General features: G+C 37.4%; 15 protein-coding genes across 33 annotated transcripts in view; 12 read left to right on the top strand and 3 right to left on the bottom strand.

Annotated features, from left to right (window-relative positions):
• The window catches only part of rfx4 (regulatory factor X, 4), an 18375-nt gene extending 826 nt beyond the window's left edge, over nt 1-17549 (top strand). For 2 of the 3 annotated variants that reach the window (XM_046863799.1, XM_046863801.1), the window contains exons 2-18: nt 1888-1974; nt 2167-2227; nt 3743-3866; nt 4835-4896; nt 5079-5292; nt 5837-5914; nt 6104-6267; nt 6902-7002; nt 7088-7146; nt 8329-8473; nt 9267-9361; nt 9917-10034; nt 11074-11193; nt 12247-12402; nt 12528-12693; nt 12777-12915; nt 16264-17549. In XM_046863799.1, coding sequence (XP_046719755.1) covers nt 1888-1974; nt 2167-2227; nt 3743-3866; nt 4835-4896; nt 5079-5292; nt 5837-5914; nt 6104-6267; nt 6902-7002; nt 7088-7146; nt 8329-8473; nt 9267-9361; nt 9917-10034; nt 11074-11193; nt 12247-12402; nt 12528-12693; nt 12777-12915; nt 16264-16533 — 2159 coding nt within the window. In that variant the 3' untranslated portion in view covers nt 16534-17549. The remainder of the gene's footprint in view (nt 1-1887; nt 1975-2166; nt 2228-3742; nt 3867-4834; nt 4897-5078; nt 5293-5836; nt 5915-6103; nt 6268-6901; nt 7003-7087; nt 7147-8328; nt 8474-9266; nt 9362-9916; nt 10035-11073; nt 11194-12246; nt 12403-12527; nt 12694-12776; nt 12916-16263) is intronic. The other variant, XM_046863800.1, reaches the window with a different exon arrangement.
• A 4176-nt stretch (nt 17550-21725) lies between these two features.
• Nucleotides 21726-33297, top strand: ric8b (RIC8 guanine nucleotide exchange factor B). Of its 2 annotated transcripts, none has more exons than XM_046864173.1 (10): nt 21726-21947; nt 23034-23081; nt 23612-24226; nt 26483-26577; nt 27964-28114; nt 28210-28305; nt 28415-28559; nt 28743-28887; nt 29568-29687; nt 32872-33297. In XM_046864173.1, the coding sequence occupies exons 1-10, from the start codon at nt 21864-21866 to the stop codon at nt 32981-32983; spliced, it is 1611 nt and encodes a 536-aa protein (XP_046720129.1). In that variant the 5' UTR covers nt 21726-21863; the 3' UTR covers nt 32984-33297. The 2 variants fall into 2 exon arrangements, with proteins under 2 accessions (XP_046720129.1, XP_046720128.1); XM_046864172.1 differs by having other exon boundaries at nt 23609-24226.
• Nucleotides 33298-35613: 2316 nt separating this feature from the next.
• Nucleotides 35614-48285, bottom strand: si:dkey-103i16.6 (uncharacterized protein LOC557125 homolog). The gene is given in 8 exon segments (XM_046864174.1): nt 35614-36692; nt 37662-37874; nt 37960-38166; nt 38168-38241; nt 38330-38562; nt 41649-41822; nt 41902-42097; nt 48011-48285. Coding segments are annotated over 7 exon segments (1215 nt in total). The 5' UTR covers nt 42090-42097; nt 48011-48285; the 3' UTR covers nt 35614-36566.
• Nucleotides 48286-55306: 7021 nt separating this feature from the next.
• Nucleotides 55307-60325, top strand: tmem263 (transmembrane protein 263). 2 transcript variants are annotated; one of them, XM_046865368.1, is made up of 3 exons: nt 55307-55525; nt 57421-57491; nt 58800-60325. In XM_046865368.1, exons 2-3 carry the CDS (start codon nt 57428-57430, stop codon nt 59096-59098), a joined length of 363 nt encoding a protein of 120 aa, XP_046721324.1. In that variant the 5' UTR covers nt 55307-55525; nt 57421-57427; the 3' UTR covers nt 59099-60325. The 2 variants fall into 2 exon arrangements, with proteins under 2 accessions (XP_046721324.1, XP_046721323.1); XM_046865367.1 differs by having other exon boundaries at nt 55308-55540.
• A 15852-nt stretch (nt 60326-76177) lies between these two features.
• On the top strand, nt 76178-77837 carry mterf2 (mitochondrial transcription termination factor 2). 2 transcript variants are annotated; one of them, XM_046864226.1, is made up of 2 exons: nt 76178-76377; nt 76642-77837. In XM_046864226.1, the coding sequence occupies exon 2, from the start codon at nt 76650-76652 to the stop codon at nt 77763-77765; it is 1116 nt and encodes a 371-aa protein (XP_046720182.1). In that variant the 5' UTR covers nt 76178-76377; nt 76642-76649; the 3' UTR covers nt 77766-77837. The 2 variants fall into 2 exon arrangements, with proteins under 2 accessions (XP_046720182.1, XP_046720180.1); XM_046864224.1 differs by having other exon boundaries at nt 76618-77837.
• A 915-nt stretch (nt 77838-78752) lies between these two features.
• zgc:153031 lies at nt 78753-88865 on the bottom strand. Of its 2 annotated transcripts, none has more exons than XM_046864227.1 (6): nt 88165-88865; nt 85247-85296; nt 84200-84305; nt 83910-84036; nt 81343-81458; nt 78753-81163 (listed from the first exon to the last, which is right to left on the bottom strand). In XM_046864227.1, the coding sequence occupies exons 1-6, from the start codon at nt 88263-88265 to the stop codon at nt 81085-81087; spliced, it is 579 nt and encodes a 192-aa protein (XP_046720183.1). In that variant the 5' UTR covers nt 88266-88865; the 3' UTR covers nt 78753-81084. The 2 variants fall into 2 exon arrangements, with proteins under 2 accessions (XP_046720183.1, XP_046720184.1); XM_046864228.1 differs by having other exon boundaries at nt 88121-88244.
• Nucleotides 88866-88950: 85 nt separating this feature from the next.
• cry1b (cryptochrome circadian regulator 1b) lies at nt 88951-97141 on the bottom strand. The gene is made up of 12 exons (XM_046864223.1): nt 96452-97141; nt 94280-94388; nt 93810-93952; nt 92996-93180; nt 92818-92906; nt 92339-92479; nt 91822-92133; nt 91443-91594; nt 91088-91290; nt 90521-90619; nt 89887-89937; nt 88951-89679 (listed from the first exon to the last, which is right to left on the bottom strand). Exons 1-12 carry the CDS (start codon nt 96607-96609, stop codon nt 89603-89605), a joined length of 1719 nt encoding a protein of 572 aa, XP_046720179.1. The 5' UTR covers nt 96610-97141; the 3' UTR covers nt 88951-89602.
• Nucleotides 97142-102990: 5849 nt separating this feature from the next.
• Nucleotides 102991-170706, top strand: btbd11b (BTB (POZ) domain containing 11b). Of its 2 annotated transcripts, XM_046864708.1 has the most exons (17): nt 102992-104092; nt 150716-150859; nt 156146-156350; nt 157405-157557; nt 157806-157971; nt 158542-158631; nt 160186-160287; nt 160729-160822; nt 160906-161041; nt 161620-161840; nt 163032-163210; nt 164154-164259; nt 164610-164712; nt 164877-164958; nt 165552-165620; nt 165700-165813; nt 169392-170706. In XM_046864708.1, the coding sequence occupies exons 1-17, from the start codon at nt 103222-103224 to the stop codon at nt 169599-169601; spliced, it is 3045 nt and encodes a 1014-aa protein (XP_046720664.1). In that variant the 5' UTR covers nt 102992-103221; the 3' UTR covers nt 169602-170706. The 2 variants fall into 2 exon arrangements, with proteins under 2 accessions (XP_046720665.1, XP_046720664.1); XM_046864709.1 differs by lacking the exon at nt 160186-160287 and having other exon boundaries at nt 102991-104092.
• A 2443-nt stretch (nt 170707-173149) lies between these two features.
• Nucleotides 173150-183250, top strand: mlc1 (modulator of VRAC current 1). 4 transcript variants are annotated; one of them, XM_046863822.1, is made up of 12 exons: nt 173150-173321; nt 174732-175026; nt 175192-175281; nt 175359-175412; nt 176392-176493; nt 176670-176771; nt 177025-177093; nt 178155-178271; nt 179627-179683; nt 179865-179987; nt 181725-181883; nt 182203-183250. In XM_046863822.1, the coding sequence occupies exons 2-12, from the start codon at nt 174790-174792 to the stop codon at nt 182275-182277; spliced, it is 1185 nt and encodes a 394-aa protein (XP_046719778.1). In that variant the 5' UTR covers nt 173150-173321; nt 174732-174789; the 3' UTR covers nt 182278-183250. The 4 variants fall into 4 exon arrangements, with proteins under 4 accessions (XP_046719778.1, XP_046719777.1, XP_046719776.1 ...); XM_046863821.1 differs by having other exon boundaries at nt 173151-173321; nt 174748-175026; nt 182200-183250; XM_046863820.1 differs by having other exon boundaries at nt 173152-173321; nt 174763-175026; nt 182200-183250.
• Nucleotides 183251-187457: 4207 nt separating this feature from the next.
• On the top strand, nt 187458-199945 carry panx2 (pannexin 2). 5 transcript variants are annotated; one of them, XM_046864230.1, is made up of 7 exons: nt 187458-187951; nt 192977-193493; nt 196324-197435; nt 197812-197944; nt 198269-198337; nt 198530-198718; nt 199084-199945. In XM_046864230.1, the coding sequence occupies exons 2-7, from the start codon at nt 193265-193267 to the stop codon at nt 199377-199379; spliced, it is 2028 nt and encodes a 675-aa protein (XP_046720186.1). In that variant the 5' UTR covers nt 187458-187951; nt 192977-193264; the 3' UTR covers nt 199380-199945. The 5 variants fall into 5 exon arrangements, with proteins under 5 accessions (XP_046720186.1, XP_046720188.1, XP_046720187.1 ...); XM_046864231.1 differs by lacking the exon at nt 187458-187951 and adding an exon at nt 187967-188094; XM_046864233.1 differs by lacking the exon at nt 187458-187951 and adding an exon at nt 195285-195342 and having other exon boundaries at nt 193362-193493.
• Nucleotides 199946-204485: 4540 nt separating this feature from the next.
• trabd (TraB domain containing) lies at nt 204486-211933 on the top strand. Of its 2 annotated transcripts, none has more exons than XM_046864236.1 (10): nt 204486-204584; nt 205415-205472; nt 207037-207094; nt 207205-207371; nt 209365-209505; nt 209598-209708; nt 209893-210032; nt 210256-210428; nt 210986-211082; nt 211167-211933. In XM_046864236.1, the coding sequence occupies exons 2-10, from the start codon at nt 205449-205451 to the stop codon at nt 211333-211335; spliced, it is 1080 nt and encodes a 359-aa protein (XP_046720192.1). In that variant the 5' UTR covers nt 204486-204584; nt 205415-205448; the 3' UTR covers nt 211336-211933. The 2 variants fall into 2 exon arrangements, with proteins under 2 accessions (XP_046720192.1, XP_046720193.1); XM_046864237.1 differs by lacking the exon at nt 204486-204584 and adding an exon at nt 204612-205325.
• A 1158-nt stretch (nt 211934-213091) lies between these two features.
• Nucleotides 213092-221092, top strand: selenoo1 (selenoprotein O1). 2 transcript variants are annotated; one of them, XR_006927648.1, is made up of 10 exons: nt 213092-213843; nt 215064-215267; nt 215423-215600; nt 216443-216573; nt 216921-217198; nt 217402-217570; nt 219631-219816; nt 220118-220274; nt 220369-220706; nt 220745-221092. XR_006927648.1 is itself a non-coding variant. In XM_046864229.1 (9 exons), exons 1-9 carry the CDS (start codon nt 213293-213295, stop codon nt 220597-220599), a joined length of 2085 nt encoding a protein of 694 aa, XP_046720185.1. In that variant the 5' UTR covers nt 213092-213292; the 3' UTR covers nt 220600-221092. The 2 variants fall into 2 exon arrangements, 1 of the variants encoding a protein (XP_046720185.1); XM_046864229.1 differs by having other exon boundaries at nt 220369-221092.
• Nucleotides 221093-222499: 1407 nt separating this feature from the next.
• On the top strand, nt 222500-232078 carry mapk12a (mitogen-activated protein kinase 12a). Its single transcript, XM_046865045.1, has 13 exons — nt 222500-222569; nt 222670-222791; nt 223344-223473; nt 223557-223615; nt 223742-223853; nt 223944-223973; nt 224060-224107; nt 224211-224325; nt 229026-229097; nt 229270-229349; nt 229463-229541; nt 230111-230284; nt 231607-232078. The coding sequence occupies exons 1-13, from the start codon at nt 222528-222530 to the stop codon at nt 231678-231680; spliced, it is 1137 nt and encodes a 378-aa protein (XP_046721001.1). The 5' UTR covers nt 222500-222527; the 3' UTR covers nt 231681-232078.
• Nucleotides 232079-239854: 7776 nt separating this feature from the next.
• On the top strand, nt 239855-266476 carry mtss1la (MTSS I-BAR domain containing 2a). 3 transcript variants are annotated; one of them, XM_046864746.1, is made up of 16 exons: nt 239855-240335; nt 244320-244381; nt 245345-245418; nt 256552-256636; nt 256931-257022; nt 257121-257195; nt 259762-259770; nt 260286-260443; nt 260533-260640; nt 261470-261567; nt 262267-262399; nt 263084-263158; nt 263728-263865; nt 264151-264306; nt 264457-264622; nt 265175-266476. In XM_046864746.1, the coding sequence occupies exons 1-16, from the start codon at nt 240267-240269 to the stop codon at nt 265957-265959; spliced, it is 2283 nt and encodes a 760-aa protein (XP_046720702.1). In that variant the 5' UTR covers nt 239855-240266; the 3' UTR covers nt 265960-266476. The 3 variants fall into 3 exon arrangements, with proteins under 3 accessions (XP_046720702.1, XP_046720703.1, XP_046720704.1); XM_046864747.1 differs by lacking the exon at nt 259762-259770; XM_046864748.1 differs by lacking the exon at nt 263728-263865.
• Nucleotides 266477-274223: 7747 nt separating this feature from the next.
• tshz3a (teashirt zinc finger homeobox 3a) lies at nt 274224-287055 on the top strand. Its single transcript, XM_046863828.1, has 2 exons — nt 274224-274535; nt 282660-287055. The coding sequence occupies exons 1-2, from the start codon at nt 274496-274498 to the stop codon at nt 285659-285661; spliced, it is 3042 nt and encodes a 1013-aa protein (XP_046719784.1). The 5' UTR covers nt 274224-274495; the 3' UTR covers nt 285662-287055.
• The last annotated feature ends 1303 nt before the right edge of the window (nt 287056-288358 follow it).

Raw genomic sequence — 288358 nt, 5'->3', positions numbered from 1 at the left:
GGGTGTGTTTATGCGCTAATAGAAACGGTAGGCTAATTATTGCTAAATCAAATCTAAAATCAAACTAAATCTAATCACGTTTATCTTCTTTAATTTTGAATTGATATAATCCGACTACATCTGTTGCATTTAGGCCTAAACTTTTAATACCAAATACATCCTTTTCAGTTTTAGCATTAACTCCGTATTCATTACAATAACAATCTGACAGTTATATTCAAGTTAATTTCTTATCCAACTATCCAGCCTGGATTTCTGTGATATTCAGTGGCCCACAAGAAAACGATCACTGATCCGTCTCGCCTTTAGATTGGATTTAATCCAATTATTTAGACCCGCTCAAACTGCGCACAAAATAAAACCGTTCACTTACAACTACCCAGCTTAAAGGTAACGTTTAATATAATAATAATAATATATTTTAATATACATATAAAACTTTTAACAATTAACATTTCTACTTGTTTTACCAATATACAATAAATATGTTAAATTAGTTATTAAAAAGCCATCAGGCCGAACTGCTTGTTGGCAACGTCGCAAATATCTTTTAGGGATTATCCGTAAAACGCTTGTTTGTTGGTTTTTGTTGGTTTTTAAACCTTAACTATTTGAATTATTCATTTATTAAACAGGAAAACTTAATTTATTATTATTATGATTACTTATTAATTATTGGTCACGTTAAACTTGATAAATATAGTTTATACTATAACAGAATATTTGTATTCAGTGTAAATTAGTATTGTTTGAATATCACTGACATTTTGTTCTCTCCATCCTCATCGTCATGATGTTCAATTATTATTAAAAACTTGTGTGAAACTTTCTCCGGCACTCAGCAGCAGTAACCCGTTCTGCTGAACCGGAACTGGAGTGGTTGCCGACCCTCCTTGGCAACTGCTGCTATGGTAATAGTCGTTACGACCCGTGCCGGAAACACGGTATAGCTTCAGGGTTATGTCCGTTAGCTCAGTATGGTCTCGAGCCGTGTTACATGACGTGTTTCGGCGGGGACACCGAGCGCGCGCACTTGGCAGCAGCCGCGCGCGACTCGCAGAACGTACACCGCTACCCTAAAACCTACACAGTACAGAGCAGAGCCTTCTGCGCATGCGCACGCGACTCTTCCCTAGGCATATCAATTCTGATTTCATAATGGACCTTAATTGAAGCTGGAGTGTTGATTAAAAACATTTTAAATTTAGAATATTAATTTAAGTATTTTTTTAATTTCCTTGTCAATTAGTATTATTTATTTTATTCCCAGGTTTCATGCTCAGAAAAATAATCTTAGCATAAGACATCCCCCTGTTAAAATATTTTGCCAGTAGTTTTATGCTGGTGGTATATTTTCTCAAGACCTTTAAAACATGCCACACACAGTTTTCTGATAAATTCACAGTAAAACAACAACAACAACAACAACAACAACAACAACACCACAAAATACTTATTAAAAAAAAAGACATAAGTGCTTACTAGGCCAGGAGCGTTTGGTAAAGCATGACAACAGTCATTTATGTGACAATCAGTGTCCAAGGAAGAAACCCACTCCTTAGATTAATCTAAACATGGTTGCTTATGGATCCTCCTCATTTTTTCAACAAAATTGCATTTCCTTCTGCACATTCCAAACTGAGCATCATACGTTGTGTGAATCTGTAGAGGATATTCACAGAATTTCATAAAATAATTCAGTTTTACATGCACTCTCTATTTTTATTATTATTATATTTTATATCCAGCCAACCAGTTACCACCTGTTGCTTTACCAAGTCATGCATATGACAGTGAGGATAAAAAGCACTCCTTGTGTAAAAATGATGGAAATTATCAAAAATTGCATGTGCATACAGAATAAAATGAACCTTTCCATTTTTCCAGAGAGCTGGATTGAAAGGTGCCTGAATGAAAGTGAGAGCAAACCTTATTCCAGCCACACGTCCCTGGGGAACACGTCCACAGATGAAAGTAAGCCATGCCACTTCAGTACACCAACTGTTTATAACCTGTTTCCAAAGTGCCAGTGAGTGCACACTTTTGTTGTTTCAGTTTTAGAAAAGGAGATGAAGTGGAGACATTCAGTGATTTAAATAGATTCATTTAAAATATAAAATCATATTTTTAATTCCTGAATTTTTTTGTTTTTGGAATTTGTCAAAGATGAAGAGAAGGAAAATAACCGGGCATCTAAACGTCATTCGACACCTGCGACTTTACAGTGGTGAGTTTTGCTGCTTTACTCAGCTGATACTTCTGTATCATTATATCAATTTCATGTCCTGGACTACTAAAGCTTGGTTGGTTTATTATTAAGCATGCCACCTCATGTAAAACCAGAGAGCTTCATTCACAGCAAAAACACCTAGTGCTGATTTCATAAGCATAGCTGGACATAAATGGATACTTTTTCTGGAGTTTCTGGAGCTCTGAATTAGACTCTGGACATTTTGCTCGGTGCACAGGATTTATTTAGTTTACATTTTTCTTCAAAAATAGGTTAAGTTGTGCCAGTGACTATTTAAAACAATCAATCCCTATAGTATGTATCAGTTTTTGCTCAGAATTGTGAAGAGTACAGTGTAACATCAAGTTATTTATAATTTCAATATGTTGTGTGTTAGCTTTAAAAATTGCACTCAGAGATGTAAAAAAAATTAATAAATACATCCAGACCCACCAGCTTTCTTATAATTTCTCTAAATCAAAATGAAGGAGCTCTTGGTATTTATACTGTATATATACATCCATCCACCAAGCCCTGTTCACACTCTGATGTCTGTAATATTTGTCATTTTAACAGGTATATGAACTAGGTGTATGAACTATGAGATATAGGTGGGGTGTATGTGTGTGTATATATATATATATATATATATATATATATATATATATATATATATATATATATATATATATATATAATGTGACACGTACAATTCAGGAATTATGTGAACTGAAATTTGATTGGTTAGAAAACCCTTATTGAGAAATTATTTGGGTTTTTGGCCCATGAAGCTGAATAACTTATTAATTCATGATTTCTTAATAAGTAATATCATGTCACTAACATCATGTGTAATACGTATTTATATTTAAGTTTCTACATAGTAATCATACGTATTTGTAATATGACTTTTGTGTGGTCTAAGCTAGAAATGAAAAAGAGTCGATTAAATCTAATTATTAATTAGATACAAAAAGCTGTATAATAATATTTAATTAAGCAAATGTAATGTCAAGATGGCTGGGATTAGGTCTGTATTTTCTGCAGTGTTTTAATGCAGCATAATATCAATTAGACTAAAATTAAAATATTGAGTCAATAATATTTTGAAAAAATAAACTATGTATATGATTTACTAACAATGACAATTGGCTATTGTGTTAACAATGGCTTAGTACATGGAATTTCTTTCTTTATTGTTTTGATTTTATTGCAATTTTTTATGTTTCATCTGTTTTATAGTCAGAGATGTTTTACTGTTCAAAACCTATTAGAACTATCTTCAGGTGCAAATTTTACAGAGGCTTCTTGTATTTCTTAATTGAAAATGAATTATATAAATCCTATTTGAAACTTGTGTCAAAATAATTAGAAACTAGAGATCCATTGTGCTTACCTAATATCATTTTTTATTCTATTTTTTCTTTTATTTTTTATGCAGTACAATGTCAGTGTTTTTCTAAGCCCCTTAGAACTGTTATACAGCAGTGTTAATAAAATGTTTTTCACTAGGTTGGAGGAGAACTACGAGATTGCTGAGGGCGTTTGTGTCCCTCGCAGTGCACTTTACATGCACTATCTAGACTTCTGTGAAAAGCATGGCACTCAGCCTGTCAATGCTGCCAGTTTTGGGAAGGTAAGCTGTCACAAGATGGTTATTCTGAGCATGAAAGCTGAATTGTTTATAAGATGCATACAATACTTCCAATATGTTTAGATTCAGGCTTAAATACATTTATAATAGTACAGATGTATTACATGGTGAGATTGAGGTTGAGTTTGTGAGATTGTAGCTAAATGCATATTATATCGATGTGAAAATTAAGATCTTTGATCAAGCCCTTCCAGTCATTTGTACAAAATCACTTCCCCTTAGTAGAATAGTTGAATATCGGTGTCACTGGTCTTTTCCGCAAACTAACAATGTAAACCTATAGACATGCTTGCCCTTGTTCCCACAATCTGTCCAAGCACCTCCTTACGTCGGCACCACCTGACATCCCTGCCCCATTCCCCAGCTCCTGTCTGAGGATATTGAAAAAGAGAGGGGGCCTGGATTAATGTGTAATTAAAGGAAATTTGGAAGGGTGAGATGTTGCGGAATGTTAGATCAGTGGCTGAAGCAGCGTGGGGTGTCCTTTAGGAAGGCTTCATTGATTCGGGACAAAAAAGAGAGAGAGAGCTGGGGCTGCCTCCCTGTCTGCTCATTTATCAAGCCGAGTCTGACAGAAACTTCACAGCTTGGCCCCTTTTTTCATCCCACACAATGGAGTGCTCCACTGTTTGCTAAAGTTTCTGCACCGGGAGCTGGACCAAGGAGCCAATCTTATGGACAAAAACAGAACAGAGAGAGAGACAGACGCTCGGAGAGAGACATAAGAAAAGGGGAAAAAAATGGAAAGAAGAACTGTTGGATATGAATTTTGTGAATGTGTCAACTGGCAAGAACTTCAGTGGTCAGTCAGAGAGCCATCACTCATACGATACAACTTCTTTTATGTTGGGCATGTCCAGTAGATTTAAGTAAACAGTTTAAGCAGTGTGCAAAGGAAGAAAGTATATGTGACCTGCTGCAAATTATTTTTTGTGTCTTGTCCTGTACAGATAATAAGACAGCAGTTTCCTCAGTTAACGACAAGGAGGCTGGGAACCAGGGGCCAATCGAAGTAAGTGTTAGCTGACTGTAAATGTAAATATTTTTTTCTCATATTATGTGATAATTCTGTTAATCATTCAATTTAAAGTACTTAACCTGTGTCTGCAAAACTGCATTGGTTCTCTCTCTCTCTCTCTCTCTCTCTCTCTATTTCTCTGTCTCTTTCTCTCACTTCATCTCTCTTTCTCCCAGGTACCACTACTATGGCCTAGCAGTGAAGGAGAGCTCACAGTACTACGATGTGATGTACTCCAAGAAGGGTGGCGCCTGGGTAAACGAGACAGGCAAAAAAGAGGTTACCAAGCAGACAGTGGCGTATTCACCCCGCTCCAAACTAGGCACTCTGCTGCCAGAATTTCCAAATGTCAAAGACCTAAATCTGCCTGCCATTCTGCCAGAACAGAAGGTAAATAGAGCACTAAAAAACCCAGTGACTATGTTCCTCTTTAGCCAGCCTTAACCCCCACCACCACCACCACCACCCATCTCTTCTTATACAGCCACCCCTCCTGCTTCCCCTTTCATCTGCCCCCTGCACCTTCTCTGAGTCTGGATTTAAACAAGGGCCCAGAGGATTTATATGCTGGGTCCTAGCGAACTCTTAATCTTTCAAGTAGATAATAAGATCTCACACACAACAAAGTACAGACTCTAGCTGTCCTGCTTTTTTTTTTTTTTTTTTTTTTTAAAGGGAGCTGTAATTTGAAATGCTTAATGGCTTGCTGATCTCCAAAGCCTCTTTTATACACTGCGCTTGACTTCAATTTGTGGCCAGCATTATTGATGCAAGTGTTTCATGTGTCATTTAGTTTTTGAATAATTTCTTTTTGTAGAACGTTTATAACATGTATTAAGGAGGAATGAAAGTATGTGTGAATGGATATCAATGTAGAAATTATTGTAGTTTTTTTATTTCCTTGTCATTATTTAATAATTAATTTTATTCCCAGGTTTCGACATTTATCATGATGTATAGGACTCACTGCCAGAGAATACTAGACACCGTCATACGAGCCAATTTCGATGAGGTTTGTGTATTGTGTATTTAGAAGGGGTTTTTTTTATTTTTATTTTTTTTTATTGGACAAACTGATTAATGGTTTATGGCTTTTGGACATCTGAACTCACTATAGTCTTTAATTGTTTAAAATTTGTCCCCACAGTGTAGTTCAAGTATTAATAATTTCCTTACTGTGTCTGTGTCTGTGTATGTGTAGGTCCAGAGCTTCTTGTTGCATTTTTGGCAGGGCATGCCTCCACACATGCTGCCTGTCCTGGGCTCATCCACTGTAGTAAACATCGTAGGGGTGTGTGACTCTATTTTATACAAAGCCATTTCAGGAGTCCTAATGCCTACAGTCCTGCAGGCCTTGCCTGATAGGTGAGTGTTTGTTGTCCTGATACTGCTTGTATCTTTTTATGGCACAAGTTGGCTTCTTAGGTCTTTTTGTCATGTCAGTTTGGCTAAAAATGTTGAAAACAGTATAATGGTGTGTTTCTGTTCATATATTTTCATTAATCCACATTTATTTTCAAACCAGTTTAAAAGCACATACAGCTCATATAGATTATGAGGCTCATGCTTAATATGTCATCTTTTACCGCAGGAAGTTTGAGAATGATGATCGCCAAGCTCATTTGATAATTTAGAGTTAAATTAACTCACTTTCTAATTCTTACAAATCACTTTATAATCCTTTGAATTTTTTTTATATAATTTCCATTAATTCATTAGATCGTAAATCTAGAGGTAATTGAAGCGTCTGGTTTTTGAAATGAAAACAATGCATACATTTTTCTCACTTTTCCTGTTAATCACATTTTAAAATGATAAGAATGTACTTGTAATTTACATATGCACAGAAAGGAAGCAGATTTTAGTTTATTAATGAGGAGCACTCAGACGTATTTTAATTACAAATATTTCCTCAAAATGACCACAAAATGTATATTCAGAATGTGCCATTAGTTCAGGTATTTCTGTTTTGTAATCATTGTTTTAATTGGCCATGCAGCCTGACTCAGGTCATCAGGAAATTTGCTAAGCAGCTTGATGAGTGGTTGAGGGTGGCTCTGCATGATCTACCCGAGAACCTGCGCAACATCAAGTTTGAGTGTAAGTCTCATCTTAGAAATGTGGCTGTTGACTATGTATTGTGGTAAATCAAAGCAGTGTAAAAGAAATGTTCAATTTTTTTCAGTGTCAAGAAGATTCTCCCAAATCCTCAAGCGGCAAACATCATTAAATCATCTTTGTCAGGTGAGACATATTTTCCTTTTATGTTTTTATATTTTCTGATATAAATTGTCTTGTAAGTCTTGGCACATGTACAGCTACAGTTTATAAGTTTGTTATAAAACATTGATGCTTAATGAAACGTGGTTTGTCTTGAGTTACTGTTACAAAACTGATAAATAGTTTTTAGAGCAAACCATCGCCAGACTTTATCTGAAAAAGCAGGTGTAGGATATTTTGAGTTAAAACAAGAATAATTTAATAGTATAAGTAAATAATGGGGGGGAGTTAAATATTAATGAGAAGATCCATATGCTGATGATCAGAGGATATGGAACAGGAAAATTATTAGTGAATCACTTTATATCTTCTTAAGTTAAAAAGGAGCAAACAGTCAAATGGATATTATTTAAAATCTATCAGTATCCTATTATACACAGTTTTAACATTTGTGTTCATTTTAATAATAATAATAATAATAATAAGATGATGATATGATTGTGTTCTTCAAGTCCAAATTCTTGCTAGTAGCTAAATATTTGTATTAGGGATTTTAAAAAATTATAGTGTTTATAACGCGTTAACGCAAATTAATTTGAACAGCACTAATTTTATTAACATGCGATTAATGCATTTCTGTTTGACCAGTTTTATTAAAGATATAAATAAATAAATATAAAAGAGGCTAAATTAAAACCTTCAACCCAACACACACTTGTTCACAATGTCCTTCCTTTATTCAGATTAAAAAAAAAAAAAAAAAAAAACTTCACTGGAAAAATGTTTTTCATTATTAAATATTTGTTTTACTGATGCGCCAAGTCTCAGCACCAAAATCCACCATGATGCAACTATGGAAAGAGCAAAAGTTCTGTTTGATGGTCCTGATGATTTACAAAATTTAAAACACCATAATTACTTTAAAACATTTACAAGAGTAATTTGTCTTCATGATCTATGTTGAGTTTGGTTTTACTAATAATGAATGTACATTTGCATAAAGCATCCATTTTGTCTATGCCTATGTTGATCAGAGTATTAAAACCTAAAAAGTATTAATTTAAGGTACATTTAGAACAGATACAAATGCGTGATTAAGTTGCTACTGATCACGTGTTAACTCATGAAAATCATGCGATTGATCGTGATTAAATATCTTAATCGATTTGCAGCCCTAGTATTTGCATTTTTTTTCTGCACTTGTAGGCATCACGGACCGTAATCCACAGTGCAGATATCACCTTTCAGATGCTGGAAGACTGGAGGAATGTAGATCTAAACAGCATCACAAAGCAGACACTTTACACGATGGAGGACTCGAGGGAGGATCAGAGACGACTTATAATCCAATGTGAGTGTCAAACAATTTATAAAATAATAAAAAGAGCTGAGCAACTTTGTTCTTTTATTTAACTAAATTGTAAAAACAGGTTGTAGAGCTTTAAAAATGAAGTGTGCATTATAAAAGAGCAGCGAGGTAATAAAATAAACTAATTACAAAGGGTTTGGGCTAATTCCTCTTTATTTAAGTAATATTTAGATCTTTTATTGGTCTTCGACTTAACAAATTCTGTTCACATGTTCACACACTAACAGAACGTCTAAAAAGAAGTTGATGCTACGATTCACACTGAATTGCTAGTATCTGTAATAGTGTTGTGCTGTCAAAATTTACATCTTGATGTTTGGTGTCAGTCTGTCATTTAGCAGCTAGAGTAGCTATTTCAGAGCTGAATCCTTCCCACGGTTATCAGGGGCAGTCTTTAATAACAGCCACTGAGAGGTTAACCGGGCTTACCCTCACACTTTAACTCCCAGGGAGAATTTCAGACTCATTTCAGTGGCAAGCCACAAATGACTGATAAGATCAAAGTTCAAAAATTTGCTCTTGCCACTGCATTAAAGGCAGAAATGTGGTAATGAATTCATTAATCGCAACAGAATTTGATATGGATATAAAAAACATGATCTGTTTTTCTTTTTTTATTGGATTTTTGTGTTTTAGGAAGGGCATGTATGAGATTTTCTGTTCAATTTGTGGAAGCACTGCTATGGATCATTAATTATTATTGATGGATAATTTTGATAGATAAATTTCAAATTTGCCTTATGTTCAGTTTTTTGTCCTGTGTTTCCCTACTTAGTGTATCAGGAATTTGACCGGCTGCTGGAGGATCAGTCTCCCATTGAAGCATACATAGAGTGGCTGGACTCAATGGTGGACAGATGTGTTGTACGGGTCAGTTCAGTTTTATGTTTGTTCTTTTAGCAGAAACACCAGCTATTCACAAATTACAATAAACTGATTACCCAGTTCAAATTATATATTATATATATATCAAATTCTGCATATATAATTACAATTTTAAGGAAAAAACCCAGTATAAATTTAGCCTTTTTTCTTTTCTTTTGCTCCTAAAATAAGTATACTTCATGTGTCCATCTTAACAGCAGTGCTCCTGAAATGTGAGGCATCCATGTAAATGCCAACCCCATTATGACATGCTTATGCTGGGCCATTTGTGCTGCAATTCCCCAACTTAATGATGTCTTCATGGCCCCTTTTGCACCCATTATATTGCAGATATAGGGTTGTAAAAATTTGGTCGCCTTGGGAACGTCCACTACCCGGCAGACAATAGTTGAATGGAAAGGCGTGTCCCCAGGGGAAAATCAAATAGTTGACTTGTTGACATGTTTTTCGTTCCTGTGGGGTTAGACCCCAGCGTGGACTCTGAGTTTAAGGCCCTTGTGTGCCTCCACCAAAACCTTTCTCATGGTAATATTCCTTTAGGTGGCAGGGAAGAGACCTGGATCCCTGAAAAAGGTTGCTCAGCAGTTTCTTCTCATGTGGTCCTGTTTTGGGACAAGAGTAATCCGGGACATGACACTACACAGCGCCCCCAGCTTTGGTGAGTATGCAATAGCTGAGTCACATTTGGGTGCCACCCCCTACGTGATGTGATGTTTAAATATCAGTATTTCATGTGTTCGTCTCAGGATTCTTATTCACAATATACTCATACTGAACATGATCCTGTCAGCACAATTAATTTTGTATGTCATTAATCTTCTACACGGCTCTTTTTTGTGGGGGGTTTTTTTCTTGAGATTAATCCCAGGGAGTTTTTCTTGTCCCGGTCTTTTCTGGCTTGTCATTATATCTAAATCTACATTTAGATTTGTCACCTCTAATATAGAGTCCAACAAAAAGTGAACTAGTAATTTTAAAACAATATTTTCTGTTTTTCTTTGTTTTAATGTATTTACACAGCTTTAAACGAATTCAAATGTAGATTTCGATTTAATGACCAAGCCAGAAAGTTTTTCAGGGAGAAAAACTCCCTGAGATGAATCTCAAGAGATTTCTCATAGTCCAAATCCTAAAGCTTCATGCCAACATGGCTGCTGTGCTAGCTCTCAGCTAACAGCAGTTTCGTGTCTATAGCAAAGTAACTGAAAGAAGGACTATAAGAAGAGGCAAAGACCCCCTCCTCTTCAGCACAGCTCTGTCTGTGAATATCAAAGACACAGCTGGTTGCAGTGTTTTGATAATGCAGCTCTCGGTACAAAACAGCTAATTAACAAAAGCTAACCCCCCTCCGCAAGTGTTTCCTCCTGCTTCCCATTTTATGAGTGGGCAGTATTTGTGCCTGGTGCTCTGAATAGCCACATGGTTTATAATGCACACACTGACTGGACTTACTTGTACAATGTGAGGACTGTGTTGTGCTCTTTTAAAACTTTTCCCTCCCCCTTTTGTATTGTAGCAGGGCTTTTACATTATGTTCGCACCAACAACTTTAAAAAGTGTGTGATTTATGCCTAATCTGTAATCATCGTTCGTAATCGGTATTCATTAGTGGGTCTAAGAAATAACAAAGTGTACATTAAGTGTACAATAAGATGTGTATAAATCCTAAATTATAATCTTTTGTAATGTATGTGCAGGCTCATTCCACCTGATTCACCTGATGTTTGATGACTATGTGCTGTACCTGCTGGAGTCACTGCACTGCCAGGAAAAAGCCAATGAGCTGATGAGGGCCATGAAGGGAGAGGGAGTTACCGGTGAGTCAGAGGATATGGACAGTCAGATATTATGCCATACATTCCAGTACATCTTTAATAAGAAGCACATAGGCATGATATATTAACATAAAGCATGGTAGAGAATGTAAAATGCACACTATATATTGTAGATATGCAAAGATGAAACTGTAGAAATTAAATGTACCGAAAATGAACAATAGCAACAATAACATATAGTATAGAGCCAGTGCTGTCATGTGTTAGTCATCAAATGATGGCAGTGATTAACACTGTGTTCATCACAGTGGTGGAACAAATCAGTGCCTTCATATCTCAGTTATCAGTTGTTTATTTGTACTTGCTCAGTGGATGGATCAGGGAGAAAAAAGGGGGAAAAAAATACTCTTTTTGTGTTAAGGAACACATGATATTGTTTGAATGAACAGATTACACAGGATTACAAATTGAAGCATATTATGTATATATTTTAAGAATACCCATACAACTGCTCAAATATGCAATCGTCTAGTCAGCCATTTACATCATAGACAAGGTAACGTTTTTTCAATTTTCATCAGTCTAGTTTCATTAAGTCAGTCCCCACTGTAGCCTACGATTTCCCTTCTTGACTCACAGGATTGGTACCTGATATGGTCTTCAGATGTTGGATCCCATTTACCTCTAATTTCGGGGTGCTGTTTGTTCTAAGATCAGTTTAAAAAAGTGATGAATTGGCTTACCTTAGCCTTCCTGTTTGCTCAAATAATTCCCACCATTCTCTTTGTCTTCTTTCAACAATAAGAATTTTCACCACAAAACTGCCATTCAATGTTTTGTTTTTGTTTTTCGTTGAGCATTAAATTCACAGGAGATCATAACTTTCTAAAACTGTCCAAAATCGATGCCATTAGTAAAACACTTTCCCTATCCTGATATTGGGCCTGTATCTGCATGATATTATGCATTACACTACTGCCACATGATTGTCCAATTGCACAACTGCATGAAAGAACTGGGGTATGGGTATTCGTATTAACGTAGTGCGTAAATGTATGTTATGTATTGAGGTTTCCTCTATTGGTTTTCCTATAGCAGACAGTAGTGAGGATATGATGCTATCTGAAAGCACCTCGGTATCTCCTGAACCCTACTCTCCTGCAAAATCAGTGCCCTCAGTGGGAGCAGTATCCACAAGCACCCCAACATCAGCCCAGTCCCCAGAATACAGCAGTACGTCTGTAACCTCAGGTATGTTAAAAACATCCCATTACCATTCAATCCTGGTTATGTGAAAGGTTTCCTCTATCATTTATGTAATTTAAACGAGGCCCAAGGGAGAAACCTGTGTTTTGTATATGTGTGTATTGTACTAGGAGCCCTTCAGTCATATACATGGTCCCTTACATACACAGTGACCACGTCAGGAGGCAATCCCCCCGACGGAGGATCCCAACTTTCTTGCATGCGTAGCAGCGCCCCGGTGCAACCTACCTCATCTGCACACCGGATGCAAGTCTACCCCTACAGAGATGAGCATGGGTGAGTCATCACAAGAGAAACAGCAAAACGGTTTTAGAAATCTTGATGTTACAAGCTAATTTTTTTCCTGCTTTTTGCCTCAGCTACACGGGCAGCTACAACTACAGCAGCTACACGAACCAGCATCATCATGCCATCCAGAGCCAGTATCCGAGTCTGCCCCATGACTCAGGCCTCCCCACCCCACTGCACTATTCCTCTTACCACCGTTCCTCTGCACAGGTCTGTTGTCCATTAGCTCAGAAAAGCCAACAATATACAAGCTTTCTCTACTAACAGCAGTGTCTTAACATCTGTTGAGTTCAGGCTTTGTTTAGTCTAATATGCATTTTTTTGTGTGAACTATAATGACTTTCACTGTTTCATAATAGTTGCACAATAGTTGTGTATTCCCATTCATTGAAATGGAAAGGGTAATGGAAGTGTATTCCAGTCCTGCCTGTTGAATAGCATCTTACAAGCCCTGTAACTCAGACAGGAATGCTGATATGAATAAGAATGGTGAATGACACACTGTGGTCATTAGCATGTCAAACGCTGAATTGTGTGTGATGCGGAGAGGGCCACAGTAATGGATCACTTAGCCTGTGCATGAACTTGCTGTCATTTCACTCCAGCTTAATGTATGGTACTGCATTTAGGAATGTTTCTGAGAAAAAAACCGATTAGAAATAATGTTTAAAATGAACTTATAAATCTATGCTTTCTCCAACTCCTTTCATTAAAACACATGCATCCAAAAAACAACAACTGATAAATGTATTTTTTGTATTAATTCGTGCAGAAATGGGCCACGAATTACTGTACATATGCAAAAATTGAAAAACAAACTAAAAATGGCTTACACTGGGACAGAAAGAAGAGAGACCACTAGGTTGGTGGCATCATATATTGTAAGCCAAAGCAGACATAATCGTACTGGTAATTTCCTGTCAAGAGATCTTTGACCCAGGCTCAGTGTTGCCGAAGCAGCCGGGGGTGAATCGCTCTCTCTAGAGCGGATGCAGACACTGACAGGTGGCCTGGTCACAGCGCTGACAGCCCCCCACTCAACGCTCCTCTACGCAACACTCAATAGCTTCCTCACAGAGCCCTAGCCAGCAAGCGGCAAACCAGGCCGAGCACGCCTTTATTAAAATATTGTTATTCAATGGCCTCTTTTCTCTGCACGAACAAGAGGTCACTAAGCCTCATATCTTGGTCTCTGACCCCGGCTGACTTTCTTTTTCCATGCAGCAGCACTTCATAATGGTATTGACTGTCGACTGTTTCTATTTAGAGAGGAGAGAAAATTTTATTTCCACTTTTCCTCTGTGTGTGTAAAACAGGCACAATGTCTGATCTTTGTCTAAGTGGATGCACTCGGTAGGAAGTGATTTAGATGACACAAATGGAACACTATGCTGGTTTACTATTTGAAGACAGAAAAGGATGTTTGAGAAGCACACATGTTGACATGTGTGATTTGGTTTTGTTGATGAGCACTTGAGTTACCCATGGCAACAAAGATTTCATGTAGAGTTCCTAAATAGTGTTAAACCCTGCTCACACAGTGTTTCCTTTAGGCCAACTTATAATGTTTTTGCAATATGTAAGAAATAAAACACTTCAGGATATGCTGTAGTTGCGAAACATATTTAAACAAAATATATTTGACATATTTAAGCACAAGTGACGTGTCAGCAATTACTTTTTCATTTTAATTGATTTCAGTTGCAAAACAAGGCACTGTTAGCATATATAGCATATCTAAACAATCATTAGATTACTTTCTTCTCCCTGATTGTCTTACTTTTGATATTAGTAAAAAATAACCCATTAAGCTGTCTGTCTTGAAGACCTTCCCATGCCGGACATGCTACATTATTATTTTCTCATGAAAACACCCCATATCATTAATTACACAGAATGATTGTTGGTCTCAAATTGAATATTTCTTCTTTTTCTTTCGACTGCTTTCATTAGGGGTCGCCAACTACCTATATGTTTTCTTTCACCACATCCATAAACCTCCTCCTTGGCCTTCCTCTTTTCCTCCTTCCTGGTGGCTCCATCCTCAGTATTCTTCTACCGATACACCCTATGTCCCTCCTCTGCACATGTTCAAATGACCTCAATTGTGCCTCTCTCACTTTGTCCCCAAAACGACCTAGATGTGATGTCCCTCTAATGAACTCATTTCTAATCCTGTCCATCCTCATCACTCCCAACGAAAACCTCAACAACTTCAGCTCTGCTACCTCCAGCTCCACCTCCTGTCTTTTACTCAATGCCACTGACTCTAAAACATAAAACATCGCAGGTCTCACCACAGTCCTATAAACTTTCCCTTTCACTGTAACTTCACTAACACACTCTACATTACTTTGCACTGTTGAACCTAAGTACTTAAACTCCTCCACCTTCACCACCTCGTCTCCCTGCAACTGCACCATTCCACTGCCCTCCCTTTCATGTACTCTGGCTTACTCCTACTGACTTTCATTCCTCTTCTCCCCAGCCCGTACCTCCACCTCTCCAGGCTTATCTCAACCTGCTCCCTACTCTCACCACAAATCACAATATCATTCGCAAACATCATAGTCCATGGCGACTCCTGTCTGACCTCGTCCGTCAACCTGTTTATCACCACTGCAAAGAGGAAAGGGCTCAGAGCCGATTCTTGATGCAGTCCAACCTCCACCTTGAACCAGTCTGTCATTCCTACTGCATACTTAACTGCTGTCACACTGTCCTCATGCATGTGCTGCACCACCCTCACATACTTCTTTGACACACCCGACTTCCTCATTCAATTCCACAACTCCTCTCTCGGCATCCTGTCGTACGATTTCTCTAAATCTACAAACACACAATGCAATTCCTTCTCACCTTCTCTATACTTCTCCATCAACATTCTTAAAGCATATAATGCGTCTGTGGTGCTCTTCCTTGGCATGAAACCATACTGTTGCTCACAGATGGTCACCTCTTCTTTCAGCCTGGCTTCCACTACTCTTTTTCATAACTTCATGGTGTGACTGATCTACTTTATTCCCCTGTAGTTACTGCAGGTCTGCACATCTCCCTTATTCTTAAAATAAGAATATTAATAAGATAAACCTTGCAGCAAAAATAGTATCTGGGCCAATCTTATAGAATATTATTTAAAATGCTCTGCCCATTAATAATTGAGCATTCAATTAAGTAGATTTTATGTACATTCTATTTTATACTGGTTTGAATATTGTGTTGCTATTTTATTCATTCTTAAAGCTTATATACCTATTTGTGAGTCCTGATTGTGACAAAATGAATTGGTTTGTGATACTACAGGTATAATGTTACTTGTCTAAGTTGTTTTGCAGTCAAATAACTCAACTATAGTACATTTCAGTAACCAGGAAATGCTTACAATAATTATGACATTACACACACTAGATATATAACAGACATTGTTAAGCCTGATGGCTAGTCAGTAATAGTGTGTATTTGAATTTTTTTGGTGTTTTTTTTTTTATAACTACAGCACACACACACACACACACACACATACCCTGACTGCTTTTCTTTTTACTCTCACTTCTTTAGTACTCATTAAACAGCCCAATGTCCCGCATGGAGCCATGTCTAATGGGTGGTACTCCTCGGCTGCATGCAACTCCGATGACCCCCCGCTGGCCAGATGTTCCCTCAGCAAACAGCTACTCCAGCACTCCTATGCACTCAACACGCTATGCCTCTACAGGGGACATGTACTCCTCTTTAACACCGCGCAGGAACTCTGAATACGAGCACGCACAACACTTTCCTGGCTTTGCCTATATTAGTGGAGAAGCTACTACAGGGTGGGCCAAATAGAAATATCCATAGAGACATGGGGAAAACATTGGCATATGTGTGAAAGAAAGGAAGACCTCCAGCAAGACCAAGGAACACCCAGTTTCATCCTCCGAGTGCAAGTGGCAGTGGAGGACTGAGAGGGGTTTCAGAAAGCAAGCGTGTGTGTGAGAGGGTATCTACTGCGAGAGCTGTCAATCTGACTCTTTCTCATCAAGCAGAATCATTGTGGCGTGATGACAGTGCAGCTCTAGCCTAAGTGTGCCTTTTAATCATCTTTAAATTCATCCCTTCCGCAAGCATCTTGCAAAAAATCTTGGATCGTGGCCTATATATCTTCTGGGAGTATGCATTTAACATGCTTATGTTCTGCTGCTTGACGTCAAAGCAGCTATTTAACAACACTAAATATTTCATTATCCCACTGTATATCTGCATTACCCCTTTCCCTTCCAACATATTCTGGCTCAAGGTTTGCAGTAACCAAAACAGTAAGCATAAAACTCCGTCAGACCTCTTGGCACATTGCCATAATATGTACGTCAAAGGAAGGGAGTTTACAGCTGAATTGAATTACTATCTATTATCTGCTTGCCAGTTAAATGTGTGAAGATGGAGGTCTGACGATTTCACAGTGAAATGTTTTGAATGCTGTGCGTCAGAAGTTTTGCGTTGTTTTTTTTGTGTGTTACAGGCTCTGCTGCTGTCACTGTAGGAGAGCTTAACTCTAAACCTTTTCCTAAGTAACATTGTGTCCTTTGGCTTATTGTTTATATATGTTTGTATAAAAAAAATACATTTTTTTTAGGAAAGTGTTAACTTAGATTTGTGTGTTTTTAAATGCACTCAAAGGTACAGTGGACCTATTACCCTATGGGTAGAAATAAAAAAAAAGGAAAGAATATCAAAATGTAACATTTATTATTAGCCACTTTCACTTGTAAATAAAAGCACTCAATAACTTCTGTGGTGACAGCCGTTGCCGTGTAAATGATATATGTGGAATTATTTGTTGCCACATAAATGATTTTTAAAACCCAATATGTGTGATTATTTGCCTATTTAAATAATGAGTATTTTCCAAGTTGTATTTTGCAAATATACTTTTGTTTGTGATTAAACTATCCTTTTTCCAGAGGAGTTACTGATCCTGCTAATCCAATTCACGTAACTGATAACTCTTTAAACTTCAAGTGGTTTACGGTTCTCCCAAATGATTTGAGGGAAAGTTGTCATGCTGGTGCATTTTTCTTCCTTGTTTTTTGCAAGTTTCCTATGAGAAAATTCTCAGGCCTTTTTAATTTCTCTAAACAGCTTCGCCCTACTCCTGTTTTCTGAGATATAAGCTCAAACATATTGTGGAATATGAAAAAAGTCACAGGAAGCTTACTTGATTTTTCAGGGGTTTGTAGTATTACCAATCTTTATACTCTGAGATTAATAAACTACAGTGCAACCTTAAAACTCGTGGGGGTTAAATTCTATGAACCCTCACAAGTAACAAATGTTTTGACTCTCTCCTTTTGATGGTTCATTTTTTAAGGGGAATTGTACATGACCTGTACTGTAAACTCAACTCAAAAATTTTAAATTACTTCTCATAGATGTTTTATTTACTACTTTAAATGGATAATACAATAATAAATAGTTTTTTTTAAACATTTTTATGTAATTCATTAAGTATAAACTCTGTTTAGAAATCTCTCACCGCGGCTTCTCGCACACTATCAGATTTTTCGCGAGTTACTCTTATTCCGGTTCCAAATGAAAAAATCGCCAACTATCGAGGTCGCAAGTATCGAGGTTTCACTGTATACACTTAGCCACTCTAGTTTTCTAATAAGCTCTAGTTTAGAATATTTACTGGACTCCATCTCCACTAATTTACTCTTAATGGTACACATTGTGAAGATGCAATAAAATAATTAAAAATTTTCCTACAGTGATCCAACTACTTATTTTAAAGCATACAGCAAAACATTGGACAAACATGAATGATCTGTTAACATTGTACATAAATAGATCTAGAGTAGGATCAGCTGCATATGTTTTAAGATAATGGGATGGTCACATGCATATGCTATGTGGCATGTTGAAACTCATTGTCTTGTATTGTCAAGCTTAACTTATGTACACATAGGTCAGGAGAATAAAAGAAATGTAAGTGCACATGTAACACACATTTAATAAAATAAATCAGAATGTACTGCTTGTGCAGAGGGAAATCTGAAATAAATAAAAACGATTTTATAATCTTTGTTAACGCTGCCTTTCTTGAATATCCTTACTTTTTAGATTACTATATTAAATTAATGTCCACAATTATGCATTCATACAATCATGTGGCAACAATGCGGAAAATCATGCTAATATACATAATTTATGGGACTTTCCATGGGTGTGCCAGACAGGCTGGTCTTCTGGGATTTTTTTATTATACAAGCCAAGCTGGGCAAACTGGGTAAGACCATGCTGACGAGAAACAATTTCTGAATCTGAATTTACCTCACAGAAAGGTAAATTTTAGGAAGACAAACTAATTAGTAAAAAATTCCAAACATTAATTATTATTCAATTCAGTCAATTAAGAAGCTGGAAAATTATTTATGTGGTGCCAAAGATGGTTTACTATTTTCACCATTGGTGTGGAAGTTGGCCAGGCCAGGTTCGAATCCTATGTATACTTTTGTATTATTAAAGCAGTCAAAGCATTATATAGCATGTGTATACTAATGCTTCATTTTTATTGACATTATTTTTTGCTGCAGTCATTTATTATGTAGTCACTTATTTTTCATTTTAAAGCATACAGCATGAATTTGGACAACATACATTAATCTAGAGAAGTAGCAGCTGAATATTTGATAATATAATCAGATGATCAATATGTTGAAACTCATTGCCTTGTCCAGCTTTACCTATGTACACATAGACCAGGGGATTAAAAGCAATGAAAGTGTGCTTATAACACGTTTAAAAATAAAGCATAATGTCCTGTATGTGCAGTACTGTTTTTATCTTCTTAAACCAACCTGTCTGTTGTCTAAAAATGCATTAAGTCAGAAGCTGTTTTCTTGTCAGCATGGTCTACCAGTTTAACCAGCTTGGCTTGTGTCAGTGAAAAGCCCAGAACAATAACAATTTCTAAAATACATAAACCAGCCCACAAACCATGCACACTAATGCAAAGTCCGAGAAATGATGTACATCAGCACTTGCATATTCATGCAAAAAGTGTTTCTAGCAAATAAGACATTGGGTGTACATGCTTACAAAGAAATGTAGTGAGTTTAATGCAGATTTTTACACTGAATTGCATATAAATTAATAGATTATTTGTACTTTACTTCCTACATCTCGGTTTTCTCCACAGCTCTGGAAAGTGAGGGTGTCCAAAAAAGGCAGTCTTTTACAAATATTAGTCTTTTTTTTATTATTATTTATTTCAGATTTCCTTCTGCACATACAGGACATTATGATTTCTTTTTAAATGTGTGTCATATGTGCACTTACTTTGCTTTCAATCTCCTGATTTATGTGTACATAGGTGAAGCTTGACAAGACAATGGGTTTCAAAATACATTGCATAGTATATGATCACTCCATTATCTTATCACATATAAAGCTAATTATATTCTATATTTAATCATGTAAAATGCAAACAGATAATTCATGTGTATGTTGTCCAAAAATGTGTTGTCACATGCTGCGCAGTCCCTTTAATAAACTCATTTCTAATCCTGTCCATCCTCGTCAATCAGCTCCGCCTCCTGTCTTTTAGTCAATGCCACTCTCTCTAAACCATACAACATCGCGGGTCTCAACACAGTCCTATCAACTTTCCCTTTCACTCTTACTTTACTAACACACTCTACATTAATTTGCACTGTTGAACCTAAGTACTTAAACTCCTCCACCTTCACCACCTCTTCTCCCTGCAACTGCAACACTCCATTCTCCTCCTTCTCATGTACTCTGTCTTGCTCCTACTGACTTTCATTCCTCTTCTCTTCAGCATGTACCTCCACCTCTCCAGGCTCTTCTCCACCTGCTCCCTACTCTCACCATAAAACACAATATCATCCGCAAACATCATAGTCTTCTGTCTGGCCTCATTCGTCAACCTGTCCATCACCACCTCAAGTCAAGTTTATTTTTATAGTGCAGCTTTACAGAATTAAAAAATGAAAGTGGTTGAATTAGGTGTATTTATCTCTAAAGAGCAGCCTGGGGCGACTGTGGCAAGAAAAAAACTGCAAACAGGAAAGGACTCAGAGCCGACCTCGATGCAGTCCCACCCCCACCTTGACCCAGCCTATCATTTCTACTGCACACTTCACTGCTGTCACACTGTCCTCATACATGTCCTGCACCACCCTCACATACTTCTCTGACACGCCTGACATCCTCATTCAATACCACCACTCTTTTCCATAACTTGATGGTGTCACTGATCAACTTTATTCCCCTGTAGTTACAGCAGGTCTGCACATCCCCCTTATTCTCAAAAATTGGTACTGGCACACTCCTTCTCCATTCCTCAGGCATCCTCTCAAAAATCTTCCAAAATCTTGTTAAACAATCTGGTTTAAAAACTCCACTGCCAGCTCTTCTCTTTACTAATCCTATCCACTTCCTGCTTCACATGGTGAGAGTGTATGCTGATGTTTATTTGTAGTCAGTTATTGTTAGATTTTTTATCATGCCCAAACAAAACAATTCTTTGAGATTTTTCCCATGCGATCTACGATGTCTGTTGTGACTTTTCAGATCAGGGAAGAATCACACAGCACACAGATTGGCACATATGTTCTTCAAATATATATATATATATACACACATACACTGGAAACAACCTGAGCTTAAACTGTTCCTGATTGGGTTAGAAGACATAGTAACTAGAGATGTGTGAGCTGAGAAAAGACTTTCCGTGTACCTCACATACTCATATCGTAAAGATCTTATAAACACTGAACAGACAACACAAGAATGTGTTTAGAGAACTAGTGTGAGGCCCATCTTAATAACAATACCAGTTAACATGCTTTTAAAGGCTTGGGGGATTAGAAATAAATATTTAGACTATAATGCGTTTTTATCACTTTATTCTGACTAAGAAGCCAGAATATAACAGGTCAGGACACATTATTTAGTACGCTAGGGTACCACTATAATGTTAGTGCCAAGCCGGAAGTCGGCGGTCACGTGACTCTTTGCGAGGTGACGTTTCTCAATGAAAAGTTGAAAAGCGAGGTTTGGGAAGGCAGAACCAAAACAACATCATCTGCTGTTAGCTTGTGTGCAAGATTTCATTTCCTGCTCTGGAGATCAGAGTTGTCAATTATCCAGCCATGGATCTGAGTGGAATTCTGGTGCAGATTGAAAACGGGAACGACGAGGAAATTGAAAAGCGCTTGCAGCAGTACAACGCAGAGGTAGGTCTCTGGAATGTGCTAGTAGCATGCTAGCTCAGGGAAGTACTGCTAGCTGGATGACAGCAGTGACTAGCACTGCGAATAAACACAATATTCATCAAAGCATATGCATGATTTCACTCCTAATGAACCTTAGATGAAGTCCAGGAAACGATCAGCAATTAATTCTAGACGTGTTCAGCTTCATCAGGCTAGCTTCATGGCATTGACAAGTTGCAATGACGGCCCATTATTATTATTAGGTTAATAATATTAGAAAGATTGTCTGTGTAACGTCAAATGAAACCTAATGTGTTTTGTAATTGGAAAGTTCTGGGGGAAAATAATAAAGAAAGGATATATTACTGTATGCATTAAAATAGTGGTCATTGTTTACATCTTTACTGAGGTATATTACTTATATATAGTACATAGTTAAACTTTGCCAGTTATAATCGAAATATGATATTACTTCATGGGCTGGATATAATGAATCAGTAGGCTGGAAGTGTTTTTGGGTCTTTGCATTTGACATGTCTGATCTACATATTAGTTTACATTGTATGCAGCTTTACGATTTTTAGATATATGCCGTCTGTGGGTCAGTAGAAAGGGGCCACCACTAACATTGCCAGTCCACTCGGTTTACACTAACAGCTCAGGCCCTTTACTTTTTGCTCAGTTTCTGGCAAGAGTGTCATCTTTAAAAAAAAAAAAAAAAAAAAATTTAATGCCGGGTCACTTAATACACCTCATACGCCCAACAGGTATATATTGTTTTTTCCTTTAATCGGTTGATCATCTGAATAACAGCAGATCAACAAAGATCTCATGTTACTGTGATGGAAAAAGTTCATGCAAAGTTGTATACAGAAGATAAAAATAGTCAGTGAGTATTTATCTGTTACTTGATAATGTGTGGGAAGATTTACTGTAATGTACTTATTTATACTTTGTATGCAATGCTTTTTTCACAATGTTGCTTCTATTAAATATGTTTTACACCTTGATCCTAATGTGTTCTCTGAAGTGTGTTTTAACAGTAAATAGTGTCCGTTAGATGTGCTTAAGTATTTCATATTGTCTGGCATGCTTTATTTCTTTCAGAACTGTAAGACATTTGCTTTTGACTGCAAGCAAGAGGAGGCCCGAATAGTAAGTATATGAGACTAAGTTGTAGGTAACCTGCTTACATGTTACAAGGTTCTTATTTACTCATTTATTTAGACACATTTGGTTTTGCACCTGACAAGGTTCGTCCACAGACCTTGAAAACAGGACATATATGCTGATAGTGGGAAACGCCCTGGAAAGTATTTTTTAATATGGCTAAAAGAAAATGCAGGCAATAATAAATGACAGAATTTAACCAAGACTGTTAATTTATTAAAAATTAAACATTTGTCATTTATAAATATATTTAAATTTGTGCAAACTGCATGCAGTACATGCTGCAGGATGGTGCAGCAGTTTGTGTGCTTACTTTCATTACTGTTTAACATGTTTAGCATGTTTTATTTCCCTCAATGTTCTCTTGTGGTTCTCTGGTGTCCTACCACCTCCTAAAAACATGGCTACAATAAGTTATCTGGAAGGTTTACATCACAGCCTAAATAATCACAATAAATGTAGTCTGTAAATGTGTCAGTATTCCGCTGCTGATCCGTGTTTCTCCTGTGCAGAAGCTGTGTCATGGTATACTCGCAGTGCTCGGTCAGCCTGTTCAGCCCCAATGTCAGAGCACCTGTCTGGCGACCATGCGCATCCTGTCTCGTGATAAACGTGTCCTCGGGCCTGTAGCCACTCGCGACGGCATGGTCACTCTTGTCCGGCTGGCGCGCATCCCGCTGCCTGACGTCGACGTAGAACCGCTGGCTAAATCAGAGTCAGCTGCTGAGATACAGGTAGTGGTGGAGGCGCTCAAGTGCCTGTGTAATGTGGTGTTTAACAGCATGGCAGCACAGCAAGTGGGTGCAGACGTGCAGCTGGCGCAGGGTTTGTGTGCCCGTCTGCGCTTGGCCAACTCCCTTCACCATGATGTGGAGCTTTTCTCTCTCCGGCTGCTCTTTCTGCTTTCTGCCCTGAGATCAGACATCCGGAGAGGACTGCGCCAGGAGTCAGACGCTGTGGAACTGCTCACTGGTGTACTCGAGCGCACCTTGGATGTGCGTTGGACAGGGCCATACGAAATTGCGTGTCCTGACTCGCAGGTCCCGTCTATTTCTCTAGAGAAGAACGAGAGGGCAATGGAGTCGCTCAAAGCTCTCTTTAACATCACCATGTCTGACTCCAATGATCAGGTGAGAAGTAAATTGTAAATGATTTAGTATTCATTTGTGGAATTTGTATTTATTGCTTCCTGTGCTTTTTGGACTGAAATATTGAGGTTATAAATTATGGTACCATATTTTCCGGACTATAAGCCGCTACTTTTTTCCCATGCTTTGAACCCCATGGCTTAAACAACGAAGCGGCTAATTTATGGATTTTTCCTGGGTTTCTCCCGGTTTCACAAACTTCAAGCCAAAAAACTGAGCTCCATAACATTAGACCAATGAAATTGCCGAACGGGTTCAGGTGAACCAATGAAACTCTTTATATTAAATCAGATGCACTCCCACTGAATCGGGCCGCACCACATCATAAATATGGATGATGTTCCTCTGACGTTTGATCTGCCGCTCACTCGGACTGTCTACAGGAAATGCGAATCATTTAACACGCTGAAAACAACCGGGCATGAAAAAAACGCACTTCACCTGTGTTCTGAGCTGCACGGCATCGGGAGAAAAGCTTTACCGATGGTGATTTTTAAACGCACGACGATGCCAAAAGAAAAACTCCCGAGAGAAATTGTTGTGAAAGGAAGGAGGAAGACAGTGAACAATGACTTTCTTGGTAGGCTACTGTTTAGATACAAGCCGTGTAACAGGCATTGTCTTTCATTAAAGACTGTGTAAAGTTCATTAGTTTCAATGTAGACACCTGCGGCTTATAGACAGGTGCGGCGTATTTTTTCAAAATAAAAATCTTTGTAAAATTAAGTGGGTGCGGCTTATATTTGGGTGCGCTTAATAGTCTGGAAATTACGGTAATAAGACAACACCACATTGCACTACTTTAATTGGAGTTAAAAGCCCTCTTTGTTTCATCAGCATCAGGACGGTGTGCAGGTTAACGTTTTTTTTTTCTCTGAAGCCACGCTACGCTTCCATTGCGAGTCATACTTTCTCCAGACAAAATCGAACAGTCTACTCATTAACTGGTTGTAAATGTACCTTGTGGCCTTTGGACAAGCACAGTCTCACATTTAAGTTCTCATATGGCATCATAAATGCAGCATCCATAAACACTTGTGTCCACTTTTCAAAGGAACACTTACAGTATACACCCAAAAGTCATTCATGTCATTCAGCACAATGCATACAATTATGCAGATAGATGCACTGAAGGGCTTGAGTTAATGTTCACTTCAAACAAATGGAATGGAGCAAAATGTGATCTCGGGTGCTTTTGATCACGGCATGATAGTTGGTACCAGTTGGGCTGGTTTATGGATTTTTAGAAAGGTTTTACACAGAATGGTGTGATAAACAACAAAAACATCCGGTGAACACCAGCCATGCAGGCTAAAAGACCTTGTTCATGAACGAATTACAAGTTTGGCACTGATAGGAATTAATTGTTTACCACTGTTTACAACCACAGTGAGCAGAAAAGCATCTCAGAAAACACAATAAGTCAGACTTTGCATTGGAAACCACATGATGCTCTTGGCCTGCATCTGTTTTTTATGAATTGTATGAATGATTATCTAAATGCTATGCTATGCTCTATGAATATAATTTCACTTAAAGGTTAAGTACAATATATGTAAAAAATAATGTGACCTTTTCAGCCATATGTGATTCATCCTTAACCTGTGATCACAAAGTTTGAGTTAGACAATTGATTTAAATGTCTTGAAGTGTGGTAGCATTACATATTCTCTACACTTGAAATAGAGGACCCTAATAAGCTCCCAGCTCATTCTACATGAGTTTACTCACACCTTTGTGGCTGAATGAGCACAAGCACACTCCAAACGAAGTGAAACAATTTTCCCAGAAGTCTGGTTACCATAACATATAACATAACAAATGAAGACTAAATGTAGAATAAGATGTTCAGAAAGCATATATGATTTTGAAAGTCAGGTGTCCACAATCTTTATTCTATATAATGTACAAGATCCTTCCTTTTTTCCCCTTTTTATTGTGTATATATTGTGTACCTCAAAGCAAAGCAGAACACTGTAGGAAACCTGTAGGTGCTCTTTTGACTAACAAATATACCAATCATATTCTACCCAAATTAGTGTTTTCCAATTTATGTATGTGTATCAGGATATAGCCAGATGTCTAACACTGTAGTGCAAATGTTGTGTGTAACATGATTTCATAAATGTTACACATTTATTTGGTAGGCAAACATTATTGTATCCCCAGTTTCTGTGTTTGTAATCAGTTACTTTTAATGTAAATGGACTCCCTCTGCTTTTGTCTCTATTTAAACAGAACAACGACCACCAGCTGAGGCGTACTGCAGCCATAATGCGGCATATTCTAATGCTGAGGGTTCAGACAGAGGAAAAAACAGAGGAAGTGCACAGGTGGGTGCTGATGAAGCATTGAACTCTCACACACATGGGTGCCCCTCATTTTCCGATACAGGCATTCTGATCGGACATATTTAAGATTAGTTTTAATTTGGATAACTTCTGATTACTGAGTGTGTGTGTGATTTACATTCTATAGGTAGGGTCATTACTGCTATATTGAAACCCTAACCAACACTAGCGTATATACAGCTAGATCAGTTTGCTTTAACTGCGAGTGAAGAGGTGTAATTTTTAAATGATTAATGGCGTCCCTCTTTGCCCTGTAGCGAGAAGCCTGTGAGTTCTGATTTCCCCCCTCACCCCGTTTGTGTGGGTTTGACTCATTGTGTGCCCCATAGCTCAGTCGCCAGCCTTTTCACGCCTCTGGAATGTCTTGGTTTCTTGATACAAACACAAAGCATTCTAGCACTCTCTGGCCTCGCTGACTATGTTCTGCATCTTTTTAAAGCAGATTGACTGTGCTGAAGCAGACTTGCCCACTAGTAGCTGGGCTTTTGTTATTCAAATAGGCTCAGGAGCTGACTTCTTTTCGCCTCTCATTTCTGGCTTTGCTAAATGCCCAGACGTGTACATGTTCGATAGCACTGCTAGCACGTCAGTGTAGTTCAGTATAGAGACTTCGAAGACTAAACTAAACAGTAAAGAGTTTAAATATTTATTTAATATTATTATTTATTCAAATATTTACCGGTTCTGTTTTTCTGAACTGGTGCAGTTACAGTGAATCAGTCAGGGTGAATAATAAAGAGATGGCCAAGAGCCAAATAATGACCCTAAAAGTTAAAACGTATTGAGGCAATCGTTAAACATTTGTGCAAATGTTTATCAGAGGGTCAGGATGATTCCTAATATCAGTATTTTTAAACTTTGCAACACTAAAGAAGAACCACCATTGTGGAGAATGTGAAATCTTAAACTTTGAAGAGAAATGAGTAATAATTTAAGGTGGTTTAAACATTTATTTAAAAAAAATCCTTGAATAATGCAGTTTTTCAGAATGAATGGCATCCTTATAGTAAATGTGCTGGATATAATAAGAACACATGGCCTGTTCTTTTACTGGCAAGTTGAGAAATGAATTGTAGAGGTATTTTAAAGAGGCCGCTCCTACGTGCATAACAATTCGATTTTTATTTGGTCGGTGCAGTTTAGACCATAGGGGTTCAATTAAAATGTTATGCAAGTTGTTCAGATTAACACTCAGCAATCTGTGGTTATTGGTATAAAATGGTGATGGATGGCTTATCCCGTGGTTCTTTTTGCCTATTCTGTTGAAGGGTGCCAAGAATTCTGGAACTGCCTGTAAAAATGTGTGCAGTATAATTACTTTTGTAATAATAGCAATCATCCATTACCCTGTCCATTAATCTCTTCCAGTCATGCCATAAATCTTCTAAGCAACCTTCCCGTGTCCTGTTTGGATGTCTTGATTGACGTGCCTGTACAAGGCGGACTTGAGGAATATGCTGGAAAGAACATGGATGTTGTGCAGGTGCTTCTGGACTTTATGGAGAAAAGAATAGACAAGGTACTGAAACGGAAAATATTGGCTAACAAGTGGTCTCTCTGATTTTCCTGCCATCCACGTGTAGAATATTCACAACTGCAATTGTGTTTTCTCAGGGATCAAACTACAAAGAAGGCTTGACTCCAGTGCTGAGCCTGATGACGGAAAGTTCCAGATACCACAGGGAGATTCGCAGATACCTCAAAGCTAAGGTTTAGTCTGCGCCATACTGCCTATAGTAGTCTGATGTTCAATGTACATTATTTATTTGTCATCTAGCACATATTATACCGGTTCTAATGGAAAGTATTTGATGCTCAGGTTTTGCCACCTCTTAAAGATGTGAAAGTCAGACCAGAAGTGGGCAGCATGGTACGCAACAAACTAGTACGCCTTATGACCCACATAGACATGGGAGTGAAACAGGGGGCTGCTGAGTTCCTTTTCGTCCTCTGTAAGGAAAGTGGTGAGTGTCGGAGTGTTGGCTCATTTCACATGGTGAACTAGGATAACATTTTTGTGTCCTAGGTGCTTTATGCTCTACTCAACATTTAATAATTGCTTATTAGATCAATGCTGGCTTATAATCTTTCCAATGGTTTGTACTGACTCAGCTTTTTTGCTTTGTTTTTCTTTTCTTATCATGCAGTGGACAACCTTTTGAAGTACACTGGCTATGGCAATGCTGCAGGACTGCTGGTGGCTCGGGGGCTGCTGGCAGGGGGCAGAGGAGACACCGAATACTCTCCTGATGAGGATTCAGACACTGAAGAGTACAAATCAGCCAAACCATTGTAGGTTATCAGACTTTATACCAACGGAATAAAATCTCATGTTAAAAAGGCCATGCTATGTTATAATGCATTATGTATGCATAATATCAATATTAAATGTATTTATTTATTTTTACAAATTGCAATGCTATATAGGCTGATTTGGTGATATTACGCTTTATGTCCAAAAAGTTGTGGACTCCAGTCCATCACACCTATGCGCAACATCTTTGTATGCTCTAGTGTATATTTGTATGCTCTAGTATTATAATTTCCTTTCACTTAGCTGAGCTGGGACCCAAACCTGATGCACACAAAGTCAATGCTGTGCTAAGGAAAACCTTGATGTGCCCAGCACAGAGCCCCAACATTAAATCCATAGAACATTACTTTGTTCTCCTCGCCCCGATATCATTGCCTGACCTCACTAATGCTCTTGTGGTTGAACGAGCACAAATTTCCACAACCACACTCTAAAATCTAGTGAAAGCCTTCCTAGAAGGGTGGGATGTATAGGAACTGAATCTGGAAAAGGATGTTTGGGTGTCTACATATATTTGGCCTTGTAATGTATCTTTAATTTGAATTCCAACCGAGTTTAATGCATTCTTAACTAAAATAATGGTGTGTATGATTCATTATGTGCATTTTTATATATTTTCAGTTCATTATAAATATTTTACAAACCTTGTGTGTTTTAGCATTAACCCGATTACAGGCCATATAGAGGAGCCAATGCCAAACCCTATCGAGGACATGACTGAGGAGCAGAAGGAATACGAAGCTCAGAAACTTGCAAACATGATTGGCGAGTTGTCAAGGTGGGATTTTAAATAGCAAAAGCAGTTTGCTCCGATTCTTCTTAGTAATTATTCACCAAGGAATATGGAAGTGATTGTGGCTGAGATTTAATGGAGAACTAGCTCCAGAGTTGCAATTTAAACTGTCTTCTATAAGCTGCCTAATCTTCATTCAGAGCAAAAATTATTGTTTGAGGAAAGAAGGTGCTGTGCTTCTCAAAACAGGGGGCGATTTGGTGTGTACTTCAAATCAGTAAACTAAAATAAAAACACGTGTGTAAATTCTGTCGCTTCGTTCAAATTCAATTTGAAATGTATCATGCATTTAACCAGAGACTGACACAAAGCAGGTTTGTGGAAATATTAAGAGTCAATAAAAGGAACTCCTCATCTTCTGGATGACCTGAGATAGTGGGATAATAATTTATAGTATACAGGTGGAGAATAGGATTTTATTGAATTATATTGTATGTCTTTTTCTAAGATGACTGAAAATGTGTGGACACTAAAACTGTTAGATGACCAAGTCAATGAGTTGATCTTACCAGTTCGTCTCTGGTGGTGTTTTCCAACCACTGCTGAAATTCATTATTTATTTATCATAATGTTTTCTGCACAACGTCTCTCAAATCCTTGCAACTGAGTGCATTTTTTAGCCAAGACAAGTGCATCATATTTCTCCTACTTTTATTCTCTCTAATTAGAGACTTTGATAAGAACAAACTGCCTTGTATTGACCTTTCTGTCAACGACAGGCAGCAAAGGCTAGCGAGGCTCCAGTATGAGGAGCTGTGGCGTTGCTCTGAGCACGTTCCTTACCAACCGCTTCATTAAAGCAAGAATCTCTCGCTGCGTCCTTCTGCCTCATTTACAGCTGGCCTTCCTCTAGACCGCAGCATTCAGTCGGAGTCAAAGCAAGCCGCTGTCGCACCGGCCGCCACATCAGACCTGCTGCATTAATTACCAGCTAATTGGCACACACAGTGAGCTTGTGGTCCTTTGCTCTCCACATTCAGATTTTTTTTTTCTCCCTTAAATACATATACGTGTCTCTTTTATACGCGGCTCTCTGTGTTCAATAGGCGTGTCAAACATTAACAGAGAATAAGAAGTGAAACAAGGGCTTTGGCTCAATTAAGGTTTTTTTTTCTGTGTACGTGTTTGTGTGTACATGTATTCAACTGTTTGTGAGGACGAAAAATTGTAAAATGCATTGATGGGATAGTGTAGGTCTTGCAGTGTTTAATAAAAAAAAGGACCGGATTACGATTTTCCGAAGCTGATATGGGATTGTGTAAACAGAAACCTTCTCGTGAGCTTGAACATGGACATTATTCTGTCCTTTAGCATGTTTTAAGTATTGTCATTACCACTACTTTTATTTATATAAGTGTTTCTAGCTGACCCATGAGATTCATGTTTCATCCTCTGGCATTCTTCTATTGATTGCTTTTAGACAAGCATCATAACAGTAGCTGCATCATATCAGAGGTCAGTTATCTGCTGTCTTTGGGCATAATGGCTCTGAATTTCCTCTAGCATTATCACATTACTCAATCGAAGACCATCAGTCTCAACAAAAGTATTCTTCTAGGGTCAGCTATTTTTGTCTCTGAAAACAAGAAGCTGTCTTAAAGGAAACAGATTTCCTTCTGATCACTGAGATTAAGGTTTTTACAAAGATAGAGAATCGTGTGTGTGTGTGTGTGTGTGTGTGTGTGTGTGTGTGTGTGTGTGTGTGTGTGTGTGTGTTAGCGAGGAGAAAGATATGTGGGGTGTTGAATAAGTTTGCAAACATAAGAGGACAGCATTGTATTTGTCCATCTATAGGGTGGTTGAGCCATAATGAGCAGCGTGTGCCCAAGAGAAGCAGATTCCTTTCTCGAAAGGATTCTCCTTTCTTCTTTCTCCTCACCTATTCTCTTCACTGTGGAGAAAAGGAGGTGATGTGGCGAGGGCAGAGGGACAGTCACCCGTTCCCCGAGACGGGCTGCTCAGGAGACAGCTCAGCACCCTGCAAGAATGTCCCCCTTCTCCTGCAGCTTGACTCGCTCCAATTAGCACTGACTCAGGCCCACCCCCAACACGCTCACTCATACTCATACTCCTGCTCACTGCTTCATCATCTGTTGGAACTAATTAGTGGGTTTGATTTTTATAGACAAGGGTGGCATCTTAGCTTGTTTTGACAAGCCAAAATTACTATCCAGTGTCTTAACTCGAATGAAAATACATTTGCTTCAGACAGATGGAATGGTGAGCGCGTAGCGAACGTGTAGAAATAACGTGTCCACGTTAAATACTCAAAAGTCCATAATTCGCTATAACTCTTTTCTTACCAAAAAGAAAATTGTTTAACAGAATAATTTGCAAAGCTGCAATTAGTCCTGACGTGTTTAATGTGTTCAGCTCAAAACATAACCGCAAATTAGCAACTAACCAGGAAAATTAATTAGTCCATCATTTATTTGCTTCACATCCCAAAAACTCAATGTAATTGAGCTGTTTTTTTTTTTTTAAGCTTTGATTGGATAATGTCATAATAATCTTAGGTTTTGCTTTGATTGGATAATGCTCTGGATGAATCATCTAAGGCCGTGCTAGTGACACATAGTGCAGATGTAATTGGATTAGCGTGAAGGAGCAGCCGCAGCTTTGAAGAGATTAGAATGAGTACTGATCCTGTAATTAAACTGCAAAGCGTGGGGGCGTGCACAGCTAAAGCGCTAGGTTCAGGGTGTGCGTTTGAAGGACTGTCTTTGGGGCAGTGATTCCAAGAGCTCTTATGTAGCCGGATGCGAAGGAAAAGAAAGATGTCCTACACATCAACAGGCCTCTTTAGAGGAAGGACCTCAATGGTATTACAATGGCCGACACAATGGGTTGCTTTCAAAGAGCAGGTGGATTGTAGTGACAAACTGGTGGCTTGAAAAACCGCATTCATGACGTGAGCGTAACAACTGCTAGTTACCTTTGTCTTAGTGATTGTACGGTATCAAACGATGTGCTCCATTTTAAGGAAAGATGTAAACAGGAAGTGCAAAATATGTCCATTGATGCACATCTATGGGCTGCACTGTGCATGTTTTGTATGCATTAGTTTTAGAATGTTAGCCATAAACTCATAATTATTGTTCATCTTGTGTGAATGATTGTTTACAGTCCATCTATGCAAATTACTGACCAGACTCTCCTCTCCTTGCAGGCAGCAACTGATCAGACCAATGGGAGTGAGGAAGGATGGCTCATTAGCTCCCCTAGAGGAGGCGATACACACATGCAACGTTCCAGACAGAAGTGACTCGGACTCGGATTAAAACGTTGTCACTTCCTCACTCACTGAACCTCCATGAAGTCACCTCTGATCTAAACGTTGTCCATAGCTTGTGTTTGAAACCAAATTGTTTGTGCCAGTGTGATTTTTTTTTTTGCAAATGAATGACCAAACGTGGAGTCACAGTGTAGAATCCAGGGGGCACGGACTAATGTCAAGCACAAACATATCAACAGTGATAAGATAATTGAGGCGCAATGCTCCGTCACTTCCCTCTCAATCGTACAATTTACAATAGATCATTGTTTTATCTTTATTTTAGAAACCAAACTAACAAGAATTTTTGCGGTACAAATACTTTTGATTCCGTTTTATTTATTTTTATTCTTTTCTCAGCTTTTGGCCTGTATTCATTAATGAGTTTCTCATTAATGCTCAGGACAAGGCCAGTGAAAGAACCTGATCAGTTTTAGACTAAAAAGATCCCATTTAGAAGCAGAAATAACATTTAATTTTCTTGTTTTTCTGTGCAATCCGTTTGGAATTTATTTATTACATTGCCTTGGTTATCATTCCTGACTTTATTCGAGGTGCACTTAACCGTTATCAGGCCGAACATGGATGGAAAAAATGTAGGACGGTAGACTGTTAATATTATCCTGTAAGTGTAAATAGAACAGCTAGCATGGGCTGCTTTTTCTGTCTCTTTATAGAAACTGAATGAGATGCAAAATCCACCATCAGGCATATTGTAGATAAATAGAAGAGACTAAAAGTAATCCCTGAATGTTTCTTTTCACAGGTGTGGCTTTTAAAGACCGGTCACACACTGGGCTAGTCTTTATCATTCGAGTAATATTTCACTGCTTCAATATTACATTTAGACAATCTTATTAATAATAATAATCTTAAAAGGGGAATTTTTTTTTTTTGTGGAAAATTTCAATGAATATTTAATAGATTAGTCTTATTAAATAAAGTGAATTTGTTATTATTGAATAGAATGCTGAAATTACATGATAATAGGGAATGGTTCATACATTTATGGCTTGTTTAAAAAAATTAAAAAAAGTGATAGATAAAAAAGATGACCTGTCATGTAATGTGTAACGTGTCTTTAGCATGTTACACAGGAGCTGTGGTGCACAAGAGCTGTGTTCAGATTTTCACTGACTTTTGAACATTTAGCCTTCTTTCTCTCGAAAGGGAAACCACAAGCTCTTACCTTTTGTGCTGAAAAACACTTGTACAAATCTTATTATAAAAAGTGTATTTATATGTCTATGGCCTTACAGTGAAATTTAATGTTTGTATTAAAGTCCATTATTCAGCACAAGTTAGAGCTTAGGACTTGTTTCTTTTTTTTTTTTTTCCCCCTGGTTAAATTTATTAAAATTTTTCTTTAGATAAATAGTAGTTAAAAAAGTTTTACAATCATTAAAATAAAGAGAAAAAAACTTTAGCCAGTTTTGTTTTACATGGTTTACTGAACATTTATCTATTCATACATCCACTACTTTTAACTGAAAACCAAACACCAAACCTCGCCTATTTTATGTATTTTTTGGGTGAACGCATGAACTTTCTGTAAATTTGTTTGTTATTCTGTGAACTGAAAAATCCTGGGATTTTTCTTTGTTATAAAGTGCTGGGAACACAAACACTTAAAATGCAGATTCAAGTCAATAATATTTTAAAGGTTTGCTTGCCTCAAGCAAGCATCCCATTTTTATTTCTCTCTTATAAACTAGCATGGATGGTGAATTGTAAATTAAGCAAAAAACAAATGACTAATTAAATCACATTTCACTACTTGTTTGTTTCCCAGTTTATCTGACACTCTGTCCCCGCATTCAGTCACAACTTTGAAAATCAGGTTTTTTTTTTTCTTTCCCCATGACTATACACCTGTATGATAAATATACACTCTGTAATCGGTCACTTTTTTATACTGTACTAAACGCTGTTTAAATGACAAATGTCAGTGTGTTCATTTGGTTGCATTGCTGTTATAAGTGCCTATAGATGAATATAGTTAAGGTGCAGAAATAGGCACCATACTAGGAAAATGGCTCTTATGGGTTTAAGGAGGAAGAAATGTATCTGAGGCTGATCATTTTGTAGAAAAATGCTGCTAAGAATGCAAACTACATAATAGATTCACTAACTACATAAATCTCTTTAATTTGGTAATTAGAAAAAAGAAGAAAGAAATCATGGTCTCTATTCAGAAGCAGAAGAGATTTTACTCCTCATTTTTAAAGCTCTTCATAATCTTGTACCCTCTGTATACCTCTCGGACTTGTTTCATACCTACACCCCAAAGTGCGCGCTCAGATCTTTCTCATCCACTTCCCTCGCCGTCCCTGCTGTCCGTTTAGTCACTGTGGGGTTTGGGGGAATTAGCTGGGCTGCTCCTCATCTCTGGAATTCTCTTCTGCAATCAATACGAGAAAGTGACTGACTGTCCACTTTTAAATCTTGCCTCAAAACTCCTCTTTTCAGATGAGCTTTTCTGACTAAATTAAATAAGTTAAATAGCTGTTTGTATGATTTTATTATTTCACTTTACTGTACAGTGTCTGAGTGTTTTGAAAGGCCCCTTTAAGGAAAATGTATTATTTAAGTCTGGATTGGGCAAAGTAGTGGAGAGCATTGATGATTTCACTAAAATGAAGAGGCAGGCAAAATTTTAATACAGAAAACAATAAACAGATACAATGCATGTCATTTAAAAAAAAAAAAGCAGCATTTGGGAATTCCAGGTTGCACCCAAAAAAAGTTCAGATCTAGAGTTTACACAACCAATAAGGGATGACACTAAAGTACTTTTAAAACCAAAATTCCATACGTAAATCTAAAACTGAACAAATCTGACTGACTGACTTATAAAAGCACCTAGAAGCAGATGTGAGTGGATACGATCAGAACAACAGCATTATTTCGTCGTCTGTGCAAAATGTAATGATCGCTTTCTCGTAATTACACACCGGCAAACAAAATGACCGTCCTCTCACTCACAACCCCTCTGGCCACCATTTACTCACACTGACACAAAGAAGCAAATACACATTCTCACACAAACACACACACACACACAGCAGCAGGATATTGGTTCTTTGTTGCCAAGCAGAGACATTTATTAGAGTTTTGGAGGGAGGCCCCGACCTGGAGACTGCAGTGCCTGTGAAAACACACACAGCGGGGCACTACACACTCAGGAGGTCACGCCTCCCATGCTAATTTAGCACTGTCCTCTCAGAGCTGGACCTGCTCCAAGTTCTACAGAGTACACTTTGACCCAACACGCATACAGGGACATGCCTATGCCGCTGGTTATGTCCAACAATCTCCTACTTTCTGTCTTGCATCAAGTTTAAAACTGTAAAACATACATAGGACAGAGAAGTTGTGAATGTGTAGATAATTAAATATTTTCTATTATTTATATTAATTAGTATTTTTTTAATATCCCAGGAAATTTTTACAGCGGTAGCGTAGTGCCTTTGACATGTCAAGAAAGACACCCACACATCACCTTCAATAAAAAGCAGGATAACGTGGCCGGTAGGAGAATAGTAAGCGTAGACGTCTGGAACAGCAGGTGACTGGAGTTTGTCGAGAGCTCAAGTGCTCTTGCTGTCCGTCTCTGACGAGTCGCTCTCTTCGCTGTTGCTGCAGGAGCAGACCCGGTGTTGCTGTTCGCTCTCCAAGTGAGAACCGGAGATCACCATGGGGATGCTCGGTAAAACCTAAGAAAGATTCAATTGAATATGAATATATAACATGTCTCGAAAAAAGTTCAAGCAAAAAAAACTATTTTACAAAGCAGAATGGCGTGTCCTCATTCAAATGTATTTGCTAATTTCACGCTCAGAATGCACCACCTACAGCTCATATATAGCACACTATTTTGGCAACAAATTTAGAATTTTGTGAGTTGTAATTGGAGTAAGATAACCTGTATAGCCACTAGACTGAAAGCTAGCTCATGTTAGCGTGTCCTTTAAATGTGCAGTTATAACAGCATCCACTATTCTGGAAAAATGTCCCACTGTTCCACTATGGAGAGTGGATGTGGAGATTTGTGTTCATTCAGCAACAATGGCATTAGTAAAATCAGATACTGATGTAGGAGGTCTGGAGTGCAGTCAGTGTTCCATTTCATCCTAAAGGTGTTTAATACAGTTGAGGTCTATAGCACACAAGATTTTTCTCTCTAACCCATATAAGATCATGGACCTCGCTTTGTGCATAAGGGCATTTTCATGTTGGAAAAGGTTTGGGTCTCCCAGTTCAAGTGAAGGGAAAGTTTTTATGCTACTAAACAACAGGACCATGGTTAGATTTATAATCCACTAAAGGACTTTCGAACTACTATATGTGCAACTAAGGAAACAAGCACAGACAGTTCACTGAGATTAGGACTGAACTATTATAAAACAAGCAGGTTACATACGTTTTTTTATTTACCTTATAAGAAACAAACTTAAAAGCACTGAATTAATTAACTTTATTTAATCTTAATCTCTAAAGCTGCTTTGGGACAGTGTAATTGCAGTTTTAAATCAATAGCATTCATACTAAATTCAATTTAGTTTGTATAGCGCTGTTAACAATGGACAGTTTGGCAGGATCAACTAAGCTTATATAAAACAATTTAACATATCACATGAACCTGGAATTATACTTAAAATAACATGCTAAACACCACTACATACCCCGTTCTCATTGCTTTTCATCAGGTGTTGAATCTCTGTGTGCCAGCCCACAATCTCAGAGAGCCTTTGGACCAAGTCCAACAGGTCTCCCAGCTCCACATAGTCTCCTCTCCTCAGGGGTTTCTGCTCAAACGGTCCCACTGCGTGTCGATTAAGCAGCAGACGTGGAACTCTGGGCTTTACCGTGTTCACCAGGCTGGCAAAGGGCTCAATCTACCCCCCCGCCAAAAAAACAGCTTTGTGTATACAACTACCATAATCAATTTAAATTCCTCCTGTAGATTTGATTGAGTCTGACCTTTAAAGAAGTGCCCATGATAATGAGCAGATCGGCTTTGGGGAAGTCCGTTTCATGTTGGAAATACGTTTCAGGCAGATCCTCGCCAAAAAACACGACGTTCGGCTTGACTGTGGCGGAACAAAACGAGCATGTGGGGACGCTGTCGCTCATAATGGCTTTCTGAGATAGAGGAAGGAAAAAAAACTTCATCAGCAGGAAAAGGAGTGTAGCACAAGTGACAGGAGGCTGTTGCAAAGTTTCCATGAGCTTCTACCAGTTTGTCATCGGGAATACCACACACTACGAAGAAAAGAGAGACTTTTTCCACTGCTGCATTTTGTAAAAAAGAAATATGGCTGTAAATCTATTAAAACTTTGTTTAACATACTTTTCTCCAAGCCGTCGATGTTCTGCGTGTACATTCGGAGCAGCAGACCTTTCTGGTGCAGCATGCGGATAAAGTAATGGATGTAATTGGGTCGATGTCTGCCAGGGTACAGCTCTTTGGCCAGCGAGAAGAAAGGACGAGGGTCATCGGAGAAGTAATCGATATTAAAGATGGCTTCAGGATAGGGAAGGTTGTACTTTTTCAGGTTGGCGTACAAGCCCGTGCCAGGTGTTCTGATGGAAGAAAGACCGCACAAAGAAATGGCTGTGACATAAATTACTGCTCGTGATAAAAACTTGAAAATGATCATGCTACAAAGAGACCTCAAGCACAAAGTCCTATATCCTGAAAGCTTTACTTATAATGGACAGCTTAAAAGAGCCACTAACTTTAAAACAGAATGAAATATTACTGTAAAAACGATTTCATGATTTCCTTCATGAACATCACCTAACAGCAAACCTGACATAAGCAAAAGCTATTAATTATTTGGTACTAAATAGTTTTTTATATGGTTAAATTATGGGCTCTTATCATACAAGTGTTAGGAAGGGCATCCAGCGTAAAACGTGCCAAATCAAATATGTGGATCACAAACAAGAAATTCATAATCGGTTGAGGCCCGGATTACCAACGACCACCACAGGTATCGTTAGCCAACAGGGTACCGGTGGAAATTGAGCTACATTTGGCCTAAGGAGGAGAAGGAGAGAAGGAAAGTGGAGGTTTGGGTTGGTACTATGACTGGTAAAGGGAGAGCGGTAGCTGATATGATGGAAAGGAGAAAGGTAGATATGTTATGGTGTGGATGGAAAGAGAAATGGTGTAGGGGTGATCCTGAAGGAAGAGTACAGTAAGAGTGTGGTGGAGGTGAAGAGAATTTCTGATAGTGTGATAAACGTGAAGCTGGAAGTTAAAGGGGTGTTGATAAATGTCATCAGTGCCTATGCTCCACAAGTGGGTTGCGAGATGAAGGAGAAGAAAAAAATTCTGAAATGACTTGGATGAAGTGGTAGAAGGTGTACCTAGGAATGAAAGATTGGTGATTGGGGAAGACTTTAATGGGTATGTAGGTGAAGAGGACAGAGGTGATGAGGAGGTGATGGTTAGGTATGGCTTTAAAGAGAGGAATGTGGAAGGGCAGATGTTGGTAGATTTTGCTAAAAGGATGGAAATAGCAGCGGTGAATACGTATTTTAAGAAGTAGGATCATAGGGTGACGTATAAGAGTGGAGGAAGGTGCACACAGGTGGATTATGTTCTATGTAGGAGATGCAACCAGAAGGAGATTGGAGACTGTAATGTGCGGGCAGGAAACAGCATCAGATTGTGGTCTGTAGGATGGTTTTGAAGGTGAAGAAGTCAACGAGGAGAGTGAGGACTGAAAAAGATTAAGATGGTGGAAACAAAAGGAGGAAAACGAAAGGTGGTGGGGGTGGTGAAGAGGTGCTGGATGATTGGGCAACTACTGCAGAAGTGATAGAGTATTTTGAGCAGCTGATGAACGAGGAAAATCAGAGAGAGAAAAGGTTAGATGATGTGGAGAAGGTGAAGCAGGAAGTGGATAGGATTAGTAAGGAGGAAGTGAGAGTAGCGATTAAGAGGAAGAGGAGTGGAAAGTCGGTTGGACCAGATGAAATACCAGTAGAAGCATGGAGATATTTAGGAGAGATGGCAGTAGAGTTTTTAAACAAGATTGTTTAGCAAGATTTTGGAAGGTGAGAGGATGCCTGAGGAATGGAGAAGGAGTTTGCTGGTACCGATCTTTAAGCATAAGGGAGATGTGCAGACCTGCAGTAAATACAGGGAAATAAAGTTGATCAGTCACACCATGAAGTTATAGAGAACAGTAGTAAAAGGCAGGCTGAGAGAAGAAGTGACCATTTGTGAGCAACAGTATGGTTTCATGCCAAGGAAGAGCACCACAGATGCAATAGACTAATCCCCGAATCTGACACCCCTGGTTTATCGCGGAATTTCATTTGCCACATAACTAATTTGTTTCGCTGATTTTCCCCCGGATAGCATGATAGACAAAAAAACCTTATAGGGAATTGTTTTTATGAAGTTATATGTTGAAATAATGAAATTCATAATTATATTTTGAATAATAATAAAGTACTGTATACATAAAATAGCATTTTTGGGGTGGCGTCCTTTTATCGCAGACGGTTTTGGAACATAACCACTGCGCTAAAAGGGGGAATACTGTATTTGATTTGAGAATGTTGATGGAGAAGTATAATGAAGGTCAGAACTAGTTGCTTTGTTTGTTTGTGGATTTAGAGTAAGCGTACGACAGGGTGCCGAGAAAGGAGTTGTGGTATTGTATAGGGGGATCAGGTGTGTCAGAGAAGTATGTGAGGGTGGTGCAAGACATGTATGAGGACAGTGTGACAGAAGTGATGTGTGTAGTAAGAATGGCAGACTGGTTCAAGGTGGAGGTTGAACTGCATCAAGGATCGGCTCTGAACCCTTTCCTGTTTGCAGTGGTGATGGACAGGTTGACGGACGAGGTCAGACAGGAGTCTCCGTGGACTATGATATTTGCGGATGATATTGTGATTTGTGGTGAGAGTAGGGAGCAGGTTGAGAAGAGCCTGGAGAGGTGGAGGTATGTGCTGGAGAGAAGGGGAATGAAAGTCAGTAGAAGTAAAACAGAGTACATTTGTGTGAATGAGAGGAAGGGCAGTGGAGTGGTGTGGTTGCAGGGAGAAGAGGTGGTGAAGGTGGAGGGGTTCAGGTACCTGGGGTCAACAGTGCAAAGTAATGGAGAGTGTGTTAAAGAAGTGAGGAAAAAGAGTGCAGGCAGGGTGGAGTGGGTGGAGAAGAGTGATAGTAGGAGTGATTTGTGATAGAAGAGTATCTGCAAGAGTGAACGGAAAAGTTTATAGGACTGTGGTGAGACCTGTGATGTTGTATGGTATAGAAACAGTGGCATTGTGTAAAAGACAGGAGGTAGAGCTGGAGGTAGCAGAGCATGTAGGATGTTTTGGAGACTAGGTGAGGGAGGCAGAATTGAGATGGTTTGGACATGTGCAGAGGATGAACATGGGGTATATCAGTAGAAGAATGCTGAGGATGGAGCCACTAGGAAGGAGGAAAAGAGGAAGGCCAAGAAGGAGGTTTATGGATATGGTGAAGGAAAACATGCAGGTAGTTGGAATGAAAGAGGCAGATGTAGAGGACAGAGTAGTGTGGAGACAGATGATCTGCTGTGGCGACTTCTAACAGGAGCAGCCGTAAGAAGAATCAATACCTTCTGACCAATCAGATTAGAGAATTGTTGTGTAGCAGTGCAATGCTTCGGAATGCTTACCTAAAATCTGGTATGCCACTGGCTGTGCTGATTCCAGCACCAGCCACCACTACCACGTTACGCACACGACCGAGCTTTATTAGACGGCCCACAGTCTCAAGAGCTCCCAGTGGGACGGAGCGACCTGACGTGCTTTTACTGACATCAGTGCCTGCTTTTGATAGCTTCCCTTTCCTAGAAAGATAGTAGAACTCGTCATATTGTACAATACAGATTGATTAGTGCAATTGAGAAAGCCAGCGCAGTATCTCACCGTGCTAATGAGGCCTGCAGCTCGCTTACTCTCATGAGGCTCAGGTCATCAAGTAGAACGGAGTCTGAGGGTTTGGTTTGCTGCGAAGATGATGAAGCGGATTCCTGAAAGCTGATGGAGCTGCGGGTCACTCTACTGAATCCAGGCTGGTTGTTCCGTCTGTCCCGGTTTATCTTTGCTTTGCTCATGACTGCAGCTGCAGAAGTGCATGCGGTGCTGTATTATGTAATGCAATAGCACAGTAAAAAAGCTTTTACATCTGATTGGTCTGAAGATTTGTATTAATTTTCCTTAAACAGGCATTATTTCACTTTCGATATTAAAAGCTTATTTACTGAGTTTGTATATTAAAAGATTTTTTTTAAATAATTGTTTATCAAACTTTCTTCAAGAAGATTTTTTTCCCATGTATTAAGTCTCCAGGGTCAGTGTTTAGAAGTAAAGCCATGTTGAATTAACTAAACAAAATTTACATTAACAGTTTACATATTAACAGAATAACTGATCACAAATATTACATAAGATATTAATAGAAGAATAACCAATATGATGGGCTGAAATATGGCTTTTGGGGGAAAACAATGTGCCACAAGCAAGAAATGTGACATTTTAATAGAACATTTATCAAAATATAATGAACTAATCCTCAATGAACAAAACCAAAATACTGCTTCAAAATGAGACTATAGACAAAATCTGTAAAACAAGAGAATTACACAAATCAGCCACAAGATGCCTGAGAAAGACTGAAAGGACTTTTTTCCCTCCCAACCAACTAAAAAAGCCACAATTTACCCAGTCAAATGTTCATTCCATTTAATCTGTTTTAATGTAGGCACTTTATCATCAAGGTGTTTTTAGGCTATTTATTAATCATCTTTATTTGAGCAACAGGTCCCTCAGTCTCGTATCCAGAAGCTTCTGAGGCTATATTTAAACGGCAGTTAAAACCAAAATCACAGTGCGGCTCTTTTGTCTTCTCTTGCTTTGGATAGTGAAAGGCTTCAATGTTTTAAAACTGTCACCTCACAAACAAAAGCTAATGGCTGTAATATATTTAGTGTTCCCCCTCTGTTGGGCAGCTATGCTAATACAGCTCACAGCTGTGGCAGCTTTACTGCCCAGAGAAGCTGGAAAGAGAAGGAAAAAAAAGGGAGATGTGGGTGAGGTGGGGTGTTGGGGTCCAGGATTGACCGTGTGTCAACAAACCCAGCTGGAACAGAAAGGAGGAAACCCCTTAGAAGGCCCCTCGAACACAGCAAAAGGAGGGAAAATGAACAGAGATAGATGATTCATGGATAAATTTCAATAAAGATAGAACAGACGAGGAGGTGGGAGTGCGTTGACAAAGCTAGCAAAATATTCGGTTAAATGAGTACATTACTCAGTACAATACTGCACAAGTGTGCTGGAGCTTGTATCAGTTTACCTCATAAGTGATGGCACTTGTAGCTTTAAACATCACTAAAACACAGGCTTTCAACTGCTTTTACGTTTTGTACCAAACCAGTGAAGGCACAGACTGCATACGTGATGTGGAGTGAAAAAATACCATCAAATCACATGTTTTTGGTAATTATTATTAAATTATTATTACCCTAACACACATGACTGAAATGAACTAGTTAACTAGCAAAATTAACTTAGCAACAAAGCTTTAAAAAGTAAGCAGCATTAAAAAAAAGAAGCGAAAAAATGAAATGAAAAATACATTTAAAAAAAGCATTAAGGTAACATTAAAAAGTTAGCATTTGAAAATGAAATTTAACAGTGTGGTAAAATATTATTTTTTTCAATTAAAATTAGTATTAAAACAATAGAGCACTGTGTAACACAGATGACTACAGTATGTAGAAATAATAAAAGCAGCTGGCTCTTCAATAGACACTTTATCCTGGTCAGGGCTGCAGTGGATCCGAGGCCCATTCCAGGAACACCCCCCGACGGGACACACATACATGTACAGTTGATCCACTGACTGACATTTTTTGAGAAGTGGGAAAAACTGGAGAATCCAAAATATATATGAGAAACATACAAAACCCTATACAGACAGTAACTAAATTTCAACACAAAAGAAGCTGCAAGGTGGCAGCATTAACTCTGTTCCACTTTTAATTACCCAACCACCCAAACTCGCAAAAAAACAAAAAAAAAAAAAAGTGTGTAAAAAGGGTTAGGATCTTGTGCTGGAATTTTGGGGCAGTTTTATAGTGATCGAGAACTCTTTTAAATCACGATTTTAAGACAAAAGAAACGCATCCAATAAAATGCAGCCTGCGTCATGGCATACGAATGAGAAAAGTCAGTCTTTTTACTGAGAAAACATTAAACTTATCACAGGCTAGAGAGGCTCCATAATCACATTCAGCAGGACAAAAAGCCTCGTTCCACTGGAGTGATAAATCCATCTACTACGAGCGCTTGGAGAGCATCTGCCAAAACTGTCTAAAGTTGGCAGTATGGAAGTAAAAAAACTAGCAAAACAAAACAACACACCGATGAATATTTGAACATGACTAATGTGACAGACCAGCTGCAACTGGGATTGAAAGCAGATTCAACCTCCATTCCCCCCCCTTCAATCTTTTTAAAAGCATTCAGGCTTACTCCTTATGAGATTAAACTTCCCTATCTTCATTACTTTAATACCCATTTTTGGGGAGCTATTAAAAACTACAGGTGGCAAGAGATCATTGCTTTGTGTCCTGTCCACCCATAGAGATACTACTGAGCAGGGCCAATATATCACAGTAGATCTTAATACGACTCCACAAAGAGCATCCTAGTACATCTTTCCCTAAAAAGGAAAACACCAAGATATAAATGCAGATAAAATCAAATGAGCTGGGAAACAGCTGGGAAAGGACAGCAGGAATTTCCCAAAAACTCACATCACATCAGCATAATCAGACACAAAATAAACAGAATATGAAGATGATCTGACAAGATTATGTGGAAAAAAAACAAAACAAAACAAAACCATTTCCAGCTCATTATAATGAATGAAGAAATAAAGCATTGAAGAAGTAATGGCTGATTTATTTATGCTCTTGCACTAGCCAGTATGGAGCCAGCAGTGGAAAGAGGGCAGACATGTAGCTGTCTATTTTAGTTTTGGTTTTACTTGATCATGAGCATATGAACAGAGAACTGGACTGTGCAGAGTCTAGCAAAGCTCGAGCGTAAAATATAAACACATAATAAAATACAGATTTTCCCGCACAAGTCAGAAAGCAGCAGCAAAAACTGCTACAAATCACTAGCATTTTGCGTCAAAATTTTACATAAAGGTCACTATGAGTTTAAGACAATAAATATAGGAACGCAAAGAACATTGTCTTCAACCTCATGACTGACACAGACATCACATTTCCCATTACAGCAATGTCCATTAGCAACTAATTATCAACGATCAACACTAGCCATCAATTAGGAGAGGAAAGGGCATGCATTTAAAATGGCTTGGAAACCAGAAAAAAATGACAAATTCCATTTATAAATATAAATCCTATAAAATAAAATAAAAACACCAGTAAATCAGAGGGGCCAGAAAACATACAGGCCACAAACACAAAAACCAAACAATATATCTCAACTCAACTCTGTGGATAATAAATAAAACAAATGAAATCCAAGCCAATTTCTGAGAAAACAGCACACCATATGCAATATTTTTATTCCTTTAAAAAAATCTAATATTTAGATATGAGACAACAGTTCTGGATCTCACTTGAGAGATTCATGCAATCCTCACATTACAAATCCTCTGTTAAATGGGGTCTCTCCATACTACTTCACTATGATAGTCAAATTAATATGTTGCCATAGTAACCTGTTATCACTTTAGATCTCCTGCGAAAACCCCTACTGGAGTGTTACTTCATCCCCCCCTTATTTCTTACTAATTTGTAAGTTAATTTCTAAGTCTGATATTTGCTCCACCTCAAAGTGCTACAGTTGTAAGCTTCTCTACGACGTCTGCTGCCCACCCCATTCAAGTTGTGGCCTCACAGTCCTGGTCACCACGGTGATCACTTCAACACCAAAAGGTCTCCTCTTCTCTTTATTCTCCGTTGCGCTAATGACAGGTCACTTTGGGTTGGCTCTTTGTTCAATCCTCATATGATACAATACAACTAATTTGGGCTCAATGTACTATTTGTTCAGGGTGTGTGCAAATGACTACATAAGAAAGAGCAAACAAGTGGTTAAGACGTTCAGTGCATCGGAATTAAATCAAATTACTGAGAAAAGCGCATACTGTATGGGTGGGTGCCGTCATCATCTGGAATTATAGTATAGAATTATATGTATTACAGTACAGTGAATTCGACACTGGAGCACAAAAGCTCAGAATCCACAATTAACAAACATGGTGTACAGTGTACAGACCAATGTGGAATTAAAGAAATAATCTTCTGCAAAGAACACATTTGTTGTATGGTGCCGAATGAAAAATTTTGATGCAATGATTTTTTTCTCTATTGATATTTTTTAATTAATTAAAGAAAGATGATCAAATGTGTTTCTAAAAAAAAGGGAATATCCTCGTGTGGAAAATCTGGTAAAGACTGACATCTAGTGGTGCATATGAACACAGCAGCAAGAGAACATTGCCTGCCTTTTCTTGAAGGGGGCACTTTAGGAAATGGGGATTTGTTAGTGTTGGATGGGTTGGTCCTGTAAGCAGCAGTTATAAATGCAGAAAATACTTTGTTGAAATGCGCAAACTAAAACTGAACTTACACTACAGCAACTCTAGCAAATTCTCCAAACAAAAAAAAAAAAAAAAACACGAAATGTAAAAGACACCTTGAGGTGGCAGAAGACCAGCTACAGCTGCCGTACAGAAGGTTCACAGAAACTAGATCGTTAAACGTTTGACTCTGCACAGATGGCAGGGAGGAAAGTTGGCCTCTATGCACCTTACCTGCCTTGAGTCAACAGTTTAGGTTGATGGTCGTGATGTTATGATGTGAAGAATATTTTTGAGGTTAATGTTCCTAATGAAGTGGGTAGTAAGTGTCTGTTCACTGGAAAACATACAACAGTAATTTCAAGTTTGATGTAAATGTCATGAAAAACAACAATGGCCTCTGCTGTCTTAAATACAATTTTTGATTGCTTTCTTCTACTCTGACCTTCCACTTTGCCCAGCATGATGTCACTTTCCATTGACATTTTGCTTTCTGTATGATGTGATTGAATTAAGAGTCAAAGCAATGTCATCTGATCAATGTCATGTTTGGTTTAATCTGCAGCAACATGTCTGTTTTCTTAAAAAGCACCAATACTCTAAATTGTTCTCCCTGTTCAACTGATACAACCATACAAAATTAGCAAGACAATACATTGAACCGGCTGAGCTTTTGCATACAGTGTCGCATCTGTGCACTTGAGAATTTTGTCTCTGACCTTAATGGGGATTTTGTCCAGAGTAATTTGATGCTGGATTGATTGCGTCCTTGAACTCTTAGACTGAAGTTATCTTACTATTTCTATTTCATCTTCTCAAACTAGAGATTTTCCAGTTTGGTGGTTTTAAATCAAGTACCTCTCTTAAAAATATATGACACTCATAACTTGCATGAAATTGGATGTATATTTCCAAAATGTGTACATTCAAACTTTGCCTCAGTCCTTTATAGTACTGGAGACTACCCATGGAAATTGCAATCCATGCTGCACATATAGTTTTATAACAAGACTGATATTAAAGCATCCAGAACACTTGAAAGTCTGCAATAAATGACATGATTATATATCATCATCGCTTGAACCTGGAAATAATAACTTGTTTTCCTTTTCCCGGGGAAGGCTTTAATGTGTGCACATTTCTAATATTAGCAAAATCATTAACCCGAAACTAGAACAGTGCATCTACAACTACATCTTCATGGCTGTACCACTTCACCACTGCCTCCTCATTGAGATTTCAGCAGCTGTGATTGCTGTTAGCTTGTTCTTCTGTTTGCTAGTTCACTGCCTAAATTCGCCATTCACTCTACGTGATACTGCGAACCGCACTTCCGGTTTGTGTTTCATACACTTTAAAGCACGCTGTAGAAGTAACGCTGGTCATTGTGTGGTCAAACCGACCTCCTACCTCCGGTTTGATGATCAGCAAGCAGGGAAATGTGCAAGGATGAGAGCCCAAAAACCACAACCCCAGCAGCTCAGTGTTCTCCTCTCCTAAAGCACCGCGCTGAGATTCACGCCGTGCATCACACCGAGAAACGCGAGAAAATTAAACTTTAACAACGGTTTTACAGCTCAACCGGACAACATCACATGGACAGGAAATACGTCACTCGAAATAAACGCGGGAAAGCTACGCGGGTGCGTTCAAACATCAATCCGAGAAGCTGCCGTGCCACGCCCCTGGAGGAGAAGCGAAAATAAGGGGAAGTAGACCCTTGAAAAAAAAGAGCTTACTACTTGTCACATGTACATTACAGCACAGTGAAATTCTTCCTTTACACATTCTGGATTGTTAGGAAGCTGGGTTTACTATGATGTAGTGCTCCTGGAGCGGAAAGAGTGGTAGCTAGGTGATGCTTGAACCTCTGACCTTCCAACCAGTAACCCAGAGCCTTAATCATGGAGCTTTATTCTACCACTTCCCTACCAGATCTCTATTGGTTTACTATAAAACAGAGAGTAAAACTGTTTTTTAGGAATTCGTTTGTCAGTGGTCCCAAAGCATAAGTGTTTTACGATTTCATCCCTTTTTAAATATGGAATATTTTACTTTAAACCCTGTCACAAAATGATAAATTAGATTATTCAGCTAAATGGAGTTTGCAGATTGGGTGTTTTTTTTAGACTAGCATTTTCAGAAGGTTTTATCATATCCATCTCCTTGTGTAGTACTTTACTTTTGCAAACCCCGTGCCCTGGATTTGGAAATACCTGCCTGAAAGAGCTGGATTGAAGTGTTGAATATGCATGTCTTCTGTGCACTACAATACACAATATGCTGTTTTAGGCAGTACAGCTCAGGCCTGGGTTACTGATAAAAAAAAAATTATAATAATAAAAGCAATGCCAAGCAGCCACTTTTAAGTTCTTAACCAAGGCCCATAACCTTCTCTGCTCCAGGGGTGCTGCATTATGGCTGAACCTGGACTCTGACCCCAGTTTTGTAATAAATTGGGAGAAGAATATGTTCAATAAATAAAGTGTAAAATTATCAGTAGGTCAGTGTGCAAAATATTTACCCTTTCAGAAAGACATCTATTGCAGAAATCTCCAGCTCCTCATTTACTTCCTCCTTCTCTTCCTATCAGTAGTAAGTCTAATGTATATAGTGCATTTAAGGTTGCTTTACAATTTTGTAAGAGATATATAGACAGAAAATTTGATAAAACAATAAAATAATGATTTCTTGCCTTTTAATCATATATCAGGCCTTGTTAAACTAGATTTATTTAGGATACATCAAAGCTATAGAATCAATATATGCCATTCTGCTGTCTGCATTTGCTGCTCTGATCTTTATTAGGAATCAGATTAAAAAGACTTACTTGAAAATCTGTTGAAATCACAGTCGTTGATTTCCTAATGACTTTTTTCCTGCTTAATATGAAACAGGAAAAAATGACAGAAATATAACAAGACCAGTCTCTCTCGTGTTTATCTGCTGAACTTTGCCTGAGATTGAAAAGTGACTGACACTTATTCAAGACAAAAGGAAAAAACTCTAAACTAAGTTCTAAATGAATAATGTAAGTTAATGGGTTAGAACAAACATTTAACACAACCCCATTTTGGGGATTTGTAAGCTGTAATTTGCACATCCTGGGATGGGGGCGGGGAGGGGTCCAGTTAGTCAAATTGCTAACCAAGCAGAGAAATACAGACCAAATATAATTTAAAAGCCAATAACAGCAATAGCAAAAGTATTTTGGTGACAAATGGTTCAGTATTAATCAAACATATTGAATATGGGTGAACATCTAGAGAAGCACCAGTGCCATTTGGATCTGACTTCATGTAGAGTTTGGACATTGAATCTCTTAAAATTTTTAAAGGCTCTGGCATGGGGGAGTTGGTGTTGGATCTATGATGATCTCATATGTTGAGCTATTTTATGAGTCCCTCAGTAGCTCCTGGTTTCACAACGTCAACTGACTGTATAAGACTGTAGAACGGACATTACTCATAATCACACACTCCGGTATTCATGGCAGTTCTCACTCTCCGGTGTTTGTATTGTTTTAAGATTTATAATCACCCACTGGATATCACCCAAATAAGGACGGGTTCCCCTTTTGAGTCTGGTTCCCCTCAAGGTTTCTTCCTCGTTCCTCTAGGGAGTTTTTCCTTGCCACATTCGGCCCAGGCTGCTCATCAGGGAGAAATACACATAATTCACTTTAATTCTTAAATTCTGTAACGCTGCTTTGAGACAATGTCCATTGTAAAAAGTGCTATAGAAATAAACATGAACTTGAACCTGAATTTGAACAGCATTGGAAACACATGGAATGGGGTTCTACTTTGTTTTGGGCCTGGGCATGGCACCAGGCAGGCCAACTTGAATCTTTTGCTATGTGTATGTGATGCAATCTTGTTTTCACATGCTTCATAGGAGGGATTCTTAACTCTACTATTGCTCTAATTTTCACAGGTCAGAAAATTGCACAGAATCACATGATTACAATACACCCAATACAACGCATATATAAACAGCTGCCAATAACAGCGGTGGCAAATAAAAGCATATGCAGGTCAGGAGCTTCAGTTAATGCTCATATCAAACATCAGAGTGAAGGAAAAGTGTGATTTTACTAACTTTAATCATGACATTATTGTTGGTACCAGATAGTATAAACTGCTGACCTCCTATGATTTACACATCACTCTAAAGTTTACACATAATGGTATGAAAAGTAAATAAACATTGAGGAGTCATGGGTTCTCTGAGTGGAAACATTTTGTTGATAAGAGAAATCCAAAGAAGTTTATCAGATTGGTTTGAGCTACCAGGAAATATATAGAACCTCAGCATGCACAAAATATTGAACCTTGAGGAAGATTCATTCATTTAAATACATACCATCATATTTTTGAGAGGCATGAAGAAGCCCAGGGAATCCTGAGGAAACCCACATAGATGCACACCAATAAAATTCACTCAGATTAGAAGAATATTACAGAAAACGTTATATTTTTATATAGAAATGCTGTTTTCATGAATACACAATAAATAAATTATATCCAAGCCCACTTTTCTGTAAATGTCTGTCTGCTGAAGTAAAATATTTCATGATGAGATAAATATTAGTTATAATTTTATCATTTTCTTTATTATGTTAAGAACAGCAAAAGATAATTTGTTGGTTTTATTAATTATGTATTTATATACATATTTATTTACATTTAGCTCAATTTGAATACAAAATTTCACAATGGGGAAAGTTTCAGTCCAAAAATCACAGAATGATTTTTTCCCCGTTTACATGTACTAATGCTGAGTTCAGCTCTGAAATATGATTATTTGCACATGATTGCTATCTGCACATCTGCATTTACTCTATTCTGCCTTATGTGTATACTGCATCACATCGAGGCATCATGTTGCTTATCGCTACCTCAACTTATTGAACACATCATTCAAATGTATTTCATTTAATTTCCCATTGCATACTATGCATAGTATGCATAATACTGTTTACCTTCACTTGTAAAACAATCTTGAATATTGCACAGTAACGCTACTTGTTTCATTTTATTTTTTATTTGTTATTTGCATTACAGGGTGGATGCTACATTTATTTCAGTATTTGTGTGCCTGTACTTTGACAGTGACAATAAAGTTAAAACTAATCTAAACAACATCAGCAATAAGATAAGGATGGATATGTGTGGACATTTAACTGTGAGATTCATATGTTTTTTTAAATATTCCATTTCACATTTAGTCCAGATTGTATAGTTGGTAATAAGCAATTAACTTTTTTTTTTTCACAAGCTTAAAATATTTGGCCTATCTAATGAGTGATGTTTCAACTCAATGACACAATCAGATCATGCCATCCATAAACAGCTGCCAATAACAGCTGTAGCAAATAAAAGCATATGCAGGTCAAGAGCTTCAGTTAATGCTCATATCAAACATCAGAGTGAAGGAAAAGTGTGAAGTGTGATTTTACTAACATTAATCATGACATAGTTGTTGGTACCAGATAGTATAAACTGCTGATCTCCTATGATTTACACATCATCTAAAGTTTACACATAATGGTATGAAAAGTAAAAAAAAACACTGAGTAAGCATGAGTTCTCTTGGTGGAAACATTTTCTTGATAAGAGAAATGGGATTTTCACCTCACCTACATCTGTACCTGACTTAACACTCTTATGGCTCCATGAACACAAATCCCAAAATTTAGAGGAGCATCTTCCCAGAAGAGTGGAGGAAATTATTACAGAAAATTTGGACACTGTGGAATGGTGATGTTTAAAAAAGGCACATATGAACCTAAGCTAAGCATATTTATCCCAAAGGTGTTCAATAGGGTTGAGGTCAGAGTTAAGGGTAAAATTTAATGCTGCCACATTACACTAAAACACAACACACTAAAACATCATTCATGGCTGGAAAAGTCCCAATACTTTTGTCCATGTAGTGTCTTATTTCGGCTTCTCCCATTAGCGGTCACCACAGCAGATCATCCGTCTCCACACCCGCCTGTCCACTGCATCCGCCTCTTTCAACCCAACTACCTGCATGTCTTCCCTCACCACATCAATAAACCTCCTCCTTAGCCTTCCTCTTTTCCTCCTTCCTGGTGGCTCCATCCTCAGCATTCTTCTACCGATATACCCCATGTCCCTCCTCTGCACATGTCCAAACCATCTCAATCTCGCCTCCCTCACCTTGTCTCCAAAATGTCCTACATACGCTGTCCCTCTAATAAACTCTATTCTAATCCTGTCCATCCTCATCACTCCCAACGAAAACCTCATCATCTTCAGCTCTGCTACCTCCTGCTCCACCTCCTGCCTTTTACGCAATGCCACTGTCTCTAAACCATACAACATTGCAGGTCTCTCCACAGTCCTATAAACTTTCCCTTTCACTCTTGCAGATACTCTTCTATCACAAATCATTCCTGCCACCCTTCTCCACCCACTCCACCCTGCCTGCACTCTTTTCTTTACTTCTCTAACACACTCTCCATTACTTTGCACTGTTGACCCCAGTTACCTAAATTCCTCTACGTTCTTCACCTCTTCTCCCTGCAACCGCACCACTCCACTGCCCTCCCTTTTATTCACACACATGTACTCTGTTTTACTCCTACTGACTTTAATTCCCCTTCTCTCCAGCACGTACCTCCACCTCTCCAGGCTCTTCTCAACCTGCCCACTACTCTCACCACAAATAACAATATCATCATCAAACATCATAGTTTATGGAGATTCCTGTCTGATCTTGTCCATCAACCTGTCCATCACCACTGCAAACAGGAAAGGGCTCAGAGCCGATCCTTGATGCAGTCCAACCTCCACCTTGAACCAGTTTGTCATTCCTTCTGCACACTTTACTGCTGTCACACTGCCCTCATACATGTCATGTACCACCCTCACATACTTCTCTGACACACCTGACTTCCTCATGCAATACCACAACTCCTCTCTCTGCATCCTGTCGTACACTTTCTCTAAATCCACAAACACACAATGCAACTCCTTCTGACCTTCTCTATACTTCTCCATCAACAATCTTAAAGCAAATAATGCATCTGTGGTGCTCTTCCTCGGCATAAAACCATACTGTTGCTCACAGATGGTCACTTCTTCTCTCAGCCTGGCTTCCACTACTCTTTCCCATAACTTCATGGTGTGACTGATCAACTTAATTCCCTTGTAGTTACTGCAGGTCTGCACATCTCCCTTTTTCTTAAAGATCAGTACCAGCACACTCCTTCTCCATTCCTCAGGCATCTTCTCACCTTCCAAAATCCTGTTAAAAAAGTCTTGTTAAAAAAACTCCACTGCCATCTCTTCTAAACATTTCCATACCTTCTACCGGTATGTCACCTGGACCAACTGACTTTCCGCTCTTCATCCTCTTAATCACTGCTCTTACTTCCTCCTTACTAATCCTATCCACTTCCTGCTTCACAATCTCCACACCATCCAACCTTCTCTCTCTCATTTTCCAAGTTCACCAGCTGCTCAAAATACTCCCTCCATCTTCTCAACACACTCTCCTCACTAGTCAACACATTTCCATCTCCATCCTTTATTGCTCTAACTTGTAGCACATCCTTTCCAGCTCGGTCCCTCTGCCTGACCGAATGGTATAAATCATTTTTTCCCTCCTTAGGGTCCAACTTCTCATACAGCTTCTCATATGCCTTTTCCTTGGCCTGCCTACTTTTCACATCACTCACTCATCATCCCAATTCTGTTTTATCAACCTCTTTCTGCTTATGCTCTCCTGCACTTCCTCGTTCCACCACCACATCTCTTTGTCTTCCTTTCTATTTCTAGCTGTCTCCCTTATCACTTTTGCAGTAGTTGCCCAATCATCCGGCACCTCTTCACCACCACCTGTCTAACCTCCTCCCTGAACCTCATACTACAGTCTTCCTCCTTATTTCAGTCCTCACTCTCCTTCTCTTCTTCTTCACCTCCAAAACCATCCTACAGGCCACCATCCGTTGCTGTCTAGCTACACTGTCACCTGCCAGCACCTTACAGTCTCCAATCTCCTTCAGGTTGCATCTCCTACACAGAACATAGTCCACCTGTGTGCACCTTCCTCCACTCTTATACGTCACCTTATTATCATCCTTCTTCTTAAAATACGTATTCACCACTGCCATTTCCATCCTTTTAGCAAAATCTACCATCTGCCCTTCCACATTCCTCTCTTTAAAGCCATACCTACCCTCATCACCTCTGTTCCTTTTACCAACATGCCCATTGAAATCTGCCCCAATCACCAATCTTTCATTCCTAGGTACACCTTCTACCACTTCATCTAACTCACTCCAGAATTTTTTCTTCTCCTCTATCTCACAACCCACTTGTGGAGCATAGGCACTGATGACATTTATCATCACCCATCCAACTTCCAGCTTCACATTCATCACCCTATCAGAAACTCTCTTCACCTCCACTACACTCTTACTGTACTCTTCCTTCAGAATCACCCCTACACCATTTCTCTTTCCATCCACACCATGATAGAACAGTTTAAACCCACCTCCAATGTTCCTGGTCTTACACTTTTGTCCATGTAGTGTATTTGTTATAATTTCGTTTGTCATACAGAGAACACATTGTGACTTGAACATGGTTTGGTGCTTATGTTCTCGCTCTGCCACCTTTTTTTTTTTTTACCACATATATTTCGTCGCGTGGAGCGTGTAACGTCACTTCCTGATTCATGTCTCCATACTGGAGCAAAGTAGAGCGCCACGTCCACGTCACGCAAAGTCTGTGTGTGAGACAGAAAGACTGAGGGTTCCGCGAGCTTCAGCTTTTCTTCCTTCGCTGAGTGAAATTGTAAAAAGAACAAAAAAGCTCCAGACTGTCGTAAGGCGACGAGAAGAAGCAGGAGAGTAGGAGAGAAGAAGAACAGAAGAGAAAGCAGCCCCAGGTGAAAGCTCTAACTGTGAGTAACACGTCGCAGCTTTAGCTTTAAGTTCAGAAAACTTTTCTTCTTTTTCTGTCTGGAGGCAGATTTCAGACCTGGGAGGAACCAGCTCGAATAACAAGCTGGTGCAGGAGTTGTATTTGCCTTAACCACATGGTTTTGTTTAATCTTTGATATTTGTGGTCGGTGTATATATATTTGTGTGGTATATTTATGTGTAAGTGTTGGTGTTGTGTTGGCCCATTTTGAGCTACAGGACAACTTACCTGGTAGCTTTTCACAGAAGTGCTGGATGATGTCCTATACCATTAGATTTATCGATTTCTTGTTTCCTAATGTGAATTTCAATCCCTTATTATTATCTATTAACAGTGTATTTGTAGGCAAGATGAACTTTAATGCCTCATTAGCATTTTAGCTTTTGTTAATGTAACAAGCAATGGGTTTAGATTTATATACAAAACGCATTCGTTTTATTTTCTGGTTCAAATAAATGTATCCTGAGAATTATTTATGGATATTAAAGTTTCCCCTGTCTGATGGAGTAAAGCTCTGAAGAGAGGCTTATTGCTCTATCATTCATGCCTACGTGTAACTGCACTCAGTGGATGACTTGTACACCCCCAACACACACACACACACACACACACACACACACACACACACACACACACACACAAAACGGTTCAAACTGATTTTAAAAGATTACATTTTTTTTAAATCTTTAAAATGTAAAAACTGTTTGTTTTTGTTTTGAAATTTTGTTGTTGTGGTTTCATGCGGTGGTCTGTTTTCACCACCTGCTGATCGAGGTGGCAGTGGGATCCAGGTGGGCTTCATTTCTAACTAAAATGAGTGATGCAGCAGTGCTTTAGTCCTTTTAGTATGTATCTTTCAACTTCTCATCTATTCACACTGCTCAAACAGGTCAGGTTTTTTTTTTTTTGGGCCAATCCTGCTCCTCATTGTAGCACTCTTTCCTTTTACTTATATTATATAGCAGAGATGCACAAACTTGGGTTCGTAGGCCAAAGTTGGTGTATGGTGACTTTAGATTTGGCCATAATGGCATATTTAAGAAGACTGGGATAAAATGGTGCAAATCTTTATTTCCAATTAAGCTGCAAACAATTGACTTTGCAATATGTGAATTTCACTTTTATTAATTGTACATGTACACATTCTTCATTCAAGTGGGATGATGAGAACATTTACTTCAGTGCAGCATTTACTTTTGACTCACGGCCCTTAAACTAGTTAGATTTCTTTGCTCTTCGTAAGAAACATTTTGGGGACCCCTCTTATATAGCCAGGCAGAAAAACTGTAGTAAAACTGTATGGCATTCAGGCCATTTACTGTCTTCTCTACTTTCCTGATGGATTTCACATTGTCAGTGAACATTAGTAATATGTGGAGTGAGTGATTTTTCCTCCTTATTTTAAAAAAGTATTGTAACTGGATATCATTTGTCCTTTTTCTTTTAGCTCAGCATTTAACATACTTGTTAAGTTTAAACTAAATAACTAAAAAGCTAAACACTCAAAATATATATTCAATATATAATATATTCAGGCTGGACTATTCCTTTAAGTTTACTACTGTTACAATTCTGTGTGTCACATATCAGGATATTTTCCTGCTTGCTTTTCCATTACACACAGCCATTTGCAGTCATATGTCATCTCTATCAACTTTAAAAAATAACAGAAGAGTTACGAATGTGTATACAGTTCTGTTTGGATGTGTAGAGTAAACACAATCCTGATTGTGAACTGGTTGGCCTTGTTCTGTGTTGGTGAAGGCAGCACACTTTAGCTCCTTGTTAGTTCTTTGAGCCCTTTCACTAGTGTACATTAAGAATCATGTAAACCTTCTGATTTTCTTTTTCTTTCCACAGAACCACAATGAGCAAAATAGATGGGTCACAGCATGATGAGCCTGCATACTTAAAGAATGAACCTCCAGCAGGTAATTGGTTTCTTTGAGTTTCTTTGGCATGAGCAAATCAGGCGTGTATGAAAGTAGTACCACTCTGAATTCACACGGTGGAGCTCTTGTGCCGTTCAGTCCTCCATCTTCCAAACACTCCCTCTTTCGTCTCTCTGTGTACAGAAGAATGGAACATCAAACTTTTATTTTTTATACTTTCTTAAGTAATTGCTGTATGTGTTACATCACTGTTCTTCGCCTTATTTGCATTTAGTTTCAGGGCAATGTAGCTATTTAAGGCTGTGTCCGTATTTTCCAGATTTTACTCAAACTCAAATGCAAATTTGAAAATGGTATTTGCAGTTGCATTTCTTTTGTTAGCATGTTTCCACTTGGGTTCATAGAAAATAAGATGCTTTAATAAAAAATTGAGAGATGTTTAAAGATGCAGGTTTTTTTGTTTTCTTTTTTTACCTATAATGATTATATTTACAATAACGCCATGCGGTGAAATATCACACATTTCCTTGCTTTAGGCTTTTGTTTACTTTTCTGGCCTTGAAAGAAGCTCTGCCCTAACCAAAGCAGGGCTGCTGTGCTTTGACTGTTTAGTTTTTGCAGAGGGGTAATGTGTCCTGGGGGGAGGGAAAGGCTTGTCTGTGTTTTCATTGCAAATGCTATTTGCCTCACCGGTAGTATAGTACAGGTAGTAAAGGTTATCATAGTTTTAAGAATTTTTACATGCAGGTTTAAGTATATATCATTACAAACATTTTTTGGTAAAGTTCAATGAATGCAGACCTACAAACCTTGACAGTCAGAGTATATTAGAATGTGATATTACTCGTGAATATATTGCCAACTCGATAGCTGTTTTTAACTCTCCTGTAGTAACTGAGATTCTCTGGTAGCCCCGCCTTATTCACTTATGTCACATGTGTATCCCTTATGAAAGATACACCTGAATCAAAAGTTCATTAATGTTCATTAAAATTGCTCGGTAGGTATTTGATGTAGCTAATGTTACACAATATATAGTTAATATCAGTTATATTTATTATTGATAGCACAGAAATTCATTGCATTAAAATGGTCAAAATAATCTCTTTTCTCTTTTAACTCGAAGGGACTTGAACAGAAGGGTTAATGTTTTGAGAAGCAGCAAAAAAAGTATTTTTTTGGAAAAAAAGAATTTAGTGCGGTGGATTTTTGTGGTGTATGACAATAAATGACAACTTTCTTAATATATTATAGTACTTGATTCTAGTTAGATAATAATTATAGCTATTCTTTATAGGTTAATTATTGCTGATTTCAAATATGTAATTTTTTTTTTTTATCTTACAGATACAAATAAAGACCACCCGCAGGCTCAGCCAGGCATGTTTTCCAGAGTGACGGGAGGTCTCTTCAGTGTCACCAAGGGGGCTGTTGGGGCCACTGTTGGTGGGGTGGCCTGGATTGGAGGAAAGGGCTTGGACCTCACTAAGACAGCGGTCACATCTGTTGCTGCTGTTCCTGGCATGGGAGTAGGATTGGTGAAAGGGGGCGTGTCCGCGGTGGCCGGCGGAGTAACCGCAGTTGGTTCAGCAGTTGCTAATAAAGTTCCCATTGGAGGGGCCAAGAAGAAGGACAAGTCTGATTGAGACGTCTGAAATGCTGGGGGAGATGCTGTCATCAGTGACTTTATTATATAGACTCTTCAGTGGGATGACTGTTGGTTTGATATTCTGCAGAATGATTTGTTGAGATCAGATTTATACACCAGATCTGTTCTATGAATGAGCGACTTCAGTGTACTCAGAGCTTCCATCTGCTTCTAAGAAGAAGGTGTTTTTGTGTCCTAAATGGTATATTCTGGACCATGACAAGGTATGAATGTTTTGATCCGAGTAAGGGCAACATATTTTAATTCCTGAAGTATTAGTTGTGAACGTTTGGAGACTTGGGTGTTTAGTGAGGGACCACTGTAAATTTGTCATGTTTCACTAAGCCACATTGCACCGGGTTTTGTGTCTTTTACCTTAAATTAGGGAATGAGAATATCTTTGAACCATGAGCCATAAGTTAAATTAAGAACATCATTTGGGTATCCCTCAGTGTACTACAGCAGAAATTTTTGAGACTAGATTGGCTTGATTGAAATGCTTTATCTATCGATTTGGTTTTGTTTGAGGGATTTCTTTTGGAGTCCAGGCTGAGCCATGCTGCCCTCTCATACAGCTTTACTCATCAGTCTCTCTCTTTTCCACCTGCAATGCGTAGAAGCCCTGAGTCTTCAGCCACAAGCTAATGTGTTTACTGTGCACCAAAAACACAGCTACGGAGGTATTCATGTGAAAATCTGAATACTGGTAGCAAACATTCCTAAGCAAAACGGTTTAATATTATTAAGTGAAATGGCTGTGTAGGTTAGATTATAATATTAAAAAAGCCCATTTCACTTCTCTAGCCATGCAATAAACATTGTTTATACGGGATACGTTCGACTATGTGTTTTATTTATCCTACAGTGGCTTTCAAATTTTGTCTTGTCCATTTCATAAAAAGAAGCATTTTCCCAGGTTGATACTGCATTACATTTTTATAGTTTGATAAAGTATAAATGAGCAGAGACAGTATTTTCTCTAAGATATGTGTAAAATCTGTATTTACCTACAACCAAAGAATGCAAAAAGGTCTTTTCTGTAATAAGTGATGTTTTCTTTTCCCTTTTTTTCTTTCTTTCTTTCTTTCTTTCTTTGTTTGTTTTTTTTTGTTGTTTTTTTGTTTTGTTTAGATTTTATTAATGTAAGTGTTCATTTTACACATAAGCGTTACTCTGTGCTTGAATATATAATGTGAATTAAATAAAGAAATAGGATTCAACATTGCATTGCCTTTTCCTCTCATAGTGGGTGATTGTGTAAACATATTTTAGATATTTTATACTCAGTGAGTGTTCTATCTTTTTAACAGTCCTACTTTAAAGGTCATTATCAATCTTAAGATTGAGATGTGTTTAGGTTATAGCAACTGGGACATTTTATGCCCCTTCACCTTTGGCAAGTATTCATTCCTCACAATCCTAATAGTTTAGTAAGTTCATGAGAATGTTGCTCATGGCTCTGCAGATTCTTGGAAACTGGGAACATATGTCCAGGGTTAGTAACGGTTATGAAAGAGTTGGGAAAAATCTTCTTCTGGTTAGGTGCTGAGAGATTTCTTTAATATATAATCTTTATACTAATATATTTACATTTATAATTTTATTTTTAGCAGCAGGAATATGTGTATATATTATGTATATAATATACTTTAAGGAAATTTAGACAATAACCCTACCAGCATGGTTGTTTTTTGGAGGTAGGAGGAAACCGAAGAACCCAGAGGAAACCCATCTGCACATGGGCACAACTGGATCAACCTGAAAACCCTGAAGCTGTAAGAGGGCAGTGCTACCTGTTTTGCCACTGTACCAATTAGATATAGATAATAATGCAGATTTATTGGTATATCCTAAGAAGAAAATCAGAATCAGTGGAGCAATTTCCCTTTCTTCTTCTTCTTTTTCTTCTTCTTTCGGGCTTCTCCCATTAGGGTTCGCCACAGCGGATCATCCTTCCTGATTCCTGATCCGCGTATTTGATTTCAATTCAAACGATTGGTAAAATTATGTTGAAAAGGTCACTGTGTTCCTATTAAATAAATTTGAGTACAGTGAACTCAGTCATGTTCGAGAAACCATGATGATTCGCGCTTTATGACATGGTGCGTTATCCTGCTGAATGTACCCATCAGAAGATGGATACACTGTGGTCATAAAGGGATGGACATGGTCAGCAACAAAGGTAGGCTGTGGCGTTGACACGATGCTCAGTTGGTACTAATGGGCCCAAAGTGTGCCAAGAAAATATCCCCCACACCATTACACCACCACCAACAGCCTGAACCGTTGATACAAGGCAGGATGGATCCATGCTTTCATGTTGTTGACGCCAAATTCTGACCCTACCATCCAAATGTCGCAGCAGAAATTGAGACTCATCAGACCAGGCAACGTTTTTCCAATTATCTATTGCCAATTTTGGTGAGCCTGTGCAAATTGTAGCCTCAGTTTCCTGTTCTTAGCTGTCAGGAGTGGCACCCGGTGTGGTCTTCTGCTGCTGTAGCCCATCCGCCTCAAGGTCCAACGTGTTGTGCTTTCAGAGATGCTCTTCTGCATACCTTGGTTGAACGAGTGGTTATTTGAGTTACTGTTGCCTTTCTACCAGCTCGAACCAGTCTGGCCATTCTCCTCTGACCTCTAGCATCAACAAGGCATTTGCGCCCACAGAACTGCCGCTCACTGGATATTTTCTCTTTTTCGGACCATTCTCTGTAAACCCTAGAGATGGTTGTGCATGAAAATCCCAGTAGATCAGCAGTTTCTGAAATACTCAGACCAGCCTGTCTGGCACCAACAACCATGCCACGTTCAAAGTCACTTAAATCACCTTTCTTCCCCATTCTGACGCTCGGTTTAAACTGCAGCAGATCGTCTTGACCATGTCTACATGCCTAAATCAGAATCAGAATCAGAATCAGAATCAGGTTTATTGACCAAGTGTGTTGACACACACAAGGAATTTGGTTCCAGCTGTTTGTTACTCTCAAAAGTACAGACATAAATAAAAACCTATACAAGACAAAACAGACAATACAGACAATATGAGACAGTATAGACAGTGTGGGTAATAAATAGGGATACAGACCAGTAATGTACATAAAGTGTGGGAGTGCATGGTAGTGCAAATGACAGTATTGTGTGCCAGGTATGATGAGAGAGTTTACTATAAAACTTTGTACAGTATATAGAAGCAATAGTGTGTGCAACATATACAGATACTGTGATGAGTGAGAGTTTTGTGCAGTACTCATAGGTGTGAGCAGGGAATATAATTATGGTCAGTTGTTAGTGAGGGTGCATTGAGTTGCATTGAGTTGCTGCCATGTGATTGGCTGATTAGAAATTTGCGTTGACAAGCAGTTTGACAGGTGTACCTAATAAAGTGGCGATCAAAATTAGAGAACAAGTTATAAACAATTGAACAATTCTGAAATAATGTCATCTTCACTGCTCAACAGTTGAAGGAGTTTTTGTCCTGTCTATACCATGCTACCAGAACAACTTTTCCACAAAATAACTAAGGCATTTTTAAAAAAAACATTATTTTGCAGAAAACACACTGATCAAAATTAGAGAACAATGACTGTAGCATGGAAAAAGATTACAACAATTTTTTCTGAAGGTTACAACAGTCAGCAATTAGTAGGAAGTGTAGAAGGCCTCTGCTCTGAATGACTTCAGCACATCTGCGGCCACAGGACAGCACTGGTCTCTCACACTGCTCTGGTGTGATTTTGGTCCACTCTTCTTCCAGTCTCCTCCACAGTTCGGTGACTGTAGTGGGTTTCTTGGCCATAACTTTGTCGCCAAGGATTTTCCAGAGGTTCTCTATTGGGTTGAGATCAGGACTCTGGGCAGGCCATGTCATTATTTCAATGTTTTCAGTTTCGAGGAACTGCTTTACCCGTTTTGCTGTATGACATGGAGCGTTGTCCTGCATGAACACTGCGGGCTGATTGGGTGATGAACGCAGGAACATAATGTTTCCTATCGGACCCAAATAAATAAAACTTACTTTCATCACTGAAGTGAACTTTGGACCAGTTCTCCTCTGTCCACACAACATGCTTAGTTTAGCCTTTTGATTCTTTTTTTGCTAATGAGAGGTTTGGTCTCTGCAGAGTGGGCTTTCAGTCCAAATGCCCTTAAACGTCGAGACACTGTATGACGAGACAGATCCTTACCCTGTTCAGCGCTGAACTGGTGAGCAATTCCAGCTGCAGTGTGGAAACGATTGCCCATTGAGATCCTCCGCAGTATCCTGTCCTCTCTTGTATTTGTCTTCCGTGGACAACCAGCCTTCTTGGCGGACTTCAATGAGTTTGTGATGTTGTAAAGATTCAATATTCTTGAAATCACAGATTTGGAACGACCAACTTGTCTTGCCCTCTGCAACTGGATCGTGGACTTCCTGACTGGGAGACCTCAGTCAGTCCGGATTGGAAATAGCATCTATCTAATGATATTTTTATTACTGTGTCTAAAAAATAACTTGCACCAATAACTTGCATAAAAAAATGGTAGTTTCATATCCTTCATTTTCTTTGTCTGCTGATTTTTTACCTTTGTTTGGTATTGAAAACAGATTCTCTCTGATTGCCACAGGCCCATCGAAGTCTATAAAAAAGCCTCCATCTCATAAAATATAGAAACTGTTTGTGATTATTTCTGATTGTAAAATGGCTAATTACTCATTATAGAGTCAAAACATTTTAGCATTCACATTCCATCTGTCAGCTCTCAGCCAGCTGGCAAATACAATTCCCAGCAATCATCACAGCCATCACAGGTGGCCAAACGACAACTCCCAAACCACACACAGGCTGGTCTGAAATCGCTCACTCGTTCACTCATTCACTAATAAACCCTATAAAGTGCATGCTAGTCAAGTTCACTATATAGGAAGACAGAAATTAAAATGTGTTGGTGAATTCAGACCTAACATATATATTATGCGCCAGAAAGGAGAAAGATACTCCTTCCCTGATTCACATCTGTGATCTCTAATAAAGCAATAGGCAATTTCTGTCATGTTTACTTACAAGTATGTTTATTATATGAAACTAAATGAATTATGAATTAAATATAAACATAAAAAATCTAAATTATTTAATACATTACTGTACACTACACATTTATTTTATTTATTTTAAAGCATAAAATTAAAACTAACAAGAATAAACAAGTATATAAAGATATTTTATGTGTAAACATTGTCACAGGGGTTCCTGTTAATGTCATTGAACCAGCTTCAGAGCTAAACCCTATAAAATCTTCTAGGTCATTGCTCATTTTGGTTTTGGCAAAATTTATTTTCCTGGGAAGATTTTCTTTTGTTCCATGCCGAGTTGCAGTATGAAAATCAGAGTGAATTGTGGGTACATATGAGTGAACAAAAGTAAGGAATAAAGTTGAAAATGGCAGACACACAATATAGTGCACTATATAGAAGAAAGGGAGCAGTTTAAAATGCAGCAACACCTAAGTTTTCAAGCTACTGCTTGAGCAGAGATGTGCTTAATTGCCCACACAATCACATACACTTTAAAAGAATAGCAAAGTCCACTAAAGGTGGTAGAGCATTCTCACATTTAGCTCCTAAACTTTGAAACAGTCTTCCTGACAGTGTTCGGGGCTCAGACACACTCTCCAAGTTTAAGTACAGATTAAAAATGTATCTTTTTAGCAAAGCCTACACATAACATACATCTCACATCATACCCTTGTGCTCCAGAACATCTGATCACATGCACATTTTCAACTTGTGCTGTTAATATCATGAACAGCAGCTACGCTAATTTCTCTCCACTGCTTCTCTTTCTCTCCCCATCCCGAGGCATCCTGAGGTTGGCCAGCTCCAGTCACGTCCCACCTCATGAAGATTATGGACCCTTGAAGAAGTAAATACCGAACTCACAAACATCCCGAACCATCTAGGGACGTACCAATGCCAAGTTGGTATGCAGTTACAGAACTACATGCCTTTGTAATAAGGATAAATCCAACTGATAAGTTGAATCTAATGTCTCAAACAGTAGCACAACTTGGTTGTTAGTTTAAATAAGATGATTTTTAAATCATTTTTGAGAGACACATGCATGCTCCTTTAGTTTTTCTTTTATTTTGTTATTTTTTGTCATAAAACAGGTGAAAGGGATTATTGCTTTTCAAATGCATACATCTTATATGGTATATGCAACAAACTAAGTAATTAAATTGTATGAAGCTTTACTTTTATTAAACAAATATATACATTTTAAATGTTACATGTTATTTTCATTAAATAACAACTTTACACACAATTGGAATTCAGACAGTTAGTTTTTCCAAACATTCGGCTAAAATACTTTTTCCTGTCTATTCTAAAACTTCAGAGGTGTGCCTTGCTAGTTGAATATTTCATTCTGACCTTTAATGGAGTTCATCCCAGACCAGTTCAATAGGATTTAATCCAGTGTCTGGGCAAGCCCATCCTTGATAGATAACACCCCAGCAGACTGCTCTCTAAATAATGCTCACATAGCTTGGATGTATGCTTCAGGTCATTGTATTCTTGCATAGTGAAGTTTATTCCAATGTATGGAATGGTAGCCATTCCAGTATTCCTTTCCCTCTGCTCTAAAACAACCCTAAATGATTAAGCTTTCACCTTTTTGTTTGACTGTGGGTGTGAGGCAGTCTGATATCATCTCTCCTGTTATTTGTCTTACATAAGTTTTTCTGTTAGAGCGTCGTTTGGACTCACCTGTCCACAGAACTTTCTTCCAGTCATTCACTGTCTAATTCCTGTGTGTTCCTTTTAGTCTTTTACCCTGTTTATTCCATTAACAAAACTGGGAAGTAGGAAATGAAAAAAATATAGTTTTGGCCTTGAATCAGTGCTAAGATTAATCCTGGTAAGTGAAAGTGTTGGTGCAACTGTGGGCACCAAAGAAATAGAGTTTTTAAACTTTGTACTTTTTTAGTACTTGTCAGCTAAGAAAACTATATTTTTACTGTCAGTTGGTCCTGTGTGATGGACAGTGTTTATAACTAATATATTTGAGATTTTGTGATTGTATTCTATTTCATTTGGCTCACTAAATGCCCACAGCCACAGTAATTAAAAATCATGTAAACTAACTGCAAATTGGCAGCTGAATAAGCAGCAGTTCAATATCATTTAGCTCTTTCTTTATTTTGATGCACATTGATTAAATATATGTTTATCATTATTGTTAACAGCAGCGCTTATCTGGCAGTCCCTTTCATAATCTCATTATTACCCTTTTGGCAGACAGGTGGTAAGCAAAGAATGTGGTTGGAGCTCCGAAGGAAGACAGGAGCTATCAGGTGATCGTGAGGCTCTGGTTGCATGCAGGTCTCTGGGAAAATGAAGGCAGGGATAGGCAGTATTTATGATGCATGTATTTTAAATACGAATACGTATATTAAATAGGATTTTGTAATTTGTATTTGATAGGATCGATAAAAATGGCTTCATATATTTTATCACAATACTTTACTGTTTTGAATTTTTGTAGTTTTAAAATACTGTAAAATACTTTGTAAGAAGTCTATATGATGACATCATAAAAATGCAGAACCTGATTGGTGCCTACTCAGTAGTTTGCCCAGACCCATTTGAGATCAGAACACAAAACAGAAATACAGTGGTTTATTTTAATACATGATGTTGTTGCTAAAGGTTAAAATTAAGGTATTTGGTATTTATTTTTAAATACATTTTGATGTATCTTTGGTCAACCCTGTATGAAGGTTACAAGTCAATAGGCTGAAGAGGAGGATCTTATCAGCCACCTGCACAACAAGTTCATGGACTTCCAGAGACACAGGCTGCTGTTGAATAATATCTGTTGGGCATGGTAACATTTTAAGTACAGCTGGCCAGCAAAGAAGGAACTGCTGAGGGTTTGTGAAAAAAGTTGGAAGTGTTTCTGAGTAAGGGCAGTGGTATATTTTGTGGATAAAGAGTTTTAAGCAGTTATCTGGAAATTAAAAGAGCAGACATTTAGATTATATGCTTAGAAACAATATACCCAATTATTCTAGTTTTCTGCAGTTTGAGAGCATAAAGAACTATTCCAATAATCCGTGATTTTTGTGTGAAAAACATTTACTAGCAGCAAGACATTTATTGAGAGAAATGAGGCAGAACTCACTGTGGAGCACAATTGTTGTAAACATATCAGCTAAGAGTCAGACATTTGTGTGTTTAAAATCTTAAATGAATAACTTCTAAATACATCACAGAAAATATATATTTCAAATGAGGGAAATGTTAAAATGCACATTTCACACGAGTTCGAAGGTCTTTAAGGGTTTTAAATTTGCAGAGCATATATATTTGCATAGGACACACCTATTCACCAGTACTCTTTTTGTGTACCTTTTTTGCTTGTATAGGATTTGTATCCACTGCAACCCTGACCAGGAAAATTAGTTTCTGAAGATGAGTAAATGAATGACTCACTAATTATACAACTGAAAAAATCCAACATTTTCATGCATGAGCTGCGAATAATACAACTGCCATGTATGTCCCCAGCAGCAGTGAGCTTTTATGCACAGCTCTATTCATATCGTAACCTACATGTCAAACTTATCCTCTAAAACTATAACAATGAAGGTGCTGTGACTCACCTTTCTTAGGGCATTTTAGGCATTGGCTGGAATCCTGATATGGTCTAGAGAACAAATCCTGAATAGATTAAAAAGCCATACCAGCTACACACTTGCAGTATAATAATTTCAAAGGAGAGAGTATATGGACAACTAATACATTTATAATAATAAACAAGTAGTCTATTTAAGCAGGTAGCATGATGAGTTAATGCTAATTAATTAATTTATAATTATAGTTAACTTAAGTGTCATATAAATAGGGAGGTGGTAGCTCAGTGGTAAGGGCATTGGGCTTTGGATCAGAAGATCACAGGTTCAAATCCCACCACCACCAAGCTGCCATTGCTGGGCCCTTTAGCAAAGCCCTAAAACCCTCCCCTGCTCAGTTGTAAGTTGCTCTGGATAAGGGCGTCTGCCAAATGCCATGAATGTAAATAAATAAAAATAAAATGATACATCATTATTTATCATGTTCAATGTCACTTTTTTTTAACTTGTTTCACAAGCCACTTTTAAGTTTAAATTGGATCCTACTTTTTATGGAAAGTACATTTAAAATAATTTTTGGAGTTTAGGGTCTTGGATTTCCCCCAAATGGACAACCTTAATATTGACTAATTTTTGTATGAATATGAACATCAGATCTTACAAGACATATGCAGTTGGCTTGGGACAAATAAAACAGTAATCACTGGCATTCTTCATAAATATGAAAGTGGAAAAGACATTGCAAAAATGTCTGCACATGCAATAGTAAAACTTTGGATGTTTGCTTTAATAATAGTTTTTGGTTTTAAATTCCCATGTTAATGAGAATTCTAAATTTCCATATGAATATATTTATTCACAGTCAAGTTTGAAAAAAGTTGAACACAAAAAGAAAGGGATGGCTGTTTAAATAATAATTGAAATAATAAACTTTTAAATTTGTCATATTAATGTACAATCAACACACAAATCGGTTGCCACACCCACTGTATAATACGATGTTGGATCGTGTATTTGGGAGTTTATGACAGCTGGAACTCTAGTGACACTTGTGAAGATTGATTTCATTGTGAATGTTGCCAAGTACTATAACATTTTAGCCCAAAACCAAACATTTTGGCTCTAAATTGTTCCAAACAAAACATAAAAAATCCCAGATAAATCTCTAAATCAACACTAATGGTTGTGGGATAGAAAACTGTGTTTTGCAATAACCTTTTCAGTCTTTAAAACCTTTAAAAAAACCTGTGTTTAGTTCACATGAAAAAATGTAATAATAGAAAATTATATTGATATTGTTCTGAAATTCTCCTATCTAAGCTATAAGAGATGTAGATTGTTGATAATGATGAATCAGTGTTCTGGAGACAAAATAAACCTAGAGACAAACTTTCTTTGTAATGTAGTTCAGGATACATTAAAAGTAAATTAACCATTGCTTAGTTTCATAAGATTTCTTGAGAATAAAGATGAATGTCAGTGTGTTAAATTTTATAGCAGTAGGCACTCTGGTTAATAAATCATATATGAAACCTTCGCAAAAAATATCCATTTTAGACTGACCAACTACCATTTTTGTCTAAGTTACTTAAAAAAGTATTAGTAAATTAATTGCTAGCCTGCTGAAAAAAAAAATAACAACAGAAACTAGGAACTAGCTAGGAACATGACAGAAATTCTAATATTTTTTAACTACAAATACATTATTTTGCATTACAAACATCACATAATCACTCTGTTTTCATTTCAAAGTGTATTTAATTGACTCACTACTGTAAAAATAGTCTGAAACTAACTACTTCTATATTAACAAATTAAGCACAGAACACACATTATATCTTTATAAAATGCATCAAGATTTTAAATTCAATAAATTCTATTTTTTTTACAGAGTTGTTGTATGGCTATAAAGTATGATGAAGTAGATCATAAGTGACTTTAATTAAAATATGTGAAAATAAAGAGAAATCCTTCACTTTACTCTATTTAGCTATGGCATAGTCTGGAAAATAATAATGAAGATATTCTACTATATTGAACAGCTGTGTTTAAGTAGAAACATTTATTGTATGAAAGTAAAAGTACTAAAATATAGAGAGTTAGGACACGTACTCCAGACTATACTGGTTTGTATTTAGTTTTTCAATGTCAATATTGACATAAAATAAGTCAACAGGGATAGATTAAGGAACTCCTGCAATGTTGGAACAGACTTCATTGGAATATTTCTTATTTCAATCAAACATAATAAGGTGATGATATGATTTTATTATTTTCAATCAATATACATTATATATATGTATTTCTGTATGTAAAAATCCCAAATATAAATTCTCTATGTAAATTTTGTAATATAATACAAAATCAAACGTTTCAAAAACATTATAAAATGTAACTATATTACTAGATATCTGAAAGTCTATAGAAAACGGTATCTATCTTGTTAAATTACAAGGATCAACGGCCAGAATATTCACTGGCAACCAGTAAAGCTGAGAACATATGATTACTCTGATCAAATAAAAGCATAATGTATGCACAAACAAACACAATTTGAGGAAAATAATATATATATTTTTAAAAATGCATATTGTCATTGCATGTAATGAAATCACAGAAGTTGTGCTGTGCCGTAGTTATGTTGCCAAAGTGTTGTTTTTATTTTATTTTTTTTCATAAACAGCCAAAGAAATTCCCTAAAATTCTCAATTAAGGCTATTTTAACAATTTCTCAACTTTGACACAATTTTTTAATATAGGCATTGTTTAAGATGCTTTTTTACTTACTTTGACAGATCTTTTTGCCCGCTGCTTCAGTCTCTAGGTTTTTCCTGCTATCATATTGCCCTTTTTTTGCATCTGAAATCTTTTGATCGCTTTTGTTTGTAATACAAATATAATAGGCGATATGGCTACACTCAACGAATAGCCACACCCACTCAAGGACATCATGGGAAAATAGAGTTGCTATTTCAGGATATTCTAAAATGTAGACAACTTTATACAGCAAAACATCATGAAAGACTCCATACATAAAACATACATACATTAAATGATTAATTGTATTCATTTAGCTATCTTTAGTAACTGCTTTATCCTGGTCATTGTTATGGTGGATTTGGAGCCCGTCTGAACCCATGGTGAGGACACACCCAGGATTGGAGCCCCACATGCAGGCCCACTGATTAATACCTTAGAGAAATTAAGACTAATAATAGCTGATGGTTACAGAAAATGTACATACACATGTTAACTAACTACATTCCTGAACATCAGCATTAATAGGCTAGTAACAAAGTTATTGTTATAACTATATGATTATGAGTGTCATTTTGCTTTCATATAACAATTAATAGTGAGTTTGTGACATTTTGAACACAATATACACAAAAGTTGTTTATATTCACTCCACTAGTGAAAATAGAGCTTAAAGAACTCACTCTCACTTTATAACGTCCACTGGATCACTTACAAGAACTTGTACACTTGAACATGTTTTTGGTAAAACTAAACATTTTACTTCCCTTTCTTTTCATCTTTAACTGAGTCTTTCATATTTTAAGTCAAAATATATTCCTGAAAAGAGCCGTTTGCCATGTCCACTAACTGATTATATATATATACATATACGAACTAACTGTTATATATAAATATGTGGACCAGTTAACTTTTATTTAAAAATAAATTAAATATTCCAGCATTGACAAATTTTTATTTAATGCATGACTACAAACTATTTCAGAAAAAACAGCAAACTTGACTGGTAAACATTACTTTCTGAGCTATGGCCTCCAGGTACAAAAACAGAAACTTGCTTCAGCCTTCAGTCTTTTTCAAATTTAGAATGTTTGATTATTTTTGGTAATTATGGGAAAATTTATTCAAGAATGAAATAATGTAACTTTGTGATTTAATTTTGTTCATTGACTAATTACTGTAACTCATTTTGGGTAACTTCACTTAGTGAGTAATTTAAACTTTTTTCGGTTAGCAATGTATTTTTTAATTGTAGTGCATTGCTACTAAGGCTGTATAAATGCTTGTTTACTTAAACAAATACATGAAAGTATGTCAGATATGTGAACCGTGACGTAAAGTGTTACTAGTGTAGCCAATTCACCTACAGGCAGTAACCTGAATTCAGGATCAGACCACAAACCTAGAAGCTGTGTAAATTCTACTTGCTGTTCCTCCAGCTATTCATTTTAGTATCAGAATACATAATTAAAATGGCATGTATGTGGTATCGGTAATTTGTGAAATTCCCCTAATAGATACATAATGCAAAAAAAAGATGCACAAAACAAATGTGAAATCCACAAGTCCCTTATGTATTCGTCAAATAAAACTATTAGTAAGTGTTAAAATGAGCTTTACAGAATGCTTTTGCAGTTGGCCTTTAAGGAATTAGATCTATTTGATATGCACACATGGAGATGAATGATAGATAACATTGAAGCAAACCACTTACTCCTATGAGAATGCCACTTTGTCCCAAGAGCTGTTTTGCATTTTGCACTCATTCCTAATTACATGTTCAAAACTAGGCTAAACTTTCCCCAGCACCTCTATTCATTGTCTGCAGTGTAAACTGAGAATTCATATCACATTTTTAGAGTACACCTGTCAACATACATGAATGCTTTCCAACTTCAGTCTGAGACCTGCTTGTTTCTTGTTTTGCTTGTTCTAAGAATGTGCTGCAAGCAGGAAACACTAGTCATATTAAAACAAGGATTTCAGATTATTCACTGAATGTCCTTAAGATTTATACTTGGTAAATACTGAAATACTAAAAATATAGTACTCTGTTGAAAAGTAAATATGTTTACAAATCTGCATTTCTTTTGTCAATATCAACAGGCATAGGCAAGTAAAAGAGGAGCCAGGTGTGATATATAAGAAATGACATTTAGCACAAAGCACACACATTTACTACATTGACTAATTTACATTAGTGGAGCGGACGCAGTTCGGTTTTCCTTTTGCTGTGCTGTAGACTGAGTTCTATTCGAGTCCGAGGCTTTTCTCTTAGCTCTCATCTTTGCCACAACCACAAATATGATCAACCCTAGTATCACTATGCCAAACACACATCCAATTACAGCATAAGTAACTGGGCTAGTCTCAGAATCGGATTTAGTGGTTTCAATTCTGGATTGATTGGATTGAATGTTCAGGTTGGTCACTCTCTTAATGATGCATTTTTCTCCATTTTCTTCGTCAGATACCCAATAATCAATCGGCTCAACACTGTCCTGTTCCTCGTCTTCATAATCCTCAGAATCATCAGCTTCCTCTTCCACACTGTCCAGCAACACTACACACCAGTATTTTCCACTGTCCTTCTCGTCAAGTTCAGTAAGGATCAGTGAGCCATTTGAGTCTAAAATTTGTGTTCTGCTTATCATATCATGAGGAATGTCTATAGAAGGATCCTCTGAGTCATAGATCAGTTCAGTTTCCATACCTATCTGTCTGTACCACAGGATGTTATGGGACTCATTTTTGGTCAACAGACAAGGTAGGTTAATTTTCCCACCACTGTACAACTGGACATTATCTGACATGATATTAGAGCAAACAGTAATGTAGTATTCTACTAGTTTTGATTTCCACAGACATATATACTCCCCAGAGTGTCTCTCTTCAATTGAGGGTATAACTAGTAAATAATCTCTAGTCTCTTGACTCTTTAATGCATACATATTGTCTTGTAAACTGCTTTCATTAACATTTCCTAAAGGTGTTTTCCAGTAAAGTTGCTGCTGTTTTAAATCTTCTGACTGACATGAAAAAACTGCCTTCTCTCCCACACCATAATAAATATAATGCGCATCAGGCTTATGGTCTGCCAGCTGTATGTATTTAAAGCTCTTGCACTGTCCTTTCTCCATAACAAGGCAGTAGAAATTATGGTTGTACTCCAGGCCAGCTTCTGAGATACAAAGTGAAAAACCTTTATGTTGCACTTGAAGAAAACTGTTCAGCTTCCCATCCAAAAGTTCTTCTGACCTTGCGGTGTCTAAAATCAAAGATGTTTTGTATCCGGGGTACACTTCTCGGAACCATGTGACACTTGCGCCTTCACGTTCAGAGTAACTGGTGTCGCAATCTAAAACAATACTTCCATTTTGTGAGGAAAGTTCCTGAGGTTCCATCTCTTCATAACAGATGTACAAATAGTATGAATGCCGGTTAGTAGGTTTTCCTCCAAGCCAGCATTCTCGCAGGTATTCTCCCGAATCTGATACATCAAGATCCATAAGTTGAAAACCAAGTAGTCCAGGTGAACTGCTGGAAATATGAAACCGGTTCTTGTAAGCATCAGGAAGCGAGGCTGAGTCTGAAGAGTTCCACAACAATTGCTTTTCCCCCTCGTAAATTTTGTATGCTATAAGATAGTCCACTCCAAAGCAAAAGCCCAACTCCAGTGTTTTTCCTACTGCTTTAAAAAGGGGGCCTGGGTTCTCCTGGGCAAAAGACTTGGCCAGCAGCAAAAGCAGTATTAAATCAAATTTAGGCATCATGTCCAACACAGGTTGTCCTTGAAACTCCAAAGCTGTCTGAAACACTGTCTCTTCACACTGTCGGAGCAAGTTCTGAGTAATTTGTTTGGTATTAAGATCCGCCCATCTAGTACTTATTTCCTTTTTTCATCTGTATATTATAATGCTTTCTCTTAATTATTTCTGTTGCTCTTATGTTTTCTTGTTCCAAAAATATTTTATCAATTATGTTGTAGTCATAGCATTAACCTTTCATGTGTTTCAGATTTCTAACTTTGTATTTTAAAAATAAAAAAATTACACAGATTGCATGTCAATTTGTGGTTGGACAGGTTTAGTTTTTATCCACCCGTTGCATACATGTGTGCATCTAAATGTGTGTGTGTGTGTGTGCGTGTGCACAGGGGACATGCTGGAATGCTCAAGGAAGTCTGTATAAGAAAAAATACACAACCGCCTACCCACTGAATCACACATTGTGCGTGATAAGTGCATTCTGTTTGGAATAAATTATTCTCTGGAATGCTGAACAGGAGATTTAACAAAAAATCACAGTCTACTCAATATATCTTCCACATCTTAGCAGACATTAAGAGCAAGACATTTTCCATGTTTGGTTTTTCAAGGATTAAAAGTAATAATAATTTATGTTTTATATTGCTGTACTACATATTCTCTGACTGAATTAGGGTTTGATATTATTCTTAGATGTTGACTTTTTTTACTAGCTTGGAGATATTTGATCTTTGCTGGATAAGCACTCCTGGATAAGGGTGTCTGCCAAATGCTGTAAAATGTATCTAATACTAATTATGCATTATGCAAAAACTTTTGCTTACAATCGCAGTTGTCAGCTGTGATTCTAAACTTGCACCTGATTTTGTTATTTTGCCTAATATAAAGCAGATGTTATAAGATTTGCCTGACCTTTGCTTGTGAAATATTGTTGTACAAAGCAGAGGTGGAAAACAACAAATTACATATACAGTCTAGTACATTGCTTAAACGAATAGTTCGTTGTAACCATATTTTTGGAGTAGAATTAAATCGACAGGTTGATATGATTGATAATATATAGTATAGTACTTTGTAATACTTTTTATAAACATTACAGTGTAAAAAAATAAAATGTGTTGAACTGTAAATGTGAAGAATGTATGTCAATAAGACAGCATGTGCACATTTTAACCATGTTATTTTAAAAACCTAACTAAAATAAAGCAGTTTCCTGTTACAAAGGAAAAATGTAGCTGTATAAAATGTTTGATATAGACATGTAAAATAATGACTTCTTTCGATTCTTAAGTAATTTCTGTGAATGTATATTTCTACTCAAGTGAAGTATTACTCTAATCATTAGTGTGTTTTGTATACTTTTCACCACAGGTAAGAAATGTTTAAAGAATTTCCTTTAACATTACAGTCATCACATTTACGTGTGCCTGCTATAATAATCTCCACATCTCAGGGCAGACTTTTCACTAGATTTTAAGATTGTGTATATTTCAACAAGTAGAAAAGTAATGTAATGTAAAGTATGGTAGTTGGTGTCCACCTGGTTTGAAGTCAGGGCTTTGTGTTGGACAATTAAGTTCTTCCACACCGTGAACATCTTTTTGTCATGATGGAAACGTTTTTGGATCTTTATATCCAGGAAAATCAATGTACAGCATGCAAAGATCTTTCAGAACATTCTGTGCTTCCAGATTTGTGGCTGCAATTTAGGGAAGGCTAACATCTGGGTGTGGTGGTCATGAGCCCATGTGTCTACAAACCTTTTACACCAAATAGTGTATTTGAAACGGTCTCAGTAATCCAAAAGAACTGAAAATAATTAAAATAAGCAGAAATATGCTTTTTTAAAATTATTTATTTATTAAGTAATCGTTTCCGCGTGAAGGAATTTCAGCGTATTCACCTCCTATCCTGAAGGGGGCAGAAGTGCACCATTATAGCATAGCGGTCACTAAAACGTGAAAAGTAGAACAACAATGTTTCTTTGGCCAAGGACATGGCTTAAATATTTTTCTAAAATCTAACATCGTGTAGCTTTTATTAATAACACAAAAGGACACTGTATTTTGGATCGTCGTTGTATTTTGTGGAGATTTGGATTAGTGTTTATGGATCATTTAGCGTGTGAACGAGGCGGATAGTAAGTGAAGCAAATCACCATCATGTAGTGCATTTCTGAGCCCGATATGACTCATTGTTTTGGATATTTTTTTATAGCCACACCAAGAATTTCCAAATCAAAATAGTCAATAAACTAGTCACGACCTGTTTCAAATTGTGGACCCACCTTTAGCTTTATACACCCATGCCTTATGGTGTGTATGTCTAACAGACCTGAATAACATCCTAGTGTTTGGTCTAATGTTTGCATTGTCCACAGGTAACCGTTACACATCTGTGACAGGTGCAGACATGCTGCGATCTCTCACGTCCCTGATGTTTTGCCGGAGGGTCCAACAGCTCCACGGCTTTCACTGTTCCTCTCTCAGTCTGGCTGAGAACACAGCCGCTGTAGCTGCACTCGAAAACCTGTCAGTCAACATCTCGAAGATCCGAAAGCTCAAAGGCTGGGTGTTGAACCAAAGCCCGGTTTATGTGACTGAGACGGTGGCAATGCTGCGAACCCTAGGCGCCGGGGACCTGCTGATTTCTCAAGTGCTTCAACAGCACCCAGAGGCAATTCTCTGCCCTCCTAAACATTTAGAGGCTCAGAAGGATTTGTGGATGTCCCTCTGTGCCAGCCACAGCGATCTTGTTAGGATCATTGAAAAGTTCCCAGCTTCATTTTTCACCTTGGCATTTCATATAGACCACCAAAAAAACAACATCTTGTTCTTCCAGAACCTGGGCCTTAATAAACGCGTCGTTGCTAAGCTCATGGCGAGCGCCCCGCAGAATTTCAGTAGATCTGTTGAGCAGAATGAGGAGATGGTCCAGGCCCTTCAGAAAATGTACTTGGAACTAGGAGGAAATGAGACCAATATGAAAGTTTGGCTGCATAAGCTGCTCAGCCAGAACCCATACGTGCTTATGAAGTCTCCAGAAATGATGAGGGATACCTTCAGCTTTCTGCATAAACAGGGTTTCAGCAGCAGTGAGCTCCTTCAGCTTCTATCCAGACTTAAAGCCTTTGTAACGGAGCTTCACCCACAATCTATGGCTCTGACTTTGAGTTACTCGCAGCAAACTCTGGCCTGCAGTGACCCTGAGCTTCGACAGATTGTGCTGCAGTGCCCAGCATTGCTGTACTACTCTGTGGACGTTTTGACAGACAGATTCAAATGTCTCCTCAGTGCTGGAATTAGCCTGCCGCAGATCATGCAGACACCAACAGTCCTGGAACTGACCACACAGATTGTTCAGTATCGCATTCAAAAGCTGCATTCTTATGGTCATGATATAAGGACAGGGAGTCTGGAGCTTATCAATGGCACCAAGAAAGACTTTGAAATGAGCTGTGGGAAACTGCTTTTGAGGCGAGAGCGTCCTTTCTTTAACCCAGTGGCACCTGTAAGGACAGATGAGTAAGATTTCCTGATGTGAAAAAGAGCTACGAGCTTCTAATAAGCAGATTATGTAAATAAATGCAACATCTGTATACATTGCCGTGATTACAGCAGTGTTGTGTTGTATATGGAAGTAATATGATAATATTTTAGGCTGGGAGGTGTAAAAGTTGCGTAACAACTTTTTAATGCATGTTAAAATTTTAAACTTTTTTTCTGGGGCAGACATCACACTACCCCATTCCTGCTCTTTTTGACAAGTGGCAAGATCCTGTTTTATAGCAAATAATCAGAACTAAATCTAAAATTTTTCTACAAACAGATGCAAAGCATAAATGCAGGCACTGTGTTTATGATGTAAATATCATGTTTGTTTTGATCAGGAGGAGGGGACAGGATCATTACGGCATAAATACTGTCCCTAAATCAGGGAATTCAACATTTTCCCCCTTTTCTACTGCATTAATTTCTGGGGCTAGGTTTAGGCCTTTTCAGGATGGGAAGAACATCTGTTATAATAAACACAGTTCTCGAAAACAAGCTGTGAGACAATATGCCGGATGCCTGTAATGTAAAAATATGACAGTAATTTACTAGCAACACAGCTGCCAATAAAGTAGTAATGATTGTACTGAAAACAAATGCAAACATATTTGCAATAAACAAATGTAATATCTTACATAATATAATATAACACATCATCTACTAGCTTTGCTAATTTGTCTGATGACTTGATAAAAAAATTATTTAACAACTGAACTAAAGGATTAGGATCTTGCTCATGGAGACAATCACAACAGTATAACAATGCATTTGAAAACAATATTCAGATCTATAACTTAAAGCATTAAGGATGAAAAATGTGTGACTCTTCTCTCCACCTATTCTTGTATCAGTCTCTTGTTTTGCATGCTTTAAACTCTCTGTCCATGCAGGCTGAAAGTCACCAGCATTCTCTCAGCTGATGTCCGAGAAGGATATTCAAAAGCACACACGTTTAATCGGACGGTGGTATTACTTTTTTATTTAAAACATATCACTTGGTCTTACTGACAAATGTTTGGCATCATGGGGGATTACACAAGCAGAATATGAATGCAGATGACAAGTGAAATATCTCATTTCCTGCCTTGGACACAGAATGATAGAATATTATTTAGTTGGTAAATATCCCATGTGTGGAATAATACAGTACAGGCATAAAAGATGACAGAAGTGCTTAGTGCTTTCATTTTCCATCGGATATCAAAAAGTGGCAAACCTGAATATAAAAGATTATAGAAAAATATTTAAAAAAAGTTTTAGCAGATTGCTAATCGATTAAATTAATTAGTATAAAAAACTGTTTTATCACACATTATTCTTTAAATAAATATTAAGTGCGTCTTCAAACGTTTACACTGATCAAAGTCTCCATCTAGTGGAAAAATCATTGTATGTTTTAGCAACCCGTGTGCTGTGTTGATTTTCTACTTAGATTCTACTTGCAGACTTGCAAATATTATTTTAGAATATTTAACCAATAAGAACACAGTTGTTTTGAATGTCAGATATTTGCTTATTCAGCAATTACATTAATGTAGGTAGGTAAAGTAAAAGCGGAGATATAATCTTTGGTGTATAAAATCAGTCGGATGATACCCTTTTCTAAAATATCAGTAAAATCATATAACATATACACTCACTGTCCACCTTATTAGAAACAACTGTACAAGTTTCATAATTTAAATAGTTCATCATTTGGGAGAAGCACAAAGCCAACAAACCATGCTGATACATCTCAAGAGCTTCATCCAGACTTCACTGATCATCAGAATGAAGAATGTGTGATGACGTGTCACTTTGTAGCCTGGTCAGTTTTGATTTGATGATTTTGAAGGCCATTCTGTGTAAACCTTTTGCAAACATCCATATTCACACCCATCTTCACTCCTTTTGGGCAGCTTAGAGTAGTCAAACCGCCTACTGGAAAGGTTTTTTTAGAGGTGGGATTACGGCTAGGAGCATTTAGAACTGCACACACACGAGAAGATTGAGTTGATGCTCAAGAATGAACTGGGGTCAAACCCTCTGCTCCAGCCTGCCCTATAATTTAAATAGAGAATATTTGATTTGTTTTGAAAAGCACTCAATTTCCATGAATCTTTAAAAATCTGTCACACATAACAGTATAAGATAAAGAAAGTGGGTCATTCTATTCAGAGGAAATTGACTTTTAGTTGTCTAATCAAATTCAATTTACCTTGTCCATAATATAAAATATTATATTAAGAACAAAATTCAGTTTTGTGAAAATAAAGAATGACAGAGCTTCTAACTTCATGTGGCAAATGAAATATTAATGCATCTCGTGCATGTAGGATGGAGAAGCTTAATGTTTTTAGTCCCTTCAATAAATTTCAATTCTATTGACAGCATATTGTGATGCAATGAGATAATGAGCCTGGTGAGTCGCTGCAAACCGGTTTACATTGGATTCGAACACTGGGAGAGACGAGATTACTTTTTCGGCACTTATTTCTGCTTGACCATCTGCTCCTTCTTTTTATATGTAGCATTGCACTTGTGAGTTTCAGGATCACAAGTATTAAATTGTTAAAAGCATATTCTCTATATGGTTCTGTATTCTATGTTTGAGCTTTTTTTTAATATTTATATCTCGTGGACTATTTCACATTATTTCAGGTTACAACCTGGAATGAAAGTAGCTTTTATTCAAATTGAACCTACATAATACTGAAGTTAAAATTATTATCTATACAGTGTGTTAGATTATTTACCAATAAGCACTAAGGGTTTAAAGGCAAATATTCTTATAAATATAGAAATGACAACCAGCCACAAGTGACTGGGGAAAGTGGGTATTAGTCAGAGGTCAAGGGTAGAAATTGACTTCATGCTATCACCACTGTGTTACATTGTGGGGATCACATTCTCAACGAATTATTTGTGCCAAGACCAGAAAGTTCCATTTCAATGTTAGAATGTGTAAGTTTTAATCTCCAGTATGCTTTTTAGGTAAACTTCAAAACAAGATTATGGCCTTTAGTCCACCTTTCCTTTATGAAACCCAGGCTGTAAAATTACAAAATAAATATAGAGAAGTTCATAGAGATAAATACTTAAACAATACTTATGTTGTTTAATGTTTGTATATGAACATGTGTTTGTCTGGTGGAAAATAACATTTAAGTAATTTTGAAGTAATTGGACCATATGTGATTTTCTGGGGAGTTCACAAAATACAATATTTGATTTAAAATAGAAGATAAAAATAGTTTTTATTTTTCAGTCATATCTTATAGAAATAAAACTGCTTTCCTCTTATTGTAGTTAATTGGTCAGCTTTCCTTCCTGAAGACTTGGAATCGAAATTTGATGCCATTTTCTTCTTGAATCTCATTTGGCACACCAGGGTAACTGCATAAAAATACAAACCATGACTTCAGAGTTCAGCAGGGATAAGCTTTAAACAAAGCACACTATTTATGGAGAAATGTGTAGGGCTTGTTGTGGGAGTACAGATAAAAATAAGAACAGTTCATTAGATACAACTATTTAAAACATGGTCAGTTTTCAAAAATACAAAGATATCTCACTTGTTTTGTTTCTTATAAATATTTTGGTCAAAACTTGGGAAAAAAACATCACAGTCAAAGTCAGCCATGATGTCAGTGAGGTAGATGAGGTCACACCAAGGGTGCTCCAGAGCTTCCTGTGAAAAATGAAGTATTTCAATAGATTGTTGTTTTGTATCAAAGTGTGGAAATGATAGTTGAACAAAATACTGTGTTTATTATATGATGATTATGCCACAGAACGATAATCCCTTTATGATTAAATTTTTGTGGACACCTGACCATCTCACTCATATGCTCATACTTCTTCTACCAAACTGTTCCCACAAAGCTGAAAACACATAATTGTGTGCTATAACATTATAATTTTCCCTCTCTGGAACTAAGAGGCCCAAACATGTTCATGCATAAGCAAAACCTCAGTAGTGGTACAAACCATATCTATAAAAAAAGATCCTAAAGTTGAAGTAGCAGAACCCAAGTGTCCTCCACAGATCCCTCAGCTCAACTCGACTGAACATCTCTGACATGAAGGTCTGACATGTCAAAAGCCTTGGCACTGGTTTATTTCCGAATGTGTGCAAAATGTCAATTTTTTTTAAATGTCTGTATAACGCACATTAATTAGCATCACAAGTCTAAAAATTGAAAGCAATAACAATTCAAACACCTTAATTACTTTGTTTACTGTATTTATGCAATAACTATTTATATTTCCTTTTTAGAGTTATATTACAGGTGTGTATTTTGTCAGTAATCGATCTCTTGCTTCTACAAGGAACAAATAAATTGAATAGCATATGTAATAAGCACTGTTTAAAGAACAAAGCCAAGATTATGATAAATGGTGGGTGGTGCTTTTTTGAGCCAGAAATTTGCACTACAGTGCAGCTGAGGCCAAGAGTTCTGAGCATGACACAAATATTAATTTTCACAAGGCTGCTGCTTCAGTGTTTTGTAGATCTTTTTGTCAGATGTTATTATGGTATACTGAAGTATAATTATTAGCATTTCATAAGTGTCAAAGGCTTTTATTGATAATTACATTTAGTTTATGCAAAGAATCAATATTTGCAGTGTTGAGCCTTCTTTTTTTGGCCCCTGGAATGCTGTCAGTCAACTTCTGGGCTACATCCTGACAAATGGCAGTCTATTCTTGCATAATCAATTCTTGGAGATTGTCAGAATTTGTGGGGTTTGGTTTGTCCCCCCACCTTTCGAGGACTGACCAAGTGCGCAGTGGGATTGAGGTCAGGGGTCTGAGTTATTTTTTCCTTATGCAAGGTGCTCCATCATGCTGGAAAAGACATTGATTGTCACAAAACTGTTCTTCGATGGTTTTGTGAAGTTGCTCTCTGAGAATGTTTTTGTACCATTCTTTATTCATGGTGGTGTTCTTGGCATAACTGCGATTGAGGCCACTCCCTTGGCTGAGAAGCAACCCCACACATGAATGGTCTCGGGATGTTTTACTGTTGGCATGACACAGGACAGATGGTAGCGGTCACCTTTTTTTTTCCGGATAAGCTTTTTCTGAATGCTCCAAACAATCGGAAAGGGGATTCATCAGAGAAAATTACTTCACCCCAGTCCTCAGCAATACAATCACTGTACCTTTTGCAGAATATCAATCTGATGTTTTTCTTTTCTGCCCTTCTTGACACCAGGCGATCCTCCAAAATTCTCTACCTCACTGTGCGTGCAGAAGCCAAGCTCTGCACTAGTGGTGCCCTAATCCCGACTTTTTTGGGTGCCCTAAAGCTTTCTTCACAACAATTGAACCTCTCTCCTTGAAGTTCTTGATAATCCGATAAATAATTGATTTAGGTGCAATCATACTATCAGCAATATCCTTGCCTGTGAATCCCTTTTTGTGCAATGCACATTTTCATGTTTACACGGTTACAGAGGAAGAACAATGATTTCAAGCACCACCCACCTTTTAAAGCTTCCTGTCTGTTATTCTAACTCAATCAGCATGACAGAATGATCTCCTGCCTTGTGCTCCTTAACACTCTCACCTGTGTTAATGAGATCACTGACATGTCAGCTGATCCTTTTGTGACAGGGCTGAAATGGAATGGAAATAATTTTATTTTTTTTGTTGGGGGGATTAAGTTAATTTTAAAGGTAAAGAGGGACTTTGCAATTAATTGCAATTCATCTGATCACTCTTCATAACATTCCGGAATATGTGCAAATTCCCATCATAAAAAACTGAAGCAGCAGACTTGGTGAAAATTAATATTTGTGTCATTTTTAAAACTTTTGGCCACCGCTGTACACACAGTGATGCACTGTCCTTAATCCTATAGAGAAATTTGAAACCAAAAGTTGAAAACTAAAATATAACAGTTTTTGAAAATGAGGTTAGCTCATGTGGATGTTTTATAGGAAGCAATTTTAGATGTTATTACCCTATTAACACTCTGTACCTTTTTTTTTTCTTCAAAATGGACAAGTCTTATTATTTAACTCTTAAATTCTTTGCATGGGTTGTACCCAGTATCATCTGTAAGTCACTATAAATTAAAAACATCTACAAATATTAACCTGAACAAACAATATTTTGTGATTTTAAAACTCACCTTGTACACTCGAGTCCCTCCTAAGATCCAGATGGTCTCTATATGATCACTAAGAGGAAGACGAGAAGCCAATTTAACTGCACTGGCAAACTCCTCACACAGGTAGTGTGCATGCTTTGGGACAGACCTGTGAACAAAGTGATGAAAAAATAAATCAAACTGATAAATAATTTCGAGTATATGACATGTCTTTTGTATGCATTCTGTAAAAGCAATAATGTAAAATAGAAAATTAATTGCTTTAGTTCAGACACATTTGTTGTATTTGCCAACATAATGAACTGACTTACATTAACTTTTTGCTTAGAACCACATTGAGGCTGTTGGCCAGGGGGAAAACACTCTCTGGGCAGGTGAACCAGCTGTGTTTACCCCATATGATCAGGTTCTTTTTTCCTAAAATAGAGTAGAAAGGCATGTGTATTTACATTTATTGCATGTGTATTTTTAACCTTAGTACTGAACATCATCACCCTGCACACTGTAGTGTTTTCGTATTCTCCTAACACACCAAATTCAACCATTTTAACAAATGTAACATGTACTGACTCAACAAGTACACTCGATAATCCAGTTTAACAACAAAAGTGGAGGTTACAGCAAAAATATTATAACAGATTTGCAACCCTGGTCTTAGAGAACCCCCTCTCCTGTAGAATTTAGTGTTTTATTGTTCAAACACCCACTTTAACTCACATTTGCAATGATCTTGTTTATCGTAGCAGGCAAGGGTTAGGGCCCAACAGCTTGGTGGTGCTGTTGGGTCCTAGAGCAACGCCCTTAACCCTTGGCTGCTCAGTGATTAGATAAGATCATTGCTAATTGCTCTGGATATGGGCGTCTGCCAAATGCCATAAATATAAATGTAAGCAAATGGTGACCGAATGTGGAACAGGATGTTCAGAAAGTGCATACGGATCTTATGGGCAGGTATCCATTCATCTATCTATCCATTCATCTATCTATAGTTCTTCCTGAGTGTGTGTGTTTGAACTATAAAAACAGGAGAGGGGGTTCTCCAAGACCAGGGTTGTAAACCTTCGATCTATGTCAATAGGCACTTAGTATATACCTAAAGAAATACTATCAAGCAGGTAAAATAAAGCTTGTATTCAAAGGTTGTACAGGTAAAATTTCTCACACCTAAAAGTTTCCAAAGTAGGTTAATGAATAAATTACCAATGGAATGAGGAAGCTTTTGACAAATGACTCAAAAGTACAGAGAACACACTTGTCACAGACTGATCACCACTTAAGTTGCAATAGGGCATACAGGCATCAGGCAAGTGTGTGTGTGTGTGTGTGTGTGTGTGTGTGTGTGTGTGCATAATACTTACCAGGTTTAAACACAGCTGTGATGGTATTCAAAAAGTACTGAAACTCCATCCTGAAAATTACAGAAAGAGATTGTAGTATAGTTTTCACTCTTTATATGCAAACATCAAGTTTATTTCAAATGCTGCCTTATTTACCCCTAAATTAGTAGTAGGCTGTCAAACACATTTAGGTAGCATTTATACCAATAAACTGTTGCCGAAATCTTTGAAGTTTTTTTTGCTGAAAGGTGTAGAACGGGATGTTTTCTTCTGTTCTGCTGTTGTAGTATGAAATGTTAATCTTCTGGAGATCCTTTTTGCTTACCATGTTTGTAAAAAGTAGTTATTTTAGTTAACAGAGTTGTCCAATCAACTCAAACCAGTCTACCTATTGTTCTCTGACTGGTATTTCTGTGTGTATTTTCTTCTCACTAAATGTTTTATGTATTTTCCATCCATACCAAGTTCAAAGCATTAGTAAAAATGCTTTTACTTTAATTGTTTCTCTAATATAATAAAATATTTTTCACTAGAAAAGTGAAATCTTTGTATTTCAGAGTTCGGAGTATATCTCTCAAACACATGCTTTATTAGAAGTAATGAAGATTTGCTTACTTTTAAACGGGGACCTAAAAAATACTGAATAATCTTAATTAAAACTTTTGATTTACTTTCTTTGTTTTAAATACTAAAACAGTTCTAAAATTTTCGGTTTATTTACAATTTTAGATGAAAAACAATATTTTCCATATTTTTTATGTGGTCTGAGGGACCTTTGTACCCTACTGTGTACACACACCCCCACACACACACACCCACACACCACTCCCCCAACAACACACCCACACAGAAGGAACATATCAAAAGGCAACATACATGTTTGATAATCTGTTTAGAAAGAAACATGTTTCCTGTCTACCAGGTTTTTTTTTTTTTTTTTTTACATTTTGAGCTGTTGTAATTGGCTTCACCCAAAGCTTGTACAATTGGATTGATCATGGCTTGCTTTTCTACCACTCAAGTGACAGCTGTCTGGTCTTTATGTTGATATACCCACTTAATGGATAAACTATGAGAAAGCCAGGGCTCAAATAATTTTTCATTTTTTATTCATTTTTCAATCACTCAGTGCATATATATATATATATATATATATATATATATATATATAATATATATATATATATACATTATGATTCATGCAGGTGGATCATAACCAGGTTGAAAGAACTGCTTCAAAATGTCAAAAGAAATAAAAGGCACAGGAGTCCAAAAACCAGAGATTGACAATTTGTTGAAAACTGCATTTAAACTCAAACAGGCTGTTCATCAGCTGATCAAAAGTTTAAGACCATTTCCCAAAAATCCCCACAACAGAACTAAAAGTGTCCAAAAAAGACTCCATAGTAAGAAGCCCCACTGTTTTTGTTGTTAACCTCAAACACTCGTTTCGACATGCTTGATGCAGTTGTTTCCAGGAGGCTGGTGGGAACGTTGCTCCATGTGGTGAAGATGGCTTCACTAAGGGCATCCACAGTCTGGAACTGACGTCCGTTTTTGTAAACTTCCCTCGCCATCCATCCCCAAACATACTTAAGGGGATTTACATCAGGGGAACATGCAGGATGGTCCAGAAGTGTAACGTTATTGTCCTGGAAAAAGTGCCTTGTCAGGCAGGCATTGTGAACTGCAGCGTTGTCCTGTTGAAAGACCCAGTCTTGACCACACAGACGAGGGCCCTCAGTCAGGAGGGATGCCTCCTGCAAGCCCCCGTTTGAAGCTCCTGCACAACCTGAAGCTCCATTTTCCCATTGAAGGAAAAAGCACCCCAGATCATGATGGAGCCTCCTCTACTGTGCCATGTAGAAAACATCTTCCGTAGGATCTCCTTGTCCAGCCAGTATCGTTGGAATGGCCAACCAGGTAAAACATTTTCTCATACGAAAATAAAACTTTCCTCCATGTTTCAATGTCCCAGGTTTGGTGCCCCCTTGCAAATTCCAAACAGGCAAGTTTGTGGTGTGGGAGGAGACGTGGCTTTAAAAGACGTTTTTTGTTCTTTAAGTCCTTCTCTCGCAGATGGGTCTTATGGTTATTGGGCTGCAGTCAGCATCAGTAAGGGCCTTCACGGACAGCCTGGCGGATCCTCCGGCTCAGTGCAGGTGATGTTTTTTTGAGTCTACGACTTGATATTTTGTCCCATAACTCTCAGGATCTTTTAAGAAATTTTAAATCGACTGTCTTACTCTGTCCAACCTCGGCAGCAATGGCGTGTTGCAAGAGCCCTTGCTTGTGTAGCTCAACAATTCTGCCATTTTCCAAAACAGAAAGCCTTTTGCTTTTTTGCCATCAGGCAATCATGACATTGTCACTGTTTAAAGGACAATGACATTAAAGCCATATTTTTGCACAGATTTTATTTTTTTAAGGCTATGGTCTTAAACCCCGAAGCCCCTATGGTACCTTGGAGAATTCATCTAGACATTTGTTGGTGAAAATATAGTTTAAAATGTTATTCCTAACGTTCCTGAACATTCGGTCACGCTGCGGATTCCCGCGAATTTTAAGATGATCTGCAACTTGCTGTTTGTTTGGTTCCAAATGAGAACCCATAAATTATCTGGGGTTCACTGTATGTGGGTTGAGTTGTGTGTTATAAACATTATGCCCAGTCTCTTCACAACATCTATTAGTAGATTTTGTGCTTTTTGAAAAAAGAAATATATATATATATATATATATATATATATATATATATATATATATATATATATATATATATATATATATATATATATAATATAATATAATATATATATATATATATATATATATATATATATATATATATATATATATATATATATCTCAAGAGCAGTACTTTACATATATTACCATATATTATATACTTTAGTCAGAACCCCTTCATGATTTCTTACGGTAGATTCCACGGAAGGCGACCATCATTGCCTATGCCCATGTTTCTGCACGCTGCCGCTATTAACCGAATTGGCTTCTGAATCTCATCATTCGGCTTCATGTTCTTCACACGGACACCACACACAACACGGATGTTCTTCAGGTTCTCAGTTGTGGATCGCACGATGACTAACCGCTGCAACACTTCATTACTCCATTCTCCTGTTGAGTCGCCGCTGGCAACATCTGGAGTTCCGCCAGAGGTGCCAGATCGGAATAAATAATTGAAATGATACGTTCAGTAAAAATTCTGATTAATCTATTCTTTAAAAAAATCCACAATTGGATACGCCACCATATTTGCCTATTCAAATGAATATGATAAATTGATGGGTAATTCATCAATCTGGCAACACTGAATTCTCGAGAGAACGGCTAGGTCTCAAACCTCCCTCCTCTCTGTAAAGGAGCACTAGTCTGTTCAGTAATCCCTCCTGCGCCCTAATCGGAGCACTCGGGGTTTAATCACAAGGCATTTGGAACATAACCCGTGATGTTGCGTGTTACTGGATAGACCTTAGCACAAGAACAGGACGGACCGGTCTGACCTGATTATTTCCAGGACTTTCTGCCTCTGAGGCTCTGGGCCACGCGGTGTTTCATGACTCTGGTATGTTTTGCCCTAAAGCGGATGATTTCTCAGTCTTCTGCACTGGAAAACAGGGCTCCTGGGTCTACCAGTGAAATGTTCACCAATTTATGGTGTAATGTCAATTAATAAAGAGCACAAAATGACGCAATGAAAATACAAAAACGGTTTTTCATATAAAAAAAATATATATAATCACTTCCGATGAGCCAAAAGGGTACATGCATATTTACAAAGCAGGCTGTACAAAAATAATACTAGTACTGGCTTAGGCCACATTTTTGAAAAGAGATTAATTAACCTTTTTTACACAAAAATACACACTATGGTCATTTCATCCACTTTAGCAGATGAGTTACATAAAACTCCTTTTGACGTTGTTTTAATCATTAAAGTAAATGCATTCATGGCTGGGTATAAATATATAATATGAACACTATGCAAAGTGTTAACATTGAACATCCTTATGGCACAGCATGAACACGTAAGAAAGAAAATCACATGCAAATATTTCCATGCCTATCTGAAATACCGATAAACAGACTGGTGCATGGTGACAAACATTGTTCATACTTTAAATGCATATAATACAAATATTTATATTTTTATATAAAAACTTATGAACTAGATTTACAGTCACATTTCATATAAATAAGCACTATAAGTTAGCACACGGGGCACAGAGAATCTCAATTCATACAGGCAGAGAAGCAGTGTTTAAAAAGCTCCAACAACCACCCTTTGGATCACATCCTGCTGGGAGCTGGAAGTGCGTGCTCTTGTCACTGAGTGTGTAGCTCATCACAGTTTCATAGTTTCTGAATCTTGCATCCAGTGCTTGATCCTGTATCTTCACCATGTCTCTTTAGAGTGGCTGCTCCTCTGTCTTTAAAAAAAAAAAAAAAATTCAGTCAGCTGACAGCACAAGCACACAGTGTTCCCTAGCATGGGTGTGACTGTGACCTGAGCTCGCTTTAACAGGAGATTAAATTCCTTCACCGCTTGCATAATTTGACAGACAGTATAATTAAGCGCTTGGCTTTAACATGGTCTTAGCTGCTTATCTGTTTATAAAGGATGGTGTTTGGCTCACCACTCTGTCTTTGCTTTATATCTTGTCTCCAGGATTTTAATCCATCTGGTCCTGAAACACATTTTAGGACAGCAAAATAAATGCACAATACTGTATGTAATAATCAGTGTTTACTGTTGAAAAAGAAAATACATTTACTATATAATGCAGATTTCACGGTACATACAAGTCCTGCTATTTATAAAGGACACCATATGGCAATTTCAAGGGTGACTGCACAGAGCAGCTTCAATACACACCAGTCAATGGCTGGGCACTAATGCTAGTTAGTTGGTCAGTATAAAACAGTGGACCTGCTGACAAATGTTCTTGAATTTTAGCTGGGATTAGTAGATAGAAATGCTTCGTTTTAAATAGTCATAATCAGATCACTATATAATTGGAATGATGTATAACAGCAGCCTGTCTGTCTCGTTTAAATTACACACCATTTTCAGTGTCAAAAGCAAAGCTATAAACATGAAAATGAATTCCCTGTATAGGAGTGTGGTGTATTCACAATCACACTAAACTTAAACTTGGTTTATAAACCTGTCATTAACCTCCAATGACATAATTCAGCTTCCAGAATCAGCTCCTGGAGCTCTGTTATTACTGGTAAAAGAGCTAAGCAGAACATGTGGAGTGAAATTACCTGCAGCATTGCTGTCCTGCGTGCTGTCTGCAGAGTTCAGACATGCTCCTGCACCGTCGCAGTTACCACTGGCATTAGATGGCACAGAGGCCAAAAGCCCTGAAATATATGAAGATTAATAATGAATATTCTATATAAACAAGCATTAATGCTGACCTGTGAGATTTTTTTCCCCTGTGCTATATTTAACCAATTCTCTTTCACTAGCTAATTTTTTCATAAATCGCACTACAGCTTCCAACCACAGTTCATGAAACTGTTCAGAATATGAACATTCTAACAGCCATCTTTTCAAACAGCTGCTTAATAATAATGGGGCATAATGCAAACAGCAGCTCAGTGATTCTACTAGACATGGGTGCCAATTGCATAGTCAGTGTATGTGGTCAGGATATGAATCATACTGTTCACAAGCAGTTCGTGAGCATAAGCATAATTAGCTAGTGATTTATATTGGGCAATGAAATTGTAAACCTAGAGTTCAGACTTTCTTCCAGTTCTTCAGAATCAAACACTAAGAAAAACACTGCCTTAATAGATCATTTCCACCATCTACGGAATACGTACCAAGGCCTCTGTAGCACGACAGCTGTTGGTAGATCTGTTTCATGCGCTCAATGTTTATTCTGCTGGCCTCTGCGTGGTTGACCATAGGCTTTGGGTAGTGTGTCCCAATGATGCACTTCGCAAGCTTCTGTACACTTTCTGGCGCATTCCAAGGGTCGTAGATGTATTTGGCAGGAAAACCCTTTAATACTGGCAAATACTGACTGTACACAAAAAAGTCAAAACTTTAAGTTAGTGTTTTGTGTGGAAGGTGTACTATTGTTAATTACAAACAGTAGTGACAAAATAAATATGAGCAGCATCGTAATAATAATATAATAATATGCAAGTGGTAGCTCTGAAAGAGAAATTTTACCGTATATAGTCTCCATTGGGATCGGTGCGGCGACCGAAACCCACTGGGCAGTAGCAGTGGAAAAATTGCTGAAAAAAGGAGCTGCAGGAAAGCCACATCCAGCTGCCTGCATTTACACTCCAATCTGCATCCAGCAACAACTCTTCAAACACCTGGACAACACACACATTCAGTCCTGACTACTGAGAGCAGACACTGCATGATCTCAGCTACAATATTAATCAGCTGTCACTGTTATTTGCATCAATTTGCCAAATCTTCATGAATGTATTTCCTTTAAGCACTAAAGAATTTGTCAGTATAAACATTTAATAAGCAGTAACAAAGCAATAATTAAAAAAAAAAAAAAAAAAAAAAAAAAGCAGGCTTCTCTCCTCACCTTGACACCTTCTTCCCAACTGATCCACAAGTCTCCTCTGGTGAGGAAGCATGCAACTGCATGCCGTGCCAGATGATGTATCCATCCCTCTTGTCTCAGCTGAGCCATAATGGCATCAATCCAGGGAAAACCTGTCCTGCCCTCTGCCCACTTTGCTAATGCCTCTGGGTTACGGTCCCATGGGATTTGCACACAGATTGAGTTGCCTTCCATCTTGTCGAAGCATGGGCTGTTTGTAGCAGCTGTGTAGAAGAACTCTCTCCATAGCAACTGGCCGTAGAGAGACAGTGGGGGGACACTATTTTTCTTTACCTAATGTTGACATAAAAATAGTGGATAAAACTGTTGTTAGAGATAAATGAATCCTAGTAAAAAATAGTGATACTTATAAAAACTTGCCCAATTATTTTAAGGAACTGAGACAAGATGAATATACTGCTAGTCCAAATATAAATAATATAGTTAATAGACTTAATCAAACTTTCAAATCCAAACCAGTTTGTAGTGTTATGCGTACCTTTCTGTACAAGTCTGTGAGTTTATAGTAGAAGAGTCTACAGGAGAGGCAACCGAAGCGAAGATAAGGGCTCAGACCTGTTGGACTGGCCAGTAATGAATTTGCATTCATCCTGGGACGCTCAAAGTTAGCCACCCATGCCTGCACCACGACAGAGGAAAAAAAAAAAAAAGACAAAAAAGAAAGAAAACATTAATATTAAAATGTATTGATTTATGGCTACAGTCACCATCCAGCAACCTTTACTTTCAAACAGCCAATCATTAGTGCCAGAATACCATATCACTTTCATCACTTCATGCAGCCATGGCAAATGAGTTACTATATCGACACGCTACACTGCATGCAGCATGGAATGCATAGCGATATCAGGCTTTTCAAGTCATTCCAGACATTATGCTTTGTGTGAGGCACACATTCTGTCAGTCAATTAAAATGCTTGTTAAAAGCAAGTCACTCTGAAAGTTGTTTCTGCTCACCTTTCTCTCTAAGTGCCTCTCCAGACGAGTCAGAGCCTCGGTCTCTCCTCCTGGCCAAACAGCAGTTGGTAGACTGTCGGTCTCAAAGCCTACACCATAAAGACACAGGTTAGAAACAAGCACATAGTGTTTACACACATACACACACAAGCAGGCAAGTAAAACAAATAAATCTTACCGAGCTCCTCCAGAGACGGTACACCAAACTTTTCATCATGGTCATCAGCAATAGGCATAATACACTTGCCTAATGTCTCAGCAGTAATGGTCTCTGTTGGCATTTCTACACCATCCATTCTACTGATCAAAGCCTGAAAGCGTTTATAAGTGAGAGGTGACTGTCCACCATTCAGCTCAATGATCCTAAAAGGAGAGAGAGGGATTGGAGAAACAAAACATATTGTGAGTGAAAATAATTAATAATTATAAAAAAAAAAAAAAAAAAAAAATGTATTGATTTCCTATGCTGTATTTTGTTTAATCGGAATTTTATAAGGATTTATTTTATTCAATTTTCTATGTATGTATTCTAAACTTGAGCTATTTAATGACATTTTTTCCACTAACCCTTTTGACCTCTCATTATTGAGGCTGTCACTAATTAAGAAACTGATCATGCACTGTTTCTAAATCAACAAAATAAACACCTGGTTTATATTTTTAAACATGCATGTTTTATGAAAACTTTAGCAAAAATAAAATAAAAAAGAAATAAAAAAAACTATATGTATTAAAGACTTATTTATTTTGTTACAAAGAATCACCAAACAACATTCAGATACATTGGTGACAAAATGGTCCAGTAGCAGAATCTCTATGATTAGGGTCTTGTTCTGGTGACCAGCATATTTTGAGCTCAAATTCAATACCCACAACCCAAACTTTTAATCCCCACGCTTGCAAGTTGTTGAATAAAAGTGCTTGCCAAATGAACAAATGTAAATGCAAGTTGACATCATATACAGTAGCAATATGCACAGACACACACTCACTTTTCTAGATCGTAGAGTGTGTGTGAGATTCTAACGTTGACCATCACCCCTGCCTTGCTGGCCAGCTTCTTGATGGCTGCATCCCGCTCCTTCCCAAATGGTTCGGAGTCATACTCGTATGACAGATGAGTGATCTTCCACTCCTGCAGTAAATAGAAATATCTTTTCAAATCATTGAAAACTCGTATTTAAATTGAGGATATATATTTTCTGTGGAAAATAAATTGTGCCACAGTTAAAAACACAGTTTGACACTTATAAAAGCGGTCATTTTACACCAAAAGACTTAAATATTTAATGTAAATCTAATTAAAAAGCTATTCTATATCAATTATTAGTATAGCTCATTTTGCTTCAAGTAAATATCCTGCTTTCTGTCTGTTCACTCTAAAGATGTGGGTAGTAAAAAAATGAAATGAAAATTAAAATATTGTCATTGTTTAATGACTAATTTAAGGAAGTTCGGTTACCTTGAAAAGCCGGGGGAAAACATCAGTGGGCTGACCTCTGATAACATACAGGCGAGAGTTGAGTTTGCGAAGGCTGGCATCCAGGTCCACCAGACACTGCAGTAAAAACCTAAATAAAAGGACAAGAACAACAGAAATAATTTTACTGGCTAGTTGTGCTAGGTTAACTGGCCAACATTTTAAAGTTCAAAATTGTTTAGAATTAAGTAGACATTTGATGGCAGACTTCATCATTAAAATGAAGGTCATGAAGGTGGGACAATGCACCCATCACATGAAACATGGAAACCAGCATGTGAACAAATAGTAACGTTTGCAGTAATCTGGTTATTCAGCTAACATTTAACAAAAGCAATTACTGGAGAAAGGAAATGACATGGATTTACAAAAAAAAAAAAAAAAAAAAAAAAAAAATGAATGAATGAAAAAATGTTATGGAAGAACATTTTCAGTGCAGCATCTTCAGGTGTGATGATACTGGCTTTATAAGAAAAGCACACCACAGGGTAAGAAACCTTTAATTTCCTCAGTACCATTTCCAGTCCATATAGTTGGCAAGCTAATCAATCAAAGCAATTATATTAATTCTTTATTTCTCCTAAATCTTCACTATATAATTACACACATTTGGGCAAGTGACCTAAAAAAAAAAAAAAAAATGAATTATGTAGCATTAACCAAGGATGTTCTCCGGTTCACATTATCTTCACTAGAGTAATTCACTGAAACTCCATCATCCACGCTCCACATTAAACAGGGTCTAGTACAATTTGTCCTCGCAGGATTTGGACATATTTATCTCATAAGGGCTAAATCCTGTCTGAGCTGCATTTGTACTTCTTTTGCCCTACCAGGGGCATCACAATGAGACTGGGTCAGACAGAATCTAGCCGGCAGACTTCCCGAAGACGTCTGATCCACTCAAACCACATCTAGCTAGGACATTATATTATATATATGACCTGTATATTTCTAAAATGATTCATTAGCTTGCATGTTCTAGTCCAGACTTACACAAGAAAATGATTGTTTATTATTCTGCATCAGTTAATAGTGAAGTCTCAGACCACCACAACACGACAGAAGTACTAATTAAGCACAAACAAATGCTTGCTGTATGCCTGTAAATGTGTTCCTGCAAAGAGAGCGTTGCATATGTGTGTGTGTGTGTGTGTGTGTGTGTGTGTGTGTGTGTGTGTGTGTGTGTGTGTGGCTAACAGCAGAGTTGGTGACAGCAAGAGGAGGGAAAGTAGGTCAAAGCTAACTGAGGAATGTGGTAACTGCCACTGCTGACCAATGACCCAGTTCCATCTGTCCTGTGCCAGAGGAGGAGACGTGGGTCTGCTCCATCTTACATCATCACCAGACAGAGTAAAGCCTCCTACTAAGATCTCCCACTACTACACACACACACAATGTTCTTTAACACAGATGTACCATAGAAACAATAACCTATGCTCGATGCTGTATGTGGGTGCATGCATTCCTGAGAATTTTTAGAACGGTATGCAAGTGAGTTACAAAACGAGACTGCGGCGGTATTAAAAAAAGGCACGTTGTGACTGGAAAGAACTTGGAGTTCAGCCAGTGCTGTTCTTAAATTACTGAAAGTACATCAACAGTAACCTTGGAAGCCAAGTGTAACTTTACACGTGCTGACTTCATCAGCACTCCTTGTACGTAAACAAGGATTACACAGAGATAGTTTTAGAAGAGTTGCTTTAACAGATCAAGTGTTTATTTAAGGGGAAGAGAAACAATCCAAGTTTACTGACTGTTTTTACAGTTTTCTGGTTGTCTATAGGTTTTAAGCCCAATCCAGAGGTTAACTTCTTCAGTGCTGTAGGAACAGTTTGATGATTTCTCTAGTGATCTTGAAGAAACTACTAAATAAACTCCTAGTAAGTGTCTTAGAACAGACAATCACCAAATTGTGAATCACTCCAGAATTTGATTCATCATTAAAACATCTATACCACATTAAAACATCTATTTAATTGAATGCATATTTTATTTTAGGCACAGATACTGGTTTCCAAGTCTATACCCTTTAATACCAGTAAGTAAAATGTCTTGTGGTAAACAGTAAATGGTTGTTGTAATTTTCTCCTTCATGCATTCCCCCTTTATTGATCTCCTGCATGTTTTAACAGGATGCGTTCCATGTCTTACCTCCATCTATTGATTCCCACGTTGGAAGAACCTGCAAACCAGGGGTCAAGTATGTAAACACACCGTAAAGTGTCCGCTCCTACTATACATTCCCGGAGTGAGGGGTTATCATGCAGCCTCAAACCCTTCCTAAACCAGTGCACCGCGTTCACCCCCATTGCTCCACTCCCTCAGTCCTAGAAAAAGATTCCTAGAATGCAAGGGCTTCCAAGAAGTTTACTTGACAGGTCGTGGGCACGCTGGAGTGAGAACTGTGCAGCAGACCGAAGCACGCCAGACTTCCGGAGTTTGCTGTGAATTCATTCAGACTTGCTCGAGGAAAACGTATTTGGATCTCAGATCAGTGATCCAGGACGACTTCATAAAAACATTGGTCACATACGGTGCTACCAAGGAAAAAAAAAGATCACTGGCTCGATTTGTTTCTTCGGGAAAAATGTAAAAAACAGCAGTGAGGTTAGTTCCAGGTTAGCTTAGTTCAGGCTGAACTAGCTCTCAGAAAACGGTTCACAAATGCACGGGAACGGGGAGAAAAGAGGATAAGACGGAAAGGGGAAGGTAGAAACTCCTCCTGAAGCGTTCTGTCGTGTCGCTCCGCTCAAACGGACAGTTCACTTCTCCGTGCACATCAGCGGATTAAAGTCTGACACGACGTGAGGCGATCTCGCGCGTCAACGCGCGTTTTTATACCGGCTCGATCGCTCAGCCGTTCGCGACTCCGCCCACGCGCTCGCGCAGTCGCCGCTTGATGTTCCGCTGCCAGTCCGAGCCGAGTACACGCGTCACTGGACGTCACGTGTCTCACGGTGTGGGATGCCCTCGCGTCGAAAATACACCGACATTATTCAAAGTCCTTCAATAAAAGCCAGTAAAACGGCCAATGATATGATGAACGGATTTAACAAGTTGAAATGTACAACAGTTCGGACCAGGTGCCAATGGCTGATTGGATAGAAGCAAAGTACCCGGATGAGAACATGACCCAGGCTAGCTCCAGATACCAAAGTCGGTTCTTTAACTCTAGAATACTGGCACTTATATTTTTCACAGCTTTATGCCCAATAAACATAATTAATGGTTTATAATTAATATCTTATTGTCATTGCACAATACAGGCACACTGCAACGAAATCAAATTTAGCATCTATCAGAAGTGCAATTGCAGCTGTAGCAATTGTCCAAACTGACAAGTACAGATGTATATGTAAATATATGCACAGTAAATACATCTTCTTCTTCGTCTTTCGGCTTCTCCCATTAGGGATCGCCACAGCAGATCATCGTCTCCATACCCCCCTGTCCTCCACATCTGCCTATTTCACACCAACTACCTGCATGACTTCCCTCACCACATCCATAAACCTCCTCCTTGGTCTTCCTCTTTTCCTCCTTCCTGGTGGCGCCATCCTCAGTATTCTTCTACCGACCCCGTGTCCCTCTTCTGCACATGTCCAAACCATCTCAATCTCGCCTCACTCACCTTGTCTCCAAAACATTCTACATGCGCTGTCCCTCTAATAAACTCATTTCTAATCCTGTCCATCCTCGTCACTCCCAACGAAAACCTTAACATCTTCAGCTCTGCTACCTCCAGCTGAAACTACTGTCTTTTGTTCAATAATGGCATTGAGTCTCTAAACCAAGAACATCGCAGGTCCCACCACAGTCCAATAAACTTTCCCTTTCATTCTTGCAGACACTCTTCTATCACAAATCACTCCTGCCACTCTTCTCCACCCACTCCTCCCTGCCTGCACTCTTTTCTTCACTTCTCTAACACACTCTCCACTACTTTGCACTGTTGACCCCAGGTACCTGAAATCCTCCACCTTCTCCACCTCTTTTCCCTCAATCGCACCACTCCACTGTCCTCCCTCTCACTCACACACATGTACTCTGTCTTACTCCTACTGACTTTCATTCCCCTTCTCTCCAGCGCATACCTCCACCTCTCCAGGCTCTTCTTAACCTGCTCCCTACTCTCACCGCAAATCACAATATCATCCGCAAACATCATAGTCTATGGAGACTCATTTCTGACCTCGTCCGTCAACATGTCCATCACCACTGCAAACAGGAAAGGGCTCATAACCGATCCTTGATGCAGTCCAACCTCCATCTTGAAGTCATCCAGTCTGACGTTCCTACTGCACACTTCACTGCTGTCACATTGTCCTCATACATGTCCTGCATCACGTCACATACTTCTCTGACACACCAGACTTCCTCATACAATACCACAACTTCTCTCTTGGCACTCTGTCGTACGCTTACTCTAAATCCACAAACAAACAAAGCAACTCCTTCTGACCTTCTCTATGCTTCTCCATCAACATTCTCAAAGCAAATAAGGCATCTGTGGTGCTCTTCCTCGGCATGAAACCATACTGTTGCTCACAGATGGTCACGTCTCCTCTCAGCCTGGCTTCCACTACTCTTTCTCATAACTTCATGGTGTGACTGATCACTGTTATTCCCCTGTAGTTTCTGCAGGTCTGCACATCTCCCTTATTCTTAAAGATTGCTACCAGCACACTCCTTCTCCATTCCTCAGGCATCTTCTCACCTTCCAAAATCCTGTTAATACATATAAAGTGAAAAATGTGCAGAAGCTGTTGAGTATGTACACTTAGTATATATAAATGACATTATAACATTATGACCAGTGAAGAGGATAACATTGATTACCTCTCCATCGTGACACCTGTTAGTGGGTGGGATCTTATGCAGCAAGTAAACATTTTGTACTCAAAGTTTATGTGTTAGAAGCAGGAAAATGGGAAAGCAGAAAAAGATTTGAGCAAGTTTGACAGAGCCAGAACAGTTCCCAGTCTGCAGTGGTCAGTATCTATACAAAGTGGTCAAAGGAATTGACAGTGGTGAACCACCAATCTGAGATCCTGTAGCTCAAATAGCTAAAAAAGTTAATGCTGTTAATGCGCGACGGGTCAGAACTGTTTTGGCAGCAAATGGGGGATCACCACAATATAAGACAGGTGGTCATAATGTTATGCCTGATCAGTGCAGTTATAATTATTCACAGATAATTCAGAATGTACAGAGTGGAGCAGATGATAAATACGATGATAAAGACTTCTGGAAGTAAATTGAGTAAAGCGTCATTAAGCCATCAGTGTCCTAGTGATGTAATGCAGTTCAGCGGCGATGGCAAAAGTATACTGAGTTCACTCATGTAAAAGTACAGTACAGATATTCATGTTTTAAAAGACTCTGGTAAAAGTTGAAGTACTGACTACTTAAAATTTCTACTAAATCTTTTCACTTAAATTAAAGTGAAGAAGTTTGGGCTCTGACATGTACAAAGACATGTAAGAAGTAGCCATTACTACTACCTGTTTTACTGGACCTCATATCATATTAATATATGAACACAAAAGAATTTCAAATTTTATCAAAAAATGTTATATAATAAAAAATATGATAATGATCAGGTGATCAAAAATGTATGTTCTCAGTCATGTTTACATCGCTGACTCCCTCTGTCTCATCCAAGTTAGACATACTTCTTGTTGCCCTCTGCCCAGCTCGTTGTTAGCTTCATAGGCTAGCCTAAGTCTGTGGTGCATGATAGCCTGGAAATGATACACCAGTGGTAGATTGAAAAAAATGACAAGAAATGGGTTGATGGGCTGAAAATGGTGTGCAATGAGAAGAAAAAATATTGATCATGTCACCAAATAGATTAAAACTAAAGTAACTAATCTGTTTTGAAAATGTAAGAGGAAGGAAGTGAAACGAGTGAAAGTAAAAGGTTGTCTGAAAAAGAAATAGTGAGGTAAATTACTTTATTACTTCCCATCTCTGGAGTACAGTAGGGTGATGGTAGATGGAAAAAAGCTGTTTGAAACAACATTTTCACTATATTTAATTTTCATATTTACTTGTATTTATTGTGTCTTGTAAGTCACAGATGGATTGTAAGCACCTAATTGTTGTTCTTTCTTTCTTTCTTTCTTTCTTTCTTTCTTTCTTTCTTTCTTTCTTTCTTTCTTTCTTTCTTTCTTTCTTTCCTTCCTTCCTTACTTCCTTACTTCCTTCCTTCTCATAAAACAACACCAACTCTTACTGCATATTATAATCTTCAACGTGTCTCACATGAACAGCAAAACATTTTTGTATCAGCATTAAACTTGAAAATATTTGCAGTACCATTAATGTCTTCTTGTATCGTGAATAATTTGTGCTGAATTCACTGTGTGTGTGTGTGTCTGTGTGTGTCTGTGTGTGTGTGTGTGTGTGTGTGTGTGTCAGGAGTATGCTAAAGTGAACATATACAAATATCTGAAATTTAAGTGTACGTACTGTCAACCATCTTGGATTTTGTCCAAAACATTTTCTTTGCTAGTCCTCCGACAAATTATATCCAATCAATCAATCAATCAATCAATCAATCAATCAATCAATCAATTAATTTTGTTTATAAACCAGATGCAAAATAAGCAGTCTCTTAGCACTGAATTTGTGCACTGACAAAAAACTTGGTAGGGGTCTTCAAGACAATAATATATGGCTAGGCATAAATCTTTTTTTCCTCACTCGATTGGGATGTCATCTTGACACCCTGATGACCATTTGTTCATCTAGACCTTTTCTCCTATATACGCATATTGTTAGAGAATTCCCCTCTGCTCTTGTTTAATACATACATCATTATTCAAATCACTGCAGCTCACCATGTACAATTGTTGCTTTATTAAAATTATATTTAATTTCTGGATTTATACTTCATGCCACTGGAAGCCTTTATACTATATCTTTTTTATTGTTTTATATGCCTAGCCATTTCTAAATATTTACTTCTTATGTAAAAGTTCAGCAGAATTTCAAGTTTGAAAGTTAAATCAAAACTAATGCAAATATTTTATCCATTATTTAGCACCATGATGGTTATGTCATAGTTCAGGATTTTCGAATGCAAAGTAAGGATATTATTCATTGATTGTTCTTGTTCAGCATTTTTTTGCCCCCAAAATTGAAGATTTAATGCTGCCAAATTTTGGATGCCCAATAATTGAACTCAGGATAGCTCATCGATCAGCAATAAATTGAGTAAACAATAAAATGAGGTACAGAACAACCAGGCAAGGCAAGAAATAGGCATTAATATTTAACAATTAGCTGAAGTAAGTTGCTTTTACTAAACTGTGCTGAAATGAATAGATGCTAGACTTATTTTCCCTTTTTAACTTATTTCTAGGCAGTGCTGAAAAGGTTAAATCAGGTTTAAAGGATCTACTTTGAATGTTTCTTTCTTCAACAGCAATACAGCCCCTTGCAATGAAAATGCATCATATTTTGGGTGTTGGTTGCTTAAAAAAATTAAACAAAATTAAGGCAAATATGACACTAATGTGGGAGGGTTTAATTTTTTTCTTCTGTATCCTAGTCATCGTCCTTTTTAGTCATGTTAGTTCTGTAAGACATATCAACTCTTTTACTGAGATGTATTTAGTTAGGCTAATAACATGGAAAGAGTAAATAATATAAAATTGATTGAAAATAAAAATAAACTAAAATTTTTTATATATTCAGTATTATATACTGTTCTCCCAGGATTTATGTAGTATGTCTAGAAATAAAATTTTTGTTATCACAAAATGACGCTAGTGAACACTAGATGGCAGTATGCCATCAGAAAACTAACCAACCCATTTACAATAAGTAAAGAGCGCAGAAGACAAATGAATAAATATGATATAAACTGGTGAGAAAATGTGATCAGTGGGTTGAGTATTCTGTTAAAAATCACTTTCTCTATTTGTATTTACTGCCACGTGGTTAAAAACACTGATCTGTGTTTCACCATACAGGTAATAATATATCTCTAAGAAGCAGTTACTTTGACTACTTTCTCATCTGAAATGTCATGTTCTCTTAGATTTAATAATGACACTATGTTTAGCATCATTCTCATAAACTTTAATATATTCCAGTTGCTGAATATTTGAATGTTTTTCTAATCTCCCGCTCCATCTAGAGAACCAAATGACCTTGACAGACACTGTACATGCTTTAGAGCTCACAAGAACGAACCCATTCAGGATATGTGATACATTATGCATGGCATTAAATATTCATTTAAAAGAGTCTTGTTGCCTTTGCCAGGTGTTCATCTTATCCATATCACTTTTCTCGAGACATATGTTTCATTTGAACAAAATTATAAACAGCTAATTGATCAAGGAAAGAAGATGAATGTGATGCATTGAACTCTATCGAAATTTGGCCTTTTGATTTGGGCATTTGATGAAAGCATCTCCTGCATGCATTTTGAAGCTTTCACGGAATAAAACAGCTAAGACAAAGTGGCGTAAATTGAAGTGGAAGAATGGAAATGAAGGTACTGAGTTGGTGACCAAAAACCACATAATCCAGCAAATAACTGGACTATAGTAGGCAATAGGTTGTAATAGTGCAGCAATACGAGTTGTGAAGGATACTAGTACGGTTTCAGTACCGTTATGTGGACTTGTTTACAGTGGTTCAGTTTTCACACGAGTGTTTCGGATGTGTTCTTCATCTCTTTTATCGCCCCTCCTTCTGCACAGCTTCTTAACTGCGGCGCAGTGCGCGCGCCATACACACCGCTGCAGGCGACTTTCGACGTCACCTCAAGCCTTTGGTACTCGTTATTTCACTTTCCCGAGCGGCACGGTGTCATCGTATATATCTAATCCGTCTGTCTTGTCTTTCGTCTGAACTTTATTTCCTGTCGGCGCCGAGCTCGGGGGACACTATGCGGCGCAGCCATGGCGAAGAGGGCTAAATCGGTCACGAGGACCCTGGAGGATTTGACACTCGACTCGGGTTACGGCGGAGCGGCGGACTCGTTCAGGTCGTCCAGCTCGTCGCTGTGCTGCTGTCCCGAGGCGCACGGAGCGTACGCACATGGAGCGAGCTGCTGCCGCCTGACCGACCGCATGCGCAGTCGCCGCGGCAGCACGGACACGGTGAACGCCGCGCCGGTCGACGACGGCGAGACGCTGGAGTGCCCGGACCACTGCGCCAGGCTCCCCGAGCTCGACGAGGTGCCGTGGAGCCTCGCGGAGGTCCAAGAGGTGCTCAGCAAGCATGGCGACCCGCGATGCGCCGCGCCGAGCGTCGAGCTGCTCGCCCGGCTCTCGTCGCTGCTGACCCGCGCGCTTGTGCGCATAGCCATGGAGGCGCGGCGGCTGTGCCTGCGCTACGCGCGCTGCACCCGGTACGAAGTGCAAAGCGCGGTCAAAATCGTGCTCTCGTGGACCGTGGCGGCGAATTGCGCCGCCGCCGCGCTCGGCGCGCTCTCCATGTACACTATGGGCACGGAGGACAAATACAGCCGCGGCAAGTCGGAGCGCTGCGGGCTCGTCTTCAGCATCGGGAGATTCTTCCGCTGGATGGTGGACAGCAGCGTGGCTCTGAGGGTCAACGAGCACGCCGCCATCTACCTGACCGCCTGCATGGAGAGCCTTTTCCGCGAGGTGGTGAGTCGCGTCCTGATCAGCGCACATCTGGAGGAGGGCAACGGCATGCCAGCAGCGGTCACGCTGGAGGCTTTTGAGCAAGCTATCAACAACGATTCCGAGCTGTACGGGCTCCTTCAGCCTTATCAACATCTCGTGTGTGGGAAAAATGCAAGTGGTAAGTCGGAAACAAAGTTCTGGACCAGCAACAGGTTTTACTGTCCTATACAAAAACTAATTTCTTTAATATAAGAGACTCTAAAGGTTACTAGTGATCTTTGGGAGCAGCGTTTAAAGAGGCACTTTAACAGGATGCACTGGTGAGACAGCATCAAGCACCTCACGTGTTTTTAGGTTAATCAACCATATATAAAAAAAATTATAATAATAATACAAATACAAAATATGCTTTAATCTTTGGGGCTTCTTACTGGCATAAAGGTTATTTAAGGAATCATTCATCATTTTTTTAAAACCTTTATCAGCAAGGTCTCAAAGGAAGTTGCACTGGTAGGAAAAACTCAACAACCATAGATTTTTTATGGTCTTTTGTTTTAAAAAAATTTACATTATATAAAAGCATAGAAAAGTGTGCATATAGAGTAAAATAGCAGAAGTTAGCTACCACAAAAATGACAGCATTAATAATTATAAAACATGGTTGGTTTTGTTTGTTTTGTTTTTTCCTCAAGAGAGCCAAAGATGTCTTTTCTGTGTTTTGATGGACCTTTGCTCAGAACCCTACTATTATGTTTATCCAGTTAAATGATCTCCTGGGCCACTTGCCCAGGCACTGACATCATCTGTGTGTGTGTGTGTGTGTGTGTGTGTGTGTGTGTGTGTGTGTGTGTGTGTGTGTGAGTGTGTGTGTGTGTGTGTGTGTGTGTGTGTGTGTGTATTACTGTAGTCTGCCTGCTGATGGGCCTGAGTACAGGAATTTAGAGTCTCAGATACATGATAATATGACCTTGGATTTCTAATTTGAGATTGCATGTGAGTGTGCACGCTCTGGATGTGTTACAAGTGTTTGAAAGTGTGGGTATGGCAGCAAGGATTTTTTATGGCTCAGTATTTAAATGTGGTGACAACAGATGCTTGTTTGAGGAGCTTTTTCCTCTGAATTTAGTGTTTCAGTTTAGTGTATGCATTTGGACTGAAGAAAAAAACAAAACAGAAAAGCGGAAATACTAGTAGAAGTCATTGCTTCAGACCGTGATTGGTTTTAGCATGTCAAGGAAATACCAGTGACTCACTGTCATTCAGTCTGTGGCAACATCCCTGTGTTGAAAAACATGTAGTTTTCCCTTTGTGGAGAGTGGCAAAATCAAGTATAATCAAATTTCCCGTTCTCTGGCTAACACTGGTGCAGTGCTTAAACCAGATTATGTTTGCAGTCACAAATGTAACTCAGAGAAGGCACATAATGTATTTAAATGAGTCTTAATCTGTCTTCGGGATAGCGTGTTTACTGCTGATGAGTTTATTCCACATCTGTCATTGCACCAGTTTATGCATCATTGCTATTGCAATGATGCGATAAGACATATACATAAGCCATGTGCACAGACTTGCATTTTGGGGAAAAATAGAGAAACTTACTGCAGAGGTAGAAAAACTGAAGAAGTGCTGCCTTACTGAACGTTACTGATTTTGCAGAATACAGTGTTGATCTTTACACTGAACCTCATTTTAAAATGTGACATTCCTTCACACATTGCATTTTTTGGATTTTTATAGTTTGATAGTGGAGGCCATTTCAGCCTAATAAATTTTTATGTATACTCATCAGCCACTTTATTAGGAACATCTGTACATGTCTACAATCGAGCAGTTATCCAACAAGCCAATCATGTGGCATGATTCAATTTGGTCTGTAACCCTGCTCCCAGTATAGCCCCTTGGGTGAGAGGATTACAACCTGTTGTGGTCATCTGCTGTTAAAACTATCCACCTCAAGGCTTGATGTGTTCTGAGTTGCTTTTCTGCTCACCGTGGTTATAAAGAGAGTTTATTTGAGTTGTCACAGCCTTCCTGTCAACTTAAATCAGTCTGCCAGTTGTCCTCTGAGCGCTTTCATCAACAAAGCATTTCTTCCCTCAGAACCGCTGCTCACTGGATGTATTTTTTTCTTCTCTTTTTTAAACATATAAACTCTAGAAAAATCCCTGAAGACCAACAGTTTCTGAAATACTTAAACCACCATGTCTGTCACTTAGAAGCATGCCACTAAGAACCATTTTCCTCAATAAATGATGTTTTGCATGATCATCAGTGATTAAACATGCATGATTAAACAAAACTGATAAAATGGATAGTGTACAGTTGTTCCTCTGTGTGCATACTGTTTCAATGCATGGAATTTGTTGTAAAATGCATGTCCTTCACAACCTCCCCAAAGGATTTGTATTGATGTTTAAAACACGGTCCATAAAGAAACGTAGGCTTCCTCCCTCTCGCTGTGGGGGCTGAGGCGTAGGCAGGTTAGTGCCACAGGTTTATTGTGTAGCTATGTTTGCTCTGTTCCAGGCACTGAAGGGTGTGTAAGTGTGTTTAGAAATGTGAGCATAACAAAGTCTAGTCTAGGAGTGACCGTAATCTCATCTTTAATTCTAGAGTGATTATTTTATGGACTTCTTAAAACACTTCTACAAGTCCTTCATATACACACAATGGTGTACAAAGTGTACAGTAATCCCCCACTTTACCGCGGTTTGAATCTCGCACCCCCGGTTTATCGTGGAATTGCATTTGCCACATAACTAATTTGTTTCTCTGAATTTCCCAACCTTTTGCGGATAACACGATAGACCAAAACCCTTATAGGGAGATGTTTTTATGCTGTTTTATGTTAAAATAATGAAATTATTGAATGAAAATTTAATTATTAATTATAAAATGAAGTAAAATCTTAATACAGTACAGTACTGTATACATAAAATAGCATTTTTGGGGTGGCGTCCGTTTATTGTGTTTTTTCGTATATCGCAGGCGGTTTTGGAACGTAACCACCATGATAAACGGGGGATTACTGTACTGTAAAAGAGTGTAATTAATTCTTTCCTCTTCTGAAATCACTTTATCGTAGTCAGTTTCACAGAGGATCCTGAGCCTATTGCAGGTGATTGGATGAAGAAGGAATACATTCTGAATGGACACTGGTTCGTTGCAGAGTACCATGCACACACATTTGCAATTTAGCATAGCTAAATTATCTACATATTTTTGAAAAGCAGTAGGGAATGCATATTTAAACAGTATCCTGAGCTCATGACTGAACCAGAGACCCTTGAGTTGTGAGGCAGCAGCATTTCCCACTGTGCCAGTGTGCCCCTGTTTAAAAAAAATATTGTTTAAATGATATGATGATACTATCAAACAGTGATGCAGCACTTAGATCCTTTAAATACACACGTATTTTTGTACAGAATGTTTATTATTAACAATACTTTGATTTGTGGTCAGTATGGGCAATGTATCTCATTTTACCAGGAAGATATCTGTTACATAGCTTTCTTTTTATATACTGTATATTTAGTATGGCTATATCATGCTAACCTGCAAATACCGCTGAAACCATGGTAACTATCAGTGAATAAAATATTAAAATATCTAATAGTGACTAGCATTGACCCCTTTTCCTAGATATTTTGACCAACCTGGGAAATTAATTACTTTAATGCACTGACTCACATATGTATATGTATATGATCTTTATTGGTTTCCCTTGAAGGTCAAAATAGAGAACACTCAGTGGCATGTTTTTTTTTCTGGGAATGGTGTCAAAAATAAATGTGACAAAAACACATGATCAACTTATGTACTTTTACAGAGAGACTGATAGATAGATAGATAGATAGATAGATAGATAGATAGATAGATAGATAGATAGATAGATAGATGCAATTTTATTGTCATTTAATAGTTCAGTTACTATTATAGTTACTATAAAAAGAAAATTCAGCATTTATCAGGTGCTATTTACAAACAGTTAAATATGTAATTATATAAGTAATAACTAGTCTATGGGCAGTGAAGATGTCCAGAAGCTGTTGAGCACAAATGTCTAAATACAGTGGTGGGCTTTGCATTTTACACATAGGTCTTCAGTGGTGTCCTACCTAATCTACCTCTTCATACGATCATTACCATTATGCCACGGCTATAGAAACCATCATTATTACTGAAGTGCAGTATAACAGAAAGCTGCATCACAGACAGGTATCTCATGCAGGGAGAATGAATGCTATTACTAAAGCCAGAAACCCAATTTACACAATTCAACAAGTCTACTTTCTTGGTAGCCACAGCTTTAATGTGTACATCATCTCTAGCAGAAGCAGCAATACATCACCGCAGAATTTTTATTTTGCATTTTTGTGCATTTTTTCAGTGCATTACCTGGTTTACAGTGTTTTCCTGGGAATTTTCCACACGAATATATTTGCGATTGTGCACGTTAAAGCAAATGCAGTTTGAGAGCTGATAAGCGCACACTTTAACCATTCAATTAAGGGATGTGGAAATGCCAACATGATGCCTTTAAGGTGGCCTTGGAGTAAGCTGAGTGATTGGTTAAAGTAACAGCTTGTTGCAACATAGATTTTAATCAATATGACTGCTGCAGTGTGATGGACTTACGTCAGTTTGACCCCTTTGACTCTGGCAACACGTCTGAAACTTAAACTGAAATGTTTTCACTCAGATGCTGCTCCAATGTGCTGTGCATCTGAAAGCAATGCCATGAAATTGAGAAAATAGACTATTGGGAATAAAATTTAATGCATATTCATGGAAAAAATATATATTAAAACGTAAGTCAGTGATTCTGATGGCCCTGATGTCCGGCCACTGTCTTAATCTACAATAAGTGCAAGATGTTATTAAAGAATACTATAGGTAATATTCTGAATATTTAAAAATAAGTTAATAATAAATAAATATGTGATATTTATGTGAAATATGTAAATATGGCGTATGTACCTTATATATAACAGTACCCAAGATAATACACAGTGCACGAATATACAGTGGAACCCGGTTATGTCGATGTCCTAGGGGGTTGCCAAAAAGCATCGAGATAACCGATGATCGAGATAAACGAAAATCAATATGGCGGCAGTATATTAACGTGCTTGAAATTTCTTTATGTACATGATGTGCGTTAATAAATGAGAATGTGCATGCACGTGTTTTGTGGAGGGTTTTTTACACAACAGCGTTGCCGCGATTTGTTTGATGAAGGCATGCTATAAAAATGTACATACAGTACACGTTCGTTAACTGTCAGGAATCCACCTGCCACGCCCCCTTCGGCGTGGCAGGTGCTTTCTCTGAAGCTCCCGGCTTCAATCGCGCACATATGGTGCTCGTTTAGCACTCATCACCAGCTCGTATTTAAACTTCCACACTCTCACCGTCCGTTATTGTTGGTATATGTTGGTTCACGGCGGTCGTTGTTATCGCTTATGCGTATCCCGGTACGTGCCTTCCCACCGGCACTCTCTCAACAGCTGCTCTTTTCTTTTCAAAGCGCATCGCGGTTTCCCCCGATCCTGCCGGTGTTCATTCTTTGCTTTTGCTGCTCATCCCACATTCTCCTGTGTGCTGTTCAGCGCCGAGCTTCTACTTTCGCCTCCCGTTTATCGCATAACATTAAACAACAAAAGGCATATGTGCACTAACTAACAGCAGAGATTCACCAGTATACAATACAACACCTGTAGCATCTGTAAGGCTTGATTTTTCCGCCACTTTCACGAGTTCTTCCTGTATCTCTTCCTAAATGGTAGGAGGTTGAACAGTTTGCGACTAGGAAGGGAGGAGTTGCTGATGATTTTATGTGTTCTGCATAGACATCTACTGATGAAGATTCTCAGTGGCTGGTATTTAGGTGCCAATGATGGCATAGAGCAGTTTTCATCTTCCTATGAAGGGCTTTTCTTTTACTTTTCGCCTTCCACACATGGGATGTGAACTGGGGTCCCCGGTCGGACATGATTTCCTCGGGAAAGCCGAAGTTCTGAAAGACATGATGGAACAATGCCTCGGCAGTCTCTAAAGCTGTGGGCAGGCCACAGAGAGGGACCAGCTTGCAGGCCTTAGAGAAGCGGTTCATGGCCACAAGGACGCAGGTGTTACTATCCGAACGAGGCAGTTCGGTGATGAAGTCAATCCCCAGGTGTGACAGCAGCCGTTGCAGGATAAGCAGGAGGACCAGCTTTCCTGCATGTAAATGTGATGGCGTCTTCGAGATGGCACAGACGGGGCAGCCTTGGATGAATCGGGAGAACTCACCGCTCATTCCAGGCCACCAGTAGCGGCTTGGGCTAGGAGGAGGGTTTTTTATTTTCCCCAGATAACCGGAACCTGGGGTTTCATAAATCGACTTCAGCAGGGACTGACCGCATGGCCCGGAGACGAATGTCCTTACTTCCGGGAACCCCACGGGGGTGGGCTCTCCTTGCGCTGCTGCTCAAGTCTCCTCCTCTAACTCCCAGATGATGGGGCAGAGGATCAGCTTGGGAAGGATGATGGGTTCAGGATCCGTGGCTTCGTCGGGGCCCGGGACAGGGCGTCCGCCTTGCCATTCTTGGAGCCCAGATGGTACGCGATGGTGCAGCCAAAGCGAGTGAAGAACAGCGCCCATCCTCCTTGCCAGGGGGTTTAAGCATTTGGCTTCTCACGGGTATTGGAGGTTCTTGTGGTCCAGCCAATAACGCCACTCCTTAAGGAGGAGGAGTTCCCGGTTCCCGATGTCGTAATTCTGTTCCACGGGGGAGAAGGAGGGATCCACGTAATGGTCTTGGCCTTCCCCTTCAGCAGAGAGGTGAGCGGGGCGGTGACCAGACTGAAGCCCTGGATGAACCGGCGGTAGAAGTTGGTGAACCCCAGGAAGCATTCTTGGTGGTGTTGGGGTGGAGCCAGTCCCGCACCGCCTTCACCTTCCCCTCGTCCATCCGTATCCCAGACGGCGGTGAAAGCCTCCCGGAGAGCGGCATCAAGTTCCTTGATGGGATCCGAAACAGAACCCGGTTGCGGATCCATTAAGGTGAGTGTTTGGTATAGGTCCGATCTTCTATCACGCTATGATCAAGAGTCGGAAACCAGAATACGAATAGGACGTTTATTAGTCTTGGGAAACAAACAGAAGCTAGGAAGCAGCATGTACCGGAAAACGGGTATATTCCGAAACACAGGTAGTCCAGGAATGATCGCCAGAATGTACCGTAGATCGGACTGTGAGTGGGTGTGCACAGGGGCCTTATAAAGGAAGGGGTGTAGATTGGAGGCAGGTGAAGGTGATTAGTATGAGGGCGAGGTTCTGCGAGTGTCGATGGGGGGCGTGGCTAGTGACAGTAGAGTTGCCATGCCACGTTTATATATTAATTGTACTTGAAAGATAAAATAGCATATTTATTTTGATTAAACAAATGTAATGATTGAATTAAATTTTTACGCCATTAAGTAAAGAAATATGTAGTATAAACAAAGTCAGCATTTCTGAAATCCATTTAACTTATGCAAAAATCTATTAACAACTCAAATATTGATAAAATGAGCTTAATGCTGATAGATTCTGAACACACAGAACTCATTAGAGACTTCTGTTTTCAATAACATTTGCATGTTTTTGGTTCATCTGGGAATTTCTTCGAATGCAGTTGAAAAATTATAGAAGAAATCACATTTTTTCAGAAACCCAGAAGCTAAATAAATAAGGAGTGAGTGAGAAAGCATAGACAGTGTTCGGATCATAAATCCATAGCTTCACTCTCCTTGAGGGGAAACCTGTCAGACTTGACTGGCTGCCAGAAGGAAGTGTTGTGTGACAAATAAAATGTGAAGTCTGACTAGTCAAAGTGGTGGTGTAGTTTGCTGAGAACTGGGGATGTTCCAGTATTGCCTTGCTGTGAGTAATAGTGAAAGAGGAAGGAGGAAGTTCAAATCCCAGCACTACCAAGCTGCCATTGTTGATCCTTTGCAGAAAGCTCTTAACTCACCTTCTTTATTCTTGCCTCTTGGAAGCCACGATTGTTACGATTGTTGCATAGCTCACAGATTTGGCATTGCAGTGTGTAATCTGTACAGTAGACCTCCTTTTGCAAGCTTCTAGTGGCATTTAGGACACTGTGTTGGAGCATAGTAACAGAAGGTTCACAGTGTGAAGTGGCAGGTCTGAACAGGGGGTGATAGATTATTACTGTACTGTGAAAAACAGTGAGACGTTTATTACATACTGTCTCACTCACACATTCAAAGTACTCACAGAATTACGTAGACTTTCTCAAAAGTGTATGTGTGTGTGTGTGTGTGTGTGTATATATACACACACACACACACACACACACACACACACACACACACACACCCCGCCCTTTGTAAAGTGTATCTTTTGGAAAAATGCTTTTTGAAGACCAACTCTTGTCTTTTATAAAGAACATTCTTTTCATTTCAAATTTTTTTCATATGGCATACACTATATAACCTGCAGTCCATCTGGTCCAGCTAACAATTAGCTTAGCCTGTTCATCTCATTGTGAAAAAACATGCCCATACTCATGCCTGAGGTATTTAATCGCAGAGCAGACTTACCCCAAGCTACATACACTTTTTCCTTTCGCTTTTAGGACCGCGGTAAGATTTTTTCTTTGACTACCGGTATTAGCATTTCTAAGTCTTTTTGGGCTCACCATCTCCTAACATTTCATTCTGACAAACCGTATTTCTTGGCTGCTTGACAGTTGTTAGATGACTTGGCTGCATTTATTACCATGAGTTTAAAATTTACTTCATAAGCTTGCCTCATATGCTGGTTTACTTAGCTGAGTTCTGAACTGCTATGTTCTGGACTGTCACTCTGCATCATGCAGTCCTGGTACTGTAAACGATCTTAGTTTATGAGGTTGCTTCAGTCTAGGGGAACTCATTTACCTGTATTTGGTGCCATCTATTTTTGTGAGTGTACGGTATTACTGACAGGTAACAGTCTAGAGCTGGAATATAAGACATTTATTGAGATGCATTTCCAATCAAAACAATATTGTTGTATATTCGGGACAATATGGTTTATATACACTTTTATCTTTAAAAAATATTTTTAAGTTGTTAGCAAACTGGACACAAAAAACACACAACACAACAAGACTGCACAAAACATTCTGATTTTTGAGTTGAGCCAATGGGCGTACAATTCCTAGCAGAAATGTTCTCAGATGTTATATTAGGCCATCATAGACAATGCATCAACTGAACGTAAGAGTACTTGGAAAATGCAAAGACTATGCCATAATGATCATGTTAGTAGGGAATTGTGATGAGTAATCACAAAGTACAGAGTAATCTTTTAACATGTCAGAAGTGTTTATTTCTTGTGTGGTGATATAGATGTTTATAACAGTGTTACAGATATATTTACTGTAACTGCATTAGTGTGTAGTAGGGATTTTTTAATCATTAGGAATGGTATAGAATATGAGAAGAAATGTTAATGTATTCTCAAAATATGCAAATACATACATAATTAGTAGCGGCACTAAATTAATTTTTTTTTAAACAAGGATTATCACAAATTTATATGGGGTGTTGGGTTAAGATTTAAGATTGGGTATTGATGCTTTTCATTTTCATTATTAGTTTGTTTATGAACTAAATGAAAAATTATAAACAATTCTAAACATAAAGTATGTGATGTTGGGAATAAAAAAGCCAGAATTCAACGATGCACACAGTGCAGGCATTACTAGATACCTTCCAGTTTAGATCACATTCACTTTAGCTGTAAGTCCTCAAAACATATACAGATTTTTTGGAGCATTCCACAAATACAGATACAGACACAGCTAGGGGCATTGCATTATACCCCTAATAGATCCCTGAAGCAAAACTGTGTTATCTAATATCTCTTACTAAATATTCTTGCTGTAGAGTTTTTCCAACAAGGATAAATCATTATTCATTTAGCTCAAGGAGATGAACTGCCATCATCTCATGTCAGGTTATTTCTATAGTGAGTGCTGGATCAGTTCCATACGCTTCAGGATTCAGAAAACCTACAGCAGAATAGACACCCAAGCAAGCAGATAGGAAGCAGTCAACCATGGCTTAATTACACCTATCTGTGCCTTATGTACTTAGAGGGTGGAATTACACTTGTAATGATGCATATGAAATGATCTGTCAGTGGATAGTTGCAAGAGGTGTCCTTGAGAAAGAAAAAGAGGGAGAGAACTTCAGATTTTTTTGCACCGTCTTTATACAGGTGCCATACAGCTGTGAGTACTGAGAAGGACATATGTTAATGTGGGTATTTGATCAACAGTGTGTGTGTGTGTGTGTGTGTGTGTGTGTGTTTGTGTTCTGGTTTTCACCACTATGGCAGGGCTGTAACCTTACTATCAACACGGACACATTGGCTCTTTTAGTGATAATGTTACACTTTGAACTTAAATATACATTTCACTTTTCAAGGCATGGTGTAAATATCGCACATGCTGTCATGAGTGATTTGAGTAGTAAAAGTGGTCTTATGTTCACGTTCATACGATATAATGTGCAAACAAACTGAACATGCCAGACGCATAGAAAAGGTCAGGATCCTTTTGGGTCGATTTCCAAAACATTTTCCACAACTGTCACACTGAAGGTGTGTGCCTGGGGTTTCTTTGGTTTTCATTTCGTTTTTATTAGAAACATGTGCTTGTTCCTGTGTGGATCTAATTTCATGGAAGGAGTTAGACTGCATGATGACCATGTAGAGACCATTTTTAAAAGCCGGCAGTATTTCCACATAAATGAATTGCTTTTCTCTCACACAGAGATCATTATTTGAGGATATTTGCATTAGAGTCGAAATGCACCTTTTTAAAAGAAATTTGGTTATCCCCGATGAGCTGTGTGCATGTTAAAGTTAGTCAGTGAAAATGCTATGTGACTGAATAATTAGAATATTCATATTGTGTCCCATGGTGACAACAGTGGAACCGTTCTTGGCTGGGTGTCTGTAATTAAGCTGATGGATAGCCGAGTACGTGAGGTATGCAGGCAGTGAATCCATTAAGACCTAACATGCTAATGAGTTTCCATAGTCAAGGCTCAGTTTAGGAGAACACACATGGATCTTTGGGGTTCACCAGGTTCTTCATTACAAGCGGTGGAAACTACAGTCTTGAGGTTACCCAAATATGGGCTCACTCATCTCTTATTAGTGTGCCATTTCCTGAGAATATTAAAAAGACCACAAAGGATAAAATATGATTAATACTGACTAATAGTGTTCCAGGCATTTCTTTGTAGTCATTAGAAAAAAAAAGGATGCTTTCTTTACTTTTCTGTGCTTAGAAGATTTCTTTATTTCCATGTCTAGTGTATCTCCAATGCTATTAGTGCATTGGCTTGGGTTTTATAAATCACGAGTGGTTCCAGAGACTTATTTCAGAATGTCTCATGTAATTTTAGAGGTTCAGGTGCCTAATAGGAGAATTAGGTAAAGTATCTTACAGGCATATGGTTGGGAATCTTATTGCAAACATTAATCATGTGCATTTTGGGAATCTGAAAGCTTATTTGTTTGTAAACGCCTTACGACTTTTACAATTTTTTCTTACATCTTACATTTCTTCTGAGAAATGGTGTAGAAGCAAAGCAATTGCAAACAAATAGTCAGAACCCTGAGCATATAAGAGGTGAAAAGGAGTTAAAATATAAGCAAAGGTTTGCATGCCCAGACATGTTTACTGCTGATCAGCCATTGGTTTTTATTAGTGAGGCAAGATGAAAAAAGATCACATAACAAGACATGTACTATGTGCTAGGATGTGGTTGATGGTTTTGACCCTGAGCAGTTATATTTTGGCCTGTAGTTCACTCTTAATCATTGTCATTCACAAATGGCCTTAGGAGTGAGGGAGTAATTGAAAATGACCTTATCTCATCATCATCATTGTCTCATCCGTGTAATCTCATTTACAGCGTCAGAGTACTTTCAGGTGACCCCTTCTTGCTATCATTGCACTCCCGCATCGTAGATCATTGTTGCTTGTTGTACATCAGTAATCACCAGTTATATTTAAAATGCCTTGTTTCTTTATTTGCTCCTGTATTATATGTGTGCAAATTTCTACTGGGTTGTACTTTTGTATGAGGATCATAATATCAGAGAAAATAAGCCTGTAGTTCTGTTCTGCCCTACCTAATAGAACTTAGACGGATTTTTTTTAGGGTAGTCTGTCTGCATAAGCACTCATTCAACCAATTTAGTCCATTTAAACTCTCTGCTGAAGCTGAAAGTAGGCCGGCTGCTGTCTAAACATGAAGCCACCAAACTGTCTTCATGAGTCTCCATTTGACAGGAAGGTTGAAGCCAGTCCTGGCAGTCCCTTAGGCCTTGGTGGGGCTGTGAGATGCTAAGTAAAGAAATTATGACTTGAATTAGACTAGCGCTCAGGAAACCCATTTACAACAATCTTACAATGCAGCCTAGGACATTTTTAATATAGGTTTTCAAATAAAAAGGCGAGGACCTATAGAAAGTTTATGAAAAGTCCATGACTATAGAGAATGTCATTACATTTTTTTCTTCACCACTAATCGCACTACCCAGCTGTGTTTTTCATTAAAACCAAACCAGGTGGACTTCAACCTGAGATTTGTATGTATTATTTTACATTACTATAAAACCATATAGAGGATTTTCAACTTTTATTCACAAAATATACAAAAATGAATTGAACCAAAGAAAAAGTACAGAGAGAACCTGCAGTTAATGATTATACAGGGCTTACAACATTTCACAAATGACTTAGGTATATATTGTTCTCCCACGCAACATTACAAAAGATTGTGTGAATATTGCATATGCTGTTTTTTCCCCAGACATCTTAGCTATTCTACAACTGAATTTTAAAATACAAAATTTTTTTGTATAAGATCCGTCAGATCAGCATATGGTGTATTTTATTTTTTTATATTGACCTACTTTTAAATAACAAAGAACAACTAGAAAGGCTGCTGGCTTCTTTTTCCCTATATGATTATGTAATTGTGAATAATGTAGAACACTTGAAAATAGAAAGAAATATAAAGCAAAAACTTTGACAAGTTAATGTGGAAATAATGTGGTTATGTTCACTTACATCTGATTTCATAGCTTACATCAGCCTTTGTAACTGGGACAATATTTTCAGAGAAACCACATTTAAAGTAGGAAATTGCTATTTTAAAGACATGGAAAAGAGGAAGCACCAATAATTCGTCTTTTATGGGCTGGAGAAGAGCATTTAGGTGATTCTTTCTGAAGGTGAAATTGATTTGGGGCCTCTGCATGAAGTCACTGCTGTCCTCATGACTGAGTCAGGTCAGAAGAGCATTCAATACACATACACATAGAGAATCAAAACCTTGGCCTCTGTCATGCGAGAGGAAAATACATTAATGCAGCTGTAATGAAGTAGCTATTTTGGAAATGATTACAGAGGGCTGAGCATTGGCAATGTTAGTGGTTAGTTAGGGGTATCGCATAGAGAGAAAAACAATAGCATAGGCATGTTTTTTTTTTTTTTCTTGGATGGATTATTGTGATCTGTATGTTCAAAACTCTTTAACAAACAACAAAAGTAACAGCAAATCATAAAACAGTACCCAATAATACAAAAGCAAATTTGGAAACATCAGTATTAGGTGAAAACAGAAAGGGTAGATCCTTTCTGAACATCACACGATCTTCTATGGCTGGATCCAGTGTGCCACAGAAATAAGATAGCTGGTAGATATTTACAGTAAGAGGAAATATGAGCCTGAATAAATCTAATAATATCTTTGTACTTTCTGATTTTTATTAAGGGCATTTGTATAATGTTACTTGATATTTGGTGTCATATTTGCACAGCATTAACATAAGTATAAGAATACTGAAAACCAAAAATAAACTAACATTTACTAACATAGCTGTGCTGTGAAAAATATTTTTCCTTCAGCCTGTCTTTATTTTTTTATATTTGTCACAAAAAATTGTTTCAGATCCTCATTCGAATGTGATTTTAGACAATAAGTACAAAAAGAAACAAAAACGTCTTTAAATGTATGTTTTTTCATTTACTGATGGAAAAAATAATATTAAACACGGACACCTGTCCACTACATCTATATGTGAGCTTTCCCCAAATGATTGGCAAAAGGTCAAAAAAGGTCAGAAGGTAAAGCTCACAATTGTTACAGAAAAATTGCACAGAACCCTGACATCAACCCAATTAAAAACCTTTGTGGTGGAGTTATGCCAACTGCACACCAGAGGTTTTTGACATCACTGTCTGCCCTTACTAATGCTCTTGTGGCTGAATAGGCAAAAAAACAAAAAAAAAACAGTCACACTTCAAAATTTAGTGGAAAACCTCTATAAAAGAATTGGGACTAAAACTCTAATGTGATGCTTAACAAGCCCATTTAGATTTGAAGATTGAATGCCTAGACATACTAACCCCAAACTTTACAACTGGTTATACCACCTTTATCAGCAACAACTGCCAGCAAATGCTTTGAAAACTGTCTTTTTTGCAGAATTGCATTAATTCAACCACATTAAAATGGCTTTCAAGCACGCAAATGTCGTTTCAAATTTGCTATCTTTGCTATCATGTTTTCTCTCCTGATTTGTCTTTTTTTTATGAGTTTAACACTTATGGGTCAGATTTAATATCATCAAACATACCAATAATCTATATTTTGCATGCATACTAAAAACATCTTCCTTGGCACATACTAAATAAAACATTGAGCTTTGATAAACATCACCAAATTCTGCATAGCCAAAAACTGTCAGGTTTTTAAAGTGAGTGTTAAAAAAAAGAACATTAATTACCCCTGTCGTCTCTGTACTCTCCTTTCTCATTTGAAAGTCTTCTTGCTACGATTCATTGCTTTTATAGAGAAATGTGTTTACATCAAAAGTAGCAACACATGCTTAAACGCCCATGTCAAAGGATATCACAGAACAATAAGCCAGTGCCCCTGCCAATCCCTCTGGCTTTTGTTCAGAAGTCATGCAACCACCCCATCTGTCCCGAGATGCTCCATCAGAAGTGCTGCTGTCTGGCTCGCTTTATATTTATGCCCCTGCCAAGCACCGCATTCCCCCATAGTCAAGCTGCACTGCAGATTGGAAAAATGTGTTCTGCCTGTGATTATGATAGATGGCACATAGACCTCTGTTTGCATCCTCTCCAGCTCTGAAGTTCAGATTGAAATTAGTTTGCTAATTTTCAGGAATGCTGCTTGATTGTAGCCAGTTTGTTTAAAAGCTATGATCAATGAAGTCTTTTCTTGTGAGTGCATAAGAGGGTTGTGCAATAACCATTCAACGTAAACAAATAGATTTGAGATGGATTTAAAGGGAAGGTTCACTTAAGCTGAGGGTTGTATGAAGTGATCTGTCAAACTTCATTACTTTTATCAAAAGATTTAGTTTTAATTTAGGGCTTATGTTTCAAAGCCACAAAAACAACAGCTCCAGTGCAGAAAAGGGAGATACTGTAAATACTCAGGGCTGAAAAGTAATTTTAAGAAATTATATGTAAGTGAATGTAAATATAATATGTTCATGTCTTATTAGGTTAATAAAGGAAGATTTTAACCAAAAAGTTGTGAAATTAATCAATGAATCAATTGATTCAATTAATTTCACAATTTTTTGGTTGAAAACTTTCTTACAGTAAGAAATACAAAAGAAATGGTTCCAGTTTTAGGGTAACTATTTATGAAGCAGTTGTTCAAGTGGATACAATCAATCTCTATAGGCTTGCCAGTCAGATGTATTGATAACAATGAATTAGTTGGTGGTAAATAATCAAAAGTAATCCTGGACTCATTGAATTGGACTTGCTGTCAAAACAATTAATATAAGCTGCACAAACATGCATGTTTAACATGGCATTAGCAAAGATGACATGCTAGCTTAGACATAACCTGTTAATTTAAGCAAATTGGTAAAACTAATCAAGTAATTTCTGTAAATATGTATAATAAAAGGACATGATACTATAGGTGCAGGATTATAATAATAATAATAATAATAATAATAATAATTCTTATTTAAAAGGAAAAAGATGCTTTATTTTTTGTCTTTCTTCTGGAATCTTTTTTTTTTTTCTTTTTACATTTTGTTACTTTAGTTTTCCTTTTATCTTAACTATAACAGTTGACTGTATTGTCAGCTTTTATAGTACTTTATAATTTTTTTTGCTTTATACAGCAGCAGTTATTTTGGAGATACCCTGTTTTATCCTTGTGGCTACAATGCCTCAGAGACCAATATGAGGTAAAAGAGTGTATTTCCTGTCCTGTGTCAACATCCTCTCTGTTGTAGATTGATCGACATTTTTTTGGTTATGCAGCATTGGTAAAGCCCTCTAAAAATAAACTACTGGCAGCATCGGTCTCAGCTGCATGCGGTTCACTCTCATGATACTGGACTCTCTTGTGCTCCCAGTAGAAACCTGCCATTCTCATCTAATAAAGTAGCTGCAGTTCAAATGCATGACCTAGAGAATTTATACAAGAAAAAAAACGGAATACATTTACAGGGTAAAAGACTTTAGTTTGTAAATCATTAGGATGGCATTTATATGACTTTTTGTTTCTGTGTAATTGACCAGGTTAGAAACGACTCCAAAGAAATAAGGCTATTTTCCATTATGTGATACAAGACAACGACAGCGTGCTGGAATATTTTTTCATGTCATTTATTCCTCATCTGGTAAGCTAATGTTAGTTATTCTTTGCCCATGGCGGGTTCTAAAATAGTTAGGCATCATTACAGAACCTTACAAATAAAACACATTTTTCTTGGCATAACTACAAGTTGCAAAAATATAAAAAAGAATGTTATTTAAATCAATACTGTATGACATAATTTGGATGTCTTCTGCTTTAGATGAGTATTGTAGAAGGCAATTGATTTAAAGACCATCCATGTGTAGGTAAAGGTCATAGTTTGAATGGATAATCAGGATAGGTGTGAGTCATACTTTAATTGAATATTTATCCAGTTGCTGAGGAGGCACATCCTGTGGACTGGCTCTGTTTCTTCCCTCCATTTGGAAACACTGCATGGATTGTTCCAGTTCTGTGGTCTCAAACATTGCATCACTGCAAATCCTAGTAGGAATCTTGCTCTTACCCAGCAAACTGACATCACCCATGAATGATTCCAAGTAAACAATGCCTCCCCCTCAATAGAGTAGAGCAGTGGCTGCTGTATGCTTTTCAATGCTTCTATACAATCTGTCATCATGAAACACAATCAGTTTTGTAGCTGTTGATGGAGAAATGGACACATTAATTAAAATGGCTCTAAAATAATGATGAATTCAAGCAACCAGTGAAAGTGATTAATTATTAAACAAAACTCTTAATGTGTAGCTGCTGTATGATGGTCACAACTTTAACCCAGCAGGGTAGGTCTGTATAAATGGGCTAGCATGGTTAACCCTCCTCTGTCTTTTAAAGAATATTAGTCGTCCATATAAATTTTAATTTCGAACACCCACGACAGTTTATTTGCTCTGGTTTGGATTATAGACTATCACTGACAGTCATCTCACTAGTGTTGCTCAATGAATGTGAAGTATATGGAGTATTTTAGCCTATTGTTTTTGGTGGAGAATGGACAAGGGCACATTGTATGAATTAGCATAAATTACATGATATGTGACAACTGTTTTCAGTTTCAGTTGATCAATTATTTTACTTGAAAGAACCTCCTAGAAATGTGGTCTACAAAATTCTAAATCACTAATGCCCTCTTGTGTCCTTGCCAATACCAGTAATAGTGAAAAATACAAGGAATTGTACAGTACATGCTTGGGGAAGATTCTTGAATGATTTTTTTGTTTACAAAATTGGTGTGTGTTTTCTAATATGATGTTGAATTAGAAAAGTAAAAGAATTTATTTGTGTGGAAATGATTCAGGAAAAAATCCCTCAGTATGAGACATAGAGAGAAATGGTGAGCAGATGGAGAGAAAGTAAGAGAGGGAGAACTGGCACAGAGAGGCTCACGCTCTGAATCACATGGATCAACTGCATTTCTGGGAGGAAAAATAAACCAAAGACAGGTATACAATATGGACCCAGTTACCAGTCAAGTAAGAATAAATTAGTCTTAACTGCTTCTAAACCAGTGTGATTATAAATATGTTGGAGATTTATGCAGTCTCTATATCTGGACCAACAACAGCTTACAAAAAATGCTTTTTTGTTAATAGAGGTGTGCCACATAAGAACTGTATATTTGGAACATCTGTTGTGTTCTTCTGGCATCAGTGAATAAAACCAATCAATATAAGCCTTAGCTGATTTCATTAGTAAGCGTACCTGCTAGTATCGATGAATTAGTATAGAAAGAGAATACTGTGGTTTATTGTGTGTGGCTAGTTCTTACAATTATCTAACTATCTTGTGTTTATTTTTACACTGAATTACTATTAGTGAAAATTCTTTTAGTTAGTCTTTAAAGTTAAAATGTTTTTAACTTTTTGTCCCAGCCAGTGTAAGGGTTGACAAAACCTACCCCTTGCACATATGTTGTTATTTAAAACATCCTGGGTAAAACTCAAATCCGAATGGCGTAGTCCATAAAAAAATTATAATTTTTTTAGTAATTGTTTACATTTTTATAATTTAACAATAATTTCACACTAACACTATGCAACCAAGATATAACACATAAGCTATAGTATCTAAAGACTCAAATCCAAGACACCTTTTATACAAATGGTATACAAGTGAAAATATATCCATCTTAACAAGCCACATTTGACAAACAAAAACTCCCCTGATATTTTCGAATGTAATGCTTGACTGCTGATTTTGCCAACCATAAGAAAAATGAAAAACACAGAATTTGATGCAGTGTTTTGCAAAAAAAATGTAAACAAGGAACAACATAGGGCATTGGTGTTGAAGTCCCGACAGATTCATGGTGTAAGAACAAATTGTGTGTGCATGATGCTGAACATATTCATAGAAGGATTGAGGACTGAAGCTCACGATAAGACATATGAACCAACCAATGGTAATTTATGAATCAGCTCAAATGCATTTACTTTATGTGAACACATTAATTTAAGTGCTGCAACCTTGAGCAAGAAAAAATATCATGAAGGAGACTAAACTGTTTTCAACCGGAGGGTAAAAGTCTTATTTTCGAAGTGTGTCAAGCACCTTCTAAAATTCACGCTTGATCTATGCAATGGTGTAAAAAAAGCGGCAACCTTTAAGCAGGATCTTCTGGGAGAGGGCGAAGTCAGCAGGGGTCAAATCTTGTTGTTGCTGAGTTGGTTGCTGAGTTGGTTGGGGGCAAAAGTAAGATCATGTGGACTGTTCTCCGACGATCATCATGCGACATTTTCAGGGGTTAAGCTTGTTGAAGGTCTTCCAGTGATGTTCTTCCACTCTTGAAGCCTCTTAAAACACCTCCAATGACTCATTGCAGCATCGCTGCATGACGAACGTATGTCATGTCGAACGTCTCTGTGGCAGATTTGCCCAGTTTCACGCAGAATTTAAAGTTTTCTCTTTTTTTGCTGTTCATAATGATATCGCAGACGTGGTAATGCATGTGGTCAGAAAAGCACCAGTTAGCACCATTAGTCTTGTAACCTTTTGATAGCACCTCGTAAACAATCATTTCTTATAAGCATGAAGAAATAAAAAAACAATAAATATTTAGTTGATTATAGTTATTAGAGGTTTAATGATACCAGGATTTTTAGTTGATATGCTTAAATGTGCTTTAATTTATTTTTATTAGTTTTATTCCAAAAACTTTAACATTATACAATTATTAACATTATAAAATTACAATAAATAAAACCTAATGACAGTATTTGAGTAGCCCATTCAGACTCTTAGTGACCTACAATTACAGAATATGAGTGTTATATAATAGTCATATTAACCCCAATACGAAGCAAAAAGTCTTAAATGACATATAAATTGATCAGTTTGATTCATGGGAGAGGTAAATTAAGGGTAATATATGAATCAGTTTTAGCATTACTTCTTTCCTTCCATGCTAGATGGAAGTATATGCATAGTTTCCAACAGTGGTGGGCCGTGCATTTGGTACCTGGGCCTTTAGTGGGGTCTTACCCGACTTAATCCACCACTTAATACCACCACTATCACATCGCAATTATAGAAACCATCAATACAATAAAAAACACAATATAACAGTGCGCTGCATTACAGAGAGAGAGGCATTTCACATATGGAACATTCACATTCACATTTTTACTAAAGCAAGAAACCCAGTTAATATAATTCCAAACCTCTAAACTACTACTGCAACTGTGCCATCTGGAGCAGTTCTGAATCCATATTTGTCTAATAACATGACAAAAACAATAAAATGTAAATAAAATACAACCTACTCACCAGAGATGCATACTCGTAATTTGCACCGCTCCTCAGAGGCTGTAAGCCAGTGGTACTGGTCTGGAAGTGATGATCAAACCCTTTTCCGGGCTGAGACAAGATAGCTAGCTTCGGGGTTGGCCAACCTCTCTTCATGATGTCTAGCTTTTTTTGAAAATGAATTTTCCATTTCTCTTCCTCCGTAGGCATAAAAAGTCTAACTAAAGTCTAAAGTCGAGCTAGCTGGCCCTGTGGAGCGAATATAAAATCTGATTGGTTTAAGAAACAGAGCTAATTATTATAGAGACTATAGTAAAAAGACACCAGCAGAACAGACTTTGCAGGCCCTGGGCAGATTAGATTGACATGGGAGCACATACAGGCTGAAATCTGATTGGACAAAAAAAATCTAACATCCACATGCACATACTGGAAGCAGTGCAGACAAGAGAAATGCTAGGAAATGAAGAGAATAAACTGTGGGGAATAAATTAATACAATTTAATGGAACAAATATTAGAATTTATGTTTTAAATGTAGGTCAGTGCTTCTGATAGTGTTTAGGCAAGCAGAGAAGGCTGTGCTGGCCCTGACCGCCCACCACTGGGTCCCAATTTACTCTGATGTACAACTTCTTTAAATGAACACACTTTAAGTTATGTAAGTGTTACAACAGTGAGCCAATAAAAATAAATCAAGAAGGAGACAGAACTGTTTTCATGTACAGGGTACTTGTGAAGATCTTTTTTCCCACCAAAACTAGCACAGTTCAGAATAAAAGTATTACCATGGCAAGCCTCCTAATGTGATTTATTGAGACGTGTCTGAAGTCACAGAGATCTCAGTAGATCTGACGTTTTTGAATCTTGGTTTCTCCACTATACCATGTGTAGTGTCATATCTGCAACTTGGAACTATCCTGATTCAAGAAAATGCAGGTTTGCTTAAGTTTAAATGTTAAAATCACTTCAGGCACATACACAATTGTGTTTATCAGTTAGATTTTTGTTCTTACTGCTTATATGTTCAACTGCATATCAGATTGTTATGGTCGCATTTACATGCACTTCAGCCAGACGCGAATTTGACCACGCAGAAACATAATGGCAAAGATTAAACTGATGAATATGGAAACTAACAGTGCAATTTGTTTTATGGTACACTTGATTTACAAACAGATTATTCCACACCACTTTAAATACTACTTTGAATAATAAGTGCGTTTAATTCCAAACATAATGCCCCACTAAAATGTAGGCAAAATATAAATAAAAAGCTTACAAAAAAAATTCTAGCTGCTCATGATGTAAATTACTGAATCAATAATCATTATATTTTTAGCATTTTTTTTTGTTAAAATACATTTGGTGAAGGTCAGTTTTGTATTTTGTGGGCGTGAAAGCTGCTGAGGGAGAAGACTCTGGAGCTGACAAAGGAGTGATTATATTTCATACGCCCCTGCAACAAATCTCTGCTTTTCCTCTGCAGGCAGTCCTATTTCTCTTAAAACGACTGTCATTTTGCTGAATCACCTCCTAGCACCAAACTGCCCATCATATCTTCCTGTCTTCTTCACCTGGACTTCTATAAAGCCACGTCTTTTTTTTTTTTTTTTGTAGTCATCACAGCCTTAAAAAAAAAAAAAGAAGAGAATGAGTGGAATTAGGAGCAATATGGCCTGCCTCAACATTTGAGCACTTCCTTAAATATATATTTGCATTGAGGATGCTAATTTATTTCGTAGTATTTCATATATAATTTTATCTGATTACTGTAATTACTGAACCATTTTATATGAAACTGCAGATGTCTTATTTATTCTTACTTCCTGTCTGGGTAGTCAATTGGTTTAGACTTTTGTGAGACATTTTTCTACATTCAATGCCTTTAGTATCCCTTATGTTTAAGTAAGTCTGTATACCAAGCGACACCTAAGTGACCAAATGGCATTTAAACGTGGCAATGCAATGACAGGTCACATCATTTGTAAGATGATTCTATTAGCTGCTTAGCATTTAAGAATCTTGTGACTGCTTGGGCATGTCTAAGTCAAAAGTCTGGTTTGTTAAGGCAAATATCAAGGCATCTATTGTGTCTAGTATTTCAAGATTTATTTAAATAGGTTTTTTGTATTTGCTTATTACGTAAAGGTTAGGCGGAATCTGTCCTGAAAATCTTATAAATTAAAAATAATTGTCTCCCTTTTATTAGACAGTTACAAGATAATGAACATCGTTAGCAATTAGAGGACTAATTGCAAAGGCCAAATTCGTGATAGTGATTAATATCTGCAGCAATCCATCTGCTCTTGACATGAACAAAATATCTTGGCTTTTCTGTTTGCCTTGAGACATGAACAAACAAGAAATGTAATGGGAGAAGATGAGCTATTGATTACCTGAGAAGGGGCCATGCCTTACAATAATCCCAGGGCTTTTTTTTTTGTTGTTGCAGTCATGGATCAGATAACAGAGTTCTTATATATAAATATAATGATTTACGGCATGGCTCCAATGTCTTTATTCTGCAAGATTAAGTCATTTATTAGGACCAGCTTAAAAACGACTTTAAAATGTCAAACCTAAAAGTCCCCAAGCTTTTCAAGAACGTTAGTCAATCATTAGGTAATTTTTGTTACGGTCTTACATAATGATGTCCGCATGAGCTCTGAGACATGCTTATACTTATACTTTTAAGCCAATCTGTCATTTGTAATTGCTTTCATCGTTTTTTTTCCCCCTTCTCTTCTTTTGTTTGTTCATAAAAAGTAGTAGGGCACACACTGTTAATCGTGGGTGTTGCTGGATGTGGGTGGAGGACATGACAGGCAGGATGAGACATGTGAGGGACGAGTATGATGAATGGGACAAGAAGATTGCCTGTCATACTGGCAGGATCTGGTGTTTTTATCACACAACAGCGTTCTCATACGCTAAGCCATGCGAGCTGCTTTTGCTCTATGCGTAGGCAACATAAAAAAAACCCCATGGTACCCACACAGACAACGACAAAGCGTTACATACTGTGAAAACACAACATGTTGTCAGATATGTATGATTTTAAGTAATATTTTAACTATTTGACACACAGTGTTTTCCTTGCATGTTGGGCCTCTTTGTTCGGATATACACGCTCAACCACATACCACAATGTATATAAATCAGACTCTGTTTAGAGTTGATTCGGAACATATACTTTAAGTGTTGCATGCAGGACTGTAAAGAGACCTCTGCGATGTCCAAGGGAATGAGTTTTTTTTAAAGCTATATATTTTTGTGTAACCTAAACTGTATTCTTTTTTTGTGTCAAACTGTCCTTCAGATCTGCTGAATGTTTATCAGCGATTTCAACCTGTAATGAGAATCCAGTGTTCTATCATCCTCTACAGTCCTGCCACAGTTTATTACGTGTCTGCATATTCATTGAGACTGACACCAATACAAGAACTCAGCTGAGAACAGGGTGACATTGTTAAACTGATTTGTATGAAGTTGTGTTCTCCTGGCACAGAGCAATTAAAAAACATGAACGACTGCATATGTAGTGCAAGTAATCTGAAATGGTTTAACAAATGATGAGTGTGTGACCACACAGTCTGTCAGGATTGGCTAAAATTTGATGAAATAAGCTACACTGCAAAAGATGCACTTGTCAAATGGATACACCTTAATGTCATTAGGTCACATTTAGCATTTCACAGGACAAATTTAAATAATTTTTAACAAATGTGAGATTTGACAGGTTCAGATCTGCTTCTAGCTTGTGCACATACTATATGTGTGTCTGTCTGTACAAACTCTTTATGTGGCTAAATATTTCTTATATGCTACATACATAAATAAAATTCAAACATGTTTCTTTTTTATGTCATTTTATATATATATATATATATATATATATATATATATATATATATATATATATATATGTATATATATATATATATATATATATATATATATATATATATATATATATATATATATATATATATATATATATATATATATATATATATATATATATATATATATATATATATATATATATACAGTGAGGGAAAATAAGTATTTGAACACCCTGCTATTTTGCAAGTTCTCCCACTTAGAAATCATGGAGGGGTCTGAAATTGTCATCGTAGGTGCATGTCCACTGTGAGAGACATAATTAAAAAAAATAAAATCCAGAAATCACAATATATGATTTTTAAACTATTTATTTTTTATGATACAGCTGCAAATAAGTATTTGAACACCTGTCTATCAGCTAGAATTCTGACCCTCAAAGACCTGTTAGTCTGCTTTTAAAATGTCCACCTCCACTACATTTATTATCCTAAATTAGATGCACCTGTTTGAGGTCATTAGCTGCATAAAGACACCTGTCCACCCCATACAATCAGTAAGAATCCAACTACTAACATGGCCAAGACCAAAGAGCTGTCCAAAGACACTAGAGACAAAATTGTACACCTCCACAAGGCTGGAAAGGGCTACGGGGAAATTGCCAAGCAGCTTGGTGAAAAAAGGTCCATTGTTGGAGCAATCATTAGAAAATGGAAGAAGCTAAACATGACTGTCAATCTCCCTCGGACTGGGGCTCCATGCAAGATCTCACCTCGTGGGGTCGCAATGATCCTAAGGAAGGTGAGAAATCAGCCCAGAACTACACGGGAGGAGCTGGTCAATGAACTGAAAAGAGCTGGGACCACCGTTTCCAAGGATACTGTTGGTAATACACTAAGATGTCATGGTTTGAAATCATGCATGGCACGGAAGGTTCCCCTGCTTAAACCAGCACATGTCCAGGCACGTCTTAAGTTTGCCAATGACCATTTGGATGATCCAGAGGAGTCATGGGAGAAAGTCATGTGGTCAGATGAGACCAAAATAGAACTTTTGGGTCATAATTCCACTAAACGTGTTTCGAGGAAGAAGAATGATGAGTACCATCCCAAGAACACCATCCCTACTGTGAAGCATGGGGATGGCAGCATCATGCTTTGGGGGTGTTTTTCTGCACATGGGACAGGGCAACTGCACTGTATTAAGGAGAGGATGACCGGGGCCATGTATTGCGAGATTTTGGGGAACAACCTCCTTCCCTCAGTTAGAGCATTGAAGATGGGTCGAGGCTGGGTCTTCCAACATGACAATGACCCGAAGCACACAGCCAGGATAACCAAGGAGTGGCTCTGTAAGACGTTCTAACTCAAACTCCATGTTTCTCAGCAACAGGCCAGAAACCTGACTGATCTAGAGAAGATCTGTGTGGAGGAGTGGGCCAAAATCCCTCCTGCAGTGTGTGCAAACCTGGTGAAAAACTACAGGAAACGTTTGACCTCTGTAATTGCAAACAAAGGTGACTGTACCAAATATTAACATTGACTTTCTCAAGTGTTCAAATACTTATTTGCAGCTGTATCACACAAATAAATAGTTAAAAAATCATACATTGTGATTTCTGGATTTTTTTTTTTAGATTATGTCTCTCACAGTGAACATGCACCTACGATGACAATTTCAGACCCCTCCATGATTTCTAAGTGGGAGAACTTGCAAAATAGCAGGTTGTTCAAATACTTATTTTCCTCACTGTGTATATATATATATATATATATATATATATTTTTTAATAACTGCATGAAAGTTGCATTTAAAGGCTTTTTGACAGCTCCACTAAAAGACAACATACGTGGCTCTACCTCTATCTAGGAAAAACAACACTACCGCCAGATTTAAAAGAGCTATGACAAGAAGTTTGTCATGGGAAATACGTTTCTTAAACTTGAGATTAAAAAGTCATTTGCTGCATCGTCATGTCTGCTCCCGAGTGCACTCTTTCCTAAGTAATTTTAGAAATAATCATTCCATTCTCTTAACTAAATTTCAAAGTTTGAAAAAAAAAAAACCCCTAAACTAAGCACATCTGCAAGTACATAATTAAGAATATCTGATTGCTGGTATCTGATCACAAACTGATTGAATAAGGCTTTTGTCCCATTTTGCTATGACGTCTACATATCTCCTCAATCAAGTCACTTTTAGCAAGCAATGCTTTAGATATCTTTAGGCAGCCTGTCTGCATTTTTTGCTGTGTTTGTCAAACTGCCTCCTTACTCAACATGATATTTGCAGGCAGACAGCCAAGGCAAGGTTAGACATTAGCTTCAGTAAAAACATTTCCACACTCTTTTGGCAATAATATATTTACGCTTTTCTTAAAGTAAAGATTTGGCAGAAAATTCCACTTTTGAAGCCAAAACAGGATTTTTCATCATCTTTGGAATTTTTCCAGAATAATGTCAAAGTGATACTTGACATGATTTTGCAGACTGCGACACCCATGAGCACTTAAAACATTATTCAATAAACTACAATTTAAACACAAAGCATTAACACTATTAGGCCACTAATGTTAGAAAAAGGCCTAGGATGCAAGTTTGGGAAAGTCCCTCTGAGACTAGGTGATTTTCCTAATGGCTTTCAACGATTCCTTCCAAAACTCAACTCTTGCGACAAGCTTGGCTGCAATTTGTCTGCCGGTTCTTTCAGCATAATGTAACTTATATGAATGTGTCTATTGTGGAACTTGTGAAAATATGATTTCAGTGAATAATGCTGAAATGTGTAGTTTGAATGGTAAAAAACAGCTTTTGACATTTAAACATGGTTAATAGAGTGAAACTGTGAGGTATAATCCCATCACACATCACAGTAGTTCACAGACGGAACCAGGTCCAACCTGAGTTAGTGTTGCCCCTCAGCTGACATTCCAGACAGAATAACACTTCTGTTCCATAAACATTGCTTTGTTGCTTTAAAGGAAAGAATTGTAAAATTTATTTCAACTTTGGACACTTGCCCAACACACCAGCTGTCGGTGTACACTCTCACATCTCATAGTGTGGTTTGTTTGTAAAGGTCAGCAAGCATGGGTTATGCGAACTCATTGAAGCTGGCTGATTGGTGCCATTATTCATAAAGCCATTAAAGTGCCAAGATGTGTGCCATTGGAGCAGAAAGAGCAGCAACAGCGTTAGCCTGTGACTGAGAGACTCTGAGTGCGTCTGCTTTTGGGCCACAGTAACTCTTAATAGGATGTAATCATTTGAGCATGAAGTGCCTTCATGTGCTCCAGAGGCTCTCTGCTTTATGTGAACTGGAGTAGGGGATGACGTGAGTGTACTCATGCCCAGGCTAAAGGGGAGAGCGGAAAAGAAAGTTGCATCTCAAAAGTGACTTACAGAAATTAAATGATGCATATGGGGAAGTGACTGGTTAAAATCTATGTAATCTTGGTGCAAGTATACCACTATTGACTGGATGGCGTTTAGTCATACAATTAGGTGCAGCAAGACGACTTAAAAAATTTTTAAACAGAAATTCAGGGCACTGTGGACTAAAAACCTACAAAGAAAACCAACTGCTAAAAGTATTTAATGATGATGAGTTTTGTTTTTTCCATTGCATAAATTGGAATCATTTGTTTAGCATTTAATGCTACTGACAATGAAAAGGTTTAATTTTACATGCATTACTAACTCAATGCTTTCTGCAAGGTAATAAAAAAACACTAAATTCTTAACAAGACTTTCAATAAGACATTGCTCCATAAAACCAAGCTGACAATAAAGCAAACAAATAAAAATGTAAAATGTACGTATGATCTGGTTATTGACCAGCAGGTCATAGCTTCAGGTGGTGCATTAAATCCTTGGATGAAGCTTTTGCATTCAGAATATTTGGCATTTAGATTCCATTAGTGCATGCATGCAGATCTGCTCCAGAATTACTTGGCTGGTTTTTTAAAGATTTTCAACAGAATTGGCAATACTGCTAAGACGTCTATGTAAATAATAAAGATTTAATATTAATGCAATACTCTCCTGAGGTGACCTATATTATTATTATTATTATTATTATTATTATTATTAGTAGTAGTAGTAGTAGTAGTAGTAGTAGTAGTTGTAGTATTAGCAGTAGTAGTACTAGTAGTAAGCACAAGTGCTTAGGAGTTGAATTGGAAGTTTCCTGCTTAATATATCTAATACAGCTTGTAGTCCAATTCTTGTAACTTAAGCTAATATTGCAGGAAATACTAGATAGCTACCATTTATTCATCCTCACTATGGTCTCAGTTATTATCCTACACTGAAGCAGCTAGAACAAGTTTATTTCAGCATGCACAAGCCTGTACTCTGCATGTTTGAGTTTGTCACAGAAGGAAGAGTTTGAAAGAAACCATAAGTGTATCCGCTTTGTTGCGGGATCATATTGAATGATCTGTATGTAGTAATTAGTATTTTTGGCTGTATTATCAAGAACCTTTAAAATAATATGCGTTTATTGTTCATTTATATTTTTACACTGCTATTTAATATTTCTATTCTATTCTATTTTATTCTATTCTATTCTATATTGTATTTGCAATTGGCACAAAACAATGACATCAGAGTATTCTACTATAAGTTTCTACTATGAGTATTCAACAATAAGTCCTTTTTTCCACAATAACTTGGATTTGAGCTAGTCAACATAATAGTCTAGATTGTTTTGCATGTGTTTTTAACAAGAAACCATCTAGAAGCCTCACCCAGTTTTCTCACATGGTCATGTCTAAACCTGTGGGATGTCTCTGCTTTCTCCAAGGCAAATTGAGAAGGTTTTGAGCCTATTTACATGACATAATCTATCAATATACAATCGACTTAGGTAAAAGTATATACATATATAGTTAACTTGAGTTAATTAAAGAAATTGGGCAAGTCACCAAAACATCAAAAAGATCAAAAAGGTATGGACATTTTGAGCTGTAAAGATGAAATAAGGCAACAATAAAAGATCATAATCTAGCTCGTTTCACTTTCATTTACATTATTGTTGACGAAAATTGCGAAGTGTGTAAATATGCTGCTTTTTTTTGTTTTCCTCTGCTGGTCAGTGCTCAGACATGTTCAAACACACTGAGTGAGCAGCAGATCAACAGTAAAGAATGTCAACTATGTGGAAACAAGTAAAAAAGTTCTTTGTCTTCATTTTATTTTTCTGTATGCAGTACATTTAAAAAACAATAATTTTTTTTAATTAGTAGTGAGTGATTAAACTCTTATTATTATTATTATGATTATTATGATTATGATTATTATTATTATTATTATTATTATTATTATTATTATTTTAATGCAAATCTTCAGTAGAGACGATATTGCACAACCTTATTTTCTACTAAATGCAAGACAATAAACCTAGGGAGTTACTTACATATGGTGGTAGTCTGCGCTATCAATAAAATAGACACAAAACAGTAATAATAAATATAATCATGAATAGCCAGAAAAGATTATAAATAGAAAAGAATTTGAAAGAATTTGATGTTATGCTAAAGCATTTGCAAATGTAAATATCTTACTTTTCCATCAAATAAAATGCCTGCTCTTTACTCTTATTTTATAATGTATTAAGTATCATATATAAATGTCAGACAAGGAGTGCCAAAAATCTTAATGTTCATCAGTGTAAAATTTTTAGTAAGGCTTGTGTCAAAAAAGGAAATTTTTAAATGTTTACCAGAGGGGAAAGGGATATTGTGAACATGAGAAAACAACACGTTATTTATTTATGTTCAATAAGCAATTCATTCTGGTCAGGGCTAAACAAACACTGGGTGCAAACCAAGAATGCATCCTGGATAGGATGCCAGTCCATTTCAATTCACAATGCACACACATATTCACACCTCAAAGCAATTTCGATGAGCCAATTCTCTCATTTGAATGTTTTGAGATGGCAGTACTAAAAGAATGCAAAAGAAAGGCCACACAGACACTGGGAAAACATGCACAGCAACTCCAAAATTGACACTTGAGCTCTGAAAAGCAATGATGAGAATGGCACCACTAAGCCAGCTAATTTACTTATTAGCTTTAAAATCTTTAAAATGTGATCTTTACATCTTTTTGATGATGTCCCCAATTTTTATCAAAATAAAATTCTAACTAACTAAAAAACAAAAAACCAGAACTAACCAACAAATTAGGACATTAAAAAGTAGGTCCAAATTATATGGAAACCTGACCTTGACCCCAATGTAAAACTTCTCTAAATTTTTACAACAAATCTGGAGGCACATAGTTCTTATTTCAACCCTAATGAACACCTTTAGAATGCTGGCTGTACACCAGCTTTATTTAATATTGCTCTTTTTTTTGTAAATAAATAGACAAATTCTTACATTTATGGGCATCCAATATCTACTTCCCAAAAGAGTGGAGTCTATTATAGCAGCAAAAGAAGGGGAGGACAACTCCATATTAATATCATTCCTCAGGTGCAGGATATAGGTACATATAGGTGGCATGTACAGGTGTATGCTTATAGCCATAATGTGTTTTTCATTATAAACCTTTTTTATGTGTTAAATATAAGAATTCTGTTTCTTGTTTCCAATTGAAAATCAGTTGTGGTGGTTTCAAGCTACTCGGGAGCATGATTGAATCTCTCTGAATTCTTTAGAAGCTGTGGCTTTAGCAGCTGTCTCAAAGCATCTCATATGCCTTTGTAGCTTCGAGACATATTTAAATTAGAATGCACCTATTTGGCTTCAGCCACTCGGTTCAAACTCACCACGCAGACAGCAGGGAAACAGGTATCCCTTAGCTTTTTGAAGATTCTGTATCTGTTTTAGGGAACGGCAACTGCAAAGGACTGACAGCTTTTCCTCCAGATCTGATATCAAGTGTTAAAGCAAATATGTCTGTGTTGCATAATGTTACTGTTGCCAGGTAACTAGCAGGTAGTGCTAGTTAGCAGGATAGTTATTTTTGTGTCATAATCAATTTTGTACCAATTTTACATTCTCTCAATTATTCTGTATTTAGGTAATGCTAAAAGAGCGAAAATAATTAAGCAATGCTAGCTAGCTTTCGATTATAATGCCAGCTCACTAGCTGGGTAAGATTAGCTTAGTATACCTAGTAACATGATTTACATCAGAAGTGTTTATAATCATTTTATGCAGTCCCAAACTTTAGTTAAAATAAAAAATTGTTACCTGAAGGCATTTTATCATGTATAATGAAACACTGCTATATTATTTCTAGATAATACATAGCAGTTCACACTGGATATAGTATAGCCATAATCCCATTTGACTTCAGAAACAATGAAACAAAAATGTTTTTTTTTTACGAAAAAGGTCAACATACTTCATAATTTGCGTACATACACTTGCGAATTATAACATATTGCATATAAACGACATCATGAAATGCCATGCTTTCAATCAAACCACAGACACAAAAAAATAAGAGGTTTTATTCACTTATTTTCACTTATTACTCTTAGTTTAGTAGTGTTATCTCATGTTTTTAATCCAAGTTAAAATTTCATAAATACTTGTGGCAAGTCAGTGCAGGTCCAGATTTGAGCTGCTAACTCGACTCCTTGTATTTGGTTTAAAGATAAATCAGGGATGGAATAAATGCTTGGGGCAGAATTTTCTTCTATAAAAAGTTTGTAATATCCTCTTTCCATTCCATACCAGTTATCAAAGTCATCCCATGTAATATGCTGCTGACACAGTTTGGACATTTTGCAGACTTCACTGTCCTTGATTTTTACAAATTGCAAAAATCTTGGTCTAATGATACAAATCTCCTGGCAAAAAGTGGCCTATTTCCTAGGCCTATAAGTACTCTGACATTTGTTGCACTCTACATTGTGATTCATTGTGTAAAAGTAAAAAATGTATAGGTAACATTGTTGAATATATGAAACTTTATGTTGAATTAAACCACTGCTCAAACAACAGTTTTACAATAAGAAAGGTTATAAGAAATATTAGGTGCAGTGTTTTTTACTAGGGAAGACCATTTATAATACAATAACAATTGTTTAATAACATAAATAACTGTATCTATCTCTATTTGTCTTGCAATCTGGCTTAATGTAATGATTTTCTCCCTGGGATAACCGTTTCTAATATTCACTACATCTACTGTATCCCACAATGCCTTCCAGGAAAAAAAAAACACCAATCGACTTCCAAATGTCTGATCTATCTGTGTTTTTAACTGTAGAATAATAACCAGTACTGATAATGTGCACATCTGCTGTCTTTATGCTGACTGTGCATTGCTGATGCAGAACGTCTCCAGGTTATGTATGTAACCCTGGTTCCCTGGGGGAATAAGACGCTGCATCAACAATGCTTTGGGAACGCTTCCGCATTGTCCATGCTCTGAATCATGTGTTTAATCCGTCCAATGGAAAGCGCGGCATCACTAGCGGGGTGACGTCATGACCAGGAAGCTATAAAAAGCACATGGAGGAAAGCCGACGCTAGCTTCTGTAAGAGAGAAGGAAGCGCTGCAGGAATGCTGAAAGTGTGGCATGGAGACGCAACGTCTCGTTCCTTCAGGGAACCAGGGTTACATACTAAACCTGGAGATGTTCCCTTTCAGAAACTCGAGCTGCATCAACAATGCATTGGGAACAAGAGTCCAATACCGCCAGACTGACCAATCCCAGCCTAGTGTGTGTGGGCACAGCTAGGCCGAAGGACAGATGGGCCAGGAGTGGCAATGAGGTCAAGGTTATAAAACCTGACAAAGGCCAGCGGGTTGGACCAGCCCACAGCGTTGCAGATGTCCTGGACCAAGCCTTAGAGGCTGCCATACTCCGGGTCGAGTGCGCTATGACCCCGAATGGAACAGGGGGACCAGAGGACTAGTAGGAGGATGTCATTGCGTCGATATTCCACCTGCTTAGTTTCTGCTTGTTCACAGGCAGGCCTCTCAGCGGAGGGCCATAGCAGGTGAACAGTTGTTGCAACTTCCTTTACGGACTCGTCCTGTGGACATTAGTGTCCAGCGCTCGCACTGGGCACAACCAGTTGAGCTTTTTCTGGTCTGGGGCTTAAAAAAGAGGAGGATAGAATGCCTGAAGCCTGATAGGTAGTGGGACGACCGGGGGCACCTTAGGGATGTAACCCATTCTAGGGTACAGAAAGGCACAACCGGTTGAGCTTTTCCTGGTCAGGGGCCTAAACAAGAGAAGGATAGAATGCCTGAAGCCTGATAGGTAGTGGGATGACCGATGCCACCTTAGGGATGTAACTTGTTTTAGGGTACAGAAAGGCACTGGCCATGCCTGGAGTAAACTCCAGAAAGAAGGGGGATACAGAGAGGGCCTGTAAATCCCTTACTCTCATAAGAAAGCAAATGGCCAGGAGGAACACAGTCTTGATCGCACCATACACTGAACAGATGCCATCTTGCAGCATATGACCTCCTTGTGGATGTTGCTCTGAATTAGAGAATGGTCTCTACCACCTTAGTGGAGAGACCGGAATCTCAGAGCCATGCCTCCTTAGGGGGCCACAGCCACAGCCTCCACTATTTTGGGTGGGGGTAAACTACTGTTCCTTAGTGGACAAATCCGCTGTATGCCAGAGATCCTGGACTTCTTGGCTGACCGAGATGTCTCCCACATCCAGCTCTCGCAGCAGGTTAGCCTGATACGCCTGCTGCACCACCATGGTGACCTGCTGAGGTGTAAGCCTAACCCAACACCGCCGACGTGCAACACAGGGGCTTGGTGGGCAATGTCGGGGGCTTAAGAGATGATAGCTGGCCAGCATTTGCTCAACCCAGTACATCGACCCATAGCCGCGTTCTTTCAGCCCCAGTGGAGTACCTGAAAGGGAACCTTGCTGTTTACATTTTCTAAACTTGCTATTAGAAAAGAAAGAATTATATAATTGATAGATATTTTTTGAAGGCTACTGAAAATCTGTTATCCCATAATCTTTAGGAGTGAGTGGCCACCAGAGAGATAAAACATCTCACTTCCACAAGCTATTCAAATTGCAAAACAGATTTTAGATAACACTTTTAAATTAGTAAATTTGCAATCTTTGAATTAAAAAAAGAGTATGCAAACAAGTACTTTTGATCATGAACTCTCTGTGTGCACTTTGGGATTCCTCTGGGTTCACTGGTTTTCTCACAGCCCACAAAAGCATGCCAATAGGTTGATTAGCTAAATAAAATGGCCAATGGTGTTAACCTGGCTTTCCATTAAGGGTATATTCTTGGGTAATGACCAGTGTTTCCTGGATGGTCTCTGGATCATTAATAACCATGACCAGAAATATGCAATTGAAAAGTACTAAACACGAAGAAATAAATGATTGATTAATGGTAGAGATGACATTAATTTTTATTTGAAAGAAAAATGGGACGCTTTGTGTAGAATCTTGCCGGCAGTGATGTCTAGTGTTTTGGTCAACTTTGGTCAAATTTTATTCCAGATTGTGTTTCATTGTTTAGAATCTGTGCACTTTAGCATTTTTTAGCTACCAATTACAAACTATATATTCCTGAACAAGCATATTTGACTCAGTGTTTTTTTTTTCATTACTTCTTTTTGACATCTTTACATTGTGAAATATAGCATAGGGAAAAGGAATAGGCAAAGAGGGGCTTGTTTGCTAAGTTGGCCTGTTTTTAGAGCGCAAACTCATTTTACAACATCTTATATAGTTGGATATACTGTGTATGGATATGCTTGTGTGTGAGTGTTTGTAATGTAACTACAATCCCTTAAGGCCTGAAGTACAAAATTAAATGGCAAAGATGGTCCTCTCTTTTAAAGCAAGCTATTTAAAACTACATTTTTGTGTGTATTAACTAAACAAAGGCATCATCATTGATTTTGGAAATTATATCATGCCAACAATGACAGAAAGGACATCAGTGTAATGTAAATTTTATGTATTTTGACATACACATTAACAGAATAGAGAAGATCCAGCAAACCAGACAGAGTGAAAGAGTCTGATCTAAAACATTTTTTTTTAGCTATACTTATATAAAGCAATAGTTAATCAAATCACCTAACTGTCATTACTAAGCAGAGTAACAATAGCCAGTTAGGGGATTAGCATAATATGTTTGGCCTGGTTTTTGTACTTCAGGTTTGGTTATATTGCACGAAGTGCTTAGCTTTCATTGGTGTGTAAATGTTTTTGGTGATCTTTGTTTTTTCTTCTCTGCTAGCGAGCTAATAGTAGGTGGTTTAGTATTCATTAAGTGGTTTGCAATACATATAGCCATACATATAAGAGTAAAATTCCATTATTTTTATATGTATTATTGTACTATGTATGGTTATTCTAAATATTTGAATATATATTATATGTTATATTGATAACATATATTGATATATATATTGATATTATATTGATATCCTCTTATTTATGATTGCATAATATTTAATTAAAATATAATTGTACAGCGATTTAGTGACCTTTAATAAGAAACATGTAGCTGATCCATATTTGACAAAAGTTTTTCAAATTGGCTTTTTTTTTTTTTTTTACTTTTTTCCCCCTTTTCTAATATAAGACATGACATGACATGGCAGAAATCAAAGATCACCACTGTCCAACTTTGGGCCTACTTTTGGCATCTCTAAATCATAAATATGTGGGTTTTGCAGTGGTAGTTCAGTGGTTTTGGAAGGTTGTGAGTTCAAATACAAGCATTGCCAAGCCACAGGGCCCTAAAACTTGTTTGCTAAGCTGACAAGCATCAGAATAATTCTCATAAGTGAAGGCAGAAACGGCCTGAAATTGTATTAAAATAACATCTGTTTGTCCTTTGGTAAGGTACATAAAAGTCATAGTCAACATAACATTTCACATTTCATGACATACACAAGCTATAAAATTGGTGAATACATTCAATTAATTCATTGGCTAATAGTAGCTAATAACAAACTGGAGAATTTTAGTTTAATGCCTTTATTTTGCAAAAAATTTTTGACTAATGTTTTCTCCGTTATTTGTTTTGTGAACAGTGGAGGCAGGTAATATTTCATATTTCTTCTGCATTAGCTAGCTTCATTCTAGGCAACCACTTACTATGGCCCTGAGCAGAGTTGGCTCTAATCACCAAAGTTTCATTCTGTTATTTTGTTATAATGTCCACAATAAATAGCTGTATTAATCTATATTTGTCTGTTTGACTTGTCTTTTAATATTATACACAAGCAACTGTACATCGTGTTTGCAGCTTTTAAACATGTGAAGTAAAATAAGAACTACACATTCAGGGTTTCACATGAGTTGGAACAAAGAATGAGCAAACTACTGTATCATGATGCTATATGCTATTATCAATAAAGTGAAGTAAGCAGTACAGGTACTTGTCTTTACTTTCAGAAGGCTCCAGCCAACCCCAGCAGTCCCATCAGTCACTGGCTACATGTTTAGCCCACGCTCAAGCTCCCGTAACACGTAGAGCCCCTCTGCTGAGTCAAAATGATGAATCACACAAAAGCAGTTAAGCAATTACAGCGCAATTTAAAGTTCAGCTGCTCGCAAATTATCGCCTGACTCTAGGAAGAATGTGAAGAATAATAAGAGGAGACTCTAAAAGAAAATAAAAGTCCCAAATGACTGATTCAGAGGAAAAGCTTCTCAGGAATGCGCCGAACTTTCTGACCCACTCTGTCATCTGAATGGACGAATGGCAGAGCATAGAACTCATGGGCATCTTTGCTCATGTGTCCTACAACAGCCTTCTGTCTGGAAAGAGAATGGTACGTATTTTAGGGTGAAAACAGAGTGCTACTGTGTGACCCAGATTACTGATAAGTGGTTGGCCGTCCCTGTTCACGAGCAGCATGCTGCAGCAGGGAATCGAGAAGCCTGGGGTTTTACTGGATCATAGATGGGTGATGCAGCTGGAGGGGTTGGGGAAGGGGGGTGTTACTGCATGAGACAGTGATTTCCATTGTGGTTTTGTTTGATTTTTCCAGGAAGAGGTGCAGTGTGTGTTTGTGTGTGTGTGTGTGTGTGTGTGTGTGTGTGTGTGTGTGTGTGTGTGTGTGTGTGTGTGTGTATGTCTCAGGCTGTCTATAACATTCACATTTAGCTCAGTATCATGCTGGCACACAGAGATAATGTGTATGGTACAATCATCACCACAGCAGCCATACAGAGAACTTGTTTTTTTCATTCAATGATCTATACATATGTATATGGTTTGTATGTGTGTGTGTCTGTATGTGATCATCTCTTATTATGCAGTACTGCTGTTCCTTTTTCTCTTGCCATAAATTCTGTATATTTATTTCTAACTTGGCTATATTCCACTGGTATTGCAGCTGTTTACTCTGCAGTTAATCAGCCATAACTCACCACGATGCTCTGTCAATGAAGCACTTTCAAGTTATAAATCAATTAGAAAGTCCTGTGTTCTTTAAAATGGAAAATACTTCAATTTAATGTCTGAAATAAAGACGTGTGCTGTTTGACCTTTCCAGGAGACCTTTTGATGGTATTCAAAAATACCTTTCTTAAAACCGTAAGGTTGCATATTCCATATTTATTTATTATAAATGTATTTATTTATTTCTTATAAGTCAGCAGGACAGCAGAAGGAATTTTTTGTTTTTGCCAAACATACATAGAATTTCAAATTCTGTGCATAAGATGAGCTAGTATGCACTAGGGAATTGACATTTATCACATGTGCGTATGCACAGTGGTACACAATGGATAATGCACTGTCTACATTGCTTTGCTCAAGCATGGCCAAACAGGTTTACATATTTATTCTGTAGGAACACTTTTAAATCATTATTTGGGTGCTTTTATGACTAAATACAGTAGTACATTATGAAATTACATTATAAGCAGTTTTAGCATGAAAACCAAATGTAGTAAATGGGAATGTAGTATATTTTTGCACAAGTGATATGAATGCATACAGAACACCATGACTCTGGTCATAATTGGTTTGGAAATGTCTCTTACTTCTCATTGAAATATGCTCATGGCTAAAAACCATCAGTAGAATGGACCTGAGTGCACATGAGGATGATTTTAAACTCTCTAAACGTGTGGCAACTTTCTGGAAGATCAACTAAAATTACACTGGGCAAAATGAAATTAACAGATGAGTCACATATAATTTAAATCAAAGATGTGTCTGCATTTCTGTAAAACACTGTGTTCAATCTTTCTGTCTGAAATCTTGAAGCGTTTCATCATGCCGGTCAATCTTCAGGTGTGCATTTTACATGGTCATAATTTTGCTCCTTGTTATGGGCACCATAGTCAGCAATTACTCTGTCAGTTATGCTGAAATGAATGACATGTGCTTGATTATCAGTTTATCTGCAGTAACGCTTTAATACCACTATATATATATATATATATATATATATATATATATATATATATATATATATATATATATATATATATATGTAGTTAGGATTAGTTCTAAACATACATACATTCACATGCACAAAAACATTATAAATCACCTTCCATGTGTAGAAACATTAAGAAACATGCACACACACACACACACACACACACACACACACACATATATATATATATATATATATATATATATATATATATATATATATATATATATATATATATGGATGATTATTGCACGAATAAGGAGTTGACGGAAGCATTCGAACTTTGCTGTGAGTATGGCATCGAAAAGTTACAATGGCAGTTTTTTAAGACTCTTCCCGGTATAGATTTTCAACAATATTATAAAAATGATTGACATGTCGATTGCCTTTTGTGTTGAAAATTTTATAGGAAATGTCTTTAACTAAATGCATCCCAAGCATATTTTCTCTTTGTCTTATATTCAAGGGTATGGTTTGTCTTTCTATGTCTCTATTTGACTTGTGGTGTTTTTTGAAAGGTCTGAAATGTCATCAAGATTCATGGCTTTAATGTAAACAGACACCATGCAGTCAACAATATGCTCCAAATATATCAAACTTTCTGATCACTTAACAATTTCCTATTGTTAACGGGCCTGTGGTTTTGCCTTTCTTGAAGTTGTATATAGAGTGTAGACATGGTATCGCTGCACCCGTCTCCCCTTCTGTCTCTCTCATCACTAAGGCAGGCTTCCTGACTCTGGTTGCTATACATATGGTCCCCATCTGCTGTGGCCGGTGTGAGATAGCTTTTTTTTTAAAGATAGTTGGCTTTATAAGTGTGTGTGATTTAACCTATTAGAAAAACATAATCCCTTGGCTCCTATTTGTGAGTATGCTAGGAGACTTGATTGTAGCATGTGGGCTGATATTGAAGGTTGTTGAATGTTACATAGAGAAGACTACCATTACAGTACAGCTATCTCACAAGCCCAAATACCAGCTTATACTATGAAGAAATATTACTTATTTATTTTTTCTTGTGTCATTTTAACTGTGTTGTTCTAGTGACAGGGCTGGACAAGCCCATTTGGATTAGCGCAGAATGTGCAGTAGTTTGGGTGACGTTCCACACAATGCCGATAAAGTTACAAATGAAGTGAGGACGTACATTACTCCGTTTGGAGCTGTGCACTGTAAGAAAGTCTGGGAGATGTTTTTCCATGCATATAGCCAGACAGCAAGTGTGTGTGTGTGTGTGTGTGTGTGTGTGTGTGTGTGTGTGTGTGTGTGTGTGTGTGTGCATAGCAGGCTTGGCTCTACTTCTCTTTAAAATAGATTTAAATACATAGTGTGAAACACTCTGAGGTCAGTGGCTGATCCACACTCAGCCTGGGAACGCTAGGAAATGTTCCTGTCTCGGCCAGCAGTTCTTCTCCTGTGTGTTGGACTGCCGCATAGCACAGGCTTGCATTTAGCCAAGAAGTGTGTGAAGAGCCAATAGAGAACAAGTTAAGCAGTGCAATTCATCTCTACTTCCATATGAATCATATTTTTGAGGTTCTTGCCCAAGCCAATCTGAATTTGAACTGGAACATTGTACATGAATCTACATTTTTGCTAAAAAGCTGTCCTTTAGGTCCTATTATACATTTTGTTCTTTATTGCAATATTCAATTACACTTTGACATTATTTTTGGGCATGGGTTCCACAGCAATCCAACACACTCTTCAGCTGGTCTACACATGTTTATTCATGTGATAGGTGGTCCATAGCTTTGTTTAGCCTGCATTTAATGAACCATAGTACCCATAATTTGACCATCTAAACATATAAAGTTGATTTATAGGAATTTGCTAGCTTTAATTTGGAGATTCTTTAAAGACTAATAAGCTGAATTTTCTTTACTAATGTTTTGAAGTGGTCAGTTTTGTCCACAGTTTGACAGAGCAGTTTGAGAAAGCTATATTTAAATACTTTATCAACCTTATACAAAAACAAAAAACAAAAAACAGACATTTGCTATATTGTGTGATCTATGATATATTAATATTTCTAAATATATATATCTATATTTCTATATATCTACAGATCTATGAATATTTTGTTCATGAATATCTTCATTATTGAATCTTACCTGACCAGGTAGTAGTGGAGGGAAATGTATTGATAAAGTATTGGTATATAACACCATATTTTCCACCAAATATACTGTACTGTATATATAACAGGCTTCAACTGTATAACAAATGATAACTTTTTGATACCAATTATAAAAAAGTTATTTAACTAGAATGTTACTATGAATACAGCAATTTTTATGATTAAAATAACTTATCGTTCATGTTTTACCCACATCTACTGTCCAAGCTGTGCTGTTATACAGAAATAATGCACACTATTCAGTTTAAAAATTCCCCTGTACTGGGTATCAACCAGAATATTCTGCAATCATAAACATAAGTGTGGGTTAAAATTAGCAAAACACAAACTATTAAGTACCAAAAGAATGAATGAACAAAGAATTATGGAAATGGACATACACTCACTGAGCAGTTTATTAGCAATACCTGTACACCTACACGTTAATGCAGTTATCTACTCAGCCAATGGCAGTAGTGCAATGCAAAAAATCATGTAGATAGGAGCCAGCAGATGTGTGGATAATCATCATCCTTCAGAATCTCAGTGATTATGAATTTATCATGGCTGTTGGTGCCAGATGGGCTGGTTAAAGTATTTCTGTAACTTCTGATCATCTTGGATTTTCATACACAACAGTCTCTGGATTCATTCACTGAGTTGCAGTTTTGTAATGAAGAATGGCCTGACAGGAGGGCCTATAATTGCAATTATACAATTGTGGTGAGCAATTAAAGCATCTCAGTATGCACAACACTTTGAACCTTGAAGGACACTGAGTTACAACAGCAGAAGACCACATCATATTCAATTATGTCAGCCAAGAACAGTAAGCTGTGGCTGTAGTGGGCACAGGCTCAGTAATCCTAGACAGCGAAGACTAGAAAACATAGCTTGAATCTAGGTTTCCATTAAAGCACACAGATTGGTCCAACAATATCTATGGACCCAACATGTCTTGTGTCAACAACCCAGGCTGATAACAGTGATTTCATCAGATGGGGAAAGTTTTTGACCCATTTTTGGCCTATTAATACTAGCAATCATCAATGAAATGCAACAGCTTATTTAAATATATTTGCTGAAATTGCAATTCTTCATAGTCCGTTGAGTCATTGGATCTGAATCAAATAGAACACATTTGGGATGTGGTAGAAGTGGAATATGCAGCATTAAAGTCCCCCTGAAAAATCCGGAAAAACAGTATGATGCAATCATTTCAACATGGACCAGAATCTCAAATGAGATTTTGTGGAATCCAAGACATGAAGAGTTGAGGATGTTCTGAGAGCATTGAGAGACCCTGTACAGTATTTGTGTAGGGTTTTTTATAAAGTGCTCAATGAGTGTATACAATGACAAGACTTTGAAATGAGACAAAGTCACAGAGGCACCTTAAAAAGACAAACTAATGAGGAACTAATAGTAAGTAGATGCACTTAAGCAAAACACTAAACAGTATAGAGCCATAAACCAGTGATAAGACAAGGGTAGAAACAAGACTCAAATCAAAACAAAGCATGACAGGAAAACAAAACAAGGCGTGGAAGCAACACATGCTGAGACTCAATGCACAACGAGAGGGGAATTCATCAAATAATAAAAATTTTAGTTTGCTGTTGTGCAAACCAACAAAACATAACATTATACCTATAGGCCATGAGAACACTGTAGACAATGAGGCACCTTACAAATCAATTTCCCTTCAATTCAAGTGCTTTGCTTCAGGCTCTCTCTCTATTTTTCTCTGTCACACCACAGTCAATGAAATGCCTTTCTTCAAAAGACCTAATTATTCAGTGGAAGTGTCATTAAGGACCTCCTCAAAATAGTTACTCTGGGCCCATAGGCTGTTGTCCAGAATGAGTTCAGAAGACGGGGTGGACTTAATGCACTGTGTCAGTGCTGTTACAGTCAGAATAGTCAAGACTGGAGAGAATAGTATTCACTGATATATAAAATAATTACATGTAAATTTGATTTGATTACCATCATATATTTTTTACGTTTCCATTTAATATTTAGATTTTGGTGAATGGAAACTCACAAACGTTAAGTGTACATTTCTCACAGTTTGATCAGATTTTGGATCATTCCATGCTTTAGCAAATAAAATAAAAAAAAATAAGGCTCTTTAGTTTTTAATCAGATACCATCTTTCAGAATGTCTGTGGTATTTCTGGGCCATTACATCATCAATACAGAGAACAGTTTAACCTCACAGCGATCAAATAATCAAATAATTGATGTCCTTTAAACAAAACGTATAATTAAAAAAAATAATGTATCAGTACATTAAGTTAAGCTGAAATTAGGTGAAGGCAGCACCTTTCTTGAACTGCAATGAAATATTTAAATACAAGTTTCTCTTTTTTCACTTTTACACGTATAAATGAGGAACATGTATTTCACTTGTAGTGGTCAAAGTTATATATGATATAAAATGTAAAAAAAGTTCAATAGACTTTCCTCAGGCTTCCACATAAATGTAGAGAGAGAAAACGTGATTTCTTATGGGAAAACAGCCACAATCTAGTTTCTACATTTTCTTTGGTAAAAGAGAGCTAAGCCAGGCTGTTCTTATGGACAACAGTCAAATGTGTTCCTTCATATGTAGACTTTACAGCCTGCTGTAATTCGAACTGCTTTACCTCAGGAGTAAGATGGAAAGGTTGTATGATTGTGGGGGTTGGGGGCTAAGAGAAAGCGTGTGTGAGAAATGCCAGCTGTACCACCCGCTGCTTTAAATGTTTCAGGCTGCGCTGGAGCCTAGCACCCTCATTCGTCATGGAGAGCCTAGCTGGACTCCTGGGGAGAGATTATAAGGGTGTAAGTGCTCTCACCATTTATGCTTTTAAAAATGTTTTATTTGCTCTCTACTATTTTAATTTATCTGCTTCCAGGGGAAAACAAAGAACTTTAGGGAGATGTTGCATCACTATAAATAGTACCTGCTTGCTAGAATGTCAGTTTGACTGAACAAACAAATCTTTTAATTATCTTATCTAATGTTATGCATTACATAGATGGTTACTTACTACCTGTCAGGTTATTCTCATTGTGTAAAAAATGTTCTTGTTCTCTTTATTTGAAATATCCAACATATGCTTAATCTCTGAAGTAAGCATAATACACAATATTGACAATGTACAAAGATATATAGTATGGATACCTGACTGTCACACCTACATATGTGTTAACTTTTGACACAAAGTCTAAAGCACAAAAGGGTGTTAATGTATGCTGTAACATTACAATGTTTCTTTACCTGTACACCTGTATATGGGAAGGTTGATGATGAAAGTCAGTAGGAGTAAGACAGAGTACATGTGTGTGAATGAGAGGGAGGGCAGTGGAAGGGTGTTGTTGCAGGGAGAAGAGGTGGTGAAGGTGGATGAGTTTAAGTACCTGGGGTCAACAGTGCAAAGTAATGGAGAGTGTTTTAGAGAAGTGGAGAAAAGAGTGCAGGCAGGGTGGAGTGGGTGGAGAAGAGTGATAGCAGGAGTGATTTATTATAAAAGAGCATCTGTAAGAGTGGAAGGGAAAGTTTATAGGAATGTGGCGTGAAGGTTGATATATCTGAGGGGGTATAACATGATGGACAGGCATCCAGTAAATCTTTTTAATGTATAATGTAGTTAGTGGACTAGCAGAAATTGAATACCCATAATGCATTGCATTGTCTGGTTTGAATTGAGTGCAGCTTTACTGAGTAAGTCAGCTGGAAAACACAGCAACCTTCCTTTAGATTTCTCAGATTTCTTACAAATGTAACGTGATTAATTTATTTCTATAGTCAGATTTTATGGTCTAGTTGCTTTATTGTCCACAACTTAGATACGGGTCAAATAGCTAGGTATGTAATGCATATTTTTATACGATGATCAAACCCATGTAAGAAGTAGGGAGATGATTTTGAGCTGAGTATTAAAATATATCTAAAAAAAAAACAGACAGTTTAGTAGCCATGGCAAAAAAAGACCTGTCTCCTGAATAAAACTGAGAACAGCTATAATGCCATATAATACTGCAGTATATAATCTGACTGGTTATCACACATAGAGCAGCATCTTTTTTAGTAAGAACTGCAATGTTGTGTGCTTTTTTCTGAATGAAATTTGGCCACACACATACATGCGCACACACACACACACACACATACACTCACACTTACACACACACACACACACACACACACACACACACACACACACACACACACACACACACGCACACACACACACACACATGCGCACACACACACAGAGAGTTTGGCTTGTATCTTCTGATGGATATCCTTTATATATTTGGCTGTGGTTTGTAAACAGTGAGGTGTGGTTTCGCATTTCTAAACACCTGAAATCCCTCCCATACCGCAGGCAAGCAACCCACCCTGACACCCCAGCCCTGTCTCTATGGCAACCATGGACTAATACTTCAAGGTTGTACATTTCACTTACCAATCAAAAGATGCTGAAAGATGCTGTCCTGAATTTCTGATCTATAACAGATCAGCCCTTTGCATTGGACACTGAAGCTCAATTGGAAAGAATTATAATGTGTGTGTGTGTGTGTGTGTGTGTGTGTGTGTGTGTGTGTGTGTGTGTGTGTGTGTGTGTGTGTGTCTGTGTGTGTGTGTGTGTGTGCGTGCGTGCGTGCGTGTGTGCGTGCATGCGTGTGTGTGTGTGTGTGTGTGTGTGTGTGTCTACTGCCAGCAGACTATTTTCACCTCTAGTCATATCTGAAATTGTGTTTACTTCACAACTGTAAATGAAACGGTTTAAACCAAAAAGCTCCCTTGTTGCCTGGGCAGATAGAGTCTTGGTTTTCTGTCACATCATAATTTAAAACACAACTGGCTCCATCAGGAGAGGAAAGAGTACATAACAGCACTGGCGGATATAATTTTTTTATGACTACGGTTGTTTCAGTGTATTGACATCAAGGTTAGTTACGGTGTATGCTAAGATTGTTTACCAGAGTAAAATGCATATCTATCTATCTGTTTTTTTTAAAACCAAGGATACATTTAAGTATTGAAGTATATGGAAAAACACCTTTGTACAAACATTTTATTATTCCATTTTCATTAGAATTTGACCATGCTTTTAAATGATTAAATTCGATATTGCCGTGATATTTTGAGTTTAGGTTATAATCATAAAATGTTTAAACCATATCTTTATTTTTTTATGACAGGTTATGTTCAAATGCAATTGAGACAGTAATGCAGAAAAGCAAGTGGCTTGTCTCTTCATAGGTTTAGCTTTATGTGCTGAAAATTGGTATGGAATTCGATTGTGCGGTAGCATAATAAAATTGGGAAAAATGTGGCAAAGCACATCGACTTTAAATCAGCTAAACAAATTCAGATTGTGAGCTGAAAAGAATTGATCAGCTTAAACAGTTTGTTAAGAGCAAGTGATTACAATTGTATCCACTGTCAAAGGCAGGCACATACTGTTCTTTACTGTAATCGCTGTGTGTTCTGAAACATAATAGCGTTTCCATTCACCTTGTCAAAGAGTGCAGATGGACAGCAGTTAGCCCTGTCTTTGAATAACGATACGACTAATGGTTCAGAGCTCTTCTTCTATGTAGATATACATCATAGGGTCATTAGTCATTACCATCAGTCTTTAACTGAATCGAAAGTACACTGTGATAACCAGCCCAGGAGACATTTTTTTTGCCATTTTTATCCATTGGAATAAAATCTCACTGTGTTCCTACCTGCTTCTTTGTGTTTACCAGTAAAACACTTGGCTCATACGCTCGCATCTTGAATAAAGTTTAAGTGACATTCGTCCGCAATTGTGTGTTTGAGTGCATTAGCAGAAGTAAAAAATTGTGACCACAAGCCATCCAATTTCAGAACTGTAACATGAAGGCTAGAAAAAAGACTGCTCACTTGGATATCCTTTAGCAATTGGCATTTAATCTGCATTAAAGTAATGAAGCTGAAACATTAAAATAAAATCGATTTAGCTTTTCCACAAAGGTCCTAACTCTCTCTGTCCTTCATTCTCTTTCTGTCTCCTAGGTATCTTGAGTCTACCAGACAGCTTTAACCTGCACAGAGATCAGCAGCGGTCTGGAAAAGCAGGTGATGCCTACTGTCAGGCCGAGCTACGCACTATAGAGCAGTGTCTGCTGGCAACACGCGTAGGGAGCATCGCTGAGCTAAGTAAGTATATTTTATATATATATATATATATATATATATATATATATATATATATATATGTATATATATATATATATATATATATATATATATATATATATATATATATATATATATATATATATATATAAGAGCAGCCTGATCACAAAGTTAGTCACAGGTTCTGTTCGATGCATTACATAAAACATTATGCATTTGAGCAGAACTGTTATATACTGTTCGTGCTTCTAAAATAACTATATATACATAATACAACATTAAGATGCACCCTTTATTAGGACTTTATGAGGACAGTGTGTTTACATAGCTGATGCAAATATGCTTTATCTTTTTTGTGACTTTTTTCTTTCTGTTTGTCTCTCTCTTTTTCTCTCTCTCTCTCTCTCTCTCTCTCTCTCTCTCTCTCTCTCTCTCTCTCTCTCTCTCTCTTTACACACTTTAATACACATGCAAACACCCCCTGCCACCACTGCATATTCAAACATGTGTGCCTTATTCCATCCCACAGGGTTTTTCTACCACATCCCCTGTTTTATGAGTTACTATAAGGGCACAGTTATTGCCTATAACTCTATGAGTTGGTTTGATGCATACTGACCATAAAGCACATAAGTATAAAGCACATTCCCTTAATACTTAACATTCCTTTGAAATTAGTATAAAGACTTCTAAGTTTTTCAGTGGAAATATATATCTTCTGGCTTGTGTGAATATCTGAAAGCTTTTAAAGTAATGTTTGAATTTCTTATCTAGATCTTTATTTTATTTTTTTATTTTTTCATTTTGGTATGCAATCCAACAATGATGTATAAAAGGAATACATGTCTTCTGGAAACCAACAATATTATTTTTATTTTTATTATTATTATTATTATTTGTTATCATTATTTTTATTTCCCTACCTTATTATTAGCTTGTATTACTATTTGTTTTTACTATCTGACTCATAAGCTTAAAAGCCTCATGCCTTTCCTTCACACATTGTGATCATAGCCCATCTGTGTTTGTATGAATGCTGTTTGCATACAATTTTATGCTTTTATTGCCCTGAAAAGTGTGGCCTGTCATCAGCAGGATACCATTATTGCTTGAATTATTCGTCTGTAATTGGACAGCAGAGTGCACTGCCCATTGCCTCAAAAATCCCCTGTACTTAAAACCTCTCCAAGCCCATTTTATACCTACAATTTCAGTTCAGCATGCCTTTCAACTTTATATTTTAGATTTTTTGTCTCTTACTTTTTATTAGCGATCCATGGTGGCTATTGTCACTAGCCATGGAAGGGAGTTTAGGGCACATAAAGCTGTGATAATTGCCTTAAAGCTGTCATAGATATACTATTTATGTCTGGACAGCCATCACATAACATACTAAAATGGCAAAATCTATTTTAAGATATTCATAAAAAATTTTTATGCATCTCATACTATTTACGGAGTAGTAATTTGCATACTATATTTTAATCATGCTATGTTATATCTGTTTTAATGCAAACTGATCAAAAAAAAAAAAAAAAAAAAAAAAAAATATATATATATATATAAAACATACTATTATAAACACAAATGCCATATTTACAACAACTTCATATGTGCAGGAAGACTTCTTTATTAAGAACATTTCTTGTTTTCTATGAGGCTATATTCATACAGATATTGAGCTGTGGTGCCGTTGCTACCAAAATGGCAAGGTTACTGTGATCTCTGCTTTCTACCCCAAGGGAAGATTAAAATTAAATCTTTTCAGACATTAGTTGCAAGCATCTAAGTAAAAGAAATTGAACCTCCAAGATGCACTACTTGCAATGTTTGCTTACATTTTGAGATTTTTCCTTCTTTCATGTCTATGAACAAAAATATAACTGATTTAAAACATACACAAAATATAACCCCAGCAATTAAAGAGCACAGATTTTTTTTAGATGTAGCATTAGTAAATCTATTCATTGTAAATGAAGAGAATAAACTAACCTTTATATATTATGCAGTAATTGTACAAGGTAAGGATATAACAAAATGCCACAATATCTGTATCAGTTTAGTACCCGAGACATGCATACCTACATCTGTATTTAGAAGCCATCTAGATGATTTTTTTAATTTGAACAAATCCACTTCATTGCTTATTCTTTGAATGCATGTCTATACATTGATGTAATTTTCTTTCTCATGCTTGTGTTATTAAAGTTAGGCAGTGAGATTAAGTGTAGTTTTTTATTGTGGTTTGAGCTTCATCATTCCAAAGAACTGAGCCAGATGCTTGATTAAAAGTGAGTAGGCTTAACTTTTAGAAACTTTGTGCATGCTTTAGTTTGGAGTTGGTGAGAGTTGCTAGTGAAAACACCATGGCTGGATGGTCCTCAATAAGTGTTACCATGTTTCCACTTTGTTCTTTCCTCTGTTTTCTTTAGAGATATCATTTCCTTTTACTCACTTACGTTTGATAATGACCATTTTTCTTCAGTCTTTACCCATCATTACCCAGCATGCCTGAAGGAGTTACTGGCTTTGTTGCCAGTACCCAGTGCTTAATTCTGTACATTAGCATTGTGTGTGCACTTTTCCTGCAAGAAACTAAAATGCTTTTTGTTTTTTGTGGTTACAGCTTTAGATATTTATTATTTTGCTTTGTTGATTGTTTCGTGAAATGCAAGACATATTAAATCTAAAGCAGATATGCCCAAACTTGGGTCATGGGCCAAAATGGGCTCTTAGTGACCTTTGATGTGGCCCATCATGTCATAAATAAGAAGATGGAAAAAAGGGCAAAAACACTCAACAAACCAATAGAACTTTGAAAATAAATCATTAAGCAGATTACAGAGTCATGTTTTCTATCTATTTATTTTTGTATTTTTATGTCAAGTTAAGTCAAGAGGCTTTTTTAAGCCTTAATTGAGAGGAACCATTGCAGCTTTAATTTTAATATAATGTTTGGTATAATGCAACATTTATTTTTTGCCCACGGCTCTTAATCAAGTTTGATTTTTGGAACGTTATAGAAGAATGTTTGGGCACCTCTAAATCTAAAGTTACAATTCAGTAAGTTAATGCCAACATATCTGTTTAAAAATACATTAAGTAGTTCCACATGAAATATTTTTAAATAGAAAGTTCAGCTCAAGAACTCAAATCAATTCTATGTAGTCTAATGTACAACAGAGGAAAATACTTGTTGGGACATTTGCTAAGTAGATATTGATCTGATTAAAAAGAAGGCTGTCGCATACTTCTGTGACAGTGTAGAGCAGGACAGGCCTTGCACCTGGCCTTCATCAAGATGCTCATTCTTTATTTATGCTTTAGAGGAGAAGGATGAGCTGTTCAGTTTTCCAAATGTAATCCTGTTTTGTTATTTAGTTGCTACTGTATTCCCACTTTGTGCTTTCAGTCCTTAAGGTCACCTTCATTGCCTTTAAACCGAGCTGGAAAGCAGAAGAGGAGAGAAGTGCCTTTAGATGGTTCAGAGTTTCTTCCTGTTGGTTAATCTGGAGTGGATATCACTCTCAGTCAGCTCCTACTGGCCCACAGACTCACAGGAAATATCACAGGCTATCATGAATAAGATATGAGAGTACTGGTCATGGAACTGCCCTCTGAGAGCCGATTTCAGTCTCATTTTCTCATTTTCAAGCCACTTGTCATCATATATACCTTGTGCTCTGCTTGTTTGGTGTCTGTGTGTGTCTGTAGCTACTGTATGTTAGTGTTGCAATTATAGTCTAGCACTTACATGCCTGCAGGTGTAAATGTCTGGTCTCTTTCTGTGAAAATCATTTAATATGTGAGTTATTTTTTTCTAAGTTGAAACAAGAGGATCTCATCTCCATGTAATCCTATAATTGCTAGATAATTGGCATCTCTTTGCTCTCTGCTGTCAGTTAATTCACATGGTATGCACGCAAAACCTTTATACATCTGGCTTTTACTGTTCTCTCTTTACTGCATTCTTTATTAAATCCTATAGCCTTGGCTGTGTGAAAAACACAACTGTCAGTTAAACAACCCTTTGTTTTTTGTTTTTTTTCTAAATGACTAGGCCTGTTGGGTCTGTCACACACTGGCTATGTGGATGTTAATCTATTGAAACAAAGAAATATGTGAAATAGAGACTGGATGTGACGGCATTTTGCCTGTTGTGTAAATTATAGAGGCATTTGCTCACTAGGTCTCTCAGCATGGCACTATTTATTCTTTGCTTTATGCAGTATAAAGTGCTGTTGTATTCTTCTGAATGGATACAGTGCTGAGTGCTATGATCCATGGATTCATATGTTCCCATACAAATTTAATATTTGAGAGATAAAAGAAAAAGACTGAAAGTGATACCAAATATTTGGTCATTAAATACCGAATTCAGGCTGAAGGATTGCATTTGATTGCTTATTTTTGCTTATCTTCTTCCATGCTGTTTTGTCTTTAGAGAAATATGGAGAAATAATATGAACAAAGGATAAAAACAACAGGAGAGTATTGCTCAACAGGTGGAGATGACAAATGGCTTCAGTTCCATACATGAAAACAGGACAGCCCAAAAAAAATAAAATAAAAAATGTGATCCAGTGTCGAGCTGTCAATTTTACACCTAGGCCTAAAGTGGTGTCTTTCCTGATTCAGTCCATCTCTTAATACCATCATTATGATGACACCGCTATAGAAACTATCAATATTATACAGTAGAGAAATGCAGTATAACAGAGACAGACAGATATGTCATGCAGTGAGAATGAATAGCAATCAAAGCCACAGCTGCACTGCATAGATCATCTCTAGTAGAAGCATTAATATTAACCTTATAAAATGCTAAAGTTTTCCTTGCATTTTTTGTGCATTTATTAGTGCATTACCTTTATTTCTGGGCTTCTGAATGTTTTTGTGCATATTCTATGGGGCAGAAAATGCAAACATAGAAATGGTTTATGAAAAAAGCTTAACAACTGTTTTAAATAGTTTTGGTCGACCTTTTCTCAAAATGTCCAGCTTTTCGTGAAAAGTCTGTCTTGTAAATAGCTATTAGTATATCTGTGAGCAAAATTATTTTTCCTTCTCTGTCAGCCATTGTGGAATGAAAAAATAAAACAGCTATTTAATCCACACAAATATATTTGAGTTTGTGCAGCTTGTGAGCTCTGACTAGTGCACTGTCTGACCATCCAATCAAAGGACGTGAAAATGCAGATGTTTTTGGATGCCTGCTAGAGGGCCAAATTGCAGTCTCAATTTGTCAAATTGTCATATGACCCTCTACAAATAAGCATAACTTCATGTCCTTCCTACTGCTAACAGGTGACCTGGTGTCCAGAGCTATGCATCACCTTCAGCCCCTGAGTATCAAGAACCATACTAACAGCACTCCTGTGCACCAGAAGAACAATCTGCTCCACTGGGAACCTGAGGCTCTCTATACTCTCTGTTATTTCATGCACTGCCCTCAGATGGAGTGGGAGAACCCCAATGTTGAACCCTCCAAAATCACTCTTCATTCAGAAAGGTAAGATCACAGGCCAGGGTTTTTCTGTTATATGTAAACTGTAGCAGTTTAAGTGCCTGTAGTAGCTTATACACGAGACAGAAAACAAAGTGCCTAAAGTGCTGGGTCCATTACTTATTGACTCCACATCTGCAAAGATACTGGTCTATTTCACATATACGTCAGTGTGCTTTTTTGTTTCTTCTTTAAAACTACTAAATCTACATATACTTCTACTATTCTGACAAGTGCAGGGGATGCAACAACTATTACTGGATCTATAGCAGTGAGCTTTCTAATTATTTTGCTTATAGCATAAAAACAAGCATGATGCTCAATATGTTCAAATAATCAAAAGATCAATAAGTTAAGATTAGATATGTACAACAAATTGTTATAGGATTCTTTAATGAGCTATTTTTGTTGTTTGTGATCTAATCTAGAAGAGCTTTTTCTCAGCTTCATCAACCAAGTTCATAATAACAGCAGTATCTAAAATACTGTGACCCCTGACCCATGGGCATTTATTAAAAAATCCTAAATTAGTGCTGTATTTTCATGTTAATGAATCAGGTTCTTTGTGTGCAAGTTTCATATTTGATTGGTCACTTGTGTGGAAATCTTTTCACCCCCTTTTTTTTAAACCCCAGTGTCCACATATACCTCAAGTTTTAACAAGATAGCCTGTGACACTATCCTAGCTTTCTTTTCTTTATATGAAAAAAAACCCAAAAAACAAATAGTACTGCCATATTTGTATCTATATTTGTGTTTGTATTTATTTTGGATATAGAATAATATTTGGTTTTATGGAAATAATTAGGAACAGGCAAAACTAATTAAAGTAATGTATCTAAAATGTAAGGGGTTTCTTCAAAGAAATCTAACTGTAATTGTAAATCTTTTACATTTGTATTATTTAGACACAGCAATTGCTATATTAACACTCATAATTAAATATCAGAATATTTTATTCAACGTAGTTATAACAGCTGCAGATGCTGGAGCAGTAACAGCTGGAGTGAGGCGATGTAAAGTAAATAATTGAGATTATGCTTGTTGTCTCTCCCTGCAGGCCATTTATGGTACTGCCTCCCCTTATGGAGTGGATCCGAGTGGCTGTAGCTCATGCCGAGCACCGCCGAAGCTTCTCGGTGGACAGTGATGATGTTCGGCAGGCGGCCCGGCTCATGCTGCCAGGAGTGGACTGTGAACCTCGGCAGCTAAAGTAAAAGGCTGTTTCAAAATCATACACTATATTTGTTTTCCTAGCTATTTATTTAGGGCTATTGAAGATTGTCTTGTAACTGTACACTTCAATGTGTTCATATATTTTACAATGCATGGATGCAGTGAGACTGAGACATAACTCAGTGGGACATTATTCAAAACAATGCTTGTTTTCAGAACTTGGTATCGGCTGTCAATGTATTTAGTCAGCAAAGTCATTCCTGGTTTTCATATTTGTTTCTGTAGGACAGATGATTGTTTTTGCATGTCACGGAAGTTGGATGCTGCATCCACTGAGGCTAAGTTTCTGCAGGACCTGGGGTTCCGCATGCTCAACTGTGGTCGGACAGACCTGGTAAAGCAGGCCATCAATCTGCTTGGACCTGAAGGCATTAACAGCAAGAGTGAACAGGTGACACACAACAAACATACTGTATAAACGTCATAGCGTTCGTCCATATTCAAAAAATGTTCTGTACTAAATAAATGTTTTCCTTTTAAACCAACACCCAGCACAATAGCAGTGTCTTTGATACAGACATAATAAATCTCATCTACATTTGCCCTATGAAGAACTCAACTCAACTAAGAGTCTCTCATTACATCAGCACAGTTGTCCCACTCTGGTTCTCACAGTGTTTTATGGTTAATCGTCTCAGTGGGTGTCAGCATACAGCCACACATCACCACTCTCTCCATCATCCCACAAGCTTGGCTGCACCGCTGAACTCTAAAAGGGAAATGAAGGCCCTTCCCCACTTTTTTACAGAACCAGGAATGGCGTCAGATTTTCCATGGGCTCTTGTACTGGATTAGGCTGAATCCCTTCTAGTCTCTCTCTGTATACACAGACTTTCAAACCAACTTCTTTAGTCAGTAACTATTCAGTGTCTACAATACTAAAAGCAACTGGTGTTACTTTATTATATTTAAGACATTTTTTAGTTATTTTGTCTCCTGTGTGTCCATGCATGCTATTTAGGGTATGACTCCACTGATGTATGCATGCACTCGTGGTGATGAGGCCATGGTTCAGATGCTGTTGGATGCAGGAGCTGATATCAACAGTGAGGTCAGTGATTATAAAATTGAAAGTGGCCTTATACCACAGCACATTTTTAAACCTGACTTGCTAAGAGGTACTGATTCATTTTACATTTACAACATTTAGCAGATATCTTTATCCAGAGCAATTTACAGTGTACAACTATACAGTTGAATGTTAAAAGCATTTTCTCAAGGACCAAACAGTGAACATTTAATAGTACTGGGATTTGAACACACAACCTTTCGAGCAGAAGGCCAACATATTAACCACTGAGCTATCCCCTTCAGTTTACTCAAGAAAAGATAATTGTCCAGCAAGATGGCCCTGGCAGTAGTTCTGCCCTAAAAGGCATATTACAGATTTATATTATTGTGTTTGTTCTGATGGTATTGTTTTTATACTAATAGGCAATTCATGAAGACTTGGTAGATGATTTATATTAACTAAGCCTAGTAAAAACCAAATTACCAAATTCATAGAATTAATCGTTGATATGGTGAAACTTTCTGTAATTTAACATTTATATATGGAGAGAAATAAATAGTAGCTTAGTAGTCTTAATGTAAAAAATAAATAAATAAATTTTATGACTAATGTCTAACAGGCATTCTACAATATTTAACATAACTATATACTGTTAAGAAGTGATGCTCAATAATAACAAAATTAATAATAATTGGCATATTGCTGTGGTATAAGAGGAATAAAACACTCCAGGACATGCTGTCATAGAAAAATAATTTCTTCACGGTGGTAACTTTGCACAATTCCACCAGTGATTATTTTTCTACAAAAGCAAATCCTTTTTTATTCCTTGCTTCTTCATGACCCCATCAAACCCCATGCTTTCATTGTTTTTCATATGTTCCACTGTTTGTATTCCTGTGTAATGTTTCATGGTGTCAAATTTTAAAAGTACCAGAGATTTCCCAAGAGGTTTGTTTCCATTTCGTCTGACTTTGTTTGGTGTCATCAGTGCAGCTATTACTAAGACTATTACTACTAAGACATTACCCAGCTGTTTAGCAGGAGTCTCCAAAGCAAAGAATGATTTAGCTGTGATTTCACGTCTCGGAGTTGTGGCTGAAACCACTCACACTTGAGTCAGGCTGTAAGTCACATTTGTTGGGAACTGTTTTTGCAAAACGGTTATGCAATCTGATCACGTTGTTACTCAACATACTGAGCCATTAAGCTTAGACATGAGTAAGATATGAGAGGTTTTAAGCAAGTGTAGCATTGACAAAGAAATAATAGAATGGGGTAGTACGTATTCTCTCTCTGACCTTTTTCTCTCAAAAGCTAAATCCAACGATGAATGTGACAAACGTCTTCTGGGAGCCATGTGCCAAGTTTTTGCTGAGTGCAGCGTGTGTACGAGATTTTCCCAAGCCAGCATTTTCCTGGCTGCCTATTTGTGTGCATGTGTGTATCTGTTTGTGTGTGTGTGTGTGTGTGTGTGTGTGTGTGTGTGTGTGTGTGTGTGTGCGTGCGTGCGTGCGTGCGTGCGTGCGTGCGTGCGTGCGTGCGTGCATGTGCGTGTCTTTATGCCCTGACTGTCCACTGTACCTCCTTCAGGTGCCCAACACAGTGCACCAGCACCCCTCAATCTACCCTGAGACTCGGCAAGCCACGGCACTCACCTTCGCCGTGCTTCACCAACATGTTCCCGTGTTGCAGGTAGACGTCCTCCACCTGCCCCGACAGCACACTGAATACACACTCTCATTCAAGACACACAACTTTCCCTGCATTGTTAGTAGGATTATGCATTAGGTCTTTTTTCGTGTTTTCTCTTGACATTTTGGTCAGTTGTGTGTGGGTGTAAAAGCTCTTCTCAGAGTCTTTGCCTAGCGACCGTGCTACACCCCATTTACCATGTTTCTCATTATCAGCCATTTTCACTGTGTTTCACATAGCTCCAAACAAACTCGACTGCCGTTGCCCACCGTGCTGTCTCACTCAGCAGAAAATGTGTTTTATAAGCAGTTTATTTTCTACTGTCTAGATCACATTGCAGGAAGCTGTAAAAAAGTGGTCAAGTCTGAACTCTGTCGCCTTTGGTTTTTTATCTATTTCACCTCTTGTTTCTCTTTTTATTTCCCTCTTTAACTCTCCCAGTTGCTGCTAGACCATGGGGCAAATGTGGAGGGCTCTTTGCAGGATGAGATGGAGAACTATACAGAAACTCCTCTGCAGTTAGCTGCTGCTGCAGGTAATGTAACCCTGTAAACATCAGTCAGTAAAAACAGGGCATGTGATCAGAGGCGAATGCAGATCTTTCTTGTGTATGTGCAGGAAACTTTGAGCTGGTTAGTTTGCTGTTGGAGAGAGGAGCTGACCCAATGGTGGGCACCATGTACCGTAACGGCATCTCCACAACCCCACACAGTGAAATGAACTCCTTCAGTCTGGCTGCAGCACATGGACACAGGTAACGCACATACACTTAATCACATTACAGCAACACTGCAAAGTAATTTCCTATTTCCTACTCAGTAACATTGTGACAGGATTAGAGTTAGAGAACAAAAGTGTATTCCAATGAAATAACAAAAATAAATAAATAAAAAAAGTCTAATAACTAATTAGAATGCCACAGAAACAAAGAAACAGTAGTTGACTGCTAACTGTCATTTTTACACTGCTTTTAACTGTATTGATTCACTGCAGATTTGCTACCGAAATATAGATTGTATATATTGTATCTAGAATACTGCATATACTGTCTTCTTTTATAATACAATTTTAGGGAAGGGAAGCAACCATCTATCCAAAGCAAGTGTAAATGATCAAGATAAAGTCCCTTAAAAAATATTTAAAGAGGAGGATGGCAACTGAGATTATTTTAAATATTATTTTAAGTACTACAACTCACCAAGTTCAATCAACTAAGCGAGCTAAATTCTGTAAAATATTAGATAAAGTTATAATAAGAATAATCAGAAGCTGTTACTGTAGAGCTAAAATAAGCACACATAAACAAAATCTCCCTGTGCATGTCCGATTCAGGAATGTGTTCCGTCATCTACTGTCCCAGTCTGAGAAGGGAAAAGGGGATGTATTGTCCCTAGAGGAGATCCTGGCTGAAGGAACAGAGGCAGGGGAGAGGAATTCGTTGCAGATGGAAGCAGCGCGCATTGGCAAAGCCAAAATGAAAGCTCTGAGAGAGGCCATGTACCATAGCTCAGAGCATGGCCATGTGGATATCACACTGGACATACGTAGCGCAGGTGAGTTTTAGGATCTCAGGCCCGAAAGCTCTTTCCATTATATTTTTCCAGGCCCCATATCAAATTTGAATGACGAGCCAATTCATACAGCATCACTACAAATAGAGAAAGGTACTTTTAAATGTCAGTGTGTAGAAATAAACAAGTGAAAATGTATAAAGATAAAATAAATCCAGCAATTTTTTGTTTGTTTTTTTTAAATCAACATTTTGGGAGCTGCACATGAGATCACTACACCAGTTAGGATAGTGTAGCATCTAAGCTAAATCTAATTTTTTGAATTTATATTTATTTACTTTCTTTTCAAAGCTAACTATATTTTTACATGAAGGCTCACATACAATGCCTGTTTGGTGTGTAATATATTACAACACATGTTCACCTACTGTTATGCTTTTCTACTGTTACTTACCCACAAGATCAGCAGCTTTGCCTACTAGCTAGTGTCAAGTTTTCTTGCTAGTTAAAAGTTTGACAAATAATGAAAGGACCTTGGTGATTAAGCAAAGCCTTGTAAGCATGAATTAAACATCCAATGACAGCAGTTACATTGTTTTGCAACATGCTGGTTAAAAAAAGTCAGTCAACACATTGCTAAGGCTGCAGATCCTCCCTGATGAGTCACGGAAGCATTTGTTAGCACTGCAGCACTGCTCATGAACTGTTCACAAACAGAAGGTGCCTTTGATAAATCTTTAATGCTGCAGAGAATTTTGAAGACCCAAAGCAGATCTACCTGTACCTGTTTTAAAATGTGACATTTTACCTTGTCACTATATAAAAGTGATTACACAATACAAATCTAGAAGTTATATTCCTAGTCTTGCTTTGAATATAAATTCACAAAAAATTGGCACATTGAATGATGTTACTACCTGCTGGTTTGATCATGAGCTCAGGCTTGTGCAACAGTTTGTATGTTCCTGACATTTCTGTGTGGGTATCTTTCCTTTTCTCAAAAACATGAATTGTGTTAAATTGCCTTAGGTGTGAATGAGTGTGTGAATCTCGACACATTCCCCAAGAACTGCTGATATAGGCTTTAAAACAAAAGTAACCCTGACCATGATAAAGTCCTGTTCATCCAAAGTGCTACAAAATATTTTCAAGACAGGGTACAAACCACAAAGACATTGTTCAGTATCTGGTGCAATGTTAAAACTGTTTATTATATGTGTATGTTTGGGTCAGGAGTCCCATGGATGCTGCACACCTGGCTGGAATCTTTGCGCACATGTTTCGTGCAGCATAGGCGGCCATTGATTCAGGGTCTGCTGAAGGAGTTCAGCTGCATCGAGGAGGAGGAGTACACTGAGGAGCTCATCACACACGGTCTGCCTCTAATGTTCCAGATCCTCCGTGCCAGCAAGGTCTGCAACAACCTGCACCATCACACATACACACATCCCACTCAGCCTACTCTGCCTACACAAAGCATTCTGCAACTTTACCACAGATTTCTTATTACTTGCTGATAGGGCCTGTAATGTAGCCTGTGATCCGCTAAACGCTTTAAAATGGGGAGATTTGCTTGGAAGCAGATATATGTTATGTAATTGTGTGGGCTTTGCTTTGACTCTGGTGGAGAGGTTCAGTCACATACCTGCTCAAAGTGTATTCTTTCTGTGTGAGCATAGAAGAAAAGATAGATTCCACTTCAATTTGACAGTCCAATCAGCCTAACTGCCTGTACAAATCACCTGCTGTCATACCAGCCATTCACCGCATGCGTGCACTCAGTTGTGTGTTTAAGTGTGAATGTGTGTGTGTGTGTGTGTGTGTGTGTGTGTGTGTGTGTGTGTGTGCACGCATCTGTCAGAGGTGATCTATGGGAAATGTACTTCTGCACTGATGATTGATTGTACCTCGGCTCTTATACAAATGTACATTCATTATATACTATTGTGGTGTATTGAAAAAACATTTATTTCACCAAAAGACAGAGGGATAGCGATGCCATGGAAAAAGACAGATAAAGAAGTTTCAAAAGAAGCAGCAGTGTAGGCAGGGTGAAAGAACTGTCAAGATGATGACGAGCTCCTCAAAGTTGCACTCATCAGTCAGACTCCAAGGAGAGCATGTAATTCAGCTGGGGATTTAGTCTACCCGTTTTCCACCCACCCGTACAAAGGAGAGCTAGAAGAGGCATAGCACATATGAAAATAACATTAAACTCTCCTCTGATTTGCATCCTTGTCTCTACTCAAAGTTCATGCATCCCCGCCCCTGCAGCACTTCTGTTGCGGCATCAGTTAAGCATGTGGGCACTTGTGGCCATTATTTGTTTGTTTATGATGTTAATTTATTTTGTAGAACGAGGTTATCAGTCAGCAGTTGGCGGTGATCTTCACTCAGTGCTACGGACCGTACCCTGTTCCTAAACTCACAGAGATCAAGAGAAAACAGACCTCAAGACTTGGTGGGTGTTACCGTATTTTTATGAACATATATATGTAGACATACAGCATATTTTTTTCCCAGGTGAATCATTTACTGTAAATTGGGGTTTTACTGAGCTTTCTGTAGATGATTGGTTTAAGGTGCCACTGTCTCTTTTGTATAGCTACAGCAAACACATTCATGATGTTTTTCTTCTCTTTTGTTTGGAGACATCACAGCTCTCAAATTACAGCCCTCTCTCATATAAGGCCTCCTCTGCCATCTAGTGTACAATACCTTTTCAGCACTGCTTATGTTGTTTTTTTTTTAATGCTCATGCTATTTCTATGAGCCTGTCTGTTTTATCCAAGCTGTCTGTGCCTGTGTTAGATCCGCACTTTCTGAACAATAAGGAGATGTCAGATGTGACATTCCTGGTGGAAGGAAAGCCGTTCTACGCTCATAAAGTTCTGCTTTTTACCGCCTCCAACAGGTGAGCCCATGCATTGCACTGCAAGTCAGCTTTAATCTGCAGTTAATGCAAACATCTGCTTGAAAATGCATTATGTCTATATTATGCGTGTCGTGATTTCCTGTTAAGTCAAATCAAATTGTTTATATGCAACATATATTTCCATCTGCTTGTCTTCCATAAAGGTATAAATCTCTACTAGCAAACAGACCAGCAACAGAGAACACCTGCATTGAAATTAGCAATGTGAAATATAACGTATTCCAGGTTTGTTATTTTTCTTTCTTTTTTTGCTTTGACAAATATAAATTACATCGTTGAACTGAGCCTTTATTAACCATATCTGTAGTATATGTGTGATTAATATGGGAAATATTTTGGACATGTTTTCCCTTCTGAGCAGAGAACTTAAAGCCTGCATGTGAATGTGGGAACATCTAGCATATAAATGACTACATTAGATAGAAATATACAATATAATGTAATTTTAAAACTGTTTTTGTGTTTTTTATCCAACTTTGCAGCACTGTAGCAATAACGTAAGAAAAGGAACATTTGAACTGTACATTGGTTATTTATGACACCAATACTTTTATATAAACAGATGTGTTATACAGATTTAGAGCTTAATGTACAAACACAAAAAAAGATAAAACTGCGTATTTTACTTAGACACAACCCTGCTTTAAAAGTAAATGCAAGAATTTTGAGTACGTATTGCACTTTTTTTCCCTCACTGGTATAGAAGTATTGAATTATCTGGCAGTAGTAAGCACATACACAGCATGCATGTAAATAGTCAAAAGACAATCACAATGCACTGGATCGCTATGTGACATTAATTATGCCTTTGCTTTTAGTTGGTGATGCAGTATCTGTACTACGGTGGAACTGATACACTACACATCAGGAACACTGAGGTTATGGATGTAAGTCCTTTTCTTCACACTTCTTTGCACTTGTAAATCCACGTGACGTCATGTTTTAATCAACACTCTTGTCCATCAGCTTTTGTCTGCGGCTAAGTTTTTCCAACTGGAGGCACTACAGAGGCACTGCGAGATTATCTGCTCCAAGAATATCAATACCGAGACCTGTGTAGAGATCTACAACCATGCTAAAGTATGGAAAATGTTATCTTTTAACAAACTTTCAGCCTTTTTGTCGCCAGGTTAAACCATATTCAGAGTTGGCAAATTAAGTCCAGTAGTTTTATGAAAATCTTTTTGTGGGTAACCACCTTTTTCTTTTTATTCATATTTTTTTAAGGCACATGAAAAAAGGGGAAAATAAATAAAAACAGCATGTAATTTATATGATAAGTTGAACCATTGAAATAAACTAATGCAGAAGTCACAGTAACATATTGCTATTTAGTGGCGGGTCGTGTATTTGGTACATGGGCCTTTAGTGGGGACTTACCTGACTTAATCCACCTCTTAATACCACCACTATCACGTCGCAATTATAGAAACCAACAATACTATACAAAAACCCAATATAACAACATGTGGCATTACAGAGAAAAAAGCATTTCACATATGGATGGTGAATACAGAATCAATATTTTTCTAATAACGTGACAAAAACATAAAAATGTAAATAAAATCCAAACTACTCACCAGAGATGCATACTTATAATTTCCACCGCTCCTCAGAGGCTGTAATCCAGAGGCTCGTATTCACTGGTCTGGAAGTCTAGAACAAACCCTTTTCCTTGCTGAGACAAGCTAGCTAGCTTCAGGGTTGGCCGACCTCTCCTCATGATGTCTAGCTTTTCTGGAAAACTTATTTTTAAGTATGTCCGAGACCAAATAAATTTTTCTTCCTCCGTAGGCGTACAGTAAAAGTATAACTCAAAAAAGTCTAACTCAGATGTATTAATGTGTTCAGTGTGCTACATACGTGTTTTGCCAGTCGAATTTGGCTGTAAAAGTTTCCCTCTGACCAACCAATCAGAGGACAGAAAAATGCTGACACTATTCTGGGCCAGCTAGCTGGCACTGTGAGGCGAATATAAAATCTGATTGGTTAAAGAAACAAAATCATTGATAATATTCTCTATGGTAGAATGGCCAGCAGGACAGACTTTGAATTGGACAAAAAATCTAACATCCACATACATGTACTGGAAACAGTGTAGCAATGCTATGAAATTAAGATGATAAACTGTTGGGAACAAAGTAATACAATTTCATGTAACAAATATTAGATTTTATGTTGTAACTGTAGGTCAGTGCTTCTGATAGTGTTTAGGACAGCAGTGAAGGCCTTACTGGCCCTGACCGCCCGCCACTGTTGCTAATATACTTCTTTAAGTATAGTCCCAATTGTAATGATCACATTTCTGAAAATGTGCTTTTCTTTACATTAAATGGGCAGCAGTATGAAGAAAATTGACCATCACATCCAAATGTGGTTCTTCTCATACGATAAAAGCACTCTTTTGTAAATAATGTAAGTTAAGTCCAGTCAAGAAGCTTTATTGTCATTTCAACCATATATAGCTGACGCAGAACACAGTGAAATGAGACAGCGTTCCTTCCGAACCTTGGTGCTCCATAAAACAACATTAAACAACTTAGAGCTACATAAAAGAGCACAGGGCTAAGGACTAAAGTAAGTCCTAGCCACATAAAGTGCATCTTGTGCAACCTGGTGCAACTATGCAAGACAAAGACAGTGCAAACAGACAACACAAGACAAATACACAAAATAGCACCGCCAGTAAATCTACTGTATATTATACACTACAGTGTGCAAATAAACACAAAATGTAAACAAAAGGTTGTGCAAAACAGCAACAGCAGCAGTCAAATGAATGTGCAAAAACCATCATGTAAACAGTTATTTAGTTATAATAAAATAATTATATGATATGGGTGGTGCTGAAGACATGGATGTGTAAAATGAGTATAAGTGTGTTGAGTTCAAATTTGTAGCAGCTCAGTAACACACAGTTGAGTAAGTGTGTGTGTATGTGTGTGAGTTTCAGTTCCAGTTCAATTCTGTGTGTTGAGGAGCCTGATGGCTTAAGGGAAAAAACTGTTGCATAGTCTGAATGTGAGGACCGAATGCTTTGGAATCACTTCCCTGATGACAGGTGGTGTAAATGTCCACGATAGAGGGGACTCCGATGATCTTCTCAGCTGTCCTCACTACTTTCTATAGGGTCTTGCGATCCGAGCCAGTGCAGTTCCCAAACCAGGCAGCGATGCAGCTGTTCAGGATGCTCTCTAGGGTCCCTCTGTAGAACGTGGTCAGGATCGGGGAAGTGAGATGGGCTTTCCTCAGAAAGTAGAGATGCTGCTGGGCTTTCTTGGTGATAGAGCTGGTGTTAAGTGACCAAGTGAAGATCTGTGAAGACCAGATGAACACCAAGAATTTTTCATGTTCTTGACGATCTCCACGGAAGATCCATCGATGATCAGTGGAGAATGGCTGCTCTGTGCTCTCCTAAAGTCAACAACCATCTCTTTTGGTTTAGAAACAGGTTGTTGGCTGTATATTTAGGTTGTTGTTAACTGTTTCACCTCCTCTCTGTATGCTGACTCATTGTTCTTGCTGATGAGACCCACCATGGTTGGGTTGTGAGTCGCTAGAGTAAACAGCACTGAGGGACCTAATACAGACTAACTGAGGTCTTCCAGTCAGGAAGTCCAAGATCCAGTTGCAGAGGAAGGTGTTCAGGCACAGTAGGCTCAGCTTCTCAATCAGGTGCTGAGGGATTTTACTTTTACATTCTAAATTGCACTACTTCTCATGCAAAGCCACTTTCTGTATACCGGATTTTAATATAATTTACTATAGTTTCAAAAACTGTGTGCACATTTCGTATCTGTGTATATGTTTGCACCTGAGACCAAGACAAATTCCTAGTACTGTAAAGTGCTCTTTGCTGAACCCTTTGCTGTACATAGCAATGAAACCTTTTCTGGTTCTGATTCTGATGATTGTCTTGAATGCTGAACTGAAGTCTATGAACAGCATTCGTACGTATGTCTTTGTCAGCTGTAGAATTTTAATTTCTTTTTACTGGAAATAAGAGGCCCAAACCTATTCCAGCATGACACTGCCCTGTGCACAAAACAAGGCCAATTGTTTGAGACAAGGTTTAAGTGGAAGAAGTTGAGTGGCCTGCATAGATCCCTGACCTCAACCCCACTGAACCACATCTTTGGGATGCATTTGAACTCTGACTTTACCCTAGACCGTGTCGCATCAGTGCCTGGCTTTACTAATGGTTTTGTGGCTGAAGGAGCACAAATTCCCACATTTTCAGGGAAAAGGCTTCCCATAAGAGAAAATAAAGAATGGGATGTTCATAAAGCACAAGTGGATGTGATGATCATGGGTCAACATACTTCTGGCTGTATATAACATAACAATTTGGTTTTCCTGTCATTATTCTCAATTTGAAATACAAGCTGAATGAGTCCCCGCTAATGCTTGCAGCTTAATTTTAACATAATTCATAATTTTATTAATAAATAATTTCGTTTTGTTTAAGGGTGCAACTCTGTTTCAATGCAATAAAAAAACATAAGACTGTGACTTCTGAATAGCACTTAAATCTGTAGTTGTATTTGAGATTTAAATACTGATGTACACAATTTGTCTAGGAAATACTGACTACACAAGCATAACTAAACTCATAAACACATATGCATATTATCCTAATTGTTTTGTTTTCTCATAAGTTCCTGGAGGCACCAGAGCTCTTGTCCTACATTGAGGGCTACTTCCTGAAGAACATGGTGGTGTTGATTGAACTGGAGCCATTCAAGCAGCTTCTGTATGACACTCCGGTGGAGAGCACAGGCCATGACCTGCTTCATGCCCTGGAGAGAACTCTGGCCAGCCGAATCCACTCCATTCACTTGTCATCATCCAAGGGCTCTATAGTTTAAGACTATGACATTTGCTGCTCTGAAATGTTTGAAGCTCACTATGCTATATTGCAGGTAGCTTAAATGCGTGTTCTGTTTGTTAGTGTAGCAGTACTCGGTGCGTGCACTGGCTAAATCAGCAGGCATATTAAATAATTTAATGGGGAAAATATTAACAGGATCTCAGCAGGTGGTAAATTACTTCCTGTTAGGAGCCATTAGATAAGCAGCTTCATTGATTTTTGCCATTAGGTTTCTCGTTTTAGATCTATTTGCCAAGACACCTTGCGGCTCAATACATATTTTCAGATTATTGTTATTGTAGTACTAGAAAACTGCAGTAAAAGAAAGAAAAATATTGTACCTTTTGCGAATTATGATAATATACTCCACCTCATAAGTACTATAAAGCTTTTATAAATCTGCATAAGGTATCAGAGGCTTCTTGAAAGTGCCACCATCGCCATCCAAGAACCACACGCACACTAACATGGCAATAATAATTACAGTAATAGGTAATAGAGTTATACAATAAAATAAATACATTATAACTGGCCATCAGACTATTAGTCATCTTTATAGATGTTCTATGGCATGCCTAACTCATATACTTGCTTCCACTCAGCTCTACATTGTGAAAGTGTGTGCCTTTATTATTGCAAACTGTCATCTGTATAGCAAGAGGACATAGCTTAAATAAAATACAGATATTTTTGTAAATATACAGTGTAAATCTCTCATATGGAGATCTTGCTCCACCTGTAATTATATGTATATAACAGATTTCCCCACTCACCATATATGTACAAAATTAGAAAATTAGTAAACAGATGTAAATGTGGAGGAGCATGTATTTTTTATTTGTTTTTATTTGTCTTTTTATCAGTGTTAGGTTTGTGTACGTGGAGTAGTTTGTGTTAGAAAAAGAAGAGGACGAATCCTATTATGAGCATGGGGTTAGAAAGCTGTAGCTGTGAATATTTTTGTTCCTGAGGTCCTGGAACGAGATCCTCAACTCAGTAGGTGCCTGCAATATGTTGTGTGTCTTCTCATGAAGTTTGTGCAACTTTGTGGAAATCTTTCTGTGACTAAATCCTTTTCTTTATAAAGATTAATACAAAAAATACTCATGTCTGTGCTTTAAGTTATTTTTATATGTAAATCCGCAGATGTGTTTTAAGGACACTTTACAGTGCAGAATGAATTGCACTACTGAATGGGAATTGCTGAGTTGTTTTGCTGGATCTCTTTTTCAGATTCTGAGTAGTGGCTGACTGCGATAGTTGACTGCACCTTGCTTGCAGCGAGTTCACAAACAGCCACGCTTTAATCTAAGCAAACCAGACATTTATGGAAAAGAATTTCTTTCCAGTGTATTGTTAATCGCAACAACACCACACACAGCACTATGAATTCATCCAAATCTTCTCATGACTAGCAGTAAAATTAGCAAAATAAATAATGATATTCTAACATTGTTTATATAGAGATATGTGCAAATGACATCGGTGCAAATCTTATTCCACACTAGACATAAATGTCTGCTGAAGTGAGCAAAAAAAGTAAGAAAAATTAAGTCTGCATAATAAAAGAGTTTATACAAAGAGCGCCACAAAGTGGAGACACAGAAAGAAACAGATTTGCAGTAGTAAAAGAACAGAAAGGCATTGTTCTCTGTGCTGCTGGAATGAGGAACACATGGTTAATACACTCCACATCAATGAGTGCATCAACTACAATAATACATCTTACATCATCTCTTCACTGAAGAGGAACTACAGCAGCAAACAAAGGATGAAACAAGCTCTGATGTAGGAAATGTTGTTACCTGTACACCTAGAATATTTTATGTATGAAAATAACCCTATTCTAGGGTTCTTAAACAGTTTTTTGCTTTCAAATGTACAATGAATTCTGTGGACTCCCTCAATGCATTATTACATATTAGGCTCATTATTCAAATATTACAGTATGTTCTTAAATGTTTATACAATAAAGCTATTTTAATCCTGAACTTTCCACTAAGAGAACGCATTAGGTCTAACTTGTCATGATTTATATGCAAAGCTGTTAATGAGTATTGACATTTGGTCTAAACCCATTTAATTCAAGTGACCAGGGAACTAACTACCCCAATAATTTAACACATTAACTTTTTAATAATGAGTATGATATTCCTGTATGATATTCCCATGACTATTCACATCCCCCGAGGTTCTCCAAACCCCACTCTGTGTTACATGGGCCTATAATGTATTGACACAATGAACCAAAATGCCATTGTTTCAAAATGCTAAAATCTGGATTTACAGTTTGACCTTAGATGAAATCCGTGTAAGTGGCTTTTTTCACTAATGAACATTTTATGTGAAAATCGATTCCTGGGAGTTTTAGTGCTTATAAATATTACAGTTTTATTACAAGCTTTATCAGATGTTCTGCCAAGCTGCCATTGCACTTATAAATTATATTCCAGACCTCATGATACAACTCCCTACATGTTTTACCCCAGGAAGCTGACTCAGTGGACAAGTACAGGATGTAATCAGAGGATGAGTGGCATTTTTGACGAGGCAAACCAGCATACTGTTGAGAATTAAACATACTCAAAAAAGATTCTAATAAAAGAAATTATGAAAAAAAAAATTGTGAGAATAAAATAAAAAAGAGCAGCCTACAGTGATTGACCATCTCTCTCTCTCTCTCTCTCTCTCTCTCTCTCTCTCTCTCTCTCTCAACCTCTCTTTTTAGGATTAGATTTAGGCTTTTTTAAGTTCTTCAGCTACATTACTTCAATTATGTCAATGGAACGTCCTCACAAGGATATTAAAACAAACGTGTGTACTACATTTGGGGGGACAGAGGAATGTGGGGAAGGGGGAAATAGTGGGAGTTGTTCAAAAAGTATCCATGGATACCAACCATTCAAGGACAATGGTGAACTGAAACTGTACTGTTGTGTAAAGCATGCAAACTTGATCTCTTTTTATCTTTTTCTCATGTCTCACCCGAACTACATTCCCCAGCAAAACAGCACCAGCCAAGTCTGACCAGGTGACTGCTTTAGATGAAGCTGCATGAACCCCACCAGGCTGCTTGATGAGACAGTGTGGAACATGTGATTGTCATCAGTGCCTTTACTCAAGGCATTTCTAAGGCACAGTGGGACAGTCAGCTTTACTGGACCATTTGTTCTCTCTCTGGAAGCCAGTAGTGAACAGAGAAGAGACAAGATTGCCACCAAAAGTAAAATGTATACATATGAATCCACATTATGGTAGTCTGTGTGTTGCAGTGTATGCTTTCATGTACATGTAAGAGCATTTGTACATTTAAGTGCTGTACAGCAGGGGGGGGTTTATTTGTGTGAGTGCTCTCACTGAGTTGTGTAGGGCAGCATGAGTTTTTGTGCAGTACACCCCCTGCTTTGAGCCCAATCCCTTTTTTTCCCCCCTTCCTCTATCTCTCCTCTCTTCATTGGCATTCAGTGCTTGTCCCTTTCTGGCACACAGACAGCTTGGCACAGCCACACACTCAACTTTTTTGTTCTACTCTTTTTAACTGCTCCAAAAGTTTCAGAGGGATAGTGAGAGAGGACGAGAGAAGTGGGGGAGGAGGGGAGAATGGTGAGAGGAGGATTTTGTTAAGACTACCAGCAGACCGACGAGCCTGAATGCCATGGGTATGCCTGAACGACAGTTGGTGGGCTGATATAAACTGGAACAGCACGAAGCTGAACAGGTGAGTGTAAGACATGAAGAAAGACACGAATAAATAGATCAGACGGGTCTGGGGTATGAGAAACAGTGGGGCTGATGATACAAACACACAAGAAAAGAACAGGGGAGGAAGGAAGTGGTGGAAGGGGGGTGCTTGTTTTTGTGCACCTTAATGAGTCGGTGCCAACGTGTTTCTTTCCAGGATTCAGGCTCTCATCCTATTTCTGTCACGTATCTTTGATCAGCATGCAGATCACTGTAAAACCTCTGTAATCTGATTTGTAACAATGCTTCATCCTTAAAAAAAGATAAGAAAATGGACTAGATGGTGACATCACCAAAATCTTAACAACATTCAGCTCTTATGTACAGGATTCCAGTACTTTTTTTATGTTAGAGATTAATATCATTAACGTTTTTGGCTTTTATTTTAGGTAAAATATATAGTATATCCAATAATTATGAATATGAATTTTAGGGTTGAATTACAATACACAGTGCATGCAGACACCTACCGTACATTTTTTCTAAATGCTACCATAATGCTCTAAAAAGTATTATATTACATTTTATTTTATACATTAATCTAGAGCAAACACTTAATAATAAAAAAGTAGAAATGGTTTCATAAACACTAAAAAGATAAAACCATCACATTTAATTTGAATATGCACTTCAGCTTCAGTGCTTTGTTGAAGCACTCTTAAAAGCAATTAACACTTTTTGAGTATGATGCTACAGAATAACACACATGGATTTGCAGTGATCTCTAAGGACCTTCTCAAGCTGAATGTCCTCTTAGATGGGGCGTGTCGCTGTCATGGCTCTGAATGGGCCACTTTAGGATGTTTACCTCTAAACCCTGTTTGAGGCCTTAAATGCACTTAAGCAGACGTTCCTCAAAAATCTCTCTATTTTATTTTATTTATTTAAAGATTTTCTTAATCCAGATAAAGCATTTGATAATGGGCAGCAGTGCCTAATTTCCAGACATACTGCAACTGTTCAAGCTGCAGTTTTTACACCAGACCATAACATTTTCAAATCTGCCTTTTATTAAGAAATGATTACTATCCAGATTTTTACAAGATGGGACACAATCTTGTATAAAAGACCTGAGAGCAATTATACAGGAATTGTTTTTGTGCTCTGACATGCATTTATATAATGTGAGACATGCCTTTCAGAGTCATCCAAGCAAATACATTTCACTGGAGCTGAAGTACATCTTAAGGACAATCAATGATAACAAAATGCTAATTATAGATTGTAATACTAAATGGCCCGAATGTTAAATTATAAAAACTTTACATAATATTGTTAATGTGTTTGGACTGTTTTCTCTCCTCTGATCCATAAGTGCTTAATGACAAGGCTTTCAAATCAAATCAAATGACCATCAATGACAAATAATTCCTGTGAAATATGCAAGTTTCCCCATTGAACAGGATCTTCTCCCATAGTGGATTTAAAGGCCAAAGTAGTAAAGCATGATGCAGAGGGAGGATGAGTCTGCACGGGAGGAGTTTAGCTACACTCATATTCCCACCCTGGAGCGAGCAAGTGGCGGTGGCACACTGGGTCGACGGCTGGACAGAGAGAGGGACAGAGTGGAAAGGGACAGCTACATAGTGGATGTAAGAGCCAGTGATTTGGAGTTGGACCAGGCTGAGCCGTTACATCCATGTTTCAGTTACCGAGCCTGGCTATACAGCATCCTTATAGGGGTGAGAGCTCATGGCTTTGTCATCATTTCTGATCACACTACCATTTCTGCTTAGCCTAAGGGGCAATTAATTTAATTTCTGTGTGTGTGTGTGTGTGTGTGTGTGTGTGTGTGTGTGTGTGTGTGTGTGTGTGTGAATATGAATTGGCATGAATATGATTTTTAGTGTAGTCTGCTGATCACAGCAGGTTTCTCTCTTTACCTGGGCAATGTGTTTCCTGATGCAATGGACTACTTACGTTGTGCAGCTGGAGCGGTAAGTGTGTTCTACACAACACACAAAACTGTACATCTTTAGGCAAAACTAATGTAAGGCTGTGAATTCTTTTGCAGAGTATCCCAGCTGCAGCAGTGAGCTTCGCTATCGCCACAAACTGGCGAGTTGCAGTAAGTATACAAGGCTGAGGGGTGTGAATTTTATTAAAAAATCTGTATACAAACATTGGCAGCAACTGAGCAAAACCTTAAGGTTGAAAGTTTTCAATTTCATTATTATTCTTGTTCCTGACCATGCTGGAAATATCAAATATTTTGAAACCTGAAGAAGAAACTGTCATTGTAATTTTTAACTGAATAAGCATAAATGGTTTATTAAATTATAGCTGAATTGTGATGTGTGAACATGAATCAGTCTTGAATAGGTTAAAAAACACTTTTAGCAACATGAGGTTCTAGAAAAATACTTAGGGTGGCTGGATGCTCTTATCATCTCAAAGTTGATTTAATTTAAATAACTGCATAACACAAAAATCATACTTTAGCTGTTTGAGTTTGGGTGAACAGGATCTTCTCCCACAGTTTTGGATTTGAAGGCCAAAGTAGTAAAGCTACCTTAAAAAAGAGTTAGCCAATTATGTTATAGTGGCTATAAACATTTTGTAAACATTCTTTTTTTCTCATGAACTTATTTAGACAAACAATTGCCAAAAATCCCCAGAATGTATCATCTGTCCTGAAGACTCTCCTGTGATGGAAAATTCAGTATTAAGTAGTGCTGTGATATGCATGTAAGACCTCAGTGTGAACTAAAGTGAAACCTTTGGAAGTAAAATGCCTTGGTAAAATAATAATAATAATAATAATGATAATAATAATAATAATAATAATAATAATAATAATAATAATAATAATAATAATAATTAAATATTTATTTTTAAAAGTTAGGTACACAATATATTCCAGTATCAGTATGTTAGTTCAGATTTGTATGAGTTTGTAATGAATTTTTAATACATAGTTTTATGTATGTATATAACATATTGCTTATTTTGCTGCATTGGCAGCTACATTCTGCTATATAAAAAGGACACTAGTGGTATATACAAAATATACAAAACGAGTCAAAAATGGGGTCATGTAATTGTAGGTGTCGGATTTTCAACTGGTCTACGTGTCCACATTTGCTGTGACAACCACATGCCTAGTATGGTTTGGCTGCAAGCTGGTTCTTAGCCCATCAGCCATCAACGTGAGTAGGTTACATTCACCTAAATGTTATGTTCATCATAAGATAATATATTCATTTACTAAACATTTTTGTAAAGCCACAATGATAATGAGAAATGCACAAATTAAACTGTTTATTATTGGTATTGTTATTAGTATTAATACTAGCACAATAATGGTTCCTGTTCTTGTGGCCAGATCAACTTTAACCTGATCCTGCTTACTCTGCTAGAAGCCCTCATGGCCAGTACTGTCATCCTGTCAGCTCGCTCCGTAGAGGATTGCTGCAGCCACAGCAAGGTGTGTGTTTGGTATGAATTGTGATGAGGTCTTGTGATTATATTATATTATATTATATTATATTATATTATATTATATTATATTATATTATATTATATGATATGATATGATATGATATGATATTATATTATATTATATTATATATTACATTACTAAATTATTACATAAGGACAAGTATAATACATTTGATAATAAAATCTATATTACATAATACAAAGATCTATAATTTATTACATTACTTCTTTTTCTTCAGCAAGGATATAATGGCCCTGTGGCTGTGAGTCCTCCTAAATTTCCTTCACGTCTTCTCAAAGCTTATGCTGTGAGTCACTTTCTGAATATGAATAAATAGATGGATAAAGAGATATTATAATTAACAAAAAGAATAAATGAAAGTTTTCAAATTGTTGTATTTCAAACAATTTTATTTAATTATTTGCAATATGTGATGACTGATGACTGATGACTGGAGTCACTTCCTGTAACAATGTTGGACATGTTTATAGAGGGGTTCTCAGTTCTTCATTGTTTTTTTCCATCCAAATTTATTCCTAATTTCATCATGGATTCCCACTAGCCATCTCTAACCTATCACATGATAGCTCCCAACTAGGGAAGATGGTTTCCCACACTTGCTTATTCCAAGAAACGTGAAACCAGATACCACATCTTTTAAAACCGATTTTTGTACTACATCACAGAGCTACATAACATTTAAAAAAAAGGATTTACTGCCCTCTTCTACATCTATATATCCTAACAGACACCCACAATTGGTTAGTGCAACTCTAAGTTACTGACTGAAAGAAGGATGTGAAAGAAGGATGTATATATAATTTCATAGCCATATATGTTTTTTAGATGTCATGGCCATGACTGAACTGTGAGAAAAAAAATACTGTACATTTTACAGTATTCGCAGCAACTTGTTTTTCACAGCTAGTTGTGGTGACTTAGTGGTTAAGGCTTTGATTTACAAATTAAGAGGTTATGTGTTTAAATCTCAGTAAAAACCAATTTCTTCACCAATTTCCTTTTAAAGCCTCAGCTAAATGAACAAATGAACTAGGTACTAGGTGTTATGTCACATTAGATAGTATAGTACTTTTGCCATTATGCTTTTTTCTGTTATTTACTTAGAAGCTATGGTGCTTTATTGATAGCCCTACTGCCAGTACATTGTTGTAAAATTTACAGTCAATTGTTTACAATGTTTACAATCATCTGAATGACTAGAACCACTAGATAAGAACCACTAGATAAAAAGATCCACGATCTAGTTAAAAAGTAAAAAGTTTCCTTTTTTTGTTTTTAGATTTAAGTCTATATTGTGCCATATTGTTTTTTTGTATTTGTGTCCGACAAGCATTATGTGTTCTGTAGGTGATAGAGGTGATACTTGGGATCTCTGCAGTATTCGGTGGTATTATTGCCCTCAACATGGATGCTCTGCTCCCAGGGCCTTACATCTCTGTGACATTTTTCTGGATTCTCGTGGCTGTGAGTCTCCTTTAAGAATAGTATAAGTCTGTTATTTTCTATAAAAACAAAATACCACAGTCTTATCAGACTTAGAGTCATGGCCAAAAATATTGGCACCTTTGCAATTATGTCAGAAAATGCAAAACTTCTCAACAGCTCTCAGAAAATTGTTCCAATTGCAAATGTTTTGGTATTCACGTGCTTATTGTTTTTGTTTTCACTGCAAAAAAAACCCCCAAAACAAACGAGAAGAAAAATTGTAAGAAATGTTTGCTTTTCAAGCATGTGATACTCCTGTAATTTGTATTTAGACACACCTGTGGCAAGTGTGTGGGCAATATAGTAATCACACTTGCAACCAGTCAAAATGGAAAACAGTTGACTCAACCTTCGTGTTGTGTGTCACACTGAACATGAAGAAAAGTGTGAAGAGTTGTCTGTGGATTTGAGAGAAAAAATTGTGGAAAAACATGAACAATTTCAAGGCTCATCCCCGATTAACTTCCAAACAAATTCAGGCTGATCTGCAGACACAGGGTACAACAGTGTCAGCTCGCACTATCCGCCACCATCTGAATGAAAAGGGACGCTATGGTAGGAGACCCAGGAGGACACCATTGCTGACACAAAGGCATAAAATAAGACTGAAATTTGCCAAAACTTATGTGACAAAACCACAATTCTTCTCGTAGAACGTACTGTGGACAGATGAGACAAAAGTAGAGCTTTTTGGTAAAGGACATCATGGCACTGTTTACAGAAAAAAAAATGAGGCCTTCACAGAAAAGAACACAGCACCTACAGTCAAACATGGTGGAGGTTCAAATATGTTTTGGGGTTGCTTTGCTACTTTTGGCACTGAATGCCTTGACTGTGTGAATGGTATCATGAAATCTTAGCCAGTAATTAGTCCCGATCTGAATCCGATAGAACACCTGTGTTGAGATCTCAAAACAGCTGTTGGGAGAAGGCATCCTTCAAATCTGAATGACCTGGAGCATTTGCAAAAGAAGAGTTGTCCAAAATTCCATTAAAGAGGTGTAAGAAACTCATTCATGATTATGGGAAGCGATTGATTTCAGTTATTTTTTCCAAAGGGGTGCTACCAAATATTAACTTACGGGTGCCAATAAGTTTGTCAAGTACATTTTCTGGGCTCTGTGGGGAATTGTATCAGATTTCGGACCAGTTAGGGTACCAAAATAATAAGTACCAAAACATTTGCAACTGCAATAATATGTTGAGAGAAGGGTTGCATTTTCTGAAAGAATTGCAAGGGTGCTGATATTTTTAGCCATGACTGTACATAAACATAATTGTCCCAGAAGAATATTACACGCTGTCTGTTTTTGTCTTAAAATTCTCTTTTGAAGTGTTTCCCGAGTGCCATAGCCAGTCATGTGGTGTCAGAATACCCCAAAAAATGCCTGGTGAGTTATCGTAACTTCCCCATGCTCATTACCTTAGCCTATATGTCTGTCTGCTCAAAAAGGAAGGTACACAAAAACTCTGCAACTCATCTTTATTCTGCCATGTCTCTTCTTCTACTTCTCCTTGTCACGGTTTTTCTGTCTGTCTGGCTGTCTCTCACTCTTCCTAACTCTGCTGCAGGTGGAGACATTGATTGCCATCAGCAGTGTCACATCACCACTGCTGTTCTCTGCCTCTGGCTTTTTGTCTAACAGTGTGTTGAGTTTTATTGAGATCTTCCAGCATGAGGTTCCCATAGCCAAGGTGAGTCAATTTCCAGTCACCAAACAAAGTAAAAAAAAAAATGGAAAAATGCATATTTATGACAGTGCATACATTTCACAATATTTCATCAGCAGCAAAGGGCAAATTCATCAGAGAATTTGACGATTGCTCAGTTTATTATGCACTTCACCTGCAGGACCTGGCATTCACAGCTTTAATAATAAACATAATAGAAAAAATTCTGTTTAAAAAGTGACAAAAGCATTGGTTTTGTTAAAATAAAAAACATTTTGACAATGTAATAAAATAACAAAACAGGGTGGTATAATAACTGGTGTTTATTTAAACAAAAATAAAGCTAACAAATATCTTTATAAAAATAAATAAATAAATAAAAATAAATAAATAAATAAAACATGCCCAGAATACTTAAATATGTTTTGTAATTGGCTCATTTATTATGAGACAATAAAAATTCTTAACACCTTCAAATATGTTGCAATTGTTTAGGAACAATTGTTTCTTTCTAAAACCAAGGATTCAGTGAATTGATAATCTTATCTTATTACTTTAATTGTTCAGGGACTCAGTAACTACAGAGAAACCATAAAATTTAAATGTTTATATTTATAGTTACTTGTCAGTTATCTGTCAGTTTGAAGGCTAAATATCCATTAAAGTATTTTGAAAGTATTGTTTACATTTATCTATCTATCTATCTATCTATCTATCTATCTATCTATCTATCTATCTATCTATCTATCTATCTATCTATCTATCTATCTATCTATCTATCTATCTATCTATCAAATGATTTGTCTTGAATTTTGCATTGAACATTGGAATCATTATAATAACTTTACCTTTATGTACCAGAATTTGTCTGTTTGTAGCTTTTCCTTAAACAGTTTACAGTTTTTCTCAGTTGCTTTGGAGTGTTTCTCAGATCAGAAATTAAATTCTTGTTCAAACTCCACATCGTTAAATCAGTTGTGCTCATAATAGAAACATTTCTTGTTGCTTTGATCAAATAGCAAATGCTTTAGTACATTTATTTAATTAATTGTGAGAAAAATACAGGCTTTTGCAAGAAATCCTATGTATTGTGCTGCTTGTACAATTAGTTTTGAGAATGCACTTACTGGTTTGCAATTATTAAGAATGATTTGAGAAAGCCCTAAAGCAACTGAGATAGACTGTAGGAAATGTTTATTTTTGCTCAGGATGCACAGTGAATGACTTAATAGTTTATATTACCTTACTATTCAATCATATACTGTTTAGAACCAAATGGAATGGTTGTTTTGCAAATTTGCAATTTATCTTTGACATCAGACATCAGAATCTCTTAGTGCTTAAGTGCTTAAGTGCTGTGTATTCTGTAGATATTTAGGATTTTGTATTAGTGTACATTTTGTATTTTGTACTGTTTTTTATCACACTGGAAAATAAAAATGTAAATGACATTTGTGTTGATCAGGATAATACTGTTGGTTTTGAACTTTATTTACTTAAATTATTTACTTTATTTACTTTACTTATATAAATTTCACTTATAACCTTAATAAACCAATAAGTAAATACTGAATATTTCTCCAGGTAGAGTCGAAGAGTCACACTGGATTTTTCTTTATGTTGTGTGAGGTTATGAGATCAGCTGTTAAAATGTCAGTTAAAAAAGCAGTGTCATAAATTATTGATTATGTGTGTGTGTGTGTGTGTGTGTGTGTGTGTGTGTGTGTGTGTGGGTGTGGGTGTGGGTGTGTGTGCATACAGCAATCATATGACATCCTCCTGTTGATTCTGATGGTACTGCTGCTGGTTCAGGCAGGCCTAACGCTGGCCACTGTGGTACACTGTGCCTCTTATAAGGGTCAGCTGCGTATAGGAGCACCAGAGTGGGATGACAATCAACTGGATCCACACCAGTATGAGGTAGTACCACACTACATCTATTTGTAGATGTCAACACTGAATGAAACAACATTGACTCATTGACAAAGGGAAAAATTATGCATTACTGAATTACTTTATCTATTTGTCCCATTCTTGCTAATTTCCTGATCAATGTTCTTTTGTTCAAAACAATTGAAATCTTTATTCTTTGCTATTTTTGACTCTTTTTTTTTTAAACCAAAACCATAAACAGAAAGTTGCAGTATAAAACAAGAATCGGCATTGGGAACTATTTTCATTGACACATAAATCGCACATTTTGATGTGTACCTCTTTTTCTACCCTTTCCTATCAGCAGGGATCCTGTGGCACACTGCAAGAGTTTGACAAAGAGAAGGCCTGGAAGGCAGTGGTAGTGCAAATGGCCCAGTGAGCACAAGCACAGGGAGTAAAGAGAACAAACTAGAAATGAAAAATAAATGTGAGTGGAGGAGGACATTGGAAGGTGAGGGTAATGAAAGGATAAGGGAAAGAGAGCACACAAACATGGGAAACTGGAGGAGGACATAACAAAGAAGGAGGAGGAGGTCGGTAATGGTTCATGAATTTGTCAGTGTGCCCTTGTCAAGGGAGATAATGCCATTTATTGCATAGATTATTTGTGTTAAAAATACAAAGGTATCAAGGATTTAAAACAGGCAATGACCATATAGCTGGTCTTATCAGTCATGTAAAAAGAATCATCATCATGACTGTTCAGAATTTTGTGAAAAAAATCAGCTGAGATTGTTGGGGTTTTAACAGAAGAAAAACACTAATGATGTATGCATTTATATAAACCTGGATTCATATTAAAATAAGAGAACACTTGTCAAGGAATTTACTTAAACTTTAGATTCCAGCTATTGCTATATAGCATGCATAAATGTAGGAAACTACTGACTACATTTACGGTATATGTCTGCTAGGGGTGTAACGGTATTCGTACTGAAATTTTACGGTACAGGGCTTTCGGTTTAGTACACACATTCCGGATGCAATACTTTTTCGGTGTGGAACAAAGTTACAATCCCTCAGGATTGTATTAAGTGGTTGACCGCAAGTTTGTTTAGTTTTTACCTCGCACTTTGAGCACATTTTTTATTACTATTATCAAACTTGTAAACATACACAACAATGCCAGGGGTATAGGAAAGGAACTAGAGTTAGCGCAGTGTCACTGTGGCTACACACTCCGTACCTGAAAAAAGATTTGTATATTAAAAGGGGAAAATCCTGTCAATTCTGCATATCGAGGGAGTGGATGGATGATACTGTAGATGGAAGGAATGAAGACATTTGTTAAAGTATGCTGAATTAAGCAGAACAGTTAAGTAAGTCATATTTTTAGAAAATGTAATATTAAATGTAAAACACACACACACACACAAACACACACACACACACACACACACACACACACATTGTGCTCAATTTAATCAATATAATAAAAATAATATTGCATTTATTAGATTTATTCTATTTAATTAAAAAATATATATATATTTTACGTTATTTAATCAAGCAGGCATTACATTTAAAATTGTTTTAAAAATGTCAACTGTTCAAATGTTGATGATCATAAATGTTAAAATAATAAACTGCATTAATAAAAAAATCACAAGCAATTTTATGTTTTGCATTTCTTCCTCCTAAACGAAATTGAACCGAACAGACTTAAAAACTGAGGTACGTACCGAACCGTGAATCTTGTGTACCGTTACACCCCTAATGTCTACAACCCTAAGACCCCTCTATGCAACACAAGCAGTTTCTACAGTTTATTTATTTATTTTTTTAAAGCATTCCTAATACATCAAGTTGACAATTTATGTAGCCATCTTTTTTAATGAAAATAAAAATAAAAATACTAAGTCCAGGCTTGCATCAATATGCTAATCAGTCATTGAGATGTGGGACAGTTTACAGTTTGCTTATCTTTGCTTGACATACATTAACATTAGTCGTTACACTAACAACATATATACTGTACTTCTCTGTATTTTATGTGACCAGACTAAAACAGCGTAATGACAGTCTTTCTATGAAGGCAATCTACAGCAGCAGACAAGACAAAAATTATTGGGCAGTTTCACCCACCTAATTGGGTTATTTTTAATCACATTATGCAGGGAAAATGGCTTTGGGCCAGTGGGATTTAATTTAGTTACACTTTGGACTAATTTGTAAAGAACAGCCTGGGTTTAACCCATGGTTGAGCTGAAAAAGTGACAATCTAAGTGTTTGAAAGTGTCTAGGTATTATAGAATATATTCAAATGCACAAAAGTCTAATGACTGAATTTTAATATTTGAGTTCTGTATAATTTGAAACAAAATATATTTATAATTAGTCTGTATAATAAAACAGAACATGATGTAATAAGGCTTTGATTAATTTATGTGATTTAACCCATGTATATTTATGTGTGCTGAATTAATTCTACAGAACCACAATTAACAAATTGGACATGCGGTCATAGGAGAAAGAAAGAAGAACTTCTTTGAATTGTATGGTTTTAAACATCATAGTATAAATAATTTGGTCCTTACCACGTGTTAAAATTAAGTAAATTTTACCTCAGATTAACAACAGATGACAAATTACACGCTGTAATTATTTTTTTTTACAAGAAAAACAATTTGAGAAGTCATGAGTGAAAATGTATACCCCTAATGCAGACAATAATGCTAGTGCAATGGTCAGAGATTTTGTGAAAAAACGAAAGTTACATTTTAGACTCTGCAGGCCTGTGAAAGTTCATGACAGCACAATTAGAAAAAAAAAAGAAGAAGCATGGTTTGTTTGGAAGGGTTGCCAGGAAAAAAGTGTCATCTCTCTAAAGAGAACATGGCAGCATGGCTCAGATTTGCAAAGTTGCGTCTAAACAAACAACAAGACCTCTGGAACAATATAAGGCATGAAAGACATATAAAGCACTAATTGAGATGTCTGGCCATAAAAAAACAAACACAGCATTTCAGCACAAACGCCTAATACCAGTTGTCAAGCATAGTAATAGAGGGGTGATGATCTGGGCTTGTTTTTTAGCCACAATACCTCAGCAACTTGCAGTCATTTAAGTTGACCATGACCTTTTCTGTATACCAAAGTATTCTAGCTAAAGCTCTGGCTGAAATTGGGTCATGCAAAAATAAAATGATCCCAAGCACATCAGCAAATCTTAACAAAATGGCTGCAAAAAGAACAAAATCATGGCAATGCAATGGCACAGGTAAAAAATCCAGATCTAAACCCAATTGAAATGCTGTAGCAGAATATTAAGAATGCTGTCCATAAACATAATTCATTAAAATCCATCAAAAAATTCATTAAACTAAGGCAACATTGTAAACACGAGTGGGCCAAAATTACTCAACAATGATATAAGACAGATAAAGTCACCCGGAAGACGACTACTTAAAATTGTGTTGTTCATCTGAGGTTTAATTTAACTAATGTTACAAAATGGTTTTTATTATTCTCTGAAAAATAAAACCATAGAATACAGAGAGTGAGTACTTTCTTTATTACATGACTGGATACACTATAAACACTGCAGTTGTAAATTCAACACTGGAGATTTTGCTGTGAACACAATTTGGGTCACATTAATCATTACATATAAATAAATAAATCGATAACATATAATCTCTTAAACAAAAATATATCTTAATTACATTAATGTTTATCTTATACACAGTATTTATCAAGCTTGCCCACATTCACAATCTCATCTTGTTACAGTATATGCCACACTTATATCTTATAAACAATGCTGTCAATGTGGAAACACATTAAATCATATTGTATTTATTTCAAATAATTTTCTGTCTATCAATGTTTCTGTATTTAGATTTAATTTCTATCTATTCAGAGAAAACACCGGAAACTTTTTCCAAATATAGCATACTTAAACAATATTGCATGATAAGGAGTGTAGTTATACTGAATATTGTCAAGGCTATGATTCAGCAGTTGGGTGTTTGTAAGCTACCGTAATTTCTGGACTATAAAGCGCACCCATATATAAGCCGCACCCACTGAATTTTATAAATATTTTTATTTTAAACATAAATAAGCTGCACCTGTCTATAAGCCGCAGGTGTCTACACTGAAACTAATGTACTTTACACAGGCTTTAACGAAAGACAAGTTACACACGGTGTAACGGGTGTAATATGTTGCGCTTCCTTTAGGAGCATAGCGGTATTTTGGGAATAGGCTGCCACTGCATTTTTCCGCTATTACTGTGTGTGTGCAAGACGAGAATTATGTCCTTATTATTTTCTGATGCTCATTTCTAAGTTTCTTTGACTAATCCTAAACGCTGTTGCCAAGAATAATAAAAAAGCAAGAGTTTTGGAAACCTGTCTGTGCTTATATGATTTCTGTTGCAACTGGAGTTAGCTAGCTCTCCCTTCACCCAGAGTCAACGCGTTACAACGGCTTGTATCTAAACAGTAGCCTACCAAGAAAGTCATTGTTTACTGTCTTTCTCCTTCCTTTCACAAACTAGAGTTTATCTTTTGGCATTGTCGTGCGTTTAAAAAAAAAACTTTTTTCCTCCTGATGCCGTGCAGCTCAGAACAGAGGTGAGGTGCGTTTTTTCGTTTCCGTTCAGAAATTTCATTGGTCTAATGTTATGGGGTTCAGTTTTTTGGCTTGAAGTTTGTGAAACCTGGAAAAACCCAGGAAAAATTTATAGATAAGCCTCTTCGTTGTTTAAGCCGCGGGGTTCAAAACGTGGGAAAAAATATTAGCGGCTTATAGTCCGAAAAAATACAGTACTCACAGCCATGATAATATTTATATGATCAATTTACTTCTGCTCCACCAAAGGAAATACATCACAAGAAGCCACACTCTCCTTTATAACACATCAGGACACTGGTTATACATTGCTTCGATTGATCAGTACATTGCCCGTAAAAATGTTCTGGCTCAAATTTGCAACCTTTTGTCTTCTTTGTATTCAAATTACAAATTTTTATATTCTTCGTCCAAAGTCCATTTGCGTTGTCTGTTGATGATTTTACTAACTTTACTCTAGTAGCAGTTTTTGAAAAATACAAATCTCCAAGAGTGAAAGCTCTCTTAAAACACCTATTGACCACTCATATTAGTGTACTGTTACAACCATAGGAAAGGGTTAGATTTTATTTCAGTAACGGGCAAACTAGAAATATATATTTAAATATCAATGTGTGGTGTTTTTATTTTCTTGTGATATAATCATTTTTATTGTATCATCATCTAAAAATTCTGAATATTTTTTTTTATATGCAAAAGTCATTTGTATTTGTATTTATATAAATAAAAGTAAATTTTACATTCAGTTTACAAATTTAACAGCTGCATGTATTATCAACGTATTATGATGACTGTAACCTTTATTTTCCTTGTCGGTGCTAAAATCCGTCGCAGTTTGGGTGCACGCGGTTACTTCACAGCGAAATCCAGCTGCTGCAGATGTGTAGTGGCGTCTATATTTGGAAACAGTCGTAATACGCGTCGCCCTAACCGGTACAAACTGGTTTGGGAAGGGGGTGACATTATTGGATATACTGTGGAAGCCGTTTGTCTAGGGACAAATGAACTCCCTCCTAAGAGGAATATACCCATAAAATTACTGTCGGCTTTTTATTGAGCTTCCCCATACACGAGGAGACTAACACTGAGCCTGAATCAGCAGTATTTTTAGGCATATTTGCTAGATTATCGCCATATGTCGACCTGTCGTATAGTCTATAATATAGGCTGCAAGCTGTAATTAATTAAGCCTGAGCCGAAAAGATAGAAAATGTCTGAATCGATTGTCATTGCCGAAGGTCACCAAGAGCTTTGTGGTGAACTCAGGTAGTAATCTGGATACAAGAACATGCCTATAAAGATGCACGATCTATGCGACTCTCCTTGAAGTTTGAGGATGAGAAGAGATGAGCAGGAGAGAGGAAGAGTAAAAGATTGGCGGGAGAAGGCGGAACAAACCGGTGCCCGGATACACGCTATAACCGGTCGCCCGCACTGCAGATTAACTCTTGCCTTACCGAGGATGCTCAGTATTGGTAAGTAAAAGAATAAAAAACATATCACATAGACGGCTTTGCATCTGTCCCTGTGGGCAGGTGTGTTTTTTCTACCTAGCATTGTATTCTGCAGAGAGTTCCGGTAGACGCAAAGCGCCGGGACAGGAAGCTATATAAAAGAGGTGAGAGGTCTAGTGGTATAGCCTACAGCTTTTTCCGCTTTCAGTTAGATTTTGAACATGTCAGGCATAACATACAGCACCTAAACATACAACGTGTCATTCAAGAAACGTCCGGACGTCATCACGCGCTTAAATCTGTGGACCATGCGGTTCACTTCAGCACCAGCGCCTGGACAGCTCCCGTTATGTAATCTATCTCATATGTATCTGTTCATCATTCATATTGTAACTCGTTTCCTGGCGTTCATATAAGTACGGGGTATGTTCTAGAGAGACAGTATTGATCTGAACAACCTATCTTGAAGTTGACAAATATTTGCTCTTATAAGCCTATGCATGTAGAATAGGCACAACAACGCCATTCTAACGAGGATTCATCTTTATTATTAACCTTAATGAACAGAACACAAAAGTTCTGTCACTGAAATTGACTCTGATATCCTGATAAAGAGTTGCCAAGTCTATGACCAACTAATAAGAAAAAAGATTAGGAATCCGTTCTAGAAGTCTCTGGAAAGGTTTGGTAATTATAAACAAATCAATTTTAGAAAGACAGCGATATGTTCTTGTGTGGTGTGTGTGTGTGTGTGTGTGTGTGTGTGTGTGTGTGTGTGTGTGTGTGTGTGTCTGTGTGTCTGTGTGTGTGTGTGTGTGTGTGTGTGTGTGTGTGTGTGTGTGTGTGTGTGTGTGTGTGTGTGTGTGTGTGTGTGTGTGTGAGGCATGTATTCTATGACTTAGAATAAGTTCAGATAACTATAAAACATCACCTAGAAATTATACATATACAAATGCAGATAGATTTTAAATTTAGGATTCTAATTACTTCAAACTACAGCTTTTAATTTTAGTTAAAAGCAGACATCTAACTGGGACATGCTAACCTGACAAAACTGCATACCTGAAACTGTAGTTAGTAACTAGTAACTAGTAACTAGTTATCTCAGGCACAGTATCCAATTTGTCAGCCTATAACAATCAACTACTTCAGTAATAATGTAGCAAGAAATATGGCCACAAAGTATTTCTCACTTTCTTCTTCTTCTTCTTCTTCTTCTTCTTCTTCTTCTTCTTCTTTCTTATTAGGGGTTGCCACAGCAGATCATCTGTTTCTATACCAGCCTGTCCTCTACATCTGCCTTATTCAAACCAACTACCTGCATGTCTTTCCTCACCACATCCTCCTCGCCTTCCTCTTTTACTCCTTCCTGGGTGCATTCTTCGACCTATGTACCCCATGTCCATCCCCTGCACATGTCCAAACCATCTCAATCGTGCCTCTCTTTGACTTTAGCCCCAAAATGTCCTGCTTGCGCTGTCCCTCTAATAAACTCATTTCTAATCCCGTTCATCCTCGTCATTCTCAATGAAAATCTCAGCATCTTAAACTATGCCACCTCCAGCTCCACCTCCTGTTTTTTTGTGAATGGCTCTAAACTGTATCTAAACCATACAACATAACAGGTCTCACAACAGTCCTATAAACTTTCCATTTCACTCTTACATCACAAATCACTCCTGCCACTCTTCTCCACCCACTCCACCCTACCTGCATGCTTTTCTTAATTTCTCTAACACACTCTCCATTACTTTGCACTGTTGACCCCAGGTACCTTAACTTATCCAACTTCACCACCTCTTCTCCCTGCAACCACACCACTCCACTGCCCTCCCTCTCATTCACACACATGTACTTTTTCTTACTCATAGTTACTTTCAATACCTTATTTCCAGCGCATACCTCCACCTCTTTTAGTCTCTTCTCAACCTGCTCCCTACTCTCACCGCAAATTACAATATCATCTGCAAATATCATAGTCCATGGAGACTAATGTCTGACCTTGTCCATCAACCTGTCCATCACCACTGCAAACAGGAAAGGGCTTAGAGCCGATCCTTAATGCAGTCCCACCTCCACCTTGAACCAGTCTGTCATTCCTACTGCACAATTTACTGCTGTCACACTGTCCTTATACATGTCCTGCACCACCCTCACATACGTCTCTGCTACACCTTTCTCATACAATACCACAACTCCTCTCTCGGCACCCTGTCGTAGGCTATCTCTATATCCAACAAACACACAACTCCTTCTGACCTTCTCTATACTTTTCCATCATCATCCTCAAAGCAAATAATGCATCTGTAGTGCTCTTCCTCGAGCCCCTGTCTGACCTCTTCCCTGAATCTCACATTACAGTCTTACATTTTACAATTACATTTGCTGCATTTAGCAGACGCCCTTGTCCAGAGCGACATACAAAAGTGCTTTGAGTCTCTAGCAATGAATAAATCTACACTGGTAGTCTAGATTACAAACTTGATATAAATCAGACTATAACTCTTGATTTTTTACAGTGTTCCTCCTTCAGGTTCCGCCCTCTTATTCCTTTTTTAGTCCTCACTCTCCTCTTTTTCTTCATCTTCATAGCCATCTTACAGACCACCATCCGATGCTGTCTACCTTAAAGTTTCCAATCTCTTTCAGGTTGCATCTCCTGCATCGAACATAGTCCACCTGTGTGGACCTTATTCCGCTCTTATAAGTCACTCTATGCTCCTCCTACTTTTTAAAATATGTATTTACCACTGCCATATCCATCCTTTTAGCAAAATTTACCACCATCTGCCCTTCCACATTCCTTTTCTTAAGGCCATACCTACCCATCACCTCCTCATCACCTCTGTCCCCTTCACCAACATGGCCATTTTCAATCTGCCCCAAGCAACAATCTTTCTTTTCGTGGTACACTTTCCATCAATTCATCTAATATACGGAAGAATTTTTCTTTCTCCTACATCTCACAACCCAATTTTGGAGCATTGGTACTTATAATATTTATCATCACTTCCAGCTTCATGTTCATCACCCTATCAGAAACTCTCTTCTCCTCCACTATACTCTTACTGTACTCTTAATTCAGTATCACACCTGCACAATTTTGCTTTCAATCCACACAATGATAGAACAGTTTAAACCCCAGTCCAATGTTCCTGGCCTTACTCCCATTTCACTTGGTCTCCTGAACACACATGTCTACCATTTTCTCCTCCATTATATCACCGAACTCTCTCCCTTTACCAATCATAGTACCAACATTTATAGTGCCCACCCTAAACTCCATTCTCATACACTTCTCCTTTCACTGCTGTCTGTTTAGATGTCTTCTGTCTTTCCTTCTTCCTCTTTGGCCAACAGTAGCCCAATTTCTACCCTGTTGGCTAGCAATACCTGTGGTGGTCATTAGACCAATCTGGTATGGAATTTAGGTTTGTGATCCACATATCTGATTTGGCACATATTTTATACTGCATACCCTTTCCTAATACAACCCTCCCTATTTATCCGGGCTTGGGACTGGCACTTAGAGTGCACTGGCTTGTGAAACCATAATGGGTGGGTTACAAAGTATTCCTCACCTGTTTTAGTTATTTGGAAATATATAACAGATTAACTATTTCAACAATATTTACCACAATCATCAAAAGCAAGTTTTCTGAATCTAATGTATGTATTTTAAGAAACTTAGAGAGAGTTTACCTGAGATTCCTACACTTATGGAACTTAACACCCATAAAAAGTATGGGGAAAAAAATGCTTGCTTGTGAAAGGCACAGTTCATTGAGTCAGATTTTCAAGATGAGCATTAGATCTCACATCTAAAGAGTCGTTTACATGATTATGAAGCTGAGAAATGATGTTCAAAAGTAATTTACTTTTATAGGTGGTTGCAAAATGGGAATGGGGAAGCATAAACGGCTTAATGTTTTAGTATATAATAAAGAAGGCTGGGGAAATGTATCTAGGAAGAGTAACCACTTGCATTTATTAAAATATGTAACACAAATAAAGTTCATATGTAAATAAACATGAAAGTGGAAATAATAAATACATGCTTATTTTTTACTTCATTAGCCATTAAGCGGTTGCCTATCAGAGGAGCACATTTAGCAGTGCTATATGTATAATAAGATGAATGATTTGAAGATAAATATATTTTATCCAATACTATCAAATGTGTGTCAAAAAAAGTAGAAAAGAGGCAGACGGGACACTTGGGTTATAACATTCAGAGGATATTTACATAATCTTTAACCTGTATGATGACAATTTATAAACTGGCCACATATGATATCTGCATCTCCACAAGTAGGGGATAGGAGTATAGGCCTAAAATTACATAAAGAAATTAAGGTGCTTCTTTTTTCCAGTTTTCTTTAGTGTGATTTTGAGTTACAGTTTAAGTGTGTGTGTAAAAATGAATGTTTTTCCATGTCTGTGTCTGTCTCCTCTGGGTCTCCTATAGGTCCTTTAGGGTTTTCCCCACTTCTTAAAACATGCTGGATTTAAACATACTACTTTAAACTGTCCCTAGATGCAATTGTATATATTTTCATGGTGCCCAGTCATTGAGGAGGATTCCATCCAGGGTTTATATCTACCATGACCCTGAACCAAGTTACTAAAAAATAACTAAATAATGTAAGGTTCTCTAACAGCTTTCTATTATTGTAAAACTGAAGAAAATATGTGATGTAGAGAAACAAAACACTTTGGTAATATTTTCTTGCTTTTACTCACCTGTGTGTTGTTTTCACATTCCACTTACCTCCCTAAAGCCTGCTAGTAGGTAGACTGTCTACTTAAAATTGGACCTTTATGTGTGTGCTTGGTGCCCTGCAATAGATTGGCATACCATCCAAGGTGTAATCCTGCATCCCTTGAATAAGCTCTGGATCCACTGTGACTAGTGGTATGAATTAAGAAATAAAATGATAAAAAAAGATATAGGGTATACAAAACGAAACTTATTTTTCTCTTAATTTTCCAATGAAGCGTTATGTTTTTCTTATGCCTTTTTTAACCTGTCTGCCTTTTTTACAGGTGGAATGTGAGGAAGGTCTACAAGGAAACACAAATTCACGCTTGATTTCATATCGTCTTACATGGAGTAAGCAGCGCATTGAACATGCATCAGGAGCAGGACCAATAGCAATGGTTCTCTGTGACCTTGCCCTTCTTCATTGAATAATCTAAGGCCCTCATAAAGCATTATTCTGTGATTGACTGTGATGGAAATGTGCATTTAAAGTGGCAGGTTAGAGGGTAAAGTGGCCGACTGTTTAACCAGGTGCATCGTGAATTTAGCTGTGGGTGTGCTCCAGTTGCCGGATGCAGAACCTCTTTGAGCAGAACTTAGACATGGCCACAGCTCTGCTTGCAGGGGAGAAGCTGAAGGAGTTAATCCTGCCTGGTTCTTCACAGGATGAGAAAGGTGGCGTTCTAGCTGGACTCATGGTGCAGCTCAAACTGGAACTGCCTTTTGACAGAGTTGTCACCATAGGAACAGTCATAATTCCCATCTTATTAGTCACTCTAGTCTTTACAAGGAACTTTGCAGGTTGGTACTTTGAGCTCATGTTTTCTGCATATCTTAATGGTATTTTGCTCATTTGCAGGTAATGTTAGCCTGGGTTACTCGTATAAAGTACACAGTAGGTATGTATCTGAATATAAATACAGCTTACAGAGTGACTAGATAGTGGATTTAAATACAGGTCCAGGGGTGAACTGGGACTGGGATGCTGCCACACACACCAAAAAAATCATGGAGATTTTTCTTTGATGTGAGGGTGAGTGAGTGGGTAGATTTGAAGCTGACAGTACAAAGGACAAAAACAAAGATATTTGATATACATGAAAGGAAAGGTTAGAGGAATGCAGGCAAGGGCGCAAGTGCAGGTAGACAGGTCTTTAAAAATCTAGGCACTCAAAACAACACTGTAATCCAGAAACAAGGTACAAGTACAAAAAAGGTCAGGAAATCAACAAATAACATTAATTAGATGAAACAAAAGCAGGACAAGAAAACAAAAAACAGGGACCACAAGGAAATCAGGTATCAAAAGGCTTCATAATGACAGGTGAAATATAACACAGAGAATATCTTGAAAAATTAGAGTGCTTAGATGCTGTTTATATTGTGTGAGGGTGTTTGAGTCCATAAGCGAGTGAAATAAGCAGTTAAGTGAATGTAAATGTGTCTATAATGAATGTGCATTGTGGTCATTGCCAACATGATGTAGACATGGCAGAGGTTGAGCATGAATTACAGAAAATTACATGAAAATACTAGGGGATGATAGTCCAATTTCAGACTCAGGGAGGTGCAATAGGTTCTCCATGAAGTCTTGCCACCTTTCTCCTGAGGTGAATTTGGCCCTCCAGTCTCTCACAATGGAGACTGTCTTCTGGAATGCCAATGTACCTGAAGACAGAAATGAAAATGAGACATGCCCTATCAAAAGTTGATTTTAGACTGGGGAAAGGTATTAAGTGGAGAGACATGAGAAATCTATCTATACTTACTGGAACACCGTGTTTTTTCTGTCAAGTGAGAGCATGATATTTAAGGTGTTGTTAGTGGTATGAGTTTTCATCACTGGCAGGGTGCAAGGTATGTTAGCACTTTAGTACTTTATTACATTTTAGCAAATTTAGGAATGTCTTAATATACACCGACCAGGCATAAGTTTATGGCCACCCGTCAGACATAACATTATGACCACCTGCTTAATATTGTGTTGGTCCCCCTTTTGCTGCAAAAACAGTTCTGATCCATCAAGCATTAACAGCATTAACTTTCTGAGCAATTCCAGCTACAGTAGCCTGCCTGTTGGATTGGACCACACCGGCCAGCCTTTGCTTCCCACGTGCATCAATGAGCCTTGGTTGCCCATGGCACTGTTGCTGGTTCACCACTGCTTCTTTCTTAAACCGGTTTTGATAGATATTGACCACTGCAGACAAGGAACACCCCTCAAGAGTTGCAGTTTTAGAGATGCTCTGACCCAGTCGTCTAGTCATCCCAATTTAGCCCTTCTTAAACTCACTCAAAACTTGTCCATTTATCCTGCTTCTAACACATCAACTTTAAGGACAAAATGTTCACTTGCTGCATAATATATCCCACCCACTAACAGGGGTCATGATGAAAAAATAATCAGTGTTATTAACTTCACGGCTCATAATGTTATGCCTGGTCAGTTTACGTATTTTTCCAGAATTCACCATTATTTTCCTTGGAAAATTTGTTGCATCGTGTGAGTGCCGAGGTGCCCCATGGCAGAGTATGGGCTAGGGTGATTAGCTTGTCATGAAACGCTGATGGTAAGAACCTTCTCCCAACTAGGCACTGCTTGGGGATTCTTACAGCTGAAGCACTCTCAATCTCCTTGTCAAGCTTCCAGGTAAGAGCTCTGACAAAAAAGGATTCAGGAAAGATACATTCTCTAATGTGGCATAAGTAAGAGCGAGGTACAAACAAGACAGAAAATCTGCCTTGGTGTTTTTAGATCCAGGACAGTAGGAGAGGATAAAATGTAATCTGAAGAAAAGCACTCCTGACTTGTTTTCCTTGACATGTACAAGACCCACCAGTTTGATATGTTTAGATGATGAAGTTGTGCTGTTGTGCAAAACAGTTTTGTATTGTGTGCATGTTTGTCCTTGCATGAGATATTTGGAGATTTGGAATACAGGATACTGAAGGAGTTAAGTACACAGTGCTGATTTTTGAGTGTTGGAAAACAGTGAAGAGATTAAAAAAATGGGAGGGTAACAGAGTGTGTAAGGAATGTGAGGAAGAGCACAGAAGCAAATGGGGACTTTAAGTTAAATGCTGAGTCAGTTTGACTGCATAGCAGTAGAAATCTGCTGTGAGGTAACAGAGGCATGAGTAGAGAAAAATGCGACTTAGATTAGATAACTAAGAAATCTCAATAGCCCTTAGTAATTGAATAATTTTGCTCCTGTAATTCAAAATATGAAAATAATTACAAAATTATAATAAGAAGGTATATGCAATTTTGTAGGTATTTGCAATTTCCTTCATTTAAACTAGAAGAAAATGGCAAATAAAGAAATCACTGTACCGAAACCAAATGCAGTATACACCTGCACCTGCAGGAAATAATGTTACAAATAATTTTACATCAGTATTTCTAGCATTTCTAACGGCGGGATTCGCTCCTCTGCTGTCAGATTATCTACATAACATATTTAACTACAAGAAGCTGATGACAGATAATTCAGTTTAGGAATATAGTTCTCAGGCTGACATGGGAAAATCCTTTTAGGATATCTTTGTAAAATGTGGCATATAAATCATTAAAGCAAACGTTCATAAACGCTGCTTCTAATGCCTTTTTCCTTGTTTGATTTTTTTCCAGAGGAGTCAATTTACTGTTACACACCACACAATTTCACACGTGACCAGGCCCTCTATGCCAGAGGTTACTGCTGGACAGAGCTACGTGATGCTATCCCCGGCGTGGATCCTGAACTCCGTCCTTCTCTTTTTGAGCATAAGTTCCTGCCCTATGCTCTGCTTGCATTTGCTGGAATCATGTATATTCCAGCATTAGGGTGGGAGTTTCTTGCATCCACACGCCTTACCTCTGAACTCAACTTTCTCCTTCAAGAGATTGACAACTGCTACCACCGTGCAGCTGAAGGTAGAGCGCCCAAGATTGAGAAGCAGATCCAGTCCAAAGGGCCTGGGATAAGTGAACGTGAGCGGCGTGAGATTATCGAGAATGCAGAGAAGGAGAAAAGCCCAGAGCAGAATCTTTTTGAAAAATATTTAGAGCGGCGAGGGCAAAGTAACTTTCTAGCCAAGCTTTATCTAGCCAGGCATTTAGCCATCATTTGTCTTAGTTCCATTCCCATCACTTACCTGAGCACATACTATGCTCGGCAGCGACAAAATGAGTTCACCTGCATGCTGGGTGAGCCACCTGACATCAGCAGCATCCCTGAATTGCGCCTCAATGTGAACTGCAAACTGCCGGCTGTGCAGCTCCAGCGCATTATGGCTGCTGTGGACATTTCACTACTCTGCACCGTGAACCTCATCATTTTAGTTAATCTTTTGCATCTGTTTGTGGTGCGCAAATCCAACTTTGTTTTCGACAAGTTGCACAAAGTTGGCATCAAGACTCGGCGGCGTTGGCAGAAGTCTCAGTTTTGCGATATCAACATCCTGGCCATGTTTTGTAATGAAAACCGGGACCACATCAAGTCTCTAAACAGGCTGGACTTCATCACAAATGAGAGTGACCTTATGTATGACAATGTGGTGCGGCAGCTATTGGCTGCATTAGCACAGTCAAACCATGATGCCACACCGACTGTTAGAGACTCTGGAATTCAGACAGTTGACCCCAACATGGATCCTTCTGTACTGGGGGTTGGAGAAATAGAAGTAGAGACAGTTATCAAAAGACCACGAAAAAAGATGAAGTGGATCCCTTCATCTAACCCTCTTCCACAACCATTTAAAGTAAGCAAACTGTCTGTTTATACATTGCCATTAAATGCCTTTGACCAACAATGGATGTAATTTTGCAACCAGACTCCCATTACTTCCTGTGTTACACTGGACACATAAAAAAAAAACTCATTATGTTCTTTCTACCTGTTTTAGAAAAAGAACAAACAGATTACATCACCTCAGTATTATGCAGATTATATTTTAATGGAAATGTTCCTGCTCCTTAATTTGCAAGATAAATTGGAAGCATTTTTTTGATTAAGAACTTGAATATTTCTGTTTGCCGATGTCTCACTGAGTTAATTTTTTTTCTGACAATTACAAGAAATTCTGTTGCTTAAATATTTCAGATTCAGTATTTACAATTCAAATATTTTTTCGTTAGGAACCTCTAACTCTGACCCGGTTGGATAGCAGCATGAAAGCAGAAAAACCTAAACCTGTGCGAAGGAAGACCGTAGCAGACACCATCATTGCTCCTATACTAGACACCAAGAGCACACAGCATCCTCCTAAGGGTAACAATTAGACAACACCAGACAGGACAGTGATTATTACAGTGTTTATTGATGTTTTTTTGAGATAGAAAAACAAAAAATCTATTTAAAATTGACTAGATTCTACTCCTGCAATGCACACTTTCAAAACAGTGGACCACTGATCAGATCTTAGGATACTGATCTTTAGCAAGACCCTTGTTCAGTCTACAAATTAGGGAATTGTAAGCAACTCTGGATAAGGGTGTCTGCAAAATACCATAAATGTAAGTGCATAATATGATGGTTTAAACTTTTACCAGTTTATTATTGAGGTGTTATTGTGATCTTGTGTTTAAAATGCAGTATGTGTGATGACCTGGGAAAACCCATTGTATGTTGCTTTTTCCAAGCTAATAGATGACATTACTTTCAGTAAGTATTAAAAGTTTCTACGAAGGTTGAGCTGTTTCTAAAATAATGTTCCTGCAAAATTGTAACCTATTTTGAAGCAATTAGTTGCTTAGATCCCCTAAAAGAGCTCTAGGCATGACTGTTTTGCTCACAGTATATTAGATAATTGAACTGATTTTATCCTGTTTGTCTTGACTTCTAAAAAAAATTCAGAAACCAACAACGGGACAGAGAAAAAGCACACTCGTAATTTCTCCTTGGATGTCCATCCATACATGTCGACCATCCAAAAGCCGAAATCAGAAATGAATAATCCCCAACCTCCAGCTGCTGACCATCCTCTGGACACTACAAACATCGAGGGCACACACACTGTAATCCATGTCTCCTCAACACTTACTGGTAATTCTTTTCTTTATTAAGAAATGAATTAAACATGGTAAGGCATGCTATTAGAAAATAATTAACAGACTGCTACCTGAAGTGATTTATTCCTCATACATTATATACAAATGAATCAGTACCTTCTGACTGTTAGTATTTATGTATTCAAAAGCACAGTTGTATAAGAGATTTCAGCATCAGTGTTATGAATTTTGCTCTGCTGAACAGCATCCTATTCATTAGAAATTAGATTAACCTTTGATTTTATCTGTGTCAAAGTGCTGTGTGACTTTAGAACTAAGACTGTATATATATATATACATATATATATATAAAGCAATTATTACTTTTTTATTCTGGCTTCAATCTCTAAAACCTTTTAGAAAAGAATGACCCTCCTACTCAATCCACCACCAGTGCATTTTCCACCGTGACCCTGTCCACCACCTCTTATATGAATGGAAGAACATCTACTTTGCCTCCTTCTGAATCACCTAAAACCAATGAGCCTCTCATAGCAAACCCAGAGCCTATGAGTCAGCCTGCATCCTACAGCTGTAACCCCTCACATCCTCTGCTCAGCATCCACCACACTCTCTATGAAGAAGAGGAGGAGCAAGGCCACAGGGACAAACTCGTTGAAAGACCTGGTGAGCTAATCGCTGCTGGAGAGTGCTGAAGGCACACAAACAGACAAGCACATATTCACACCTGTCATCGTTTGACCTTAGCACCAAGCCATGGAAGGGTAAATTGTTCATAACCACCTCACATGAAGCAGCAGTCACACTGTTTCACCTACTGTGCTTAAGGTGGAAGCACTAAGGTCAGAAATTTGTACCGTCTACCAGGGAGAGAGACAGTAAATTGATTGTACATACAGGTTTTTTCGAAAAGATCGTTCTTTGCAAGTAGACAACCAGTTCTAATGAAGCATATCACTCAAGATTCAGAGGCAATTTCCCTGACTAAGTGCAAACACTGGTGCTCACTTGAATGTTTTTCTGTGACATTCCAAATCTAAGTTTGGGTACATCAAATAACGAATAAGTTCAATTAGAATTATGTTGTGCTTTATACGTCTCAGTGTACACATCAATGACAACTTTCCAAATGATTTTATCCTCTGAATATATTGTTTTGTGGATTTCAGCAGGTATCCAATGCAATAGAGCATATTTATCTTTAAATTATGCAAATGCACACAACCCTTGTTGCAATAATATGCATATCTACAAATTTTCATACTATATACAGTATATATATATATATATATATATATATATATATATATATATATATATATATATATATATATATATATATATAACTTCAAACTTCTTTAACCTTAGATGTTTATCATGTGTTTCATAGATTCAGGTCCAGATTGTCACGAAATGAATTCATTTGGGGAAATTTGTATGATTTTATGGAACTACTGTATCATATGACGCAACAGTTAGTACACCATCTTTATGTAATCTAATGTAGTCATTCAAATGCCTTGGTCATTAACAACAACAACAAAAAAAGCCTGGAAATATACAGTCACCAGCTGACTTTCATTACATTACCTTTACAGAGAAAAGCCACACAGAATCATTTAAAATCCATTGATTCACTTCTTCCCTTGACACACAGAAAAGAAAAAAAATTTTTTTTTCCATAAACTACTACATTAGAAAGCACATCTGTAATTATCAATTACACCTTGCTCTAACATTTCCACAAGGCCAGAGCAACATTTTAATTGCAACACTGGCTAGAACTCAGTAGTACCAAAATGCACAGAGACACTTTTATTTTGTATCTTTACTGTTTGAATGTTGTCTGAAAAATCCAAGACCTCATATAATGTGGAAATGTTGTAATTAGCAAAGCTTATCAATGATATATGAAAATCAAGCTGCCAATTTCTCATAAACCGTCAGCCCATTAACAACGATTTAGCACACTGTTTGTGTTAAATATTTATCCAGCAAAGGAATGCTGGAATTGTTAGAAAGCACAATGCTGAGTGAGACATAGTCATAGCACTGTCAATGATATATATATATAGTCAGGTCCATAAATGCGTAGACAACATCCAAGTAATAACAGCATACAGATGCTCAAATTAAATAATGACTATAAATTTACAGGCTGTCAGCTTTAATTAGATGTTACTTACAACAAAATTGTGTATAAAAATTGCAGCACTTTGTATATGCCCCCCCCCCTTTCTTTTAACAGACCAAAAGTAATCGGACAAATTAAAATACTTATAAATTAAATTGTAATTTTTAATAATTGGTTACAGTCTGTCTGAAAACTATTGAGATCACTAGACGCCTTGGTTTACTTAGTAATGGTCTGCCAGGTCTCTAATGTAGCTGGCGTGCACACTCAGTTGAATTCAGGTCAGATGGTTGACGGCCATTGCATGACATTCCATTGTTCTGTGCTTTACAAAAATCTGCAGTATAAAGTGCGATGAAGTTTGGAGCATTTGGCCAAATCTGAGCAGATAAGACTGCCCTAAACACATAAGAATTCATCCTCCTTTTTTTGTCAGCAGTCACAATATCCTTAATAAATGGAAACCAATTCCAGTGGCAGCCATGAGCATCTCCTTTAGTTTATCTTTTTTTCCTCTATCCAGAAGAGGTTGTTTGAGATGTGAAGGGGTTTTTTAGATGTTTTTGTTAAACTCCTCCTGAACTGATCATACTGTTTTTATTGATTACCAATGGTTTATATCTTGATAGCTTATGATAAATCCTCTGTGTGTACTCTGATAGTCTCTTAATTGTTGACAGAGATACATCAGTCTCCTGTTAGGGGTCCTTCGTCTGTTCTAAATGCTGTTCTGTATCATTTTGATTTACTATAAACGTATTTCATGGTCTTCTAGACCATTACTGTACCAATAAGTTAATTTGGCCATACATAAAGTTGGTGCTATCTCTCTGATAGGTTTGTTTTAGTTTGTTGTAATTTGTCAGCACAATGAAGGCTGGCTTCAATAGTTATAATAGCTCTTGGGACTTTATATTGAGAGTTAACAGCAACAGATTTTATATGCAAATGCCATACTTAAAATCAATGCCAGAGATTTAATTGGTTTAATTGTAACTGAAATTATGGGGGAATAAAACACCTGGCAATAAAACAGCTGAGCGGCCAATTTTCCAAATTACCTTTGGTTATTTAAAGACTAAATAAAAAGTTATTTCACCTGATTTGAATGTAAATATACTCAGAGTTAAGCTGAAAGTGTGCACTTTAAGGTTATATCATTTCATTTCAACTCCAAAAGCTGTGTTAAAGCTATAATCTTTCTGTCCAATGTCCAATTATTTATGGACGTGTATTTTTTTTTTTTATTATTTATTACATTTTTTTTGATTGAAATGAATGTGAAGACATCCTCATACTGCACCAACAGATCCTAGAGAAACTCAGTTTTGCCATTCCAGTAGGTTTTCCAGTTTCAAGCTGGTAATATTAGAAACAAAACTTAGTTTGAATAAAATGTATGCTGCATGATACGTTGATCATATTCACTTACATTCATCAGATATAAGATATAATGATAAACATCACCTAGATTGTCTTGTCTGTCTATTACTGTATTTAAATTAAACCACACAGACACACTCACCTGCATTTAGGGTATAATTTGTAGTTTAAATTGGTTTGATTGTTGTTTTGCAGACAGTTCTCTGGTACTTTTACTGTACCTAAACTAATTACAGTGAAGACAGAGACTTCTTGGGTCTGATTATCAAAACTTGATGGGACATATTATCACTGAGAAATGTTCTGGATGTAGCTATGTAGTCACAGAGATAATACTTTTAAAGAAAATAAAAATTAACCAAGCATATGATTGTCTATTGATTGTTTTTGACAGGCCTAACCAAACAAGGCTGGGCATTGTATAATGTAAACAGGGATCTTATTTTAGAAGCACATACTGTGTCTAATGAAATAAAAGGGATACAGTCTAATATCTAATCAAAAGCTTGAAATGAATCTGTTAGTGTTAACAGTAGTGTATTGCACAGCAAAATTAAAATGGTGTTGGAGTAGATATTTCATTCACACACAAACACACACTTTTTGTCTGTCTTTTTGTCTAATGTGTCATTTAAAACACCTGGTGCACTTAGTCTGTTTATTAGTTTTTTTTTTATTTTAGATTGTGACTTATTTTGACTTTTGCTGTCTTCAGATTAAATCAGGTATATGTGTAACCCAATCAAACCAGCCATATAAACTAATTATTAATGCAAAATGAGAAGGTCAATTTCTATGGTTCATATCAAAGACATATGCCACACAATATACAAATTTCATTGTACCTACAAAAAATGATTCTATAATGTTAAAGCTGAAATGCATCTTATAATGCCACACAACACAGTATTTTGCGTAATCATTTATGAATGCTACAATATCCAGAAATCATTTTAGGAATTAAAAAAAAAAAAAATCTCCTTTGTAATGGGTACACAATATTGGCAGTGATTTTCAGTTTATTGTTAATTATTCCATCCTTTTAACATTGCAATTTTTTAATTACACAATTTGTTACCATTATGAAAAACTTTACACTTAACTTCTGGTGCCTAATGAAAGATTTATCCTTTACCAAAAAAAAAATTAAAGAGATAAATGCATGCCACAGAGATTTACACAAGCGGCAATACAATACACGAATGCTAATGATCGTGGCCACATGAATTCACTTTAAAAATAAAAACCGATTGCTTTTATTAGTAAAGATTCGGGGAGAATTGTAGCCTATTTTGGTTTTCTACCCTGTGTAATATTTTATGAGATAATGCTGCTTATTGGAGGGAGATTAACATAAGACACCGACAGTTTAGCTGATTATAATGTGTCTGTTTTCTACAGTAATTGCACTTTAATAATTGTTGGTCATTGTTACAATTTCATTTTTGACCTCCACAACATTTCATTTAAACTTAATTGCAATTGGGGCAGACAGTGGGTTTAGCGGCTGTGTCAGATTTCTCTACAAGCTTTCCCCAGGTCTGTGTAGATTTCCTCCTGTCTCCTTTCTCCTCCCCAAACATGCCAATAGGTGGAGAGGCTACACCAAATTGCCCCTTGGTGTGAATCAATGTGAATGTGTGGCTCCATAGTGCCCTGCGACTAAATACGTTTCCATCTATGGAGTTTTTCATACTTTGTACTGGGCAGGGCTCCCAAAATATTCTCTGAATCCACTGCTACCCTCAATGCTAAAAACAAAATGAACAAAACATAAAAACAATATACCGTAAACCCTAATAAAACAGTTTAAAGAGTCATAATTGGAATTATATTGATTTTAACAGAAACTCTAATGGTCCTTTCGGGTCTCTACTAGTTATTCATTGTCTTCTACTTGTTGTATGTCATCTGCATTACCATTAAGGTCTAATGTAAAACTTGTAGATCACATGTTGTTACCTACTGGACCCCAATAGGGCCTTTTTAGGACATTATCATGGATCCGGATTCAAGGTTTACATGATAGTTTCTTTCTTTTGATGGGAATGGTTTAATGATGTACACACTATGTACTGGAAACAATTTTGAAATGTTTTAATGTTTACCTGGATAAAACAGCTACTGAAAGTACACCCACCACTGTCTTATAAATTAGGGATGTGGGTATGTTGGCAGTTGGTCCACAAACATCTCTGTGTTGTTTTTTTAATTTACACAACGCTATTTACAGGCTTTGGTGTTCACAGTGGTTTACTTCTAACTTGTAGATGTTTCAGACGGAATTAGATTGAAGCTTCGCCAGTAAATCGTTTTAGAACTCGGATTGAACACTACAATACCCAGAAATCTTTTACTGGGCGGAACCTCAGACCTGTCTGACGTAAGTTTATTCGTTTCTCCTTTGTTGCGGGTTTATTAACGTTATTGTTAAGTTTTGCGCTTAATTGTTCATAATTTCCATTTATTGTCCTTATATTTATTGAATCTTGTGATCTGAAAAACTTTGCGGAAACTCTGGAGGAGTTTAATAAGTCAGATTAGCTGGATAGCTAGCCCTCTACCTGAAAAGAGCTGAAAAGGCTCCTCGCTAGCTACAGCTGCTAGGTCAGCAAGCTAGTTGGATGGATTACCTCCAAACATTAAGGTGTTTGGACCGAACATCATGCTGACAGTCGTGAAGTAGGATTTTAATAGGGTGTAAATACCCCAAAAAGTAATCAATAAACCCATATAATATGTGGTGCACTGAAAATCACGCAGATTGCTGGCTTGCTTTGCACAGATGCTATCAAGCTAGCCTGGGTAGTCTAGCTGAAGCTAATGGGCTCCTGACTAACGGACATCCAAATATCCAAATATTAGTTAAAATATCATATCTGGTCCTGCTTTAAACTAGATATTTTGGACATTTATTGTGATAAATATTCGCCAAGACGAAGTCTCTTTCATACATAAAATAGACATCGGATCACAAATGGCTCTAATACTCCCTTAGTGAGTGTACTCAGTAGTGCATGACACAATTCCTCCTGCACACTAGTTAGTGCACCGTAACTCCAATAGAGAAGTGATTTGGAAAGTAGCCATGACAGAACGCATACGTGGTCTTGGTATCCAGATGGTAGGTTTGTCATAGGGGTTGCATTGTATAATCTCTAATTTTTGTATAAAAATATGTAATTAGTTGACCTCTGTTTTTTTTTTTGTTAGATAACTGAGGATTAGTTATATTTGACCACGCTTCATGGATCAGGACAATAATTCAGAGGTAAGAATGGAGGGACTTTTGTAACTGCAATTGGTCTTTTTATAGGACATAAATGGGATGAGCATATGCTTGTTTTTATGTGATATCTATTACATTGTCTCTCTTTTGTGTCCCTATTTGTGCCACATCAAGTCATTTGATGCATATGCTCGAAATTAGTTCTAGAGGTCAAATCACGTGATTCACCCAACTTGGATAACACTTGAAGTGCATAGCTCCTTAGCTCCTTAATGAAAATAATGTTAAAGGATAAAATTTATGTTTATTATATGTAAAACCATACTCAACACGGTGCATGAAGTTTAGACATGTTTCATAGGTCATAGATGGTTTTTAAAGAACTTCTTCATGTCTATTAGACACATGAAAAAAAAAAATAGAAATATCAGGTTACATTACTTCTCTTTCTATAAAACCAGTTGCTCAAACAGACAGGCCTGTTTAAATTTTCAGGTGACAGGACAGCTCATAAAAATACTCTTGTAAATGTTTTGGAGTTTTAAATTACTTAATTTGACACCAAGGGGCATTTTTGCTTTTAATTGCCGGATGTGTGCACCATGGCGGATTTTGGTGCTTGATTTGAGACTTGGTGCATCAGTAAAACAACTGTTTTTAGTAATTAAAAATAAATATTTATAATTTTCTTTTTATCTGATTAACAAAAGGACATCATGAATAAATGTGTGTAGCGTTGAGGGTTTTAATTTAGCTTTTTTTATATTTAATGACATATTTGTTATATAAACAGAAATGTGCGCTGAATTAATCACACGTTAATAAAATTAGTGCCATTCATTTTGATATCCCTAATATAATGTGTGTATGTATGTATGTATGTATATTTACACATGCACACTAAAACTATAAACTAAGTTTTCGTAATTCTGTCGTTTCACTCACTTCTGCAAAATGTTGCACGAATCCTGCATGCTTATGTACAAATTTTTATAAATTAAGACCCTCCTGCACTTATATTATCTGACTACTAATAAAAAAATGTTTTCTAACTTACTGTAGATAGTTGCCTCTGCCAGCATGAAATAATCTAGATTACAGTAACCTTAACGCTTCTATGTTAATAAGCATGGCTTTTTTTTGTTCTAGTGAGCTTATTATTAAACCTGGCCTTAAAACTATGGTTTCACAGATCTGATCCTATTGCACATTGGCATTGATGTTGGCAATGATACGTTGTGCATGAATATCTATTTACAGGTCTACATTCTTCTTTGCATTATTATTATTTGTATTTTATATTACAATAATATATTATAACAATGAGCTAGGTGATTTTCATTGCAGTTCCCAAAATACCACAGTGCAGTACTGTTTAGTGCTTCCATTATGTTGTTGTCTAGTGCTCTTGATTTATAAGTTTATAAGTGCAACTTGAACCCTGTGCTATGGACTGTCATAATCCTTATTTAGTAAATTGTTAAACTGATAAACAACACTGAGTGACACTGTGTATAGATGTGCTATGATGGAACATTTGTTTAAGCCCATTTTAATGTAAGTTTAATTTTGACATTTTATTAATATTTTTCCTACTTGTATATAGGAGGAATCTGTTGGTTTATCAGAGGATGACGCACTGCATCGCTATTCACTTGAACTCTGTGAGATTTTGTTCTTTTACTAAATTCAAGTACCAAATGCACAAGAAATATTTGATACAATAAATATGTTTCGGAAGCTTCCATTGATGCCTTGCTCTCTCTCTATGTAGCGGACATGGAGGCGGTCGAGGTGCTGTGGCAGATGCGGGCCCAGAGGAGACAGACCAACCCTGAACTACCCGACACCGTGGCTCGGCTAACTACGCCGGAGGGCAGCGTGGTCTATCTGGTGGGCACGGCTCACTTCAGCGACAGCAGCAAGAAAGATGTAACTACGGTGAGAGTCTTAAAACTTCTAAACGAGTGAAGACGCCAAACTGTCAGCCTGCTCTAAATTAAAGACTTTATTCACTGACTCGTCAAGGAAAATCATCGTCTTATGATCGTTTTAGAAATGTAGATTGCTGTTTGCTAGTTAGAATTTAATTAAATACAGATAACACTTTTATTAGAAGAGCACTCCACTGGAGGAGCACACTGCAGCCAGTGTATGAGATTCTTATTTATCATGTTTTAAGGGAATAAATCAGTATAATCAAAATAATAGCAGGAGAACAATTGCTTCAACATTAATATTAATCATGATTTACTGGTGCCATTAATCACATACAGTGTATCAGCCTTGATCGACTAGAATTAACTTCTTGTTTGAATATGGTTCTGTCGTGGTTAAGTGTGGTGATTACCTGGTTGAACAGACGGAAGGCTTCTTTGTATTGTACATGTTTTTGAAATCTAAATGCAGACATAGCAGGCACAATACTACTAAGCAAATAAAGCTTAATGTAATTGTCAATGCAAATATATATAGCACTGTGGTGGTGTTTTTTTTTTTTTTTTTACATATATTTGATTAGAATTTATATAAATCGATAGAAGAATGCTGAGGATGGAGCCAATAGGAAGGAGGAAAAGAGGAAGGACTAGGAGGAGGTTTATACATGTGGTGAGGGAAGACATACAGGTAGCTGGTTTGAAAGAGACAGATGTAGAGGACGGGGGTATGGAGACGGATGATCCGCTTTTGCCACCCCTAATGAGAGCAGTCGAAAGAAGAAGATTTAAATAGAATTTATATCAAACAGACTGCTGTGTAATGCTATAGTATATGGTCCACATTTAGTCCCCATTTGCTGTTTTAATAACATTACACTCTACTCTTTGAGAACTAGATTATGTGCCACTAGATTGAGCTTTTGGAATTTGCTTGTTGAGATTTGTGCGCATTTAATGATTAGAGTGAGGAGGTCTGGGGTGCATTCAGTGATCCAATTCATCTTAAAGGTATTCAATAAGTTTGAGGTGAAAGCTCTACAGCAGAACACTCACAATCTTCCATACTAGCCCATGTACACTGAACAGGCATACCATTATGGCCACCTGCCTTATATTGTGTTGGTCCCTATTTTGCTGCCAAAATAGTCCTGATTTGTTGGCATCAACAGCATTAACCTCTTCAGCAATTTGATATACAGGAGCTCGTCTGTTGGATTCGACTACACGGGCCAGCCTTCACTCCCCACGGGCATCAATGAGCCTCGGCGGCCCGTGACTCTGTCACTGGTTCACCACTGTTTCTTCCTGGGATCATTTTTGATAGATACTGACCACTGCAGACCAGGAACACCCCTGCAAGAGCTGCAGCTTTGTAGATGCTCAGACCCAGTCGTCTACAATTTGGCCCAAACTCACTTAAATCCTTACGCTTACGCATTCATCCTGCTTCTCACACATCAACTTTGAGGACAAAATGTTCACTTGCTTATATCCCACACACTAACAGGTGTCATGATGAACAAATAATCAGTTATTCACTTTATTTCTCATAATGTTATAATGTCATAATGTTATACCTGGTAAGTTTTAATCATATCTTTATGCTTTGGTGTATCCTATGTATCCTTATTGGTGTGTGTATATAAATATATTATTCTCCATTGAGTTATTTTTCAACATAATCATTGTGCAAAACAGCAGTTTTTTAAAAAACAGCAGTAGATATACATTTTTTTTTTTTTCTGGCAAAAAACAGATAATGCCATTTTTGAAAATTTTCATGCAAAATATTTTCAAATCAAATTTTATTTGTCACATACACATACATACAGGGTACGACATGCAGTGAAATGCTTTGTTCAAATTTTAAGTGTATTAATATTCTTCTGTGCATGTGGACTTCAGGCCAAAGGTTTTCACAAGAGTTCTGAATAGCAAAATCTAGACCTCTTGACAGTTTACTCATTTGTGTGCTTTATTTTATTTTATTTTAGACAATCCGTGCAGTGCAGCCGGACGTGGTGGTGGTGGAGCTGTGCCAGTACAGAGTGTCCATGCTAAAAATGGACGAAAAAACACTGCTCAAGGAGGCCAAGGACATCAATCTGGAGAAGGTCCAGCAGGCTATCAAACAGGTGAGCTATAAAGCAAGACTGTGGTGTCTCTCGAATCATAACATGTGTCTTATCCACTTACTCTCCTACTTTGCTTTGTTTTGCTTCACCAGAATGGCATGATGTCAGGCCTCATGCAGATACTGCTGCTAAAAGTCTCCGCTCATATCACTGAGCAGCTGGGAATGGCGCCTGGAGGAGAATTTAGAGAAGCCTTCAAAGAGGTTGGCATAGGCCCATGCCCACACAGTTATCTCTCATTCACACAAATTGCTGATTCTATCGGAGACCGCTAATGGTGGTTTTTTTTTTTTGTTTTTTTTTTGTTAATATTGAATGCTGCTTGATTTTGTTTATTTGTAAAGTTGGCACTCAAATCACAACAAAAAATGTCCTCCTCTTATACAGGCAGGCAAAGTCCCTTTCTGTAAGTTTCATCTCGGGGACAGGCCAATCCCAGTGACGTTCAAACGTGCCATTGCTGCTCTTAGCTTGTGGCAGAAAGCTCGGCTTGCCTGGGGCTTGTGCTTCCTGTCTGACCCCATCAGGTACCCGCAGCCTCACTTTAAAACCCTGCTTTTATATAGACAGTCTGTAAAGATCTAAAGTTGTAAATAATGGGTATTTTTCTATATTTTTCCTGTATAAGTGAATATATGGATAATATACACCAAGCTTGCACTGCCATGTATTTAACCATTAATGCTTTTTCCTGACCAAGTTTTTTATTTGGCGTTTGAGTATGTGGTGTAATATTTGTTTGCACATCAGCAAAGAGGATGTCGAAAAATGCAAACAGAAGGATCTGCTGGAACAGACAATGTCAGAGATGATTGGCGAGTTTCCCGCATTGCACCGCACCATCGTTGCAGAGCGAGACATCTACCTCACCCACACACTCAGGCAGGCTGCTCGCTGCGTTGAGTCGCCACCTAATGGCCAGAGTGAGTAATACACATGCCCCTACCTGGCTTTACTGAATTTTTTCTTTCTTACACAGAACGCATTTGTTAGGGGAAAAAAATTGATTAATGCATGAAATTTCATGCATTTACTTTCCTTGAGGTATTGAGATTTAGATTAAACTCATGCAATTCAAGTAACCAGTCTGTTAACAATTATCAGAACCCAATAGCAGGTTAAAACTGCATTTAATTTAAATGGACCAGTGAGACCCCCTCTTTAACAACAATTATTATTGCTTGAAGGAACTGACTTTATTTCATGATTCATCCTGAATTTACTACAGCTTGATTACATAAACTTTTCTTTGATATATTTTTAGCTATATATTTTTTTAGTAAGAGCCAATACTCATTTTCGATAATAGTAATATTCTTTTATATTGGTTGTCATTTAAATATTTATTAATTTGTGTTGGACAAGCACTAAAAAAATGAAGTGTTTTAGAATGTACATTTTTAGTTTTAGAATGTATTATATGCATGCTGATGTAAACTTTTGGTAGAAAACATCTTAGACCTGTTGTATATATTTACAGAAGTGCCTGCTGTAGTAGTGGGAGTGGTTGGAATGGGCCATGTTCCTGGAATTGAGAAAAACTGGGACAAAGAGCTCAATATTCCCGAGATCATGAGGTATGTATTTTGAATGTTATCCAATCTGCCCTGTGCTCATTGCATAACTATTATCACTTGTCTCATTTGATGTTTTTTCTGCAGTGTGGCACCACCGTCTCGATTTGGCTGGGTGTTGCGTACTATGTTCAAAGGGGCCCTGTTTGGTGTTTTGGGATATGCCTGTTACCGTGCTGGAAGGTGTCTGGGAAGGGCGTTTCTCTCCATACCTGCTGTCCGATCGCTGGAGAATATACGACCGCCTCCTGCCTGACCCTAGACCTTCAGAAAAGACTGAACATTGTATTACGCTGAACACCTATTGCCTTAAGATGAGAGAAGGGGCAGATAAATGGTATGAGATACCTCATGCTCTTTAAACAAAACTGGAATTTTGGAATGGGGGAACTTGGAGCAGCCCACAGTCATCTCCTCTGTCTTAACTTTGCACTCCTGCAAACATGGAGCTGTACTGCCAAAAACCATGAACAGTACTTCCTTTTGTCCTTTATCTTTTTTTTTTTTTCGTATACTTTAATACATGACAGTACTGTATACAATTCAGTACAGCATGTTTACTCTCTTTGGATTTTGTTCCTACATTTTAAATGATATTATGGAAAGACAAAAGTGTGAAAATACTGAATGCCTTTGAGTCTATCTACATTTGGGTAGCAGGGCCATATATTAAATATGCAATATAAAATCTCCAATGTATTATAGTTTGAAAGAGATTTTATGCGCAACCTGTGAGCATTGATTTAAGCACGTGTGATGCAGCAAATTTTCAATTCTACCATTCATACTATAACGGAATTAAACTTTTCATAATTTTATTAAGTAAAAATAAATGCACAAATTCCATACTCTAATATGATTTTTTTACCAAAGCATTCTTTCTTTTTTAAAAGAAGTTTGAAGGATTACCATGAAGTGAATACTGCAGTGTTCATGCATCTGTTGTAAATGCTGTTTCTTTAAATGTAAGGGAATGTTTTGTCTGGGGGTATTTAATTCTTATTAGTTAGACAATTGTCACATATTTCTATACTTGATCATTTCTGTTTTCATGGGAAAATACATCTTGCATTGGTGACAAATATGGCAATATTGTTGAAGGATGATTTCACTGACAAGACCTCTGTGGGCAGAGCATATGAGACTACTGAAGCACTAATGCAGCACCTGTTGTACTCTATACAGTGTGGGTTAAAAGAAAGAAGTGTGCAGAGTGATGTGTTAGCTTGAGGTGAAGTAATGTCCCGATTATCTGACAAGTGCCTTCCATCAAGTTACTTAAAAAAGGGCTAAGAAACACAAATTGACCTGTTTGATTTAGTCACTTTCCATTAAATCATAATAAATGTATGGTATTTAATCTAACATGTACTGTTAGTCTGTACTGTAGTCATGATTGCAGTCCATTAAAGGTTTTTGGTAAGCAGTATCACTCTTGCCATTACACCATGCATAAATATGCACCCCTATAATTTTCCATATTATGTAGTGTACCAAAATATAAATGAGCATAGGTGGGATTTTTACCATTTGATTTTCACAATTTTCTCTCCCTATCATACAACTGAAGTGGAATTTCATCCTGTAAAACATAAAGCCGACAACAACATATTATTGAACTACTGCTCATGCTGCAGTGCAGTAAAACACACTGCACTGGAAACGTCACCGATGCACATGATTGGCAGGTTTCACTGAGTGACAAGGAGAGAAAGCATGCCTAATTTTGCTCCTTTGGCTTCTCCCTAGTTTGACCAGCTATGGTGTTACAGCTCCAATAGTGAATTTTAGGCTAAAATGGTACAAGTTGCACAATTTTCCACTTTTTTTGGATATCTGAAATAAACATTTCTACTAGTAAAAATGTTGGTTGCATGTATCTTTAGCAGGGGTTGCAAAACATCAATGTGCCGTGATTTGTCGGATTTTAGGCAAACAACATTGATCAGATTGAATAAACATTGGTTCCTATAAGTGTGCTTCTAGAGGGACCAATAATAAAGGCGGACCGGATTTCCAGTCTGTCAAAATACAAATGGCTGTCTACCCTACAAGAAGGCACTACTCTTGAATATTACATAACAACACCTGCGCCCTATGTAGTGCTCTATTTAATAACCTTGTGCTTTTTTGGTCCTGTCTGCTTTCCGTTTTAATTCCTTTAAGATGGCGCATGTGTTTTGGATTTAACTCTAGCAGGAGGCAGTCGGTTCATGGCTGTCAGTGCGCTTCGTCTAATACGATCTCAGGTTTCCATCTCCAGGTCGGTGATGTTGAGGTTTTCTTCAGTGGACAGCATGGGCACAGCGATCGCGGCGAGTCGTTCCCCGCTCGAGGGTCTGGACTTCGATAATGTGGTGCTAAGGAAGCTGCCTGTGGAGGAGTCGGAGGCCCCGGGAGTGAGGACAGTCCGCGGCGCATGTTTCTCCAGAGTGAAGCCGCAGCCGCTGCAAAAACCCCGCTTCGTGGCCGTGTCCGGTCCCGCCTTGGCACTGCTTGGACTCAGCGCGGACGAGGTGATAAATGACCCCATGGCAGCTGAGTACCTAAGCGGCTCCAGGGTGATACCAGGCTCCGAGCCCGCAGCCCACTGCTACTGCGGACACCAGTTCGGTAACTTCGCGGGGCAGCTGGGCGACGGAGCGGCGTGCTATCTGGGTGAAGTGAAAGCTCCAGCTGATCAGAGTCCTGACCTGCTAAAGGAAAACCCCAGCAAGCGCTGGGAGATCCAGCTGAAGGGCTCTGGACTCACTCCTTATTCCAGGTAGATTTTCCAAGGATATTTAATATTGTTCGCCGCAGTTATTTATATGGATGCACGACTTCATACGACTGATGATCGAGGTTAAAATGATTATTCCTTCATTCATCTTTAGTAACTGCTCAGGTTCTGGGTGGATCCGAGACAAGTCTCGGGTGTGAGACTTAAACATATCCATGATGAGGAGACCTCTGTCTAGCACACAAACTGTCACACGCATTCCATCCTAGACCTCTTAACGTACACAGTTCACCACCTGGCATATTATTAGAAGGTGGGAGGAAACTGGAGAAAGTAGGGGTAAAACATATTGTGTCATGTAGGATGTAGGAATACATCTAGACCAACTGTAATCAGTTTGATCTGAAATAACAAATTTGCTCAATTTACCATTTTATTATGTGTTATTATTAATAATTAAATGATATTCATCTATGTGAAGACACTGATCATGTTAATGATTTCTCATAATAATTATAAACAATGATTTAACAAAGTAGGAAACAGCTATTTTTTAGAAAAGGCCCACGGGCTACTCATGTGGTCCTTGCGGGCTACCATGTTGGTGACCCCTGATCTAGAATCTTCTCTGGAGCTGAGGTGGTAAAATGAACTTTCCCTAGATGTCATTTTCAAATGACGGGTGAAGACAAACCTCTTCCTGAAACACTTCAACTAGCACCTTTTTCCCCTGTTTGTTTTGTCCTTGTTTATTATTTTAAAAGTGTGTGCTATGATTCCTCTCATCTGAGTTTTAGGCTGATGGTATCTTAAGTCTGAACCTACTGAACCACTGTTGTTTTAGTCACTTTTGTATGTCACTCTGGAAAACAGTGTTTATATATAGACAGCAAGTGGACAGTCACTTGTGTTGCAAATGTAAGAATCTTTGACAAGGGCTACATTTGAAAAAGTGATTTTTATTTTTTTGTATTATACAGAAAGTGTCCTATACTTTGCTCTCTGTACCACCATTATACTATTGTAGGTTTTCTGTTTTAAATGTTACTAATCAACCGCAAATGCACAATATTGTAACAGCATTTCTCTGCTGAGAACCTGTACTGTGGAATAAGAATGAATATCTGGCTGTTTTTCTGTCTGCAAGTAAATGAGTGAATGAATAAATGATTTTAGCTCAGCATTTCTAATATCAGATATCATACCAGATTTCTCCTTCTCTGTATCTCTTTCTTTCTCTCTCTAACTCTCTCTCTACTCAGGCAAGCAGATGGACGTAAAGTCTTGCGCTCCAGCATCCGTGAGTTCTTGTGCAGCGAAGCTGTATTTGCCCTTGGGATTCCTACCACCCGTGCTGGCTCTGTTGTGACCTCGGACTCGCAGGTCATGAGAGATGTGTTTTATGATGGCAACCCACGCATGGAGAGATGCTCAGTGGTGTTACGCATTGCTCCTACCTTCATCAGGTCAGTGCCGTCTCATGCTGAACGTTTTTATGACTATGCTTTAAAGAGATTATTATTTATTAGCAGATCAGTACCTTTTAGTAGAGTGTTTATTATTTTGTGAGGTTGGGGTGCCCGATTAATGACTGAGAGCTTGTTGTCTTGTCCTTATGTAGGTTTGGTTCATTTGAGATTTTCAAACAGGAAGATGAATTTACAGGCCGGCAAGGCCCCAGCTATGGATATAACGAGATACGAACTCAGATGCTGGATTATGTCATTGAAACATTCTACCCAGAAATCCATCAGAGCCACTTGGACCCAGTGGAGAGAAACACCACCTTCTTTAGAGAGGTATTTAATAAACTTAATAAACATTTATAATGGGTGGAGAAATGTTAAATGCATAAGCTTGTACACCAGAAAGGTGAAAGCTTGAATGCACTATTTAGTCCGTATCTACTAAATGACCAGGCTTATGATGTACATCATGGCTGTGTCCTTAACAGGAACTTAGTGTGCACTGTTTCAGCTATAAGCTGTGTGTTCTTGCACAATTTGCGTAATTTAAATATTTTTTTTCTCATTTTTATTTATTTTTAAATACAGCACCTGTGTGTTCAGGGTTCTAAAAAAAAAAATGTCCATCTTGTTAATCTAATTAATCCACCTAGTATAAACATTTTGCCATCAACTAGATCACATCTTGGCTAATGTGTGTTGGATTGTGAAATTCAGAAATGATTAGCATGCGCTACTCATAGGTCCAGGTGTAATTTCTTTAGACATATTTAGACACAATTTAGACACGTAAATCGCGCCCATCCCTTTGATTTATTACAACCACACCCTGAGTATTGTTTAGAGCTTTGAATATACACTGCGTTTCTCTGTGGAACTGCGATGCTCTAATGAAATAGAAATGCAGTTCATCAGGGAATGACATTTTCCTTTGATGTGAAGTCAGGAACTATTGCTTGTATTTTGTTAGTAAGGGTTTGTGCTTTTTGTTGTGGCACGTTGTCCTCCTGTCACAAATGAGAAGCAACATCTTCCGTTTCATTGTGTTTTACCTGAATGTTTTTATTGAATAATATGCTTTAAGGCAAATCACTGAGTAATTAACAGAGAAAAACTCACTAGAAGCATTACTAGACACTATTCCAGTTTGTTCATGCTTTTTTTTTCTGTTGTAGGTGATGCTAAGAACAGCCAAACTTGTGGCTCAATGGCAGTGTGTGGGATTTTGTCATGGAGTCCTCAATACTGATAATATGAGCATTCTGGGGCTTACACTGGACTATGGACCATTTGGCTTCATGGACCGGTATGAGATTATATAGTGCTACATGGATGTAATCATTGTCTTGTTTGAACTTTTTAATGAACAATATTCTGCTTAAAATAAACAACACTATATTAACTGATTTGTTCAGGGTTTCTGCTGACCGTTAAGAGAAAAAATAAATAAATAAAAACAGTCTTGTCTTGCAGGTTTTGGGCCGTAATTGGTATTTAAATTTTTTTTTTCTGCATAAATATCTGCCAAAACAAGGGCTACATTTTAATTAGTTTACCTGAGTGTTTATGTACGTATGTATTTTCTTTTTATCACAATCCATGCAGCTTAACAGCAGAAAGTTAACATCAGTCCCCATTTCTTCCCTTTCAAAGCTTTGACCCAGAGTTCATCTGCAATGCCTCTGATAATTCTGGACGTTACTCATATCAGGCCCAGCCAGAAATCTGTCGTTGGAACCTGGCTCGGCTAGCAGAAGCTTTAAACCCAAATCTGCCCCCAGACCGGGCTCAGGCTGTGCTGGAGGAGTACACTCCTCTTTTCAACACATTCTACTTGAGCAATATGAGAAGGAAACTGGGCTTGCTGAGGAAAGAGGAACCAGAGGATGAGATTCTCATCACAAGCCTAATGCAGACAATGCACAACACGGGTAGGGAGTAAAAAGACCTAGGCAGGCTTTAACTTCTTACCTTAAGGTCAATTAATTTTTTCATGAGCCATTCAGATTAGTGGTACACTGTCCAGTCACGCTATCTCACTACAGCTAGATAAACTAGTCCAGAATGACTTTAAGCTATATATTTTGGACTGTGTCCCATACTGAAAGATTTTCTGTTCTTTGTGACTTTTCAGGAGCCGACTTTACCAGCACGTTTCGCTGTTTGAGTCAGATCTCATGTCCTGCAGAAGGAGAGGCAGTGGAGGATAGTGAAGTTGTCAAACGGGCCACAGAACTTCTCTTGCAGCAATGTGCCTCCCTAGAGGAGTTAAAGGCTGCCAACAAGCCTAGTATGGATCCACGGTAATGCAGATTTCACTTTTAATGATTTTGTGATATTATTTACAAATAGGTAGATGCTTGTTTTTTTTTTTTATGGTATAGTGACCTTTTTTGTAGCTACCATATACATACAAAAGAAAAATAATTGGGTTTTAGGTGACAGTTTTCAAAGGTGCTAATAGAATTGAACAAATTACTTTGTACAAATGCAATATACATGCAGACCACCAAAATATTGAATAACAGATCAAAGTGACCGACAACCCCTGGCATTAGCAACATTTAATGCCTCAAACTTTCGGCTTTTAAAAAGTCCATGCTCATTTCATCTTATTCCATCCTGATGATTTTAATGACCATGCACTGATACTTTTATAAAACAAGAAAATTTCCTGCTTGCAGTGGTGATGGACAGGTTGACGGATGAGGTCAGACAAGACTATGATGTTTGTGGATGATATTGTGATTTGTGGTGAGAGTAGGGAGCAGGTTAAGAAGAGCCTGTAGAGGTGGAGGTACGTGCTGGAGAGAAGGGGAATGAAAGTCAGTAGGAGTAAGACAGTGTACATGTGTGTGAATGAGAGGGAGGGCAGTGGAGTGGTGCGGTTGCAGGGAGAAGAGGTGGAGAAGGTGGAGGAGATCAGGTACCTGGGGTCAACAGTGCAAAGTAATGAAGAGTGTGTTAGAGAAGTGAAGAAAAGAGTGCAGGCAGGGTGGAGCTGGAGGTAGCAGAGCTGAAGAAGTTGGGGTTTTTGTTGGGAGTGACGACGATGGACAGGATTAGAAATGAGTTTATTAGAGGGACATCGCATGTAGGACATTTGTAGGATGTGCAGAGGAGGGACATGGGGTATATCGGTAGGAGAATGCTGAGAATGGAGCCACCAGGAAGGAGGAAAAGAGGAAGGCCAAATAGGAGGTTTATGGATGTGGTGAGGGAAGACATGCAGGTAGTTGGTTTAAAAGCGGCAGCTGTAGAGGACGGGGGAGTATGGAGACGGATGAGCCACTGTGGCGAAAGAAGAAGAAGAAAAACAATGAGTTTGCTGAGATGTCTAAAGCCTTGCTTGACGTCTGTGATTTCTTTACACACTCGTCATGCTCTGATCAAGGTGTAATGAAGTTTATTCATTTAACTATATAATTAAATAGCAGCTTTGAACTTCTTTCTTTTCAATTTAGGGGGAAACCAGTAAGCAATATTTTTCAAAGCAAATGTATTTTTTTATATTGCTTATATATTTAAATAAATATTTCTGAAAGGTATTATTTTCTATGTCCACTGATGACATCCCTTACTCTACTGTAGGAACAGTTTTTAAATGGGAAGTGGGATGTTATGTGGTGAACAAAGAGGAGAGGAGTGATGCACACAGTGAAACGTCTGTGTGGTTATTATAAATATAAGCACTCTTGGAAATCCACTTAAACAATCAAAATGTGGTATGTTGTATACAAAGCTTTAGGATTTTTCGGTTCAGAAAAGTTACCCCAATTTTTTACAAATTGTATTGAACTTTTGGCTAAATTAAAAAATCTGTTCACTTTTGATCTAAACACAACCTGTGTTTAATTTGTATATATTTGACAAAGTATAAAAATTTTTTATTCCTCTGTTACAATAGTAAATGTTTTGATAAAGCACCTGCTTTAAGTTACATTAATTATAATATTTAAACGGACTAAGTAAAAAAAATGCTTCCAGGTCTAGGAAGGTACATTATAGTAGGTACTGATTATAATATATACCTATACATTTTATAGTATATACAATATTAAATGAGGAAGTAGAAGCTCAGTGGTTAAGACATTGGACGTCTGATCGGAAGATCATAAGTTCAAGTTCCTGCACCACTAAACTGCCACTGTTTTGCCCTTGAGCAAGGCTCTTAACATTTAACTGCTCAGTTGGGTAAATAAGATGAATGTAAGCTGCATTGGATATGGTCATCTGCTTAATACTATAAACATAAACTTATATATACTCTGTTTTCATACTCATAATATTGCATTCAAGAAGTTGATCATTCATATTTGAAACATTGTGTGGTTTCAATTGGTCATGTTTTTTTCCCCCACAGTGAGTTCTCAATGCTGCTCTCCTTGGCCCAGAGTAACCCTGCGTTGTTCGGCATGTTGTCAGATCAGAGGACATTGGCCCGGCAGCTGGAGAAGCTTTCTAGGTTAAAGGAACTGTTGGAAAGCACAGAGACAGACCTGAAAACCAAACAGACAGAGGAATGGACCTCTTGGATTAAACAGTACAGGTGCAGACAGGGATGAGGAGGCATTCAGTGCTATCTATGCAATCATACAGAGCCTTGTTTGTGATCAGCAACAACAGGTTGCTTAGAAACCCGAATGACAAAAAACTCAGGGGTTTTATGAGTAATAGCAGATGGTAGAAAGCCAGAACAAACAAAATGGAGGTGTTTGTGGTCCCTTTAGGATTTAGTTAAAACACATTCTTAGAATTTGTTGCTTATTGTTATTATTATTATTTTTATTATCAGCCCAAGATTTATTCATTTACGCCATATTTACATGTTTTTCTATTCTTGCTTTCAGGCAGCGGCTTGCTCGTGAGTGTGAAGGAGTGTGTGATGTGAAGGTGGTGCAAGAGAAGAGAGTGCATGTGATGGACAGCACCAATCCTCGTGTAGTGCTTCGAAATTACATCGCCCAGAATGCAATAGAAGCAGCGGAGAATGGCGACTTTTCTGAGGTTAAGCTTTTATTATATTCACATTTTCGGATGGTCAATACTGAAAAGTCTATTTTTCTGAAATGAATTGAAATTCCTCTGATTGGGTTACCAGGTTCAGAGAGTTCTGAAAGTGCTGGAGAAGCCATTTTGCACACAGGAGGAATTGGAACAGCCAGGCTGGATGGAAAGACAAAGATCAGAGGAGGCACGAGAGAGCAATGAAGAAGAGCGGCAGAGAGAGGCTGAGGAGGATTATGCAGGAGCAGAGAACAGAGTGATTGTGTCTTATGACAGCAAGCCCCCAGCCTGGGCTGCTAAACTCTCTGTCACCTGATCATCCTAAAGCCTTCAGGACTAGTAGGCCAGAGGTTCTCCTCTCTGGTCATCTGTCTATGAAGGCTATTTGAGGTACTAAAATCCTGTCAACCAGTTTAACAATATACAAAAAAAATAATGGCCGATATTAAAAACGTATATCGGCCAAAAAAAAAAGATTTTATTATAAATGACAGGTTTAAATGATGACTTTGACCACTAGTCTGAAAGACAGGTCTTAGTCTGAAAGACAGAGGTTTTAGTACCATGTGAAGAATAGAGTGTATTATAGAGTGTTAAAGAAAGACAGCGAGTGTATGTTTTTTCATATTTGTGTGAGCAAACAATTATCTTAAAGCACTCTGGGAGCTGTATATAAACTCCAAAATGTAAGCGCACAATTCTGTAATATTTGTAGTCTGTAAACACATGTCTGTAATATCAATATGCAATCACTTTATTAATGATTAATAATATGCAAATGATCTTTATGCTGGAATAAAAGGTTTATGGTTACTTTAGATCTGATCACAGGTTTCTTGACCTTTGGGTGTTGAACAATAATTGTAAGGAGCACTGACGAAAGTGGTCTAACAAGAGACATTGCTTACGTTCATAATTATTTTAATAAAATAAACAGAAAATTCAAAAAAATCATCTGCCTAAGAAAATGCGACACATTTTGTTCTATCTTTGATACTTTATGGTGTCATTTTATTTGAATTTTACTTTATTTTGAAGGCTTATAAACTGATGTAGATTTACAATGCCTGTTTATTTAAATATGAAAATACAAAATAAAGTGCCATTGTATTTCATAATGTGTTTTCTTTGTGGTTGTAGTAAACATGCATCTATGCCACATTAGAGCATATAAGAATATAACCCTAACCCTAATCAATATTTCTTGCAAAAATTGACTTGTTTTTTAAGTATCTTTTGTTAGAAGAACAAATACCTTTACAGATAATGACGATACAGGACTATAAAATGTGAAGACCATTTCACAGTGTTTCAGTATGAGCAGAAAAGAATGTCTGCCTCAGGGTAGGCATGTTTAAACCTGTCACCAAAATCAGTTTAAGCACAACATACAAATCTGAACAAGGAGAATGTGCTTTAAGCAGAAACGCAGAGAGAGATTTCTAAAATAGATTCAAGGGTTGGAATAAGGTTAAGGGCATAATACTTCCCCAGATACTACTTTTATTTTTTACAATGCTATTAGAAAAAAATACAACTCTATGCGAATAATTCAATTTACACATGAACAGTGAACATTTTGTGTACAGAATTCCAATGTTAAAATGTCAACACCAAAAAAAAGGGTTTATCATCAAATTTCACCATTTGCACATTGTCTTTTTTAAGCTAGAAAGGTCTGTAGTTTATCTTTAAAACTTACTAAATATTTAATAATTAAATCAATTAAAAAGTACACTATATTTATGTTTGTATAAGAAAATACATAAGATTATACAAAAGGTACCATGAGGGTTACCACCCAAGTGGGGAAAAAATTATCTCCTGTTTTCTAGGGGTAACTAAAAAACCTAAGAAGAATCAATGATTACATATTAAACCTAGAATTTTTTTTTTCTAGGTCAAGAAAATGTCAACAAAAACATTTTTGAAATAGAAGCTAAAATGATATCATAATAAAGGTAGGGTACATTGTTTTCTTTTAGCCAGGGAAGTGATTATGCATTACCTTTACTTAGATCCAAATATGTAACTTGAATTATTTTACAGATGTATAAGAAAAAAAAAAACTTGGATAGATAGTAGTCTTTACAGTATACAATATTTCTATGGCTACAAACAGGATTCTTATACTGTATATGATTCCTCAATACTTTAGTACTAAATAGTACAGTGGAGTATGTGTAGTATAGTCATGCTATTTAGTATGCTAGTGTGGATGGCGTGTACGCGCTCTGTGGGCGGGGCTAATGTATGTACCTGCTCACGGCGCAGACGCGGCTCAGTTTTTCGCAGGTATTTTCAGTCATAGGTGTGTCGAAGAAGCTGATAATCACTGTAGCTTGTACCTGAAATAAGAACCCATTTTTTTTTGTTGTTAACATTTTTTTGGCAGACAATGACGCAGCGTTCGAGACCCGGTTATTACCGCCAGGAAGTGAATAAAACAATTTGGGAAGTACCTGAAAGATTCAAAGATTTAAGACCTGTTGGGACGGGGGCTTATGGTACAGTATGGTGAGTGGGATTCACCTTCCACACTGCATTATTCATACGCCATTTTATTATCACAAGTTGTATAGTCTCATTATATTGTTGTATATTTTTGTATTGTACTGTTGAAAAAGAACACGGTTGCTTGGCTAACTGGGCTTTGACACGGTGTGGGTTTTTTTTATAGTGTGGTATAAAAAGTCATTTCCTGTTCTGGTACTGAGCAAATAGTAGATGAAGATTGGACAAGCTCAAAGCAAACTCTTCAGTCCTGTCATGGCCTGTATGAAATACCAGTGAAATAATCACCCAGGCCATTATTTATCCTATTGTTGCTCCATTTCTTTTTTTTTTTTTTTTGTTTGTTTTTGCCCTGAATTTTCCCACGCACATTCTTTAATTCCCAGCATGGTCCTTCTTGTCGACCTTGGTGAGAAACTAAATGACTTGTTTGGGTTTGAGTGCTGAGTTGGCCTTCAGTGTATATAGCACTTTTTCACTGCTTTTGTTTTTACAAAACTTAATGTAATTATTGATTACAAAAACACCTCAATGTATGTAAATGTATGTCCCTAGCTCAGCTCAGGACCGCCGAACAGGGACAACGGTTGCTATCAAGAAACTGCTCCGGCCTTTCCAATCAGAACTCTTCGCCAAGAGGGCTTACCGGGAACTCCGACTTCTCAAGCACATGAAGCACGACAATGTGAGTAACACAACTTGCTGTGCGCCTTCTCCGTGTGGACGTGTTGATCTGAACTCATATCTGTTCACATTATTTACCTGCAGGTTATTGGACTGCTGAATGTTTTCACTGCTGACCTGTCACTGGACCGATTCCAAGATTTGTAAGTTTAACTAGAATCATGACCCACTTTTTAAATAAAATCTAAAAGATCATGAATGCATGCCATCATTGACGTTTGTATTTTCTTTGTAGTAGTTTTGATAAAGCTATTTTCTCTCTCACACAGTTACCTGGTTATGCCCTTCATGGGTACTGATCTTGGTAAACTAATGAAGACAGAGAAGCTTTCAGAAGACAGAATTCAGTATCTTGTCTACCAGATACTAAGAGGATTGAAAGTTAGTGTCTTCTATATTTGGGTCTTTTTGCACTCTCTCTTATACCCACGTAGACACATACTTATGTACGATATTTTCTCTTGTTCGCAGTATATCCATGCTGCTGGTATTATCCACAGGGTATGCTGCATACATTTCTATATTCTCCTACACACCACTGGATTCATAATGCATTGTTGATCATTGCTTATATTTGTCATTTACAGGATCTAAAGCCAGGCAATCTAGCCATCAGTGAAGACTGTGAGCTTAAGGTAGCATAGCATATCATATCATGTATGATTTCATGCCTGATCAGCATTTCAGCAGGTGGTAATGTTCCTTATATAATTCTATATATTTTTTTTCGTATGCAAGATCCTGGATTTTGGTTTGGCCCGTCAGACTGATAGTGAGATGACCGGCTATGTGGTAACTCGCTGGTACAGAGCTCCTGAGGTCATCCTCAACTGGATGCACTACACACAGACTGGTGAGTCATATAATTGTGTAGCTATGGTCCTTTTTTGTCGCCCAAGGAGCTCAGGGCTTTAAGATGCTGAACTTTAGATTGGAAGGTTTTGAGTTGAGCAGTAGTAGCAAATCCCTTCACCCTCAACTGCTCAGTTGTATAAATGAGATAATTGGAAGTTGCTTTGGCAAATGCTGTAAATAGATATATCGTAATTTCCAGACTATTAAACGCACCCAAATATAAGCCACACCCACTGAATTTGACAAAGATTTTTATTTTGAACATAAATACGCCGCACCTGTCTATAAGCTGCAGGTGTCTACACTGAAACTAATGAACTTTACACAGGCTTTATTGATAGACAGTTTCTGTTACACGGCTTGTATCTAAACAGTAGCCTACCAAGAACGTCATTGTTCACTGTCTTCCTCCTTCCTTTCACAACAATTACTCTCTGAAATTTTTCTTTTGGCATCGTCGTGCGTTTAAAAATCACCATCGGTGAAGCTTTTCTCCCGATGCCGTGCAGTTCAGAACACAGGTGAAGTGTGTTTTTTCATGCCCGGTTGTTTTCAGCGTGACGAATGATTCACATTTCCTGTTGACAGTCCGAGTGAGAGGCAGGTCAAACGTTTTATGATGTGGTGCGGCCAGATTCAGTGGGAGCGCATCTAATTTAATATAAAGAGTTTCATTGGTTCACCTGAAGCCGATCTGCAATTTCATTGGTCTAATGTTATGGGGCTCAGTTTTTTGGCTTGAAGCTCGTGAAACTGGGAGAAACCCCAGAAAAATAAAAAGTAGCGGCTTATAGTCCGAAAAATACGGTAAATCAAACCCACCTTACCTGTACACCACAAAATTCTATCTGTATAGTATTTTAAAAGCATTCGGATTGATGGTCTTCCTGTTGCTTCTAATGATACTGCATTCACCAAACCTCAGAAGTGGGAAATCAGAACTAAGAATTAAATCTTCTGCTCAATCATGCTGCTGTATCCACTGTAGTAGGGATTCAGTTGTTTTGTATGTTTTTGGCTTGTTTTTTTGTTTTCTTTGTATTTCCCCATAGTTGAAACTTATTTGTAGATGTAGTCAATTTTGCTGATGTAAATTTTTAAGCTCTTTATGCATTTCCAATGTTTGCAGCATCTATGATCCATCAGATGTATTCAGCTGTGCTTATAACACATACGTTGCTTCAAGCCTGAAGTTAAAGTTATGAATAATAATAATTCAATTTCATTCCACTTTTTTTGACAAAGGCAACCCAAACTTTTGTATCCTGAATCACAGTTTCTTCAGGGGAATCTCCTGATGTTTCTAAGCCAGATGTTATATATAGGCTTTATAGCAGGCCCTGGTTCAGCCCTCTGAGCTTGATACAGTGGGAACTCCCTGAAAAGCTCTAAGAGCTGCATATCTTCTGGTTGTCCCATACCACAGGGGAATTTTAGGGAAGGCCTTATTTTTCAGCTTAATGACTTTCCACACTGTTGGTGTCAGCTATGACATGCACTTAACAACCTTCTGATCATTGATTTTGTTGCTGCCAGTCAGGATGGGTGTATAAAGGAGAAATAATTTCAGAGATAAAACATACATTTGTTTCTAACCAAAGCTGAAGCAGGGGTGGGTCATATGAAAATGTTGACAAAAACTGTAATGCTTCCACGATCTTGTTTTTTGCAGAGTGGTGTGAACCAAATTTTAGCATATTTGCCAGTCCTGTGCTGTCCTGACAGGCACAAAACTAAACTACTTGTAACCAAGAATAGCGGTTTCCTGATATACCTTGTCTTGTGGGTTGTTTTGTTTTGTTTTGTTTTGTTTGTCAGCATGCCAACACAGAAAAGATGGTGTGTAAAATTTCCACATCAGTTCTGTGGAACTGCTGGATTCACACAACAGGCAGAGTGCAAACAAAAGCTATTTACAAAATGTGGGCAAGACAAACTTCACTACCAAGAAGTGTAACAAAAGCCAGATAACACAGGGGGGTGCACTTGAGTATAACAGTTCTTCAACCAGAAACATTACTGAATTATAGACGTGCATCTCAATAAATTAGAATAATATTAGAAAGTTGATTTATTTTAGTAATTCAATACAAAAAGTGAAACTCAGATTATATAGATTCCTCCCACACAGACTGATATATTTTAAGTGTTTATTTTTTGTAATTTTAATGATTTTGGCTCACATTTAATAAAAACCCACCAATTCACTATCCCCAAAAAATAAAAAATAAAAGTATGTTAATTTACTGTACATTTCCTCAATACTTAGTAGGGGCTCCTTTGCACTGCCTCAATTCAGTGTGGTATGGAGGTGATCAGTCTGTGGTACTGCTGAGGTGGTATGGAAGCCAGAGTTTCTTTGACCGTGGCCTTCAGCTCATTTGCATTTTTTGGTCTCTTGTTTCTTATTTTCCTCTTGACAATACCTGGTGGTTCAGGTCTGGTGAGTTTGCTGGCCAGTCAAGCAACACCAACACCATGGTCATTTAACCAACTTATGGTGCTTTTGGCAGTGTGGGCAAGTGCCAAATCCAGCTGAAAAATTAAATCAGCATCTCCATAAAGCTGGTCAGCAGAGGGAAGCATAAAGTGCTAAAACTTCCTGGTAGACGGCTGTGCTGACCTTGGACCTTAAACTTGATAAAACACAGTGGACCAAAACCAGCAGATGACACGACTCCCCAAACCACCACTGACTGTGCTTTACACTGGACCTCAAGATTTTGTGCCTCTCCTCTCTTCTTCCAGACTCTGGGACCTTGATTTTAAAATGAAATGCAACATTTTCTTTCCTTTCATCTAAAAAGATGACTTTGGCCCACTGAGCAACAGTGCAGTTCTTTTTGTCCTTTTTTCAGGTAAGACACCTCTGACGTTGTCTCTGGGTCAGGAGTTACTTGACACAAGGAATGCATCAGTTGTAGCCCATGGATATACGTGTGTGTGTGGTGGCTCTTAAAGCACTGACTCCAGCTGCAGTCCACTCTTTGTGACTCTCCCCCAAATTCTTGAATGGGCTTCGTTTCATTTTTTTTTTTTTTTTTTTTTTTTTTTAAAACACATTTTTTTCCTTCCATTCAACTTTCCATTTCTGAATTTCTTCTGGAGAACTGTCAAGTCAGCAGTCTTCCCCCATGATTGTGAACCTCTGCAGGTGTTTTGAGTTAAGTAGCTGATTAAAGTGTGAGTCTCCAATAATGAACTTTTTCACTATATTCTAATTGTCTGTGTTGCTGAATTTTGGGTTTTTATTAACTGTAAGCCATAATCATCCAAATGAAAAGAATTAACACTTAAAATTAGGGATGCACCGAATATTCGGCCACTGAATATTTTCTGCCGAAAATGGCCCAAAAGTGCATTTTCGGTTTTCGGCCGAAAGACTTTGATCACCGAAAAAACGCGGCCGAAACAGTTTGTTGTGATGACGCAAACAGAAACTGCGGCCCGCACGTGCATGTCTAAAGCAACATGTCTGCGGTGTGGACGTATTTTAGTATATCTGAGAAAGACCTACGGATAGCGATTTGCAAAACATGTAATGCCGAAATTTCGTCTGCAAAGACTTTCTCCACTTCGGGTTTAATTTGAAATCCAAACATCCCGATCGCTATGCTGAATATGAGAGGAACGCGGCACAGAAAAGCAAAACCCCTCCGAGCATGCGCACTCCGTCTGTGGCGGACGTTTTTGAAAAGGCAGGAAGTTTCCCAGTGATAGTGTTGTATTGTATCTTTAAGCAGTTCCACTTGTTCTGAATGCACTTTGTTTTTATGAAAGAACATATTTAATTGTACAACCTTTCAGCAGGCCAGAGGGACTGTACATTATTATTTAATGTACACATGAGTGCATTTAAGTTAAACATTTAAGACTAAATTTTAATTTATTTTATCCTGTGCATTGTTGCAATGTGCTATCAATAAATATTTTCATAATTTGTAATTGACTTATTCTTTAAAACTTTAATATTAATTTATGCAATTGAAATGCCTTGATTTTAGTAAGGTTAGTACACAGTCATAGCCATAAATACAATGGTAATAATAATTGGCATAATTTCTTTCGGTGTTTCGGTTTTCGGTTTTCGGCCTTGCTTTCCTCTTTTTCGGTTTTCGGTTTCGGCCAAGAATTTTCATTTCGGTGCATCCCTACTTAAAATATATCAGTCTGTGTGTAATGAATCTATATAATATACGGGTTTCACTTTTTGTATTGAATTACTAAAATCAACTTTTTAATGATATTCTAATTGATTTAGATGCACCTGTATATAACTATAAATGCATCTAGCATCTGGCCAATGATATAAACCTAATCAAAATGACAGAAATTAAGGGTTTTAATTGACTTTCTCGAGGTTAAGTTTATTTGTTGAGTTATATTTTAATCAATAGGGAATTGATGATCCTTATTATGGATCATGATTTAGCCTGAAACACAAGAAACCACCTTCATTTAAGTACCTACAATGTATAACACTCCCTCTAATTCTTTAGCCCTGATCATTTGGACCTTAAGGTACAGAAAGGCATGCATCAAACCTATCCTCTGTTCTGGAGGCAAACAAACGCTTCTGTAAATCACTTTGAATCAGGTTTTCTACCAAACAATGGGTTGAACATTAAGCTGTACCTGAAAGATCCCATGTTTCAAATATCCATTTTTGTTGAAGCATACCTTTCTCTTTCTTTTCAGTGGACATCTGGTCTGTTGGCTGTATCATGGCAGAGATGCTCATTGGAAAACCACTGTTCAAAGGACATGATCGTATCCTACCCTCCTATAATTATTGCACTGCTTGGCATCACTGCTGAATGTCTTTGAGCTTCCTTACATGCACTACAACAGCATTGTAGCCAGTGATGCTTATATATGATCCTATGTACTTTTTGCATTGTGTTTTTTTTTTTTTTTTTTCTCCTTGACCATTTCGTGTCAGATCTGGATCAACTGACTGAGATCATGAAAATCACAGGAACACCTACGCAAGAGTTCATCTCCAAACTGCAATCCCAGGATGTGAGATATACTCACTGTTTTACTCTGTAGCTCTATGTAGAATCAGAATGGTCTTTTATTCAACACTTGACCATTTGCATAATGAGATCTGAATGCTATTTTTTTTATACCAGGCTAAAAATTATATACAGAAGATGCCCAAACTAAGGAAGAAAGATCTTCAGATTTTGCTGCCAGACACCAACCCTCAAGGTATAAATAATTTATTATTTTTTTTTTTAAATCCTGACACCTTTGTGCATACAAGCAAGCATCCTAAAAAAGTACAAATGAATAATTATACTTTAACGTGTGTGTATATATAAGGAATATATTTAATCAGTGCAATGTTCTTCAACTATAGGTTAAAAAAAAAATCTCTTTTTTTAATATTATTATTATTTTATTTTTTAAGGATAATACTAAATGAGGTCAAAATCACTCCAACCTTATAATATAAAGATGTCGGCATAGAAGTCAAATTTAGTTCATAATTTAAATCATATTCATTCTTGTGAACTATAAATGTTATTTGATGTCTACAAACATTATAAATAAACAAACAAAAGTATTTATATATTGTATATGTTTTAAATGACATGCCTATTCCAATAAAAAGTAGCAGTTTATTTTAGGCAGTCAGTATGCTGGTGTCTTACTGTGTATTTGGAATGTAATTTGCAGTTAGTGGAAAATCTGTCATACAGTGGAAAATGTTATTTATTTTAATTATTGCCTGGAATGAACAATACTTGAATATATGTGATGTTTATTCCCTGCAGCAATTGCTGTGCTAGAGTCCATGCTTCTGCTGGACCCAGAAAGCAGAGTGACAGCAGCTCAAGCTATGGCTCTGTCCTATTTCTCTGAGTATCGTGAGCCAGAGGAGGAGACTGAAGCTCCGCCTTACGATCACTCACTAGACAATGCTGAGCAGTCACTGCAGCAATGGAAACGTAAGTGCTGGACATGAGTTGAATTTAATGCATGGTGAATCATTTCTGAACAGTGAAGCCAGGCATGCATGTGATTTTTATCATCTTGTTCACTGCATACAATTTACACAGTCATGTTTGTGATTTATATTCTCATATTGTGCAAAAATAATTGTTAGAATGTAGACATGAATCAAGATCCCTATAGACATTTCTGTCTGTATTGTCAGTTATTTAAAAAAGCTTTGCTGGATCTGGTAAAACGAAGGATATTGTGTGCTGGTCATCCTTGAAATGCTTATACACACACAGGTCATGTTATGTGAAAAGTGTTTTATTCCCTTTGCAAAGTTTATCTAGTTTCTGCCTGTCATGGTCTCATGAGGAAGGACTGTCATACCGGCATGTGTGTTGCTGCAACAGCTCAATAACACTATATCCTATCTTTTCACCCATATGTTGACATTTTATTTTGCTGCCATGTGCAGATGCTTAAGATATGTCTTTACAGTATATTTTGGGAAAACAGTTTATGAGGTGTGAGTTTATGCTGACGTTGCAAGTTTGACCAATTAAAAAAAAATCTCATCTATTATGTAAATCTGAGATCTTTTCTCCTTTCAAAAAATTGGTACATATTTAAAGATGGGATTAAGCAAGTCTACTTCTGGGCAGCCCATTTAGATTATTCAACTCATTAGTGTGTAGTTAATGTAGTTAATTTTACTACATTGTCTTAGTGTTATACTGCAACATCTAGACCTCGCCTGCCTAATTCTCAACAAACAAATGAATACTGCTAAAAGGATTAACAATATATGCTGTTTTACTGTGCATACTTGGATATGGATGTTGATCACTTATGGCTTTTTCCAAATCATGTTAATATTTGCTATTATTTGGTGATTGTCACATTGGTTGTTAAGTCAAACTTAAATCATAAAGTCTAAAAATATGTGTGAAGATTAAGTGACTGCAGAAATGGTCTGATCCCGAAAAAAAGGTGTCTCGCACAACAAGGATATCAGTTACTGGATCCTTATGCCTAATGAATGGAAAAGCATGAAATTGGGTTAAAAAAAAAACATTATTTTCTGTTCAACTGCATAAATATATATCAGGACTGGACTATAAAAAGTGTAACTATTCCATCTGTACTGTTTATCAACTGAAGAAATTCTGTCTTAATTCATAGTCTCCCATTAGCAATGTTCATCTAGTAGCTTACAGTCTGGCAACCTGGGCTTAGTTATTGCATACTGATTTTTTGTCTCTCTTTCTTTTTTCTCTTCTGCCTTCTTGTCTTTCTGTCTCTCTCACCCATTCTCTTTTTTTCTCTCCAGGACTCACTTTTAGTGAGATACTTACCTTCCAACCTCCACCTCTGGGACCAGTACAGAAAGAGACATCGCTCTGAGGCGGAACCTTTCCACATTTAACTCTGAAACATCTCAAGCCAAGTGTGCTCCATGTGATGCATAGTATTGTGTATATAAACTGTATACTTGGACTGTACAGCAGATTCTGTATTCCAGTCAGTTCTGCTGTGTGGTCAAACCAAAACAAAACGTGTTTTTATTAGGACACTGCATGGACACTTTTTGATGTACTGGATCACAAAAAGGCACAGATGCAATAATTTCTATTAGCATGTGTTTATGTCTAGAATTTTATGATCTGTGGTACAGTGACATTTGAGACAATTCATCTGTTAAAACAATTATTTTACAAAGTATTATTAAAATTTAATTTGCTGCAATGAATTGTCTGTAACCAAACAGCTTATTCTGCAATAAAGACAATTTGGTTTATGGATTTTTATTATTTTCTTGTTATAAATTTAGTCGTCTTCGTCTTTTTTCAGCTTCTACCATTAGAGGTCGCCACAGCGGGTCATCCGTCTCCATACCCCCTTTTAATCCAGTCCATCCATCCAAACCTTAACATCTTTAGCTCTGCCTCCTCCTGCTTTTTACTCAATGCCACTGTCTCTAAACCATACATTATCGCAGGTCTCACCACAGTCATAAACTTTCCCTTTCACTTCTGCAGATACCCTTCTATCACAAACCATCACTCTTCTCCACCATGCCTGCACTCTTTTCTTCACTTATCTAACACACTCTCCATTACTTTGCACTGTTGACCCCAGGTACCTAAACTCCACCTTCACAACCTCTTCTTCACTGTCCTCTCTCTCATTCACACACATGTACTCTGTCTTACTCCAACTGACTCCACCTAAAACCAGTCTGTCAGTCCTACTGCACACTTTACTGCTGTCACACTGTCTTCACAAATGTCTTGCACCACCCACACATACTTCTCTGACACACCAGACTTCCTCATACAATACCACAACTCCTCTGCAACTCCTCTAAAGTCTGCCCCAATCACCAATCGTTCATTCCTAGGTACACCTTCTACCACTCCATCTAACTTACTCCAGAATTTTTCCTTCTCCTCCATCTCACAACCCACTTGTGGAGCATAGGCACTGATGACATTTGCTGTGAATTTAGTAATAATGTAAATATGAATACCTTGCATTTTTTTATATAAATCATGATTAACACAAAATAAAAAATCGATATGTTTATATCTAAACATATCTATCTTTTGTATAAAAAAAAAGCACATGTTTCCAGTTTAAAAAAAAATGCATGTACTAGTTTAAATATTACATGAAACAAAATTTTGCATAATAGGTATATGACTAAATGTGAGCATAATATTCAGAATCTGTTTAAACAGATATAAATAAGGTTTCTTCTATTTTATTTATTTCTTTTTGGAATAATCTTTTTCAATAGATTTTAACTAGATTTTCTGGATGGGATTAGAGGTGCGCATATTACTGAAATTCTGTGTAATACAACAAAGATCACATGAGTAGGAGGTTTTTACATTCACACTGACAAGAGCAGTCAGATTTGAAGCTTGTGGGAAAACCATTGGATGCATTCTTGAATACAAAGGTAATGTATGTGCAGCATATATATTTATTCATCCTTAGTGGTCAGAGTTATTGTGTATTCAATTATGTTAACATTTTGGGGAATAAATTTAAATACACTTCGAAAATATCATGGATGGGCTCATGAAAAATGCTTTTGTGCTCTCTACAGGAGACAGTGACTTTAAATCATGATGAAGCCACAACCATCCACTATAGTAGTGTTGGCCATACTGTGTGAGGAAAGGTGTGGACAGAATCAAGTTCAACTGGCATTTCTGCATGTGATAGTTTTTGATAGCATGGTCATTGGATTTCAAATGACTAGGTTAAATATTTTGGTTTAAAATTCTAATACAGATACAGTTGCATGATATTTGGAGCACTAAATTGCTACTACTACAAACTGTGACAGTTATACCTCTACAGTACAGATGAATGACGTGAAACCCTGTGCCGGATCACCAGCAGATGGCAGCACTCGTATAAATCTATTACAGAGAACGTGAATTTATTAGTAAACAATCATATAATACTGATGTACATTACATTGTTACAATATGTATATATATTTTTTTACTGTTTTAGCAAGTAGCCACAAGTTTAATTTAAAAAAGCTGTTATTAACAATTAAACCAGTAAATGTAGTAAGTGTGAAATACCTGTATACTGCTACTGAATTTATTTTCTGCATGTGCTGTGGCTATTTTTGCTGTTTTCCTGATCTAACTGAACAACAATTTTTGCATTTCCATTAGCGTTGAGTTTAAATTCGTTTCTAGGGTTGGGACCGAACAATTTTTTTGGATTTAACTCTTCTGGCTCTTGTTGCAAATTTGTGCAGTGTCTAGCAGGATAGACATTTGCATGACTCCAGAATCAAAGAGGTACCCTCCCCCATCTCCTCAGTGAGTGTGTGTCCAGTATGGGACATCCACATAGTTCATATGCATGTCAGACTGTTCTGTCCTGAGGAACACATGGGGAGGCAAAATATATTCGTCATCCAACTCTGCTCTGAAATGTCTGATGTTTTGACAGAGAGAAAGGACAGCACAGTGGTCCACTCTCTATCCTCCTTCCTCCGCCAACCGCCGATGTGTTTACCTGAGTTGAATATTCGCAGGGAAATGTTTTTTCATGCTCTCCAACGTTTTTCCTTTGCATGTGAAACCAGCCTGTTTACAACACTGTAACACTGTAACGAGTTAAAGCCCATGTGAACTGTAAAAAAGCATGGGAAAAAAAATCTCTTCTCCAAACAAGATATTAGATTATTTAGGAAATTATTTTCTTTATGACTTTTATGATTTTTTTTTCCATATACTATACAAGAATGTAGTCAAATGCTTTAAAAATGATCGTCCAGACAAAATCTTTTGTTCTTGTGTTTCCTTTATCTTAAAAAAATATATATGTATATATGAACTTATTATCAGATAAACCTAATAAAGTGTATATTTATTTCTGAGTAATTGCTGAGTGTTCACAATTTGACATGCTAAATAACATCTGGCATATTTGGGGCTTTATCAGGGTTCAGTCTGCTTAGAGAACACTCTGTTCTGCGGTGAAACTGTTAAACTTCCCATTTTTCCAACATCTGCATACTGTATTCTCAGTGTTGCATAACAGTTGTGAAAAGTGGTAAGAAATCTCTGAGTTTGTTTTTGTTTACATATTTTGCATTACATAGCAGTTCGTGCTCCTGTATTAAAAAAAAAAGTCAGAAAAAGCCAAACCACTGTTATGTCCCTAAACTGGAATTCAAATTCACAATAATGAATTCAGGCACATTAAGGATCCAATTAGGATCTATTTAAATATAATGAATTATTGAGCCACTTTAAAAGAACTCATGATTACAATGGGCAATGTTTTAATGAGCTGTTGGAAGATTTTATGTAACAATAAATTAACGTTAAACAGTAGGTTGGCATATAAATACAGAATAAAGCATAACCTGGTATAAAACCTGATATAGAAAAATGGGTGATACAATCCTTTATGCCATTGATTAGTTTCATTCTACATCGAAAGTTTTTAATTCCTCTTATACCACAACAATGATTAAAAAAAATAATTATTTATTAATCCATGCATATCACACTTCTTAACCGTTTATCATGTTCAATGGTATAGAACAGCAGCAAGATGCGAGTTTGTTGTTATGATATTACGATGGTTCCCCTGTCAGCCTAAAGTTTTTTACAAAAAAATAAAAAATAGTGCATAAATGTGGACCTGTGTTTTGCCTGTACTATCAAAGCCGTGCACACAAATCTGTCTTATATGACATATCTTCTATGTTTTCTTCTCCTCCTGCACATCTTCCTCTGTGTTTGCATTCTGTATTTCTCTTCTTAAGAAGGCACAAAGACTATTCAGCTGATCTGAAAGAGCACACATACTTTGCAGACAGCTATAAAGGAAATTCCACAAGCTTATGTGTTCCTGCTACTGTAGTTCAAGGACCATGGTAGGTTCCTCTCAGCCTCAGGCAGGAGACCAAAACATGCTAAGAGAGACATTTTATGTTCCTATGGTTGGAAAAACAAACTCGTTCCAGAAAGTTACACATGCTTACACATGTTGCCTCAGTCTGACATAAAATCATTAGGTTTTAGGTATCATCAGGTATTATCAGAGGGGACTCTTCTCTAGTATGTCAGCTATAAACTAAGAATGTTTTTTGACTTATTGATCAGTAATCTGTTAGAAACGATCTTTTTATAGAATATCTTTCTCATAAAAACAATAGTTCATCTCTTATTACATTACCAATGCAATGTTCAAAGGTTATGTAAAGTAATCCGCTCTGTATGAAGTCTGATGGGAAGTTAGTGTGTGATAATACAGGCCCAACACAAATGTCACGTCTCAACAGGCCTTACCTGACTGCAGGGGGTTTAAAGTTCCCATTCTTGCTTATGAGAGTAATTGTGAGAAAGTTTAAGGGGGTTTCCATTTCAGACTGTAGAACGCTGGCCGTTCTGAAGTAGTTTCCTGGCTTTTAACAAAAGATAACTGTGGTCTTAACAACAGAATGTTCTAGATGTAAGTGGTCTATTTTGAACAAAACCCTAGCCCACTTTTTGGGAAGGTTTTTTTAGAGCTCAGACTTCGAACAATTCTTAAATTGCTATGCATTGATTTATTTTTCATCTAAAAAATAAAAAAGATTGAATAAATTTGATTAATAAACTCAACATGACGCTACAGCACGTTCCAATATTTACAACAACAAAAAACCCATCGTATGCTCCATTGTAATGCAGCTGTATTTTCATGCAGTTTAAATGTCCTAAATAAAAAAGTATGAATATAAAGTCTAATAAAAAAAAAATTCATTGTTGCACAAAAAGCACATTGCAATAGCATAGACATAGGCCATTAAGTAGATATTTACTATAATTAATTCATAAAAAATTAATTTATCCTCAGTAATCCTGTCAGGGTCACAAAGGGTCCAGAGTCTGTCCTAAGGACACTGAGTGTAAATCAGGAATACACTCAGTATGGCCATGCCAGTACATTACAGGGCATCACACCATTTGCAAACATGTTCACACCTTGACAATCAACCAAAGCGCCTGCTTTAATAGAAAGCCCACACAAATACAATATGCTTTACTGTAATTACAATCCATTATTTTTTAACATCATCACATTTTACCTGATAACATACAAATAATTACCTCAGTAGACATACATTCTTAATACTACATACTTTTGGAAAAACCTCCCCAGCTTACCTATTTCACTTGCAAAATATTGACATAATTAAACTAATGTATGCAAAACTTCCAACCCCCAACCTGTAGACAAAAAGTCCGCTTGTGGTAGCAAGACAAAAGAAGACCAACGTGCAGACTTGGCAGATCTGTAATGCGATGTCACAAACGTCAGTCTTCTCAAATAGAGTGACAATGTCAGGTTCAGTGTGTTAAATACTTTTGATAACTGTTTTATCCAAAGCAATTGATATGTGGGGAAAATACAACTCACAATCAGTTAAAGGATCAATCCATTTTGAACAACTTGCCTAATTATTATGTGATCTCTATGTGAACTTCTATAATCAACTTCAATAATAAAAAAATTAGAATGATTTCCTTTTGTTTTCCTAAATTATCCATAACGCTTTTTGACACTGTGTGACAATGGAATTTAGCTTCAGCTGTATTGCCAATACTGCCATCAAAGCCATTATTTATTCCATCGTATAGATCACTGTCTAGCTGTGCATACACTATCTAGCTAGCATATACTGTGATATAGCTGCTTTGCGTTCTGAATTTGATATCTCAATAATGTTATTAAATTTTGCCAGAAAATTGTGTTTTGTAAGTCTGTAAGTATTTTGTAAGTCTGACTGTTACCGTTTATGCCTGAGATTATGAAATATTGAACAGTTTTCATTGTACTAATATCAGTTCAACTGTGCTAGCAATTTCCCTATGCTCAAATGCTCAAATATAAACATATTGAATTTTTTCTAGTGTGGACTGGGAAAAAAACCCAAAAAAAGATCTGACTCCAGGATCCTGCAATGACTCTCGAAGATTTTGAGCTGATAACCGTGCGGTCACTAACACAGAAGGAGCTAGCATTTCACAAATAGCTACTTTATCATTATCCCAAAGCAGCATGTAGTGATGCAGAGAGTAAATTCAAACACTGCCAAAATAAACACAAGAGTTTATCTTCTATCATGTGCTGTACTGAAAAATGTGATGGAAAGCAGCATTTTAGAATCTGCTTGTTTATTTGGTGCAAGATATTTTTTTTTTTCTGTTTCTTGAACCCGGGTCCCTTACAAAATATTCTTCTCCATATTTCAGTACAGAAGGTGAATGAAGGCATTTAAGGGTCATGGAGAAGGAGTAGCCTTGTTTAACATATGTTTTACAGTCCTGTGTAATCTGTATGGTGTAAGTGTGTCCAGTCCACATAGCAGACCAAAGTGGCCATATGGCTGGAATGCAAAGCAGGTGAGGAGACAACATGAATCACTGTGTCCTCTTTTCTTCTTTAGGCCTGCAGTGTGGTGTTCATGGCCAGGTCAAAGTTCAAAGGACATAGTATTCTTTTCAATAAAGTATTTAAAGTAGAAAGTAACATAAGGAAATATATTTGGTTTACACATTTAAGCTTGAGATGTGGATTTAAAAAAAAAAAAGCAATTATACAGTAGATAGATAGATAGATAGATAGATGATAGATAGATAGATGATAGATAGATAGATAGATAGATAGATAGATAGATAGATAGATAGATAGATAGATAGATAGATAGATAGATAGATAGATAGATAGATAGATAGATAGCCTGATGTGTTTATTTTTAATAATTTGCATGACTGAGAGTATGTGAAAAAGTTAAAGGTCGGGTAAGTGCTTTTACCATGTATATTGTACACTACTGAATCAGTTTATAAATACAACAATAATTCCGAAATAAAATGCTGAATAGAAAACCAATGATGGAGAGCTACTTTGTGAAGTAGTTTTAAAAAAAAAAAAAATAACTCATCCTGATTTGTATTCCTCTTATACTACAAATAATGTGCAAACAATGACAAATCTGGATTTTATTCATGAGTAACATACTAATAAATCTTTTTAGTTACACTGAATGTTGTGGATTACCTAAAAAAAAACAAGATAGTTCCTGATATCACTCCTAATATACGCATTCCCTCACTGTTTTCTCTTCTTTTCTTTTGCCTTACAAAGTTTTTTTTGATAAAATACATTTGTTAACCATACATGACCCTCTTTCCACAATGAGTGTATAAATATAAACGTGTCGTTTAAAGTGTAGCCACACTATGTCAGTGCTGTGCTGGTATAGAATATTGATCAACAATTTCTGACTAGTAAGATGGAAGAATGCTTCATCATGATGTATGGCAGTTTTTAAATAAGAAACCAAACAGGCTATATTGGTAAATGGGGTAGATATGATGATGAGTCTAAACGAGTATAGATTTCTGAGGCTTTAACCTTAAAAAAAAATGAGAAATTCCTCTGGTTTGAATGTTTTCCAGAAATAACTAAACTGAAACTGTGAAATCAAATTACAGATGATACTGTTGAATGCTTTCACACTTTGCCTAGTGTGTTTGAGTTCATTTTAGCAGGCATGATTATCAAACAAAGGGTTGCAAACATCATTTTCAGAGGGCTTTCTCTGGCAAGGGAAGGAAATAAGAAGAAAAAACTCGCACTCCTTCCACTGAACGCCAGCTGTGCCATTAACCTCATCACTGGCGTGAACAAAAGCACTTTCTTGTGAGAATGCTTCTTGAACAGAGAAGCGGCGTTCAATTGTCCTTTAGCCCATACAAAACCAAGCTGCCATATGTCTAGCATGAAAGCCCTCCTTCTAGGGGTTGCCAGATTCTCTTTAATCCCTTCATTGTTTTAATCAATTAACTCAATAAAACAATCATAGTGTTAGATATTTGTATTTAACTTCTACATTTGGACATTGTTATAATTATTATAATTATAAGACTAAGTGGTTGAAAGTCAGGTGGAAGGGATTTAAACTGTTGTTGATTTTAAACTTGATCCCAACCTGGCAACCTTGTAATTCCTAAAAAACGAGCACCGACTCCGAGGTTTCCAGTCTCGGATTTCAGATGCTTCATCTCCCAGACAGTGCTGCTCACTTTGCCATTATACACTAAGAGAGGCGGATCAGTGAGCACTCTCTGCATTGGATTTATCAGCAAGTGTAATAATATGACAGAGCCCTCAGTCAGTGCATGTCCTGTCTCTTAGTCTTGGGGGGTTGGGAGGGCAAAAGCAGATCTTTTGACCCCAAGCCATCATCATCTCTGACAAACCGGGGAACAGAAATACAGCACATACTCTTTTTTTTCTTTGTTTATTGAAATACTGTCCTTACACCTGAATCTAAATTGTGAGCGGGATGTGATGAGCCGATCCCTGATTGCTGAGATCAGTTGATTGGAGTCGAGGGTCTTGTGTTTTTATTGCTCAGTCATTCAGCGCGTGGTGCGCGGCTTTGACAACATGGAGAGTGTGGAGAAGGAGTGCGGTGCTCTGGGTGGATTATTCCAGGCGATTGTCAACGATATGAAGGTAAAACATCTTAAATCTTATATAAGGAATATACAGGAAAAGGGAATACTACAATGGTCGTTTTTTTTATTGCCTTTGTCTTGTTTGGGCTCCAGCTGCCTGGACCATTGATGCTGAGATTAATGACAAGAAGGGCGCAGTGTGCAGGCAGACTCTTTGTTATGAAGCCGAGATCAAACCATGTACATCGATCGGACTAATAATGTGCTTTTAAATTGGGTTTTATTTATAAATCAAATACATTTGGTTGATCCAATGCATGTCCACCGCCCACTGCCTGTGTGTAGGCACTGGAGATGCCTGTTGAGATGCCATGTGGGTGCTGTAATTATGGATGGTTGAAGCAGCATTGATGCCTATTGATGTCTATTTACATTTTTACATTTGGTTTGACCAAAATAAAATAATACCATTTGCTTTTGTGCATACACAGACAAATTCTCTAATGAGATGCTACTAAGCAAAAAGTATACTATTTTCTTAAATTTTAGATTTAGGTAAAATACTTGTTTTTGCTAATCTTCTAGTGCTATTAATTATAATAAAATATTTCTCATATTTATTTGGGTCAAACATTTCATAGTCTGGGCTTGCAATTATTTATATAGTCCTCTGGTTTTCATTGTATAAGTCCATAAATGATTATAATTATAACTATGACTTTTGTCAATAAACATGGCTAAAAATGATCTACCTTGACAGAAACAGGACAATTTTTTTTAAGGAGTTTTTGTGTTTTGTTTTTGGCAAATACTATGCAAGGATGTATCTAAATATTTTTTACTGTTTACTGCCATAAGCATACCTTGTATATACACCTTTTTTCCTCATATATATCTTTATATCTTTTATATTTTATATAGTTTTATACCTTATCTATCTGCCTACTTTTTCTTGGTTTATTTTTTTCTCCCTATCCTATTCCCTCATGCCGGACCGTCGTAAAAAGCATTTCACTGCATGTCGTACCCTGTATGTGATTGGATTTGATTTGATCTAAGTGACTTAAATTAAAGTGTTGCACACGTCCCTTTTTAATTACTAAGATTCTGTCAAAATGATTATATTTTGCATAAATATCTCAGAAGTCAAACGTTTGTTCTACCACTGGCACCTGGCAAAGGGAAGTGAGTATACATGGAATTGAGGAGAACCAATCAGACCCCAGACTTCATGTTGTGGCCAAAAATGTGTACAAAAACTGCATTAGACATCCTGTATAAATGGGTGGAGTGTCTAAGGCTGTGGTTAGTTAGACTCTAGTGAAACTTGTTTAGGGAGTTATTTAATTAGGGGTTAGAGGTTATCAAAGGCCAGCTTAATTTACTGCATTGCTGGGAAAGTAGGAAAAGCCTACTCCAGGTAGTGATTAATTTGTAGGATTGATACAAACGTGAACGTCTACGTAACATTATGATGAGAGAAATATTAGCAGGGTGTGTAGTTTGAGGTTATTGAGGGCTTATAATAACTGCACTCAAAAATGCAGACAGCTGCATATCCTCCTAACTCTGCTCCTACTCTCATATTACATACTCAGTGTGTTATATTTAGTCATTCCTCCCACATGCTTGACTTTTCTGAACACTTTTTACATCTTCAAGTCTTGAATTGCTGTCCTCCAGAGAGTTCACTTTAAAAGTCTCGAAATACTTGGATCCCACACTATGTAGTAGCTGCAGACTTCTGAGTAATCGGCCAAGTCATTGCTTTTTGGTCAAGAACGTGGTAGCTTTGTGTTGCATTTGATGCATGGTGACTATGCCCTCACACTGCTTTTTTTGCGCTGTCAGGAGTCACTGTTATTACCACTTTAAATGCAATCATATAGTGAACTTCCTGGGTCTGAAGCCAACACAGATGACCGTACAATATATGAGTGCCAGGTCCTGGAGTTGGCAGTGTGTTGCTATTCTGACATGTGGAACATTAACACCTTGAAAGAGACTGAGTGGAGTCAGTGGTGGTGTTAGATAGACCAAAAGTATTGTCCTGCTCACTGTAAGAAAAGACCAATGAGTCAAAGAGTTGCCAGCATCTTTCTTACACCCTGCCATATTTATGACAAAACCTGTTTTGTGTTTATGGCAAGGGATATTACATTTTCATCTGCAGTTTAATAATCAGAGTGCATTGAGAGTTTTACTATTTTATTGCATGTGTCAGTATTGTCAGTGTAGGATCAGTCTTATTTATTTTTATAATTTTATATAATTTAGATGATAGTAGTATTACTATAGCTTTATCTGTGTACTATACATTATAATTACAATTGATGTTGTGGAATCTCCACAAAATGTTAGTTCCTGTTATGACCACATTTGCAGCTTCTGTAAACAATCACTTCCCTACTTTCTCTTAAAGACAACACGTTGTTAGACGCACCCATGGTTGAAAATATAGAGGAATCACACGTTTTTAATTACTTTATTATGAGACCATTAGCTATGCCAGCCCCTGTTTTACTGTTATTATATAAGCAATAAACACCAGTAGAAGTTGTGCATTAATGCAATAGAAATTTGGAGATTTAACATGGCTAAATAGGTCTATTCTGTCTATTGACAGCCATGTACAAAATAACCATTAAATATATCTCTTGAAACAAAGGGATAATATGTATTTTTTGTTGTTGTGATTTTGTGATAGATGATTCAGATTATGTATGCAGATTTTCTCTTAAACATGTAAATGGTTCTCATGGATAGAATTCTTAAACTGCAACATCCTCTCCTCTTGATCGGCTTTAGCCTCTGTATGGCTTTTAGCTCCAAATGACAGGAAAGCTAATTAGCCACCTGTGGCTGTGACAATGGACATGGCCATAGCTGCAACAGGAAATGTATTCAGCCTGGCATTACTATGACATATTGGACTAATGTCTAATTTAAGACTTTTTCCGTGACCAAACACACACCACAGAGGTGATTTTTTTTTTCCAATTGTTTTTTACTTTTTCAAAAGGCAATTGTTAATATACTGTATGCTAATCCAATTAAAATATGAACTTTGCAAGATCAAGTGAGTCAGCTGCTTAACTATGTCCTTAAACATTGCTTTATTTATATTTATATATATATATATATATATATATATATATATATATATATATATATATGTAACAACTATTAAACATCTTTTAAAACTATTAATTCACCATCTTTTCCTGGAAATGTGTGTGAAGGTTTATCTATTTAACCCAACCAGTTTGCTCTGGATTCTGAGATAATACCAGAACAATACAAGAAAGTCACTCTTGTATATAATTCAACAAGGAACTGGGTGTGTTCAGATAGTTTCCTTTCAGTTGCCTCCAGAATAGAGATCATATGAAATCTGTGGAAGATGTGCCTTATTGTTCATGGCTATTAGAGACTCTTACTTCCCTACACCATTTATAGTGCTGGTAGTGATACACACATTCTCAATACACCCATGTTTAATGAACACATTTGTTCTTGGGAATGCTTTTAGTATCTGTTTCTACAAATGAAGCTCTTATGGCCCGGATGTCGTGTTCAGAAGGTTTTAATAGGTAACTGCCTGTTTTAACATTTTCCTGCTTTATGTCTGAAAAGCATCTGCTGAACAAGGCGAATCTGTTTTATTTTTTATTTATTATTTTTTTTTTATTGGAGTCATGAAACTGTTGTATATTGCCTACAGGCCTGTGAATTGAGAAAAACAGAAAGACTCTTTATATCCAAATCCTGTGATTTTTGCTAGATGACAGCTTCAGGGACATCTTGCCTAGCTTCACCATATTAAACTGATAATAGTGTGTCAATGGAAGTCTGTTTTTGTTTGACTAAACATCTGTTTCTAATTGCTGTTTTTTTTGTGTATTTTGTATGTATAGACTGTCCTGTGTGTGTGAGCTGCATTTACTTGTTTGGAGGATAAAAATAGGGCATTGCCATGACATGATTATACTTTAAATGTCATTTGCAAATCACTAATATGACACTATTGCTCTTTAAACAGAACTCATACCCAGTGTGGGAGGACTTCAGTGCCAAGGCTACAAAACTACACTCGCAACTCAGGTGATTAACTTTGAGTGATCAGAGACTTTTACTAAAACTTTCTAGAGATCTTGGTGAGGTTCGGCTTCTATAAGCAAATTAAAATAATGGTAATAATGGTTATATATGAATCTTTTTAGATTAGATGTGTCCTAAACGGATATATAGCAATTGTACATGATTTCAGCACAAGAATGATATCTTAATTTAATAAAAAAACAATGACTTGCCAAACAGTGATAAAATCATATGTATTTAGTTGGAAAAAAATATGTAAATATGTTTTCATTATGTAGTATTATCCATCATGTAATATTTTTCCTAAAAATCAGCATCTATAAATAATCATGTGGTGGTTATTGTACATCATTTTTAGTTTTACTCACTTTACTTGCATATTGTTTCTTATTCAAGGAATAAACCAGAATATGTTGTGCCAGTATTGTGTTTTATTCCTCTAAGCAATTATTCCACATTCTTTTTATTAAAACAAATGAATTGTCACACATTATACACATTTGTAGTTACATTGAATGTTGTGGAATATCTGTGAATATTTGTATAGAAGTTAAACCCTATTATCATTTATATTGTACAATGCCAACTTTGTTTTTCCAATGGTAAAAACCATAAAGGGACTTTAATCATTACTTACTGTTACAAATCTCTGACACTGGAGACTCCTTCCATAGCTTTTAAATAAATAGCTCCTTACAGAATACTTTATATCAGGTTAGAAAGGTATTTACTGTTATTTTTGAAAATGGTTTGTTACCTATGTGGAATGTAAATGCTCCTGTGAATTATCTGTTGCTATAAAAACCTATATTAGCGTTTGCATATTAATATAAATCTGTCATTTGGTGTTTAAGAATTTAGCAGTATTGTTCTATTAATTAAAGTACTATAGGATAAAAATCAGGGTTTGTCCATCCATCTCCCTTTTTTCATTCGACTTATAATATAACACTGTGCTCTCTTTAGGACCACAGTATTGGCGATGGCTGCTTTCCTGGATGCCTTTCAAAAGGTGGCAGACATGGCAACCGGCACAAGAGGTAAAATATCAGAGAAAACTGTCTGGGGGGAAAAAAATTACAGTAGTCATGGTGATAAAGCTTTTTCCAAGTAATTCTTGCTCTAAAAGACACGAGCAGCTTTATGGTCTCCACATACTATTAGACATATAAATAGTGCATTATACAGAACATCACATTTAAAATGCACTTGTAAAATATTTGGCAGATAAAAAAATGTTAAATGGCTATGTTTGTTTTTAGTTTGCTTTGTAGGACTGTCTTAAAAATAGCATTACACAAAAAAAAGCGAAAAGAAAATGGCTTCTGGCCATTTGCAGTGTGATTAACAAGCCAGCCGTTTTGTTTGATTGCATTGAATCACCTAGAATTAAACTTTCCACTAGTCTGATGGAGTGCTTTAAACTCAACGAGGTCAAATAAATTTGTTTTTCATTGGCACAGTTTCAAGATGTGGGTCAGACACAGCTGTGGGCATGGAAACAGTTTAGCCATTTTAGCATCTACCTTTTTTTGTTCTATTATCTCACAACACTCAGCATATGGGATCATAATGGTATAACTCCAGAAATTGAGTAGTGATGCATTAGGCAGCTGTATTTATCATGCATTCAGAGGCAGTTGCTATGGGTTACAAGAGTTTTTAAGACGGTTACCTGAATACCAGTTGCTAGACCAAACTCGGGTATCCAATAGAGACCAGTCAAAGCACAGGCAATGTTCCCAAGAACAGATAAAGAATATAAGTCTGCAGTAATCATTCTTTAATAACCATACCTCAACTTTACTAAAAGTTTCTTCTAGCCCTTGCTTGGTCTTTGTGATACAGTTAGGTATGTTTAGGTTTGTTTTCTAAAAAGAAAAAAAACACTGCACCCTTCCACAAATAGGTGTATTTATATTAAGACTACATGTCATTTTAATTACACACAGGTTGACTCCCTTTCAAAACGGATTAATCCCTTCTGAAGGCAACTGGTTCTACCTGGAGTCCTTTTGGGGTGTTTCATTACAATGGGGGTGTGAATACATATGCAATTATAACTTTTACAGTTAGTGTTGTAAAGTTATACATTTTTGTCCATTTCTGTCTAGATTTATGACATGTTGACATGGTGTAAATACAAAATCCAGTTTCAGGCTGTAACACTTAAGCAAGCGGGTGAATACTTATTTAAGACTATGCGTATAACTATAGTTAAAAGGTTTCTTCTGTTTAGATGCAGAATTTAAAAAGATGTCCTACTTTTAGCCCTAATTCCACAGGAGAGAATCTTGTTTTCCAGATCTGTGTATTCTCACACTCGTGCTTTCTCTCTAAACAGTCTTCCATCATTAAAATTAACACCTAGAAGGGCAGGAGTTAAACTGTCCTTTCATAGTACACTTCATAATTATACTTCTAAGGCTGTTAAAAGATTAAAAGCCTGCCTGCCAATCCTTGTTTTCTATGTACATAATCATTACAACGTCAATGAACTAGTTTAATTGTCTTTGTCCTCTGGGACTGTAGCAGTCCATCTCTGGCCTTTAAAACTAAGCCATGATTTATTTCTTAGTGACATCAGCACTCTGGGTGGATGGATGGATGTCATTGCAGTTGTTTTTAGCTACCTTAATTAATCAACCAATTTGTTTTAGATTATTTATAACATCCTTATATTAGACCACATAAACCCTATCCTTTGAATAATTATATGCAAGATTTGCATGGTGGCCTGGTTTTTGATTTGCTGTGTAAAATCACAGAAAATGTCCTCTATTTTCTGCCCTCCAACAGAAATCAAACTGCTAATCCCTGGCATTAAGTGCTAGCAATCAGTCCTTTAGTGAATCAGGAACAGGCTGGAAGTGCAGGCTGGTTTTTACTAAAACACTACCATCAAGCCAAAGCTTCATTTCACAGCTCACCAATGACACAAATTCAACATCGCAATTAGTCACGATTACTGATGATATAAAGTAATTTTGTGTCGTTTTTTTGCAAATCTTTTAGAGCCATCTTATAGCAATATGGTACTAACTATTACACACTAGACACAGCGTGTTTGTAGGTGTGTTGAATTTAGTGCATGTCTGATTATCTATATGTTCTGTCTGTTTGTCTGTCTGTCTGTCTTTTTTTTTATCAGTCTCAATTACTAACAACAGCAAGAGAAACATTACCAATAGCTGTTGTTGTGAATAGAAAGAACTCAGTAGCAGTAAGCATAACAAGAGTACTAGCAAGAAGGACGATGGTAAAAACAGAAGGGATTTTGAGGTATGGTTCAGGAAGGGAGGGGTGTTTGTAGGAGATGTGTCACTCAGTGTCTCGCAGCGGGGACATGTGGTCATGTACTTTGAGACGAGTGTTGCTATGTGCCCTCTCCCAAGGAAGATCGTAATCGAGGTCATGTCTCTGAAGTTTGGGATCAAAGTGTGGAATTTGAGGGTTAAAAGAAGTGTACCTCTGTCTCAACCTTACTTGTCATGCAGTGAGCAGACATTCGTTCCTTTTTGGGACGCCAGATGTTTTTCTCTTTCTGGGCACTAAGCCTATGGTCAGCATCTGTGTCTGTTTTGTATTCCCGAGAGATCCTCTAAGGAGATTTTTTAATTGCAGATTTGTTTTTGCTTTAGATGTTAAAAAAAATTTACTCTGATAATCTAGTATGACAATACTGAATGTACTTCTCATTGCTAGTGTTTCTGATATTGATTTTGTTTGATGAACTGAATTTCATTTCTATACAAAGCCACTGGCTGGATTATTTGTACCCTTTGTACCCAGTTGGAACAGGTATGGGTGTGTTGTAAAATTCCCATGAGCTTTGCGCTTCAGTTTAAACTCCCGGACATGGAGCCAGTAAAGCTGAGATATGTGTACTGCCATGTGTGCTTTAAAGGTCCTAGCAGGATGTTAACAGGTATCTATGCTCCTTGTGTTTTCCCCAAATTAAGCAAAAGGGAATCAATAAAAATTTAATTTGCCTGGCTGTTTGTCTGACCATCTATCCTTTAGCTGAAGTGTTCAGCTACCTGGTAAGGGTAATATTTATTGACATAGCATGATGGTTGATGTTTATGTAGCAGTTTGAAAGTGGTGCATTATAGCTCGAGGTACACAACGATTGATGTCTCTCTGACCGTCTCATGTTTGAGAGCCTGACCTCTAAGAATAGCTGCGTTTGTTTACATTTGCGAGACAGGACAAACGTTCAGATGTTTCAGGGGGGCTATTTACTCAAAAATGCTTTTGTGCTGAATGCCTTTGTTCCTCCTGCCTTGTGAATACACTTTCAAAATATTGTGTGCTTTAATGCTTTTATATCATGGGCCAGGATCAGATTCCCATGTTTGTGGGGGGCATTGTTTTGCAGCTCTGTAATCTGATACATGCATACATACACACACACACACACACACACACACACACACACACACACATATATATATATATATATATATATATATATATATATATATATATATATATATATATATATGAGTTAGTTAGTTTGTGCTTAGAAATTGCCTGAGGTATGTGTGACAGGATGTTTTCATTTATTGGTTAGAAATCTGATCGTTTTGACCTTGTGGGGTCATTTGGCTTTTAATTTAAAAATTATAAACATTTTCCACTATTCATTAGGTTTAGAGGTAAATTTAGTTGTAGGTATACATTTACTTAGCTGTATTAGGAATTTTATCAGTAAAAAGCTCTTACAGGGTCAGGAAGACTAACCTTTGTGTGTTTATGTATAAGGTACTTCTGTGTAATTTTGCAGTAGTGATGCAGGGATTTGTTATCCTCTTTACCTTGTTCTGACACATGGTCTGGTCTTTCTGCACATTTGTGTCAGTGTGTATGTGTGTGCACTGCTTATCTTCCCTATGCTCTGGACTGGCAGATGGCACATATCTGTAGCAGCCATCTGGAGTGCAGGGCATGAGTGAGAATTGGCACAGGAGATTAAGCTTCACACTTAGTATGCTTCACTCATTTCTAATATGTCAATATCTAATTTAATTTTAAGAACTTTAGAGACAATTTTAAAGAAGGAGTTCCTAAACTTGTTGTTACAGAAGGCAAACATAGACTGAGGTTACATGATAAAAGTTTACATTCTTCACATATGTCGGTAACGTTGGGATATATCTTTGATGCAACCTGTTTAATTTGCACAGAAATGCATCATCTGCATATATCTCTCAGTAACTTTAAGTTCATGTAGTTTAAGTTGTGAGTAAAAGGAGTGGATAATAAAGAGCTTAATTTTAACCTGGTAAAGTCCCAGGACTTATCAACAAATCCAGACTTGCATTTAATACTTTCTAATAACATACTTTTAGTTATGTTACTGGATAGTGAATAATTAATGAAAGTTTTAAAATAATGTCAAAACAAAATATATAACAAAACACTGGAGAATCCTTCTATATACTGTATACCGGTATGTTAAATACATTTCTCATTAAAAAATGTTTTACCATATCAAGGATTGTATTTTTCTTTAATTGATCATTCTTCATAGATTATGTGGAGAGTTTCCTAGGTTAGTCTTTATGAATAAACTGCTAATGTGGTCTGATAATATATTAGAAAGAGCATATCAAAATTAATATCAAACTGCCATTTACTTTACAGCCTGTACTATTGTCATATCCCTGCTCTCAATTAATAAACACCTTTTCACCAAATTAGATTAGAAGATTCAACAGTGCTACAGAGTCAAATATTTTTTTTTCTTAAATTACCTAAAATCAAGTAGCAATAGTCCTGAGTTTCGCACCTCTTTATATAAATGATAAATTTATTGTAAAATTAGGTTTAATGATTCCATTGATTTTACAATTTTTATAAGCACATTGTACTGTTAAAGACAGACATTTCTTGGGATTTATTGGAGAGACACAAACACAAACTGGATTGTTCTGAATGGGCAAAAGATTCTAAACAAAGGGAGGGTCAAACCAGAGTAACATTACAAACAAGTCTTCACAAAGTCTATGTGAGGGCCTGGTTTATTTAAACATTTGTGTAGCTTGGAAACAGGTGTGTGTTTAATCAGGATTCTGGTGAGTGTCAGCAGGTTGTGAATATTATGACTTAGTTTGGAGTTCATCAGCTGACATGGAGGCCGGCTGGAAATCCAGGGACACGTTTTGGACAATTGTCTGTGTTGAACCATGAGTATGTACAGGTGCTAACATGACATTCTGTATATATTCTGGATTTATAAAGTGAGCAGTGGAACAAGGAAAAATAACAGAATGGCTAGTTTATCTAGACCCTATAAAATGGGGCATGAGAAGGGTGAGAAAGGGGAATCAGTCAAAGCTATGAAAAGGAAGTAAAAATGCTGCAGGTTACTTTATTCACAATGCAGTCATAGAAATATTACTTTAATCTTTCTCTTGAATGGCAGCTCTTAGTTCAGTATGGTGGTGAATAAATGAAACAATGAAAAATGAAAATGACAGAGATCCAGTTGTAATACATTTGTTGAAAAGCCCCAGTAAGTGTGTGTGTATGTGTGAGAGTCTGTGTGTTTTTGTATTTAGAGGTAACACAAAGCACATCTGGGGAGTGATAAGAGGAGTAAGGGATATTTTTAGCAGCAGTGCTTGATCCCCTTGGCAGGAAGTCTCAGAGTAAACACTCACGTCTACACTCACTCACGTGCGCACACACACACATACACACAGACACCCCTTAAATTTCTTCCTTGCTTAGAGTCAGTCCTGAGTAATTTAGAGCAGACGGCCCATATGATTCCAGTCAGGTCTGTTTTCTCTCTCTTCCCCGTCCACATCTCCTGCTCACGTTTAGTCGTGGTGTGTGAGAGAGCACATTGCACAGTGTCTATCAGTTTTTCTCTCACTGTTAAAAAGTAGGTATATCCATCAGCGTTCACATACAACTTTTGAAGTTGAAATACTGTAATGCCTCATAGTGTGTGTAAAATCTGTGTACTTCTTTAAGACCTTCTTTTAATAGCTTTTATTAATTGATGCATTTTAGCATGTATCGATTATAGTCTGTTCAAACATCAACAACATAAACATAAAAAAAACATTGCAAGTGCCCCCTACCCTTTTTTATAATAATACATGTTTGGTTTCAATCACTGAGGAATTATTCCCCACTATGCTCCACCAGCAAAACTGACATTGCCAGATGAGACCCTGCCTCTGGAGCACATTGGAGGTATCTCCCACTGGGGTAAAGCTACGCTGCAGTCCCAGTGTGCTTTATGTCCTGTATTGCTGCATGTTCTTCAGAGAATGATCAGTTACAGTCTCACTGGATTGGAGCACTCCTTCTAAGGTTACTCATTGTTGATCGTTATTGCACTATTGTGCTTTCTTTACCAATAAAGAAACCCTGCAAGTGAGCCTTCTAACAGAATATTATTTTGTGGTTTCATGAGGAGAGGATTCTCAGAGATCATTTTTTTTGTGGCATTGTTGTGATTTATACTGTAATAATGATTTTATTCAAATAAAATCAGGGTAATGTTGAAAGACATTTGGCATTTTGGTATCAGGTTGCTAGCAGTTAAAGTACAAATGTCTAAGCAAGTAGTCCAATTTCTTTATGTTACTTGTATACCAACGAGTCTGTGACACAGCACTTTTTTCCCCAGCGGATACTGTGCTATGGGTACTAATCCAAACCCTAAGCTGTTCCTGTAGGAGAGGTTTAATGGAGATGTGGTGCTGACATCGGGTGGATTTCATGATGTCACCATCATTCTGTTAATTGCAGACAATAAACTGTGGTGAATGTCTGTATGCAGGTTTGAGTTACTTTACCATGGAGTAAGTGAAAGCAACAGCACAGGATGTGACAGTTAAATCAGTGTGAATTAAGCATGCCACTGTAATGTGTCAGATCCAAGAAATTGACTCCAGTGATTCCGCAGTGAAAACACGTCTCTATTCACTGAAGATACAAATTTACAATACTGTGTGTTCAATAAAAATAACAATAATGTTGGCCAAATTGATCAGACATTTTGGGTTTGTGTTGCTAGCAGTAAAAGCACAACGATGCTATTTTTAGCTAAGCAAGCAGTCCTAGTTTCTCTATGTTGCTCATGCACCAACAGATATGTGAAACAGCACTTGTTCGGCAGATACTGTGCTGTGGGTACAAATTTAAATCCTGCATTTTATAATGTGGGATTTTATAAAGATTGTATTTGATGACTTGATTCGATTGATATTGATTGCATTTAACACAAAAAACAATAGACAATAGGTCTGATTTAATAGAAAGTGGCAAATGACCACAACCTTTTTATGTACCTCTTTTTTATGTACCATGGAGCAAACGACAAAGCAACAAGAGACATCTGAGTTGAGATTTCCTTTGAAAAGTTTTATTTGAATTGTGTACAACACAATTCAAATAAATAAGCTGTAATATGTAAAATCCAGAAAATTGTAGCTCCTGTAGCTCATGTGGTCTATCATTTCCTCAGTTCCCCATGCAATCCTTTACTCGACATACGAAAACACACAGTCAGTGTGATTTTTTTCTTTCTCTACAAATATAAATGTATATGTCTTATGGGTAGCGCAAGAAAAATTTAATCTTTATACCTTTAATAGGTTCATTTCCAAGTAAAAAAAAAAAAAAAAAAAATTTAGGATTGCTGTTTTTTAAGATACCATACACATAACACTGTCCAGTGCAGTGTCTTAATGGCATAATGTCCGTCTTGTTGAGTAGTTTTAATGAGAAACTCATTAACTTCAGTGTTCAGAATGTCACTGATATTGTGTGCATAATTGATATATTATAATCATGTCCTTGTGCTGCTACTGTCAACTGTGGGTGTGTGTAAATGTGTGTATTCTGGATATATCTGCAAGTTAGCATGACTAAACTGAGACTTTCCATGAATAATTTTGTTGGTCTCGCTCACACTGACGTGCTTTTGCAGTGCCAGGCATTGATTCACTCCCCAGCAGGCTGTGTAGTGAAACCATGGATACTGCAGCCTTCCACACTCAACCCCAGAGTGGCTGGCAGTCTCTACTGCACCTGCACACATACACACGTCTGTGATGGAGAGAAAGGGCCAGGGGAACAGAGAGCAAATTAGGGTACTGAAAGAGACAGAAAAATGGGCTAAAAAAGAAAATTACTCCTGCTTTTCTGAATTCCATAGATACAAGGTTTTGACAGGGTCATCATCATTTTAGACCCGTTAGGCATTTTTTATTATATCAGCAGTCTGATCCAATGCAGAAATGGGTAACGTGTATATGCATTCTGTCAACAAAATGTGAAATCAAACGATTAGAATCAAATCAGTTTAAAAATTGTTCATTGTGTGGTTTATGAACTGTCCTGTTTGGTAGAGCTCTTTATTACACGGGATAAACCTTTAAAACAGATCCTCTTCTGCAAAATGAAGACCCTTGTAGCTCCTGTCCTCTTTATTATAGCTTTTTCATATGCTTTCATGAGCTGACACATGCAAAAAAGTGGCAGAACATGAGCAATCATGTGAGTAGTCCCTTCAGAGTGCCCCTTTGCTCCCCACAAATTTAGCTTGGCTAAATGGCTTCCTCAGGCGTGGGCAGGTGCTGGAAGGAGCAAGCAGCATGCTGAATGGAGCATCTCAGGCTCTGGGAAAGCTTTGGGACTTGCACACGTCCGGTCAGGGCAGAGGGCCAGGGGACTGCTGGATGCAGGAAGACTCTGAGCTCTTTCAGGATGGAGCTGTCAGCTGATACCGCAAGGGAGGGGAAGGGAAAGGGAAGCTGGCAGGTGTGTGTGTGTGTGTGTGTGTGTGTGTGTGTGTGTGTGTTTGCATGTGTCTTTCTGTCTGGAGGGAGTTGTCTTCTGGAACTGTTTATGTAATTAAATTGTTTGACCACCTCACACACTTCCAGGTCCTGCAGTTTATAGTTTTTATAACCCTGTGTTTTAACTATGCAGAAAATATAGTGAGAAGACGGATAAAAGTAAAGTACATCTTCGTCTATGTAAATTATTTAAAGTAATACAAACTAAACCATCAATGTGTGCTGGATATGTGTTATTTCAGAGCTGGTATATTTGCATATCTGCCTGTGCAAATCTTTAAATCTTTATGTTTGCTCAGGACAATTTAAAGGTGTGGGCCATTTTTTCCATATCCTGACCCTGTTCAGCTGTTTGACCTTTCACATATCCTTCCTCTTGATGTTGTACCTGGGCTGTAGCACTGCTTTCACTGTCCCACCCTGTGAGTTTGAGCACAAATGAATTACATCACAGTGCTGTTTGAATTCTCAATTCAAACAGAATTCTGAATTCTAGTTGGTCAGGAAGTGTTTATTTAGCACTGATGATGGTGGCAGCAGCAATTCAATCCAAATCAGTTATGTATATATACATACACACATTTGTGCGTGTGTGTGTAATATCTACAGTGGAGATTCAAATCTCTAACCAGTTTTGATGTTAATACTTTCTGATTATGAATAAAACATCTCTGTTTCCTCTTAACACTTTATAATGGATCTAGAATTAGAACATTGCTGCTTTTAAAATTAAAATCATCCTTTGTACATCGTGACAAAGATGTGCATTTAAAAACTTTATGCAGAAGTCATAAAAGGTCAATGTTACCCTGACACTAGATTTTAAAAGGTTTAGAAACCAAAAACAAATCCCCTTGAATTTGCAGTTTATCCCTATGCTACAACCAGCTTTAAATTGTACAAACCTTACTCTCTATAGTTATCAAAATTGGATAGTACTGTGAGTGTGATTTATATAATCAGATGCATCTTTAACATCCTTAGATTTAATATATTTGGTGCAGCTCAGAGTTACAATTATCAAATGATCATTGATTGTTTTCCTATAAGAGCATTCCCCAAAATGTATTTGTATATTGCACTTGTACTAATTCAGAAAATTTATTAACGAATGTCATTTTTTATTGTTCCTGTTACAGTGTTCCTGTTATGTTCTAGCAGTCATAAAGCCATTCCCTCACCCTCTTTTTCAATGTTTATAAAAAAACATCGCTTGCCATGTTACCAAGCGACCAGACAGCCTTCTGCTCTAAAAACAGAAAACATATTGACTATTACAACGCACCCACACTGTACTCTAAATGAAGAAAACTAAATATCTTATCACTAAATGACACCATAAAAGTCCCTGTAAATGACCTGTATTGCATCTTAAATTTTCTAGTACGTACATATTTACACAAATGATCAGGTTTGCTTTGGGAAATTGTTTCCAGCAAGTCTACTCAAACATTTTATCCCTATTTTATATGTATGTGTATGCTTTTGTGCTTTGGGAGTATCCTATATTTAGAGATAAACACTGTACACACACAAAAAAGCTGTATTTTAGATATTATAATAAGGCTTTCAGCAAGCGTTTAGCAAGCCTTTCCCATTCTCTCCTGCAATAATGGTCTTTAGGAAACAGAGCGGACAGGAAAGGCAGACACTGTGATGAAGAATAGAGGGATATCCCTTTACTAGGTTCCCTCCTTTTCCCATTGGACCTGGCTGGAGCAAGGGAAAAGAGAGAACGCAAGGACCCGCCTAAAACTTTTATATATCACCTTATGAAAGCTATTAAACACGATGAAAAGCATGTTGTTACAGACTTCAGACACAGGCTACCTAAACATGTATGTACACATGCAAGCATAGTTACTTCAGATATCAGATTATATTTTTGTTGTTATTGGTCACTTTATATGTTAAATGTTTTTAATAATCATTAAATATTAAAAGAAAATTCAAAGAAATAATCCAATAGATGAGCATTTTGTTGGATCTTTGCATATAGATTACAGTTAAAGAAGCATTTTACCCTATTTTAAACACATATATATATTTTAACCTGTACGTTGCACTGTTCTCGCTATGAGTAGCTGTGCTGTAGTTTGATTAATTTTAAATTTGATGTTTCATATGCATTTACTATTCCATTTAAATAAAAAAAGATTACATTATAATCTGTCTGCTTTATAGTGTTTGGAAATTTTTACTTGCTCAGTGGCTTTTCTGCTTTGAACTCCTCTCTTGCCTTATAGCCTCATAGTGCCTTGTTGTGTTTATGTGGTCGTGGCTTCAGCGTTTGATTTTTTTGTTTTGTTTTAGTTTTTTTGTCTAATGTTATGCCTGTTTGTCTAGGTGCCACCAGAGACATCGGCTCTGCTCTGACCCGAATGTGCATGCGCCACCGCAGCATTGAGGCCAAGCTGCGACACTTCACCAAGTAAGTGATCGATGCAATCCTGTCCCATATTGCATTTAGCCCTACCTCCCCTTCAATTAAGAGTGAGCAAAAAAAAGTAGCTGACCATGCCAGGCATTGATTTTCCACTGTCCGGATGACCTAACATTCTCATCGATCAATCCACTGCTTAAAGGGTCTGATGGGTTATTTTTTGCCTTAGTGAATTTACACTCACATTACCACTGAAGGCCTGATAAACGCTGGAAATGCTTTTATAGCCACATTGTTTATGCATCGCTTTTTATTGATGCGCTGGTATTTCACCACACACAGTGCTCTTATGGATAAACTGGTCACTCCACTCCAAGACAAGATAGAAGAGTGGAAGAAGACAGCTGCTCTGCTAGATAAAGATCATGCCAAAGGTAAGGCTAACGCCTGAATTTAGTTTTTCCCATAAGTATTTATTATTTATTCAATGATGCAATTTCTCTCACTATTTCTATCTATATTCCTGCAACAGAATACAAACGCTCTCGACAGGAAATCAAAAAGAAGTCATCTGATACTTTGAAGCTACAGAAAAAGGCCAGGAAAGGTATGTTAGACTCAGTTCCTTTTTGTTATCACAACTGCTTGGATTTTATATTCTGCTAAGACTGACAGTGTGTGCATCTTAATCAGCTTCATAGCTTTCTAAGCTGTAAATCACTTACATGTTTGGGAACTGGTAAGGACATATTGGGACACTGACGAGTCAGTTTTTAGGTGGTGTACTCACAAACATCACAGCTGGTATTTACAACAATTAGGGTGAACTTTCTAATGTCCTTAACAGTCATATATGTCATATAAATGTGTTAGCTTAATCACATGCATTTCTGATAGAGAACTCCAAGCAGAATTGTAGGCTAGTTAGTGGATGTACATTGTCTGTTAAAAGTTTGGAAACACTTATTCTTTCATGGCTTTTGAGACACATGCATGTTAATTTTGTTTACACTTAACAAACAAGGTAAATGGGAAACAACACACAAGTTTTTAACAGTGAATGACTGGATGAAAGTTGGACAGATGAGTCCAAATTTGACATTTCTGGCTCTAACAGAAGAACTTATGTAAGATGGAGAACTGGAGTGAAGAATTTTCCAGGCTGCCACAAACCCACAGTCAATGATGGACGTGAAAGTGAAATGGTTTGGGGTTTTTGGAGCAGAAAAGGTTAGAGACTTAATTTGGATTAAAGGAAAACTGAACCAACATGGCTACAATTTCCCTACTTCAGCATGCAATTCCATCTGGACTGTGGCTAACTGGAACCATCTTCAGCATACAACAAGACAAAGTATCTTGTCCAAGCATATGTCTATTGCCAAAACATTGCCAAAGCAAATGACCAAGCTCTGTAAGTGTTATTTAGAGAGCAAAAATAATGCTGGAGTGTTATCTATCATGAATGGCCTGCCTAGTCAATGCACCTAAATCCTATTGAACTGCCCTGGGATGAACTGCATTGCAAGGTCAGAAAGAAATATTCAACTATCCAAGGCATGACAAAGTATTTCAGCTTAAGGTTTTGAGAAATGTCTACATGCCAAGAGTGTGTAAAGCTGTTATTTATACTAAAGTTTGTTGCATATAAACAAAAGCAACATGCATGTGTCTCTCAAAAACAGTAAAACACTAGGTGTTTCCAAACTTTCAAACTCCAATGATCCCTGGTTTTTGTGGTAAATACTTGAATGTTATATAGTGAATGAATGTTCCAGTGCACTGAAAGGTTTGCAGTTAAGCTTTTAAAATGGCCAAATCCCTGATCAATTTCATGCCTACTGAACTATAGAGCTGATCGAGACATACCAATGGATATCGTGTTAAGCAATGGAGAGTGATATGACTCATGGTTTTATAAATAAGGAATAAAGCATCATAGAGCACCCTTACAGGATGTTAATCCACATTGGGGGGATTAAAAAGACACTGTTGTAGGAAAATAACCCACCCTGGATTGAATTATTTTTAAATAGTAGCACATTTTGTACTAAATATGTTTTTTTTATTCTTGTATCAGCAATTTGCAAACTTATGTAACTATTTTTTTTTTTTAAATAACTGATATTTCCTGCTTTGTAAGCATTTTGAGTTACATGCAATGTTGCATTCACTCACCAGTCTCTCTCTCTCTTTTTTCCTTTCTGCTGAGGTTAGTAGACAAAAATGTAGCTTGTAAATTTACTGAGAAACCAGAAAGTGCAAAGTCTTCCATCTTAAACACTCTCTTATTGTACAAAACCTGCTTACATAAGAGGTAAAGAAAGCTGCAAGACATTTCCTGGTGAAATAACAAGTTTTTAAATCTGTTTACAATTATTTTTTGATTATGTGGAGCATCTACAATTCAAGTCCCTTTATATGAGCGCTACTTAAACAGAACTTGATTCATTTAAGCCTGTAATATGTATTATTGTGTACACTTCTAAGAGCAGCTGCTAAGAAAGTAATCACCTGCATTTTTAAATTCATTAATTGAACAGTGTTATTAATTTGTTTAAAGTAAGCAGGCCTTTAAGTGCTACAACATACTTGACTGTGATAAGCAGTTTAGTGCAGTAGCCTCCCAGGTGGAGATACAATGCATTGCATTTCAAAGATTGTCAGCTTTATTGAAGAAGAGAAGAAAATAGCCTTTATTTGTCACATATACATTACAGCACAGTGAAATTTGTTATTCGCAAATCCCAGCTTGTTTAGAAGGGGTCCATTATCGCGTCCATTGCGCAGGGTCATCCATTATACGACGTGCCAGGGAGCACAGAGGGTTAAGGGCCTTGCTCAAAGGCCCCAAGAGCGGCAACTTGGCGATACTGGGGCATGAACCCCCGAACTTCCGATCAGTAGCCCAGCACCTTAACCACTGAGCTACCACTGAGCTACCATAAATTGAGGTTTATATCAATGCTGTCCTTTGTACTCATGTTTTCTTGACTTTCTAGCAATTGGATTTTTTTGCATCACAGCTCACTTTTGCTCGCCTTTGTTTCTGATGCACTTTATCTCACCTACCGTTTATCTTTCCCCACCCCTCCCCCCTTCTCTCTTTCTCTCTTTCACACCCGCTAACTTTTGCTTTTGTTTGCTTGACCTGTGCACCATACAAACTTTAGAACTCCCAGGTATGTATTTCAGCACAAGATATTACCTACTACATTTAGTCTGTAGACCATTTCATTTAGCTCAAAAAAGGATTTGTCTCCACTCTGTGCTTGAATTTCTGCATGCTTTGTGTTTAAAAACATCATGCTTTTGTTTCATTTCATTGGTGTTTTTATTTGATATCTTCTAAACTCTGCGTGACGATCCATCAATTTTCCTCTCCTCATATGGTTAAATGTCTAGCTTCTCATGTGAGTTTTTGATTTTTATATTGACATTCTTCATATTGAATTAATGTTGACATTCTACATCTGAATATCTGCATAATTAGTTAACATACTGTTCAAATATCTCATCTCACGATCACTCATCATAAATATTGCCTGCTACTCCATATTGCAGTTTTGTCAATGGATCCATGCACAGTGTCTCTCTATTAGTTTTCCATAATTCATTTAATATAATTTGGGTCTTCTTTTACTTCTTTATGTCTCACCTGCTAGTTCTTTCTGCTTTCCCTGTTTATCTCTCACAGGTCGAGGAGGACTGCAACCTCAGCTGGACAGTGCCATGCAGGATGTAAGTGACATGTACTTACTGATGGAGGAAACGGAGAAGCAAGCTGTGCGCCGAGCCCTTCTCGAAGAGAGGGGGCGTTACTGCACTTTCATTAGCTTCTTTCAACCTGTAGTGGTGAGTATAGAAAACACAATGCAGCATAACAGCTGGGACGGAGTGGGCAGCATCTAATCTTATTCTGTTTGTGTGTTTTTGATTTTTAGAATGGAGAGATTTCTATGCTGGGAGAGGTAACCCATCTCCAGGCCATTATGGATGATCTTTCTGTGCTGACCACTGATCCACATAAACTGCCAGAGGCCAGCGAACAGGTGCTTATTGAAACTGTTAAAACCAGTGCTGTAGATCACATGCAGTACACAAAGTTGAAAGTACATAAATATCATATGTGTACTATTTTCCACCATTTCTCTTTAGGATTCTTTAGTAGAGACTCTTAGAATTAATTGACAGCATCAATATACTGTAGATGCCTGAAAATATAAACTATTCTAAAGAATTGTGCTTTAAATGGATTCCTGGGAATGCTTTTTTATTTATTTCATCAAAGTGCCATTCAAGTGGCAGGAACATTTCCACCACCTGGTGCTTATTTGTTCGTTAATTATGTGTTTTTATTATTCTTCAGGGAAGTCCTTTTTTTTCTGATTGACACAGGGCAGCATTGTTAGAACAGATACAATTGTGTTTAGTAGAAGAATCAGAATCTTCTCACATCAATTTTAGTAATGTTTAATGTCTCAAGGCTTCAGAATGCAGTGCAGATTTAAGAAAACATTTCTCTGAGTTACAGCAGATACTCATCCTGGCTAGTTAGTAATCTCTAAGACAATAAGCACAGTTGATGGAGGCATACGCCTGAAAGCTAAAGCTTTGGAATCTAATCTGTTTTAGCAGAGTGATAGATAAAGTCTGAGAGCTAGCCAATAGCTGAACAGGCTAGCCAATATTCATATCCTTTTTCTACATTATCCTGGTTATTAATGTATTCACACCTAGAGTCACTTAGCATAGTGTCAATTATCAGAGTGTTTCTGAATAGTTAGCATTCACAGATGATGTTCAACTCCATCTAGCTAGATATTTAGCATTTAGAATTTTACTAATTATACTTACAAGGTATTTCTTTTTCTTTACTAGGTTATCCTGGACTTGAAGGGTTCTGACTACAGCTGGTCCTATCAAACTCCCCCCTCCTCCCCCAGCAGTACTGGCTCAAGGAAGAGCAGCTTGTGCAGGTACTTTAGACATCAGATCAATGATATTTTACACTGTTCCAATGTTAGTTATGTATAATCTTTCTGTAGAATCCATTTATTGTTTTCATATTTTAGTGTCATACAGTGGATTTTTGTTCTGGATATAGTTGCTACTTCATCTATTAAAGGACCAGTTTGTTATTTATAGAGTACTCTCCTGAACAACTATTTTTACCACTTTGGGTGAAACTAAATATTCCTTCTAAGGAATAGAGTTGGAGCTAGTCTGGTTTAGAGGAGAGGCCAAAACAATAACAAAAAAAGTTGGAAACACATAAAAAAACAAGCCAGATCTTTTGCAGCAGTCCTCAACCTTTTATGCATCACAGACCAGTTGCATGCTAGATGACTGGGAGCATAAGTCACAGTTTCATTTTTGATGCGTAAACAAGTGCAGGAAATTGGCATAGGCAGAAGTGGTCTTTTTGTAAAAAAAAAAACAAAACAAAACAAAAAAAACACAAAATTAATAAAAAAAAAAAAAAATACAAATTTAAAAGTTTTTTTCCTTCAGGAATATTATCAGATCTTGTTGAAATATTATTTGATGGGAAAAAAAATTAATAGCCACATATCCTTTAATATATAATTTAAAACAGTACAAAAAACTGAGTGAGTTATTTTTATCATTAATTTACAGAAAGCTCTGATATTTCATTTCTCAATTTTGTCCTTTAGCTTGGTGCATCTACCACCGGGTGGCGCTCACCGCCTGAGCAGCGTTTCTTCTCATGATTCTGGATTCGTCTCTCATGATGCAAACATGCACTCTAAACCACCTTCTCCGATGCCATCAGACATTACCAGCCAGGTGAGTCACTAATCCACGGGTATCAGAGACAAATTCTGCTCAGACCACAACACAAAGTCCATAAATTTAAGCCGTTCTTTTTTTTTTCAAATCATTTTTATTATCTTTTAATTAGTTTTCAGTTAACTCCTAGACTCTGAAAGTAGAATTGGATGTTTCTAGAGAAAGAAAAAGTTTACAGAAATGTAAATATTTTTGTAGTTTATCTCTATATACAGGAATATATATATTTAGCATCAATATACTGTCACTATTTTGCAAATATTTAAAAATTAAATATATACTTTAAGAAAGATATCTCGTGAAGAAAAAATAAGACATGATCAGTTCATCTTTGCTTTTCCATACATTTTTTTCAGCATTACGCCAAACATTTTGACATCAAGTGCCAACGCCTGGCACATTTATGAATTGTTTGGGACATGTTTAAGACTGATTTGCATTTACTGCTTAAATTTTAACCAGCGTTTCTTTTCCATGAGAGCTTTTCCTCATGTGTAAGAGGAACTTGCTCTACATTTCTTTTCTGCAGGGCACACTGACAGTGCTGCAGCAGTCCATTTTTGTTACGCAGGCCTTGAGTTTGACAACCATGTACCAATCTAATATTAGCAACATGCTTATAGTAGTGTGTCTCAATTACAGTGTAAGTGACATCTTCAACATCTTTTTTCCCCCTAACAGAAGTCATCTAGTTCTGCATCCTCTGAAGCATCAGAGACATGTCAGTCTGTAAGCGAGTGTGGCTCTCCCATAGCCGTGAGTATTATTGCAGAGCATTACAAAACTGAATAGTGTGATGTGTTTACTCCTTTAGCATTGCCATTTATTTTCTTCTTCTTCAGTTTTTGCTTTTTCCTCAGATATATACTTTGTTTGAGCTACTGATTTAGCCCTAAATATCGTTCTTGCTCAGTGTATAATGTTCAGTCTATAAATTAGATTTTGCCTAAATTATTTGTAGGTCAGCTATTTCTACGCCCGGTGGTGCAAAACATCTGAAAATATTTTGGTAAAAGTATATCAGTATATCATTTTGATCACTTCAAAATTATGAATCTTGAAAACTTCTAGGTGTACTCAAGATTATATATCTTGAAGTTTGCTTTTAGACATTTTCTGATTTTATGAACACTGTTAATATATCACTGATTCCTCCTTTATTATATAGTTAATGACTTGACATTGAGAAAAAGGGTTCGGAATGAGCAAGAAGCCTGTACATACTTTATGTTTTTGCCTCAATTACACTGCCTTATTGACCTTAATGGCATCTATCCATCTTTATCATTCTGACAATCTGATCAAATGTCATTTCGTCTTTACAGTTTGGCTCATCCTTTGCTACTTTCCACCCTGCTTACACTTACAATGGCTCAATCAGATCTCTTCCCTTTATCCCCTCCTATAATCATTCCCCTGGATCACACTCCCCCTCACCCACAACCAAAGTTCATCACTGGAAGGTTTGTTTTTTTATTTTGGCCAGTTGGTCACATTTTATATTAGTTTATGCATTCTGTGTTCTGTTTGTTTATTTTTTATTTTTGAAATTTTTTTTATTTTAATGTTTCATATGCATTTTTTCTTTAAATAATTTATTCACCGTCTTACCACCATTTTGATGCCCACTTGCTCTTTCCCTTTTAATGTTTGCACCTACAAATGCTCTTCTACAGACAGATCTAGTTAACATTAGCTAGTTAACATTTGTTGTGTTGACACTTCCGTACACACTATTTGTTTTTTAGCAACAAGACTGGTCCAAAGTACCTCACTACGAACAGCAGGGGGTGGCATTGCAGCGCAGGAGTGAAGCTGTGGAGTCCCCTAGTGGAGCGAGAGGCTCTCAGCACCCAGAAGACCCTTATAGGACTAGAGTTAATCCTACAAACATCAATGCCAAGGTGCATTGAAAACTATCATCTTGAGCCAAATAAGATTTTCTTCTTAACTTTGTGTGACTTGTTATTTTCATTAATTGTATGGGGGTGTCTCTCTTTTTTCCTTTAGCATTCTTTGTATCTTATTTGACTTTTTTCCTCTTTATATTTAAGCATGGGAAACCGATGATATCTGCAGCTAGTGAGCTGGCCATGGTTCTGACACGTGGTCTGAGTATGGAGCAGCAGAAGAGCAGCTGTGACTCCTTGCAGTACTCAAGTGGATACAGTACACAGAACACCACACCATCGTGCTCCGAGGATACAATCGCTTTACATGGTATAGAAAACTACATCTTACTCACAGCATAGCAGTTTTATAATATTTAAATAAACTAAAACGCGAATAAGCCACATCATTAACTTAACAAATTTTTTGTTATAATTAATGTAAAATTAATTATATTTAATGTATAAACCTCTGTTCATTAGCTGTTTCAATTGAAATAATACCATGTGTAAACAAGTGCATTAATATTTAGACCTGTGATTTAAATTACAGCTTTCACTACCTTCTTTGACAAACTTTAGCAGTTGACGATTTGATATGTGACTATTTTTAATATGTGATTTTATTCATGTAAATTCAAAACGAGGAATATTACATAAAGATACAGAAAGTTTTCTATAAATATAGGCAACAGAAAATGTAATTCATATTAAAAAAATTGTTAGACAGTGTATATAGTAATTACAAATCTCCAATATCAGAACTCAAAGACAATATTTAGTCACTGTTCCCAGTATTTTTTCTTATTGGGACATATTATCTTGTAAGAAAATGTTGGCATCAAAATCTGCCATTTTGGTATCTGCTTATATCTTTCTACAGGTTCCGACTATGACAGCTACTCAATGAACGGGGATGTTGACTGTGTTGCACAGTCAGACTTCGACAAATCTATGACTGTCCCTCGGAACAGCGATCTGGCCCAGAATTACCGTCGCATGATCCAGACCAAGAGACCTGCAAGTACTGCAGGGCTTCCAGGAGGTGTGGGTGCCCATGGTGTACCTGGATCCAATGGCAGAGAAGCAGGAGTTATATCTTCTGGTACAGCCACCATTCGCCGGACCCCATCCTCCAAAGCTGGTGTGAGGCGAACACCGTCTAATGTGGCTCCGATTCCCATTCGTCCTCCTATCGTCCCAGTAAAGACACCAACTGTGCCAGACTCACCTGGCTTTCCAAGCCCTCCCCCAGAGTACAATAGCAGTGAGGAGAGCTTATACACTGAGGAATCTCTGGAGAACCTGGAGTTTAAAGCTTTACCAAAGCGGATGAGCCTGCCTAACCCACTGGCTTGGGGCACGGGCACTGGAAAGCGTGTTCATGTCCAGCAGCCTGGAGCTATATCTCTCAGCTTAGAGGAGGATCAGCTTCTTGCTGCCAACCGCCACAGCCTGGTTGAGAAGATTGGTGAACTGGTTGCAAGTGCCCATGCTCTGGGAGATGGCCAGTTTCCATTTCCTGAAGATCCCCAGGCTAGTCTGGGAAGCCAACAAGACCCAGGACCTCCCTCAGAAGGTGATGACATATTGAAGTCCATTCGTAGAGGAGTGCGTCTCAGGAAAACCGTCTGTAATGACAGGTCATCACCCAGGATCTTACGATAGCTTCTCTTAAGTTCTCACTGAAGATTCTGCACAAAAAGAATGCTTGTGTGTATATTACAAATGCTAAAACTAAATTACAAATGACTGGTGTCAAACAAAGCCAGGCCAGTGTGATATAATGTGTGAAATGGACACAATTTCTATATGGTAGAATTACTACCATCTATTGGAAAGAAATCTATAACGAACTTACAGCTTAGGAGATGAAAATATGTTTAAAGTACATATTTACATTCTAGTCATGTCCGGCATCCTTTCTGAGTTTTGATTTGTAATTACTATGTTAATCATATGTTATTCAACTGTAACTGAAGTAAAGTGGGTTTGAATGTTTTCTTTTTCCTTGAGTAATGGCTTTGTAAAAAAAACAAAAAAAAACAACCCAAAGTGTCTTCTTGTTGAAAAAGCTGTTGTGTTGAGCAACACCAATGTAGCCTACTCGCACTCAGAGGGACCACGAGAGCAAAGTACTGTATATACTGTAAACTGCCAAATAAAACACCCCAAGTGTATCACACATTATAGCAGTGCAATTGTGTTTTTTAATAGAGGACTATCTCTAATTCTAAGAATCTTCATGTATGTGGTAGTTAAGGAAAACTGGCTGAATTGTGGAAAACAACCAAAAAAGGACTGATTCCTCAACTTTTAGTTTGTCTAAATCATACACCATATGAACGTTTCTGGACACCTAAAACGTGTCAGATCCATGTGTGAGACTTCCCTAAACTATTGTCACAATTTACAGTAGTATTAAATTTTTGCTATACTGGAACTAGTAGGCCTAATCTTAACTTAATGCAGAATGACAATGCCTCTGTACACAAATTGATCTCCTTAAGGACTTGGTCCCAACACATTTTTGGTCATCTAAACCTTGCTAGCTAGTAATTTCCTTAAATTGTAAATGCCATGCTTGGAACAATCAGCTTGTAATCAGATTCTGGCTGTCAAATTGCTGATATATGCTCCAGTGAAGCAGTCAGAATAAAAAAAAAGTAATAATTGTTCACTTCTGGTTGATACAGTACCTGCAACTGTGCGAGACGTTCCAGTGCAGGAATATGTGTAGTTATAAGAACTGCATTTAGTACAACTTATCTATATTTTCACCAGAATTATTACGTGGCGTATGTGGTTTATATAACTATACAATACAATACAATAACTCATTTATTTAACAGGAGGTTTAAACTGAAATGATCAGAAAGCCAATCCTCTATATTATTCCAGTTTTGTTTTTTGTTTTCTTTGTTCAGGTGTGATGATTAACCAGCAGAGCGCGCAATAGCACTTGTAAATTTCTCCAAAGATGTGCGTTCACACAAATGGCAAAACAATTATAATGTAATTAATATTACAATCAGTACAGCCATACTGGTTTTACTATTCACTCATTGCTTTTTGCATTAAATACCAGATTTAACGTCTCGGATAACCATTTTCCCCCAGATAGTCATCTTATTTTATGATTTTCCGTTAAGTAATGAGCATATTTATTAGAGACGTCTGTAATTAGAGGTCATAAGCGGCCATAAGCATTAAGGACATAAGGGTTCATCAGTTGTACACAGTTTTTACTTTGAATTTGTCCTGTAAATTAATGGCGGATTGTCCACATCCCCAGCTGCTATCTTATGAAGTGGCAGCTGGGGATGATGAGAACGAGGCGCGACGTGCGCGCGCACACACACAAATATAATCCGGCGCCCTCTGTCAGTCACTCATTCACATCACTGACTCGTCACTGTGTGTGTGTGTGTGTGTGTGTGTGTGTGTGTGTGTGAGAATGTGTGTGTGAGAGAGAGCTTGGTGCAGGCCAGCTCAGTTCAGCTCGAAACGGCTCGCATACGGCGCCCCGGGCCGCGCGCGTGGCGACGAGACGAGAGCATCGGGCGCGCGGCGAAGTGGCGCGCGTGTCATTTCGACTGACGCACGCTCTCGTCCGTCCATCCGCGCGCTGCTCGGGCGCAAATGCGACGACACGGCGACAAGACAGCGCGACGCAGCAAGACAGCGCGCGCGGCTACAGGGGGGTGTGTGGGATGTGGTGGTCGGAATAATAAACTCGTCTGAGCTGCCCCGGGCACTCCGGGGGTCAAGGTGCACGAGTAAAATGGACAGGAACGAATGAGCAACCGCGTTGTTTACTTGTTTTCTCCCGCACCTGAGATAGGCTCCGTGCCAGCACTCAGGTGAATAACAAAGGGTTCATTCAAGTATTGATCTGTTATGCCTGGTAAAGGCAATATTTAAAAACAACATTGAACTTGAACGTGAACGTGTACTTGGTAATGAACACCAGTACACATGCACATACTTTCATTCCATCAATCAAATCTGACAATCTAAAGCAGAAATGCATGCAGATACATGCCAAGACCCTAGGATCAGAATAGGGACAATCTGTGTATGATCTCTTTTGTAATGTCATTGAGCGGGTATAAATATTATATATTTATATATATATATATATATATATATATATATATATATATATATATATATATATATAGTGATAATGAATTCTACACCCTAAATACCTTTTTGCAGAATTATAGGAAAATGGCCAGACAGGTTCGAGCTCACAAGACCATTATAGTAACTAAAAATCCCACTCTTTACAACCATAGTGAGCAGGAAATGATCACAGTATGCACATCATGATAAACCTTTAGGTGCATGGCCTCCAACAGCATAAGCCCACATTATGTTCCATTCCTGTCAGCTAGGGGCAGGAATTTTGCACTGTGGTAAAACAGGAGATTCTGAGCAGTAATGTGCAACTGACAATTCTGCAGCAAATTGTGATGCAATCATGTCAACATGTCCCAGAGTCTGAAACAATTCCAACATCTTCCATGTGAAAAAGAATCAGCACTGTCGTGAGAGCAAAGAAAAGCCTTCACCAATGTGTTCACTGGTGTTTCTGATAAAGCTAATGAATGTAAATTTTACAGACTTTAAATATAGACAGACAAATTGCCATTTTTATTTTACGTGTGCACCGCAGTTATGACCACAATTTAACATTATGCAAAAATCCTTTAATTTATGTGCCAATGTTTCCAAGGACAGTGACTAGTATTGTGTCTCCAGGAGAAGTGTCTAGGAAGCCACATTATTTAGACAAATAAATATTCCCTGGGTAAGAAAGCTTAGTCTTTTAGGAAACTTGAAATTCATAGTAGTGCCTTTGCTCATTACCATACCAAACATGATAGCCCAAACAAACAACGATTTAACACATTTGCTTCAAACAATATCAATTTTTAATCCTGAATATGAGTGTATGTATATTAGATTCGATTCGATTCGATTCAACTTTATTGTCATTACAAATGTACAAGTACAAGGCAACGAAATGCAGAATATAACGAAATATAATGAAATGCATATATCATATACATATGATATACAGTATGTATATGATATAGGTATATGATGTATATGATCTGTAAGTCATGACCTTAGTGTTCTGTCTGCCATCTGCAGTTAACACAAAAACTATGTGTAGCCTCATAACACCAAGTTTGTCAAATTCATTTGAGGTAGATAATAAAATGTACGTCACACTTTCAGATTTGATTCTTCCCTGAATCATTCTTCTAATGGGTTGCAAGCACTCACTTCCATTCTCAGTCAGCTATCATTTTTGCTCATGTTTCAGCATTGATGGGTTGTGCCAAGGTAGAACAATCCGCCACTCTTTTATCCTTTTAGGAGTAAGTGGCCCGTTATATGCGCTCCTGATGTGAAATAATTCTTGTGTTCTTTTTAAAACACAGACAACATTGACAGAAAGCTGCTGACGGATGCTGATGCTTTCAATACTTCAGAGGCTGGTGATGAATTACTGCAGACAAACAGTGCTGAGCATGCAAATATGTCTAGCCACAGTCTGATATCACAGCTGGGAGAGGAGGAGGTGTTCACATCACAAAGCATCTCACACTGCTTCACCTTGTTTCCATTCGCACTGTATTGATAATTAGGTTGCTGCATAGTTGCTGTGGTTTTTGCATGAACTTCTCTATTGGTGTTTAAATTTCAAGGTTTAAATACTGATATGAAACCTTAACCCAGATAAAGCTATATAATGCAACATTTAGAATATACTATTAAGGTACACTTGGTTGCATATACCATATGAAACTGTTATTTAGTATTCAATTTTAAATAACAATCACTATAGATTGTGAGCACTACAGGTTTCTGGGATTCAGTGTGCACTATTCTTACGGTATCTGGGCATAGTTATTGAATATATAGAATTATATACAGGGAACTAGCTGCCTGATATGATATGTGGTTTCAACCTTTCATGAGAATAATAGAATTTTGTTAATTGTTTCTAACCATCCCTAAAGTAATCCATGTTTGCAGGGTAATGTTAGGCTTTCATCAATATTAGAAAAACATACACAAAAAATTAAAGCTTTTAGTACTTGTTAGCATGATTTAAATATATATATTCATCTATCTAACATTATCATTTGATTTTTGGATGCATCCTTTAATTCTACTGATGATAGCATCTAGGGGGTGGGGGTGGGTAAATAAAGGATGAGCCCTCACCTCTCATGTCTGCTGCGCTTACCCTTTTAATTTCTTTGTTTTTGCAAAAATTACAAAATGTCAAGGATATCTGTTAAAGGCTTTCTATGCAGTCATAAATCAAGTCACAAATCAAACTAAATTACCCCATCAGGAGGGACAGTTAATTGCAGAAATGCATTTGTGCCACATGTGATGGATAAGCTGTGAAAATATCCTCTAAATCATGTTACATACACCTTTCACTATTACAATAACAAACAAATAACATTGAGCTCTTGTCGCCCAGTCCAAACTTGTGAGACAGGCAGTAGACCAGATTGATCTGCAGCTTTAGATTATGATTTAGAAAGCACTTTACTTGTCATATCAAATTAAAAAATCCTTTCAATGCAGAATCACTCACACACTTTAGGGAAAAAGGGACTTATTCATTTACACACACACAACCACACACACATTTCCTCTCCCCCCCTTCCATCTCTTGGCCACAAGCCATCACTGAGTGCACAGGGTGGATCTACCTGTAGACGAGGCTGATGTGTCTTGGGCGTCATGTCTGCTGTCAAAGCGAGAGTTGAGAGACAGTGATGGCAGGCCTGGTGAAGCCCCAGTGAGCAGGAGAGGTCATCCTTCAGCCCACAGACAGGCTGAGAGACAGCCACATGGCACACATCTCCCAATGACAGCCTGTCACAGACAGGAGCTCCACCATACGGCCCTGTCACCCCCTCACCTGACAGAGCTCAACTCACCATAGGGCCTAACTGAGCATGATCTCACGTCACTGTCAAAACGAGGCTGGCGAAAGGTGAAGGATTTGCATTTTTACTGTACGCTCCATCTGCACAATTATATTTTAAGACCAAGATTTAATCATCTCTTAAGAGCTATCAGGGATCATGTGTTGGTTGCAATCTCCTAAAAATGTTTTTTTTGCAATGCTTATTAATGACATTTCAGTTCAGGCTATACGACTAAGCATGTGTCATTTCTTCCCCTAATACTTGGTTACACATCCCCTTGTCTTAACAACAGCATCAATACTGTCAGCTAGGGATTACATCAGTGCCTTGAGTGTCTCTTCCTGCCAGATTTAGCCTACTATACCACTAACTGTGTGCAGAATTCAGCTAGAGTTCGTGGATGCCTCCTGCTGTTTGAAATAATGCCAATAAGCTATCATCCAGCTAATAGACACAGACAATTTAGCATGAGACGAATTCAGAACATTCCTTTGACAGGTGTCTTTTTGCTATGCCAAATGCGATCACACCCTTTTGCCCCCATGTCACTTCTTCACTTCTTGTAAAACACTATCTCTTTTGTTTCTGCTTTTAATGTCTTATGTACACATTGTCTTTGTTTGACCATTTTTTTGCTACATTTTTCCAACTGTGCAACCTATTGACAATACACAATAAGGCCTTGCTGATAGTGGGTGTAACAACATTTTAATCTAGGGACCATATATTGGCTATATATTAAATATTAAAACCGCCTTAAGCAGGCAAGACTGTGTAGAAATGATGTTACACACACACATTTACACACTCATTTACAACAAGGAATAGCAACAATTTAGCATCCAACTACCAGCCTGTTTTTGTGAGGTGGGAAACATGATGCCCAGGCACATGATAAATAAACATGACAAAACAGAGATGGGCAGAGCATGTAAAATGCCACACAGACAGAAGCAGTCCTGAGCTCAGGGTTGACTTTGGGACCCTAGAGCTGTAAGAAGGCAAAGCTACCCACTGCAACAATGTGCTGTCCACCATTCCTTGCCTTTATTTTTTACTTATATTTCACCATAATAATAATATAATAATAATAATAATAATAATACAATGTATGACCTAATTTTAAAATAAATAAACAAACTCTAACCATATTCTGCTAATTTCCTTTCATTTATATGATTTTCTACTAAAAGTCTGAAGAATGAGGGTAAGGAATTAGGCTCAATTCAGAGAAAATGGATTTGATGATTTATTTTTTTCACAGCCAAAACACTTTTATAAGTCGCATAATCAATCTGCACAATAACAACAACAATAATTTAACTATTCAACAGCAGATTTCATTTTAGCTTATATATATATATATATATATATATATATATATATATATATATATATATATATATATATATATATATACACCGTATAAATATATAATTTTTTTTAAAGCACTTCAACCACCTACCTTTACATTCCCTTCTAACAGATGTATTAAACTTCTAACTCATGTCAGTGAAGGTGAGCCATGTTGCTTAGATGTGCTGCAACAGCATGATGTTATAGAACCCGACATCAGACTCAAGGAAAAGGTCATCTGCTTGTCACAGATCAAACTATATGACTGGACCTTTCAAAACATGGTCTGGTTAAGGGCAGGAGGAGACCAAATGGAGTGTTCACACCACTGATGGATGTGTAGCTCAAACACATCCTCCTGTGAACCCCTGAGAAGGGTGGGCATCCTGCTGGCAGGTGTCCCTTTTTATTTCAGATGTTGGATGACAAGCATGAGCTTCAGAGGTGGTGGTAGTGATGAGGGGGCAGGGAGGTCTCTGTAATGGGACTGTTGCAGAGGACTCTTTAACATTTACATGACACGGTGCAACACTGCTTTAAAAAGAGATGAGTACATTACAAACATCAAGCAGAGATCATTCATTAACAGAGCTAGTAATATATAATATATAGTTTAACAGTTTAACTAGCAGAGCTCTTCCAACATAATATACAATTTTAGAGAAAAAAAAAACCTACCAGCCTAATGTGTTTCAAGTGTTTTTGGTTTGTGTTTTTGGATTTGTTATGCCACAAATTGCCCCTAGATGTGAGGGAATGTGTGTTTGGGCATGATGCCCTTTAAGATGGATTGGCATTCCTTCCACAGTGTATTCTAACCACATTCCCAGATAGGTTGATGAGCCATGATGTCCATGATCAGGATACAGTAGAAACTAACAATGAATGAATAAATAAATGAATGAATGAATGAATGAATGACAAATGCAGCAGATAAACAGATCCAAAATCACTATTTCCCTTTCTGTACACTATATTTTACAGTACACCGTTTTTAATTATGACTGTCTAAAACGTCTTTCCTTCTCACAATGAGCATTTGATGCAATGATCATGCATCTGCATATGGATATGTATTTTTGAAACATGCACATGTAAGCATATGATGTTGATGTTGCACGCTATAACGATATGTATACCTTTATAATTCTACCAAAGTAGAAATCGGAAAAGCATTCTTATTTCTTTGGAAAGCCAAACTTCATGACTTGTTATAGTTGTAAAATGTGATTAGTGATGAGATTTGTTGTTACAGTTATCCACCCCTGTGTTGTTGAAATCAAAGAACCTCTCAGCTCCTGGCAACAGTGTGAATCAGAGATGTTGGCGAAAACCAAGCATGTCTGTACTTCTGAAATCTTTTAGATAAAAACCGAAAGACATTTCTCATGCAGTATAACTCCTACTCATTAAAACACAGGAACCCCATTCAGATCTTATGACAGATGCAGGTAAATAGGAAAAATAATAAGTAGAAGTGAAACGTGTACTGAATGTAATGCATGCTGAAGATAAAACGCCCTGGACTTGTCGGCGTATCGTCAGTGCGTTAACGGGATCGGATCGTGCATGTCGTAACAGAGACGTGGCGTGGGAGTGTCCGAAAGCTGCTGGGGGAAATCTAGCTCGCGGACTTTTGAGTGACGTGATGAGCCCGGCGCGCGCTCCGAGCCGCGTGACTCTTTCCTGCTCGCTTCTCGTTTCACCGGGCGACAAGAACAAAGAAGAGCAGCTCCAAACCCATTCACCTGCTCCGCTTTAAAACGCTGTAAATGTGAACTATTGCGGTGGAGACGGTGCTAGCTTGGAGCTGGGATCGGATTGAACTAAGTGGCGGAATTGGAGGAGCTGGACTGAGCACTTCCACCTTTACAAGTATGGCCAGGAGAAAGCAGCGAGCACCCAAGCGCGCGCCAGGTATGCCATCTATTCATCTGTTTACATCAGGTTTCCCTTTTTGTTTTTTTAAAGAAAGCTTAAAAAGAAATCTTTTCTCTTCGTAACACAAGATTGGTGTATTTTTAAGACTATAACTGTTTTTGTGTTTCCTTTTCTCTCTGTGTTCAGAAAAATTCGTCTATAAATCTGTACAAAACCAAAGCAAGTCACTGATTGAGCTACATTTATTCTTGCATTATACAATTCTTGTATAGAGTGGGAATATGCAGTGTATGCGTGCATATGAGTGTATATACAAAAACCTGAAAAATCTTTAGGTGACAGTTTTCAGAATTCATTTCAGTAAGTTTTCGGGGCTCTAGGTTTATTTAGGATACCTGCTCACCTACTAAGCCGCTATGCTGAACTTCCAACTTATGAACTCTGCACCAGCTAGAGACAGAAAAGATTAAAAAAATTGCATTATTTCATCTGTGTGCTGTCATTCAAAAGATTGAAAAAGTTTTCAATCTTTTTGAACAATAATGACCAAATCCAAGGGGTTATTAATGCAAAAATGTATATCTTTGGTAATGCATGAGTAAGGAAATGGATTTTACAGTAAGCTTACTGTCATCTTAGTATATCTTATTGGAAGCCAGATGTCCCCAGAAGAATAGGAATATTATCTTGTGGAGACAATTGGCTGTTTGTTTTCAATAAATAAAAACAAAAAACCCGAAAGCTAGTCAGTTTAAAAGAGGTTAAGGTTTGGCTAAATGTAGTTGGCATTAATAATGTCAGTGGAAAGTCCTTGCTAGCATAGTAAGACAATTGTTTTTGTGTGTGTGTGTGTGTGTGTGTGTGTGTGTGTGTGTGTAAGTGAGTAAGTATGCATTGGGGGTAGGGGGGTGGAGGGGGATTGGGTGCTTAATGGAGGGCTACGGCCTGCTCCGTTACTCTGGCCTGTCAGAACAGCTTTGTCTCATGTTGGATTTAATTGTTATCCCCGTGACAGCCTCATCCATCAAAGGCTTTAATGGTCAATCAGAGCGAGGCCATGTGAGCACACTCATTCTTTTCCCAAACACTCGCCTGGCCTTTTATTTCAACACACTGGGATCTGCACAAATTTAATGCTATGAAACTAGTGGTGGAAATGGTTTTGTAAGTTTTGTTTCTGATTATTACATTATTACTTTTTTCATACTATTTTCCATTTTCCTTTCAGTACTAATTTTGAAGGGCGTGCATAAAAAGATTTCCAAAAGGTGGGGTTTATTTTCAAAACATTGCATGTTGCTGGGTTGTGTAGTACATTTATTTTTTATTTAAATTTCTTACTTTTACTTGTCGCAGTCCCCTATCTTTTTATTTCTCTCTCTCTCTCTCTCTCTCTCTCTCTCTCTCTCTCTCTCTTTCTCTTACGAAAAGCCATTTTGCCAGCTTCATTAGTGCACACCCAATTAGCTGTAAACTTGATGGATTGTTGACAGCTGTAATGATCGGAGATGACGAGCCATGTGCCCTGTCACCAAGTCAAATTAGGTTTCTGGTACTTTGATGTAATCAAGTAGATATTAACTGCTACTGCTGGCCTCAACTATTGCTTTAACCTAATTTAAAAATTCAGGTGAAAAATGAGCTTTGTTATATGTGTTGAATGAAGCTGCCCTGAACTGCTATGATGAAATTAATACCTGATATAATTTTTATACAAATGTATTCACTTTCATTTTTTGTATTCATCTGTGGCCCCATACCTATTACAAAGTATTTGCTGCGGGCTTGGTGCTCTTTTACACTATTACATTACTAAGGCTTTATTAAGGATTGACGAGTTCATTAGTGACAAGTTAGATGTCTGATATGTTACAAACCAGTCTCACCAAAACAAGTCTTAGAAAATTCTGATTACTACAAACCTTGTGCTGGATCCTAGGCCTTGCTGACTGCCTCTGTGGGAAGGGAGAACAGTGCCTGAGAAATGTGGAGGAGATTATTCAGGCTGATGAGTGAGCCTGCTTGTGGTGATGAGGATGATGAAAGAGAGGGAGACTATGAAGGCCCATGGTTTTATAGTACAAAAAACAAAAGGATTTGGCTATCAGCCATCATGTGCTGGAGTTATATTAATTTACACCACAGCTCAGCTAATGTGCTTAAGGCAAGACTTGAAAGATTATATGAACAGTACAAGAGTGTCTACAATTGCATTTGATACAAGTTAACGACTGCACAATCTAACTCCTTTCTCTTGTCACTGGAGTGGTTTTTCAAGGCTACATCTTTTGCACCTTCAATGTGTATTTCTCTTAAAAACTGTTTGAAGCACATAATTGAATGTTAACAACCAAGTGGGATCCTTTAATTAGCTTTTAGGCTAATACTCTGAAGGAACATTTCACACTTTCCAATAAAAAATATTCTAAGTAACAAGGAAAGCTATAGTTTCTTACCTTTTTTTGTGAGAGCATAGTTTTATCCGTGTGTAAACTTGTGTGCAGTTGTTTTTGAATAAAATTGCAGAGAGAGGTGCTTGTAGACATAACATACATTTTCCGCAGATGCAGTCCCACAGTGTCGAGTGATATACTACATCTGTTCTTCATACTGCATTCCTAATGAACCTCCATAATGGTGTGGCTTACCATAATGATTGACATACGCCTTTTGAGCTTCACGACACAGGGGTGAGGCCTGCCAGGAAGGCCAAGAGCTATTAGAAAGTACAGGAGACTTCTCCACATCACCTTCCTGTTTAAATTGCTAATAATTCCCCAGTATATATTATACTTTGTCATTATTAAAAACATCCATTCTCATTGATTTCCTAGTATGGGAATACGTCTAGCGGTAAATTCCCATATTTAACTCAAATCAAATCTGCAGCAAAGCTACACACTTGTTATTGTCTGAACATGTGAGTTTCATCTCTCTGGCAGCACTGTGAGATTGACGTCTCCTCCCTGGGACGACAATGGAGACATCAATCTTCTTTTTAGAGAAAAGGAATGCGCCTCCTTTTTCCAGGGAGGTGCTTTTTTTATGTATGCTCCATTTTGGGAAAGTGACTCAACATATCCCTTAGGGGTCCAGAAACTCAAACCCTGGTGGAGAAGATCAGCACCAAGCCAAACCGTCAATTACCCTCTCAACAGAGTTGTTAATCATGCCACTACTCTATTTTTGACACTCTGACACTTGTCATTTATCAAACTCCCTTTCCAAAGACACATGGTGGATGGGAAAAGAAGAGAGCTGATGGGTCACAAGAGGACATTGTAAAATAAAGACAAAGAGATCGGGGATGGGTGGCATGGAGGTTGTTAAACAGGATATAAAATGGTGCCAGGTGGAGTCTCAGGGTGAGAGTTGAGTGTCAAGGAAAGTGAGAGCTGTTGTGACAAATGAGATAGTCATACTGCAGAGGGACTTGGGAGGCCTACGGAAGGAAGAGTGATCCTGATTAATTGTAAAGAGAGATGTATTACATGTTGAAAGAATGAGAGAGCAAGTGTGTTCTAAATTTAAGGTAATGCACACTCATACACTCCAGTTGTCCAGATGAATTTTTAAGCCTCGCCTAAGAAACATAATGAATTTTGCTTGATTTATGTGTGTACAGTGTGTACATTTTCTCTTGAGATTGTTTCTGTGTGTATTAAGGTGCATACAAGCTGCAATAAGCATTTGTTTGTGCCTGTGCATTCTAGCCTCAGCTCAGAGTGACATGCATCACTCAAGCTTGGCTGGCCTCAGTATGAACCCTGCGTGCTCTCCCACAGCTCAGTGATGGATGCTCCTCTAAGGAAAAAGATTAATGAGAGGTAGGAGGCTTGCAGGGTCATTCATCACAGTGAATATTATTTAGACGGGCCATGTAAGCCTGTAACCTGAGAGTTCAAGAGACAGAGACAGCCTTAGATGTGTGCTCTATGATGAATGGTGGTGCTTTCGATCTGTTTGTTACAATACTCCAACTGTGTAGTGGTCCGTCATTGCAGGAGCCGTGTATATAACAATAAACTCTCCGATGGTGCTTTATTCAAACTTGCTATGAGATCATCAGGGAGTGTTATTTGGGGGCCAGTGCTTCATTTGAGACAAAGTGAATTCAAAGAAGCTGTTTTGTTTAATGATGATACATCTACTCTACATTTCTCACCTTTTTCCTTATAGAGAGGAATAATGATTGCAATCCATCTGGTAGAAGCCTTTGTTGCTACACCATCATCTAGCAGCTGCTGGCTTTGACTCATACAGAATCGCTGCCAGTCACTCTTGGCAGCTGAGGCACATCAGACACACCACTGTCAAGGGGAACAGAGAATCAAAGGCATGTAACATGATATTTAGAGAAAAAGAAATATGCCCCCTGAAAGTGCATTTTGGGTCAGATAGAATTTCAATAGAGACATACATGCACATATGAAAAAAAGATTGTAATTATCTAAAACAAATTATACAAAACCATTTCCAATACTAGTTTCATGTCATGTGCAGATCCCAGTGAAACGGGAAGCATGGAGATGCACATTGAAATCTTTGGTTTATATTCATAGCAAATATCATAAATGACTTTGAGTTTGAATTTTTTAGAAACAGCTAATCTCCTTGAGTTTATATGCACAATATCCCTAGAAATGATGCAAAATAGTGCAAAAGAGATATACAAAAGTGAAAATCTACGTCATGTGTTACTCCAATAATAGGAATCTGAGTTGAGAATTGGCGCAGGCTTCCTAAAACTGGACAGGTGATTAAATAAATGCATAATTATACAGGTATTACACTCATTGTCCACTTTATTAGGAACAATAGCACACCTGTACATTTATGACGTCTAATCAGTACAGTATAAGAGCTGCAGTTAATCAAGAGCTTCAAACATAAGAATAGGAAAAAGTGTGATCTTTGTGATTTTGACCATGGCAGATGCTGGTTTGAATATTTCATAAAGCGTTGATCTCCTGGGATTTTCCCACACATCAGTTTGTATAGTTTACACAAGAATACTGGAAAAAAACAAAGATCCCGTGAGCAGAGGGTCAGCAGACTGAGGACAAAGAAGTATGAGTTGAGTTTTGAGCTGACAGGAAGTTTTTCTGTGCCTTTCTATTTTACAACGGTTGTAAAGAGTGATTATTTGGGTTATTATAAATGACTCTAGACATTTTTTCCAGATCTCTCATGCATGTAAATAATGAATTGTAATAATGCAGAGTTTCTAGATGTTTGGCATGGAAAAAAGAGACACAAGGTAAACTAGCATTAAATTAAACATAATTTAAATTATGTTCTTACTGGTGTGATATTTTGCTTGTCTAAATGGCTCTATTAGCATTGCCTGAGGGAAAAACAATTTGTTTTTTCAATCTATATCACACATCCTTCTTTAAAAGTTGTCATTTGTGAACATGAGTTGCTCATTAGTAAATACATTATATGTGCATTTGGGTTTGGATATCGCAAAAAATTTAAAATTAAAAAATAAATAAATAAATAAATATTGTCCAGTAGTTCACCATTGCATCTCTATAAAATTGTATTTCCTTTTTTTTTTTTTTTTATATATATATATATATATATATATATATAAAGGGAAGTCAGATCTTTTTGGCTTTATAAAGTCTTACAATGTCTCTTGAAACTGAAGCAGAACTATTCTGAAGCAGGATAGTGCTTTTCATTGCTCAGTTGTCAAGGCTGATACATGCTCTCCATGCTTCTTAAATACAATCATTCTTATTTGTGTTTCATTTTTATAATACCAGCAAAAGTAATTAGGCATTAATTTGAATTGGATTTTTATTTTTGGTTTCACAAACGATGACCCAAAGCCAAGCACATAGAGCTAGACATAATAGCGTCATAAATCAAAAGAAGCATAATGCCTGGAAATGCTTGCTACTGCCATTTTTTTCAAAGGGTTGGTACACACATCACATTTTATTAACTTAATAAATTACCATGGATGTCAATCAAATTTGGGAAAATAATTGCTTATGATGCCTCTCGTGATGGATTACAATTCAATCATTCTTAGATTTTCTAAAAACTGTAGAAAGGCATTTGCCTGCTTTAACTGTTAAGTTTTTTTAGCACTATTTCATTTGCCTTTACTCATGCATTGAAAATGAAACTCTTATATTTATGTAAATATATTATATTTATATGTGAGGGTTTTTTTTTTAAGAAAGAATTTCAAAAACAGTGGCATTGACCTAAAAAAAAAAAAAAGAGCAATTTCGCTTTATTGAGCCCACTGTGTGTCACCATAATTGTCTCTGTGATATGAGTGGGCAGGAAAATGATCATGTCATTGTATTTACACCTGGTTCATTCTCTTTACGAGCTGTTTCAGAATTCATGCCAAACCAGGCAGTACAAATGACATCTTTTGATCAAGGCTGCCAGAAATGATCAGAGGAGATTGGCAGGTAATGGATACCTAGTGACAATCCAAATCTAAAGGGGAATAAGACTGGCCTGCACCTGCCAATTATCCTTTAAAGCTCCAATCCTACAAGCATCCTGGCTGACATCTAGTGAGAGGCTAAATGAGAGAAGCACAGTCTCCGAAGATTGTGTATTATCAGTTGAAATGAGAGCTATTTGTGCTTTCACATTGGCTGTCCTGTTAGATCTTGTGTGTACAATTAACGCAAAAATAGGTAGTGGAGAGAGAATATCTATGTGATGGGGTGCATCGGATTTTGGTTTAAATTAGATACAGAATATGAGAAGGGTCTAACACCTTTCACTGAAAACAATTTGACATGAACAACTATAACAACAAGAATGAGTAAAGGTGGAGAGAGCAGGGCAAATTTGGTGTGGCTTCTAAGAATGATTGTTCCGCTTACAGTATCAGAAGACAATGTCAAACTAGTAGCAGACAGGCTGTCATAAAAGGAAATAGTCACTCCTTGGGTTGGTGGATGGGTGCAACTGGCAGCAAGAGGGGTGTGGATGCCCCATCGAATCTGTCATATGAAGGTGGTCAGCCAGACAGCTTTCTCCCAACATCTAACCTGTCTATAGTAAATAGTCATCAGAAAGAATTTAAAGTGACAGGTGGCATATGCATTGCACTCTTTTGTCTTTATTTGTAAACCCCCTAAACATATGTCCACCTTTTTTCTTTATTTTTACTTACATTTTTTTCACCCTTGCACAGGTTTGTTACAACACAAGCATGAGGGAATATAGATTAAGTGGTAGCAGCTGCCTCTTCTTCACAAAATATATCACGTGTTTCATCACACATTTTCAATCCCAAAAAAGCAAATGGTTTACAGGAATAGACTATGACAAATAAAACACTTTTGTACATGTGTAAGTAGGCCTTTTGTTTAGGCTTGCACTTTTGGTAATCTTTCATGATGACTCATGAGTGTGAGATGTAGCAAAAGTCCAATTTTATTGTAGAGACCTCTAGGGTTGTGGACTCCTGAGATATACTTATCACAAGAGAGCTTGCTTTTTTGATTGGGAGTCTTCTAAAAACACACAATAAGTCATCAGAAGCCACTAAATAGTTCCATTAACAAATGGCTGGAAAAATCATTTGGCTTCTATCAAGCAAAAATGAATTGAAACTCTATATCCTGGCAGCTGTTACATCTGGCTATGCAGTTGACAGATGTGAAATGAAATGACCAAGAAAGCTTTTATAGACTAAATTTTCTCAAGACTTACATGTGAGTTGTATACAGTATAGTAAGTGTATCAAGCTGGTTGTAGTTCAAAATAAATCGTCTTTCATTTGATTGGTACAGATAGCTGAGGTACAAATAAATCCCTGCAATTAGCACAGACACCCAGTGTTAGACAAGCAGATACTGCCTAAACATTATAAACATTATAAACAGTCTGATGATCCATGTAAATATCAATGACGATAAAGGGTAAAAAGTTATATAAATGATATTCTGCTTCAAGTCAACGGCAAGTTCATAAGCTCATAAGACACCTTGTCAGACATATCAGATCACTTCTTTATTCTATGGCCCCTTGTAATGATAAAGATATTTCACATAAATGATGACTTTAGTCCATTAACTTGTTTTTTATAGAAAGACTGCAAAAGGTCATTTTGTAAAATATAAAGAAAAAGTTTGCTTATGCTGACATCTGATGTTTTTCCTCCTTTTTTAGCTTATGATTCAGAGGATGTTGAAGAACCAAGAATCCAAAATGAGGATTTTGTAAAGGAAGACTCAAGAACCACAGAGAAGCCACTGGCTAACAATGACTTAAGGAAGGACTCTGCCATTGAAAAATCAAAGGATGAACACTGCTTCCCTACTGCTGAGTTTTCTGAGACTGACAGTGAATTACACATTAATGAGGCGAATGAACCTACATCAGATGTTGACAGCAGGTCAATTAATATTAAAGACAACCCAATGAAAGAGTGTTTTAATGAGCGATCCGAGAAATCACTGTGTGGCTCAGATAGTCTGGAACAGATAAAAGCCATTTATAATGGTTTTCTTTCTAACTCCTTTTGGTCTTCGCCAAGTCTAAATCCTTCTCAGTCATGTACAGAGAAAAGATCTGAAACAAGCAGTAGCAGCAGCAGCAGCAGCAGCAGTCCTGGGGGTAATTGCTATGACTGGCACCAGTCTGCAGTTGCAAAGACCTTGCAGCAGGTTTCTGAAAAACAGCTTCACCCTCAAAGGGAAACTAATCTTTTCAGCACCGTTCAGCTCTACCGCCAAAGTGCTAGGGTGTATGGGTCCATCTTTAGTGGTGCAAGCAAGTTTCATTGCAAAAGCTGTAGTGCCTCTTATGACACACTGGTTGACCTTACAGTTCACATGAATGATACAGGCCACTACCGAGATGACAACCATGAGAAGGCTGACAAAGGGGCCAAGAGCTGGTCCAAGCCACGTAAACGCTCTTTAATGGAACTGGAGGGTAAGGAGGATGCACAGAAGGTGCTGCGCTGTATGTATTGTGGTCACTCTTTTGAATCCTTGCAAGATCTCAGTGTACACATGATTAAAACCAAACACTACCAAAAAGTGCCTCTTAAGGAACCTGGAACATCAGTTGCTGCTGCTAAAGTGATGTCATCTTTCAGAAAGAGAGTACCTGTAGAATTAGATATAACTAAACTAAATGGCACTGATCAGAAAGCCTCTTCTAATGAAAGTCTAATAAATGTTAGTGTTCCCAAGGTTGCTGACATTAACAAGAAGGAGAGTCTCATGGACCACAAGGGGATGAGTAACACCGCTCAGATAAAATCCCAGATTTTGAGGTGTATGGAATGTGGACAATCATTTGAGACTTTGCAGCAGTTAAGTGCCCACATCATGCTGACAGGGCACTTTGTTAAAGCTAATCAATCTCCCCAAAAAATGAACAGATGCATTTCAGAACAGATATCCTTGCCTGGGAAAATGAAGATGAAAAATGTGAAGACCCCAAAAGAGAGACCTTGTTCCTCCACATCCTCCCCAAATGAAAGCACCAAATCACTGCATACCTCTACTCCTCTAAAACAACCAGAAAAGCAGCAAAAGATTTTCCTAAAAGACATGCATTCTAAAGAACTGGGAAGTGACAACAATTTAGAGGAGAGGTTCACAATGTCTTCAAAATCTGACTATCTTACTGAAGAGGACTTGCAGGACTGTCCAAAAATGAACCTGGATATCCTTAAGTCCTTGGAGAACACTGTTACTTCTGCCATTAACAAAGCACAGAAGGGCACTCCCAGCTGGGGAGGATATCAAAGCATTCATGCTGCTTATCAGTTGCAGAATAGCATAAAGCCTTCTCTCTACAACTCTTCCATGCAGCAACTAGTGCATGGTGTGGAAGTTTCATTCTCAGACAAAAATGAAATCCCTTCCAGCCCTCAACAGAGAACTCCTTCACCCAAAGTAAACCTGCATGCCATGGAGGAATTGGTAAAGAAAGTAACACAGAACATTGCTGAGGAAACAAGAAAGGACAAAGATGAACAGACTTCCGTAGCAAGGCACTTTATAATCTCCTCTGCTACGAGTGCAGACAGGAAATCAGCATCCAATTCTCCTGCAGTAGAAGGATGCGAAACACTAAAGAACAAAGATAACAAGATTGCTGACTCTGAGAATAATGTAAGTGGGAGGGAGTCAAAAAAATGTAACGAAAGCTTCACAACCTCTTTAGATTTCTGTGAAGACAGCGCAGTAATAACTGTTCACCCAGAGCCAAAACAACCATTTGTTAGTCCTTTAAATGCCCTTCAGTCAGTCATGAATCTTCATTTGGGTAAAGCGGCCAATCCTGTGAAACCAGTTGAGGATCCTATGAGTATGCTTCTAAAGATGAGCAACAGTATGGCAGAGAGGGCTGCGGTTGCTTCAGCTCCGATATCCACCTCAAAGCCAGAGCCATTACATCTATATGTGTATCACAATGACAAAGACCAACCAATAGATTTATCCAAAGGCAAAAGGAACCAGTGTTTAGTTACAGCTTCTCTCCCAGGGAAAGTGTTGAACTCTCTTCCTGCTATGACCAAGACTGATTTAACTGATACAATCAAATGCCCCCCAGTCAGTCCAGTGCACGAAAGTGCACTATCAGAAATATCAGACATGTTACGCAATTTTTCCGACAGTCATGTCTTAAATTCTCAGACTTCTCACAAATCCGAGAGTTCGGGTATTGAAGATTCTCAAACGTCAAACGCAGGAGATGATGCATCTATGGTGCACAAACGCAATGGAAGGCAGTCGCACTGGAATCCTCAACACTTGTTAATTCTGCAAGCCCAGTTCACATCTGGCCTCAGAAAGACAGCTGAAGGGAAGTATGTCATATCAGACTTGAGCCCTCAAGAGAGGCTGGTCATCTCACATGCTACAGGTCTTTCCATGACAACTATCAGCCACTGGCTTGCCAATGTGAAATACCAGCTGAGGCGCACAGGCAGGACCAAGTTTATGAAAAACGTTGACTCAGGTCACCCAGTTTTCTTCTGTAGTGAATGTGCTACACAAATCCAAAAACGTTCATCATACATCTCTCATCTTGAATCACATCTCGGCTTTAGATTACAAGATTTGGCTAAATTCTCATGTAAAAATCTCAGCAAGACGATTGTAAAGCATTCAACAAACGTATTGGAGAAAACTGTCTTGTCGTTCCTCTGATCCACTGCAGGTGGCAAGCAGCTGTACAGAGTATAAAAGGTGTACTATTAATCTTAATTTCAGCAGCTCAGAATGCAGTTCATGGAGGAACAGGAGTTTATAAAAACTGAAATATCAAAACATCTGTGTAATTGTTGTACAGGATGTGTATTGTATGTTGATAAAAAGTTTATTATCATAATATGTATGTCATAAATAAAATAAATATCCGGTAGGAAGTATAACTCACCGAATTTTTTTCATAAAAATTATTATATAAAAAGTGGCATATACATGATTATTTATTTCTGTATAATCATCAACTTTATGCTGATGTGCTTACAGTTCAAATAGGTAACAAAGTGTACATTTGTACAGGGCTAATATTTTCCATGATTATTCATTCTATTTATTATTTATTTATTTGCAAATGTTTTTTTTTTCTTCTGTTGTCGTAATCTATGTTTATGCATATAAATCTACATTATTTTCATACAGTTTGTACAGCAGTTTGCTATTTTATACAACACAGCACCACTTCAACCTGATAACCATAAGACTAAAATATTAACATAGGACATTTATTGACATCTGTACATGTGCTCACTTATCCATTATTTATTACTGATCAGTAAACAGTCAACCGTGCACAGCACAGTGCATACAGTCAGACACATTTAGGCGAAGAACTTCAGTTAATGTTCACATGAAAACATCCAAATTAGAACAAAGTGATTTCTTTGGCTTTTACACAGAATTGTGCAAATAACACAAAGCAACCTGATGTCTTAATGGCATCTTCTGCTGCTGTAGCGCTTTCAAATCAAAGCTTGATATGTTGTGCATTCTGAGATGCTTTTCTGCTCAGCACAGTTTTAAAGAGTGCTCATTTCAGTTTCTATTGACTTGTCAGGTCATTCTCCTCTGATCTCATCAACAAGGTGTTTCAACCTGCAGACTCTCTGCTCACAGGATGTGTTTTGGTTATTGCACCATTTTGTGTTAATAATGTTATGTTTGAAAAAAAATCTCTGGTGATTATCTGTTTCTGAAATGGTAAACTATCTGACACCAACAACCATGCCACGTTTTTTCCCCCTCATTTTCATGTTGGATAAAATTTAACTAAAACTCTTGACCTGTACCTACGTTATTTATGCATTGTGCTGCTGCCACCAAATTGGCTAACTGGATAACTGCATAAATAAGCAGAAGTACAGGGGATTTTATAATAAAGAGGATGACGAATGTATGATATATTGCTTACAATCTAGTGTCATATAATACAAAAGAAATGTTTGCATATTGTAAGCTTACTGGTAAATGTACTTTTAGTTATATTCATAAAGCAAAACTATCCAGTGTTCTGTGTTTTCTTTTTTAACAACATCTATTTTTATAATGTAAAATGTAAAAGCTGCATTTCAGTAAAGTAAAATATAAAAATGTAATTTTGCCTTATCTACGGCCATTTCTGATCGAAGGTATTTTGTGTAACTGCGAAAATCTTTTCATCATTGCAATATTATTTAATGTTTAAGTATTTCCCTATGATGCATTCTGCTAAGTAAATACTCTCTCTCAAGTTTATATAAAAACAAATATGTTTAAGGCAGAGCATATATCAAATAATTATGATACATGTATGTCACAACAGTATTTAGAGCTAAACGTTAATCAAAAATATTTGCGGTATTGCTGTTGCTATGATGCCACAAATTTAACACAATTCAATATAAAACATAATAACAACACAGTAATTATATAATGATTCCCCTGTATTATCCTTTTTTTTTTAGTTTTTGCACATTATTTTCTATTTGTTAATCTTTCAAAATGAGCTGCAAAGCCTTGTCCATGAACATAATTCATTACTGTACTTAAATATGTACAGCCTGAATCCTCTCTTACAATACATCTTGACCAATCAAGTTGTGCAATTTATTTTTCCTTTTTTCTCACTTAATTCTTGTGATAAAAAATCGAGAGATAAAACGAGAGAGAGAAGTGTCCTCTTTCTCTGTGGTTCTGTCACCACTTTGATGAATATCATCTAAATTGCTTTGTATATTTGAGGGGTTTAGATGTCAATCTAATTTGAGAGTGCATGTTGACAACAGCGGCTCCAGCTAATGAGAAGAAAGCTGACTTTGACAGCATGATGAGCTTCAAACCGATCAGACGAGTTTGAACAAGAATTCTTAGAGAAATGAGAAATCAGAAAGTTGGAACCGAAAACCAATTTAATAAAAACTTAATAAAAAAAAAAGGAAATCAGGCAAACTGTACAATTTGCACTGGAGCTTACAACTGTAGTTTTTATGCACAATACATTGCAATATAAGAGATAATAAGCACTTTTTGCATATGCTTATAAGAAATAAATCGTTGGTAGACTTTTCATTTCACTTCAGCTCCACCGAGACTATGCTCAGTCTCTCCTTACATGTCAGGTCTTATTGTGGGTTGAGTTGAAATGACATGACAATGTGCGACAGCTCTGGACAAGTCGCAGGACTGAGAGGAGGTGGCTGTACTCACTGCCCACTGAGTCCATTCAGCCTGAGTTATACGCTAACTCATGCTCAAAATATTAGAGCGTTTGGGAGATTAAACTACAATCAGTATTTCTAATATGATATTCCAGTGTGTTCACACTTGAGAATAATATCATTAGAAAAGGTTCTCACATTTTTTGTCCAATTCAGGATAATGCTC

Source organism: Silurus meridionalis, chromosome 13 (assembly GCF_014805685.1).
Source record: "Silurus meridionalis isolate SWU-2019-XX chromosome 13, ASM1480568v1, whole genome shotgun sequence".
NCBI lineage: Eukaryota > Metazoa > Chordata > Actinopteri > Siluriformes > Siluridae > Silurus > Silurus meridionalis.
This window is presented reverse-complemented; position numbering and strand designations above follow the sequence as displayed.

What these genes read in the sequence shown, in the direction of transcription:
- ric8b (XM_046864172.1), top strand. Translation starts at nt 21,864, where the DNA reads ATGGATCTGAGTGGAATTCTGGTGCAGATTGAAAACGGGAACGACGAG. An exon ending in TGTCTGACTCCAATGATCAG is followed by an intron (nt 24,227 to 26,482) that starts GTGAGAAGTAAA and finishes CTATTTAAACAG; the next exon opens with AACAACGACCACCAGCTGAG. An exon ending in GCAGATACCTCAAAGCTAAG is followed by an intron (nt 28,306 to 28,414) that starts GTTTAGTCTGCG and finishes TTTGATGCTCAG; the next exon opens with GTTTTGCCACCTCTTAAAGA.
- tmem263 (XM_046865368.1), top strand. Translation starts at nt 57,428, where the DNA reads ATGAGCAAAATAGATGGGTCACAGCATGATGAGCCTGCATACTTAAAG. An exon ending in AAAGAATGAACCTCCAGCAG is followed by an intron (nt 57,492 to 58,799) that starts GTAATTGGTTTC and finishes TTTATCTTACAG; the next exon opens with ATACAAATAAAGACCACCCG.
- mterf2 (XM_046864226.1), top strand. Translation starts at nt 76,650, where the DNA reads ATGCTGCGATCTCTCACGTCCCTGATGTTTTGCCGGAGGGTCCAACAG.
- zgc:153031 (XM_046864227.1), bottom strand. Translation starts at nt 88,265, where the DNA reads ATGAAGCCGAATGATGAGATTCAGAAGCCAATTCGGTTAATAGCGGCA. An exon ending in GTTCTAAGCAAAAAGTTAAT is followed by an intron (nt 84,037 to 84,199) that starts GTAAGTCAGTTC and finishes CTTTGTTCACAG; the next exon opens with GTCTGTCCCAAAGCATGCAC. An exon ending in ATTTATAAGAAACAAAACAA is followed by an intron (nt 81,164 to 81,342) that starts GTGAGATATCTT and finishes ATTTTTATGCAG; the next exon opens with TTACCCTGGTGTGCCAAATG.
- cry1b (XM_046864223.1), bottom strand. Translation starts at nt 96,609, where the DNA reads ATGGGGGTGAACGCGGTGCACTGGTTTAGGAAGGGTTTGAGGCTGCAT. An exon ending in AGAGGCACTTAGAGAGAAAG is followed by an intron (nt 92,480 to 92,817) that starts GTGAGCAGAAAC and finishes GTCGTGGTGCAG; the next exon opens with GCATGGGTGGCTAACTTTGA. An exon ending in CCCAATGGAGACTATATACG is followed by an intron (nt 91,291 to 91,442) that starts GTAAAATTTCTC and finishes TTTTGTGTACAG; the next exon opens with TCAGTATTTGCCAGTATTAA.
- btbd11b (XM_046864708.1), top strand. Translation starts at nt 103,222, where the DNA reads ATGGCGAAGAGGGCTAAATCGGTCACGAGGACCCTGGAGGATTTGACA. An exon ending in ATCACTCTTCATTCAGAAAG is followed by an intron (nt 156,351 to 157,404) that starts GTAAGATCACAG and finishes CTCTCCCTGCAG; the next exon opens with GCCATTTATGGTACTGCCTC. An exon ending in AGATCCTCCGTGCCAGCAAG is followed by an intron (nt 163,211 to 164,153) that starts GTCTGCAACAAC and finishes TTTATTTTGTAG; the next exon opens with AACGAGGTTATCAGTCAGCA.
- mlc1 (XM_046863821.1), top strand. Translation starts at nt 174,790, where the DNA reads ATGATGCAGAGGGAGGATGAGTCTGCACGGGAGGAGTTTAGCTACACT. An exon ending in TACGTTGTGCAGCTGGAGCG is followed by an intron (nt 175,282 to 175,358) that starts GTAAGTGTGTTC and finishes ATTCTTTTGCAG; the next exon opens with AGTATCCCAGCTGCAGCAGT. An exon ending in TTTTCTGGATTCTCGTGGCT is followed by an intron (nt 178,272 to 179,626) that starts GTGAGTCTCCTT and finishes TCTCTTTTGAAG; the next exon opens with TGTTTCCCGAGTGCCATAGC.
- panx2 (XM_046864230.1), top strand. Translation starts at nt 193,265, where the DNA reads ATGCAGAACCTCTTTGAGCAGAACTTAGACATGGCCACAGCTCTGCTT. An exon ending in CTCTTCCACAACCATTTAAA is followed by an intron (nt 197,436 to 197,811) that starts GTAAGCAAACTG and finishes TTTTTTCGTTAG; the next exon opens with GAACCTCTAACTCTGACCCG. An exon ending in TGTCTCCTCAACACTTACTG is followed by an intron (nt 198,719 to 199,083) that starts GTAATTCTTTTC and finishes AAAACCTTTTAG; the next exon opens with AAAAGAATGACCCTCCTACT.
- trabd (XM_046864236.1), top strand. Translation starts at nt 205,449, where the DNA reads ATGGATCAGGACAATAATTCAGAG. An exon ending in TCCAGCAGGCTATCAAACAG is followed by an intron (nt 209,506 to 209,597) that starts GTGAGCTATAAA and finishes TTGCTTCACCAG; the next exon opens with AATGGCATGATGTCAGGCCT. An exon ending in GTCGCCACCTAATGGCCAGA is followed by an intron (nt 210,429 to 210,985) that starts GTGAGTAATACA and finishes ATATATTTACAG; the next exon opens with AAGTGCCTGCTGTAGTAGTG.
- mapk12a (XM_046865045.1), top strand. Translation starts at nt 222,528, where the DNA reads ATGTACCTGCTCACGGCGCAGACGCGGCTCAGTTTTTCGCAG. An exon ending in AGATACTAAGAGGATTGAAA is followed by an intron (nt 223,854 to 223,943) that starts GTTAGTGTCTTC and finishes TCTTGTTCGCAG; the next exon opens with TATATCCATGCTGCTGGTAT. An exon ending in GCCAGACACCAACCCTCAAG is followed by an intron (nt 229,542 to 230,110) that starts GTATAAATAATT and finishes TATTCCCTGCAG; the next exon opens with CAATTGCTGTGCTAGAGTCC.
- mtss1la (XM_046864746.1), top strand. Translation starts at nt 240,267, where the DNA reads ATGGAGAGTGTGGAGAAGGAGTGCGGTGCTCTGGGTGGATTATTCCAG. An exon ending in TGCCAGAGGCCAGCGAACAG is followed by an intron (nt 260,641 to 261,469) that starts GTGCTTATTGAA and finishes TTTCTTTACTAG; the next exon opens with GTTATCCTGGACTTGAAGGG. An exon ending in CATCAGACATTACCAGCCAG is followed by an intron (nt 262,400 to 263,083) that starts GTGAGTCACTAA and finishes TCCCCCTAACAG; the next exon opens with AAGTCATCTAGTTCTGCATC.
- tshz3a (XM_046863828.1), top strand. Translation starts at nt 274,496, where the DNA reads ATGGCCAGGAGAAAGCAGCGAGCACCCAAGCGCGCGCCAG. An exon ending in AGCACCCAAGCGCGCGCCAG is followed by an intron (nt 274,536 to 282,659) that starts GTATGCCATCTA and finishes CTCCTTTTTTAG; the next exon opens with CTTATGATTCAGAGGATGTT.